This window comes from Lipophrys pholis, assembly GCF_963383615.2.
Source record: "Lipophrys pholis genome assembly, chromosome: 14".
Taxonomy (NCBI): domain Eukaryota; kingdom Metazoa; phylum Chordata; class Actinopteri; order Blenniiformes; family Blenniidae; genus Lipophrys; species Lipophrys pholis.
Window position 1 is genome coordinate 18,323,722 of NC_137633.1, and position 278,631 is coordinate 18,602,352.

The following is a 278,631-nucleotide window of genomic DNA, read 5'->3' on the forward strand; positions in this document are numbered from 1 at the left end:
AAAGCATTAATGCGGTAAGGTTATTAAAATGAATTGATATAAGACTAGTGTAAAACACCATTATAAAGAGGGAATAAAACTGTTGTAAAGATAAATAAACAAAACTATATTTTAGGAATAACACAGGAAAAGTGAAGCTAAAAATGAAAACCAGACAAAAGTAAAACCAGTGGCGTGATACTGCTGATTTAAAATTCAGTGTATGTGTGGCTGCTGACTGGATTTAACCAGCATGCTTTGAGCAGAGGACAAGTGAGGAGGGGAAAGAGCAAGTGCTTTAAAGGGGGAGAGAGTGAGCGAGTGTACATGCGGGAGGGCTGGAGGGAGAGAGAGGACGACAGCCACAGGGAGGGGGAGAGGGAGAGGACAGGCGGGTGGGTGGGTAGCCGGGAAATCCGTTAACAGGGGAGCTCTGTGCATTTGTTAGACGTCTTGGCCGCTTGCCCAACTTGGCTCATTGTAATCGAGGCATGATCGTGGAGTCCAGGCAGCGCTCTCCGCCGCCTCGGCTGCCTCACGCCTGGACCCAGCCCAGCTCTCTCCGCTGACATGGACAGACCCGTGAGTGCCTTCTCTCCCTTCCCCTCTCATCCCACACTCATGTCCGACTCTCTCTCCTTCCCTCTCCGGTGTTCGGTTCCCCTCGCTTCCCTCTCCTGCTCTGTCGCAGATTTAGCCATGGCGACACGCTGCCGCTCAGTTGTGCCTCCGGCTGCTTCTCTCCCCTGCTGTTGCTCCTGTAGGAGGCAGGAACGCTGGGCAGGCGGGGAAACCTTGGCAGCTTTCTCTCCGCAGGCCCGCTTCCTCCCCTCTCCTCACACCCCCTTTATGCCCGCCTGTCCAGGCATGGGTGCCATCCGCTGGCCGACCCACAACGTCTCTGTGTGCTCTCAGATTATGTGTGCGCGTTAGCTATGCAGCAGAACCCGGAGGTGCGACGTCCCCTGACGGAGACCCCTCTCTTTGGTCTGTGGAGGGCCGGCGATCACCTCAGTGTGCGCCATTGGGCTCACGGGGGTTTGGATTCAGCAGCGTGTCCCTCCACTGCACCTTCTATTCTTGGTGGTATGTCCTCATGGTGTGTTGTGTTTGGATACCCTGACAACTAGAAGCTGTGAGGTAACCACTTTCCAGCCTGCCGCCTCTCCGAGTGAGTATAAACTTTTTCTCATGAGCACTTTTGTCTTTGCAGGTTTGAGATAAAAGCTCTCTGTAGGGGAAGCGGTTGATGTTATTCTACTAAAAGTCTGTGCTGACGGAGTTGGAAATGAGACTCGCAGTACTCACTGGCAGCCATGCTTTGCAGCAGTGACGGAAAAACGAATCCCTGTCAGTCCAAATATGATGGTTTTTGAGCGCTGGCTCGTCGTGAGTCATCACACAGCACAGAAGCAAAGTTGACTCTTGTGTCGTCACTGGGGGAAACAGTGGAGGATGACTGACTCACGTTGGCGCATCTACTTCTTGCCTCTGTCAAGAAGATCTGGCCCTTCTCACTAATTCATTCAGAGAGTGAAACGCAGCATGCATTCAAAAAGGTTTTTTTTTTTTTTTTTTCACAGCTGTGACAAGCAGAAGTGACGACTTTTTCTGTTTGGCGCGTCACTTGTCACATATCTCGAGCTGTGAATCACAACAGATGATGCCAGCACTGATTCAAGGAGCAGAACACGTGCTTCAGCCCACTGAGCTGAAATCTAGGATGTTTTTGTTTTTTTTGTGACAGTGGTCTGTCATTCATTAAGAATCAAGTATTGCTGCTTGTGTCTCAATTATTTGAAGCGGGGTTGTATGAGGTGCTTGTCAATAGTCTTTGTACTGTTTGCAGTAGATGGAGGGTCAGAATGTCTTCAGCTGGGAGACGCGGTCATGCTGACACAGACAGGAAGCAGCATATTGCTTTGGATAAGGGCAGTCAATACTACTTAAGGTGTACGGTATAGTTAGATTACTTTCTAATTTTGGATATTTGGGCTTGTGTCATTGTTGAAGTGGAAGTGAAGTCATTCTGGTCATCATATTGATCAGATAACAATAACTTTAGGATTTGCTGCTGCTTTATGGTATGGTGTTAGTTCGGTGAGGGGTCAACCACTGATCAATTGACTTTTTGTTAAATTAGCAACTGTGTTTTTCCAACTAAAAATGTTTTGGAGGAAGTTCAGGGCTATGATCTCACAGCAAGAAGGTTGTTGGTTCATGATCTCCACTTGGTTGAGTGGGTTTCCTCCAGTACTGCAGTATCCTCCCAGAGTCCCAGAACATGCATGAGAGATGAATTGGTGACTCTAAATTGCCCCTTGGTGCCCAGACTGGACAAAACACATCAAATAATTGTTTTTTAAACTGAAAATAGATCAGGACGGTCAAATCTAAGGCACTGAGAGGAAATCTGAAATGCTGAATGTCTAAAATAAGTTAGGCAGCTCACGTGTACGGGTTCACTTACTTCTTGTTGTTCTCTGCTATGGCGGCCTAAAAGCTTTTCATGCGATCAGTCACATTCGCCCATTCACACACCACGACAATAGAGCTACTATGCATGGCGCTCATCATCCTTCAGAAGAGACCTGGGGTTTATATTGCCTTGCCCAAGGACACTCTGCACATGGACCTAAACTGGTACAGCTTATTATACTTTATTTTCTTCATTGTCTTTAAAATAAACCACATAGCAGCAGTGCTATTTCAGCTAGTTCAACTTTAAAATGTCACGCATGTGACCTGCACTTGAAGTGAACGTGTGCTTTCAGAAAAGGCCATATACTCTTTCCTAACCTCATTCTACAGAGCTGCCTCTTATTCGCCAGTCCTGCAACCGTTAATGTTACTGCAGCTCGCCAAAGATCCACAGTGTCCTGATTCTGCACAGACCAGATGGGAAAACAATTATTAGGTTACCTCAGGTGAATAAAACGAGATAGTAGTGAGATGATATTTCACTGACCATGCTGAGTCGACCATTTTTGCACAAACGTTTGCACGCAAATCAGCTGCAGCTCTGACGAACACCTTTGTCAGATGACATGTTAAAGTGACGATATAGCACACCCGTAGATTCTCACCGTAGGGCCTCTCGCCGTGCAAGAAGTCTTGCCCTGTTGGCTGCAGCGGGATGTTTAGGATGGTCTGCATATTCTGCCTGTGTAACTGAGCTTCCTAATGAATGCTCCATCTGTGGCTTGTATCAGGGTGTGTTTATGTTGTGGCAGTCACACATAGTGGTGTGACACAGGGACATTTCTAACATGAATAGCCACTCTCTAGATGATTAGCGTTTCACCTCTTTGTCTTAGTGTCGTCGAACTATAAGCAGACTATATCAAAGGTTTCATTTTGTGGTAATTGATTTTCTTTATTGCCGTTCAATCGTTGTATTAATCTTAAAATATAGACAGAAATATGACCAAAAGATTATATTAAACAGGAACACCATGATGGTGCACTGGGGTGAGTCTTGACCTTAAGTGTGGATCAAAACTTAGAACCGGGGGTCGAATAATAGTTGCAGCAGGAAGAGCATCCGGCTTTCAAACTGGCCAAGTCTGCTGTGTGAGTTGCAATGATTTACTGTGAAGACCCCTGTAAAAAATAGAGAGCAACTAAATTTCTAAATCTTAACATAAGATGGATTGCCTCAAAAATGATCAAGTTACAGGATGCATGTATTGAATTCCCTGAGCTGTTGTTGATGCAATAATTTTACCATCTGGAAGGATTGAATCTGCTTGTGTAGGCTTGAGGGTATTCAACTGGAAAAGTAGAACACCAACTGAAAATCAGACCTGATTGCAGGATGTGATCTTCTGGGGAGCCAGGAATTGCCGAGTAGCAATTTTACCCAGTGAGTGACATCCTTTAGGACCAATATTTTTTGGGAAAGCCCACAGGATGGACTATCAGACTATATTAGTTGCGCCATCCACGCCTGGAAGCTTCACGTCTGATGTAAAATATTTCTTATTATGATTATGAGATTCACACTATCAAAGCACTGATAATAACTCAGGGAACTGAATCTACAAATCTAATTGTGTGTTTCTTCTTTCCCAGGCCTCCACTGACATGATGCCCAAGCGGGATCATGAGCGGGACCTGGAGCTGGACAAGAAGATCCAGGCTCTCCGCAGGAAGAACGAAGCGCTCATGAAGAGGTACAAGGTGAGCTTGGAGGAGGGGACGTCCACACTGGAGCTGGCAGCTCTCGCCAGCTTCCTGATGGTTAGATTGTCGTCTTTGTTTCATTCAGGAGGTGGAGGAGGACAAGAAACGGGCAGAAGAGGAAGGAATGGCGCTGCAGAGCAGAAAGGCCAAAGCTGATGATCTGACCATCACAATCAACAAGTCCACCAGTGTGAGTGTGCACAATACTGACAGATATCCAACTATGTTTGAGTAGAAACTACACCGGTAGTTCCAGGGTGGAGGTTGGCTCATGCTCCCACACTTTGAAAACCCGGCAGTATTGCCTCACACTGCTTCTGTTACACTTTCCTGAAAATCAGCTTTTCTTCATAGACTGAATAAATAATTCAGAGCCTGTTGTCTTTCTTGGTTGGAAGCAGGACAGTCGAGTGGTGGTGACGAAGGCATTCAGCAGCGGCAGTCCAGCCGGCCAAGGACAGCAGGAGGCTGGACCAGACAGAGGGGGAGACGGAGCTCCGCAGGGTTCTGGCCGGGGCCACAGGAAGCAGCTGACAGTCACAATGGCTGGTAAAAAGGTAATTTCTCTGCCAATTTTCTGCTCATGTGCTGAGGAAAATCCAAGCGATGCTATCGTAATTGTACTGTGATGAACGGAAAAACTTGAAAGCGACCACATATCAATCAATTAATTACATTAAATACAACCAATGTCATCTGTATTTAGGCAAAATGCTTTATATAAGAAACAAAGCAATTTTTTTTTAAATATCAAGAAACATTTTTTAAAGAACCTGTTCATTTGATTTTCCTTCAATAATAGAGCAAAGCAAAGTGACGAAATGTATTGTTCACACCTTTTTAATAAAGTAAATTGAGCCTAATTCACTAAGCTCCTGCAGGCGTATTTAAATGAGGGGTGTGCATGCATTCATCCCCGTTTATAAGGGAACAATCAGTTGGATGCATCAGTTCCAAAAAAAATCTTCTCATAAAGTCCACAAACAAAAGTCGTGGTGAGCCAGCAGAGAAAATGCTTCTCGTCACAATAACAGCCGCATCTCTGCTGAAGACTGAGCCGGTTTGAAAATTTGAAAAACAGACCCAAAAATAAGCAGAGGTAACAAATCACATCGTGCTTTGTACATTAATCAATTAACCTATAGTCCTCCCACCCACATATGTGCGCGCAATAGCACTCTATACCTGCTTTTCAAAGCTTTAGTAGATCAGGCTTGAAATAAATGTGATCAAACACTTGTTGATTTATCTCCCTGAGCTGCTGTTTATGCAACAATGTGTCATTTTGACAGCTGGAAACATTGAATCAGTGTCAGTGTGAGTCAGACAATAGCCACAATATGAACATATTCAACTGAAACAGTGAAATATAACCAAACAATGAGAGCTGCATGTAGGGAGGACTTTAAAATCACATTACACGTACTTCTGCTTCCTCACGAAATTGTTTGCTTTATCATTTAAATTTCTCTTCATCTCATTTACATGAGATTCAGTCTATTTTGATGAGGCTCCTTTTACATTGTGATTTTTAGCAGAAAAATTACAGGTCACAAGGCATGCTGGGAACATAGACCCTGTTTTTTTCTTTTTATCTAGGCAAATAAGCACAGTTTAGGCTCATTAGTTGCTCTGGCTCATTCATAGGCATCAATCCATTCATCTCCCTGAAAAAGGATCTGCTAGAAACCAAAACTAATACTTTCTCAAAGTCCACTGCTCTGGATTAAGAATACCGGATATCAGGAGTAAGATAAGATAAAAATAAATCTGTGTTGTCTGCAATCTGTGTTGCCTGCAATGTTTGGATTAAAATATGTTTTTGGCTATAACTGCTGATAGACATATAGCATGTGGTGTTGATGAATTGGTACTTTAATAATCTGATGAACGCCTCATGAACCTTTTTCTGACAGTGTCCTGTCCATCATCTCAATATTTGACTTTAAATAATTTAGAACCGCTATTGGTTTGTCTTGTTTTGTTGTTTTTTTAAATTCTGCTCATTCAATGACCCTCTTTCCTTTCATATGTTTGGGCTTCTATTAGTGCCTGCATTGCCATATGCTGGGTATGAGGTGTTGTTTTGCACTGTTAGAAAAGAAAAAAAAATACAGATTCCGAAAAAAATAGTATCACAAATATCTTGAATCCCGGAAGAATGTATATATTCAGTATAGACAGCGAGTTCAAGTCTGATATTACACGTGTAAACAGTTCCAATACCCCGACGTGTGTCTTGTCCCTGCAGGGTAAGAGGGTGGTGAGTGAGAAGTCAGAGAAGAAGCCGGGCCCCGCAGATGTCAAGAGCCCTACAGATGACGGGCAGGCGAGGCGTGTGGAGTCGGCGGGGAGGGGGAAGCTGCCAGCCCACATCACCAAGAGAGACGCGGCCGCGCAGGTCTGAAACCTACCCAGTGAACTCTTTGGCCTCCCTCCACTCTCACGTTCATCCCTTTGTTTACGCTCTCCCGCTGCACTCGTGTGTTTTACATAGATGTCAGACATGTCGGCTGGCCCTGCCCCTCTAGTGATGGAGCACAATGACTCGTGAACACGACGGGGGTGTGTGTGTGTGTGTGTGTGTGTGTGTCTGTGTGTGTGTGTGTGTGTGTGTGTGTGTGTAGGGGGTGGGTGGTTGTTAATAGAGTTGCAGAGTGTGTTGAGTGCATGCTCTGCACAGCCAAGATTTTAACTTTATTAGTCTGGTATCACTTATGTCTGACTGTTTCTTTCTTTCATGATATGTCTGCGTTCAAGGAGCCTTTGTTATGACTTTATCACAATGATAATCGATCACCTTCGGGTGGGAAATGCCTTTTCGTGGTTCAACAAAAAGTCTCTTGATGCGCTTATTTCCATTAAAAAGAAGATGAGGTATCTCATTTAGCATCACCAGCTTTATGGCTTATGGATTGCTCATGATCCCATATTTAACGCAGATAGGCAGAAACACATGTGCACATGAAGTACCCCTGACTGGGGCTGTGAAATGCCACCCTGTCACTGACCTTAGCCCCCCCCATCACCGCAGGGTATGCAGCAACTCAGTAACAGCTGCTCTGCTTCAATCCAACCAGCCTATCTCTTTCTCTTTCTCTTTCTCTCTCTCTCTCTCTCTCTCTCTCTCTCTCTCTCTCTCTCTCGCTCTCTCACACACACACACTCACACACAAAGTAATATGAAGAGACACTCAGTCAAGCTGCTCAATCAATGAATTGATGTACAGGTGGCTGATCCCTGCTACTGTAAATACAGACAGTCTAGTCACTGCGGTTCTAGCAGATGACACGCCATGTAAATAAGTATGCATGCATTGCTAGGCTTGTTCCCCGAGTGCTGCTCATTGGGTTAAAAACCTTCTAGATCTATGAGTCTGTTGCCTTTATTTCCAGCCCACTGGGTTCGTCCCCCTTTGTTCATCACGTGGACTGAGTCAGCACTTGAACAGAAGCCAACGCTCCAGTGCACCAGTCATCTGTGAATCCGACAGACCCGGTTTCCTCATGGCCACTGTTTACATAACCAGTATCACTTACTGCGCTTTATGGGAGCGGTGGGAGAACGCTGCGATCGGGTGATACAGGAGGAGAAACTGTCCTGAATCTGTCTGGCAAGTGCTCGTGTAGAAAAGAGGCGCCAATATACTCTACACATTGCTACGGCTTTACCCTTCCTCTTGAAATATTTTCCCAATGAGTGTGCGCGCGCAGAGCGACACACTGGAAATAAGTAATGACTCTGTGAGCAGGGTGTGGTTATTGTGGCTTTGTGGCTGGCAGATTTTAATGCCTCATGACTAGACTGTCTGTTCACACTCCACCAGCGAATGTGTGGAAGTAGAGAGGGAGAGACAAAAGGAGGGTGAGACAGAGACTGCTGGCAGCCCCCTGTGTGTTTCCTGCCTCCTTTCCCCCTCACTCTGAAACATTAAGTGGTCTACACTTCGCTGGCACGATTGTTTCCCTCTTCCCACCATCCTGAAAGGGCTGATTTGATCTAATTAACATTCAACTGCCTTCTCACTCTGAAAAGGCTCATTATGCCGGGCCTGGCGAGGTTCCAGGAAAGAGTCAAGAGAGGGAGAGGAGGAAGAAGAAGTGTGAGGAGGGAAAGCAACAGAAAGCAAAGGTGGTCAGAGCTCCTTTGTGTGTGTGTGTGTGCATGTGTTAGACCGCATGTGGGTGTGGGCGTGAGAGTGAGTACGGCTGTAGGTGCACTGCCGGACCTCTCTGTCCACGGGTTATTGTCTTCTCCCCCCCCCTTGGCTTTTCAAGTGCTGCTGTTAATCACAACTGGAGTCAGAAATAGACCAGAAACAAAAGGTCCTACCAAGAGATGAGTAGGGTTTTCTTCTAACCACCAGGTTGTGTTTATCTTCAACCTGCAGGCTGACTCTTGTGCAGAGGAGGGGGGGGGCGTTAATTGTAACGCCTGTGCCATTTTATGCAGTTACATTTTCAAACCACTTGGAGGCAGTGTAGGACACTTTATCTTTCAACGTGTGCCTCCGGTTGATGCTCTTTTTCTGTTTATGGCAGTAATATGACTCTGTACAACCAGCTCTGGCCAACAACAAGTGGCTGTCACCCTCATGTCTGTCATAATCGTTTCATTTATACTCCCGTCTCTTCGACAGGAGGAGATCAAACCGGGGCAGAAGCACTCTGAGGAGCAAAGCGGAGCGGCAGAAGAGAGCCTGGTACAAAAATGTTTTTTAAATCTGTTTCACCAACACACACATCCATTCATCCTCCAGTGCTGAGGGGAGTTGGAGCCCATCCCTGCTGCCTTTGGGTGAAGACAGGTTACATATTGGACACGTTCACATTTATTACTAACCTTTGAACCAAATTAAAATCACTAATTAACCTCAAACTATTTTTATTGAAAAAACCCCCACATATATTCACAGGAAACGTGCAAACTTCACAGAAAAAATTCACAAGTTTCACACTGAGGATATTCTCACTCTGAGGTGAGAGAGCAAACCACTACACAGTATGTGGCTCTGCTTGATTGGCTCTCGGGGACTCACTGAGAAATCCTCAATCAAATAAGATTTATAGTTATTTTTGGCTTTATTACCCCTGAAATGGTCACATTTTTCACTTGATTGGCCATTACTACATTATTGGTCGGGTCTGGCACCTAACAGAGCAATTGTTACATCACAAATGTGGTGTTTCAAAGAGTAAAAACAAAGACAGTCAATAAAAATGTGTAGTATTCACTTATTTAGAACTCAAAATTTAAAAAAAATACAATCATGATTTCCATACAAAGGTGGGGAATCAAAAGTGTCACAGAGCAACAATAGCTCATAAAACTCTTGTAAAAAAAATAGGCTTTTTGTCAGAGATAATTCTTATTGAGCAAAGCTCAAGTTGACGTACCTCGGCTCTCAAGTACAGTGCTGATTTTTCATGTGGTCCTTTGAGGAAATTAGCTTCCCACAACCACAGTGTACCGACCAGTAGCTCACTTGTTCCGTGCAGCTCAGAAAATACTGCAAAAAGACAAAATGTAGTCAAAAAAGCTGACAAACCCTAAAATGTTTGAGAACTTCATCGTGTAACTCTTCTATTCACAGTGGGCTTTTTTTTTTAATGTAAAACACAAACAGTCAACTGTCCATTGTCTATAGTTCGGGGTTGTGTGGACGCTGGAGCTGATTGCAGCTAATTATGTGCACTGGCAGTTTGCCACTCCAAACAGACAGATACACACACACACACACACACACACACGCACACACACACACACCTACGGGCAATTTTCAGAGCCATTAATTAACCTCACATGCATATTTTTGGACTGTGGGAAAAAAAAAAATTAAGCACCCAGAAAAATCCACCACCATACAAACTTCACTCAAGAAAGATCTGGACCGGATTCAAATCCACGACTTGACGCTAAGGACTACGTGATGCTAAATATAGGATATGGGGAAACACTGTCCAGGGTGTACTCTACAGCTGATAAGTGAATGGGTGAGAACAAATGTGAAATGCAGGGTTTGCTCACGTAGCAGAGCCGCTACGTGAGCAAAGAAATGATAAAATGCAAATAGTCTTTGTCAGCAAACACACAGAGACGGACACAACACGTTGCCATGCACACCCCTCTTTTTCTACCTCATGTCCCCATCTGCCTCCCGCTGTCTTGCGTGTGAACGTTACTGGAGAAGCTCAGAGCTGTCTCACAGATCAGACGTGCGATAAACATGCTGACTGAGGACGCAGGGAGGACGGGCTTCAAAGGACCGAGGAATACACTGCATGACAAGTGACGCTGTTCATGCCTCTCTGGCTCTCTGTACCTTGCTCTGTTAGTCCCAAAGTGCTCAAGGAAATACCATTTCTTTTTGTTGTGCCATCTCACGTGAAAGTCTGGGAGGTCTTTGGTTAAAAAATATTGAAGTTTTGGGGGTCTAAACCTTCTGAACAAGCTTGAATAACTTTGTGAATTCAGCAGTGAGCACGCTCACCTTGTCTCTCCGCCCTACCTGCCCTGGCAACACCCCCGCGAGGCCCCGCGGAGCTGGGAAATTGAAAAGCCCTAATTAGTGGACGTGGTTGGGAGCAGGAGGCTGCCTGTTGGAACATGCGATATCTGCCCTCCCTTGTGGCCCTGGACATCCTGAGGGCTGGAGGGGAGGGGAGGAGAGAGGAGATGGAAAACAGCGATGAACACAGATGCCACGGTCTTTGATAAGAGTATGTAAGAAGGCAACATGTTTACTTTGCTGCGATTGGTCCAACCCCCGAGAGAAAAACATGACATGTCAGCACTTTTTAAATTTTTTATTTTTTTTACCAGCTCTGTGTTGTGTCTTGCTGTTTTTGTTGTCATTTTGAGATTTAATATGCAGAGCGGCATGTCGATTTTACTGCCTTTGTCTGAAATGACACCGTTGTGCTGTCGAGCTGACGAGCGCTTTCTCCCGCTCATTTCAGGTTTGCTCCAAGGCTTTGTAACGTGCGCACATAGCATCTGCCTCTTTTGATGTGCTAAAGAGCCCTTTACAGATCTCTCTTTAGTAACAGCGAGCAACAATCCTCTCACCTCTCGTCACAGTAATCGATGAACAGGTTAAGATGGAAGTGGATGAAGGTGGGAGTAATTGTGTTTCCTGTTCATTGGGGAACTTTTTCCTAGAATACTGCTGAGCAGCAGTTGGCACTAGAAATACATTTGTTCATTCCCTCTGATCTGTGTATTGTTTATCTATGAGGAGCAGTTGGTGTTTCCGGCCACCCAAGCTGATTGTGACCATGTTCCCTCCGCTGACGACCCTGTTGAGACACAGAGCTTCAGATGCATTATAACATCTCACTCTGAGTAGCGTTGAGCTTTAACGCTGGTGCTCCATTACCAGCCATAGTTGTTTTTTAATGCGTTTAGATAATGTGAAATGTTCTGTGCCCACATAGGAGCCGGAGAGCCTGCAGGCCGGCACCGACCTCAACATCCCCACGTCGAAGGAGGAGCAGGAGGAGTATCTGCGGTGGAAGAAGGAGCGCGAGCAGATCGACAGGGAGCGGGTGGCGCGCCATAAAAACGCCAAGGGCCAGTGGAGACGGGCGTGGGACATGGACAAAAACGAGAACATGTAAGACTTCTTCACCTTCCCAGGACTCTTTGCCTTCTGACGTCACAGATTTCTCACAGCTGCTCTTCCTGTTTGTACTCTTCATTTGCTCGACTCCACATCTTTGTGCTGTTTCACTCTGTTTTTAACCAGAGAAAAGATTTAATCTTCTCCAACAACACAAGGTTTCATGTTTATCCAACCCCCCCGCATTCATATATACGTGCAAATGCCTTTCTTTCAGCAGTTCCTCCTCTCCATGAAATGAAACCATGAATACAGAGGATGAAGATATTGAGTCACAGTCGCTTCATTTGATCATGTTTACAAATGAAAAGATTTATTCGTCAGGTGCAAATCTTATTATGTGTCAATCTAGTCCACCTCTGGCCATAATAGTCTTTACGTGTCACTCAAAAACAGAGAACCTTGCTATGTACAGTATATCAGGGTCACTCGTTGCCAACGCGCCGTCAGTTATTGTTTGATTGATCAGAGGTTTGAATAAAAAACAGGCACTCAATAGTCTTTATAGTTACATTAACAGATTACGTACCTTTTCATTGAATTTGTATCAAGCCTTTAAGTGGATGTTATTCCAAATATTTTAGTCACACATAATACTTATATTGAATTAATTTTACCCAACACAATATTTGAATGGGACATGACAGAATCAGGTGTCTTGGTGGATCAGTGGGAGCACTGTCACCTCACAGTAAGAAGGTTCCTGATTTGAACCCGGTTCACAGGGTCTGTGTGTTTGGAGGACGCAGGTTCTCCGCCGTGCTTCGACTGGTTTTATTCAGGTCCTCTACTAATCAAATTGTAATTTAAAGCCATGTTATGTGAGGCGACATGATGACTCTTGATACTATATGATGGACTGGTGACTTGTGGTGAAGCTTTACTCTGCCTTTGGCTCTGTGCCTTCATACAACTGGGAACTGAGACCGGCAGCAGGTGGAAGTGACCCTTTTACCAGTTTACAGCTCCCACATGACAATAACAAACAAGCATCACCTGACTTCAGAAAAGTGATAAACAAGCTTATGTAAGCTTGTTTAAATCATCAAGCTTTACAGTGACACACAGCAAGACTGTTTCACAGACTTCAAGTGGTGGGAGGGAGTGTACTGATTTATGGCTACGACTAAGATGCAAATAACTTTTTATAGGAGTATATCTCCTAACATGCACCAGAATACTGCTATTGATGCCATGTTGTGTGACTTCAGTCCTACTTCTGGGAACTCTGACAAAACTCCCACTTTGCCAGTGGGAAGCTCCAAGTTTGAGCTTTTTTCCCCAAGTGGGAAGAGGGGAAATTTTCTACGTATTGCTGTTATGATTAACTTTGCTTTGATCTCTTACTTTAAGCCTTTAAAATCATCTTTTTTCTACATGTATACTCTGCGCCACTACAAAGAGAAACTTTAAAGTTTAAATTAAAAGGTTATTTTGGAACTATTTTATCAGTCCGGCCCTCTTAAGATGAAACTGGGCTGCATGTGACCCCCTGAACTTAACGGATTAGGTGTTGTCACGTGAAACGTTGTCATGTAAATGGGGCCTAAAATATGTTTGACACCCCTGATTTAAGACGGTGTTTTGTTATTGTTTCTTTTACGTCATCCATCTGGGCGGACATGCAAACTCCATACAGACTCGACCTGAGGATATTCTTGTTGTGACAGTGCTAATCCCTACATCACCGTACAGCTTTTAATATTGATCCACATGTTTCATACGTATCGATATAGACTCATGAGAGTTGTTTAATCTAGAAAATAGAAAGACAAATCTACCCAAAACTGTGCTGGTTTTCTTAAATCTTTAAATGTAACTTGCCGTCGCACCAAATTCATCTGATGTTCAGCAGCTTGACTCAGTGATTTTCATTCACTTGTTGTGCAGACGAAGAGAAACAACCCTCTGAGAACAGCACTTTTCTTTCTATTTCCATCCCTCGGTGGAAGAATCCATTAGACGAGCTGTCTGTATGTTCCACCGCATGATCACAAGACTAATCCTCATTAAGTCACAGGACGCTGCGCAATGACCAAACAGCACAAAGTAATTGCTTTTGAAGCGAACTTGCGTCATCATATGAACAATACGTGATATTATGTGGGTATATTCCCTGAGCTGCCTGTTGAGTGTCCGATAGGATCTGACAGTCTGCTCTCCCATGTAAATATCACACAATGGCATCTCAAACTGACTGCAGACGAAGAAGAAAAAAAACGTGGCCCATTAATCTTAAGTGTTTAGTAGGTTTCAAACAAACTGAGCTGGAGTACAAAGAATGACCCGCGCTTCGGGGTGAATTAATGTGCTGTTTAAGGAAGCATCAAAATGTAAAGAGACAAGGAAAGAACGGCTATTTTTAGCCAGGGATAAGGGGTGGAATGCTTTGCCTTATTTGGTGAGGCTTAAACAAGGACCTCGAGTGAGAACAGAGGAGAAAATCTGTTTGTAATTCGACAAATTGGAGGGTTTTAGTGAACGTAAACTATAGGAGGTGTTTTTTGATGCGTGTCCTCTCTTTGATGCTGCACAATCTCAATGATCAATGTTTGATACATACTGATACACTAAGAGTTCAACGCTGCTTGTTAATAGGGCGTACATGGGAAGAATATAAACCTCATATCGTTTTTTTTGTTTCTATCTAAACTTTGCGTCTGTCTCCAGGTTTTCAGAGAAATCCCACCCTGACAGAGACTGGGGACCCTCCGGCAGAGGTGAGACAGTGAAACAGACCAAACATGAGTCGTAAGACCTTTGTTCTCTTCAAATGATCCTGGTAGTAAAATGAGTTGTGTTGCTCCAGGTGGAAGAAACACTAGAAGAGGACAAGCCAGAGCAGGCGGTGACTCAAGAGGTGGACCACATGTTTCCTGTTGATCAGGGTTTTCAAAGTGTGGGAGGATGAGTTCGCTCTCGCAGAGCTTCAACTGCATTATAACAGCTGTTGGGATCCACAGTTGATAACAATCTTAACCATATATGGTATTTGGATGTTTTTTTTTTTTTATATTTGACATTGAATATAGGTTCTAGTTTATTAAGATCACTTGTGAAAACTGCTCAATTCTGTCCCCAAGGAAGGACAGCATCTCTGCTAAAGGTTGAGTGAGATGCACGCAAATGTCACATTGTTTTATATTAATCTATTAACATAAACTCCTCACAGTATTTTCACCATATTAATGAAGGAAAACACACGAAAACGGATAGTCTGTGTTATTTCTTGCATCTCTCATGTGGTATGTTTCACAACTTTTCTGTGTGTTTACATGGAATATCATGTTCATGTCAGTTTATTTTTACAATTGCAAACCCTTACTTAGTAGATCAGGCCCACAATCTGTCATTGTGGCACCTGCTATATTAAAGCTATTTGGATCATATCTCAATCACGCTTACAATAAATGATATTCTGAAAATAGTTTTATAAATAAATATCGTACTGACTTTATAATCGTTTCACCCTCCACTCAGGATTTCTTCTACAAAAATATGTGGAAGAAAAGCATTCCCCTGACTCCCAAATTATTCCACAAAGCTCCTTCCCCACACTTTGAAAACCACTGCATTATCCTAATAATCAGAAATATGATGCTGATAAAATCTTTAACTTTCAGTGTTCTCCTGTCGTAGGTCATGACAAGCGGGGCGATGATAAAGGAGCTAAAAATGTGCAGGTGATGAGCAGCAAAGCGAAAGGCAAAGATCGTCTGACAGGGAGAGCGAGGAGGTCAGTAACAACAAAACTTTTGCACTCTGAAAAGCCTGAAGTAAAAGTCAACCCTCTCACCATCTGCATGTCTCTCACCACATCCTCCAGAACTATTCCTATGACTAATGACCGTACTAAAACAGATGTGGGAGTCCATGTTGTCTTCCTGCGCCGTGCCTCCGTGTACAAATCCCCCTGGATGTCATGAGACTTGATTTAGAAGTTGTAGCAGCTGACTAAATAACCCAGAAGGCCTCCATTCATATCAGCTTTTTTTTTTTTTTTTTTGTCTTTTTGTGAAACAAACTACTGTGGAGAGAGGGGAAGATGCTCTCTGGGTGTGCAGTTACACAAGCATTGCTCATCATCTCCAAACACCACAGAACTGAGGCATCATGTACTATTTTGGTGTGAAGGTGTAATGTGCCAGATGATTTATTATTTATTTATCTTTTGCCTCTGTGCCTATGGCTGGGAGTAGGAGCAGGGGTCAGGGGACCCCGCAGTACAACACTCAGGTGAGAGATTTGTGTTATCAGACGGCAGCATTACCGGCCCACGGGCAACTGCTTCAACAGCTGAGATCTGCCCGAGCCCTGAACGTTAATCTCAACTTCTTTCTTCACTGGACCCTGAGGGGAACAAGGAATCTGCCTTTGCTTGTTGGTTCTAATTTCGCTTGTCGGTTTCACCAGCTGCTTGTGTGGTGGTCCGTGGTGTGAGTTCAGGGCTGTGTCTCGAAAACATTTTGAGGGTATTTTATCTTAAAATCCTGTCCAAGGACTGCTTTCAACTGGAGGATTCTTTGTTTAATAAGAAACATTTAAAGATAGACCAGGTCTGTACTCGACATCTTGTTTGGGATCTATTCAGTAACACATGTAGTCTTTATAACAGCAGTGAGTTGCAGTATATTTGACTGATCTAGTTTGTAAAAAATGTACTGGAAGCAACTTTAAGATGACCCCCCACCATGCTCTTTCTAAAGTCTATACTGAAGTACAATTCATATTATGTTGCTTGAATTGTACTTGATTACATGTGGAAAATACTCAAGTAAAAGTACAAATTACAAAGTACTCCGCTCTACGGTTCTGTCCACACGAACCAAAACGATCTTTTTTCTCCCCGTCGTTCTTCAAAAGTCTCCCGTCCACACGAGGAACATCTGCGTCCACACGACACCATCAAAACTACAGAGAAGAAGACACGTGGCGTGCCAAAATCGAGAAATCTAACATCTCGCCTTTTTAAAGCAAATAGCATCAGTAGGTTCTGCAGCTCGACCTCGAGCATGTCGTCCACCATTGTTGTTGTTAAGTGACTTTGCAGAGAAGGTCGCAGGGTTTTTGGGTCTAGAGGCGATGACGTCATGATTTTCCGCAAATGTGGCTTGGCCATCGACACCTGAAAGCCGAGGGGGCATTTTTAAAGAATCCCCACTCTGCACAAAGAATGTAGATCAAGTACTGTAGATCGAGTACTCAGAAGCAGCTGTCAAAAGGAGCACAGTGACATTAGATAAACACTTAAGTACGAGTAAAATTACTTTATCAAAAAAATTACACATGCATGTATGGATGCTCATGCATACAAATATCCAGAGTGTGTGTGAGTGGATTGTTCCAGATGCTCCTTTCCAGCGTCACCACAGCAGATCACATGGTCTGCACGTGTGACTTGGCAGGTTTTACAACAGATGCTCCTCCTGAAGCAGCCTGTGCAGATCAGGATGAAGCGCCTTGCTCAGGCTCAGACCCACACTGCAAATCCAGTGGCAGTGGGATTCGAACCAGGCAACTTTTGGTTGCGAGCTTGCTGCCCAAAACCTCTTGGCACAAATTCAGTGAAAACAAATGAAGACGGACAACAATTTGTGATATTTTAACCTTTACAAAAAGGCTTTTTATGTTGTGATATCTGGCCAAGTCCTTTCTGTTTGGAGTTTGCATGTTCTTCCTCTGTGTTCGCCAGTTTCCTGATACAACATGAAACTACAATTCCAAATCTTTCATTTGTGGTTAATCTGTGAAGGTAAATTGTCTGTTGGTGTGAATATGTGTCACTGTCTCTTTGTATCCGTCCCGGGTGTGATTGATCTGTAGTGAGCTGTGATCAGCTCCAGCTCCAACTCCTCTATTGGTGCATGAATGGAGGTGGCGCTATAAAACTTAATGTAATACTAATCTATCTCCATTTACCATTTACCTTGTTTTCAGTGTTTACGACACTGTGATTGGACCTTCACCTGATTATCCTTTGACCAAAGTGTATTTTTTTCCAGGTGGCAGCCAGGTGATGATGGAGAGAACCCGCAGGTGAGAAATTCAACTTGAACCTGTTTGACTTTGCCTGGGGTTGAAAATAATCCAAACTACCACTCATCTCATGTTTTAGATTTTGGATACAACACTGGAGGAATTCCTGGAGGAACTTGACGCCCTCACGGAGGACGCCGATGTTACGGACACAAAATCAAAGTCGTCCCCCAGCCCTGATTCACTGAGCACGCCGGAGGAAGGGAGCGGATCAAGAGAAGACACCCCCACTCAGGGGAGGCCCGCAGCTTCAGAGAAGAAAGTACGTTTCTCGGAGGACCTCGTCCAGGCGGCTCCTCCCAGAAGAACTGCAGCCTCTCAAGACTCTGTCACTTCAGACACCAGCAGTCCAAGCGCCGTCAAAGCTTCATCGCCGAAAAAGAACAAGCCTGAAGTGCGGGGGTCTCAGAAAGCTCCTGTAAACGCCAGGCAGGATGACGCCAGCCCTCAGGACGAAGGCGGTTCGGCTGCTCCTCTTGACACTCAGCAGCAAGCGCCTCAGACTGAAAACACTAATAAGGACAGCGACCCCCCTACAGACACCAGCTCCCCTCCTGCGGGAAAAGCCTCTGCATCTCCACAAGAAAGCCCCGTTCAGCCGGTAGAGCTTGCCAAATGCAGCATGAGCAACACAAACACAGGTACGACTCGGTGACCCCTGACTTTTTTACATTCATGTTTCATAAGTGAACTGATGATGCTTGTCTATTATAGAAGAACTGATAGACTCTGGTTTGTCTGTTCTGAGCCTGGAGTCAAGAGAAACCCACCCAGCACACCCCACCAGCAGTGACAAGGTCAGTGGGAGGCAGAGACGGAGGGATGTGAGAATCGCTAGACGTGTGAATGGAGGGGATGATGAGTTTAGATTGACGAAGAGAGGGAAAGGTGCAATATGTCCACACTGCAGCCGGGCATCATCCAATTCTACTGCGAGAGTGTTCAGCAACCTTGCAGATTTAGAAACAGTCTCATGTGAGACTCATTGTCCAGTGGAGCAGATAATATACGTCTGTCCACTCAAATCACACATGAAGCAAAGTGGTGGGCACAAGATTTCTGAAATGTGAATTATAGATGAGAAGTCATCATTTTAACTAAGAACCTTTCTCTCTTTTTTTCTTCCTGCAGGCAAGAGAGCATGGGAAGATTGTCTGACATTTATTTTGGGATGTAAATACTGAAACCAAAACGCCAATTCGGAAGCTTTTTTTTTTTTGCTTTCAGGTAGCTCGTGTGAGATACCCCGTTTCTGGCTTACAAGCAAACACATGGTTTTATTTTGCTGTGGCATGTCCCACCTGTTGATGTTTTTCATTAAAATCTGACTCGATGGAGTTCAAGTCAAACATTTCAGAGGTCAAGCATTTTCACATCCAAGCACTTTATTGTTATACGAGTCTGCGTACTGACACGTTCTTTGATTTGTTAGTATGCTGCTTGAGTGCAATATCATTGAATGTTTACATTTGTATGAAAATCTTGAGGTACATATCAGGAGGCTAACTAGTCATTTTAACTTAGGTAGCCCCTCGAAAAAAAAAAACTAAATGACAAAAAACGAAGCCACAGTCAAATTATCGAGTGCCTGATTCTGCCTTTGAGGTATTTTGAATATCTGAATGAAGTCTGTATTGTATAGTGATGCATTAGTTACAGACCAGCTGTACAGTCTGTAGTTCTACACACAAAACTGTGCGAGTACATACTATTTATTAACTGCTTCCAGCATCAGTCAATGGCCTTTCTTAAATAAGTAATAAATGCACTCGTTGAAGCGCACAGTTTCTGTGTTTCTGGAAATGTTACTACTGACATAAATGTTTTTAAGTTAAAAGGGAGCTCCACTCATTTTGTATTTCATGCTTAGTATTAGTCTTTGTGGACAAAATGTTGGCAAGTAGTTTGGGAGAGTATGGCCTCTAGTGGTAGTAGTGAAAATGACAGGAACAATAGAGAAAGTCTGACGAAGGAAAGGAAAGTTGATAACGTGACCACACACCTCAGCCACTGTGTTGCTCGCATCCCAGAGAAAACACGTGTCAAGCCAGCAGAATTATATCAGATTTTGAACTATAAAGTCACTATATTTATGTTCAATTTGGTTAAACGGCAGTAAATGTCCAGAACGCTGGTCGCTGACATCTTCTTCTTTTTTTCAAGAAATGTGAAGATTTATATTTAATTACAACATTTTCATGAGTTTTGACTCAAAACTCTGATGAAGTGTCTTTGTTTGCTCTGAAGGAGCTTTATGAAGACTTTCCAAGAAAACCCCAGACACTAACGACAGCAGGTACCTGAATTATAAAAAGAACGTCACGCTGCCCGAGGATTCAGAGAGGGATTTAAATGGAGCCCTCCTTCACTGTTAGGCTAAAGCATAAACTAACCGGGAAAAGACTGCATATATACAATCTTTAGTTGTTTAAACCGTCATAATAGCAAAAGATCAGTTGCACTGTGGTTTAAATCTTAACACACTGTTTTTTTGTTCTTCTTAAAGTTACGCACAGTTTCACAGTTTAAACCGTTAATCTGGTCTTCCTTGAATCCTTGTTACTTTATATTGTTTGGGTCACATTTCAAAGCTGAGGTCGGAAGTCAAAGATGAGTTTGGTGGTTGAAATATGTTATAATATGTTGTGTTTTTTTAAAAGGTAGTGACGGGAGTTTTGATACACGAGGGCGGAGCTTTGTGATCCAGACTGAAGTGAGTGTTTATGATGAAGGTTCAACCTTTAGTTCTCAGTCATAACACTTCTTTTTTTTTTTTAATGTCTATATTGTAATCTTAAGCAAGTATTTAAAAATACCTCCCCCAAGTAAGAACTTACCCAGTTGTTGTGCCTTGCGTACTGGCTTCTTCAACAATTGAAGGTGTACTTTTGCTTTATGGTTTGTATCATAACTGTTGCACGTGCGGTGCGGTCTCGTCCATTTTATTTATTCGCCTCTCTGCCTGGACAACCGAATGTTACTGAGAATGCAAATCTAAAATGATACCAGTACCTTTGTGTTTATTTATTGCCAGCTTTCAGTTTTATTTTTGGTATCACAGGACAGCTATAATAAGAAGCCTTAAAACGAAAACTGTCAAGTGGAAGATTTGACTTTCATCATTGATGTGGGATTTTAAACAGTTATGTAACCCTGAGTAGAGAACGGAGCCGACGTGTTCGGCTCTGTAGGAATCACATAAAGTATGTCAGGAAATGTCATGGGAGCGTTTCACAGTGTTTGAAGCCAATCAATCAATCAATCAAAGAAGCAGATCGTCCATGTCGGGGCCTTATTCTGTGTTATACAGTGTGTGGATGGTGAAATGTGTCACTTATTACCTCTAAAATATTTCCCTGTGGGATTCAGTTCATCGTAGTTAGGACCTATGATCATACAGTTTACGTCCATATTTTGTTTTCGTCGTCGTCCATCTGCATAATCACATTTGTTAAACGACAAGTCTGAGAGGTGGGTTTGATTGTCTCTGCCCTCCATGTTTTCACACACATTAACGAAAGAATGATTTTGTCTGTGATCCCAGCTTTCTTTGCTGTTCAGAGTACTCTTGCTGACCTAAATCTGTGTGCAACATGACTTCATTTGCTCTAGAGCACTTTTGAATGAAGCATAAAGAGCATCAATAAAGTATTTCTTTATTGCAAACTCTCCTCAATGTCTGGAATCCTTTTGTTGTACTGTGTAATTCTCTGTGCATTGCCTTCTCCTGCTTTTTGCTCGCCGGTCCCCCTGCAGGAACACAGCCACAGCCATGGGATTATACAAACAGGACCAATATGACAGAAATGTAGGACATACTGCAGCATCACTTGTCCATAAACTCAGACCTCTGTCACCAGAGGTCTGCCTTCAAACTGGATTTGATTAATTTCAGTGAGCTCTCTGGAGGCCTGTCACATTGGAAACGGCTCCCCTCGCAGCAATACAGGTGGGACCTCCCATAGGTGCTGCTTTATTAATTATCTCCTCCCGAGGCCGTCTCCATAGCAGCCTCTTGCCTCCGAGGCTTTTAGATGTGAGACCTGCTGTCGACAGTGTAGAGTGACTTTGCTCTCTTGGAAATGACTTCTTCAGCTGTAACGTCGCACAGAAACGAATAACTCAATAAAGAAGATGACAAAACCAATAGTTAAAAGTCTGTAATGCTCCTGGTTCACTTTGATGCTATTCTAACCACTAGTGTGAAAGGTTTGACACATCAGTACACTACAGTGGGGGTGTTGATATTATGGAAATAAGTCCTGTAGGCTGTTAGAGGATTGAAGTGTAGGATTATATCAGACTGCACTCTGCAGTGGAGAGAAGCTTTAGAAGCTTCCTGAGGGTGGGAAAAAAAAAAGAAAATCAAAAAAGAGCTCAACGTTCGGTCAAAGCAGCTTTAAAGCGAGGTGGAGCTGAGGCCTGTCACCGTAGATCACACAGGATCCTGTTTATCTGCACAGCAACACACTTTTGTTTTGGTGTCGGGTTTGAAAATTTGTGTCTTCGAGAAAAGTTTCTTCTGACAGGATCTGTCTCTCAAATCCACGTTGCAAAAATACTGTGCCTAAAACCGGGCTGCATAGATGCTGGGGGGTGGGGTTTGTTTTGAGGTTAGGGCAGCAATTCTCCTGTTCAGAAACGTGTATCCACAGACTCCGTAGGAACTCACTTTTCTCTGGCTATGGCACATTCTTTAAAAGTAAGAAAAATTAACAAAGTGCATTTCCTAAAGTGCTACTATACTGCTTTGAGGTAAAACATTAAGAGCCCTATAACGAGGGTCTCCTCATGGGCTCCATTAGCCAGAGTTTAAGCACAGCGAGGTGACAGCCGAGGCCTTTCATTACAGTTAATGGATGTGGGTGAAGTGCAGACGAGGTCTGGCCGTGACCCTGATGGGGCCTGACGTGTCGGAAGTATCCAGTGCGCGTCTGCGTCATGCCCCCCACCCACTCTGTCATGATTCAGTGTGTGACCCACCACACCTCGGCAGCTGCCACCATCAGAAGGGCGTGCTGTCACTCTTCCTCATCGGCGTTACCCCCAGTCATCACACTGCCTCAGAGGATCTCAGAGATGGACTCCACACCGCACACACTTGATCTCACGCTACTTTTTTTCCACATTATTACATGTACTCTATCATTATTATGACATCATTTAGCTTTGAAATACTGTAGAAGTGTTTATCAGGATGGAGCAGCTTTACACAATAGCTTCTGATGAAGCGTGTTTTCGCTCTTTTGTTTACCGTTTGACCTTCACATTTTCAACAAATAAAAACACAGTTTGTGGTGTTGTTTTCTTTTGAGTTCATATGAATATCCCCTCCAGCTGTTTTAAAACTGGCCTGTCTCCCTATAAACACAGCTTCACTTTTGTTTTGCAATCTGTTATGTCACTTTTGTTAATTGGAAACACTATTGTTTGCTGCCTCCTCATTGTTCTCATGTAGTTTATTACAACATGTTGATATTTCATGTGTTTTTGTGATGGAGCTCAAACAATGATGCATTAAAAGGTCCTTAATCTTTTCTTTTTTGCTTCACGTATTGAAGAAAAATAGCATTCAGAAAGCAGCTCATCTTTGATTTCCCCTAAGCAGCAGATCTTTTTCTCATTGTTACTGCTCTTCCATGTTGAGGGAAAACATTTTATTTACGTTTGTGCAAGGTGAGCATGATCAGTGACTCAAACTCAGAAGTCCATAATCGGACAATGGAAGCCTGAAAAAAGTTAGAAAAGGAAAGTCTTCTTTGCAAAATTGCACATAAAATTACTATATGTGTTGGGTCTCACATTGTCGTATTTGGCAGTTTTTAAATTTTTTTATTTTTTAGTAATTTAGGGGAACTTTTTGTGGAAAAATAATGTATTCACCCAAACATTTCTGGTCTTATTCATGCACTTTCAGAAGTAGTGTAAATCCATTCAAGAGCTGCACAGCAGTCTAGTAGCAACAACCTTGATTCGATCTGGGCTTGGGGTTTGCATGTTCTTTCTCTGCATTCTCCAGCTTGGTGCCACGACCCAAAAGCAGGTTTAACGTTGATTGCCAACTATTAACTGGCTTTACGTGTGCATGTGATGGTCTGTGTTTGGAGTGACGACCTGTCCAGGGTCTAACACGACTTCACCCAGTGTAAGCTGAGATCGGCTCATGCTCCCGTTGAACTCAAGTTGGGAAAATGAGTCTAGAAGATGGATGGAAATCCTTTTAGTTCTTTCAGTGCTGTGTGTTTGACTGTGTGTGGATTTAAAGATGCAATTCTTAAAGGATAATCTTAGCAGAAACTGATTTAGTTCAAACACAGACAGCGCAGCTTGGTCTGCGACCATAAAACGTTATTTGGTCTTACCAGTGATCGTGCGCTCTGACAATGACATAATTTGCTTTTCTGATTTCACATCAGATCGTATAATCTTCCACCTGTGTGACTGGGTTCAAGAGTCATAAGGTCAGACGCTCAGTCCTGACTCAGATGTAGCTGCCTGTACAGATGAATGTCTTGGTCAATGGGTCAGGCATTGGGCGGATCATACATTGCCAGAACAGCTAAGCGGTACTGGAAAACACATCTGTCAAAGCCATCCTGTAAACAGAAACCACTGCACTGTTTACAGGTCTGCCAATTGTATTCTGCACACAGAAATGTGTAGGGATGACATGAGAGGTGTGTATGTGTGTGTGTGTGTACAATTGTGCTGCTGTGCGTGATGAATGGACTTCCTGTGTGTAGCATAGCACGCGCATACCTTGGCCGTGGTTCTGAAAGCCGGTCATATAAACACAACAGTGCGTGTCATCACTGTTTACATCACAGAACAACTTTACTGAGGCGCTGGCAGCTCGGCGGAAACCAAGTGGCTCGGTTTCCAGCGTGATAGTGAATGGATGCTCGCCACCGCCAGTACGGGAAACCAAACCTTGCAGCCAAGCAGCCCTTTTCAGAGAAGGATCAAAATAGCACCAGGCAGCATTGTGTAATGTGTTCTTCTCTTTTTTGTACAGTGCAACAACAGAGCCCTCGAATCAATACTCCTCCCTCACATGCTGCTGAGAGAGCGCACGGGGCGGTTGGTCTTCTTTCCACTTCATAGTTTACCACATGTGACTGTGTGAAGTGGTTTCACTGAGAGCTTCGGCGACTCAACTGTGGCAGACTGAGCGATGAATGCTTTTTCTGTCTGCGAGAAGCTGATAGCCTCTGTGATCACACACTGGACAGCTCGCTAAGGTAATTAAAGGGCCTCGGCCCAAATTAGATTAACTGGCCACATCTAGAGGCAGACTATGGACTCAGCTCGCTGTGTTGTTATTATTTCTGTTTTACCCACAGCAGCTCTGATTCTCGCTCATTAAAATCAATCATAGATTTTTGACACAAAGTGTGAGACGTTAGGAAAAAAAGCTAACATTTATTTGAATCTTTAGTGTCTATTAGGGCTGTGAATAAATAAAATATCTGACCATACAGTGATTATTTCAGGATGTACATGGATCTGTTATAAAACCATAAAAATGAATCATTTTCTAAGGATGTTTATTTGTACCTTCTGATATAGTTATACCTGTTATACATACTATACCGTCAATAAAAATCATCTAATTACACTAAAAGGTAAACAAGGCCAAAAGATGTATGCCTGACCTATATGTACATAACCAAATACACAATACATTTACATGGTTATATGCACATACCTGAGCATAAATCAATAATGCAGGTTTCTTCTACTGGAGATCCAGGTTTTGATCCATTAAAAAAACAAACAAACAAACAAACACAGCCTATATGTTAAAATGCAATAATGCTGTATTGATTTAAACCGGCTGACGGATGGCAGTGATGTTAAGCGCTGTATGTCTGTGAGACATGTTCAGGTCTGGAGCTTGTGTCCTATTCATTTAACAAACTATCTATGCCAGTGTCATCCACACATACAGGCAGTGGCCTCAAGAGCTGTCCGAGGTAAGGGTGACACACACTGATTTAAGGCATAACAGATGGCCTAAAAACAAAAATAAAAAAGAACGCATAGTTAAGGGGAAACAGTGTTCATCGAGGAAAAACATATCTCTCCTCTTTTCTCAGCCATTAAAGCAAGATATCAGTTATGTGCAGTTCAGCATCCATAGGGGGCTCTGCTTGTTGAAGAAGAAGAAGAGGAGTGTTTGTGTGATCCGACCTGCGGCACTGAGCATGTGAAACACTCCTTTCGGGTCTGTGAGGATGAGGGATGAGGGATGAGGGAGCCAGCGGGGTGGGGATGAGGGACGAGGCCCGATCAGCCTCCTGTCGGGGGAACAGCCGCGGCGTCCGCCGGAGCCTGCTTGGGGTCGGGTCTGTCGGTGGCCCCCCTCTCCTCCTCGGACGAGGACGAGATGTAGCGGCCGGCCGCGGCTGGCGACGACGCGTGCGTCCCCGGTCTGGAGGACGAGTAGAATCGCTCCTCGTGCGCAATGTCCGCTGCTGTTGCTCCGGGGGAGACGGCCGCGCTCTCGGCGGAGTCATCCCACCGAAAGGTCGCGGAGCCCTGCCTGCTGTGGTTGAAGGAGAGCAGCCTGGTTTGCGTGGAGTTCCACTCTGTCACATTGCTGCTGCTGCTGCTGCTGATGGAGGTGTTGGTGGAGGTGTTGGCGGTGGGGGTGACCTCCTCGGGCACCCACGGCTTACCGGCCGAGGAGGACGCACTGGTCGGCTTCCAGATCAGGCTGTAGTAAATGGCCAGGATAATGGCTGCTAAGGACACGGACAACACATATGCAAAAACAGTGGCTAGTCTCACCCACTTCTTGTTAGTCTTAGCAGCCATCTTTGCCTTTTTGTCCCCCGTGTAAGTCGCAGGTTTGCCCCTCTCCATATTGGGCATGAAGTCCCGCTCTCTCATGTTGCCCCTGTTTTTCCCTCGATGCTCCACCACCCCCTCCGTCTTGAAGGCTTTCTGTTATCCACAGTCCAGGAGAAGAGGAAGACGAGGAAGATGCTGAAGCACTTTGGACCGCAGGAAGATTTATTATGATATTTCTAATCTATTTTGTTGCAGCTAAATGGACTGCTGGTAATGCATCTCATCCTCGGTGCCCGGCGCAGCGCTGCGTTTCATAACGGACATCCAGCATCCATCCACGGGCTGATCAGCATCCGACAGCGGCGGGACAAAACGTCTGTCCTGTTGTGCGAGCTTTCCCGGGAACAGCTGGCTGTGTAGGCCCACGGCGAATCTGCAGTATACGATGTTTGATGTCATTAATAAAAAAAAAACCAAAACAAAACAAAAAACGATTAAGTGAGATCATACGGTATACACAACTGTCTGTCTTATCCAGCAAATGAAGTGGCTGGCTCAGCTAAAAATACTGGAGAGGGGGCGGGCGGTGGCTCTTAAAGAAGCAGCAGCTGTGCAGCAGCCCGAGAAGAAGCCAAGAAAAAAAGAGAACGAAATCACCTCCACATCAGGACGCACATGGAGAGCAGGATGTTGTTGTAGGGAGGATGAGCGCCCGTCCCAGTGACGCTGGAGAGAGTTTGCACTGCGCGCACCCAAGTGGAAAGGATGATATGCGCACCGAGTCAACACATCGTTATTTTGATAAACCCTCGTGAGTTATATAATGACTTCCCATTCAAGAGTTAAACTTGTTCCAACATCACATACATCTGACTCGTTTTGGATCATTTTTACACTTTGTTACCTTTCGGCTGCTCCGCAGACACAGTGCGCGTCTTTTCAGCACCACGGACAGCGACAGTGATCCTGCAGTGCGCATGTCAGGTGAGGCAGGTGAAGGAGGAAGACGTTCAACCAGGGTTTATATAGAAATGATAATAATTCAGGCTGGGATCCCGATTTTCAGAGGAGGGATACCAAATACAATGAAGACAACATAGTTTATCTCTAAAATCTAAGCTACTAACAGGAATTAAACTCTTATTTCTCAATCTTGCTTTCCCCCCCATTCTTCATTAAAAAATGTTGCATTCATTAGTCTAAATTTTCTTTTTTTGTCTTGGCACTGTATCAAGTACCTGCCTGGCAGGTTCAATGTGGAATTCCAAATGCAATAATCTTTTTCTGCAACCTTGAACTCACCAAGAGCTGTTCAGCTCTATATCTTTGTAAAATTCACAAAGGAAATGTCTCACAAACTTACAAATATCTGGTAAATATTGTTAATTGCGAGAAAGAAAGCAATCAGGAGAAATTGGGGAAAGAAAACACAAACAAAAGATCATGGCTAAAGAGCATGCAAGACAACGTTTTAATGGAAAAGCTAACACAGATACTAAGTGTCCAAGAAGCACAACTGGAAATAGATGGAGGAAATGGGCTGAAAGGTAAACTACTGGACTATAAACAATGAGAACTGCAAGCCGTTGTCTAAAGGCTAGAATAAAATGAAAGTATATCCCAATTGTCATTCCTTCTTTGGTATGTATTTATGTTTGTATATGAAAAATATGTTTTCTAATAAAGATTTAAAGGGGACATATCATGCTAAATCCACTTTTTTAGCCCTTAAATGCATTTTGTTGTATATTTAGAGTGTTTAGAAGTACAGAAAAGTTCAAAGTAGTCTCTTCAGGTGCTCCGTTGATATCTTTATATTCTGTTTTGGTCATATTTTGCGATCGGTTTCGATTTTTCTATTCTCTATTACGTTTTTTGAACAATGACGTCACAGTATTCTCAGCGGAACTGCCAAATTAGGACATCGACATTTCGAGCAATCCGCCATTTTTGTTTCTCGCTGCGATTTTGTAGTCCAACCGAAGTTACGAGAGGATAAGTCGAAATGTTCGGTTGTTGGATGTAGTAACCCACAAGCTTCGTTACACCGTCTCCCAGCATCAGAACCTTTTCCAAGTGCCTGGTTGAGTTTTATTTTTCACAGAAATGTACCCACATCTGTGGGTAAGGTCATTTTTGTGTGCGCGAATCACTTTAAGGACGACTGCTTCAGCAACCTCCGCCAGTATAAAGAAGGATTTGCCGAAAGACTTCGTCTGATTGAGCGGTCAGTTCCTTCTATCTATGGAGACGACGAACAGAGCACTTCGGTAAGCTGTATATAACGCTAAAAAGTGTGATGATAAGACGTCCCTGTCATTGTTTTGTTAGCATTAGCAGTTGCACCGTCTTCATATGTTAGCGCTGTGTGCTCGTTTTAGATTATAATGTAGCTTCTGTGTTAAATAGTCGTTGTAATACAGGCAGTATTGTAGTCGTGGGCATGGATGGCGAAGTTAGTGTAAATATAGTAACACACCATTGCGTTACATCCATATGAAGACGTTGTTCTGTAGGTGCATCATCGTCATTTTCATCTCGCTCCGCCGGGTCCGACTCTGGCTCCAACATGTATGGCTGGATGGACAAATCTTCCGTTGTTGACATTTTGTAAATAATGTGTGAATATAAAGTTTCTGCGCCGCTAGATAATTGTATCTGTTCTATCAAACTACAAAGATGGCCGAACACGGTGACGTTGAACCGAGTGTCACCTCTGCAACCTGGAGAGGAGGCGGGGTATGAAGTGTTTCATTTGCATTTGAAGAGACCGCCCCAAAACGAGTTGCTCTCAGAAGCGCATCAGAAAAGGGGTAGAAAAGGGGCCTGTGGAGCTCTAATAATGAGGAATTTAGACCCAAGCATTGCAGTTTCGCGTTGTATAGACCACAACTGTATGATTTATATGTAAAAAGGAAGGATTTAAAAGCATGATATGTCTCCTTTAAGTGGAAAATAATACGTTTTAATTTTCAACTGTCAACATCCTCACCCCATTGAAAACTATAAAGCAGAATCTAAACCAGCTTCAGTAGAGTAAATCAAGAAAAACTGTGTAAAACCAGCTTTACACCATGATTGGTATGAATTATTGAGAATGAGAGGACGGGTTAGCTAATCACTGTTTCTCCCGCTCGCCACCATGCATGAAATTACAGCAGCTCGAGCTGGCAGCGCAGCGCAAAATTAATTTATAAAAAAGATCTTTATTCCAAATAGATACAAGGATTCTACCTCCAGTTGTGTGTAGCAATGTTTTGCCTGGGGAAAATGCATTTGTTTAATGTCTTATAGTAAATAGTTTCTCCTTCAGAGGGCATCAGGGAAATCCAGTGACGTCCGGCGATCTCAACATAAATCACAATTATGAACAAAACAAATGTCTTTTTAGAAAATGTACAATTTATAATTCATATTGTTACTGACCTACATCATTTTGCTCGAACTCAGTGGTTATTTAAGGATTCAGTTCTTGAATATGAATATTTTCCAATCAGTGGTTCATTATCTGTCTAATTAAAAAAAAAAAAAAGTGAGTGTCAACATGTGAAAAATGATGCAGGCCGTCCTCCTACAGGCATCCATGTGATGACCGGAACTCTGACTGTTGTTATTGCTGCGCTTTATGATGTAGGGATGGGAAGAGAGATGACCAGCTGTATTTGATCTTGCTTTTCTTTCAGTTGAAATATTTTCAATAAGAACAGAATGATTTTGAACATACTGACCCTGTGTTGGTTGACCAGATGTCACATTTCTGTTCCCTGACAGGCCGACTGTTTGAATTAGATGTTGCACGGTCTGAAGGTTTATTTGAATGATATCCAAATGAGCGAGGATGTTTTGTTGAAACAGCAGGCAGTGGCCTCCAGTGGGAAATCACACAATGACCATTTGATTTGATAAAATAATGATGCTGATGAGGATATTACTTTGTGTTTAAAAGTAACTACATCAGTTGTTTCCTTTGTGTTTAGCTATATGGTAATTTATGAAAAAGTGTGATCATGAACTGTTTCACTTATACACAAAATACACAATCAAATAGAGCTGAATACTCAATGCTAAATAATTGAGGAGGTCTTGCTTGTGTCAGATTTAGAGGATTTGTAACAATATGGCCAGACTTGATGGTTCTGCTTCACAGTTCATATAATAAAGTGACCAGTACTGTGTTTTGGTCCTGTGCTTTTGCTAAGTATCTCTTTCTTCCGTTCAGTGCACCTGATTAATGCATCCAACTTAACAACATGACAAATAAAACAAAAACTGCACTCATTAAGCATGAAAACTGGAGAAAAAACAATGCACACAAGTTCAAACAAGGAATCTATCTTATCTAGATTTGTCTTTTTTTAATTATGCACAAAATGTTTGATTTGATTCAGATTGCCAATTTATCCTGACATATAAATCGTGACAACAGTAAAAACTAACCAGGTCTTCAGCTCATTGGGGTTGAAATTGACAAAAGTACAACACTGGGTGCTCAGTAAAGATTTTTTTGACATTACGTGGATGGGAGTAGATTTTGCTCTGAAATATTCATATACCATTAATGAAGACTTTTAATATGTTTAAGCTTCCAGTACTGCAAACCCCAGACCATCGGAGAAGCTTTAGACAAGCTGGATGGGCTCTCCCTGTTGAATTCAGGTTATTGCATCCAGATTTTCTTAAGCATAATTAAATTTGAATTCAGCTTCCTGAGGCCATTCTAAACGAGCATTAGTGAATAAAAGATGGCAGTGTTATTGCAGCTTGTTCACATATGGCCTCATCTATGCATGGGGCATCTTTAACTTACATTTGTGGATTGCAGAGTGGTCTGTGTTCACAGACAGTGATCTCATGCAGTGGTTTCCTGTACAAAATGATGTCTGTCCTTAATGCAGTGCTGAGGATTTGATGTTTAGATGAAATTTTCTACCGTAGTTAGTGACATTTTCAAAGTCCTCACAGTTTTCCACTGAAGAACATTTTTCTGAGAGTGTTTCACAACTGCACCACAGGTTGATAAACCTCTAAAATGTATTTTAACTTCTGTGTCGTATGAATATGACAGAATAATTCCAAATAAAATGGTTCAATTTGAAAATTGCCAAAGTGAATAGTCTTACTACTGTAACAATGTAATGAGCAGCCTATTTCTCATCCCAATGTTCACCTTTGTCGTGTTACATGCTTTGTTTGTATTTTTCTTTCTCTTCCTAACTTAATTTGCAATGCATATTCTCTGGGGTGCGTCCTGAGCACAGTCAGAGAGCTGAACTCCAGTTTGGTGCTTCTTTTGGATAAAGACAGACACATATTGCAGTTAATGGTGATGACCATGGTGGATATTCAGTCATTACATGCATTTGAGCCATAGTATTGAATAGGGATAAAAGCCTCCGTGGAAAGGCAAGATGAATAAGAAAAGGTACTTTCTGGAGCCTCCAGAGGTCAAAGACTATCTGGTAAAAGGAGAAAGATTCACAAAGTGGTCGGAGGTAAGTGAACATTCTTAAAATGAAACAATTACAGCTGCAGGTTCCCCCGCGGTCAGACAAGTGACCTTAACCTTTGAGCCAAGAGTGGTAAGTCAAAAGCAGTCAAAGAATTCAGAATTACTTTCAAACTTTGAGATGCGTAGATTTGTGATATAACGACAAAGCAGGGCGCACTTCTAGTGTCAATATAAACACAGATGTATTTTGTCTTTTTGGCACCATATTTAATGCACCTGAAACTATGATGCAAGAAATGATTTCCTGGACATAAGTATGGAGATCGGGATACGAAGGATGTGAATGTGGTCTTCTCAAATCCAGGCTGAAGATTTATTTATCTAAATCAGCCTTCATAATATCACATAATTGGACTGTATTTCCATGCATTTGTATTTTTATATTTTATGGGTGTATTGGTTATAGATACATTAAAAAAAAATTGTATGAGTGTGTTTACATACAGTATCTCTCTCTCTCTCTCTCTCTCTCTCTCTCTCTCTCTCTCTCTCTCTCTCTCTCTCTCTCTCTCTATATATATATATATATATATATATATATATATATATAAATAAAAATCCCATTGTTTGGTTTGATTTTATACACCCAGACATTTTAAATCAATTTTCTTTTGGTCTCTCTAAAGGATTCAACAAAAACAGCTCCTGTCACTATGAAGATGGATCCGAAAGGTTTTTATGTCTACTGGATAAACCAAAGCAAGGTAATCGATACCAAGAGTCTGGGGAAAAAAAAGAAAAGAAAAAGTTGAGGAGCAGATTTGTTTCAGTCAAAGTCAAACTCACATCTGAGATATTAAACCATAAATCAAACCGAGGTCGTCTTTTGTCACACTCTCATCCGCTCTGATTGTAATGTGGATGTCATTAAGCAAAGCTGTTGGACAGCTCAGAGATTCATTGACCACCTTCCGGTCCCAGAAGCAGCTTGTGGAGATTATTGATCGGCGCTGATGTGGACTCATCATCTGAGTGCACTGTGCAGCCGAGGCTGTGAAGCACCGAGGGGAGACGAGTGTCTGTTTTTAGAGCTCCAGTTCTCCGTGTGTCTCTCCCTCTTGTTTTAGTGAGGCGCCTTCTGGTTTTCGCCACATTAGAAAACCAGTGAGGCCTACAGTCAGTGTGGGTTTGGGCTGGCATGGTCTTATAGACCGCAAATGTACATTTAGAATAAAAGAAGGAAGACCACAGTTTCCTGTTTCAGGACAAAGCAATCAAATACTCTTCACACAAACAAAGAAAACCCCATTGTTTATGCACTTTGCCAAAGGATGACTTGTATCTCAATCCATATTTGGACTGGCGCCTACATGTTGAAATCAGTGTTTGGAGATAATTCTCGGCCTCTTGTTTCTAGGAGACAACGTTCCTGGATGTTGCCACCATCAGAGACACCAGAATAGGAAAATATGCAAAACTTCCAAAAGTGAGTACTGCTGCGTTGTTTAATGTAAAGACCTACACTTTCATCTCATTCGGCCTGACGGGTGTGGTTTCTTTTGTCAGAATCTCTGCAAGCATGCAAATGTGCTGTTAAGCCCTCAGTTTGCCCATTATTAGTGGAGCCACATTTGCATTGCAAAAATGGTCAGAGTGGACTCATGTACCCAGGCTGCTCCCTGCCTGCAGGAACTCACAGATGCAAGGATACACAAACAAACATAAACATGCACTGAACCACAGACTGAGTCATGATCTGAGATTTATGTGAGAGAGAGCTGCGTGTGTGTGAGTGTGTGTGTGTGTGTGTGTGTGTGTGTGTGTGTGTGTGTGTGTGTGTGTGTGTGTGTGTGTGTGTGTGTGTGTGTGTGTGTGTGTGTGTGTGTGTGTGTGTGTGTGTGTGTGTGAGTGTGTGTATGAGAGACTTCAAAGCTGGCAGTTGTAGTTTCAGTTTTTAGGTTTTTTTTTTGCAATCCTCGCCGGCCTCCACAGGGAGATGCAGTATGCAGCCGTCGTCATCCCTTGTGGAAGGGAAATGTGACATTTGTTCCCCTTAGAGAGAACGGAGAGATCTGCTGCATCACCCCAGCTGGGGTGTCTCAGGAACTAAATCTTCCACATGGGCCCCTGAGGGGTTTTTGGGAAAGAGGTTGCCGTGCTAACATGAGATCTGCAAAGTAAAACACACACACAGGGCGGCAGCACCTAATGCTTTCATCAAGCTGTGTGTGAGGAGGAAATGGGAGTGCCGATGACACAGTGTGTGTGTGTGTGTGTGTGCGTGTGTGTGTGTGTGTGTGTGTGCGAGTGTTTGCATGTCCTGGGCACCACATTTGCCTGTTGAAGAAACTTACTGCTTGCTGTTCTTTCTGCAGAGGAAACAAGTGCTGAAGTCAAGACTCATACTATGATTTAAAGCACAATTATCCAACATATAGCATGTGGGCCAAATATCAAACTAGAATGATCTATGTTGAGTTGCTTAGTGGTTGGCACGCTCACTGCACAGCAGGAAAGTTCCCCGGTTCGAGTCCATGCTAGGAGTAGGTGCATTTTAGTGGAGTTTGCATGTGTGTTCATTGTTTACTCTGGCTTCCATCCACAGTCCACAAACAAGCATTCGATATGAATTTACGTCTCTAAAGTGTGTGTGAGACCATCAGTGTCTCTCTGTTTGTCCTGTGATGGACCGGCGACATGTCCAGGGTGTGTTTTGTCTTCACCAGGAGTTAGCTGGGATTAGCTCCAGCCTAATTTGAATAAACCAATATAGAGGATGTACAGTATGTATGTATAGACGAAGATGGATTTAAAAGTGGCTTGTGCACATTTCTATAATTTCACTTTTGAACTTTGTCAGGTCAAAAAGGTCCGGAATGTTTTCAACATGGACTTCCCAGACAGTAACCACCTGGCCAAAGCCTTCACCCTGGTCTCAGGTCCAGATACGGTGAATCTGACCTATCACAACTTCTTTGCCTCCAAGGAGAAGGTGACACAGGTAACGGCCGTCTGCATCCACTGAGCATCTGTGTCACTGCCTCTTTTCTCTTCCCTGATCCCTTCTGATCAGACTTCGCCAACAGACCATTAGCCATTTATAAGAAGAGTTCCTTTTCACTTCCTTTTAGTGCTCATCAGACTTTATGACTCGATGATTTAACCAAATGGAATGAAATGTCAATTGTTCTTTATCCAAATACAGCAACAAATGTTCCTCTTTTCCTACATGGATTGCAAATACTCAAAAGCTTGTATATTTTCTATGAATGTACTCATACTTGTGCATGCTCCCAACGCCCTCGAAAAATGTCATGCAGTCTTAGATGTAAATAAAAACTGAATGCAATGATTTACACTAATACTTTATTACAAATAGAACATAATCAACACATAAATACTCACCATTCCATGGAAAATATTGTCTCGTATAAAAAAATCAGCCCAGAACACACATAAAACACTTTATAGATATGCCTCTTTGTCTGAGAAATGTTGTTTGAAAGTAGATATTTTATAAAGAATATTTGTGATATTGCTAATGCAGGCAAGTAGTTTTGTTTTTCTACTTTCATATTAGGATTTTGTAACAGTACTACTTGTAAATAGATAAAAGTCAGACTGACAGTAGTAGTAGTACTTATCAATGTGTCTGTTGAAGCCTATTTAAAATCCTCTGAGGATTGATGTCAAACACAAGTCATGGTGACACCAAATGCACGGCCACAACTCTGTTTCATGCACTCTAGAACTGGGCAAACGACATCCTTGCAGTAGCGTACAACGCTGCCAGAAGCAATGCATGCAGACAGATTTTCCTGGACAAAATGTAAGCGACTCTGTCATAGAAGCGTCCATGAATCTTATCATGAACTGCATTATTACGTGTTCCGTATTCTGATGGAAACACTCTCCTCATTTAATCTTAGATATGTCCGCCTTTCACTTCAGACCAACAAGGACGGCAAGATCCCCGTGAAAAAGTAGGTTGCAGTACAACTACACAGTAGTAGTTTTGCACAGATTTCCACATTTTCTTCTCAGTGTGTCACCGTGTTTTTTTTTTTTTGTCTTTTTTTTTTTTTTTCAGCATTTACAAGATGTTCCCTGCGGATAAGAAGCGGGTGGAAAGTGCCTTAGCAGCAGCACATCTCCCCAAAGGAAAGGTCATAAACCAAAGCCTCCGTCTGCTGGAAATGATTTCACATTTTGAGTTTATTCCCACCATCTTCTCCTTCAATGCCTTACATTTTATTATAATAATCCGCTTCATAAATACTCCCACTGCATATTTAATCCTATTAGACACTTCAACTGTGTGTTTCTGCATAAGAATGTGTTTTGTTTTATCGCCCATTTTCATCAATTCGGATCTGACTTGTGTTCACTTTCTAGTACGACACTATCAAGGCCGACGTGTTCACTGAGTCTGCCTTCAAAATGTTCCTGACAAACCTGTGTCCTCGAACTGAGATCCTAGAGATCTTCACTTCTTAGTGAGTCAATCTCTGTGCTTCACCTGGACCCGAAATAAATCTACATTTATTCTAGATGATCTGTGGTTTATCAACTGGCTGTGGCTCAACTCATACATCTTTTTCCATGATTATTGATACAGAGTTTGTAGCAGAATGAAAACTCAAAAAACAGATATTTTTATGGCTATTAACTGAAACTAGTTGTTTTGTGTTTGTTATTATTAAATTTTTGCTCAATTTCAAATGCATTTACTGTTTTCCAAAAACAATGAGATTTATTTGCATATTCCAGAGGTTTTTCAAAGTAGAAAGCATTGGAATTTGAAAAATTTATTAATATTAGAGGACTCAACACAACGCCACAACAAAGGCAACCTTTAAAGTTTAAATTTGAAGGTTATTATGCCACCATCCAGCACACTCAAGATGAAACTGGGCTGCATGTGACCTCTGAACTGAAATGAGTGTGACACCTCTGGTAGGACCTACAGCATGCGTTAACAATACTGAGAAAAACATGAGGAAGCATGTGCAGCTTGAATGTTTTGGGGGACACAATGTTGTCCAATCTCATCCTCACACACTTTGAAACCCCCCGGCACATTCTGATGCAACAGAACAAAGCCAGAGACCCCCAGAGTAAACTCAATTATGCCAGCCTCATGCTTGGCCAGCCTGAGTCTCCAGCTCAGCCATTAGCTGCCTGGCGTCGGGCTCAGGTGGCGTTTAGTCGGCCGTAATGGGCATGAGCGGCATCATGTGCATTGTTGATGAGATTTTCATGCCTCATTGCTCCCTCCAGCTCCAACAAACCCACCATGACGAAGGAGAATTTCACCAAGTTCCTCAACGAGAAGCAGCGAGACTCTCGGCTCAACGAGGAGCTGTTTCCACGTCTGCGGCAGGACCAGATCAAGGCTCTGATAGAAAAGTATGAACCGTTCTCCAACAACTCAAACAGAGGTGAGACTCACTGTGTTCGCTACCTGATGGGCTGACTTCGTGTTTGTTCTTTAGTGTTTCACCGTGTCTCTTTCTTTCTTTTTTCATTGACAGGTCTGATTTCTCCAGAAGGCCTTTTGTTCTACCTAATGGGTCCGGAGACCACAGTGGTTATGCAGGACACACTTGCAAAATGCCAGGACATGACTCAACCCATCCCCCACTACTTCATCAAGTCCTCACACAACACATACCTTACAGGTCACATGCTTTACTTTAGTTTCACCCATTTCCGGTCAAACACTTTATATTTTGACAACTTTTTTTTGTCCGGCTCTTTGTGCAGCTGGTCAGTTCTCCGGCGTGTCCTCCCCGGAGATGTACCGTCAGTGCCTGCTGTCCGGCTGCAGGTGTCTGGAGCTGGACTGCTGGAAGGGCAAACCTCCAGATGAAGAGCCCATTATCACGCATGGCTTCACAATGACCACTGAGATCCTCTTCAAGGTGGTTAGCCCCAGTCTCACAGGCCTGTCATACACAGTGAACAAAGTCAAAAAGGAGAATGCAAAGTATCTGGAAACTCACATATGCAAAGTGCATGAAATAAGAAATAAGCTTTCAAAATGTCAGTTCGATCTACATCCAGGGGTCTGCATCTAAGCAGGATGTCTTTTGTAAGATGATTGTATGCAGACATTCAAAAAAACGAAAAAAAATCACTTAATGTTGTGCAAATGTTGAGAGATTTCTTCACCATGCATGCAAACACCAGGCAAAGTTTAACCAAATTTTCTTTTGGAGTTTGTGCAACATCCTTTTGGTGCAAAGTAGTGAAGCGCGACAGGACTGATCTCCTTCCCGGTCTGATACCCATTAAAGCCATCGATGGCATTACAGACACGATATACAAAAGCTTAATGCATGATGAGAACTCTTGTGGTGGAAAAAATTACTTATCGAAGAGACATCGAGACAAACAGTATATTTTATCTCAGCTACAAACATGACTGTGTTAGTGGTCAATGATCTCAGCCTCTGTCATGATGCTCTTGAGTGCCAGCAGGAAGCGTTTATTCAGCTGAGTCAGCATCAGTTATCACATGTGGAAGAAGAAGTGGCTATGAGATCCCTTCAACTAGCATATACCTCTGTCTTTGAAGGTACTACATTGCAAATGTGACTAATAACGCATTTGAATGGAAAGATCATAAATCCATCTTCATACTATCACTGAGATACAGGAAAACAGGAAATATAGCTAAAATGATAAAATCACTGAAAACAGTAAAACTTCTAATAAAGCTAAAACTGTTCAAGCCATTAAGGAAATGCACTGCGGCTATAAAGAACTAAAATGGCTAAAAATGTCAAGATGCATAAAATAGCTGAAGTGGCAAAAAAAAGAAAAACATGAAATAAATTAGTAAAATTGCTAAAATTAGCTACAGAAGCAAAAAACATCAACAACCACAACAACAAAACAAAACAAAATAAAAGCCCTGGTTTAGGTGAATATAGAATCACAGTCAAGTACAGTATGTGTTTGGATTGTGGGAGGAAGCCCTGCTACTCAGAGAACCCAGGCAGCCACAGAGAAAACATGCAATCTCAAAGCAAAAAGGTCCTCCATCATTCACAAGTTTCAAACCGAGAACATTATTTCTATGAAACAATGTGAGTCTTATACTTGTACTTTGCATAATTGTTTCATACCCCTCCATAAACTTTAACATGGTTTCAACATGACCTCTTCTCGTATAAACACACCAGAGGCTGCTCACACTGTGTGTCAAAATACATTCTGGTCATCGTAATAACCTCACACACTCACTTGTTACCACTTCTTCATGCTGAAGTGCACATTCGAAACACGGAGCAAAAGGGTGTGAGGGATTCGCACTAACACACACACACACGCACGCACGCACGCACGCACGCACGCACGCACGCACGCACGCACGCACGCACGCACGCACGCACACACACACACACACACACACACACACACACACACACACACACACACACACACACACACACACACAGAGGTGAGCCGCGGCGGTTTTGTCCTCTCACACTCAACACTTCCATTTAAGGGCAGCTTGAGCTTCGCCGCCCCGGGGGCCCGGACGCGACACCTCAGTTCACTTTACTGTCAGCCTCGATGTGAGATTGCTTTGAGCCGACTTCGGGGCCTTTCCCGAGCGATGCAGCTCGTCATGATGCGTCTGTTCACGTATAATGAAACTAGTCCTCTTGGTTTTATTGCATTTTTCACTCTTTTTGTCATTTTTCTGACTCATCAGCCTCATTTTGTATGCTTTTGCTCTCTTTGACAGTTTAGTCTTTTCAATTGAAACAATAGTGAATTCAAGTACATAATGACCTCAAAATGTCTCTTTTTGTGTCATGTGACAGGACGTGATAGAGGCTATTGCTGAGAGCGCCTTCAAGACTTCACAATACCCCATCATCCTTTCATTTGAGAACCACGTCGACTCGTGAGAGCGAAACTTTTCACACAAACTTGTCACATTAAAGAGGATGAAATGACGCACAGAAGCATCCCGAACATTGATTCTGATAAATTGCACATGAGTTGTAAATTAAGCCTTTTTTCTTAGCAGAAGCAGAAGATAATTGCAGCATGTGGATTTATTTCAGGGTGAAACAGCAAGAGAAGATGGCCAACTACTGCAAAACCATATTTGGTGACGCCCTGCTAACAGAACCGCTGGACAAGTACCCCGTGAGTGCACTGTTCAAACACAGACCATCACAAAGATAACAAATACATAAAGGGATCCCTGGATTTCTAAAAAAAACCAAAAAAACATCAATGCTTAATGAATTTGATCAAATTCTGCATTTTCATTCTGTGATTCATGTTACATTTGTCCCATCAAACAACCCTGAAGGCCATAGAGGTGAAAAGTTCAAGCTTTGCATTTTCTTTTTTATCTGTGTTGAACAAGACTCCCGAGCACTTACATAGCTGATTTGTATCGCCTCCCCTCAGCTCTGAGGGGCATACGAGCTTACAGTGAATGTGCTCGAGCTCCAGAGGGAGAAGAGCGTGTGTTTAACTACCTCAGATAAGATCAGCGACACGGCTCGGATTTCAGGATAGACAAAGTCATGAGACATTTTTTAACTCAGATCCCTTTCCCCTGGGATGTTTCTGGGTCCAATAAATGGTATCTTTTTAAAGAAAGGGTATACCTTTTTTTTTTTTTTTTTGAGAATTTGAGGATGCATTACAATAGCATTAAATTAGATTGAGAAACTAGACCACCACACTAAACTCTCACACTGCAAATGCTTCGTCTTCAAACTGTAAAAAAAAGTATCACAAGCTTGAAAACAAAACAAAATAAAACAAAACAAGGAAACCTGGCTGATATGTGATAACACAGTCTTGAAGAGAACAAGAGAAACTGGCCACAAGACAAAGGAAGAACATTTTTGGGAGAACCGGTGAAACCAGTCACAGGTGGGGTAGACGATCACAAACAGGGTTTGAAATGAATGGAAATACAAGGAAGTGCATGACAGGATTAGACATGAGTGACTTTAACTCAACAAGAAATGCACATGACACCAAAACGGATGCATGAAAGATGAGACACTAAACACGAACCTAAATAAAATTAAACACACACCTGATGAGACTTTACAAAAAACAACTATCATGGTTGTTATTGGCTGTTGGATCCATAAGCAATAAAAACACAACTGTTCTCATGCTAGTTTAAAATCGTAGTATAAAATATTTGACAAGTCTTTACGTATAGTCTCCAACTATGGTAAAAATGCTTTTATTGAAGTAAATCTTGATTTCCTATTTGAAAAATGTAAAAACTCCCGGGACGTGTCCCCCCAGGACAGACCAGCACAACACTTTGAAAACCCCAGTTTCACATTATGTGTTAATCTTTGACTTTACTTCCTGTGCCAAAGCCTTCTGTGTACAAAGTTTTTGTTATTGACTGAAATCTTACGTAACAAAGTGCTGAAGTCTGCAACCTTTACACCCAAAACATTTCCCCCAACCTCCCACTAAATAGAATTTGACTGCAGCCATAAAACATGACCTTAGATAACAAGTTAACACAAGATATAAACTTTTATATGTTCCAGTTTGTATTTATACCAGTTTTTTTCCCTTCGCATGTCAAACAAAAAGGGAAATTAGTATTGCTGGCAGTGAAGGCAAATTCAGCCATTGGAATTTGTCTTAGAACAGAATCATTCATAATTTTCATTCATTGTTGTCTTATATTTGTTTCTAACGTCTAGCTGAAGCCAGGTCAACAGATTCCCAGCCCGTGTGAGCTCCTGGGTAAGATCCTCATCAAAAACAAGAAGGGCAGCCATGGGAAGCCAGCCCAGGCCAAGAAACCCACCACAGCGGCTGCTGATCAGACCACAACCACATCTGCAGCCACCCAGGACCAAAACTCTTCTCCCCAAGAGGCAACGATCCCGGCACCCGGCACCCAGGAGAGCCAGGGTGAACACAAAAACAAATCCTGATGCGAATTGAGGTTATAATCCAAAACAGACATATTTACCTCACTTTTAAGGTTGGCTGACGTTGAGTTTGTGTGTTTCAGCGGAGGGAGATGCAGCTGCCGACGACCATGAAGAGCAGGAGGACACCGAGGAACAGGACGAGGAGAAAATGAAGACCTCAGATGAGGTGAATGATGAAGAGGATGATGACAGTTTCATGGTTTTCACATAATCCGTTTCCTGTCTGGAGACTCTGAGCATCACCCAACTTCCTGTCAATCCCCTGCAGGGCACAGCTGGACAAGAAGTGACCGCGTACGAGGCCATGTCGTCAATAGTCAACTACATTCAGCCCAACAAGTTCATCTCTTTTGACAATGCAAGAAGTATGTCTGTGTACTATGAGTTGAATCCAAACTCCTTCACATCATACACATATCAAAGTCATTGTGAGTTATGCAATACTTCCTCCTATTCCTTTCTTCTCTGACAGAGAAAAACAAGAGTTATGTCATCTCATCTTTTGTGGAGACCAAAGGGGAGGCGATGATTGCCAAGACGGCTGTCGAATTTGTTGAGTATCCTTCACCAGAGAAAATTGTCACACTAACACTCTCCATACTGAGAAAAAAACTCCATAACAAATACAATTTAGAAAAACAAATGCAGGGATATGAATTCATGCTTCCTAAACCATGTCTGTCAGATACAATAAGAGACAGATGAGCAGGATTTACCCCAAAGGAACAAGAATGGACTCGTCCAACTACAGCCCTCAACCGTTTTGGAATGTCGGCTGCCAGATGGTGGCGCTCAACTACCAAACCATGGGTAAAAAAAAACAACAAAACACTGTACAACTACACACAAACATCATCTACCTCCTTGAATGTGCCTCAGACATGGTGCTGTTACATTAATAAAGCCGAGGTTCTGAGTTTCACCACAGCAGGTCAGTGTTGCTCCGCTCAGGCCTCTGCTGAGCTCTGCACCTTCCAAACGTTCCACTGCTCTCCCTCAAGCTGCAGGGAGATGGCATGAATGGGCTGTTTTGTGTTTGATTTTCAGATTTCCCCATGCAGCTGAACATGGCTCAGTTTGAATTCAACGGCAGGACGGGCTACCTCCTCAAGCACGACGTGATGCGGCGCAGTGACAAGAAGTTTGACCCTTTCTGTGACAGGATTGACACTGTGGTGGCGAGCACGTTGACCATCAAGGCAGGTTTTAGGGCCTTCTTGTAGCAGCCCCTTTCTACTTTACCTGACCATGTGCTGTGTTCAGGATGGAACAGATGCTCGGTCATCTGTGCAAATGAAATACAAAAACAAAAGCATCAAAAATATTAGAATCATCTAACTTAATGGTGTTAAAGTGACATCATTTATGACAGTAGTTGTCAACGCATGGCTTGGGACCTTCAAGGTAGATTTGCAAGTCAAAGAAAACATAATAAGACTTGTTTTCTAGAATCTAAAGAAAACCTTCCTAGTTTGTTTGTTTGTTTGTTTGTTTAAAGGTTTCCGCTTTTGTATAAACAAGAGTTTGGTCTATTCATAGTGTTTTGGCCAGTTGAAGGTAAAAAAAGGGGATCTGCAGCCTTTCCTAAATGCAATCTGAAAGGAGGGGGGGTTCAATGATTTATGGCTATGATGGTTTTGCATCTCTAAAATCGTTTGTGTGTGTGTGTGTGTGGGTGTGTGGGTGTGTGTGTGTGGGTGTGTGTGTGTGGGTGTGTGTGTGTGCGTGTGTTGTCCTTGCACAGTTTGTAATAATATGAGCCTTCCTGCTGCGGCTGAAACATGGTTCCTGGTATTCTGCACACTCTGCATGAGTGAAAACCTGGGCTCTATTTATATCGGCTGTTTTGACAGCCTGGATAAACACAACAGCACACATCAATACTGGTAATCAGCTCGCACATGTGTGTCGGCCCTCTCATTAGATCTACTCGGGACAGTTCCTCTCAGAGAAGAGCGTGAAGACTGGAGTAGAGGTGGAGGTGATCGGGCTGCCTGGAGACCCCAAGAAGAAATTCCGCACCAAGTGGTCCACCACACCCAATGCCATCAATCCGGTGTGGAACGAGGAGCCTTTTGTGTTTGAAAAGGTGTGCGCAGGAAACTGAACATGTCTAATAGGCACAATCACACGAGAGGTGTGAGCTCATTCATTGTGACCTGATGACGTTCCTTTGGTAGAGCAAATCTTTTAACTTCTTTGCACGGCACCCAGCAAACCACTGCACTATCTTTAAACCTACACCTACTAAGTATAGGAAGTCATATTTTAGGTGAGTTTTTTTTGTGTAACTAACACATTGTGCTGTAGGAGAGAATTGCTCAATAATGTCAATGCAACCTTTTAAACATTTGTTCATTTGTGGACCACTTTTTAAGAGATTTGTTTGTATAATCGTCATGTAATGAATCTTCACACAGGGTGTAGTTTCAAGAGGTAAAGTCAACTACACAGAGTTTGAGTTAAAAAAAAATTCCAGGTTTGATGAGCACAAGTGTTTTGAAGTATTTATAAGAGTAATAGGTCCAGTACGAAGATTCTCTTCTTTGTAAAGACTGTAGGTCTGGTTTTAAGAATAAAAGTGTCAAAGACTCAAGTTAAGTTTATAGTCAGAGTTCATTATTATCAGAGTTTATGTCTGCTTTAAAAAGTCCAGGTCATTTGTCAAGAGGGGAGGTTTTAGAGCTTGTGTCTATTTCAGAGAGTCCAGGTCTGCTTTCATGTGTTCAGCTCAGGTTAAAACCTGAAGTTTTCGCGTTGCTTTTTTTCCCCCTCAAGAACATGTTAAAGGGTTCAGGTATTCACTGGAGGGCCTTTGTACATCAGAAATAGCATCACTGGGATACAATATTTTCTCCTTCGTGTTCCTAAAAAGTCAGCCTGACATCAAATTAAATCTTGAATCTTACAGTGTGCTTTGCTATTGTCAACATGATTAGATCCTGCTCCCAGAAATGGCTTCTCTCAGAATTGTTGTCCATGAAGAGAACGGTAAATTTGTTGGACACAGAATCATCCCCCTCCACGCCATTCAATCAGGTGAATTGAATTCAAATTAATCTACATGAGTCATTTAAGGCCACATAATGTTGTAACTTGTTTTCAGTCAGCTTTTGGATCACAGGAGCTGCAGCCTTGTTTTTAATTTACCAAGAGTTTTTTTTTTTTTTTAATGCCCTGCAGGCTTCCATCACATCTGCCTGCGCAGTGAGAGCAACATGCCTCTCACTCTGCCTGCGCTCTTTGTGTACATCGAGGTCAAGGACTACATCCCTGCTGCTTTTGCAGGTGCTTAGCTTTTGTGTTTGTTGCAAATGAAACTGAATCCATGTTGCTGGAGAGACAGTCGGGGACACGGCTGGCACAGTGTGTACGCATGGAGCATGGCGAAGTCTAATAATAAGAACATTTCTTCTCAGGTTTAAGAATCAATGATCTAAATCTTACTTCTTTTTTTTTTTTTTATTATTCATCCACAGATTTCACAGATGCTTTGTTTAATCCAACAAAGGGCACAGAGAAGACCACAAAACCCCCCAAAGAGGTGAGAATTAAAAAGACTGCGCAGCTCTCATCCACTACAAGTGGCACATCAGTCATGTCCCCATATTTCCTATGAAACTATCACAGCACTAACCGAGTTCCTGGAAGCAGGCCGGCTTTGTTAGAATGTGATGTTCCTGTCCTTTTCTTGTAACCCTCGCAGTCATCCTCTGACTACGTTTCCCCCTATGAGTTGCCTCTGGTGGTCCCACCCCCCACCGACACCAAAGAAGGTGAAGCTCCGGCTGCAGGTAATGAAGCTTTAGCAGAGGACATACAGTTTTTTTTCTCCAATGATCTACGATGCTGCGGGTCAAACTAACCTGTTCCAAAGGTTTTGAACCTATTTGAAATGCTTTTATTGTGATTCTTTACAAATGGGATAAAAACAGCTGATTGAAATGAAAGGACACCCAAAAGGGATAAGAAGTTAGAATACAGCATACACAGTGATTGGAGTACAATATGAGGGTCACAAAAGACATGGTGTGCAGTAGAATGCAAACCGATGTTATAACATAAATAACAAGAAACTGGAAATGAAATATTTTACTTTAAAGAGCTTTATACCAGTATTAGGAGCAACACGTATGATGAAATGTGGGTTAAGTCCAGGGGTCATGGGGTGAATTGTCCCTCCAATGTTAAAGTTGTAGGGTTCACTGAAGGATTCCAGCTGCTGAAGACAGTGAAGTCACCACACCCTAGGTGGGGAAGTGAATATGAGGAAGACCTGCAGGTATAATGTTTTTTGTTTCACCCTGTGGAGTTATGTTCACCTAAATGCTGGAGATTCTACTATATTTTATCACAACTTTTTCAAAAATTCATACATAGTTTCATGCAAATGATGGTTAGTGTTAATTAAAGTCCATAAGGCCAATATCCATAAAGAAACAATCACTCTTGATGTATAGTTGTGTGTTTTTCGTTATTAGATAAATTGATAATCGTTTTAAACTCACCACTTTTATTGGTGCAAATTTTAAAAGAAGATACCTATTTTAAGTGGATAATCTTTATTTAATAAAAAAATTTTCCCCACTGGTCTCAGCTTTCTAACTTTCAGGCATCAATGGAATCGCAATACAGCATTTTCAATAGCCAAAAAACGAGGGAAAACTGTGCTTTAGCAACACCATAGATTTACATTTTATTGTTTCCAAGTATTTCAAACTAGAGCACAGAAATCAAACATTGAGGGAGAGAAGGTTTTAATACAGTGGACCACTGTCACCTGGTAATATTTTGGTTGTCTCACTGCCTCCTCCAGAAAAGAGCGCATCCGAGCCTACACCACCCACTGATGCTGCTGACCAGCCGTCAGAGGCTCCAGCAGAAGCAAACAAAGAAGAAGAAGTCAAGGAAGAGCCAGAAAACAAGCCCGATACTCCACAACCTGCAGAAGAGCCTCCTCAAACTACTGAAACTGCTCCTGCTGAAGAAGCAGAAATTTCAACACCCGAAGCCCCGGCAGAGGCTGCTGCTGCTCCTGCTCCTGCTCCTGAAGAGCCCCCTGCCGAGGAAAGAGGAGAACCAGAACCAAAAGAAGAGCCGTGCGATGATGGTGCAAACACAGAGGCTGCACCAGAGGAGTCGGCAGAAGTCACCGACACTGCCGAGGCGCCTGCAGCTGAGGAGGCGACTCCTGACGTGCCGGCTGTTGTGGTCGTACCCCGTCCGGAAGATGCAGCGCCCAAGCCGGCAGGATCAGGTTAACTTGTTTGAGGCCACGTTTACAGGAAAATGATTCAAGTGAAAACGCATCGTTTTTGCACTTTCATTTCAGATAAGATTTGAGTTCACGCAGCAACATTTTGAAAAACGATAACCGTTCGAACGGAAATGGCAGAAACGTTGAAAACAATGCAGTTTTCACGTTGGGCCACTAGTGGGTGTTGTTTGTTTTTGTTTTGAATTCACACACATTCACACGTGTGCAGAGAACAATACGCCATAATATTAACTTAACTATCTGCTGGGGCATGTGCAGAAGAAATATTTACTATGGTCATGGCGAGCATACGCAGTAGCAGTGTCAGAAAAGTTGTATTTTCCCCCTATTTCATGACGACGGAGTCAAAGCGTTTTTGAAAAGTTACACCTTGGGAGCTGTTTTCAAACTGTTGCTTTGTAGGCAGACACCTAAAACGCAATGTAAGATTTTTGCTTTCGACATGAAAACATTGTCGCGTAAATCAATTCAATTCAATTCAATTCAACTTTATTTATATAGTGCCAAATATAACAAAGTCATTTTAAGGCATTTTTACAGAGAAAAACAAACTGATCCACATGAGAAAGCATAAGCGACTGTGGAAAGGAAAAACTCTTGTTTTTGTGGGAAGAAACTTTTCCAGAGCCCGGCTCAGAGATGGAGGCTTTCTGCCCTCAGGAACCAGGCACAGGTGATATCCGGAGCAGAAATTGAGACAGGCACAAACAAGTGATAAAAATGAAAGCTGCCACTTATGTAAACACGACTTTACTTTATTTAGTTTGTTAAAAAAAGCAGAAAATAAAATGTGTTGCCATGTGTTGATAAAGGAAGATATTAAACTTCAGTATGGGAGATGATCCGTCACAAAGCCAATTTTAAAGTAAAACAAATTATCTTATGATAAAATCCACAGATAGAATCCAGCCGAAGAAATACTGCTCACCACAATAACAGCAGCTTCTTTGCAGTACACTGAACTGAACTACATTTCCTTTTCAAACCTGTTAAAATCCTATGCAGTCATGAACAATGCAAACATTTCTAAATGCAGTAAATGACATTGCACGCTGCACATTAATCTATGAGCATAAACTCTCTGCTGTATTTTGTGTCATCTGGAACACAATCGTGAAGGCAAATGTTTTATATGTATAGTAGTGTGTTGTGCATCTGTCGATGGTAGATTGGTACAATATCATGCACAACCCTTGAGTAGATCAGGCTCATAGTGTAACATTCAGTCAATATTTTACAGCAAAAAACAAACCGAAACATCCTGAAACTGACATCGATTTAATAATAAGTCTAGTCATTCAATCAGATCATGCCCTCCGGTGCCACCATGTAAACTCAAAACAAAGGCAACTCTGAAAAGCTTCCTGCACCCCATACACTCAAAATCCTATCAATGCACTTTTGGCAAAAGGCGTCTGAGTAGAAAAAAAGAGGAAAATCAAAGGTGTTTTTTTTTGTTGTTGTTGTTGTTGACTGGATTCATTCTGATTTCATATTCGGCACAGTCTCTCAAAACTCACCCCGTGTGTGTTTTTATGCTGCAGAGCCTTCGACGGTGACTGCTGAAGAACTGACACAGCACAAGAACTATCTGAAGGTCATCAAGCGCCAGGAGAGAGAGATGAAAGAGACTGAAAAGAAGTATCAGAAAAAGGGAGAGGATTTGATTCAGAAATATTCTGACTCCTTCAAGGCCATCAAGAAGAAGCTCTCACTGAAGAAAAAAGAGTAAGCAGGAGGTTTTTCTTTCTACCCTTTCAGAGATGGTTTTAGAGCTGAAATAGGTAGGATGTTTGAACAAAGGAGGTTTTTGATAGCGTTTGCAGAAGAAATGCTATTTGGAGTATAAAGACCCATCTGGCCAATTGTTTATGTTGAATCATGCAGCAAAGACTGCTCTGTTTCCTGCAAAGCAGTGCTGAATATGACAGCAAATTATTACTGATCCACTAATGAACTTGTTGTTTGTGTTTTAGTCGGAGTCATTAAGACGATTATATTTAGAAGCATAAATAATATTCGGCGGCTAATGTGTTTTTCTAGCTGAAGCAGAATACTGGCGGACGAAGAAAACAGCCTAAATGAATATGAGCTGCACAGGACAAATAAACCTATTGTACTGATAGAAACCGGTGGAAAGGCGGCGGCTGTAGTAGTAGCAGGTAAAGCTGTGTTCCCCTTGCATGTGTGCCATGCTCTGATGTGTCTTTTTCATGTGTCCACCAGGGGAGAAGCGAACGCCTCCGACTCCAGCGTGAAGACCGAGCGAGTGCAGGAGCAGAAAGACAAAATGCACTCGGAGCTCCAAGCTCTGTGGACGGAGCAGTGTGAGCAGATGAAGAAGAAGAAGGAGCAGTTCGCCACGGAGGTCAGCAAAACATCCCTCTGTCTCTCCGTGCTCCTTCGCCCTGCCCATGTGTCACCTTGAGTCCCAAGCTTACCCAGATGTTGTGTGATTGACAGATAGATGGGAAATTGTTTGGTTAAAGCAGGAAAAAAAATAGAGAAAACACAAGTTTATACAAACATGAAAAATCCCTAAAAATGTGCTACTAAATCTTTATTTTTTTTTTTTAACATGTATTAATGTTGCATAATAATCTTTTCGGGATTCAAAATGTCAACTTGTACCAGCATAAAAGTTCACATATGATAAAATGCTAATTAAATATCAGCATTAAACAGTGAAAATGAAGTATATTATATTGACTCTATGGTAAATAAATGTTTGTATAGATTAGGACTTTTTCCAAGTTCGCTATAAAACCGCAGTGGTTTGAATATTAAGTCAAAATGTGATGCGATTTTTGAAAAGCTGTGATGTAGATTAAACAGTGTGAACTGTTCGTAATTGAGTAAAATTGTGTATTTGGAAAAAACTGGTCAAAAACTACAAGTAACCTTCTGAATTACAATCATGTGAGCTCTTGTATTTTCTTTGTCTTCTGTCTGAGAGATTAAACGCTCTCCTTTTTCCTCATGTAACTGTTCCTTATGAGCTCCTTTAACAGCGTGATACAACTGTCGTTCCTCAAATGATTCAAAAATGGGAGCTTGACTGTGACTGTGTCGTTTCCTTATTCTGTTGTGACAGAGACTGGCCAAACTGTTGGAGATGGCCAACGAGAGACACACCAGTGAGCTGAAGACCCTGGAGAGGTGTGAACACACATATGCAACACATTTGGGCCATGATGCACATGGAAAAGTGAAGCAGAAGGCTTTGCAGAGTCTGTGCTCTGAGGCTGTGGTGTGACTGTCTTCGTCTGTGTATCATTTGAGGTGAAGCATCTGACATTTTGCAAAGAAAATACCTCAAATACTGAGTGAATCACCTCAGCGGGCGGGTCCTCCAATGTCCTTGGCTGGCTTGTATCTATGTGTGTGTGTGTCTGAGTGCGACTTATCTCATTTCCTCTGCTGGCACATGGTTTTCTCAGGACAGACTTTATGCAACAGGTGTTTAAACATTAGGGAAGGTAAATCAGCACCTGCCGACATGCACACACGCACACGCATACACACACACACGCACGCACGCACACACGCACACACACACGCACACGCACGCACACGCACACGCACGCACACGCACACGCACACGCACACGCACACACACACACACACACACACACACACACACACACACACACACACACACACACACACACACACACACAAAGCAGTTTTCTTTTTCAAAGCCACTTTCCCATCCTTGCCTTCATGCACAGCGAAGCCAAGGACAATAAGAAGAAATCGCTGTCCAAAGGCTCGTCTTCAGAAAAATCGAAGTGAGTGTAAAGCTCTCTTATTGTGTGCTCCTTTTCAATTTCAGATCAAGTTGCAGCTTCTTCTCCCTCTGTCACATGGCACTGCACATTACACATTATGAGTGGAGTGTTAACATTATGTTCAAGAGAGCTAATTGTGAAAAAATGATCTTCATTCAGGCTGAAAAAGGCGGCGAGCATAGAGGTGCTGGATGATGCCAGCCAGTCTGACGGAGCTGTAAGTACAGAGTACACCTCTTACTTAACTATACTGCTGGATTTATAGTTTCTTTTTCATCATGCAGGAAATTAAAGCTCCAACTGGACATTTTTGGGGATCTTGTGTTGACAGCTATGGATAGATGTGAGAGTATGAGCCCATTTGCCTTCAACTATATACTTGCATTTCAAATATCTGGGTAGTCTTTGCATATAGGCTGATACTGTTGTCACTAATATTCACATGATTCTGCATTGAAGCCTGTTTTGTGCTTAATTGCACTTGACTATGAATTCATATCCTCTGGCCTTACTCATACTATGAAAAGCAAAAGTTTCTGATCTTGACAATAAATGTGAAACTGTCTCTTTTACCGATTCAAAAATGTTTATGTTTAATCAAAGATTTTTGAATTATTTTAACAAGATTAAATGATAAGGACAAAAAAAAACAACCAACAACTATATTTTGCTTATTTCCACACATCTCCTTAGGAATACTAACATTCTTCACCACAGTACTCTATGCTGTCTGAAAATCATGCGTTCGTTGTTACCTGTGCTGATGTTGCTGAATCCTCTGCACTCACCGCAACCCTTCGACTCCTCTGTCAAGCTGTGATAACATCAGTGCAAACATCTATTGCATAGCTTTTCAATAAACTGCAATCCATTGCTCGATTTGAGCCTCACAGCGAAGGGAAGCTCGGTTCGAGGTTACTGTTTTGTATTATTTATTTATTTACTTATTCAGTTCTGGAACAGAAACAGCAAGTTTCCAGTTTCTGTGCACTTGACATCAAGTTGTTGGCCAGGAAACAAAACCGTTCTGGCAGCAGATAACCCCACAAATCCTGTGAGAATGCCAACTGTTGCATGTTCTTGCACTAAAATAAACATGGATGGCAACCAACAGCTTGCACTGTGTATACAGCGAGCAGTGTATTTTACACTCAGAAAGACAGAGGGAAGGAAACAGATATTCTGGACGGGTAGGCTTGTGGTCAAATCGTTAGACGTGGGGACCAGTACGTTTGAAGTTTGAATCCCATCGTGTTCACGACGCATTCTTGAGTAACAGCAAATGAAGACTTTTCTCAAAACCGCCTGCCAAACTCAGTCAGTTTCCATCAGGAGTGTTTCTACAACAAATAAGTATATATGCTATATATTTTAGTCCGAGGTGCTAAATCTTGGTCATGCGGGGTCGCGATCCAACACGTTTCAGACATCTCACCCGATTGTGATGAGTCTCTCAGTATGAATCATTCTGATGAGACGATCATTAGATTGTACAGCAATGGAGGAAGGCGTCCTTGAAAACGTGTAGGAAAGAGTCCCTTCATGAATAGGATTTAACCACTCTTTGTCTCCGAGAAATTAAGTCGTACTGTAATTGTGAAACGGAGCTCTCAAGCGCATTACCACATTGTCCACGTGCATCTGGCAGCGCCAGAGCCTGCTCACGCAGCCCTGCTGTACGCACTTTGCATCTGAAAGTGTAACTATGGTGACAATGTCTTTCAAAGATTTAAAAAAAAATTTCTGCTGCATCTTTCCTTCACACATGTTCATATACAGATTCACCCACGTACCGCTCCCAGCTACACACACACACACACACACACACACACACACACACACACACACACACACACACACACACACACACACACACACACACACACACACACACACACACACACACACACACTGCTAAACTGTAGGAAATGCGGAGAAGCCTTGTAACAACAGGCGCCCATATATGAGCACACACAAACACACGAGTTCTCCCTGTGAGTAAAGAGCAGCAGGCCCTGACCATAGGCCAGGCTGGTCCATTACTCAGAAGCCGTTTACAGAGAGCGGGCTGATCCATGTGCATCAGATGACTCATCAAGCTGTGCTCATGCGCCTCTCGAGATTCAGACCTGTTGTATTTAGGTTCAAGATCTGCCCGTTTCACTCTGCTCCAGTCTAACCGAGTCAGTCCAACAGAGTGAGATCTCCCTTAATTTTACCACACGTTAGAGTTGCATTGCAGTTCCATGTTGATACTGAATCAGCATTTGGCCAGTAATTACTAACTATTCATACAATCAGCTGTTTGATCAGAAAGGCCCTGTATTGGAAATCGCAATGCATGAGAGGCCGTGTAAACCAACTGGACGAGTCCAAGCTCTGACTGAACCGTATTGATCCTCCATCTCAGTTTGCATCCCATGGGCACACACACACACACACACACACACACCCACACACCCACACACCCACACACACACACACACACACACACACACACACACACACACACACACACACACACACACACACACACACACACACACACACACACACACACACACACACACACACACACACACACACACACACACACACACACACACACACACACACACACACAGGCTGAAAACCACAAATCAATAGTGTGTTTTAGGATTGACATGTTTCCAACTCTGTTATGTTGTTACAGTCTTCGGATTACAACCCACAGCAAGAAACTCTGGTGAAGAAACAGGCTGCCACTCTGGAAGAACTCAAGACTCTGACTAATCAGGTATAAGTTGTGTGTTTGTCCTCCCACCAGAAGCCATGGCATTCAAAGAAATAAACTAGAAATTCAAAGCCTCAGTTGCACAAGCTATTCATGTTTCTAATTGAATTTGAACATTTGCAAAGACGAGGACAGACTCACAAAGCGACGGCATTCCTAATAGTTATAATAGTAAACTGATTGAAACAGTTCTGCCATAAAATACCACCCAAAGTGCTTTACAAGAAGAAGATCTATTAAAACCATCATAGACATGATAAAACCTGAATGTACACATGATGCAATGACAAAAAATTACAACAGTGGATTTAAAAAGGTTTTCAGTTGTGGTGCCATAGTGATAATAAACAAACACTCATATTTTTGGTGCATAAAACATATATAAAAAAAAAAACACCTGCTGTACTGGATTTTTATGTTTCATGACAGACAAATTCAATAAAGCTTGAATCTTGAAAAATAAAAGAATTTAGGAAGTTTTCTGTCAGAAATGAGAGCTGCTTATCAATTTGATTCATAGATCATTAGAGATCATTTTCAATTCATCACAATTGAGAGCTCAGATTGTCCCGTTTACATGAAGACTGAACAAGGTGATCAGATCAATGTGCAGGTTTACATGCAGCAGGTACTTCATCTGATTTATTCAGAGGATCAATCCCATCCTGCTTTGCACTGTGCTGTTAGCCACTCCAGACATGAACACAGGATCCACATGCAACTTTTTTAGCTCAACTAATCAATTTATTTTTTCAATTGAAGAAAGGAACATTCTCCTTCAGACTTCTGATCGGCAGGAGAATATTACATGTTTCAGAGCAGCATTGTCTCCTGCATCGACCAGATGTGCCTGGCCACCAATGTTTTTCTCACGACGCCGTGTCACGTGGACGCATGCAGACGTGCAGCAAAGACAATTTGAGTCCAGCTAAGGAGAGACGATCAAAACACCATGATTTTAAATATTCTTCAGGTCATTGTTTATAATCTACAACCAGGCTGTTTCTCTAGTGGTTTAGCATATAAACTTAGTTTTTCTAAAATTCATTTTACTCTCCATTCATTTCTTTTCGTCATGATTTCTACTCAGTGATTGAAGGGAAAAAGTAATTCCGGGAAAAATGCATTTCCCTTTCCTGCCCCGCACTTTGAAAACCAGCGCTTTAGATAATCCTGTCAGTGGAGCATTGCACTAGTCTCGTGATGAGAAAACAGAAGCATGGATCAGTTTCTTCTCATTAAGTCAGTCAGACACAAAAAATTGTTCTGTTTTTGAGTGGCTGTCAAAATAGATTCTAAACTTGAATTACAGTCTAATATGCTGAACCAGATTTCTCAGCTGATCTCAGACTCTTTCTAACTCTGTCTCATTATCATTTGCAGTCCCAATTAATACATTTGTGTCTCATCAAAGGAATGATGTTGGACAGGGAGATGGTTAATTTGTTAAATGTGCTGGCGTAATTTGATTAGCTGTATACAGCTGTGTATCATCTGCATAACTGTGATTCACCTGCGATCCTACAAGCTCACTGTGACAATCCAAGATGACATCTTACTTTGAAGTGAACATTTTGATATAGGAACTTTTGCAGGTTGTCCTGTGAGGAAAAGCTTGTGCCACAAGATATGTTTTGGTTAAATCCTGGACTATTTTACAATAAAATTACTTATTTTGAATGGTTCATCCATGGACAATGAATGACGTAACAACTGTTACTTACAGTTAACTTGTACTTCATTAATAAGTCCCTGCAATTGGTATACCTGTTATATATTGTAGTTTTGCATTTTGTTTTGTATTCATTGAATTAACGTAATTTCCACATTATAAGTGACTCCTGAGTACAAGTCGCATCTGTTCAAAACTGCAACACAAAGAGGAAAATAACATATCCGAGTCTCACTGGTGTAAAAGACATTTATTCTTTCATATCCAGACTCTGTCAATAAGCTTGGATGTTTGAGAAGCCATCAGTGAATTTGTCCACAATTAGCCGTCTTTGTTTTCTTCATCACGGTAACATTTCTCACACACATCAAACCCTTTCTGCCCCTCTGGTTTGGTTTTCTGCTGCTTATTTTCTTTTTTTATATATTTTTTTTAGTTTGTGTAGCTTCATAAAGAAGTCATTGAGGTTTTTCTGTGGTAGCAGCATTCTGCTGTCATACAGTGACATCTAGTGGTCGGAGATGATATATATCGGTATATTTTGATATGCCAGTAGTCACTTCTTTAAATAGGTCCATGACATTCGGGACATGATTTTTAACTACAATGTAAAAAATTTTAACCTCACACTGATTGCTTATTAATCTTTTTTTTAAGTGAATTTCTATCCCTTTGACTTTAACATCCCTGCTTCTGCTTTAACCACAAATTGCGCCCGGGTTTATTTACCTGCGTCCATGTGCATAGCTACTTTATTTACTGAAAAGACTGTAAGACTTCATGCGCGCACCTAAAAATTCCCCCTGAATTGCTCAAACAACACAGTCTCAATTAGTCAAATGCATTGTCAAGTGTGGCCATCTGCCCATTCAGCGAGTGTGTGTGTAATTCTGCAGTGTGACACATCCAGTTTGGTGACTGAGAAAGTCCACACCAAGCTCCCACCGCTGTAAATTAATGTCAGAGTGCTTCGCATTGCAATGCCTGGCTTTCAATCGGCCCAATCCTGGCAGCCGGTGCTGCTCAAAAAGGTGTGGGAAAGTTTAGACATTGACGTGTGAATGCCAGATGGACGGTGTGTTTTTAATGTCTCACCAGTAGTATAAGCTTACAAATACTGCTCTGGATATTGTGAGACACAGTGGGAGGAATAAAGCTGGGCTTCAAAAAGAATGAATAAAAAAATAACAAAGGGACAAATGAGGATAACTGATGAGGACATTTCTTTCATCTCTTCTATACCAGTGAAGATAAACTGAATTGGATATGAGCGAATTGATGCTATTAAATAGGAAGAGATGTGAAGAAAGTTTTAATACATTTTGGTGAAATTGAAGAGCAGAGTGGTGGCTCGCTTAGGATGTGCGTGTCAGGAATATGGTCCGCTGGTCCAAACAGGTCTGCCAAGAGGCTCCAATCCGCCCCTCAGGATAACAGTGAAATAGAAAATCTAATTCAGAAGACGTTGAATTGTGTTTTTTCCATAAATGTTGCTGTTACTACTAAGTTATCTCCTGGGGATCGTAGTGGGCATAATCACTGAGACCTGACCATATCGATCAGTAATGTAGAGGTAAAACTAGCTACCATACCTGGAAAATAGAACAGTGGTAAAGGATATTTTCTAAAAACAGAGAAATAAGTCAAGTGGCATCATTAAATAAGGCATAGTGTTGAAACTACACGTTTTTCTCTTTTTTAATGATTATTTTCTAAATGCAAACTCTATTGATAATTTAACGACTAAAACAAAGGTAACTAATATGAGAGTGAGGTTAGGATTAGAGTCAAGAGGACCATCCTCCCCGATCGGGGAAGGTTTGTATTGTGTCTTCACAAATATTCTGGATGTTTTCATATTTTTCACTATATGTCTATCATACCTTTTGAAAGCTTGGTTTCTCCAAGAAAACAAATATCATGTTCATTTTATCATAAAAATGCCACCCCTGAAGTAATACTGTATAAAAGGCAAATCAGTAATCTAGCATTTCCAACATTTTGTCCTGTATGTCCAATACAACTCCAATGTAGGGCGTCTTGTGCTCATTCTGTTCATAGTACTCCGTGTTGCTGATTTAGGTATGTTTAATCACAGGAAATCATCTCAGTATCGGTGGTTAAGAGGTTAAAGGTTGTTACGGTATATTACTAATCTGGACCCATGGAGATCATGGTTGGCTGTATGTGGCCCCTGGATTGTAATGAGGATTGAAATATCTTGCAGGTAAATCACCTTATGTGAGCTTTAGTCGTACAAAATCTGCCTAATCACTTTTATTTAAAATCAATCCATGTCATCGGGTTCAGCCAGCCTCCTCCTCTCCAGGAGTTAGCAGTGATCTTTATTCGGTCTTGTGCCAAAGGAGAAATCCATTCGCTAAAGATTATGATAAGCACCTGCTGCAAAGAAAAGCAACTGTAAAAAGGTCACGGTGTCCTTTCAATAAGCTGCTCAATAACCTTTGGCCCGTTGTGTCAGCAGCTCAATCAGGAGGCACTGAAGGAGAATGAGCAGAAACTGAGGTCTCTGCCAGCAGAGGTGAAGAAGGCCGTTAACGTCTGCGTGGGGTCGCACTTCCCCGAATTCGTGGACGAGGGTGGAGACAAGAAGCCGGGCGAGGTGGGCGTCTATGGAGACGTCTTTTTGGGTTAGACGTGCGGTTTGATCACTGAACTGTGGCTTTTTATGTCATCCTAACATGTTATGCAACCTACAGTCTGAGACGCTTTTAAAATAGTAAAAGATTATTTAATTTGCGAGGATCACTTTTGTCTCGTTTTAGATGTGCTATTTAGAGAAAGAGTACATGTTATAGGTTGATAATGAGGTTTTCATGAATGTCCTTTAGTCCAGACTTAGATGATTTCAAAAGCATTTAGATTTTTGATTTGATTCTTCGTGTTTTCTTTCTATTCATTGCTGAAAAACACCCTAAATGAGGCCACACAGTGACAAATATATTCCAGATGAAGGCCTTCATTTGCTACCCACAGCCTCCTTTCTGCTCTCCTAACAAGTTCAAAAATAGGAACAAATGTAGCAAGAAAACTGCAGCGACAAAAATGGGTTATCAGAGTCTGCAGGCTGAATGAGACAATGACTCCATTTGTCACACTTCAGTACAGCTTGATTTTGCATGTGTGATAGTCTGTGAGGCCACGGCGGAGCCTTCGCCATCGCTTTGTGATGTAACAACAAAGAAAGAGATGGAGATCTTCTGTAGCGCACAGTCATACAGAACAAGGTGCAGCGTCACAGAAATGCCAACATTGCTCATATATGATGGGAATAGGGTTGATGCTATTTAATAATGAGGCTCATTCTATATTTGGTTGTCTTTGAAGGCAGAATTGTTATTTTCCTCTGAATATGTACTATTAATAAACAAATTTCATCCATTTTCTGTGTCTTTTTGATTTCTGATTTCGTTTTAAGGTTTTGCTATTCTTTTATAGGGTTGAAACTATATAATATGGCCTTTATTGTGCATCATAATTCTCTGAAACATGTAGTCTAGTTTTTTTCAGTAGCATAGGCTGGGATTCAGAGGAGGGATGGGAGCATACACGCTACAGTTCTACATATCCTTCCTCTTCTACAAAATTTTTGTTTTCCTCAAAGGGGTTAATCAAATTCATTTGTCCTTCATAGTGATTTAAGATTAAATAATCTGATGTAAAGTGTTATACATGCGCCTCAGAAATGTGATATTTGAAAAATGTTTTGGTCCATTAATGGATTGCGTACAGAGTTATACATACTTACATTGTGAAATAAGTTTCAAACTTTTCATTATTTTCAAAAGATATGCCCATGTCTTATGAGCATGCTCATCCTATTTCTCATGATTAACCTTTATCTGAAAAAAATGGTGTTTGCATAATCGGGCAAAGAACAGAATTTTGGTGTGCATATGAACCACACCAAAAATCTTTAACCAGAATCTTACACTTGGGCCTGTCTACTCCTGGCAATTACATGTGTTTTAGGTTATCAGATCACAAGTGGTCAGCCCTAAAGACAAGTGTAAACAGGCACCAAAGTGTTTTTACTCAAACCACTTCCCGAAGTGGACTGACCACAAAGACTTTGCAGTGTGAACAGTCATGCATTGTGAATGAGTCTTTTGTTTAAGCGAACACGCCGGTGTGAGGCCCCGTTTACATGACAACGGATACAAGTGTATCCGCAAAACTTTCTTCACTTTTGTGCGGTCCGTTTACACGACACCGGTGGCCGGGCATACTAACCACATCGTTTTCAGGCCCACACAAGCAGAGAGGGAGACAATCAGACACCGGTGGGAACAATGAGGGTACAGAAGCTGCAATGACCACAATGGGAGGAAAGAAGGACAGGAAGACGAGGCATGTGAGATGAGAGAAGAAGTGGGTTCATGAAACTAAAACAGGAGAGAGCTGGAGTGAGGCTGGGCTTTTCAATCTGTTTACGTTTTAATGTAACACAGCACATGATCATGCGACACATGAGAGAAGATCACGTTAACTGAACAACCATCATATTTGTAGTCACCTTGTCAAGTGGTTCAGTCAATTGGAGTAAAACCAGTTGGAAGTTAAAGTTTTAATAATGCTGTTTGCTAACGATGGTGTGGTCTGACTTGATTCACAATGCCTCATAATTGCAATGCCCCTTTTCCCCCTAAAGCAAGATCTGTGATGGATCAAGTGGCAGGTAATTTGAACAATAAAAAACAAATAAAAATGCAGAAACACGAGATACCTTATGGCTTGATTGCAGCTTTATATACAGTGCATCTCTCATTATAGTGAAAAACACTTGTTCCTTTGAGTGTTTACACACACATGCATGCATTTATTAATGAATGCAGCCGTCCTCTGACTCACCACCCAGAGCAATCTGTCCATTTCTTTGATTTCCTGCTCGGCGCCATGCTCCTCCTCTGAATCAAATGACATGAATGACATTTAAAAGAGCAGGATCTGTACAAGTCACAGGGAGACACAGCTTGTGCCCGAGAGTCCTGCCACCTCACGCAAAAACACAGATGAACTGTGAGGTCTTGAGTGTGAATCCAGTCAGCCTTGAATCATCGGGATGATAATCTTACATAAGGCGAGGACGGCCCTGGCAGCTCCGTCTCGGGCCAGCTGGAGAGGGATGGCCTGAGCAGGATCTTTAGCCATCAGGCAACACTTGACGACTCACTGATATTGGATGGAAAGTCAAAAGAAGGAAGAAAGCACTTCCGATCGCAGAGACACAAAATTACAGGGTAGCTGCAGGAGCAGATGGTTACAAGAAAAATCCCCAGTGCCTGCGTGCTTGGAAAGAAACGATATATTGTGTGAAAACGTGAACGTGAAGGTGAAAGAAACTACGTAACTAATTACACCTTTTGCAATTATTACTCTTTATTGAGTCATTACTTTTATTTATTGCCCATAATTATAGTGCGCCCTAAAATGGGACAAATTAGCGCTGAGATACTGCTTTTTATTATAGGTATATTTATACTGAGTAGAATTAAAGACAACTCCACTGTAGAATAATTAAATACTCACCCTATTTTGTTATTAGCTTTAAGTACATTTTTCAAGTATATTTACTTGATTAATAATTTTTTGACCTTTCTCGGTCCTTTCCTCCTCAAAGTGGCTGAGTCCTTGTTTTAACCTCAATAAGGACAATTCAGAGTTTAAGTCAAAGAGTCAAAGCAGCTGACGGTGACAGTTATCCACACTGAAGGTGCAGAAGTTTATGAATTTAAGCGAGATTAACTTGCCTTGTTAATGGTTAAATGTTTTTGTATTTAGAAGATTATTTAATGACAAGTTCAATCATGTGAGAGAATGCACAAAAAAGTTAAGATTTAAAAATGAATATACACCTTCACTTTTGTACTTGAGTGTATTTAAAAGAAAATACTTTTTTCACTTAAAATTAAAAAGGTACTTTTACCAGTTCTTCTATTCCCTCCCAAATACTTTACTATTTGAGTACAAAGTGTGAGTCTCTCATTACTGCCAAAGCACTGGAAAACAGTGAAAACTTCATTCTAATAGAGACAATTTCATTAGTTTTTGAAATGTCGATATTATCTAACTAAAGTTGAAGGCAGTGTACAGCCTGGACAAGTTCGCCTGCATATTTAATAAATAAGTACACATACACACATTCAAACTCACAGGCAATTCAGGAACAGCACTTAACCTCACATGCATGCTTTAAGATTGAGCGAGGAGCATCCAGAGGAGTCCCATACATGCACAAGGGAAACATGCAAACTCCACATAGAGCAGCCTGGATTTGAACACACAACCACAATAACACCATACGGCCTAGATTAATTGATTATGTTGTAAACTAAACATCATTCCAAATGAGTTGAGAAATGCTTTATTAATGTTTCTCGACATGAACATTTCACTGTGGAGGAATCTTGACAATTGAGAGGCAAACAAACTGTAACTGTGCAGCCATCAGTGCAAACGCTTCAAAATCTTGGCAGTGCTGGATTGTTCTCGCATGTCTGTGTTGCAATGTGTGCTCAGTCATTCTATTTTAATCCAGAAGCAACAATCCCCTCCATTGGATCTGATGGACTCGACCATACACAAATGTTCTTGTAAATTATATAAGTTACAAGATTGAGAGGGAAAACAAACATTTTGCAGGCACTGAAAATTGTCTTTTTGGTGAAATTGGTTTGTAAGATTAAGGACTGTTTGAAGTTTTTTCTTTCTCTCATGTTGCTTCCTGTGTGGAGATGTAGACCTGACCCACAGGAGGTGGAGTCATGATCTACAGTATAATCCATCTTGGCTTGAAGTGGATGAATACGAAGCACCCACACCACCCACATGCCCACCACCTGCTGAGGCTCCTCTGTCACAGGCTGTGTGTGTGTGCGTGTGTGCGTGCGTGCGTGGACAGCTCTGTGGGCTGTGTCCTGCACTTCAACTGCTACCAAAGAGGGAGAAAGCTAGCAGCTTCATAATTAAGTTAATATATATCATTTGCATATAGACTACAAGAAACATAATGTTCAATATTCATTCATTCATTCATTCATTGTCTTCCGCTTATCCATTTCCGGGTCGCGGGGGTGACAGGGGTGACAGTCTGAGCACTGTCACCCAGATCACATCGCACCATTTAAGAACCTTCCTGCAGGTGGTGAGCCCACGGGAAGGTGGCGCCCGGCGTGGGACACAAACCCACTACCCTGAGATTGTGAGTCTCATGCTCTACCAACTGAGCTAGCCAGGGGACTAATGTTCAACATAATCCCATTAATATTAGAATTCTGGTGTGGGATCAACACTCTGGGAAGAGTTGCAGGAGTCTCCTTTCAGTCGCACTCCACATTCTCATGGATGCAAATATCAAAGTGTCGAGTATCTGGTGCACAAATTCAAACAGGCATACCAATGTGCACACATGCAGATGCACACACTTCACACTCGCACCAGACAGTACACTCCTGACTACTTGAATTCAGATTTTTTTTTCTCTCCACACATTCCCGAGGCACTTCTCAGAGCTCAAATTCATGCCATCATGATTTATTCTGCTCTCGCAGTGGCTCTTTGCAGCGTTTGGATACCTTGTTGCGTGGCGATAGCTCCATTACGGCTCGAACCCCTCTAGGGGGAGAGCGTCTGTCTCACCGAGAGTTAAGAGGGCCGTGACACAAGAGCCATTTCCAAGCCGGGGCTGCTGGTTTCACTGTTATATAATCACAAAGATGGCTGCCTTGGATTTCAAATGACTGCCTAATGAGCTACATGGTCCATTTCTACTTTCTGCTGTGGCGATGAGTTCATCGTCCGTTGGTGACTTTTGCAAAAAAAGCATTTGGACTCTGAATTTAACCAAAAAAAGAATGTGTACTAAGTATAATGTGCTTTGGTTATTTGCCAACATCAATCAAAGCTGAGCTTTTTACACTTATTTACTTATTTAACAGCTTCGATGTGAGGTGAGCATAAAGTATAACACAAATTCAAAGCTGCTCTCTTGGCGTGCTGTACTCTGATTTTTGATGGAAAAAAAAGAAGTTTAAAAAAACATGCACCGGTGGTCCCTCAGCGCTGTACTGTGTGGCTGCCTACCGATGGGTGAATTTGGTGATGAAATTTCAGGTCCACTCAGGATGAAAATGGTCTGTATGTGCCCCCTCAATGAAAACATGTTTGATATATACGCTCTGTATAGACGCTCCTGTTCAACACTGATTTAAAGTGAAAGGAAGCTGTATGATCGGGAAGCTTTGACTTCTGATTTAGTTTGACAGTTGTGTTAATCTTCGACTCTACCTCTTCACAAGACTCTAAGATTTTCAAAAATTATTATTGTCAACATTGTGACCGAGCCTTGATGTCAGGTCCTAAATTTCACACCCTGCTCCCATCTGTGATAGGAAGAGCAGCAGCTCAGAGGAGCAGTGGGTGTCACCTAACACCCACAATGTCATGACAACAGGCATCTTACTGTATGTTATGCACTTAAGGCAGGTGAGTCACTAAGTGCTTCTTTTCAAAGAAATAACAGTTTCATCACAGGCTCATTTTATGTGAAACGTGCTTTTACTCAGAGCTACCTTGGCTGTATACCTTGTGCGGCTAAAAAAAAACTCAGCAGAAGCCACTTTGAGCAGTTGGAAGTTGAATACTGAACAACGTGAGTGGCAGACCATGTGGGAGAGCACAGACAGCCATGGACACGGAGGCCATTGTTTCCTTGGAGAAAATAAAGGAAAGATCCTTCAGGGAGCGGGAAGAGAAGAAGGTTATTCTTTTTTTCTAGCTTGGTAGATTAACAGATACTGTTTTGAAAGTTACACATTATTGTCCCGACAAAAATATCTGAAATCACATGAAACGTTCAGATAAGTTTATTCTTTTTATGCCTCCTGGTAGATTATTGTTGATCATTGAAAAACTGTGGTTTAGCCACTCTAGGATATAGTGGTAAGCACTGTTGAGTCCAGTGGACAGACCTCTCTGTATGGAGTTTGTCTTTTCTCTTATAGTCCTGGATTTCTCTATAGTCAGCTCCCTCCGAGCCCATGGTGGCAAATATGGATGGATTGAGAATATATGCGTTAGATGATGGACAGCTTGTCAGTTTTGATGATCAATTTCAAATGAGTAAGTAACACTACATAAATGCATGAATTTTATGCACATTTCATGTCCATGAGAAGACACACAGGCCTCCTTTTGGGCATCCCTTACTCTAATCGAATTTCTCTCAAAGGAAATCTTTTTGCTAAAAATCCACTCAAAAAGCAACTTTCTCATGGTTCTATATGATGCTCTCTATTTAAAAACAAACACGTTTTATTATGACCTGAGGTCAGTGAGACCAAAATACACAATAGAAGTTCAAAATGTGTAATGCTCTCAAACGTTTGAGCTGATTAAAGCAATAATCTAAATATGATTTTGGATCTTTGATCGTTTAAAAGTGGATAGCTCATTTCTGATAGTGACGCTGAAGCTGAAAGAAACTGAACAAGAGCGCCTGAATTGATGAAGTGAGCCAAGTAGACAAAAGGAGCAGCATTGTCTGCACATGTGAGACATCATGTGGAATAAAATCTGGCATCTTCTTTTGTCTCAAAGCCCCCTGGTGCCCTTTTTGCTGTTATCTCCACTGACCCAGCCAAACCTCCCATTTGCCACTGAGTCCATTGTGCGTGTGACAGTGCGAGTGAAACCTTTCCTGCAGGTGCGGCTCAGTGTTACCCATCTCTGCTCGGCCGGGACATCAAACAAATACATTTGTTTCCCATTTGTACAATTTATTGAGCTGTCAGAGGTGAGCGGGCGTGCGAGGCCACAAATAGAGCCTGTCGGGCAGGAGATGGAGCGGGAGCTCTGTGGCCCTCCATCTCTTCCACATCATTGCAGGGAAGGAGTTTCCATCAGGCCTGATTGATTAAGTGGGAGAACAGGTGGCGTATGGGGAACCGGCACTGAGGTGCAGTTTGACAAAAAATGACTGTGGGCAGACTTAAATCCTCTCGTGCAATAGGAAACCGGTGACACGTTTGATAATTAGACTCATGATTTGCTAGATTTTAGAAAATGATTTACCTTTTCAGTTAGAATGAGTGTCTTGGCTTCAGTGTTCAAAGTCATATGACATTTTTCGGTTCATGCAAAACTCACCATAACACATGTTCTTGAAATAAACTCATTAATGAACTAATGACAAGAAGAAGCAGCGGCAGAACAACTGATATGAACAGCCAACATGCAGACATGCCGGGTGGGTTAATATTTATTTAATGTTGTAGATACAGATAGTGTGGGGACAGGTTGATATCAGCAAAAGCAAACAACTGAGAAACGACAGAAAGAGACAGGAGCTGAACAAGCAACAAACTAATTGCAAGTAACAACAAAGTACTATGTGACTAGAGATTTACATTGACTGCAAATGTCTATGATTTCTGCTTTTTCACTTTTCATATTAGTATTTAGTTACTACTGCCAAATGTAGTCAAATTTACATATAATGTTTTTATTTGATACTATAAGAAAACACTCAAAGACTTTATAGTAACCCACCAATACTTCAAGGATAATCTGTTTTGACTACATTGGTACAAAACAGACAAAAACCTGATTTAAATCTGCACTACGCTTTTGTGGTGCTGCTTTTCCTCCTTAATTAATTGCCCTCCCACCCATTCATGTGGCAGAAGAACACACCCTGTAGGTGCTAATGCCCTGTTGCCCAAACGACTCATTCTGAGAGCTGATATTAAAGTCCCCCACGTCTGAGGACTGAAGACACAGCCTACTGTTTACCATCTGGTTGAGGCAGCCTGGCAAGCTTGAGTCAGGGCGATAATTGATGAGAGCAGAGGGAGCGAAGACACAAAGGGGCCCGCCTCGTAGCCAATAACATGTCAGTGGTCTCTGTGACTGGCAGCTCATGGTGAGCTGTCGACTTCTTCAGCTGCAACCCTGTAACTCCATGTAATTGTCGTCGGTCCACCACCCACTGGTGAAGATGTAAAAGATATGTGAAGTCCTGCGTTTCCCTTGTCCGTCTTCACCTGCACTGTAATAGTGTTGTGTTATATGCGCTCACTGTTTTGTCCCCTGTCCTTAACCATTATTTTTTACACACTGTTGTCACCATGGAGGCTGTGGGAGAAGGTAGGGTACAGTGGAACAGACTGCCAGTCCGTCACGGAGCAAACACAGACGGACAGGCATCACACATGGGCTTTCACATCTACGGCGGTTTTTAGAGTCACCGGATGCACAGGGGGCAGGGAATCTCAAGAGGATGTGAAAACTGAGCTGTCTTACAAACAGTATCTGAAAATATGTATTAAAAATTTTTTTATGTGAAGTCGCGGCTTTATCTAAAGCAACTCCCTGATAGATTTCAACAGAGTCGGAACTGCACTCAAACATTCTGCTGTTCATCATAACATTTGCTTTCTGTTGAGCTTGTGTCAACCTCGGCGATGATACACGCCCCACAACAGCAGGCCAGCTGCTTCCTCCTTCCTGGAAGGGAAGGAGCATAAAATCTCAATTCAGCCTGAGACTGTCATGTCCTTCTATTCAATCAAAGGGCATTAGAGGTATTGAATGGACACGTAGACGCCTGATTCCTCTTTCCTGAATATTAATCCATCATTTTATTGCTTTCGTCCCTGCGGGAGATGTTACTCAAAGGACACAGCTACCTGTGTCAAGACCTTACATAACGGCGAGGAAACAAGTGTGATTGTGTTGTGATCCTGGAAAGGCCCGTGAAGATAATGCTCAAGGAAGGTATCATGTCATCAGTTTAGACATTGAGCTGATTTTGGGTTTTTTTCAGGACAAATTCATGGAAACCAAAGGTCATGGCGAGTTTCACCTTGTGTTTTCTTCAGATGGAGGCAGGTAACGGCAACGCAATGCCATTCTCAGGTGCGTTCAATTAAACAGGGATAGGACGAAGCAGTCCATGGAGAATGTTGCAAGCTTGAGTCACTGCTGAGAAAACATATTTAGTAGCTATGAACGAGCCCTGCTGAATTTGGTCCCACATGAACTCAATTTCCTACCCTGTGCTCCTGCACTAATTCAGTCCCAGGTGTTAGCAGCTAAGTAGAGTGACCGAGGGGGTTTAGATCTCTGCTTTGTTTCCATTTGCAATTTTTTTTTTCTTTTCTCTCTCTCTGGAAGATCCTTGAGAGATTTGTTGATTTTGTAGTGCATTCTCCCCTGTGACTAATTAAGATATTTAGGGCTGCAGATAAAACCTTAACTTGACACAGGCTTTAATTTCTAATCAGGAATCCGGAGTGGCGCCAGCCAGGGCCGGCCCGCAGTGAATGGGAGATCAGGTATTTACCATGACATCTCCGCTTTATTGCATACATCTGAGCAATTAGCAAGTCTCAAGGCACCAAGTCATTCACATTCAGAATTTTTCCTCCACATTTCATTCATTTCTGTCGCGTCTCTTCTTTTTTTAAGAGCAAACACATGGCAGAGTGGTTTTATGTCATGAGGTTTATCTGTAAAGGTCTTCGTGCTATAAGTTACTATTTCTTTTACCAATCTTTGCAAAAAGGCAGTGTTGGGCTTGAAGTAATAACATAATGTAAGAAATATTTGACCTAGAACAGCCTTTTAATTGTGCTTTGAAATGCTCAAATCCCACTTTTCTATTTGACAACATTACATAAAAGAGAGTTTTCTCCAGGAGGAGCAAGATTTATAGAGGAAGTAGAATATAAACAAACAGATTCAAGCAGAAAATGCCCCTGCCCCCCCCCTAAATAATCAGTACCAGCCAAATGTCTTGTAGCCAACACAATAAGTCAAGTACAGCTCGCGGCGTGCCAGTGAGAGTGCATGCTGTTTGAGCAGATCAAGTCTATTTATGGGGACGAACTCCCCTCTAAAAGGCAGAACATTGTCTGAGACCACTCCAACAGGAACTTCTGAGCGGCAGTGCTGTGAATTAGTTTGACATTATGGCTAAGAGGTTCATGTAGCTCCCCTACAAGTACCTTCAAATAAATATAATAAGTTAACTGTTTTATACTGAATTACTAAATTTAGATGTGCTTGTTACTATCTTTGCTTGTTCCAGGTCACAGCAAAGCGATTATAGACTTAAACTCGGTGGTCTTTCTTTGGACAGTTGTGATCACAGACAGTCGAATATCATTTTCTTACGGCATCAGAAACTAAACATCACGTGCTATAAGTGCTTTGATAAATGTTCTAACCTGTTCTAACACTGTGATGTAAGGTTTTCTTTTTTCATTGGTAAAGAATCACTGCAACCACTTCTTCTGTCATAATTAAACTTAAAAGTCCTTTTTTAGTGTACTCTCCAAAGAATGCGTTAAAGAAACTGAGATTGCATGTTCTCCCTGGTTTGGTTGTATGTTGGTCTCCGTCCATAAATTAAATTTGATATAAATGCATTTATTTTCATTTGTATTACACGTATTAAATAAAATGGTATAGAGTATGGATGGATGAATGGATGGCCTGTAAGGTCCTACAAAGGGCCTAGATCAATAGGTTTATATTAATCTTTCTGGTAAAGCTAAATTTGGCCTTTACAATGAGTACTTACAGTGCTTCAGAAAATGTTACATTGATCAATGATCAACACTAATATTTCAATTTCCAGACAGTTTGCAGAGTCTTTATTTTTCAGCAGATTAATAAACCTTGTTTTCAACACTCTGAAATGCCCCCACTAACATGGCCGTGAGCTTCACTCCCTTACATAAAATATTTTAATTCACAGAGCTACAAGTTGAAGGCATTCTTGGGACAAAGCTACGAATTAATTAACTTTGAAAGTTTAAATACACTCAGTGGAATCACTTCAAGGTGAACAATCATTCAGATGTGTTTTGATTGCTTCCTGCAGTGGATGTTGATAGATGATAATTTGCCTTCATCAATAGAGAATATTGGCTGTGTGTTCTCGATCACGCAATAGGCTGGCAGGAGTCTATGCTACTGGATTCATTTGCAATGTGTGATGTGGTTTTCTAATTTTGAAAATGCTTGTCTTCTTTATCATTGCATCGATTCCCAAATTTTGATTTTCTTGCTGTGGTATTACTATCTGTTTGATAACTCACAGAAATCTTGAGTTGGAAGGAGCTCAGTGGTCCATCCAGTCACTTCATGTGGACCTCAGAAAACTACAATAGGGTTTCCATCTGATTATACTCATGTTAAAAGGGTCTCAGGCGTGGAAAAACTTCATTTGGATACTACTGTTTGCACAAGATGTCTCTCACGATGTTCTTAGAAAATGACCTGCAAAATGCACACAAACTGGAAGTGCAATCCATTTGTGTGAGAATTTAGCACGCTTTATGTTATGAATCGGGCCTTTAGTCACCATGATAAGCCAGCTGCTTGTTTTTAGATTCAGTACATCAAACTGTTGCTGTTGACAGCAATAATGTCATTCAAGGTTAATATACAACATTAATGTCTGGCATTGATTGTCACATTTAAGTAGATTTATGTTGTTCAAAACAATGGATGTTATAGTATAGTTGGAATTAAATAATCTATCTATTGTTTTCATTAGAGCCAACTTTTAGTTTGTCAAGTATTTTATCTTGAAGGCTCTAATTAAATAATTTTGTACATGGTTCATCATACAGATGTGCTAGATTTAAGGAATTCTCCCAGAGCAGGTTCACCATTTCAATATTTGACCTGAACAAAGGTGCAAGGAGAAAATTACTGTATTAAAGATTACATTTTGGGTACTAGTATATAATCACAAGTATTTTATTAAAGTGTATTTGGTCCTATTGTATTATTTGACCATATTAAGATAGAGCCTTAATATGACTAAAGTCATATAATGAAAGTCATATCAAACATATCTTCCATGTGCTGGAGGAAAGGAATAGGAGGACGTGTTGATGAATTTCAGCCACGTTTTCTCAGCGTTACATGAAGTACCCGCTGATGGTTTGATGAAGCCAGACGGTGATGAAACCCAGGTAATGCTTCCTTCACCTCTACTCTTTGGCACTCTTTTGGACCTGCTGAGATTTTTTATTAGCAATTAAAATTAAATTTGGATCTCGGGGAGGCGAATTAGCTGCGGTGAAGGGTCCTTGTCACAAGCCTTGACAGAAAAAATGAAAGAAGTGCCAGAGAAACAGTAAAATATTGCTCAAAGCAAGTTGGAGGGATTAGAAGAGTGAAAAAACTCATTCTTACACATATTGACTCTGACTGTTACACAAACTTGCAGTTAAAACAAGACAACAATTAATAAATGCAAGAAGATTTGCCTCATTTTACTAAACAAGATTGTGATCGTGTTTGATTATGATTCATAAAACAAGTCATAGTAATAGTGATACAGTAAAACAATAATAGCAAAGGAATATGCTCCAAAGGATATAATTTGATTCAAAGAAGAGTTTTCAGTTCTTTTATGAGCGAGTCAACAGTTTAATGCCAGTGGGGGTTTTGTTGTGGACGCATTAGTAGGTGAGGAGACAGATATTTGAACTTCAGTGAGCATTTTGGTGACACATGAAAACAGCGTTTGATGACATCCGCCTGCCTGCACAGAGAGACAGATTTGCACTCCTCAAATAAACATGATCTAACATTTGTCTAGATGTTGGTAGTTGATCTGTTTTGTTCCTGATTTGTCTCGTTGTCTATCATTCTGCATTTCATTTCATTTGAGAACAGATTTCAATGAGTCGGATTATTCCAGAGACTTAAATAGAGTAATTCAAATTATAAGTACAGCATATAAGGAAATAAATGTAACAATGATAATCATCACTTTATGAAAGACTGAATTCACATGGAAAACCCACAACTACATATATTATTGGCTTCAAGTAGAAATGATAGAAGAAGATTTGTCCAAAATGTTGGAAACACACCACTTCGACCACCTTAAATTTAGAGGAAATTCTCCTGGAGGCTCATTTACTACGCAAGAAAAATAAAAAGCAAGCAATTACGTTTTAAGCAAGTATACCTGCAAAAGTATTATTACAGTGGATCATTCTCACATTTGTTATTTTTTTTGTTTTGTTTTATAAGGATTTCTGGCTGATTCATTCAAACAGACTGAAATTTTGTGTGCACGTCACCATTTGACTTCCAACCAACTGATGCAACTTCAGCAGAACGTAATGAGTGAATCAGTGATTAGAGTGACCCACACCGAGCTGACAGCTCAGCTAATGTGTCACAGCATTACAAGTCTGGGCACATTATGAAGAAATCCTTTTGAAATGAGACAGTTAGTGCACAAGTTTTCATGTAACTTGTCAATGGTTTTGATAACTAGTAAAGCAGCTACGTTACTTTTGAAAGAAGTAAAATTTGTATTCAATTCTAGATTTTTAGCAACTTTTCAACTTCTGGCTGAAAAACATAATCAGACAAAAACATACCTCCATCCTCATCAATCTGTGAAAAGCAGTGGATTATTCTATTTAATTCCTTTTCTTTTTCAATTCAACAAGGCTTTTGCTGCCTTTATTTTTTGTGGAGTTCATTCGATTTGCTATTTCCCATGACATGAAAAGACCTTCAAGCAAAGCCATTATCATAAAACCTTGCAAAAGTCGGAGCACAATAGAGTAGCAGCATTCAAACTTGTTGCTCTTTCTTACGGTATTTTGATTGGATGGATGGATGGATGGATGGATGGATGGATGGATGGATGGATGGATGGATGGATGGATGGATGGATGGATGGATGCCGGATTCAAAATGAAAATACATAAAAAGACGGATATTTTCCTGACTCAGTGCAACGAAAACTCTTCAAATCTGACTTCAGTCTTCCCTCAAACCTATAAAAATGGACAGCAAAGTGGCCTTGAGTGTAAGTAGAACACAAAATAACACCCTATTCATAGATTTCACAAAATAGTGAATTGTCCCCCTCTGCATTTGACTATTTTGAAGCAGAAAGAATTTGTTAATTGAGTTAATCTGCATTGAAGCAAAGTGAAAATGATGCATGTAAGTTAACCTCGCGGACCTCACATGAAAAACATTGGCCATGTTTTTCTCCTTGAGTAATTATTCTGTTCAAATAGCATATATTTCTCTCCAGGCAGAGAGTGCTTGGGCTGAATGGATGCTGCCACTGCATAATGGTCCTCAGACGTTTGTTTCCTAGGCAACGTGGGGAGGGCATGTGGAGAGGGAGGTATAAAAACACTGGCAGCTCCTCTCTCAGTCTTACTCCGAGGTAAATGCACTCAGTGTCAACACAGAGAGCTCTGAAGAACTTGCCACACACTTCCTCTCCCTATTTACCTCCTTCTCTCTCATCTAGGTTGAAGGCTCAGCTGTCCAAGAATGATGCGGCCGAAAGACTTACGCCAGGGCTCTGGCACCAAGACCTTCCTGGATGCGATGCACGGTGGTAAAGTCCACCTTGCTCGCTTCATCCTGGATGCCTTAGATGGGCGAATTATCAACTCCAAGACGGAAAACAGCCGCACCCCCCTGATGTACGCAGTCTGCCTGCCAGACCCGGGAACCAGGGCCAAGTTCACCCGGCTGCTGCTCGAGAAAGGAGCAGATGTCAACTGCCAGGATGAGGACGGTCGCACATCACTGAGCCATGCCTGTGAGCTGGGTCACCTGGATGTGGTCAAACTTCTGGTGCAGTTCAACGCTGACCCTGACATCTCCGATGTCTGGGGTAACAGCTCCCTCATGTATGCTGCCTTTTCTGGCCACAGCCAGGTTCTAGAGTTCCTGGTCAGGGCTTTCAAAAGACTGGGACTGAGGTTAGACAGGACCAATAATGCTGGTCATTCAGCCATCGAGGTGGCCAACTTCTTTGGGCACAACCATTGCATCCAGATTCTGAACTTTCCTTGCAGGAGGAGCGTTGGCGCTGAGGATCCACTTGTTGATGGGGGCAGCAACGTTGAAGGAGAAAGCCGCCTCCCCAACAAGCTCCCCAGGCATGTTATCGAGAGGTTTTCCAAGCAGTTGAATAGCGAAGACCAACTGCCAGGGGTGTTTCAAAGGCAGCTGAAGATTGGAGACAGCAGCAGACTGTTGAGCCATTTCCGGTGTCCCAGGAGCCAGTCTCAAGATGACAACCATCGCCACCCCTGGGCTCTGCCGCCTCAACTGCAGAAAAACCAGAGTGAGGAGGATCACAGCACTCTCTTCTCTGCCAAACAACTGCAAAACTGCCAGGTCAGAGAGCTGAAGGGGGCTAAAACACTGAACTCCGCACTTGAGCCAAGCCAGAAAGATGTCAGCCGAGGCACAAGACTCCCACAGCAAACAGCGGAGAGCGTCCCTCTGTGGGGAAAGGCAAAGTCATTTAACCTGGACATTCTGAGCAGCCGAAAGCAGTCCTATCAGGGTGAAATGCGTGACCTGAACCTGTCAGCCAGCAAATTAAAGAGAGCCTCTCTACAGGATGAGAGATGCTTGATAGACAAGATAGAATGTCTGGGGAGCGCTCAGGGCCTGACGAACGACACCAACAAGATCGTCACAATGCCGAAACCTCTTTTAAGCGCCAAGACTCTGCCGGTGAGACCACTGAAGGAGGACGTCAAATCACGGAAGGACGAGGCGAGTGACACAGCTCCGTCGGGTCGAAGAGAGCAGAAGAGGGGAAGCTTTGGCCACACCGCAAGACACAACAAACTACTTTTTGCCAGGGGGGAGATGGATTCGGGCAAAGTCCCCAGCCGCACCCCTGGATTCATGGGCCTCGGGACCAGACTGCTGCGTCGATTCACCGCACCGGAGTTCATGAGGATGGTGATAGACTGCTCGTCAAGCTCTTCGAATGGCAGAGGTCGGATGTCCCGCTCGGAGACCTTCCCCCTCTCGCACACACATCAGCAGGTCAACAGTCAGCCCAGCGTTGACAGCATCAGCGGCGTGAAGTGTGAGTTTGAAAGCTGCTCCTCTCAGTCAACCCTCGATTAGAACGACGGCGGCGTCACACAGCAAAAAACAGCAGTGGGTGATGTTTTTACAGCTTTGGAAAATTTTGACATTACAGTCTAATTGCTTTGCAATAAAGCCTGTATATTTATAGAATCCTTCGCTTTCATTGCTTTTATTAGGGTTTTTTTCAGTCTATAATAAAAAAAGAATTTACACCTAATTGTATATTTGTGAAAGGCTACACACAATTTTATGATATGTTTGAAATTGTTTTTAAATAAGCATAACATCCGTGTGGGAACTACTGAAGAGGAACATTTTGTTTCATATGCATAGGATGTATTTGGTATTGCTCCTGTGTTTCTAATAAAAAAAAAAGTGTATTTTGCTTAAAGATACCCAGTGAATGTGCACTGTACGATTCATGCTGAATACCTAATAAACATTTCAAAACAACCCCTTTTTATGCATGGGTATGTGTGCAAAGTGAGCAGTAAGGATGAAGAGAATACTGATTCAGTATGCATTATTTATTTGTTTGTACAAAATTAAAATGAGTAATTCTCTTTTTCATGAGTGATCTCACACAGAAATAGAAATACATGAAACATGTCAACATGTGTCCGTGTCAGATTACAAAGACTATGTGCAAAGTGTTTCTCAGCAGGTGGACGTCCCGCAGCATCACATGCCAAGCCTGTGTGCTTTATCTAGGCAAACAAATGAAAATACAGTCACACATTTTCTTCTTTCAGAGCGACACACACAAACACACACACATGCACGCATACATACACCTTGTGATTTTTTTTTTTTTTGTGTGTGTGAAAAAGTCTGTCACAATACAAAGGGGGCCGTATCAGAACCAAACACTGAGATGTCGCCTCGCACACATTCGTTCACTCACACATACACCCACATACAACTATACACACTCATTTCATTTAAGGAAAGTAAAATTTCGAATCGTTTTCATATAAGTTACTGCAATGAATCAGCAGTTATGATGAGCTATTCATAGGTTATTATTTACATTATTAATTTATCTGCTTATGTTTCAAGTCCATACCTAACAATGAAACCTTATTTGCAACTTCACATCATACAAACGATCCACAACACCATTTTAGAAATAAAGAATAAATATGAAAAAGATATATACGGTATTGGTGTTTTTTGTTTTTTTCCAATAGCCCAATAGTAGCAGCTGGGCTTTTATCTACCCATTTATTATGCTAATAAAGGAGAATTGTCTTTCACATCCCAGTTTGGTACATATTCAAGCATTCACATCAGGCCAGGTGTGCCTCCATTTGGCCATGCAAAGAGTGTGTATTGACCGGGTTTTTGTCCACTTTTCACAGAGTGAGAGTGTGCAGAGGTAACTTGACCCCGGCTCAATAATGTCACAATGAGCTTCTGAGGTTTGAGCCCGATACCGGCTTCATAGGCTTTACACAGCCCGTAATAAAGCCTCCTATGAAAACTGTAAAGGATTTTTTTTTTTTCTTTTTTAAGAACAGCACGTTTGATACATACTTGAATTATTGACTTCTACTATCAGTTTGATATGCACCATGTTGTGCTGACTTGAATCCCATTGAACATTACAGGAAGCCGATCAATATTTGGATTGAATCGAGAGGTGAGGAACTGCATGCTGCCTTGAACTCACTCCTAAAGTGCTTCTCTCATGCCCGAGACCATGCGGTGTCTGTTTACCGAACTCGCCTCGTGCCACCAGCACACCAACAGCAGCAAAATGCTGCCTGCGTTTGCGTCGCTTGGGAGCTGATGAGCCCCCGTAGGCTTGCTTTTGCCCGAGGTGTTGGACCCCCGTGCTAGTGCTCTTCTGAGGCCTGGACTGGTCAGACATGAAGGTGGACTCTTGGGGAACTGGAACTCCACAGAGGTCAGCAGCGAGACATGCGCTTGCGGTACTGCTCCACCAGTGGGACCAGGCACTGAGGTGAGCCACTCTGCAGCAGGAAGGGGTGCTCCAGCAGGTCGGTGGCACTGGCGCGCTCCAGGGGGTCGCGAGTCAGCATTCGGTCCAGGAAGTCTTTCAGAACGGGCGAGACCTAAAACATTGAAGAAAAAAAATAAAAGTCAATAATCCATGATGATCCATCCAAACGTTGTTCTTAAATGGTGAGAGATTATGAGCCCAATTGCAAAAATGGCTGGTTATCTGTGTTAAATGAAGCCTAAGCAAAACTAGAATGTAATATTTTGCCGATATAAGCCTGTATTCTATTTACAATAGATAATATCAGCTCATTTTGAATTTTATTGCAGCAATCCATTTCTTTTTTTTTTTTTAAAAGCCTGCAAAGGATTTTGCACAAATAAAGAACAACTGGAGAAACATGTAAGTACTAAATTGGTCAATTGGCAATAGGTGAGTAATGAAGAATTTCACAAAGCCTCTCAGATGTAAATATGGGCAGAAGTTCACCAATCTGCAAAAAACTGCCTCTAAACATTATGAAGCATTTTCAGAAAAATATACCTCAAACATTGAAGATCACCTCATGTCCAGAGTATATTATAATCAAAGTAGTCAGAGAAATGGACAATGGGCAAGGTTGAAGGTCAAAATTGGATGTACTGAATTAACAATATGGATGATTCTCTGGAAGTCTCCGCCTACAAACACCTCAGAAATCATTGTTTATGAACACAAATGCAAAGAACAAGCCATACAGTATGTGACCTTGATTCAGAAAACCACAGTCCTTTCTCATTTTGAATGGTTTGAAGCAAAACGAAAATCTATTGTTGTCAGATGATCCAAAATTTGAGATTATTTCTGTAACTATGGACACAGTAACCTTCAGGCACACGAGGAACCGGGGCCTTCCTGCTTGATATCAGCAGACAGTTCAAAAGCCTGCATCTCTGATTGTATCAGGCCGTATTGTTGCCAATGGTGTGGGCAGCTTACACACAATGAACGGCACCAGCGATGCGAAAATGAACATTGAACCCTTAAAGGAACATATGCAACATTTCTTCCAGTAAAGGCTTTGACACTTGACAAAATCCAGATTAGAGCTGCAGGGGGCTGGAGCCGGTCCAAGCTTCCTACGGGCAGAGCGAGGGTACATCCTGGACAGGTGTCCCCTCCATCACAGAGAGACAGGTTTAGAGTCACCAATCATCCTGATTCACATTCTTTTGGACTGTAAAAACCAGAAAACTTCACATTGAGAACATGCAAAGCCTCACACAGAGGCCTAGATTTAAACTGGGAGTATTCTCGCTGTGAGGTGGCAGTGCAAACCATTAGCTCACCGTGCAACCTTCCAGACATTTCACCAATACAAGAACGCTTCAAGCATCATGGAAATGCAAAAGAAGGGAGTCTGCACAATGGTAAGCATGCCATTGGTCCATCAAATAAGCTGAACTCAAACCAGTTATTATATCAAGTATGAAATGGTACACTGTCTCATTATCAACATCTGATCTGGTGTTGATGTTCTATTTGAAATCATTGTGTTCTGTTTTTGTTTTTTTTGCAATCAAGCTCGTGTTCCAACTTTCTGGGGAATTAGTATTCTCATACCTGGCTGACATTTCGCACACTTGGAGCAAGCTCATCCCTGAGCCTCTTCATCGCTGCTACCGGGGTTTCACTGAAGTACGGCGGCTCTCCATCCACCATCTCTACCACCATGATGCCCATCGACCAAACATCCACCTGTTGAACACAGAGCAAGAAATAGTGTAACTGTTTCATAGCACAGATTGACACTGTCGGCTTCCACCCTCCCTTACAGAGACCTGCAGTGTTGCTCTGTGGGAATGAGAGTTGAATGTGTTCCTCCTCACCTCGGTGCCATATGGTGATTTGGAAATGACCTCGGGAGCCATCCAATAAGGTGTCCCCACGAGTGACTTTCTCTTAGGGATGTCCTTACTGATCTGAGCGCAGAAGCCAAAGTCTGACAGTTTTACCTGTTTGGGGGGGAAAAGATAACTTCGTTTACACCGAAGACAGCAAAAAAAAAAGATAAAAAGATTACGACATTTCGTACCCTTCCATCCAGCGTGAGCAGTATGGAGTCGCTCTTGATGTCTCTGTGGATGACTCCCTGCGAATGGAGATAGGCCAGAGCCTGCAGGACAGCTTCACATACTGTAGCAATCTGCTCCTCGCTCAGCCTGCAGGACACACACACACACACACACACACACACACACACACACACACACACACACACACACACACACACACACACACACACACACACACACACACACACACGCAGGTTTACATGAGCACTTCACACACCCCCATTACGAGCTGCAGCAGATCGACGGCTTCAAAAGTCAAAATTTTATGAATCACTGCACATTAAAGCTAAACGATAGAGAGCGCAAGGTTCAGAACAACAACTCCCACACAGCGGAATGACAAACAAAACAGGCTCATTCCTCCACAATGTTAATGTGACTTTGATATTTTACAAGGGAACATAAATGTTTGCGAGATGGGAGGGGCGAAACAAAGTTCATGTGGCCAATGAAAGACAAAGGGAAAAATACAAACGCCTCTCACGCGGATGAGTGACGTGTGGAAACAGACCTGTCCTTAAATGCATTAGATCGGGGGCGCGTTCACATAGTCTTGGGTTGGGGTCAAAAGCGATGAAACTGCCACTGATGCTTCTCTTTAGTATTGACATTTTAAAGCTCACATTGTATGTATTTCCACACCTTTTTGGCTGAGTTCATTCTTTCTCTTTGTAAAGAGAATGCATATGGCTTCTTCATTTTGCACTGCCAACTATAATGTGAGGTTGGACATGTCTCATATGTTCCTTTTTTTAAAATGTATTTTTTTAAATCAATTTTTGACAGTTAAAAACATACAGAAATAACATCAAAATGAAATCAAGGACACAATAAATACAGTGAATATTGCAAACATTGCAAAATGATTGATGTTACTTAGAATTAATGCAAAATAGGGGGAACCTCACTGCATGGGCTCAGGAACACTTCTATAAATCACTGCCTGTGAACACAGTTCACTGTGCAAACCACAAATGCAAGTTAAAGCTGTATTGTGTAAAAACGACATTTTTTTCTTATTTCTCACATCTTATAGTTTTGACTTTTACGTGATATTTGTTCAATTTTGATTAACACTTCTCAAAAATTATGAAAAATATCATTCAAGGTTAATCTTAGCATGCCCCCATGGGAATTATGCCCCTGTATAAGATCAATTATCTATCATTTACATGTTTAACACTGATTAGTCTAATAATATATTACACCAGACTGCAGTGAGGATTTACACAGATTACTTTAGTCATTGACAAACAGTGGCTGCGACAGCTGGCTCATTTTATATGTCATCTGGCTGGGGAGATTTTTATTTTTATTTTTATCTCTTTAAAGTCAAGTAATCTAACCCAGAGGTCGTGCTATGGAGATCCAGCCGACCATCTGTTAATATAAAACACAACGACAGCTCAAAGCAAACACACCCTGACTGAATTCAGGCTCAGCTCTCCGCTGCAGGTCGATGTGTTTTACTCTTTTTTCACTATTGAACACAGTCGAGGAGTCAAATTCCCACTCAAACCTGACAGTTCCCATGGTGGGTAAACTTGTACAAATACAATTATCTGACTGGATGGCTATTGGTCCCCAGAGAAAAGCTGCGGATGTGGAGAAGAGTGAGTAACAGTCCTTAAACCGCTGATCACTCACCAGTCGATACCACACTACCCCCTTGTGGTTGATTTAGTTATTTAAAAAAAGAAAAGGGGAAAAAAGAGCAATGACAGAGACTGCACCAAAGATATTTTCTGCGGATGGGCCTGGTACCTGGTTTCAGACACGATGTTAGTGAGTGCTCCACCCTGTAGGTACTCCATGATGACCCAGAGTTCCTCCTCCACGAGGGCAGACTTAAACATCTCCACCACGTTCCTGTGCTGATAGTCCCTCATGATGACCACCTGCAAAGGCGAAACGAAGGTCACTGTTAGAGATATAATGAACCATCCGGGTGGATTTTAATTCCATAACATTGAATATACACTGATAATTAGAGAACTTGTGGAGTGCTCCCAGTCTGTAGAGGTCAGTAGTGATCAGAAATGGTCCAAAAAAAGGAAAAGCACACAACCTGGGACAAGGTGGGTCAGAGCTCATTGACCTACCATGAAGGCTGCACCTTGCAACCTCCAGGAATTAAGGAAAAAGTTGCTTGGATGTTTGTCCAATTTTTAAGATCAAAAGATCCGTTTTTGTCTCTAAAAAGAATATAAATTCTTATGGAACCATAAAAAAACATTTAATCATAAAGGATCAGACTGCTTATAAAGTTATTTATGTAGTTTTGCCAAACATACACTCATGACATTTCATGACTACAATTTAGAATTACTTTTGCTGTTTTAACTTTTGTAGCCAATTTTATCCATTTTCATTTCAACTGATTCAGCTACTTTTTTATTTGTTTCAGCCAATTTGGCTTTTCACCCTTTTTGTTCTTGTCATGTTTGTTATTTTAACCATTTCGCCTGTTTTTACTCCATTCTTGGTAACTTTTTATTATTATTTTTCCTTTTTAGTCAATCCTCCTCCTAATACTTTTTTCTGGTTTTGTTGTTTTTAAGCAATTTTAGAAATTTGTAGCCTTTTTTTTAAACAGCAATTCTAGCAGGTTGAGCCTTTTTAACCATTTCAGCCTGGAAAGTCTTTTTGAAAATCAGCCAGGTATGCAAACGAAAGAATAATTAAAAAAAAGAAAAAAAGAAAATTGTTCTACGTATAATTTTCTGAAACTGAAGAGGCACATGTGGCTCTGGAGCCGCAGGTTACAGACATCTTAGTCCAGTACCACAGCAGAGGTTTGGATAAATCTGTGCCTATAAAGATCAGCAGTTTGGCAGGAAGAGGGAAAAGCCGCAGCTCCAGACACACTGCTTAGCATGAGTAATGTTTAGTATGAGTAATGTCTCCAACCATAGATTCCTGTTAGCTGTTATTCTTTGAACCATCATGATGAAACATGTTCACAACCTCAGGCTTCTTTTTCTCGCACCTTGGGAGGTTCAGGATGCAACGACATGCCCTTCCCATAAACTAATTTCCTTCCTCAGTACAATCTACACTAATTTTCACACTTTTTTATATTTCACGAAAATTATAAAAACTTTTCAACATTTCAACAATCAAAAATGCTTTGCTTTTTTGCCTCTTCTGAGTGCATTTCACTGCTTCTCATTTATTATTGAATACTATGACAAACTGTGTTCACAGTCAGTGAGTTCTTAAGTGTTGCTGAGCCAATTCGGTGACATCCAGCACAGAGACATGTCTCCTCTCGCTGCAGTGCAGCCAGAAAGCCTGAATCAGCATCTAATATAGAGCAAACTTCAAAAGTCTGCACACATTTTGCTAAAGTTGTTCCAAAGTTTATTTGTTTAAATGCTGCTTAGGGAACCTCTTTAAAATGCTCTTTTCATACCACGTCATGTTCGTGATCTTTTACCAATTAAATGAATTAAATCCTTCTCCAAATGTTTTTGCAAGTGATATTTACCATATTTTTTTTAATATGTAAAGCTGCTGTCAAATAGCTGGGATTAAATGGTTAAATGTCTGACATTTAACAGCTGATATGTTGTGCTTACTCCATTGTTATGAATATGAGAAATTCAAATCATGGCTTCCTGTCTTTATTTGCATTTTACATTGAAATTTGAAATTTATGAATATGTCTTGTGGGGTAATTTTTTTTTTTTCTACCTCGTTGAAGAGCAGCTCTCGTCTCTGCTGCCGCCGAAGGTCCATCATCTTCACCGCCACCTGCCTGCCGCTGTGCTTCTCTGTAGCGATACACACCACCCCCGTCGAGCCCTCCCCAATCTTCACAAAGTTTTCCAGGTAGGACCGTGGGTCGCCCTTGTCCACCACCATCTGCAGGGCTGCTTTGAACTGTTCGTGCGTCACCTTGGGCGGGTCAGGAGGCGGTCTGGGTGAAGGATGCTGCGGGGTTCTGAAGGCGGGGGAGCAGGTACCGGGTGGACTGGTGGCCAGTGAGCCTGTAGGGGAGGGTCGGGGTTGGGAAGGACTGTCCTGCCGGGGGTAAGGAGGGTTGGGGCATCCAGAATGTCTGAGGAAGGGGTCCGGTCCACTGGGTCTCAGCCCAATGTTAGGAGACAGGCCCAAGGTGTAACTCGCTGAGGATCGCACAGTCCGCTGGGGTCTGATTCCTCCGACAAGAGGACTGCTGGTGCCAGTGGGCAGGAAACCAGAGTGGTACCTCACTGTCGAGTCTGCCTGTATGATAACAGAAATAGAGTGAGGTAAATTAGGAGAGAGCTGAGAGGATGTTGGCCACCTGCCTGGGGTTCATGACCCACTTTGGAACAGAATGTAAATCAAGTTCATCACATTCACTCCGCATCTACTCTACCTGATATGACCCATGTAAAGATGTTGCTATACAGCATCAAGTGTCCCACTGAGATCTTGGCAAACACGCCATCCTTTAACATTTACAACCTCTGAGGCACTTTAAGACCACATTTCATTTTCAACTGCTAGAAATAAATTTAAAAAACTCAAACCCAGAACTTTAATCACCTTTAGTGTGAAGCCAATCAATATGCTGCCTCTCCAAATTCCACTAGCTAAGCATTTCAATGACCCCAGATGATTTCCTGACGAAAAGGTAGTTAATGCATTCAGGGGGATGGAAAAAAAACAAACTGTGCTAATAATATAATGTACATAACATCCATAGAGACATGCATATATTATGAATTTATGAATAATGTATGATCCGTGTGCTGGATTGTTGCAGATATGTGCAAAGTCTTACTTTGAGGTCATAGGAAGAGAACGGCCTCCCGGGGCTGTTCTGAGGGTGCATGTACATCGGTATACTGGGCCGAAACTCTGTGGAAACTGTCCCTTGATTGCTATGGGGCTGCTGTACAGCCACGTTTGGACTGTAAAAACAGGCTACAGGTCTCTGATTGGGCGTCACTCCCTGGGGCAGCTGGAAATCCCTCTTCCATATCACTCTTTCGTGAGGACTCCCAATATCAGCAGTCATATAAGTCCCATAAGGTGGCGGCGGAGCGTTCTGGAACTGAGGAGGGTGTGGGGGTCCCTCCAGGCAAGTGACACCGACCTCATAGGTGGACTTGGCCTTTGGTAGGATCCCATTGGGCTGCAGAGTGATGCTCTTCTTCATCCCCAGGTAAGGAGTGTTGGTCTCACTGTGGATGTTCCTGGCCTTCTCCCTCCAATGGTCCATACCCACGTCTTCGTCATCGTCATCGTCATCGTCCTCATCCTGCGTCAGGCCCTCGTACTGGTACGTGTCCCCCTCGTTCACCTCTCCCAGCCGTCCCAGAGACTGAGCCCTCTTCCTGGCCGAGGGGCTGCTCTTCCGCAGAGAGTTGGAGCTGGTCACAGACAGGCGGCTCATATCGTTGATCATGGCTGTAATGTAGTCTCCATGGCCGACCATGCTCCCACGCACGATGGTCTGAAAATGGAAGAGGCGTTTATCACACTCAGCATGCCACGGTTGCATTACTGAAAGATTTCAGACTAAAGGAATAATGAGGGTGACATAATCATTGCTCAGAGGTGAGCTAAATTTAGACTTGGGAATCTGAAAAGGACATCTTTGTCGTTCTTCAAAGACAGTGACTTTAAATCATTTCCCTTGAGGCCCACTTCGACAATACACTGACGAATACACCAGGCACATGTTTTCAGAGTCACGCTACAAAGATAGAGCAAAATCAAATGTGCTACTGTTTGCAGATACTGTAAAACAAATAACCAGAGGTGCAATTAATGAATTATCAACACCCACAATGCTATCATTAGATACTTTGTTTTCAGGAATGCCGTTTCACTTATACTTCAGGGTATTTTACATCATGTAATATACTTCTGTTCTTTTGAAATCCGGAGTTCAAATTTCTGTTGATATGCAAACCTTTTTTCTGCACTTCTGGAGCCAATAAGATTATTGTTTTAATAGAAAACATCCCCACCATTTCTCTATCCTAGTGTCCTTTTCTATCTGAGAACACAAATGCTTTAACAGTAAATATTTTATACAAGTGACGTGAGTCAGATGCCTGCCATTCACCATACCATCCAACATCCATCTATCTTCTACGACAATATATCTAATTTATGGTCCCTGGAGCCCCAGTTGACTATAGATGAAGCCAGAGTACATCGCAGACAGGTCACCAGTCCATCACAGGACAAACAGAAAGTCACACGCACTCACATTCACACTGAAGGGCAATTGGAGTAATCAGTTGGCTCCGAATGGACTGTGGGAGGAAACTGAGTCCCCACTAATAAACTCAAAGTAATACTATTATCACTGTGAGATGAGAGAGATTATTGCTACACATATATGCAGCTTACAATAAAGCATCCAATGGTTTAAAGCAGGGGCGTCAAACACATTTTAGTTCAGGGGTCATGTACAGCCCAATATCATCTTGAATGGGTAAAATAGAGCCATAATAACCTTTAAACTTAAACTCTGAAGTTTTTCTTTGTTGTGGCATAGAATATACATGAAAATGTCAATATTTTCACAAAAACCAAACAGTTACTACAGAAAATGACTCCAATCTCAACATGAAGACAATTTAATGACACTTTCTGGTGCAAAATACAGTGAAATATCCACAAACTTTCTCCTATAGCTGTTGCATTATGCTTTTTTTTTTTCTTTTTACAAACTTTGCCTGACAGCATGGCTTTGAGGCTAGTTTGTTCACACAAAGCATCACAGATATCTCAGCTCTAGTAGCCAGTGTTGTATTGTGTTGTATTGTGTTGTGTTGTGTTGTGTTGTGTTGTGTTGTGTCCGCTACACAACTTATTTTGAAAAATCTATGTTTTCTTTGAAATATTTACAATTTGATTGGTAGTTTGGATGGCTGGATTAGAGTCTTTCGTGGGTCAGTTTTGCCCTATGTTTGACACCCCTGCTTCAAAGCAACTAATTTGATCTTTTAAGTTTTTGGGACAATATTGAACTTCACTTGTTATTGAATATTTTTAATTACTGTAGTAATACAATAGAGGCACTGGACTACAAATTACCATAACTTTTTTGACCTCAGCAGATAGCTGCTCTCGTAACATAATGGTATGCATAGTTGGCAGGTAAAAAAAAAAGAAAGAAGCAAAATGGCCTGAACTTGTCCCGACATCGAATTCTGGAGTGTTTGCCAGACTAGTGTTAGTCTAAGTATGAAGGTGGTTTATTAATCTGTCCCAGGGTGGAGTCATGTTCAGCTCGCAGTCAGTCAACAGCCTCTCCTGTTTCTCTGGCTCGGTGCCATTATATCTGCACGGAGGGGGGAGAGGTCAGATGACATCTCACCTACTGTCGCATCTCTCAGGAGAGAAAATGGCAAGTGATAATGACTGTGGCGAGATATTGTTTTCCTAGTGAATGCTAATAGTTTGAAATGACACTGTGGTTTTGCAGACATTAAATCGTCCTCCTTAGATATGTGCTGCATTTTCTGCTCAGTTTTTATCATTGTTTTGGATCTTCTGCTTTCCGAGGTAACATAAAACTCATATTGGGCTGATATTGATGATGCAAATAAAACTATAACTCTGGCGTAAATGCTGACAGGGCAGTTCTAATTTTGCCCGATTACGTCACAAAGTTAATGAAACTGTGTTTCCTGTATTTTTTATTTTTTTCCTGTTTTCTGGAGGGCCATAAAAAGCACTGAAGTGTAGAATTCTTGAGATTTGCAGCCTTTATCACTCACTGGCGTTTCCTATTGCTGTACCTGCACTTTCTATCCCTTCGACTCGACATCTGTAGGAAGGCACCATAGACTGTTATTAATTGCCTGCATGGTGTAATAAATCTTGCGGCCCCTGTGAGTATTCAACATCATACAGTCAGTGTATACAGCAGGGTCTTTAGCCGAGACCCATGACAGATAAGAAAGCAAAAAGATAGGGATGGGACCAATTGTCATTAGAGGATTATGGCAGTTTATGAGACAGCAGAATCCCTTTGCAGAGTTGAAAATGACTTCTTTATTGACAAAAGTGGCAGATTATCTTCATGCATCAATCTCTCTACAATCGGGGGTTGAACATTTAGAATGACAAAGCATCTCTGCTTGATAAGAACCTCAAGTGTCATTGTCAAAGCATCCATCCATCATAGCAGGACAGCGGGACGCTGGAGCCAATCCCAGCTCACTATGGACCAGGACAGGATACACCCTGGACAGTTCTCCAGTTCATCACAAGGCAAACACATAAACACACACACACACACACACACACACACCTTGGGACAATTCAGCAAAGAGTAGAAAACATAAACTGGTGTACCTTCTTTGGCCTCAGTTCCACCTCTGTGATCCTGGACGGGTCCACCATGGGTTTGGGCCTCCGCAAGTTCTCTATCAGGCTCTGCCATTGTGTCGGCAGGCCCACGAAGCAGCCGCGCTTAGCATCAAACGAGGTGTGGACACGATGCTCAAAGTTCTTGGGCGTTGATATCTCAGGCCTCTTCTTTTTCTTTTTGCGAAACATCCTCAAGTCCAGAAAGGCGACAGCCTGCCTGCTTCACAATGTACCTGTTGAGGGGAGAAAAAAAAAAGTGTTGAACTTTAAATAAATTGTAGAGCGTGTTCAAGCAACAGTGACATTTGACTACAAGCAAATCTCTTAATGATTAAAAGGATGGAGTCTGTCACAGACAACTTTCCTCTTGCTGGCCCGGCATATTCAAATGAAATCTACTAACAGATATTCCGTCCACATGGGGGGAAATTATTGAAATGTCTCTGCGAAACACAGACGCCCCGCGTTGCCCTGCTGGCTGTCACAAGCACGCGCCACTAAGAGGAGCTTCAAGGAGAGCAGATGCATTTATAAGCACATGTGCATTGAAGAATATCTGGTCAATTAGGGCTTATTCATTCTCTGTGCCCTTTCGCTGATGAGCACTCGGCCGGGCTGTCCAGCACCCACAGGCTTTCAGCGCATTAGCGGGACAAGTACAACACACAAACACACATTTGTGCACACACAAACATACAAACACAAATAAACCACGGCAGGCTATCCTTCATAACCCCTTTTATAACTCTTTCATATCCCATCCTAATTAGCAGCTTGCGTGCCCTTGATTGCAGCGAGGGCAGCCACTTAATCTCTAGACTGATGGTTCTACATTTGGCGACTCACGAGCTCTGCTTTGCTGTACGTTCAGCTTTATTTTTTCATTCAAGTGGAGGGAAATAATTAAATGCATTACATCTCATTTCCTCAGCTGCACAGCTGTACTGCGAGATAATCACTCACATTTAAGTCTTGTGATTGGTATTAATGCTGTTTTATGTAGCTTGCAGCACGAAGGACGTCCTGACAAGCCACGCGAGCAGATTCCCAGGCCAGCTCACTACTTTCAGTTTCAGACCCAAATAATACATGAATGGTTCACTGAGGCCAGTTCATAATTATTTTGCTCACTTAATAATATGTTTCTAGTTCTAAGAGGAAGAATTGTGTAGAGCTAGGTTATTCCTCATTGGGGGGTCATTTCCTATGTGAACTTTCCTCTCTGGTTCATGACCAAATACCAGCAATACTACTGTTTTTACAGATCAAAAACTGGCACTTGTGATCATCTTGAGATTCATATGAATGCAGTGACTTTTACAAAAAAAGTAGTGGAGCTTCCTTACAAAAAATGTGTCTTTATGAGGAAAACTATCAAGTCCATTCTTGTTGAGTTGTTGCTCAATAGTGTGCACACAGTCATACTACTCTAACACATTAGCCGGGGTATTAATACGCTCTGCAAACTAATGTCTGATTCACTCATTAGGTTCAGTCTGTTTGAGTTAATCAGTCATTTTTACAGTCTGGTTTTTTCAAATGCAAGCTTTCCAATTTTCAGCTGTCATGCAAAACCGGGCATAACACCATTCCCGAAATAAACTTTATAATGGATGAGTGATGCAAAGAAGAAGCGGCAAAAAAAAGGCAGCAGGCAGATTTATAAAGGCAAGCCAGAGAGAGAGAGAGAGAGAGACAGAGAGACAGCAGCGAAAAAGTTCATGTTAGTTTGCAGAGTCATACGAGTCAAACACAGTGGTGTTACAGTACTGTAATTTAGAACGCATTCTTTGCAGTACTGCTTGTGATGCAAATTTAGTTATTAGTAATCCATTACATATTTCGTGTAAAACTTTCACAGGGAGACTGATAGTTGAAGGTCTGATACTTTCTTAGAGTTGTATTTTCAGTTTTTTAACCCCATAACAGGATGCACACCCAAGTTAACCATCCTCAGTTTTATAGTTTGCAAAGGATAAAGTGCTATAGAAGATGTATGTATGTATGTATGTATGTATGTATGTATGTATGTATGTATGTATGTATGTATGTATGTATGTATGTATGTATGTATGTATGTATGTATGTATGTATGTATGTATGTATGTATGTATGTATGTATGTATGTATGTATGTATGTATGTATGTATGTATGTATGTATGTATGTATGTATGGCTAAATGGATGGATGGATGGATTGATCAAGTCAATGTTTTGATATCAAAACAGGATTTAGAGCTCGCCCCTCTACATGTTTTATCATCTAAACAAGAAATGTAAATGCCGTTGATTCCAACACATTGACACACTAAGACGGTTAACGTTGTAGACATCAGCTTTATCACTCAAAGTGTGTTGGGATACGGATATGACCATGAGGCACTTTTATATCCCCGTAGAGCCTCTCAGGACTCTTGTTTGTTCTAGAAGACCGTCGCCCTGAATTATATGGCCAATGCAGTGGCCTGCAAGGTGCCCTGAGAATTACAGATACGATCTCCCATCATGCACTGTGAAATGGTTGGGAGCTGAGGAAATGAGTTTTGCAGCCCTCCACAACCCAGCAGGCGATCACGCTGGCAGCCTTTCCTCTCTCCACCTCCGCCCTCAGAGCAGCACGGCTCTAATCGGCATCAACGACGCCTGTTATGAGATGTTGTATTGGTGGCTAACCCGTACCACTTGCCCCGCCGCATCACTGGAGGGTATAAGGAGGTCAAGCCCGCTGGTCACATCAGCTAAGCCCGCCTCATTATAAGAATGTGGGGTCAGAATGAGAGAGAGAGAGAGAGAGAGAGAGAGAGAGAGAGAGAGAGAGAGAGAGAGAGAGAGAGCGAGAGAGAGAGAGAGAGAGAGAGAGAGAGAGAACTGAGGGTGGAGAGAGAGAGAGAACTGAGGGTGGAGGGGGAGGAATACAGCTTGGGAAGATGTGTCACCCTGCAAGGATAATTTAATCACAAGGCTAATATGCTAAGTGTTGCATAAACGTATCACTCTCTGCTCTCCCTATGTACATAATGTGGCACTGGGAAGGACTTTAATTTCATCTGACAGGGACATTATGGTGTGAGGGCTCTCAGGAGGTGGGAAAAAAGAGTTGAGGCTGAGATTAGAGTCAGACCTGGATATATTCTCAAGACAGAGACCTAGTTTCCTTTCTACAAACACAGAAAGCCTTTTAACTGCCAATTGTGTCTCCTTTTTTCTGAATAACAAATGCCTGGAAAAAAAATAAAGCAAGCAGCAAAACAGAAGATTGCGATCTCTCGTCTTATTCCACTGCACGAGAGCTGTCTGCTTAAATGTCTGTTTGGTATGCAGATGTTGGCATTGCCTGAACAAATATTTATACGTTTACACCCATGTATTCTTTCACCAGTGGATCGATCAATATTTGCTCAGGAGTAAAATGCAAACTGCTACAGTCCTCCATTGCCAGCAATTATGGGGCGATACCAACACAAGTAGGGCAGTTTTTTTTGTTTACTTCAAGTTTTATCAGTTCAATGCAACAGAGAACAAAACATAACACAATATTCATTATTAATTCTTGATCACTGGAGAGACTAACTACTGTTATATTACAGAGAAGTAGAAACACACACACACACACACACACACAGTCACACCATATACATCCAATTTGTTTATTCATGCCTGTGCAAAATGATCTAATAAGTTAATGTACTTATTGATTCACAAGCTTTAATCACATGCAACTGGCCTCACAATGACCCCTCCGACTCTGCCAAGCTTATGACTGTCTTGATAACAATATGCTATTGATTTCTAAGTCAGTCCTCTAGATCGGTGAGCAGAGCTGAACTTGCACAGTGCACGATCTTGCTTTCTGGTCACATCCTGGAAAACTGTAGGGACTTGACCCTATGCCTCAGTGGCTTGTCTTGAATCTATCAAAGTGGTGAGGCAAAACTCAGCCAGCTACTGTCAGGGATATGGAGAGCCAGGATAGATGAGGTCACTCCAAAAAACTGTGTGACATTAGGTATTTCCATCTCTTCAACTCTGCACAGGAGTAACAAAATGCAACGATCAGAATGCATGACCTAAAAACCACACAAGAAATCAAGAACAAGATATTTGCAGTAAGTCTGTTGAAACAGAAGAAAAACATGGGGAATCGCATAAATAGACCTTATTTCCTACTTCATCCTGATTAAGGATGAATAAATATCAAATCAAAGTCTTACCCCTGACTGGATGGAGCTGCTTCACCTGGCAGAGTGGCTCGGCCTCTCATGCCGTGCAGAAAGTGAACCAGGCAATCCATGCGTTCCCCACGGACAACATGACAAAGGAGAAGTGGGTATGCTCGCCTTCCTCTCATGTTCAGATCACCCCCGAGCAGGAGTTGTGGTTGAGTGGGAGGGGATCGGGAGATAAGAGAGATATTGGATTTGCTCGATGTTTGTGCTCCCAGCTCTGTTGAATGATTTTTTTTTTTCTATTTGCCCTGATTTCGGCTTCTATCTCTTCGTTGGCATGCATGCAGAAATGTAGTGAATGTGCAGGTGACTGTGCTCGCAGGATTAGCATGGTTCTCAGTCTTTCACTGATCTATTTTTAGGACACATCAACCCCCACCCCCCCACCTCCCTTTCACCAGACGCATGTTTATTTTGTGCGGGATTCATGTCAAATAGTGAGGTGAGGGTGGGAGATGATGGGGAAGAAGTAATCCTCTTTTTGTGTTTGCCAGTGCATGCATAAGCATAAGCCAGCCATACTGAATTACAGGAGGCCCGTTTCTACTTCATAGTGGCTAAATAACATCACTGACTTAACTGCTGTTTTTGGACTCTGCAGTGCAGCGTGGAGGGCTTTAAGATTGCTCTTCTATCAGCTTCATTATGATGACCGTTTTGCCCTTTGAGTGTAATGAGACTGCCTCTCAAGAGGGGGGAAGAGGAGGTGGTGGTTAAGTGTGTGTGGGTGTGGGTGGGTGTGTGTGAGGTGAGTCTTTGGTGGTCATCTCTTCTTTGCGCTTTGTAACGTATCCACACACACACACACACACACACACACACACACACACACACACACACACACACACACACACGCACACACACGCACACACACGCACACGCACGCACACACACACACACACACACACACCATATGATGGCATGAAAAAGGTAGAAGACGTGACTGGACAGTACAATCGCAGTGTTTATGATTTAAGTTGATGTCTGCTTTCTCTTTGAAGTCACCTCTGCAGACACGGACGGATTGACAATGGAAGACAACGTGTGACGTCATAAGCCACAATCCAACGACATGGAATAACACGATGGCGCCATGCATATTTCATGCTACTGGTCTGATACATCATGCACGACAAAGCACTCGAAGTATAAGGAGTGGTGGAAAGTCGCACGCATCTTCTTCACACACCCCAGTGCACAGATGTGGCTCAAAAGTGCAGCACTTTAAATCAAGACAAATGCATCAAATTTTTTGGAAACATTTTCCATCCTGATGTCAGGGATGAAGTGCACTTACTTTTGTGATCTCCTGTTTTATTTCCTACATCAGAACTGATCTTAAAATATTTTAAATGGATAGAAAAAAATGGGTAATCATCACTGATGCATCTGTCATACATGACAACAACAAAAGAGCTGTGTGTCTCTCTGTGCTGGCTATCTTTATCATAGCTGCATGGTTGTGCTGTCATTTGCTCATTGCGCTTCTTTCTTTTGAGAACAAGTGTGATGCCAAATTCTGCATGGCTGCTGAAAATGTATCCCCCTTGTGGAAGCATGTGCAGTTGAAAATAATGAAACTGACCAATGAGAAACTGCAAAACTTCCAAATGACCGTTGGAACTTCAGCTGAACTGATGTGCTACAGCAATACCACAATAATACTATTACAGTATATCATCAAAACATCACAATAAGTGAGTGAGAGAGAGGTAAACAATTGAATGGAATGCACCAAGTACATTTTTATATTCAGTAACTGTTTCAGGAGCACCACTCCTTTTACATCGGTGACTAATGTGAACAACACTTCGATTATTTGGATGAACAAGGTAAAAAGAGATAGTCACAAGTATAAGACATTCAGGAGAAAAAAGAAAAGTGCAGCTAAAGATGCACTCTGCTGTTTTTATTCTAAGTGGTCAAAACACTACTTGGATGTGGCTGTTTCTCTGATAAAAGCTCCACTCAGGGGGAAATGCACTATGTCGTGCATACCCAAGGGCATATGAGTTGAATGTTCTGGGCTAGTTTAAGTACATACTTTTAACAGCAGCGCATGGAAAAGATGTTAACTTGCAGAGGATGTGGAAATATGGGTGAAAACTGTGGTAATACTGTAATAACGTTGAAAGGAAAAGTTATATCTACTTCCTGCATTTGCATTTCGATTTGTAGAATTAACATTAACAGACAGACAGTTCATTGATAGTGGCACATCTTGGGGTATTTCAAATGCCACATAACTCGGAGCGATGCGTCATGTGTTGGGCTTCACTCAAACGTCCGTATGAAGTCAGAGATGGTTCAAGTCACGGGGCGTCGCATTTCTAAGACGCTGCTATCACCAAGCTTGTCTGTCATTTTCTCATGCTCTGAATAAGCAAGAAAAAAGCGAGAGCAAAGGAGGCACATGGCAAAATACACTGCCTGGGTTCAACAATGAGGGTTGTCAGTCCTTCAAGGGCAGACATTCGTGCAGGATTGCCCATCCTGTGTCAATATTGACAGGAGGAAACAAGAAATGAGAGGTCGAGACAGGAGGAGTGAGAGTGGGGGAGGAAAGAAGCGTCTGGACACTCAGCTGTAGTGACATAAAAGGAGCAGATGAAGAAAGGAAGACAAAAAATAATAAATGGATATAGATTTGAGGCAATCAAAACAAGCGTTTGCATTTTTGTCTCATTTAGGGACACAGCGATGCTGAAAGTGGCCCACTCAGCCCTGAAGACGTAGACTCTTTTCTCCATCATCTCAGGCAGCCTTTCTGCAGTAAACAACCCACAGTAGAGGGGATTTCAGGACAGGCCAGTTGCATCACCAGAATGTATACATCATTCTGTCGTCTGACATAATGGCACTGATTCTCCCGGATGAGAAAACGGACAGGAAAAGTAGTTTGTTCTGCCCTGCAGCGATGAGTGTGGACATCGATGCGCAGTAAAAGCTATAGTCTCTGTCTACTACGAACACCTCAATATAATGACATTGTAAAAGCAACACTTTATGTGTCGCGGGGCTTTTATCTGGATGCTGACACATCACTAGAATAATACAATGTAAAGTCAGGAAGTCAGGTTCTGCATGCAGTCTATATGTATACTAAAAGCGAGAGTCAGGAGACTAATGCAGCACTGACCAACACTCTGCTTAATTAAAGATCCTCTTGGCTCCTGCAAGTGCTTTGAACAATTTGACGCTACCCTGATAGGAGCGTATGATCAGCCTGGACCAATGATATGAGCCCAACTCATCTCTCTTGGGTCTAATTTATTGATGTGCTGGGACTCGGTGCAAGCTTTACAGTACAGTACGCGCATGTGCTTACGAACGCTTTGATTTATAATTTTTTCAGCCAAGGCCTCAGCGTGTCGCTCCAAGGGACAAAGCATGGGCCATTTTTAACCTTGGATTCCTTTATGGTATCAATCAGCACCAACTCCACTGCCCCTGCCTGTGTCACCCAGCATGGGTGCTGTTCCAAACCCAGAGAGGGAACTCATGTCATGGTGTCCTAATTTGGACTCTGAGGCTTTTTTAATCCTTGGCGCTTGACGTCTCGTGGCTGGCGGCGATGCTGAGCTGGTAATGCACGCTGCCCCTTCCTTGGGCTGACGTGAACGTGACACAAACACTCCCAAAAAGCAGAGTGAAAGACAGGAGGTGTCAGCAATACATGATGACAGTGACGAAACACTGACACCCTGTGTGCTGTGTTTATGTGTGTGCGTACATGAGGGGCCCCTATCATGTCCTGTCCCACCAGTTCCCCTGCTGCGAGAGCTCGAGTCTGCACTGCTTGGGCTTCTATGTCAGCCTGTATAAGTGTGGATGCCTCCCAGAGATTGACAACAGAAGATGTTGGAGTGGACAAGTCACCCTGGATGAAGCAGATATCCAGCTGCGAATGTGTGTGTGCACCAAAGAGACCTTCTCTGTCACCTCAGCTAGCCTTTCCCTCCTTCTTGAATATCAATGAGTAATCTGAGACACAAACACGTGGTTGTTCTTGCAGAGGCTCAGTTACATCATCATCACTTTTGTACAAAAAAAAAAAAAAAGCTCAAATTAATGCTTCTCCTGGCAGACTGGAGATCATACTGGTAACTGCTGGGCATCTGTGGATCAGCTGGTAGAACAAGTCGACACTCAATCCTACGGTTGACGGTTTTACCATTGGTGTGTGATGGTGTGAGTGAATAAGTGAATGTGACTGATCTTGAACAGCACGTTGAGACAGCTGACCTGGTAAAGTTGTCCTGTACAGATAAGGAGGAGTCGGTTTAGTGTTTAGTGAATACATCAGTCTGACTCAATAGTGAATCACACAGATGTTGATGAAAAAGGACGTCACGTGCAGTCACAATTCTCACTGGGTCAATAGTTTTTGCAAGCAAGTGCATGAATGTTGCAACGCTCTCAATAACAATGAGTGCAATAATGCAACAAAACTAAATGGAGCTAAAACTAAAAGGAATTACTGTTCAATAAAAGAGACGAGCAGAGATGCAGCAAACCCTTACAGAACTGGCTGGAATACTTGAGTCTTAATGGCCTAGATCCAGAGTCAAACAGCACCGTTTCAAACATTTCCTCCAACATTTATGCAAGCTCTCGCACAACAGGTTTTTCCAAATAGGCCAGTCCTTCTCCCAGGCTTGTTTTCCCCACCACATCCTTCCACTTGAAGTTTGTATGTACAGTAAAGGCTTGAGTCCTGATGCACTGGTATGACCAGAGGAATCACCTGAGAGCTCAGCCCACACACACACACACACACACACACGCACACACGCACACACACACACACACACACACACACAGAGACACACACAGATCCCCCCCCCCCCCCCCCCCCCCCCCCCCCACACACACACACACACACACACACACACACCCCACAGAGGTAAAAACAGGAAGCGTCTGTCCCCGGTGGCCAATAGTATTGGCAGAGTCTGTATTTGTCAAGTGTGATCCATGTCGAGTGAGACCACATTTTGGGAAGTGATGCCTCCTTTTCCCTGGAGGTTGAAGACAGCAGCGTCCCGAAACGGCGGGAGGGAAAGGATGTGGGGGTTTTGAGGAGGAGGAGTGAGCAGAAGGTGAATTAAGGCTCTTCTTTTGAGATGCAGTCCCATCAAGAAATGAATCCAGCGAAACCCCTCTGCTATAGGCTTCCCTTTTTTCTCTGTCCTTCTTCCCCACATCTGCACCTGGCTGCACTGCATTCTGCTCACAGCATCTCCTCTTCCTTCCTCCACCACAGCTGATGCCTGCCGATGGCACACACTCGCCTGCTCTTTATCAATGACGTTAAGCTGCTTTTCCTTTTTTTCAACCCCCCTCCCTTCCTTTACCCCCACCGCTGAGGAGGGAAACAGAGGCTCTGAAGGGATAAATCATTGTTAGATGAGAAAAAAAAAAAAAATCTGTCATTCCACCTTACCTTGCCCGTCCAGTGAAGAGGAGAGCCTCTCTCCTTCAGGAAGGTTTGGAAGCGAGAGTGTGCACATACACGCTCACATGCACTATTATGCACTGCTCACTCGCATTCACACACTCACACAGGGACATACAACGCTCAAGCCTCCCTCCACACACAACGGCGAGGATGACTGACTCTCAAGCGGAGAGCACACTGCAGGCTGCCGCTTGCCCGGGAAAGCCTGATGCGTTCCTCCCTCCAGGCAGGAGCACACACTGCCATCTCAAAGGCTCTTTGTTGGGGCTGATTCATCCCCGGCTCCGCCGCTGAGTGCTGATCCATGTACCGGTGACTGCTCCTGGGGACACGGAGGGGCAGTACAAAGAGGGACAAAGCCATGAAAAGGAATGGCAGCATCCAGGAGGAGAGAATATCACGGCCCCATATAGCTCCTTACAATCCACCCCCCCTCCTTCTTTCCCTCTCCTGCTCAGGCTTGCCGTCTTTCACTCCCTTACAGACACACTCTCCCTCCCGCCTCCCTCCCTCTCTCTCTCTCTCTCTCTCTCTCTCTCTCTCTCTCTCTCTCTCTCTCTCTCTCTCTCTCTCTCTCTCTCTCTCTCTCTCTTTATCACTTCCCTCCTTCCCTGCCTCCTCCCACTCCCTCATTGGGCTGCAAAAGAACTGATAGCAGCATGCATGTGTGTGTGTGTGTGTGTGTGTGTGTGTGTGTGTGTGTGTGTGTGTGTGTGTGTGTGTGTGTGTGTGGTGTGTGTGTGTGTGTGTGTGTGTGTGTGCAAACCAGTTTCCAGTGACTGTAAGGGGAGGAGAGCTCCACTACAACTCATCACTGGGATACCCCCCCCCCCTCGACTCCTTTTACACGTAATGTGACATGAGAGCATGAGGGTGCTGTGTTCACCCACTGTGCTGCTGTTCAGTTAAATGCATTATCCACGAGCGACAGGGTCAGGCATGGCAGATGGCAGAAGGTGTCGTTGTATGTGGACGTATATGACGGGGGTGTGGGGCTATTTCTGTGAAGACTGCAATCCTCATCCTTCACAATCTCTTCTGAGTCCAATGTGACCCAAAAATCTCTGTGGATGAAGGCGCGAGAAACCGAAGTTACAGATCAGGCTTGAGCCACAATCCTTGTTATTTGACTGAAACGTTCCCTTCTCTTTTCACCACAATCATTTCCTGAATAATTTATACAGCAGCTAAGACCAGACACAAAGCAGGAAAATGTATTAGGGTCAAGTCAGCCAGAAACTGCCTGCAAGAGTGAGCTGGATTCAGGGCACACGTGTAATACATGGCATTTTGATATGGGAGCAGTTTGCAAAGGCACTATAACAAGCTTAAATAATGATGTTCCCTCTTACTAATCAAATAAAGTCAAGTGAAAAAGAAAAGGCTTCACTGAATCAATCTGCATAACATTGACAGATTTGCCTGTTGGGGGTCTGGCACACGCGGCCCCCCTCCATCACTCCGACTTGTCAGCATTATTGTCACAGATATTTATTGGTGTGACTCGCAGGACTTATCCTCTGTATTTCTTGGGAGTTCAAAAGCAATGAAGCAGTTACATTTATAGACACGAAATATAGCAGTTATCAAGAAGTATAAGTTGTGTTTGCAAAAGCTGGGCTGAGTTATCGCCCACACTTAATCTGCTCGGCCTGAATGAATGTGTGCTGCTCTGAAAAGTCGATTATTGAAAGAAGTCGGCATGTTTTCATGAATTCATTGAATCACTAGTTTCATCAAGATGATGAGTTTAACTTGTTTTATTCATTTTTCCGAGGAAACTTGCCTCCTGTGCCAGTATAAAATAAATCTTTGTAGAGACGAGACAAAGTCATATTAAACTGCTTCTAGTTATTGAGTGTTGTTTCCATTTTAGGATGTCCCAGAGGAGTGATCACATGGTTTTATGTGAATTATTGGTGAGTTTTTTACTCAGGAGAGGAGTGCAATCTGACAAAGCTGGTGCTGTATGACGTGTGTGTGTGTGTGTGTGTGTGGGGTGGGGGGGGGGGGGGGGGGGGGGGGGGGGGGGGGGGCTTACCATGACAATACCAGTCTTTAGACCACAGCAGCATTAAAATGAAAGCCCAGGAGATACCTAAGTGATACTGCCTTGATTGTTTGCATTTCAATTGCACTCTATTGTTTAGGATGGATGTGTAAGGATTACACTACTGGCTATCTGGGTTCAGCCTGCAAAGCTACGGCAAATGTAATTTCTTGTCACAATCCACTGACATTTCCAGATGACCTATAAAGCCATTTTAATTCTGCAAGAGTGAGACAACTACAGCAGAAATCTGGGCAAAGCTTGCATCACTCAGCCGCTAAACCCTGATGAGAGATAAATATGGAAACTTATCTCAGCTTGGAAAAATAAAGACAGGAAGTCATCTGTGATCAAATATATGGCTGTCATAATTTTGAGCCTGCAATTGCAAAAACCTATATGTCAGATCAATTTACGAGATTAAACATGAAGATTGACGACAAGATTTAAGTAAAAATGTATATTTGACAGTCAAACAGTTTGTCATATGAGTCTTAAACAAACTTATATCAACAACTCTAAACTATACAAAGTTTTCAAAGGATGAGAAGAACTTTCATGGTGCTCCCTTGATTGTCAGCGGATCTAAGTAATGACAATCATTGTGGAAAGTTGCTATAAAGGGAAAAAAAACTTTTGAATGGGATACGTATGACTAAACTTTTTTATGTCCTTGATTTTACTTTGAGGATATTTCTGTAGGTTTGTAAACAATGAAAAACTGCATTTGAAGAACATTCTTCAGACAAACAACTTATTTATAAAGATTCCACTATGGCAAGTTGTTTTGTAAACAAATGTAGACATAAAGCCGACCAGAAGGTTTGAATTTAAATCAAACTATGAGGCACACTCAGAGACAACTTTCCAATTTGAAAGTAGAGAAATAAAGGATAATTTAAATAAAGTATTAGTACTATTAGTAAAATAACATGATTTGATTCGTGATGTATCTATAATAAGTTAAAATGAAAAACCAAATTGGATTATTTGACTTCTAAATCTAAACTACAACATGTCAAAGGTGCTATGATGATGATGATGAGACATTTAGGTAATAACTTAATAACCGTCCTTTGCTTGAATCAAATGGGTTTCATTGCAAGTGTTTGCAATAGAAACTAGGACAAGTTGCATGCTGCTGAAATTCTGCACTCTCCTCCCTTGTCCATGGGCACTGTTTGAAAATAGTCACGTCAATGTGAGGCAACATCTCTGGAAAGAGAGGAGGGAAACTTTTTGTGTTACCCAGGGCTTGTGGATGCAGGCTGTGCAGATAGGTTAGGAGCCTGTAAACACAGCGGCTGTGTCTGTCACACTTAACCGGCCTGGACAAAAGCTTTTCTCCCAGGGACCGTCTGCAGCACATTAGGAGAGGGAGCCTGCTTGTAGTGTGTCTCCAGTGCTGTAAGGGAGCACTATGGATTTTCTGTCCAAGTCGCTGGCTGCTTGCTTTCATGGGATGAGCTTTTAATCAGTCGTGCCAGAGAAGATACATTATTATGGTGCAGTTATGCCGTGTTATATTATGATAGGGTGAGGCTGCGGATCATGTTGCCTATCATTTATTGAATAAATTTCAACTGCTGTAATGGTCGTAGGGGGGAAATTTACAGTAGACAGTGTGGGACCTCACCACAGGAGAAGAGGCTGGATGACAGAGGGGACTGTGTGAGAGGTGCAGTATCGGGAATTGTGAGTAATGTCACCTCTGTGCATTAGGTGGCAGTAGTGAGTTAAACCAGTTTGTTTTAAGTCCATCTCTTTTGATCCCCCATTTACACAACGTTTCAAATGAAAATGCATCGTTTTTGCATTTTGGTTTCAGAAAAGTTTCATGTTTATACAGAAACGGTTTGAAAATGATGCCCATTTACATTGAAAAGACAGAAACGCTGAAAACTGTAGTTTTCACGTTGGGTCACTAGTGGATGCTGTTGGTTATTTTTGTATTAAAACCACACTCACGTGTGCGGAAGGGATTATGCTTTAAACGTTAACAATGGCTTGTACACAGATATTCGTATGGACAGACGAAGGAATTGGATTGTTATTGTTATATATACTCTCAACTGTAAAACTACCAAGTCCCAGGAAAATATGGACTTGGAGTCATGACACTCTGGAGGCCGCCATTGTTGTTATTGTCCATCGACTGGCCATGGTGCGCATGTGCAGTAGCAGTGTTTCAGCAGAGTTGCATTTTCCCTGTTTACACAGAGACAGACTTGGCATGTTTTCTAAGTTGCGTTTTCAGTTGAAACGTTGCGGCCTGAATTTCCGTCAGCTTTTAGTATTTAATTATTTTTCTGTTGAATGTTGTGCATGTGGCATTAGCAAGCTGCACTTCTGCTCTCTTTATTTTAACCAAAGAGTAAAACATGGATGTCGACAAGTGAATTAGAAATGTATCTACTCGTGAGGTTAAAACGTTAGAACATTCAGAAACAAAGTAAAGTCTTTGCTCATGTGGTGGAGTCTATGGTCATATGCTTGAAACGCATCATGACTGTTGCCTTTAATAAGCTTATTTTTAAGAGTTTTTAATATACTGTACCTTGAAAGTCTGCTTCTCCAGTGATGCCATGTGAATAAACGGCAGCTCCACTCCTGCCAGGCCTCCTGGGGATAAGCAAGGCCTCCTCCTGCCCACAACTGCAAATGGTAGATTTAACTTGCTAATGAGCCAACCACCAATCCCCAAGTCATTCATCAAAGTCTGTCCTGTGTGTGAAGTGGATCCCATCATCATCATGACACTAGATTGGGTTTACACCCATGACTTGAGGCAGAGGGATTGTGGGAGGCCTCTCCTGGACAATGATTAACATTTAAAGCCACATGCAGGGTTTGCGCACAGGATTTATGGCCACTAGTTGTTGTAAAAGAACTAACCAGCAGGGAGACGGTTAAATTCAGTCACTTCACACGAGGAAAATAGCAACACAATGTTTGAATCATTGTAATGCTCACTGATGATAGAATACATGTTGTGGATTTTAAAAACTATTATTCAAATGTAGTTTCCTAAAATCCAGCATTAGTTTCTTGTGGCACAATATTCATTTGATAATTAATTTGCTTAATGTCACCAAGAAGTGAAAAATGCGTACATTTTATGAGTTTTTCTTTTGGATAGTTTCTTTTCAACTTTTTTCACATACACTCTCCTCTTCTATTCCTGTTATAATAATTATACCTTATTGTGCTACAATGGTGAAAGATTGATGTGATGCCACTTCTGCACACTGGTGGGCAGTAGTGAGTTACTGTACCATCCCACCTTCCATTAGTCAAACTGACTATTAATTTGCCGAGGTAATAGTTATTATAAAGAGCTTAAGTCAATCTTGTTTTGATGGTCAGTTTCTTTTTCTCTTGCTAGATTGAGGACGGTCAACACAAGAGCAACTCATTGCTCCATCTTGTGGTCAAAGTGGTATTGCAACAGGTGATGGAAGGTTAGTAGTTCAGGAGACCGCACTGCAGCATTAAACAGATTTTGATATCAAAATGATGTTTTGGTGATTACTGTTTCATGATTTTAAATGTCTCAAAAGTTGATATTGTACCCAAAGCAGGTTTTCATTCTACACAATTTCAGAAAACCAAACAAGTAAAACCCCTTTCAGATGTTTCAACAGGTTTATTGAAGCAAGAAGTGAAAGGACATTCGCTCAAACCAAGACTGAAAGTCCAGTGAAAATACTCCAGTGGACGTTTGTCTTCTCACTGTTAGAAAAAGCTAGAAAAAACACAAGGATAGCAAACATAAAAAGCACTATTCTTGAGAACAATGCAATCGGAGAAAGCTGAATTGAGGACAGAAGTTGAGTGTAAAGCAGTGGGACAAGTGTTTCGCATTAGGACTAAAAAAATAACATGAAAACAACAATGGAGCCTTTGTTGCACAATTCGGGTAAACTGGGTTGTCCACCCATTCAGTTTTTAAGGGACCCAAGATAGTGTCTCCTGTTCAAAAAGTTTCCGAAAAGCTTTCGTCTTTAACTGATGTTAGTAACATGAATATTTACAAGAAACATCAACAATCCTTCCATGATACTTGCGGGTGAAATCTGGTCACAATGAAGGAGAAAAATCTTGAAAGGAACAACGTTGATCGTCTTCAGGATCAGTTTCCAGAGCTGGATCCATCCTTCTGACCCTCCTGTGCTTTCTTCTTGAAGTAGCGGTCAGCACGCAGTTCCTCAAAGCAGAACTCTGCTGCTCCGCCGAGCAGCAGCTCTTTACAGTACATGCTCTGCTCCTGTAGTTTTCCAGATTCGGCTTCCTTCTGGTGCTGATGATGCTCCTGTAGTCTCTTCAGAGGAGTTTCCTCTCTGGCCAGCTTACGTGCTGATAAAACCGTGTTCACCGCCGGGTTGATCTTACACGGCGTCCTGAGGGTGAGACGCTCAGTTACAACTTGGTGATTCACATAACAAGTGCAAAACACTACAAACTTCAGAAAACACTTCCCAATCCAAAAACACTTGGTATCTGCTGACGGCAGGGTGGTCATTTACTGGATTGCTGCCAATGACTCATTATTATTGTATCCACAACAAACCATACAGTCATTTAGTGTATTTGAACACTAACGCGCATGTTAACTCAAATCCAAAGCAATCTATGAACCCATCAACAGCATGTCTCCATTGCACTTAATTTTATTGACCACTAGATGTCTTCCTCGAGCACTGTGTGTCATTAAAGCCTCCAATAATGAAGCATGTTTAAAATGAACTATCAAAGCTTCAATAAAGCCTCGACCAGCCGTCAGTACCTATAGGCCACAATGAGGACAAAATATATTGTCTCTCAAGTATGGAAGAACAGTCTTTTTTCAATGGACCGCGGTACAGTGAGCAGGGATGACTTCCTGTTAGAGACGGACGGTGCTTCTGTCCAATCAGCGGTGAGCGTGTCATTGGCAGCGTGTCCAATCAGTGACGACCCTGCAGTGTTTTTTGGATTTGGAAGTGTTTTCTGATGTTTGTAGTGTTTTGCACTTCCAGGCCACTGTGTGATTTTCTCTCTCTCTTTTTTTTAAAGATGTGCTTATACTATGCCACTCACATTGCTGGAGGCTCATCCGACTCCTCGACAAATGGTTGGAAGGTGGGTTTCGGAGGCGGCGGCGGCATAACCGTGTGTCCAAATTTTGATTTCTGGGGTAGCTATGAAATAGAAGTAGAAAAAGACCAAAATTAATGGTTTCTGGATGATTATAATACACATTGAAATCAACTCACAATAGCAGCAGCAGCTGTTTTGTTTCTCCCTGTACCTTGACATCACACCATTTTTCAGCCTTCTGGTCATTCTCCTTTGCCCTCGAGGTGGGAGGAGCCAGCCAAGATTCAAGCTTGGGCTCAGAGTGACTTTCACTCTGACTTTTGTTCTCATCAAAGATCACCATCCGACTGTTGGAGGCGTTACCCAGGACAGGGGCACCGTGGGACTGCAGGCCTCCAGCGACATCTGTGTACAAATAAATTGAAAATTAAACACATTTTCCCATAACAATGCTGAGATGTAATGTCGATAGCAGCTTGGAATTTCAAAACAGATTGTGTGTGCTCACTTCTGACAGCCCGCCCAGTTCTGTTGATGGGCGCGATGGCCTTCTTCTTTCCTCTGTGTTTGAGATCCACCAGTGAAGCTCTCTCAGCTTGTTTTTGCTCATCTTCACTACTGTCCTCATGCACTTTCATCATTGCCTGTCGGACCACGCGAGCCTGTAGCGCCCTATGAACCAAGACAATGTTAGGAAACACTTTTTGACTTGGACATTCATCAAAAACTTCACCAGACAAGGTCCATACTTGTGAAACTGGAGAAGCTTGTCATGTGGTTCGGCACAATTCTTAATCCCATCTTGGTAGACAATGTCTGCTTGTCGATAGTTGCCCTGATTCTCATACTCTTCAGACCAAGCGATGTAGAGGGACGTCTGTGTCAGTCCGATTCCCTGAGCTTGCATGTACCTGTAAATGTCCAACGGCTCCGTGCAGGTCTCCGCCTGGTGACGCATCACACACAGAAAAGTCAAGAATTATCCAGGCTGCATTCCTTTCTAAAAATAGAAACCCGGGGAATAGTCAATGCAAGACTAATGCACGCACAAATTTGATCCAGAGGTCAACATAGCGAGAATCACTGTAGTAATTCTTATCCTCCGTGAATCTGGTCACAACTCGCTCCAACAACGTGGCGAGGTGGCTCTCTTTTCCTCCTTTAGGGAAGGTTTGCTCGGTCCATTTGATATACCTGTAGATACACAACCATGTTAGGATCAGGAGAAGATTTAAGAGCTGCCCTCATGAATACATTTGACCGTTTGCATATTTAACTCACCGATCCCAAACACTAAGCGGATCGTCTCCGTCGTACATGCGCAACTCAGACTCAAAGGCCCTGGAAAAATTAAACAGTCACAAAACTCATTCTGCAATGTGAAAACAAAATGACAAAATGTTTGAAAATAATTTTTTTTCATCGCATTGAATGGCAAAGCTGATCCATACTGTCTCTGCTGGTTGATGACAGAGCTGGGTCCATCTTGTTGACTGAGTGCCTGATGTAAGGCAGATATCGCTCTGCCCCGCCTCAGTGGCTGGATGTTTTCCTTGCTCAGCTCCCAGTCCACATCACCTCCTTCTGCCATTGTGGAAATAAATTCCCCAAAACCTACAGAAAGGAACATGTTTATGAGTAATATCCAGATTATATTCAATCTATTATGACAGGAGGCAATCTTTACATAACTTTTCTGCTTCTTCCTTTAGGGTAGCATTCAATCATTTCTTCACTTTTGCCCCATGTGCTGTTTGAGGCAGGTGTGTAATAATCAGGGAAGAATTTGATTGGCTCTAAATTCTGCAGGAGACGCCTGTACGAACATACAGTCAATGTCATTAATTGACAGAAAGAGGCGCAATGCATTTGGGACAAATTCTGTGTGTGAACTCCAAAAAGCCTTGATTGAAACTTTATGAAGTTTGTTTGGGAGACGTAAAGATTACCTCCACATAATATCTGTGGTTAGATCTCCAAATGTCCGTCAAGTGCCTTTACAAACAAAGTGCCGGTTAGATGTGCCTGGAAGAATGGTGGCCACATCAAATAGCAAATAGTGATACAGTTCTTTGGTCACAGATCTTTAAAGCACTAACATCTAAAAGCTTCACACTCGCCTCTAAAGGAGGAAAAAAATATCATTTTTCAATGGATTTAAATCTCTTGTTGTATTTCATTTTGTCAAGTCTGATATCTTAATTTGTTGCGATTGTCTTTGACTTTCATTTATATGTACTCTGTATAACTTTGTATATATGAGCAGTTAAAGCAATATTTATCTAACTTTACTAAAATCGTTCCATTCTGTGCTTAATCATTTCATTCTATGTGGAGCCGTGTCTGATCTGATTCTGATGTGTTTCGTTTAGGAAAAGGCCAATCGCCTAAGATAAACGACCCACTGCCTCTATGAGTAGTTAGAGTCAACTACAGATGGGATGGATTAAATGCTGAGTTGTCTGTAGGGAGTTTGCATGTTCTCCCTGTGTGTGTGTGTGTGTGTGTGTGTGTGTGTGTGTGTGTGTGTGTGTGTGTGTGTGTGTGTGTGTGTGTGTGTGTGTGTGTGTGTGTGTGTGTGTGTGTGTGTGTGTGTGTGTGTGTGTGTGTGTCCCATATGGGCTTTTCCCTTCCAATTAAAACTGTTTTAGCGTGCATCAAATGCTCAACCATTGCTTTGTTGAATATTTCCGCAGGGCTATTGAGACGTGGGATCTTACGTTTACTGCTCTGGGACAAAGTTGCTACCAGCATTATAAAAGTTCTAAACCTGTAAAAGCTCTATTAACGTAGTTTTAGAGCTCAGTTAGTTTCGTCTCCTCTTAAACGTGGAACTGTGAGACAGCTAACACACTAGTAGCAGGCTAACGTTAGCCACGGCGTCATCTACATTATCGCAATGCAACCAACATTCACATGTCATATATGCAATGTACACACTAATATACAATTAAATAAAACAGCTTTTCATACCGCTTCTGGGTGTGGTTTATCTGTTTTTCAGCTGTTTGGAGCTCAAGCGTCGGGGGTTTTTGAACGGTTGTCTGTGTTTTGAACGAGGCCGCGAGAGCGCGAGGAGGAAGCTGATTGGATGAAGCACAAAACGGAAAACGTAGTTACACGTCACCACACGACATCCGATTTAGTTCCGTGTTTTGGTTTTCAGCAGCGAGGTGGAGAGCCTGAAAACCTTAAAGATAAATGTGACTAAAAGCCCACAAAGAGGTGTTTATTTACACACTCGGCCGCCCGGGGCAACATTTGTCAACGCGCTGTCTCATGACTTTATTCTGCAGTTAATATGGACAGCCGCTGTTATTGCTGTGCATCTAAGTTTAGTCTGTTCAAGAAGGAGGTAAGCCATCAGCTGATATCACACACACTCTACGATGTGCAATTGAAAAGCCTGACGCGTTCTGCAATGTCTTCACAGCTGGGATGTAAAAACTGTGGTCGCTCCTTTTGCTCCAGCTGTCTGACTTTCAGTGCTGTGGTGCCTCGCTGTGGCAACACCCAGCAGAAGGTCTGCAAGCAGTGCCACGGCAATCTGACGAGGTAAAGTTCAACTGCTGATTGCGAAGGGACTGTGACAGGATTTATGGGAGTGCCGTGGTTATGCTGAACAGCCGAATAAATGTATAACTAATCCTTAGACCATTCCTTATAAGAGGTTAAACGTGTTGTTTTATTCTGTATGTAGTCTGATTTAGGAATAATAATCGACTAAGTCTTTAATTGTTCTTTTGTGGGTGTGTAGTGGACTAGCCTGGGCAGTAGTATCCCCTTTTTGTCCATTCATCAGGATCACAGGGTGCTGGAGTCAATCCCAGCTAACTATGAGCGAGGACCGGATACACCCTGGACAAGTCTCCAGTCCATCACAGGGAAAACACACAGACACACACACACTCACACATATGGGCAATTTAGTTTCACCAATTAACCTCACATGCATGATTTTTCACCGTGGCTGGAAAGCCATGCACACGGGGAGAACATGCAAACTCTACACAGGAAGGCCCATTGGGTATTTGATCCTGCAATATGAGGCGAGGGCACTAACCATTGCACTCTAAGCTCTTTGTATTGATTGTATTATGTGATTGAACGGTGTATTTTGTCTTTTTCAAAAGACTGAAGAACACTTTTTTTTGCAACATTTATAAATGCAGGCCCTTCTCAAAAAGGTGGAATACTTTGCCCATAGCCAGCTGGGATGATTGGATATCATGAGTGAAGAAATAACTCGCAAAACAATTCATTGTTTAATGAAACAGTAATTATTTGAGAAGCACCTATATATGTGAAAATATGGCTCTGGACCAATGGCCAGTATTTGAAACCTAACTCTAAGGGAGTATCCTTGCAGATTTACAGATTGCATTGTCATATAAAGCAATACAATATAATGAAATGTCATTTTTCAAGCAAGTTAATCCTTAAAAAAAAAACTTTAAACATTGTTGTTTATTCTCTTGTCATCATTTTCAGGGGAGAATCGTCAAATGATGCTGGAAGATGGTCGCCTCCTGAAAATTACAAAAAGTCAGTATATAATGAAAATCTGGAGGTAAAAAGAATAATTGTGATTCCAACAAATTGTAATATCCTTAGTATTTGTGTGTACTCCGTAGACGGGTTGCTGCACTTGAGGCCAAACAACATGGACAGCCGAAACAGCCTGGTGTATCTGGAGGGAGTAGAAACGGCAAAGTAGGCCACCTACCAGCCAAAGGCTTGAGTAAAGAAGATCAGTCTATTGCTGAAAGACTTCAAAAACTCAAAGAAGACACTACGCCAAGTAATGAAATGTTTATTTCCAGATACCATTTTGATTCATTATGGAAGCTATGAAGCTACTGTAAACCTGCTATTATTCATTTAGAGTCTATCCCCTCTGAGAGAGAGATTGAGTCTCGCCTTGCTGCACTGAAAACTCCCAGCCAGCCACCTCCTTCTATGGAGAACATGGAGGACCGGCTTGCCGCTCTACAGGGTCGACCTCCGCCATCTCAAGCTCCTCCACGTGTGAGCCCCATACCACTAATTGTTATAATGTTTCAGCCTTTGCAGTACATCTCAGTGAGAGCCAAACTTATTTGTATTGAGGAACAACGCCCAGCTGAATAGTTTGTTCTAAATGCAAGAGAAGTATATCTATCCGTCAGCCACAACATTATAATCACCTGTCTAATGTTGTGCAGGTTTACCTTTTTGTCAAAACAGTACTGACTCATTGATGCATGGAATCAAGTAAAAACCTGAAGTTGTACTTTGGAATCTGTTGCCTTGATGTTTGCATCAAATCCTTTTATTTTCTGTAATTTGTTAGATGGGTTTCCCATAAGATCACATGAATCAATGAGTCTTGGCCATGAGTTCACCACCACCACGGACACTGACACTGCCGACAGGGAACACTCCACAAGAGCTTAGAGATGTTCTGATCCAGTCATCTAGCCATTGCAATCTGATCCATATCAAACTCTCAAATCTTTACGGGTCGCCCGTTTTTATGCTTACAAGACCTGTTATTCACTTGACCTGTTAGTGGTTATAATGCTATTGCTGATGAGTATATATTTGTGTGCTCATACAGGTGCATCAGCCTCCAGATCGAAGGACTCAGACTGAAAAAGCCAATGACTTGATAACTCAAATGACGGATGAGGTTGCGATTGACAACCAGCAATCAAATCCTGAGAGCAGTAAGAATTTACTGGTATCATTGATATTGATCCCAATCAATTAGTAAGTAATGATGCAGTTGTAAAAAGTGTTACACAGTCATTATACTTATAACATGATTGAGTTCTTATAGTACATCTAATGTATTGCTGTCTTCAGTGTGACTCTTGAGGGCTATTATTTCCCTTGCAGCAGTAGGTGGCTGCATGAATGATCTCAACAAGGGGGAAGGGGGAACTCTGGATGAGAATCTGGATGAGAACCAGGGTGCGGCCAAGCAGCTGGAGGCCGAGAAAGATCGTGTGCTTGAGGAGGCCATGGAGGAGCTGAGGACCGAGCACCATTCCCAGGATCAGATCCTCCACATGACCAAAAGGCTGGCTCAGCTGAAGGGGCAGGACCCAGATAAAGGTACACAGCATCATAGCCACTAGAACGCCACTGACGTCTTATATCACAATGTCAGAAAATAAGAAGCATCCTGTGGTGGTGTATTTCACTCTTAGTTACTATGGAGGACTTCCAGCATCCTGACAGTGAAGAGGAGACCGAAGAAGAGGCTGTGATGAGAGTGTTAAAACAGGTAATGTAGATTATAACACACCACTATAGGCAGATGGTCATAATGTTGTGGAGGATCAGTGCAGAGTCTTACGAACAGATTCTGTCATCTCATGATCACTATTTGGTCCTAATTGAACTTACTTAGATCCCAACTTTTACCTATTTTTGCTGTTTTTAATACATCATCCTCACACTAACAGGTCCTCTGATAAAGAGATGATCAGTGTTGCTCATGTCACCTGTCAGTGGCCATAATGCTATGATTGATCTGTACATGATACTCTGAAAGGCTGTGATGAGTTAAGCAGTTAAGATAGCCACAAGAGGTTGCTATTTTTCCTATTTTGATTATTTGTGAAATGAACAACAGATACGTTGTGAGTTTTAATTGTGGCTGCAGCTCTCAGAAGAAGCGGCGCTGGATGAGGCCAGTGGATACAACATCCCGTTAGAGCAGAGAGGCCCGAAGAACACAGAAAAGAAGAAATCCTCCAAGAAAACGGTACTGAAAAACACTCATACACAATGAAATGCCTATTTTTTTTGAAAGTATATTGAGTTTTATAAACAGTTTTATTTTTATCCGACTCGTTTAAGACCCCGGCTCCTACATCTACAAGCAGATCTCTTCCAGCTGCTGTAGCACATCAACCATCCGACAGCGACGACGAAGAGCTTCCCTGGTGTTGCATTTGTAACGCTGATGCCACGCTCCGCTGTCACACCTGTGAAGGGGACCTGTACTGCAACCGCTGCTTCAGGTATTTGATACGTACATTGACGTTAAAAGGGACAACAGCAGCTCATAGAGACTTGACTTGTAGAAGAGCTCTGCATGGAAATGGTGTGTCAGTCGCATGAAGGATGTCTGTGATCATGAATTCATGCCTTGACCTAGATAAATAGTCCGCCTGCTGCTGCCATACTGTTAAACAGCCTGAATATAAAGTATTTAGTCTGATGAATTATCAATCCACACTCCATCATCTCCCCAGGGAAGGCCATGATAAATATGACAGGACGGAGCATCGCACAAGTAACTACACGGCCCCGAAGAAGAAGAAGAAGAGGACATGATAGCGATGGGGTGCTGCAGGTGTTTTGCCTTATCAGGCTGTGGTCAATCATCACCATTAGATTTGCTCTTTAGCCTTAAGTGACCTCTTATTGTTTTGAAAAATGGAAACTGTGTAAACACTACCTGTTATCTAACGCAAAGCAGCGCCTATCATGGTTGTATTTGATCCAGTGATCCACAGGACAGAAAACACCTGCCTTCTTTTATTTCTAATGCTGATCTAATTGAGCAGAGCTTAAAAAGAGGCAATTTAGTGCATTTGCTAGCAAACCAGCGGTTAGATGTGGATATAATCCTTCCATCAGGGGTTTTCAAAGTGTGGGAGCGGAAGCTCCTCTTACTGAGCTTGAACCATGTCATGTATTCTTTGGTACTTTTTGTTTGACTTCCTAATATTTTTCACATAATGTTGCTAATATGTCATTGCTCATTGAGTTTGGGATCGATAGGCAATAAAAAAATCATAAACCTGCAGATGTTTTTTATTTGAAATGTCAGTTAAGTCTTAGCTGTTGCAATTTATAGCTTTGCAGTAAAGCTTAAGGTTGTTTTTAGTATAACAATAAATCCGATTGTAAACGTGTGTGGTCTATAAAATAGGTAAAGGTTTTCGTAATAATTGTTAGATCTTGATCTCCTCAGCGATTAGGAGGAAAAAAAAGTCATGGTGAGAAATGGTTTTCCCCCTGACCCCCAGATGTTTCCTGCTGCTGAAGCCTTCTTAAGACCCCACACTCTGAAAACCACTGATTTTCATAAATGCAATAAAATACATTTAATAAACTCAACTTACGTTATTTTTGTGGAATGTATGAGAAGAAAAATAGAACAACTGAAGTGGTTTCTAGGCAGTTGTGATATTTTTAGTGTTAGTGTTTGGCGTTTTTTATGTGCGTTGTCCTACTTCCTGGTAGCAGCAAAAGCTCATCCGAGTGCACTTTGCACTTGTCGCCATTTGATGGTTGTGAAGTTTTCAAAGCAGACACATTCTGAACTCATCTGGGACGATATGCAATCCCAGACTATTGTCAACCCTGTACTGAGGACGCACTGAGGAGTCGCTATAAAAGGATTACTGAGGGCTTTGTTTTCTTTTGGCAGCCACTCTTGTCGTCTATGTTTGGCTGCAAGTCTGACATAAGCGTGATGCTCTTGTCTATATGTGTAATTTTTTTATAAACGTAAAAAAAAAAAAAAAAAAGTCATCGCAGTGTCACATCTTCTAGTATTATTTTTAACACCAAAGCCCCTTTTTCTACAAACAAATATATTATTATTTGATTAAATTGTCTCAGTAGTTCGGCGGGCCTTGTCAGAATTCTACGCTTAGATTATGGATGACTCCAGTGTCAGAAAAGGAGTGGAATTTGTCGAAGAACAATAGAAATGACTATAATGGAGGCCTCAGCCCAAGGACCCCCTGAGTATGACAGAGAGAGAAGGCCAGAGTGCAGTTTCATCAGCCTGCATTACTATCCAGCTCACTGAGGGGAAACCATGATTACGCTCTCCTCCTGGGGCTCACTCCATTAAGGTTTGTGGAGAGGCTGTTACTGTGTTTCTGGCCATGTCATACACACACCACAGACAGGAAATGGATGCGGGTAATGGATACACACTTAATGGAACATCCTGCTGCTGATTTCACTGTGTTTACTCCTGGACTTGACATGCCGACGTCTCCTTTGTTTCCATCGGTCTGATGAAAAATCGACACTCGAAAGACAGACCCTCGCTTTCTGGGAATGGCGGGCTGTCTACCGTCGTTATGGGAACGCCTCACGGTTGGTTACAGGCCTTCAGACATAGTCAATAAAGCGTTAGTGTGTATTCCTGCAGTACTAAAGAAGAATTGTAACAGTAGTTACAATGGTTTTGTAAATTCGGTGGGTGTAATTTTGTGTTTATTTGTATGTGTGAAAAGTGTAGCACCCACAGTGCTATTTCCAGGGTGGGTTTAGGAGGCTATACCCCCTCTGGTCAGTGTGTCCACTCTTCTATTAATTGGGTTTTTTTTGCATAAAATTAAAGCTACTTCACCAGATGAGAAACAAAGGCATTTCAAAGTCTTTTAAACTGCATAGCATTAAACTTTAAGGCATCAAACCGAAACTCACCCAGTTAATGCTAAATTAGGGGTGATGAACATGTGTCAGCTTGTGAGAGGGTTTAATCCAGCCTGTGATCTGATCTCATAAAGTGTAAGAGTAACAAAAAAGACAATAACTGCGGTTTTATCAATAAAACTAACTGCTGGTCTCAATTGGTCGCGTTGTCAGTACAAGATGTTCCAAACAGACTAGTGTGTTTTTCACACGGAAACCAAGGCAAGTTGTTGTGTAAAGGTTATTATGGGAAATGGATTTCACTTTACATAGCACTTTTTCCACCAGCGGGCCCCAAAGTGCTTTAAACTGTTAATTACATTCACACACATTGACACAGATGCCGTCTAATGTTAAGTACAAATGTTTCCCGGCTTTTGGATTTCCTGTATTTTCTCAATTAAAAATAAAAAAAGCCCAACAACTCTTTATAGGAAGCATCGCACTCAAACTTTACGTGATTGTAAAAATAGATTTGATCACTTTTTCTGAAAATCAGGTGTAACTGTTTCTATGATTAACAAACAGCTTTGTTTTGCAAATGTTCCGCTTTATTGTGACAATACTGTTATCAGAACAAAATATTTATGTACATAAATAGGCAACCAAAAATATACAGTCTTCCACCAAAAAAAAAAAGTCTGTCTTAGTAATAGTTGTTACAACTTTTTTATCACATGTACATTATTGGTATCTTAATGGGAGACTAAATGTTTTATTAGTCCATGGATTGATAATAAAAAAAGAAAAAGAAAAAATCAATTGAAAAGCTGACCCAGGAAGCAGGCGGGACAGAGTTCCCCTGAACCACCGAGCACACAGGCATCCAGACGGAGACAGAAGGATAAGAAGCTCCACGGTGTCTTGATTCTTAATTTGACCTATCATTATTTCTTCAAGGGACCTGACATTTTACGTAGACCTTTTATCCTGTAGAGCAGCCCGTTGATAAAATCCTGCGGGGGAGAAAGCACATCTTTGTCATAATGTTGACGGCAAAGCTTTTTTCACTTCCAGCTGCATGTCAGAATTGTTTAAAAAGAACACTTACTGTATATGAAAAAAAAACTATTCCAATATATTGACATGCTACAGATTTGAATAAATTATAAACCAAAATGAAGAATAATGCCACATTAGTGTCTGACCTCACGAATGCCCTTCTGGAAGAAAGGTCAAAAACTCCCATAAACAAACTCCTAAAACTTGTTAAAAGCCTTCCTGTAAGGGTTGTGGCTATTCCAGCTGCAAACGGTGGGCCGACATATTAAATCCTATGGTTTAAGAATGGGATGTCACTCAAGTTCACATTGAGTTCATCCTCAAGTGTATGTAGTACATTGAAAATCACAGAAGATTCTCTCCTTCGATTCCTTTATGATAACAAATTGACTTTCCTAATGTATCGGTTTTTTTTGAGATGCACCCCCTAGCAGTAGTTTTTCCTCGCATGTAGTTTCACTCGTATATTGGAAGCATTTCTGTCTCACCTCTTTTGGCTTCCCGCATTCCTGCAGCAACTCCTGAGAAAGACGACAAGCACAAACAAGCTCACTGACACTTTTCACTGCAAACATTGCAACACTGGAGTCTAACAAGGGTCAAGTGCTCTTGAAAGCTGTTGCCCAACAGACAGTTACATATGCACATTAGGAGGGGGCATGAAAAGTATTTTTCTCTTTGATATTTAAGAGGAAATCAACTTTGGCACCATTATTTCTCTTTTAGGTTTCCTCTCTTTGTTACATGGTTTTCTTCAATATGTTTATAGTAAACAAAAAGCTGGAAAGGCTGGAAACCCCCCCCCCCGTGCCACATATTAAGCTCTGCCTCCGAATCAAAGTAACTTATAAAAGTTGTAATGTGAATCTTACATGCAGTCGAGTTCGTTGACCCTCATCCGACAATTCCAGGAGCTCGTCAATGTCAATTTCTAACTCTGGCATTTCTTCCTCCTGTGACAGCAGAGAGAAAAAAATAGGTTATGGACAGTGTTTCCTAATTACCGCAGTGGTCATCCGTCCATTTCTGCCGGCAACGACAGCCCTTGTAAGTGGCACTGTTCAGTGTCCACATGACTGAGCGCAGTCTTTCACAAGACAGAAGAAGTGATAACCAAGGCTGCGATTTCCACAAACGATTGTATTGTCAGGCTTTAAAACGCTGACATGTTACCTTTTGTTAGCAGTACATCATCTCAGCTCATAGTTGAAATTAAGGTGGAAAAAAAAAAAAGAAACTAGCTGGAGTTCTTGGCAATAAAGATGTGATTGATGTGCAGGGCAAAGCTGAGGAGCATCGAGGCATGAGTAAGTGTAGGAGGCCATACTCGCCACATGCCACCGTCAGATTTCATGGCTGGTTTAACCTGCTGGCATTTTGCTCAGCCGTTACTGAGAGATTGTTTCCAGTTTAAATATTTTCTAGAGCAGTGAACCCCCGTCTACACACACACACACACACACCCTCACAGAGCTTGAGCCACTTTGCCTGACCTCAAATGTCAGGTTTAACGTCTTTTGTCTCACGCCAAGAATGGACTTTTTGTCAGACGTCGGACTATTTGCTTAAATAGATACGACTGATAATGAGATCCATAAGCACTGAAAAGCAGAACTCTCCTTGAGCTTGTTAAATGCTTTCAATCTGAAATGTCTGATCTTTATATAACTCTTCATCTGTAATAACATTCTTAACTTTAATTATCCAGATTATTACACTTACCCATTAGGCTTTAAAATTTGTTTAAAAATAATTCAGTTAAAAGTTTGGAGAATTTAACAGAAAACAGGAACGCCTGAACCCCCAGATTTACTCTGCTTTCCTGAAACAAGCTCCACTTTAAAAAAAAAACTGCAGTCCGAGATGATACGTATTCATAGGATGATGTCTGCTTCAATTAAACCAATAAAACACTATATCATGAAATTAACCAAATCCACACAAAGCTTCTTATCCAATTAGACAAAGTAGAAATTAACCAAACAATCCCAGGCTTCACATTAAGGCCAATCTTGTAAAGATTATAAACGGCAGACTCCCCACTCATCAACAGCAAATAAAGCAGCATAATCACTCAGTGACAAAGCTCTTAATACCTTTTGACTACATGTTTTTAGCGGGCCAGAGGAGGTGCTGGCTGGCTGGCTGGAGGGATCCTGAACACGGAGATACGCGGAGTCAGCAGGCGTACGCACACGTTCTGACAAGTGAGGCCTCTTTTCAGGGGGAACATTTTCCGGTTGGGGAGTTTTCATGGGTGGAGAGGACGGGACTCGCGCTGCTTTCAAGATAAGAAGAGAGCTAATCAATGTGGAAGTGCTGAGTGGCGGATAAGATGGGCCCACCTTCACAGTCCCCCGTGCCCCCTCTAATTGATACATGCTGCCAGTTTGGGCCCTGTACCATTCTGCTGATGTCGGCAGGATGAAGCGCAGAGCAGAACTCATGAGGGGTTTTTGTTGTTGGTTTTTTTTGTCTATGGTGTACATTTCTATACTGTGGAGGTGGAAAGTGTGCAGAAAATCTAATGGAACTACTGTTAAATCACATTGTTTTCGATTACAAGTAAAAGTACTGTTTAAAATGTATTTAACTGGGTTGTCAAAAGGAGGCATTTGACTCTATTCAAAGGAGCACATTTGTCAAACAGTGGAGTACATAAAAATGTGATATTTCTAAAAAGGTTTCGACATTAAACAGAAATTTTCTGTGTGAAAGAATAAACCAACTGAAGATTAACCTTTTAAAAATGTATTTAAATTGAAAGTAAAGATTTTAGTATAATTCAAATTACCTCATTGGAAAATCTCTTTTTACTTAATTTGCAGTCATGTGAAAAATGTCTATTTATTTCTTGACCTACTGCTTGATTTATGTTGGTCTTTGTCACCAAACCAGTCCCTTTACTTTAGGATTAGATTCATTTTGGCGACTAATACTTTAATGATTCTGACTGATTACGACCATAATCCAACTTAAATATAGTAATGAGTATTTGCAATTTGTTACGTCCCTCTATAGCTTTACTTTACCATTCCTCAGTGAGGCTGTGGATGGGTTCGTTCAAGCACTTTTAGGTATTTTAAACTTCATGTCACTTGTTATCTAATTGTGAGCAGTTAATCTTCACTCCATAAAACATATCTATTATTCATATTAAAGAAAGCTCTGAACTACCCAACTGAAATTAATGATGCACCCTGTTGGGATTCTACACTATAGTTTAACCAGTGCAATGGTTTAGCTGAACTCAATCAATAAAGCATGTGTGGAAATTGTATGATTGTTCAGTAAATAAAGGACATGCAGGCATAAGCACAGTTGTTCTAATGTAATGTGCTCTTTGTCTCTGCAGCAAGGCCACGCAGAGCCCCAATGAATATCAATAAGAGCTGCATTCACAGAGCTGAAAGAGCGTGATACTTCTGGGACCCTTCCCCTAAGTTTTCTCAGTGTTTGTACACAGCCAAAGTTTTCACTTTGTCGGGAGTTGCTTTCGTTGTCAGAGCAAAACAACATCCTAATGAGGCCTCAGGGCAGGATGTCGGAGAAGCACTTTTTAAAGTTAAAAGCAACAGATTGAGGCTGAAATGAATACTGGTACTAAGACTAGAGTCGTGAATATCGAAGTGGTTTTCTGATTATTACAAACCGACCTTTTTCTAAATGGGCAGTTAAGATAAAAAATTACCTCTTGATCCAGGAAAGTTTCACGATTACCATGCATTGAAAAAATGTTTTCTGTGATATCCTGCCATGTTTTATACTGCCTTATACTTAGTTAAAGTTACAGAAACTGGAGCTGATCCCAGCTGATTATAGGATAGGCAAAAATCACTGGACAGCTCAGAGCAGCTCAGAGTGCTTCAAACAAGCAAACTCTACTTATTCATAAAACTCAGCTTTCTACCACTCCTGCTAATACTATTACTCCTACCACATCTACTCTTACCATTACTACCTCTACCAGCTTCTACTACTACTACTACTACTACTAAACTACTATTACTACTGAGATTAATTTAGCAATTGGAACAGATAGTAGTAGAAGCTGGTAGAGGTAGTAGTGGTAAGAGTAGACGTTGTAGGAATAGTGTGTGTGTGTGTGTGTGTGTGTGTGTGTGTGTGTGTGTGTGTGTGTGTGTGTGTGTGTGTGTGTGTGTGTGTGTGTGAGAGAGACATACAACATAGTAATTTCAAGCCCAACTATTCCACTTGAGCAAGCATAGGCAACTACTATTTCTAATACTACTTGTACTACTATTGCCATTACTATAACTCCAACTATTATTAATACTATTACTGCTACTACTACTGCTTCTGCTACTACTACTACTACTACTACTACTACTACTATCTTTCTTCCAACTATTCCCTGTACTACTACTACTACTACTACTACTACTACTACTACTACTCATATAACTTCTATTACTCCTATTATGTTGACTACTAGAACCAATACTACCAAAACTAAATCTTAAAGATGTTGTCACTCGGCCTTCAAGCCAAATCGAACATGCACATCACATGACACAGTCATTTCTTTGTCATTTTCAGAAGCTGCATGACCACAAAGCCAGATTGGACCTCCTTGCAGGCCGAGCCGGACCTTTCCACATTGTTTTCCTCTCTTCAAGTATGCTGCAGTGCCTCGGTAAAGTTAATAAATATTTTGATATGTGGGCAGCTCGTGCCTCCAGCAGGAAAAGTGTAGGACTTGATAAGTTAAACATACATCAGCATCTTTTCAAAACAGACCCAGGTTTTCCTGGGCACAGTTTCCTTTGGAGCAAACACAGTGTGTTTAATGAACTCACACTGTGCTTGATGTTAATGTTTCGTGGCCGGCTTTGCTAGAATGGCATACCAGCAAACTTCTGCAAGCTTAATATGTCATGAAACTACAGGAAGTTTAATTGAGCCCGTTTCAAGTCGTAACAGATAAAAAGCCTAATGTGATGCTTGCTGCTTACAAAACAAAAGCAATTGAACAACAGAGTCTTAATGCTGTAGTCCGGCTGTCAGAGAAACATCCCAGTTCATGATCATGCTGTGCAAAGCCCATGAACGCTTTGGAAATAAATTAAATAAACTAAAGATGTTTGAACAAAGCTTCCAGTACTAACTAATAGCAATACAAGTTGTAAGAGTAGTGGTGTGAATAGTAGAGGTAGTAGTGTTGGTGCATTAGGAGTAATAGTACTAGTAGAAGAAGAATTGGGAGTAGTAGTCAAAGTAGGATTAGAAATGGAAGACCAGCATCATTAGACAGCCTGGTGAAGGAAACAGCATGAACTGATGAAGCCAACACTTGGATAAACTACATAGTAATAGTAATGGATAGAAATAGTAAAAGTCATACACGTAGTAGCACTGGGGTAGTTGGAGTAAAAGTAATGGAAGCAATAGCATAATAGGATTATGGGTAAAAGTAGAAATAGTAGCAGTAGTAGAAAACACAAAACATACTGTTATAGTTCAGCCCAGCCCATTGTTAATGCCATTGCTAATGTTTATAGTGTATGCTGTTCACATGTGGGGTGTCATTAAGAAAACAAACAACAGCACCCACTAGCTGCCTGGCATGCTTACTACATCGTACTCAGTTTCTATTGTTTCCCCATAAACCGACATCGTTGTCAAAACATTGCCAAATCAAACCCACAAAAATGATACGTTTTCTACTAAACTGTTGTCGTATAAACAGAGTTTATGGCCTGGTGTACATGACAAGATTTTAAGTAAAAACTGCAAACTTTTCTTGCATTTTGGGAGTCACTCTTTTAAAATGACCTCCAGAATGTACTGCTCTCTGTCTTGGTGGAAACAGGGAAACAGCTTCTTGTATTTATTTTTTTCTTCCAGTCCTGGACATGTGCACGTGTCGCCGCATTCAATGGCTTTCAAGGACGTGGGCAAGTAGATTGACAACAAAAGTAATGGAGGACCCAAGGGTAACATTTGTTTCTTTCACAAAGAGCACACAGTTACTCCACCATCATCTGGATCCTAAATGTTGTTGTACAAATACACGCATGTTTGGGAGGTTAGATCACACACAAAACAGCACCAACTAGAGGCCTGGCATGCAAACTACAATGTCTTCAGTATTATGTACACAGGGCCTAAAATAAGAATTACTATTTGTGAAAAATTACATGTTTTTACAACATCTTCTGACCCTTATGGGAATATTGACTATGTGGCCCCTGAAGTGAAAGTATTTTGCCACCTCTAGTATAAATTCTATTGTTTAGACAGGGGTGACATGGCTCAGTTTGGAGAGTGACCATCTCCCAATTGGAATGTTGCAGGTTCAATTCCCATCTCCACATGCCGAAGTGTCCTTGGGCAAGATACTGAACCCCATTGGAGTGACAGCACCTTGCATGACTGCAGCCTCCATTGGTGTGTGTAAATGGGTGAGTGTGATGAACTATGTAAAGCGCCTTGGGCTTGCTAATACAGTCGAAATGCATTATATAAATGAAGTCCATTTGCCATTTAGACATGTAAAAAAATGCCAGTTACTTGAAAAAGTTACATTTTATGGAATTATACCCAACAAAGACTAATATGTCCTGAATAGAAATTGCTCTTAGTGTCCTGTAGTCTACTTTCCCAACCAGGCATTCACAAGAAACACAAATTGACCATTTGGGTCAAACCACCGAAGCCCAGAAATCCCTCAAACTTCCCAAGAATAACGAAGAACCGCTTTTCACACCTTTACCTAGTTTTCCTATTTTGAAAAGGTGTGAAGTCTGCAAAGAAAGCGGCCTCTGCAGTCCGAGGCAGCACTTGTATGAATTAGAGATGTAGCTAAATAATTCAGGCAGTGACACAGGGGACTGATGGTAAATGCTTCCACGCGGAAGACTCAGAGAACCAACAGAGTAACCTTCCCCTGAGCCCCTGCAAAATTCATCACTGTGGTCAGTGTACACGGACAAGCCAACAAGCTAATTCCACAGTAATGCAAATATCCATTCTCTGTTAGCTTTATAGATAAGCCTGATTTTCTCATGTGGCAAGGTCACATGAATTAGAGCAACTTATCAATTGAAGAAATTTGTCAGCTCATCCATCACAACATTGCGTCCACATCTTCTCTCTGTCCTGTTCATGTGCTGCACATTTACAGTCATGTTGATGCCAGAATGGAAAAGGCCAATCTCTGCAGATGTGGAATAATTGTATGTTTCTGGGACAGGATCAAAAGAACAGACAGACCTGTTGTTGTTATCTGCATGTCCTGGTTTTCACTAATATGATTTATTCCAGCCTCAGCTTCACAAGTGTATTAACATGCATTACCACTGGGAAGGAAGCTGGGAAATAAATCTAATAAAATAAGTATTGAGGTAAGAGATGTTGTGATACTTTAACCCGGCTGTAACTATAAAATGCTATTTTCAAACCTCGCTGATCCCTGACTATCCCGACTGATAAAGAGATGCTACCTTCTAGTCACTACAATTCTCCCAAACCACTTGTCAGGCATCAGATCTGCATTCATGCTCACGTTCTGCAGCCATACGCACGTGGTTTAATACCAGTGTAAGGTGACGCCTTGTAGCGAGGTGTCTGTGAGCCTTGTGCTTGGGTTGAGGAATTACACTTTGTCTCTGCCCTCTCAGGCATGAAAGGAAAGCTGTGTTGTCGTCTGATGTGCGTCGTCATAGGAAGCTCACGCTCGCTATCAGACACCCCTAATTTCCCTGTGCCACACTGCCTCATGTGGGCGATGAGACATCTGTTGCCATGGTTTCTCCTCTGAGAACGCCAGGCAAATCAATACGGAGCCTCTGACATAATTGGATTGTATCCCACCGAACAGGAGTTATGAAGGTTGTGTTGTTGTCTATAGGTGTGCCTATCTGTGAAACCTGGCTGATGTCTCACTCTAATCCCTGCACTCATACAACGGCACAATTCATTCAACACATCAAAGAAATATTAAGAGCATATTTTTGCTATAAGCTCTGTGTTATCACCAACTATTGCTGATGTTTAGAAATCCATGCTGTTGTGTTAAAAAATCATTATTATAGTTAATTTTGATTTGAATGTGTAGTTTTTAATCTTGCATAGTTATCAAGTATGTGTGATTGAATGTGTTAGTAAACAGCAAAACAAGACACCCACTTACACACACAGAGACAGACAGACACAAGAAAGATGACATAATGTCCCAGATGTCACAATAACAGCCGGATATGGAATCTGCAACATGTCAATGCTTTTGAAACATATAAATATTCTCTCCGCCAATGTTGTTGCTTTATTTTGTCTTTCTGTGAGGATTTATTCCAGAGTTACAGTTTTAAATTGCTCTTTGCTCTCATGCTGTTTGCCCCTATCGTTACTCAGACTAGAGTCTGAGCTGTACAACTTCACGCTGTGCGAACCTATTATGCAATTGCCTGTATCGCTAATGCCACCATATGGTTACCATGTGTCTGAAATGATGGAGCTGTTTCACTAAGGCTGCAATGTGCTTGCAAATGCTTCCTGGTGACTTAAGTATTGCCTCTCCGTAAAATAATGTCATCATTGTGGTGGAACACCATGGTGCACACCACACAGCTGACACTGCAGTCAGGCTGATGACACATGAGGGCTTCTGTGCCCATAGTTGCACCCATGAAGCACAGCATCTCTCCTCTATACGTGGCTGTAATTTCACTGATATGATGGATAACCCACCTCGAACACCCATCGTATGGTTCAGAGCCCTCTCTTGCTGCCAGCATCCAACCCAGTGTAGTGAGGCAGTCCTGTCTTACCTCACAGTCAAACAGCAGGTGCAGCTGCTCGTCGATCCACTCCTCAATATCCAGCCTCCTCTGCAGGTCCTTGCGGTTGTATTTGACTGTCAGCTTGCCCAGCTTGCGGTGTGCCGGCTCTTCTGTTTTGTTCGCCGCCTGGAACATCACCCTGGACTGGGTGCTTGGCTCTGACGCCATGGCTGCCACGGCCTCAGGAGAACCGTGGAAACACACAGAGCTGTTGCACACACTCAGAGACAGAGACAGACACAGGGGTTCTGACATACACCGACTCCCCTTCTCTGCCACGATCTCTCTGCTTCTGCCTTTCCAGTGGGCTGCTGTTCCCACGCGTATCTCCTGTTGTCTTGTTGAATGTTAGTGTTCTCCCTCTCTTTAACGCTGGCTCTGGTTCCCTGCTTGTTCTCCTCCTCTCTCCCTCTCTCTCTCCCTCTCTCTAAAGCTCACTGTCTTGCTCTCTTTTCCTCCTCCTCCTCCTCCTCCTCTTGCAACCAACACCTACTGGCTGCACTATCAGGAGGGCTGTAATGAGATATGGCTGTGTGCGTGCGTGCGTGTGTGTGTGTGTGTGTGTGTGTGTGTGTGTGTGTGTGTGTGTGTGCGTGTGTGTGTGTGTGTGCGTGTGCGTGTGCGTGTGCGTGCGCGCGCGCGTGCGCGTGCGCGTGTGCGTGTGTGTGTGTGTGTGTGTGTTTTCAGGGTGTGTTTGCCTTCTTCTTTCTTCCTTAGAGCAGATGGGAGATCAGAGGTCAATTACGGCCATAAAAAGTGGAGAAGGGTTTAAAGAGCAATCTGCAATCAACTTGTCATTATTACTCTGGTTATGAACATGTGATGTAGTGGGTTAGTACTCTTGCGTTACAGTGAAAATATTCCCAGTGTGGGCTTAGGTAGCCATTCTGTGCTGAGTTTGCATGTTCCCCCTGTAGATGTGTGAGTTTTCTCCTGGTACTCTTGTTACCTCCCACAATCCAAAAACAACCATTCCAGTCTAAATCCAGCAGCCATAAGATGAATGTCATGGAATAAATGATGGATGTCCATCAGGTAGCTTAAAATATAATTTAAAAAAAATTATTTCGTATTTCCTGTTTGATCATCATGCATGATCGTACTTTCTTTCTGTCCTGGCAAAAATAAATATCTTGGTGGATTTATTATTTTTTTTTAATTACACAAATTCAGAAGGCCGCTGTTGTTCACAAACACTTTTAACAATAGTTGGGTCCCCCTTGACAGGTGACCCAGGGTTCCTCTGGTGTGGTGGCCACATTGTTCCTTACGACAGGCATTATCGGGTTTACGTTCAATAAGCCACCAAGTGGAATTGGCATCCTTGGTTACACAGCCGTCAATAATAGATGATGGACAGAGCAGTATTTATGGCCGATCAGAAGTCAAATGTCAAATAAAAGTAGTGAAACCACAAATGTTTGAGGAGTCAAACATCACCAGCCCAGAGGTCAAAGATTCACAGTAGTAAGGGGGCAAAGCCAAATGATTACAGGTGAGACATAAGAGACGACCGGCTGTGGAGTTTCCACAGATCTCATTACGATATGAATAATGGGGTTCAGTTTTTTGTTTTGGCAGCGACGATCCATCAGCCTTGGCCGCGCGGGTTCACCCACTGATGCACCGTCTGTTACAAACGTTGAATTATTGAATGCCTACAGCAGCTCACCTTTCCAGGCAAACAATTTCATTCATTCATCCCGCCCTGTGCTGCTCAGTTCTGCATCGGCAGGTTGTCTGAAAAACAATAAGGCGGGGGGGGTTCTCACCTCGGACCTAGTGAGAGAGGTCAGAGACTTACACAGCAAGCTCTCCTTTGGCTGATTGCAGAATTTGTATTCACTATGTTAGTATTTCAAATATGAACTCTCCTCTGATTAAATATGACTTTGATTATAGGTCGTCCACTCCCTCTACATTTCACAATCTGAAGGAATTCTAACTTCCTGCTGTTGATAACATGTGTGACTGATCTCTTACAATACTCTGAGTCAGTGTGTGAATCAACTCAGTATCACCACAAATATGAAAACACTGATTGATAAGACACATCGTTTATGACACAGTGTTTCAAGAATGATTGATAAATAAGCATATTTTCCAATATTGTGAAATGAAGAGTGAAATCTTCTCACCTGTTACCTGAGCTGACGGTGGAATCATACTGCCACCTTGTGGAAAAACAACGTTCTACAGATATACTGTACACTTCATGACAAAGTATTCAAAGTAATGTAACTAACCAACATAAAGTACTGACGGTTGGGCAAACATGTCTTCAGAGGTGGAAATAGGGCAGAAAATGTGTACATACATTTTACTTAGTTACAAGTAGAATGACTATTGTTAAAAGACACTCAAGTACAAATGTATATTTACATAAAAATAAACTACTTGAAGAATTAGTATTGAAGTATATTTACAGGTATTGTAGCTAATAAATCTGATTGACCTGTATGAAATATATAGGCTTAATGAAACGCTATATGAATATTACACAATGGTGAATGAATGTAAATAGAAAATGTTTTTTTTAATCTGTTAAAGCAACAAACTTATTGGCTAGTTGTTCCATAGTAATTCATATTGTGGGGATTTTAAAACTAACAAATTATATGACTTGGTGAGAATTGAACTAAAGTACAAGTGAAATAAAGATAGAAGATGAAGTATCCATAAATGCAATGTGAGTAATTCTTTACAACCATACTTTTTATTGTCATACAATTTAATTCTTCCATTGTATTACACTGATACATTTACTTAAAGGGAGCAAAGTCAAACATGGTGGTTATTGTGCTTGAGTAAAACTATCTACTTGGCAAAAGAAATGTTTTGTAAAATGTTTGATTACAACTATGAAAATGTGTTTATTCTTATATGCAGATAAAGGCAATGAGTTTTCTATTTGCTGTCCACCATGATTTCATGTGCAAAGAATTAATCAACAAGAACAAGACGATGAATAATATACTTCAACCGAACAATTAAAAACTTTATTACTAAATCTTTGTGCTCTCCGTGCCAACTCTCTATTCCCAAATAATCTGGATCTGCCCTGCTTGTAAATTTGTTTTTATGATGGTGGTGAATCAGTTATATAGTCTATGCTTTCAGTATGTTGAGTTAATGTATAGATTTTAAAGATATTTTAAAAAAATTGAATGGTGAGATTTTCTTTATATCATTTTATTAAAGAAATATAGGAATTTTTGCCTTTTTTTGTAACCTTCAGTTAACAGCTGTAATTAAGTTTGGTCCCAATAGGTCATTTTCTTAATTTGTAGTCTTAGTTATTTGATATTTGCTTCTTTTTTTTTTAGATTAACATGAGACCATAACACAAAATTAACTCACTGTAACTAAATGCACAAATGAATCAAGGGATTAACTTGCTTTATTATTAATATAAAAGGAGACAGACAAGGTACTTTTTTTATTGAAAAAATACAATGCTTTGCTTCTGTGAAACATAAATGTCTTTATGGGAGATCTAACTAAACTAAAGAACTACATTTCACAACCATTCACACTGACAGTATGGTAAATGCATTAAACATATCCTGTGTTGTGGAGGAACGTTTTGATGCTCTTCAGGGCGGAGAAGTATCTCTTGGCTTCTGCGAGGGTCATTGGTCGGTGGTGAACGAAATTTCCAGGAGAGTAACCGTCCCTGAAAAGACCTCTTCCACATTGTTCTCCATAAATAGGTGGAATAAACTCACTGCTCCCACACAGGGTTTTAATCCCTCCTTGCTGTAAATGAGACAAAGCTCTAGTTTGACTTCGCTTTAATGAAGCACTGACGAGATACACTCAATCCAAATGCCTCCATGCACAATTTATGCTGTAACATCTGGATCATTGGAATGATTTACAATCTATGAAGCAGAAACATGATTTTTTTTCTGTTCAGTGGAGTCGAGGTGGAAAGGTCTGACAACCTTGGGATCTTTCATCCAATGTTTCACAGCCACACTGGAGAGGGGAGCGCGATCAGTAGCGAGGAATCAGTTTTAGATTTTTGGGGCAGCATCAATTATCAACAAGTTTGGTTTGGTTTGAAATGTTTATGTCAAATATCAAGGTACAAAACAAACAAAAAAAGAAAAACAACAAAGCTTTCCTCTCAAATAAATAAATAAATGAATAACAGTAATAATAATATAAGTTTAGATAACTTACATACAGTATATAGCATTTACATTTTTGTCTTCTTTTAGTAAATGAACTGGTAGCAGATATACTTAAACAAGACCTTTACATAAGCAGGTGATTAAACATAAAGCATATTATTACACATATTGTTGAGAAACTACTTTTTTTTGTGACAAAAGAAGAGGAAAAAAAGAAAAAGGAGAGGAAATATACTAAGTAAATAAATGAATACAAAGGAACGGGGGGATTAGTTGGGGGTGGGAGGGTGCAGGGTGTTCAAGGAAGTAAAACAAGAGAGGACATACTGCTATTTTGCATATAAACTGTCAGAACTGCCTTTTACACAATTTGTGATTTTTTTCTAGTTTTAAGAAAAGACACTGAGCCATTGACTACATGATGGAGAATTCTTGGATTTCCACAACAGTAACACACAACGCCTGGCGAGTAGTTTTGTAAAAGATACCCAACTGTTTGGTTGTAAAACTGAGTCCAGTTTTAGAAGCCCATATATTGAACGTTTACATTTTTCCATATCCACATACAGCTATCATAAAAATAAAAATATATTGAGATATAATAATCAGTAATAATGGAAAACTGTTTTTGTGGCCGGAGGTTTTGTTTCTGATGGATCGCAGCCTCCGACCAGAACAGTGTCTCAAATAGTTGGAGTTGTGAGGGATCAGCCACCATCCTAACCAGTTTTTTTTCCCAAACTTTTCAAGCCGATCGAACACAAACATTAACAACAACAAAACCTAAACAGACGGTTTGATGGAGGCGTCCTGCAAAGAGAAAAAGAATTTTAAGAAATTGATTTGAACACTAAAGCAGAGTACAATATAACATTTCCAGTATATTTAGACCCGTCTGCTTTGTGTTTCTAGGAGCTTAATAGCAGAGGGAATGAAGGACTTTGAGCTGCTTTTCTATTTGGATTTGTGGAGTTTAGCACCGGAGCTGATCCCAGCTGACTCTGCATGAAGGCAGGTGACACCTTGGACAGGCTGTTAGTCCTTGACAGGGCAAACCCACTGAAACAATCACTCAAATTACGATTTTCGGACCATTTGCAGTTTTGGGACTGTGGGAAATATCTCTGTGTGAGATATTTCGACAAAAGAATTGATGTAATTGTTCAACTTCATCTTTTTTCCCCAAAATATTTTTATTAGAAGGGAAAGGCAATACAGAATCATCATTTGCAACTTCATCTTATAAAAAAAAAACTGATAATGCCCTCGTTTTTAAAATCTTTATACCTCTTGGAAATAATAAAACAGTGTGCATGTTACTCAAACACCAACACCAACACCGACCTCGGTGTGTGTGTGTGTGTGTGTGTGTGTGTGTGTGTGTGTGTGTGTGTGCGCGCGCGCGTGTGAGAGAGAGAGAGAGAGAGAGAGAGAGAGAGAGAGAGAGAGAGAGAGAGAGAGAGAGAGAGAGAGAGAGAGAGAGAGAGAGAGAGAGAGAGAGAGAAGGAGTGGCATCCCAGGAGTGGAATTTCACTTCCTGTATCTCTCAGGTGACTCACCTAGGTTAATGCCGTCGACTTCTCGAGTTTTTGTCTGACTTCAAACAGGTAAATATCTTTCGTGCGGAGTTTCCCAGAAGCAGGTCTGTGGCTGTGGAGGTTGTAGGGGAAAAAAGGAAGTCTGAATCAAAAGGAAGCCACTCGCTCGTTTCAAGTCACTTTAAAGGATCTTGATTGTGGAGGACGGACAGTGTCGTTTCTCTTTTGAGGCCTGAACACACGCTTGAAGAAGTTTTGTTTTCGCGGCAGGATATTTGCTATTTTCTTTATTTTTCCTCCTGGTTTCACTGTGATTCCAGGTGACGGCTGGATTTTAACTTTTTTTTTTTTTTTTAATTTTTAATTTATATTATGAGCGCGTTATTGAGCGTCCGTCACGGCGCGTGTGCGCTCCTGCTGCTGCTCGCGGTGGCCCTGCTCCGCCGCACGCAGGCTCAGGACTCCCCGGAGGACTGCATGGCCCGGTACAAGCAGGGCCGGGAGGACTTTGTGCTCGACGCCGACGAGTCGGTGAAAGACGGGGCCACTTTCCTGTCGTCGCCTAAACTGGCGCGGCAGAGAGACTGCATAGCCGCCTGCTGCAAGGACCAGAAGTGCAACGTCGCCTTCATGGAGAGAGGCGCGGAGGAAGGCTCCATCCTGTCCTGCTTTCTCTTCAACTGTCTGTACAAGCATAAACCGGCCTGCCGCTTCGTCAGGAAGAAAGGATACATCAACTACATGCTGGATTCAGTGTATGGCTTCTACCTGGACGTGGAAGTCCCCAAACGTAAGAGCCGCCAAACCATGCGAGCTGTTGATCTGTTGGTGTTTGTTCACGCAGATAAATACACTCGTATTTCATGTGAAGTGGTTCAAACTTCATAATAAATGTCATGCAATATAAGCTTGAAGTTGCATACATTGGAAATATTAAAGCACCCAAGTAGGGATTACAATCCCACAGTGTTTTTCAATACTTGTTTTATTTACAAGTTACACCGTCAAACATCAGTATTCAAACCTTTAGAAACTACTTCTCTTCACGTTGCTGTAACAAAGTAACTAATCCTTTGAGGATATTCAGAGAAAAATACATGTAATTGTGTAAAAAACAGTCACTGTTGTGAAGAATAGACTTCCAGTACTCTTGATTTCTCTCCTTGTGAGTATTTTGGTTACTCTCCACCACCAGAGATTTTGAAAATCTACACATTTGTAAAAACGTACTAATCTGGTTTTGTTTCAACGTAAAAAAAAAAAAAAAAAAGTGAGGTAACATTGAGTGTTTTTAACAACGGGTGGTTTTACTTGCTAAGCACTATTGAAGCAATGTAACAGTGATTATACTCAAAAATACATTTTCAGCACTGTTTACACCTTTTATTTTGGTTTTAAATCATACTGATTTATACATTATTTACTCACTCATAACAAAAAATCCCAAATTCCACACCGGATTGCCTGATATGCCTCAGGTAATGTTACTGTCTGCCTTCTTACACTATGAGTAGAGGCCTGAAAATGTATACTCGAGTACAACTACTGGTGCCACAGTCCTCGGTTATGAGTAAAAGAAATGTTGAGAACACCCAAGTGACAGAAAAAAATACTCTTCTCAAAAATACTTTATTCCTTTTTAGCATAATTCATTTACATTGTCAGTGTTTATCTATAGCAAATACACAATGGAAATATGCAAACAAGATGAGTATACAGATAAAAAGTGTAAGTTTTCAAATTGTAGCCATACTTGATAACAGCTTATGATTTTTAAAAGTGGCACTGCAGATTACATAGTACTCCAGTATGAACACAATCGGATATAAACAAAACACCCACAATAGTCTTTCAAGGTTACTATCTCCTCTGTATTTATGTAGTATTCAAAACAAGCTTATTTACTTTTAATTTGTGCAAACTAGATGCTTGACAATACACAACATTAGACTTTCAGGAGAACCAACTGAAGGACGTGTTGAATTCACTCATTCATACCAACAATCTCCCTCCACGTTGTGTGAGAGCGGAAAGAATTTCACTCACTGGCTTTAATAGCATTTGTCTAAACAGTTTGTAAGGTGGAAATGTGAGACTTCAGCTTAACGGCTTAAACCTTCCGTTTTGAGCTTGTTCACACATGTCAGCAAGTTGTGATGCCCAACAATTATGTGTTTCTATTTCTTCGTGTTGTGTCCTATTTTTGTGCTCCTCCATGCTCAAGATGATGTAGAGTCGGTGTATGTCATTCAAGCTATTGGTCATTTTGTTCCCTCCAGCTGAATCTGACCGTCCTCCAGTGGCCAACGGCGGGCCGGACCGGGTTGTCCAGCCACAGGACACTTTAACGCTGAATGGCATTCAAAGCAAAGACGACCATAAGATCTCCTCCTACCTGTGGCAAATGCTCACCGAGTATCCCTACGCAATAATTGAGGTGAGGAATGTGACTCCGGATAATATTAGAAGGGGGAAATGCGCCAGCTGATGCAGCTCTGCAAACATCCGTAACCCTCATAGTGCTGTTTATTCTGCTTTTCACTAAGCTAGAAATCTGTCATCCAAATGAATATGAAGCATCTCCTTCTCATGTCTTGCAGAAAACCAACTTTGACGATCAGATTTTAGTTCAGAATCTGACATCTGGAGTTTATCAGTTCCAGCTGACTGTCACTGACAACAGCGGCCAGTCGGATTCAACCAAGATTAAAGTGCTGGTCCTCACTCCCGAGCAGTCCGAACGTGAGTTTCTCAAGAATGAAAGAAGGCACTTAGTCCTGTTGGTCGAGCTCTGGGGGTATAAATCTGATATCACAGTCTGCTGATGTGGCGTTGTTGATATATTTTTCCTCAGAAGTCTGAAAACAACATTTGAATGGCACAAGGTTGAGTTTCAGTCACAGTGAGTCATGTTTCCACAGTACTGTTTAGGTTGACATTTCCTATTCAGACCAACCTGGAGTCACCTGCCTTCTGTTTAATGTTGAGACAAAGATAAGCCTCTGAGTCATGTTTTTTAACATCTTTGTGAATTTTCAATAGTGGAGAGTGAACAGATATGTTAGAACACTCGTATTATTATGACACAGGTGAACATTTTTTGCTAAAGTGCCTTGAAGTGAAAGTATTGAAAATATATAAAATGTCCGATATTGAAAGCACATTTCTCAAAGAAACAAAGGGTTATTACCAGAAAATCTCACTACAAAATGCAGATCAAACGTTTTTTTTTATTACAAATTCAACTTTTGACTTTACTCAGTCTTGACTTCTGATTTGAAAACGAGCAAAGTAGACTGTGTGTATATTGAATTTATCAAGTAAACACTACTTGGTTACAGTAAAGTTTTGATTTTATATTGATTATTTATTTGTGCTTTTTATTGATAATTGCCTCAGTCAGAGGGACCAAACCTGTGCACAGAACTTTTCTACCAATACATGTACACCTAAGTAGGACACATCTGAGACACACTGTGCTGATGGACCTGTGGGTTTTGGACGTTTCACCCACCTCGCGTCATTGGATTTCCTAAAATATAAGATGGCCTTGATTTCGAGGAACCACTTTGGCATAGATACACATTTGTCGTAAGCATAAATCTCAGCTTGTTAGCTGCGATCAGACATGTCCTGACACGCAGGCCTCATGCCTGCTCTCCGTGGGAAGAGGTAGTGTGACGACAAAAGCATGAATGGTCACGTTAAAGGAATACATGTGTGTATGAATGAAATGTGAGTAATGAGTGTTCGGTCATATGGTTCATGGTTAGGATTATGTTATATGTGATTCCATGGCCTCAGCGACGCTCTCTCTCTCTCTCTCTGCTCAGGAAACAGCAGAATGGTGCAGCACATGTAGTTTTCTTTTTTTTATGGCTCCCCTGATACCATCTCTCCGTCCCGACTCAACCAAACCCGTTGGCCTAGTTTCAGTTTGAGTTACACAAGGAGGAAGATTTCGGTCGCCGCTTGCAGTCTGGATGGATTGTGACTGAAAGTCTTGAACTTTTGTCATTCCAAGGTGGTCTGTGTTGACTGGAGGACAACAAAACACTTTCATCCACCCACTTCTTAAGTTACCCATTAACAGCTCCAGTCCTAGGTCGTGTCAAGGAGTTTTTCCCGTCGGCACAGACTCCAAGCGCCAGCGCTAACACGTTTACACCTTAACAATGAGTGACTCTCATAACAGCTTGGTCATTCATCAACACCACGAGGAAAACATGAGAACTCGATAATTGTAGTGTAGTTTACGCTTCCTTTTCGAGTCATGTCTCATTCCAGCCGTACTCTCTATAGTTTCAGTGTCATTTGTTGAGTCTGTCATCAACCACAAATGTCTCGCATCAGTGAGGAAACGGTTTCAGACATAAATGTCATCTGATCAAGAGACGAACACAAAAGGGCTTGACAAATATGAGGAAACATCAAGAGAAAATCACACCAAGTCTAGTCCCAGATGTGAGACAAAGATATTGCCGCTGTATTAATGAGGAAGAGCAGAGGTTCCCAACCTGAGGTCTGGGATGTCTGTTAAACTGGAGAGAGATAGATGACAAACTTCATGTTGTTTGTAGTAGTCACTACTTTTCAAACATACCCTGATGGCTCCGAGTTGGCCTCCCAGCATGAACAAGGCTAATTCCCCCCCCCCCCCCAAAAGCGAAATACTTTTTTTGTTTATTCTCGAGGCTTTTGTATGCTGGTGAGAGTAGGTGTGTCTGCCACTCTTTGGCTTCACTGTTATGTTTTTGAAAATAAGGGATTAGAAAGTGAGTCTTTAGCCTTTTTTAGGAGGCAATCCAAGAAACAATGATGGTCGATTACAATGGTCTTATAGCTCTTGCAGTGTACAGCAGCTGCATTCCTACATGTGTGATGTTTCATTTTGCTCAGATTAATAGTTTCTCCCCTTTTAAAGAAAGAAAAGTCGCTGTTTTCTGATACTTAAAAATACAGATAAGGATAGTGACTGTTTGAGCTCAAACTCATTCAGACACAAAGTTCAGAAATTCGTAGTAAAGTAAGACCGTAGGATCTGATTTACAGTAATCTAAAACTCTTGTCTCCTGTCAGACCACTGCATGGCTCCAAGGAAGATTGGGCCGTGTCGCGGATCTTTCCTTCGCTGGCATTACAACGGTGCCTCAGAGAAGTGCGAGGAATTCACGTTTGGAGGCTGCAAGGAGAACCTCAACAACTACCTCTCCAAGGATGAGTGCACCAACGCCTGCTCTGGCTCCGGTACGTGCTGTGGAACTTTTACAATGTCTGTGGTTTCTCTTCAGTATGCCGTTGCTCCTTAACACGCGACAGACAATGTGAGTAAGATGGCTTAAAAGAAAAAATGAAGGTACATTTGGCTTTTCGACGTGGTTTGTTTCAGTTTCGGCTCTGCACCAAAGAGCACATGCAAGAGGATCTTGATTGCACGGGAACATTCATGTCTGTGTTTGTCTGATTATTGACTCATTTGTTTAGCAGCAGGTTAAAAAAATATTACACGCGTTATAAAATCTGAAGGTGACGTCTCAATGATGCGCCGTTTGAACTAATAAAGTTAAGTGAATTACTCTGTTCCTACTTTTTTTGTTGTTGTTCTCCTTTCAGAAAAAACTGAGAAAGCGGGTCGAGGATTGCCTATCCCCGAAAGTCAAGGTAACCGCTGCAAAGAATGTGTGGGATTCGTGTGGGAATTACTTAAAATGTGGATCTGTTCAGTTTTCGTTATTATTTAATGATTCTGCTTTTATTAGTTTTGTTACCTGTTCCTCTTTGCGGGGAGGGCGCATGTGATCCAAACCAGCTTCAGTGGTGCAAGACAGGAACTCTTACAGCAAAAGTGTTTAGATATTTCTTTGTTATCCACTGCAAGAAATACATAAACTATGTAGTTTGTTTTTCTTGCAGTGGATAACAAAGAAATATCTTCATGGTGAAATTGACTTTTTCACTTCCTGTTGAAATTGCTGGCAGCTTTGAATTTCTCTACAATTTTTATGAAATGTGGTGATTTTACACAATGATTGACAAAAATCACTTGGATCCGGTGTCGGCTGGTCGGTCGGTCAGGTTATGGGACGTTTCACCACGGCTGCTTTTCACATAAATGGACAATGAAATCTTCTATAATCTAAGAGGAATAGTGTGTCGTGAAACGCCATACCATTAACTTTCTGGTGAATTCTTTAGAGTTTGATGCTTATAATTATTACATCAAGAGTAAAAAAATGTGCACATGCTTTTTAGTTTATTTATATTTTCTATTGGCTACCGCAATGTTTTTGACTGCATTGACAAAAAGGTCCCAACATGAAAAAAAACATGTTTAGGTCCCAGTTGCAATATGTGTGTTTGCTAGTTAACCTTTTACAACGATCCTGTTGCTGCTGACAACCAAAACGCCGCTTTACAAGATGTTGAATTTCTTTTTAAACTCCCAGAAGTTTTATGTCTTCATACTAGCCATGATGTTGGCCTTCCACCGGTGTGTCACAGAGTCATTACATGATCTAATCAATATCATCCGAAAAGCACAATATTAGAAAAATGTCAGATATTGAAAGCTGAAGTTGGTTAAAAAAAAAAAAAGAAGAAGAATTACAGCCATAAAATCAAAATGATTCCAGGTATAATCATCGTGAATCTGTGTATTACCAGCGTGAGAACAACCTCAGCATTAGTCTGGCTCACTCAGTTTTAATCATTGATCAAACCGTTCAGAGATATTTGGTCATCTGTTAACGCTGCACTGTGAACCGAGGTGACTTTCAGGTACAACAGCCATTTTGCTATTTTAAAAGGTTGTTCTGTGGCTTGGGTTTATTCTAACCACACATCTTTTAATTGTTAAAAACTTTGCGTGTTCTGAGAGGCATCGTGAGTGACGGGCTTCCTCTGGGTTTGCAGGGGAGACGTGCGGCGCCCCGTGTACCACGGAGCAGTTCACCTGCTCTAATGGCTGCTGTCTGGATCCCGGCCTGGAGTGCGACTCCACCCCGCAGTGCAGCGACGGCTCAGATGAGGAGAAATGCCAAGACTGTGAGCAATGAATATGCAAATTAAGCTTTGATTCCCTCACTTCTTACGAATGCACCGTGCTGAATAACTGCTGCTCTGAAAGCTAACGTGAACTGTGTTGTCTGTCAGTGAACGACAAGTTTCGCATCCTGCTGCAGATTCCAGTGGATGAGCAGAAAGGTGATTTTCTTTTTCTTTTTTTCTTCTTCTTCTTCTTTTTTTTTTTTTTTGTTTCTGCCTTTCCAATGATCTGTGATGATCAATATAGATCAAATTCAACATGCAGTCTTTTTGTTTCTTTCTGACCAAACTCGTTTGTGTTTCGCAGTGCGCTGCACCGAGGTTCCCGACACAGGAAACTGCCGGGACAGTCTCACCAAGTGGTATTACAACCCGGTCCAGCAGGACTGCCTGCGTTTCAACTACGGCGGCTGCCAGGGGAATGAGAATCGTTTTGAAAACAAAGAGTCCTGTTTGAGAATTTGTCGTGGGGTCACAGGTGGGTTCTGCACATTGATTTTCTAAACGTGTTTAAAATACGTCTTGGTGAATAACCACTCTGTTTCTGTCAAATCTGCGGTAGTGAATCCTTGTGTCTCAGACACATTTTCATCACTCATGCACTCTCAAAGTGCTTCACACTGCTAATTCATATTCACAGTTTTGAAACGTAGAGCCAATTCGCTGGTGCTGCACAATATAAAACGTGCTTGTGGCAAATAATAATATTAGCCCCATTAAAGGTGCGGAATGTAAAATTCAATACAACCAACATTGTGGATTAGTAGGTTGAAGCAGTGGGTGTCTGTTCAAGGTCTACCAGGATTTTTTTGTGTTTAGTTTTAGTTTATTATAACAAAAAGCTCCAGCGTTCACTATTTGATTCAACATTTTCATTATAGGGCCAAATAATGAGCAAGTTTTTAGAGTTTGGTCTAAATAACACTTTACGTTTTGTTCAAAAAACTCCATGAAGTCAATCACTCACATGTTGGAATTAGTGTGAAGGTTGTTTGCGCTGACAGTATTTTGAGAAAACGCCCCGCAGGGGACTCGTGGACACCACGCTGCTATAACATGTCTTTTTCTTCATTTTAGAAAAGGACGTCTTTGCAAGAAGGGAGGAGTTTGAACGCAGAGTGTCAGAGGGCCAGACAAGTATATAAAACACATTTATTTTGACTTGCTTCCTGTTTTATCCACTTCACTCTTGACGTCTATTTTTGTTACCGTCTTTCACAACGAATCACAACCCTTTTGTCTCCCGTTCTAATTTATCGTCCAGGTATCATTGCGATAGCTGCCGTCTTGGGTTTGGCGATCCTCGTCCTCCTGGTTGTGTTGGTGTACTGCTACATGAAGGGAAAGAAGTCCTCGCAACACCACCGCGTGCCCGTCGCCAACGCTCCCGTTATGACCGCAGACCGAGAGCATCTGGTCTACAACAGCACCACCAAGCCCATCTGACCCCACCCCCAGATCTCCCCCATCCCGCGGGGTAGCTCGAGCTGCGTGGTTCCCCGACTAAACTCAGACTGACGAGAGAAGAAACAAAGTCTGCTGACGAAGATTGATCCTGAAAGAGCTCTGTTTTTATTTTGGATGTGGATGGATGTGTTTTTAAGGGCGGTGTACACAGAAGATGAAATGTCTTCAAAGATGAAATGTGATGTTTAAGCTTTTTTTTTAATTATTATTTTATAAATATATATTCATACATTGGCCTGTTGAATAACTTGTTGGCTTCAGTGTGTACTCAGGTTAAAAGGGAAGGACTTGTGTTTGTATGGAGGTCATGTCACCACAACATGTGACCCTGTTAAAACTCACACTGGCTCCCTGCTAGTTTGTGTGGTCTTGTGTCCATCAAACAATTTTACTAATGTGAGTGAACACATAGTTTTGGAAAAAGACCGTTTTAATTGTCGCGTGAGACTTGATTATTTCCCTTCTTCTTGCAACTGAGCTCTGGAAGATTTTGTAGATGTGTTGTGAAAACATCCCGATTGGCCTGCCATGCCAACCTCCTCCCTCCTTCAGTTTTTATCTCTTTTTTTTTTTTTTCCACACAATATTGTTACAAACTCCACTTGATGGCACATGCACCATGTTGTACATAATCTTAGAATTTCAGAAAACAATATTTGACTTGAACATTATTTTGTTGGTGATTTATTTTTTAAGAGATATATGTGCATAGATAAAAGATACTTATTCACATGTTTTTAAATGACTGTTGCTGTTGAATATTCAACATTTTAAATTTATAGATTGTTTCTTTGTGTGATGTGATATAGGTTCCATTAGCCTTAGCAGTATGACGTTCATATTAAATAAACAATATTAACACTTTCATCCTGGGGTGCTTTGTCTTTCAAAAGAACGAGTTTGTTTGAAAGGTGTTTATTCCACTTTTTTCTGTCACATGATTTTGTTATTTCGAGGGACTGTCACTGTCATCTGCATGCATATGTTGCATAAATGATTATTCAGTCCAATTTGGGATGTTGAGTTTTGTTTGACATGGTTTACTTTTCCTAATATCAGAGTTACAATGTCCCTTTACCTCCTTTGGCTTTGTCTAATGTACAGAAATGCGTCAACCCACACTGCTGATTCCGTGAAAGCTCACATCTGCTATATTCAAAATAGGGAAACCAGTTCCGCGGGGTTATTTCCTCCTTTTAGTTTCCAGCAGATTTCCTTTGAATTTCTGGCTTCTTTTTTTTCCTGCAGTGTTTTTAACAATGAAAAATAAGAACAGGTTGCATTTGACTCCAGGGTCTGTTTCAGGAATGTTCAGTTTTTTTCACTTGACACATTTCAATTGTGGTTCGTGCACAACATAACTACACAACCATCATCCATGATGCTGTTTCTTACTCAATGATAGCTGCTAGAGTCAATCACTGTAGGTGGAGGCATGGTACACCATGGGCAAGTGGGCAATCCGTAGTTTCAAGGGAAAATTACTCCCATTTCAATGTAAACTCAAAATGGTGTCTCTTGGATTAAATAAAAACTGCACATATACCAGGGAGAACATGCAAATTACACAGACGTCCAGTAGATTCACGTGCATACAACAAATATGTTGCACAAACTGAATTACTATATAATGGGTATGAATTCATGATGTCAATCTGATCGCTTGTTATCTAGCTTTAAATGAAGGTCTAAACTGCAGTCCTGTAGTAACCTTAAGTACATCGACCAGCAGATGGCAGTAGTAAACTATCCGATATTTAACTTCTAACACTTCTCACGCTTGTAAACTACTTCATTGATTATCGGATAAATATCTATGTCAGGCTTCACATAGAGTCACTAAAACAGAACATTATACGTGAATTAAACTATGTTGAATTGATCTTTTGCATGTAAAGTTGTAAAGCAATTTGCAGATTTGACATTAATGGATCAGTAACTCTTAAACTGTTGAGGGTTCAATCCCTTTCCCAGGTTTGGCCTTTTTTTTTATTTCAACCATGCAACTTACTAAGGTACAGTATGCAAATTTAATGATTGCCCCCCCTGTGCACAGGATGGCAGTATTGAGTCACTTTCTTGGTGTTTCAGAAGTTAGCTGATGGAAAGAACTACAGCTCTCCTCCAATTTCCCTTAATTGTGTACAAATCTGCATCAGGCAAGCCCCTTCACTGTCTTTACAAAACTTTTCTTAAAACCGTTTTTTATTCCTTGGCTTTTAACCCGGCTTTAGACTCTGCTCCTGCTTTATTTGTTCCCATTTAATTGTATTTTGTTGAATATTATTGTTTATTTTTTTGTTGTTTTTTACGGATTACCACTCATATTTAGTTATTTCTAAGTCTATTTATGTACAGCACTTTGCTTCAGCTGTGGTTGTTTTTTAAGTGATTTAGAAATAAAGTTGAGTTGAGTTGAGTTGAATTGAGTTCAATTGAGAGTTGAGTTTCCTCTTCTCTTCTTAGGATGCTTTCACACCGGCACTGTTTGCTCAACTTTAATCACGGGTGTGTGGTGTATTTTGTGTTGAACAAAACAAAACAACCACAAGCAAATCCAACAAGTCTGATTCTTTTATCAATTCCTCTTAGTGCTTTCTGAATTTCTACTCAGTGGCTTTGTTTTTGTATTTTTATGAGCATTCGTGCCCCAAATAAAGTTTTCAGCATTTTCCATCCAAGCTCACCGAGTGTGAAACAAGTGAGTGTAATAAGTAATGCCGCTCACTGCATCATCACGTGGTACAAAGTGCTACAGGATTAGTGCTGGTTTTCTGTTTAGATGATAATATTGACTTTTCAAGCATCCCTGTGTATTATATGGTGACGAAAATGTTGTGTTTTCTTTTTTTTTTTTTTTTACTTTATTGGTGGTCCCTCTGGCATAGACACCAAGAGAATTGAACAAATTCAATTCATTACAGTTGTCTTCAATTTAGAAAAGCTGTAACTTGTTATCTACCTTACTGAGGCGATAGATCCAGAATACTCCAAATCTGCCAGCTCTCCTCTAATAATTTTGTTAAATCAGTGAAAGCTGCTTCTTCACATCGTATCTTCAGAAAAAGAGGTGCAGCATACTGTTGTCTTCATCCTTCTATGGGAATCTTGAAGTTATCTCTAGGAGGACGGCTGAGAGGGGGTCGTGCAAAGCAAAAGAGCAAAAAAACACCCCACATAAATTAGCAGCCACCCAATTGATTCACTGAAGCTGTCCTTTGTGAGCCCCCCCATTCCACTGCCCTGACCCTCATAAATGTAATTGGCAGGACTGAAATTTACATCTTTCACAGGAGCCACGTTCAGTTTTCATGCACATTCAAAGAAACACGAAAAGTAAAAAGAAAACACATTTCAACAATCCTGACAGTCCTGCACATATCATGCAAAACTAAAACAAACGTCCAGTCCAGATGTGGTGATGTGGGAACACATCTGACACTGAAGCCTGTCACAAACAAGCCCTCCTGGGATGCTTTCAATGCTCTGTGTAAATTACAATCTCTTCAGACAAGTGGCGTTTCTTCAGTTACGTTGATCGAAGTTTTTCTCCCATTAGTTTGAGCATTTGAGAAAAGTGAAAACGTGCACGTTTATTGCAGTTTTGTGTGTTGTGTCGTTTGTAGCCATACTATTGTTTGTTTGTTTGTTTTTTAAGAGAAAGGACAAACTAATGAAGAAATAGCGCCAGTAGAAATTCGGACATCTATGTTAACAATACATTGAGATAGCAAAGTGGAGGGAAGAAGTATCTGATCTGGGCACACCGAGTCGATTTATATGTTTAAGTGTTTGTTGCGTTTATATGTTGGTAGCGTTCACTGTCAACTCGTAGTGGGTGTGTTTTCCGAGCGGCCGTGAACGCATCAGCAGTTCCTCTCCGAGATGCGGTAGTTTGTGGACTCAGATCGAGCCGATGACCTGCGCCTGGATGTGTGTCTCTGAAACATGTGAGAGGAACAAACTGACGGACTAACCTCGACTTTCCCACCAAGAAGAATCACATAAAGAGAAAAAAACGACGGCAGTCGCTTGAAGGAAAGAAATTGCCGGTACGTGGATCAACTTTTTTACAACTTTACGCAATCTCGGCTAAAATGTGTCCATTCTGCTGGGATATTTCTCTGGATTAAATTTTGTTTTGTATGGCTGTTACTTTACCGGGTTTGTATTGTATGTCCCTTTTATCAAGTGTTGTCGATTAAACTTACTTTTATAAAGAGTTTCCTTTCTCAAGTACACATTGTTTTCATCAAATCTCGGCACCCAGCGCGCAACAAAGTGCCAAAATGGTAAAAAACATGCGCATGTGCTTGTGTTCTCCCTCAAGAATCCGCCGCTTTATCGTTTTCCTCTCATGTAAAGCCTTCAGCGCATTCCTCAAGATGAGCCCCTCCGTCTTTAACTTCACAGATATGTATTGCATAACTGATATTGGCTGCATTTCTGCTTGGTTGAATTTCCCAGCCTTGCAGCTATAAGACCTGCAGGACGCACGAGTTTCAGTCAGATAAGTCCTGTTTGTCTTTGAAGCAAAACACTCTCAGTTGAATGAACTTTGGTCAGCTGCAGCAGCCCCCCCCCTATTTTTTTTAAAGCAGTGAGATTTTCCACTCTCGCACTGATGTCAGGCTTGTCTTGTGACGGAAAAACTAAACTTTGCCCTACAGTTGTATAATTGTCCCATTTCCTCTTCTCCCATCTTCCCATCCGATTCCCCCCGTCACGCTTCTTGGTGCACATGCCTGCTCCTCTTATTCCCCCCCCCAGAAAAACCCTAATTGTTTTTTTTCTAATGAGCACCCCAGTGAGACACAGTGTGGTTTTAAATGCAGGCTGCTCATAGGTCAATAACTCTCCACCACCAGCTGTTGTAGAAGAATGGGACAAAAATCAATCAATTACCACTGAAAAGTTCCATCTTCTGCTTCTTTGACCTCACTTGACCTTTCAGACAATAAGGGCTGAGCTTCATTGCAGATAAATGTTTCCTCTGAGCAATGAATGGGACTCTCTTATAGGTGGTCCAGACAGGAAACTGCCTGAGTGTGTCTTGGATTTCAGAGTTGGCTCTTTCAGAGTTTTGGTATGCTGCAGCTATGATAAAATTACAAGAGCAGCAGAAAAGTATAGTACATTTAAAAGCATGTACATTTAAAACTCTGCATAGTAACACTTTCTAAGTCACTTCTGTTGTATTGCAGTAATCTGTGAACAGTTGCTTAGAAACTTTGATTAAATTGTGCAATTTAGGGTGAAAAAATAAGTTACAGGCCCACATTTATTGAGTAGACCTCCACTTTCATTGTCAAAAGCCTCCATGTCTCCCAAAATGCTAAAGGAATCCAACATTTGTGAAATTCCCCAGAAAGTCTTAACATCAACCAATATTTGCTGCTAAGCATGAGACTAGACATGCTGCATGTGATGGAGGTAGCATGACATTTCCTTTTGATGCAGTAAACTGGTGAAGTCTGCATTTCTCGTGTTTAAGAATGCTTTTTTTTGGGGGGGGGTTTGGACCACATAGTAGTTTAATTCTCCTTGTGGAAATATCTCCTGTCTGAGTCTGGGCTTGGTAGTCCTTTCCATATGGAGTTTGCATGATTTCCCTCCAGTTTCCTGTCGCAGTCCCACATCATGCATTTGAGGCTCATTGGTGACTCTCCGTTGTGTGTAGTTGTCTCTCTCTGTTTATCCTGTGATGGACTGGCGACCTGTTCAAGGTTCACTCTGCCTTAACCCATAGTCAGCTCGATCAGCTCCAGCACCCCACAATATTAAGTGGTATAGAAGATAAACGATATGTTTTATCCAGTTTGTTGGTGTTGCAGCTTCAATCACTGATAGATTTGATCCCACCCTAGTGGATGAATCCCCCCCCTCCCCGTCCCTCCCAGGATGTGGCACCCTGCCTGGATCTCACGAGACCTTTTAAGTTCCACTTTTTTTTTACAAGTCAGGGCTAGGATTACACTGTCAGAGTTGAAGGTTGACTTTAAATGGGCCCTAACAACATTGTGTTTGTTTGAAAGCTGAGAATGAATGCCATAAGTGATTTTACATTCCAGACACCCAGGGGAGGCCTGACTCCAGGTTTTTTATCGCTGCTATAAGGACAAGTCGTGGTGAACCCATGAGGGAGCTTTTTTGCCAGCAGATGGGGTGTCATGTACCTTTAAGTCAGTTTGAAGACTTGTCGTCTAATTTTATCCAGCAGCTCTCGTCCTCTGCCCTCAAAACACCGCCAGACGTTATGGGGGACTGCTTGCCCTCTGCTTGTCTACCGTTCATGGTTTTAAAGAATTGGGAGTCTTCACTTGTCATTTCCTCGTTCAGATGGCACTTACCATCCTCACTTGCCAGGTATGCATTCAGTAGTTATGAGTCACTTGTGTGGAGGTGAAAATTGCAGGGTTTTTTTCCTCTTGGTTGCAGTAGGAAATGATTATTATCCCATTAAGGGCTATTTTGGCTGGAGTCTATGTTGCACCATATGGACAAAAACTCCCATTAGGGTGGATGGCTTTTACCCACATCCAAACAACATGCTTGGAAATGCAGTGGACTGTAATAAAAAGCTCATACGTTGTCAGTCTGTGGGAAGGTTTGAGCCGTCTTCAGAGAGGTTGTGAATTTGATTGAGATGAAGAGCGCCCATCAGGGTGTATTGTTTTCTCCCGTGAATGAAAAGCTGTTAGTCTCCTGAAGCCTGTGTGTCAGGGGACAAACTAATGTGGGAAAGAGGGCACTCGCAGAAAGGGAGTATTTTCAACAGGGTAAGAGAGAGGTCATGCAAGATAAACATGGCACCAATGCTGAAATAATAAAGACGGTCAGTCTCAGTGGGACCTTGGTTTCTTAAAAAGAACGGCAGCTTGAATTTTTTATGTGTCTTGAATATAAACATCCGTGCTAATGCAGCCATAAAGAAAGTTGCGCCGCAGTGCCATGCTAAAGATATCCCAGAGTGGCTGATGTCAGACTTCTATATTTCTCTTGGGCCTTGTTGGGGCAGACGCTTTGTGCATTGTGATGTGGTCGGTCTGCAACTGTGAGAGAGAAGTCCAGCAGGACTTCAGTGGACTATTTTTAGTTTCTCCACTCATCAACTTGTTTTGCACCAGACAAAATCAATTTTGTCTTTCTAATTGTTACACAAAAGGCTGATTAAATTCATTTTTAGATTCAGATGCTGTGTCTCATTAGCTGTGTGCATCATTTTTATCTGTTCTCGCTGGATGCTGTTGCACAAAGTCACTTCAACGCAAATCAAGTCATTGGATTAGCAAGGAGCAGCATATTAGGTGGACATTTTAAATCCTTAAGCCTTATGGATGTTTTTCTGAAGAGATGGAGAAAGTGACATGTCTCCCCTTGTTGGGAAATCATTTTTCCTGTTTGGCTTCCTTTGTAGATTTATTCGCCAGTTTCACTTCTGTCATCTGGACTGAGGTTCACAGCGGCAGCCTGTAAACCAAGTGTTGCAGAGCTTATTTCTTTTTACCTGTCGGTTTTTATTTCAATCATTTGACACACTTTTGTTTTAAAATTTTTGTTGCTAGATTCCTGTCTCCTCGATGGAGGCTGTCCCCCTGTTCTCTCAGACTTCGAGCCCCGTCGTCACTTTGTCTCGTTTGTTCGTGTCCCGTGTTTTGTGACTCACTGCAATCCCAGATTACCTGCGGGTACAAACGAAGTAACCTAACCTAACTGTGACTGACCGTCAACACTGAAAAATCCTGCGGATAGTCTTCGCACCCCGAGGACGCATTTCTGATGTCAAGCCTGAGTTCATGGTTAAAGGTTTGCATTTATCTGTGCAGAGATTTCTTCAGTAAATTTCACCGTGTGTGTGTGTGGTGATGACTCGATATGAATTTCCTCCTTGTTTGTGTGAGTGCTGTATCTCAGCCAGCATCTGCTCCCCGTAATTATCTGTTTGTTTTGCTTTAAAAGAAAGGAATTCAGCCCTCGACTGCCTGGATCAGTGTAAAGCCCGTCGATTACAGGCAACAAGGAAGTTTATCAGCCCGTCTGAAGAAATGATCCATTGCAGGTCTTTCTTTTAATAACCGTCCGATTGGCCCTGGTTGCATCTGTCTTCAATTAAGGGGCAAGTTGAAAACTCCCATGCGGGAGGTTCATGCTGCGGGTAATGTAGTCATCAGCTGTGGGAACCAAATGCTCTCCATTTGTGTGAAAAGGCAGTTAGTTGAAGCACAGGTGGTCAGCTTGGCATGAATGTCAGCCTGTATGTAGTGTTTTCTTAAGGGTTTGAAATTTGGTCATAGCCCCCACCCTAGGAAAACAAAGATTTGGAATTGCCATAAGTCAGCAAATGGACGGTGAAAGTTAATGATTTGTGATTGTTGAATTAGGTCAGGATGTTTAAAGATCGTGGTGGTTACATAGTTTCACCATGTCCGGCCAAGCATTGTAAAACATTTTTTCACCTTCCCCCACCAAAACAGTCCTTCGCCGCCAGGCTTTAGCTCTTGATAAGACATTAGAAAAGACCCAGACATTTAACCCAACTCCACCTACAGATTTCAACCCCAAATCCAGCCTCTCAATGACCAAAGCCAGATTAGCATAGTTTTGGTCTGGTCATTAACCAGCTTTGGGTTAGCTCAGCAGTCGGAGTAGGTGGGATTATGGGAGGATTTTCCTTGTTCACTGAGACAAATTTAAAGTCAACCTGTCAACATCAGTCATACTCACGTAGGTCACACCGAGTATCCCACCACTTCGAAATCAATTGGCTGAGCTCGGTCTAAAGAGAAGGCTTCGAACTTAAAGGATGATATTGTAGCAGAGCTGTGAAGGGCAGCCTGAGCATAATTCAGTTTTACACATTTGTTACTTTTCTTTCAGCAAGATTCACTCCAGTCACATGCTGTATACCTTCAAGGCTCAACCTGTGTGTGTATTAAACAACGTTTTCAGATAAAAGCAATGAGAACTGTTAAAACTGTTCTGCGACTATGAAGGCAAAGTACCATATAAATGTGCACTCCACAAACACACTCTAGTAATTGTCCAGAATCCAAATATCATTAGCTGTCAGAATGGAAACAGTTGTTTGTTGTGTAAATGGTTCTAGGTGTGCTCTGATACATTTGTTAAAAGTTCCAGAAGGTTCAGGGTTTGAAGTTTTTTTTTTTTAAGTGAAACCTCTGTTTGGCATTCTTGACATTACAAAGACCATTTTGCTGGAGTCATTTCCCCTTCAGCCCCTTTCCTTTTCTCCTCATCACCAATTACTTGCAAAGCCCACCTGGCAGACCTTCAGGCCAACCAGTGATTTAGCAGATTGACTGACAGAGGTTCTGTATTTAGCACAAACGTTTCTATAGGAGACTGAATAATAAACCTCAATCGATTGCTGGACCTTCTAATATATTTTAATACATTTCAAATCAAATAATACTGTCAACAACTTTTGGGTAAATCGAGGTCTTGCTAACATAAAGTAGTTAAAAGTAGTTATGAGTTTGTCTATAACGCTTTTAATTGTCTTTCTTTTTTTGCAGACTTTTTTGCACTTTTTCAAAATTTGTTCTTAAATGTTTTTTGAAATAGAAGAACAGCTTAAGATATTCATTGATAGTCATGGTTTTACCTCCCACGTTAAATATTACAGTAAGAGACTTTCTTTAGGAACAGTCGTCATACTGTTGTTTTTGCTTTCCCTAAAACTACACCTTGTAATCTTTGAAATATTGTAAGTCAAATTACTTCTTTTTTTTTTTTTCCTGGTAAAACATTCCTGGAACATTTGATGTGTTTCAGTTGCCATTTGTTGTCTGGTTGCTTGTGCACCTTTTTTTTTCCCCATCAAGTTGAACACAAAGGGCTTATAAATCCAAGGAAAATCCTACATTTAATTAAAGATTAGAGCTGTTTTTATCCTTTAGATAATTTTTATCCGGCCAGTCATGCTTTCCCTAAAAAACTAGTAGATTTTTAGCTCATAGTATTTTTGTAAACAACTTTATTTCTGGCTGCAGGGGCCTTACAGTGAAGCAGTGATCTTAATGTGCAGATCCGGCTCTATTACTTCTCTCCTTGCATTCCTGCACATCTTAATTGGCGACGCTCTTGGCAGCGAGCTCGGTTTGGCCTCGGCTGGCCAGCCCCGTCGGCCCGGCACAGTGGCCAGCAGATGCCCGGGGAACAATGCCCATCCTAATCCCTGAAGAATTCCTGCTCCTCTGATCTAACGGGCCCGAGAATGTGATGTTTAAAAGGCTCCAGGCTCACCAGGAATCACAGAGCGACCGGTTCTCATGCGCTGCACGGAGACGGAGACGCAGTGATGTGAGAAACTGGCAGCGTGGAGATGAGGTGGCTCATCATTAAGAAACACCGCAGCCTGGCTCAAGGGATTAGAAAAGTACATGCCACAAGGAGGGAACCTGTAATCTCACTGGCTGCTTACACTGTTAATGAGTAGTTTGATGTGGCGTGAATCACTGAATAAATTCAAACTAAGCAAGATGAGATAATCCAGTGTTTCAGTCTCGTGTTGGTTCTTCTCTTTATCGGTGTCAAGCTGATGTACAACCAATGCTTCTTTTCCCATGTTGTTTTATTATTGCAGTGGTTTACTTGGACTCTAATCTAGCAGAAATACTTGCATATATCACTGAAATGGCCCTTTCACTTTTGAATTTCACCATTTATATTGTGACTGTAAAGCCTCCCGAGTTTCCAGCACAAACTTCACTGTGCATTGCCGAGTGGTTGGCATGAGCCAACGCAGAGCCGCGAGCTGGGGAATGGCAGGAATTTCCCTTTTTATGTAAGACCTCAAAGGAGTGTGTCTGACTGAGGGAGAAAGATGAGTTATTTGACAAAAGAATAACTTGGAATAATAGAAAGGAAGCATCCTTTGCTTTAATAAGGGTCCACTTCACTGGAAATGATTAATCTTACCCCGCTGTGTTTACTGTAAGGCTTGACGTGAAATGCCAGGCTTCTCTTTGACCCCTTTGTGTTTTCTTTTGTCAGATCCAGAGGCCTGCGTGCCATGCCAGAGGGGTCCCATTCTGCTCTCTACCAGGGCCCAATGGGGGAAGGTAATATCACAGATTAAACCTGGTATGATCTATGGCTGGGTCGTTTATAGACAGTTTTATGATGTGGGGTTTTAATATATTCCTCCTGGAATATCCGGTTGCTCAGACCAATGTGCTAACATAACTGAGAAGTGCGGCAGAGGTGAGTGGAAATAAAGATGGAGGAATAGAGGAAATATAGAGGCTTTTAGAGATGTAGAACAGAAGGAGAGAGAGCGAGAGAGAGAGAGAGAGAGAGCTGAAGCTCACTCCTACTCTCCCGGCTGGCAGAGAGGCTCTTTGTGTGACTGTGGAGCTCAGCCAACCCACTAGTTCGTACAGCTGACCCCCCCCCCCCCCCCCCCCCCCCCGAAACACACTTGCACATCAAACCAGAATGTGTCAGGATCACCGACAGCCAAGATGGTTCGTCTAGCCAGCGGTGCTGACCTTGTATGCAGGGGGCCACTCAAATTACATATTATTTTAGTGTTCATTATCTTCAATGGCGGAGCAGCAGGATTGACACAGGGACCTCTTTGTATCTGTCCGCCTGCTCCTTCCCTCACCCTCCCCGTCGCTGCCACCCCGACGCCTCCTCTCCTCTCCGCTGAACACATTTGGCGCAGAGTTTCCACTTTGGCTGAAGAATACCAATGTGTCAATGCTTTCCTTTTTCCCCCCACCAGCGCGCCCGTCCCCTTGCTTCAGTTTTGGCCAAAACAGGCTCTTGGCTGGAGGAGACGTGTGCCGCCCTCATGCAAATTTGTGCCTCTATTTACTCTAAAGGCCACTCTGCACCGGCTACATGTCCCTCCAGCTCATTTTTCAGCTCTGATGTCTGGTAGAAAATCACCTTGGCAGTGGCTGAACACCCACTTGCAGCTGCAAACTTTGCAGACTGATTTGTTTATGAAGCACTTGGAGCTAAAGTGTGACTGACCCCGTTGCCCTGCTGTGGATAGGAGGATGGATGGGTGGTAATTATGAGGCAGGGTTCCTGGTTATGTGTGATCTGTTTGAGGTGATGATAGGAGGTGGTTCATGGACAGGAGGAATGCAGCGAGTGAAAGAAAGCGGCCTGTCTGATCAAGGTAAAGAGGTTGTGGTTATCCTTCATCTCCAATTCCTTTTGAATGGTGAAAAAGAAGTTGTGTTGACCTTTTTACGGCATGTGGGTTTAGACGGCAATATATCTCATCAGAACAAAAATCAACATGAAGGAAAGTATCTGATCCAAGGTCAACCAAGATGTTCTTTTCAGCTGCTCGAATAGCTTTTCCTTTGTTCTGCAGTGTTTCAGTTATGACAGCGCAGATGATGGAAACCTATATTAAACCGCTCATAATTTCCATCAAGTAAAGCTTTCATCACTATGGTGGAACAGGATCGAGCCCGACTGTGGTCCACATGTGAAATAAATCCTAAAGTTTAAAAACAAATGTACTCCTTGGCCTTCAGTCCAGTGACAGTGGCTCAGCCAGGCATTAATAGACCTGAGGCTGCATGAGACGCCTCTCTCTCTCGCAAAGACGAGGGTTTCCTTTGACCTACTTAACCCCCTGCAGGAATGTAGCTGTGTGTGCAGAATGTACAGCTTTAACGGGGTTCTGGAGAGGGGGGTTGGATGGATCATCTCCATTCACTGCAGCTTTTCCAGACCACTGGGCATAGAGGTTGTGGAGATGGATAGATGAGGGCAGGGATGGCTGCGTCTCACAGTGGACTTCCTGGACTGGAACCATTTCTCTGCTTAATTGCCTGTGGTGGTAATCACAACCCGACTCAGGTGGGTCTGCAGCAACTTCTGTTCAGCAAAGGATTTGAATCCATGCACTCACTGACGGTCTTACAGGTGTTTCCTAAGAGATGTTTCCTATCAGCTGTTCCCTTTTTATTGATTTGGTTAGTTTTTTACTCCAGATGCCCTTCCTGCTGCAAACAGGATTCAAATCCCCCGACACTCAAGGTCAAACCTTAACCTGGTGCATCATAAAGGGAAATTGCTCTTTCTTGTGTTAATCTTTTTTTATTGCTGTTTAAAAATGGCAAATGCAACTGTTTTAAAAGTGACTAAAAGCAAACGTACACATCTGCACATACAAAACAGTTTTCCGAAAACGTTGGGACGATGTGTTGAATGTAGATCCAAACGAAATGCAAATATTTTTTTCCCGACTCAAGAAGGAAATGGAACAACACACCATGTGTTGAAACTGAAGCATTTTCAGGGAAAATTGGTGTGTGTATCCCTGTGTACGCACACACACACAGTGTGCACAGAGCAGTAGAATTACCTGTGCACACTTGAAAAGATGCACAAAACAGAGACTGATGTATGATAAAATGAAAAAATACAATTAAAATCTATGCAATTCAGTTAAAAATATATATAAATGTACATATAAAATATCCACAAATCTACGATTATAGGAAACCAGAGGAAAAAGTAAAATGTTAAGGAAGCAAATTATAACAATTCAGTAAAATTTTTAATGAAATGAGGTTTTTAAACAAGTAGAAAGAGGAAAAACTCTAAAGTTATGAGTTACAAAGTACTACATACTGAGCAAGAATTACAAAGATGAGTTTCAGGTTTATGTTTTAACACTACCCGCCTCAGCTCCAGTCACATCCAGTTTATGTGAATTTGTTACATGAGCGCTACGGCTGCACTTGAATTTATTGGTCACTGCATTTCCTTTCATTGTTGGACTCCAATTCCTGGTAGTCTGCACAAAAGAATTTCTTTCAATGTAAATGGTTTTACAGCCTCTCTCAGTAACAGTCCTCTCTTCCAGCGGATTGCCCGCATTAGTGACAGGCTCTGTTTCGGTCAGTCCTGCTGGACGGCCTCTTTGAAACTCATTTGAATCTATAAAACTCTGCTTCAGCTTCCTCTGCAGCAGTTCACACAGCATGCTGCACATTGATTATAATTATCCTCATTGCACTGTTGCGGACGTGGTGCTCAGCCAGGATAATGTTGTGATAATTTTAATGACATGTTATTGTGAGTCAGTTTATATCATCAAATTAGTGGCTTACCGAGCATGACAAAAGCATATGCTTATTGAGTGTCATTTTCTTCTTTTATTTAATATTAAACCCTAAGGGAGACAACATTACACCTTTTTATATGACTGTGTGTGATAAACAGCCTGATGTGAAGTAAATGAAGTGTCCCATTGTGACCTTTTCCCCTCCACACTCCTCACAGCTGTGCTTCCTCCAGCCGGTGTGGACTTTGCAGAGAGACGCTAACAGGACAGCAGTTTGGCTGTGGACTGTCAAATTGGTGGAGGAGTTTACAATGGGCTCACACGTCGGGGTCCACAAGTGTTTTTGTCCAGAGGAAATGGGGAGATTTGAATAGATCCGGGGGTCCGATGTATGCGAGTGCCTGAAAAGCTCTTGGAGTAGGGGTGTGACGGGGGTTCTTGCTGATGGAGGAGTTTCCTAAGTGGATCATCACATGCCTATGCGCTGAGGTCAGCTGGCACGGCTGGATCCTTTAAGAGTCCCAATTGAACAGGGGAATGGATTAAATATGAGCTTTCTGAGAAGTTCTGTCCTTTTAGTGCCTCGATAAATCAATTTTTACTGAAACAAGCCTCTGTCTCAATCCATCTGAAGTATTTCAGTCTCTCACCTCACTGAACTCAGTGAAGAAGTGAAATGTTTACTGGAAACATAGTTTCATTTGTAAACACCAAAATTCCCCCCAACTTTCCCAGTTCAGCATTTTGACCTTGACTGTCAACGAGGAATGCAGGTTCGGTTTGAGTGTGTGTGTATTCAGCATCTGTTGCCCGCTGTGCTTTATTTACTGACCTTTTGATTGATTATTAACCCAGTCCTAAAAGCTCCACGTGAGCCCAAAGGCAGGTGTAAATGCAATGTCAAAGTATTAAAAAAAAGAAAAAGTAGTGTTTTGCAGCAGACAAACCTTGAAATTACCTAAATTCTTCCCAGCACCAGGAAAGAGGAACTAAATCCAGGCCATGGGTCCAATCAGCAGTGTTCTGACTCATGCTGTCTGATAATGGCCTGTGAAGACTTAATGCCTAATCCCCGGAGGCATCTTTTTACGCTTGCGCCTCATGCCCTCCTGAGGGGCGGCCATTCACCGTTGCCAGGTGGGGAGGAGTTTTTCCCAAGGAGATCAACCTCCGTGTCTCCCAACAGAGCCTGGGGGAGGAGCTGATCACCAGGGGTTGACAAGGGGTGCTGGAATAAGAGGCTCCAAGTGGATCTCGAGGGGCGGAAGAGCTTTATTAAGAAGTACTGTGCAAAACATGATTCTCCCTTTTATCCACCGAAGGAAACAAGGTCACACACGATGTCGCCTTGGCCCTTGAAGGGTATGGCAGCAGATTAGTAGTAACCTCTAGAGTTGATCTGAAGTTCTCTGGTGTCTTTCCCTGCTTTAGAGTGAATACACTAATCAGCCAATTAGGATACCAGTTTTTTCAACGTGTAACTTGGAGGTGAAGGCTATAGTGGGTGGTAACCACAAATTAGTTACTTTATGCCAACACAATGAAGATGAAAAGACCTGAATGTGCTTTAAGGTGGAGTTTGAACCAAAAAAGGAAAATAGTGTTAAAAGAGAAGTGTTGGAGGTGAATCCCAAATGACCAACATCTTAAAAAAAATAAATTAAAAAATCCTCTTTATCCAAAGGTGATAAACACGGATTAACCATAACATTATGGTCACGGACAGGTGCCTTTATAAAAAGATAATGTGTTCTACAATTGACCTGTCAGTGAGATATACAAGTCCTGAAAGTCAGTGGTCAGGGAATAAAGGATGACTAATGTGGTCCAAATGACTAGACGAACTATTAGAACTCAAACTGCTGCAGAAGTTAAGCTGGGTCTGATAAACAGATAAGGAGCACACAGTGTCAAAGAGAGGGGGATGTACACAGTATTAGGCCATAATGTTTTGGTTGATCGCTCTACATTATGGTTAAAGCTGACTAGACAGTACCAGACACACAACAAAGATGGAATTACCTCACCAGGTGACTGAACATGCTGGAGGAAACACACCTCAATTAACAATACTTTGACTTTTTGTCTTCACTGCTTGTACAGGTGCGAAGAGTGAACAAATATCACAAGGTGGCTGGAAGTGATTCATTGTCCGCTGGGTTTGAATTCATCATCACTTGATACATGAGTCAGTGTGAATCAAGTAGGAGCGCCTGTATGGAGAGTAATAACCCCACAGGCAAGGGCTTGTCTTTTCCCTTCTTTCCTCATCCTCAGTGCTGTCACTCTTACTCTCTCCAATACACCACTTTCTTTGTTGTAAAACCCATCTCTGATGCAAACGATGGACTGGCCACAGGAAACATATCCAAAAGGTTTGCTGCAAACTGACTTTTCTTTCACAACAGGAAAATAGAGATGACATACACCTACTTATGTGCCCCTTTTGTTGAGAGAAAAAGACAAAAATTTGCATATTGAGAATTAACTTAAGCTGTGTTGTTCCCCTTTCTTTGCTGCTTATTTGCCTAGAAAACAAAAGGGCACAACACGGGAAGAACAGAGGGAAGTATACCACGACCGCATGGAGCTGTACTCTGTGTCCTGTTCGGTTTAGCTGAAATAGTCATGCAGGTGTGTCTCTTTTGAGTTACAGCTCGCTTTAACCGAGAGGGACACACTCATCCTTCATCACTTTACAAGTCTGGTCAAAGGAGTCGGAGGGTTTAGAGGAGGCTGAGAAGAGGAAACGTGAATTAGAAATCTTCTGTTAAGCTCCGGCTCACCGCTCTTTCAGCTTTCTTGAACAAATCCCATCACTGTACTCTCTAAGGTATGCCAGAATTAATACATTAATATGTAATTTGATTGCAAGAGGCTGTGTCTTGGTAAAAAAAAAAGGTTTTATTGGCATTTCAAGCATACGTATGTTTATTGCACCTTGGCATGGATGTTTATGATCTCTTTCCTGCTTGATGCTTGTAATATTTTCCACGCTGCAGTTTGAAACCTGCCCCGTAATCTTCACCTGACATTGTTATCAAGCTTATTTGTGTTGGGCGAGCACAAATTTTGTTACGCAATCCACTGGTACATGGAGGAGGTTTTTTTGTAGACGTGGGAGGAAATGTAGGAGATGTACAGTTTGCATGGTTATCTTGATAGTCACTGGTTTGCATGAACAGGGTTTGGACTGAAGAGCTCACGTCATAGCTGCTTTGAATTATGCAAGGATGCTCTGATGTACATGAGATATTGGAGCTTATTGCCAAAGAACACAACACGAACTAGAAATACGTTTTTGTGTCAAGCAAGAATGCTCAAAAAAAAAAAAGTTCATCAGGAGGAATGCTTTGTTGTCCATATACCAACAACCTCAGATAGATAGAGATCGCCTCTTGTGCGTAATACCATCTTCTTTTAGAAACTGTAATAACCAGGTGCCGCAGCATTCATTTTAGTGTTTCAGCTCACCACCTTATTAGGCCCTGCGTGTCGGCCATGTAACCATGATGTCAGAGGCAGACAAGTTCATATACTGTCTGCATTGTTCACCGTCTGATCAACTGAAGTGGAAATAAGCGCAGGCTTCGACATTATCCGCTGCTGGCCGATTAGTCAGTGTTCTGCTTTTTAAGACAACGTCTCGTCGCTTTCAAGTGAGAAAACATGTTGAAGGATTTAGTCACTTTCCTCACACTCAAATAATTGGGTTTAGTTGAAACAATTACACAAAAGGTTTGTTCAAGAGTTTTCAAAGTGAGTGATTATCTCAGAGCTGTCAGTAGATGTGTCAAATTAAAGGTGGTTGAAGCTTCTGGTTCCTTTTTAAGGCCCCGTTTACACAACAACGTTTCAAGTGAAAACGCATCGTTTTTGCATTTCAGATAAGTTCCGACAACATTTTGAAAATGATGTCCGCTTAGACGGATTAGGCAAAAATGCTGAAAACAATGTCTTTTTCATGTTTGATGCATGTTGTAATAAAACCACACACGAGTTTAGAAAACAATACTCTATGAACATTGATAATGGCGAGTGCACATTCATATAGTCAGACGATGAAACTGGATCACTATTACGGTAACACTCAACTATAAAACGACCAAGTCCCATGAAACTATGGCGTCATGACATTCTGAAGGCAAACGTTGTTGTTATTGTCCATCGACTTGCGGATGTGCAGAAGAACTATTTACTACGGTCGAAGTGCGTGTGCGCAGTAGTAGCAGACTTTCCTACGTTAACACAGCTTAAGTCTTTATTTATAGTCTGCAACTGTTCTAATGGTTTAGTCTAAAGCTGTTTTTATTTAAACAAAGTGTCTCTGTTATATGTTTTGAAAATGTTTTACTAAAATAATAAATAGTTTTACTCGGCTTATTTCTTTTTATCTTTTTTATCTTAAGATTATATATACTTCAGATTGAAAAAAATAACAATTGGGTTAGGGAACCACTCTACACTTTGAACAGCACTGGCTTAAGCTTTTTTTTTAAATTAGACTTCTATGTACTTGTTTTCTATACATTTAAACACTTGCATTGTTAAAAATCGTGTATATATATATATTTTACTTTGAATAACCCCTCACGAGTTGGATAAATGTACAGCGGAACTGCATGAAAGCAGGCACTCCAGGGGGGATTTGGATTCAGGAAAGACACAAAAGAAAGAGACAGGAGGTCCTGCTTGTAGCATTAACACACCTTTGTCTGTAAATGGTAAACTCGGCTTAACAGTCAGGAAACTGGAATTTAAAGAATTACAATGAGGGGTTCGGGTGTGTGAGGTTTTTTTTTTTTTTTTCTTCTTCTGGAATTCCAACCATTTTGCTTTTAGCAACAACTTTAGTAATTTGTTCACACAAGTGTCTGACCTAATGTAATCCGTTAGGACCACACAGTCTCTGGAGCAGGAGTCTCAATCTTTTCATAGTGAAAAGAGCCACTTTAGTCCAAATCCCATCATGTAAAATTTGTCTGGACCCAGGAAACTTATTCAACCTTCAAAACTAATATATAAGAGTCTATAAACATTTCTCTATGTTTTGATATAAATATCACATCTGTTACAACAAGAGGAAACCCCAAGTTCTTATTAATTGCAAAATATTAATGAGTAATCAAAGATACATTAGAATTTATGTTTATTTTAAAGAGACGTGGGGTGAACAAATAAAATATTAACTAGGCAAATAACAGGGAACAAACATGCTGTGCAGCTTTGGAGTGATAGAACAAACTGTTATAAATCTGTGTCTTAACTTTGCACAGCAGAAAATGTATTGATGGACGAAGAAGTGTATTTCAACGTGACTTCATAAAGGGATAGGTGTATCTTTAAAAACATGACTAGTTCCCATTAGATAAAACCTGGAATCCTCTGTATATTTGATATTTTTCCGTATAATCAGAAATATATTATGCCTTTTATGTTTATCTTATTAGTCATGAAAATGAAAGTTATATCGAATCATTTCATAGCGGCTTTTCCTGTCATTCAGGGTAGAATTGCTTTTTCTACAATAATGCTGAGGACTCTAGAACATTTTTTTTTTAACGCATTAAAATCTCTTTGCACAAGTGTTTTGATTTATTGAGGTTAAGCGGCTCGCTGAAGTGTGGATTGACTCTCCCTCGGTCCCTGGTTAATGGTTATGTCTGGATTAACATCAAAATCGATGCTTGCCAGTTGGAGTTCTGTGTTTAGCTGAGGTTGAAAGCTGTGTGTCTGTGTCTGTGTCTGTGTGTGTGCATGCGTTCGTATGTGTATGTGTGTGTGTGTGTACTCACATTCCTGGTTCAGCTGAAATGGAATTTTTCTTTCCTGGAACATATACTTAACTGTCCACACACCTTATGCTCTCCGCCACCATTGCGATTAAGATATGATTTAGTGTTATTGAATGGGTTCAGCTTCTTTTAAAATGTGTGGATGCGATACAAAGCTTCGCTCACGCTCTGCATGCTGGCACCATTGGAACAGGACCTTCACCTGCTCCCAACACGACCATGAAATGTTTAAAGAGCACTTGTCACCTACGAAAACAGTTAACACACATGCTCATGAGTACATGTGATTGTGCAGATGCTACATTTGACCTCCTCAGCCAATTAGAGGTTTTGCAGCTGACAGATGGTTTGAACTCGTACATGGTGCTTACTGCCCCTCTTGTGGCAGTTTCTTTTTATAGACTTTTCCCTGCAGTTATCGCCAGTACGTCACTGGCATTTGAACTTTAAAGGATGAATTCCAGGAGCTTATTCTTTTTTCCACATCGTCATGTTTTTAGTGAGAAATTGCCTTAAAGCGGCCAAAAACTTTATCTTTGATCAGTTTGTACCCGCTAAGAGCAAATGGCTTCTGCATGACAAGATGTGTTCTTTGGGTTTTCCCACGACTGACCAAGCGCTGTTAACAGTGCAGAAGCACAAAGAACCTGGTTATAGACATGTGCTCTCTGGACACTTGGTTTTATACATTCATACAATGTTTTTTCAAACGGATAAATAAATAAAAAATAAAGCTTTTTCTGCCCACTCTGCTTTCATTTTATGCCTAATATTGTTTTAAAGAGGGTTACAGTGTTGCATCACTTTAGTACTGACTTTCAAGAGTTTTGCTCATTATAGTTACTTGCAGTGAACTTTCACAATTTAGCTAATATCACAATTTGACATGTGGCGATTGCACTCCACTCAGTATGTGTTTTCTTGAGGCTAAGCTGTAATATTAGGCGATATGTGGTGGGTAAATTTTTATAAATCTGTGAAAAAAAAGATTTTTTACCCATTCTTCTGTTCATTGTCCCTCCGGCGACTTCTTTAAATGACTCAATGCACCATCTTGTGATGCAAACTTATATTGCAAGTCCAAACAGGGCATCTTTGATAACTTTAGAAGAGATACCAATGGGATTAAATCTTTAAGATGACATTAGTTACTTTGTTGATTTATTCCTATTATTTGAGGTTAAATGTATTTGACGTGTATATTGGCCTTAAAAAAATGTATATTGTTTAAAAAAAAACTAGTTATTTTGTAAAGTGCAGGCCAATCATTCTTTCCGTAACTAAAATCCTGTGTGTATATTTTTGAAAGGCTAAATTTGACCGCGGATACTTTATAGCTCTCTCTCCACATCTGACACGAGGGTGGCGCAGTTATGGGCACGGCTCTGCATCCCTCAGAGATTAGTGATATATATGTGCGCATGCTGAACAGACTCTGTGGCACCAGTCAAAGTCAGACACTGCTTTTTACACCTGTCTGTGTGACGGCGATCACTAATTATTAGGTAGTTTGAGGGAAGAGCATCAAAAAAAGTGATGGAGGGAAATGAGGCAGAAGGGATGCAGACTGTTTGCTTGATGTCTTTGTTCAAAGCGTCACGTCGGCTGGAAACGCTTTGCTCTGTGTCGCTCGGTACCAGGCGTTCGGCTTATCTTAGACAACCAGGTCCTTTGCATTCCTCTGTGCAGCCTGTTTCAACATCGGCAACGCTCGGCCCACCACTGATGTTTTCCCCTAAAACATGTGGTATGTGGTATCAGCTGCAGATAATCCCCGCTGTCTGAGTCTGTATCTGAAGTGGTGCTGTACTCAAGTGTATGAGCCCGACTCTTCAGATAAGTTGGAGAATTAGTGTTCAGATTTTAGTCCAGTTAAACGATGTGTGGGCTTTTTTTTTTTTTTAAACTAGAGCTGCAAAAACTCAGGAAAAATTGAAATGACGTACCACTAAAGCCCCGTACACAACAACGTTTGCAAGTGAAAACGGAAAACTTTGGTTGCGTTTTGGGTGTCCGCTTATGTGACAACAGTGTTTGGAGACATTGGAAATGGAACTTTCTAAAAACGTTCTGGTCTTTGAGGACATGGGGGGAAAACGGACAACTTTTCTGAAATATATGCTACTACTCATGCGCTCCACGACCGTAGTAAACAGTTCCCCTGCACATGCATGGACAACAACAACATTAGCCTCCAGAATGTCACGACTCACTATAGTTAAGTCCCCTCTAATGGAAATCCAACTTGGTCGTTAAAGTGATTCACTTGTACTCATAAATTACAATGTATTCATCAATTTTTTTTCTTTTTCATCCCCTGCTTCATCCTAACAAGGGTCATACTCACTTTCACACCTATGAGCAATGTAGAGTCACCAAATATATGTTTTTGGACTGTGAGAGGAAACTCCAACACAATCGTCACACAGAATAAACACAACCTGAATGTGAAGGAGTACTCAAACTAGTTACTTTTCAATTACATTTACTCAGTAAAAGGCTTTTTGATTCAGTTTAACAGTTTACCCCAAAGGACTATTCTCAGATCTATTAAGATTGGGACTATTCACCTTTCTGTTAACAGAATTGGCTTACTGGCAACAAAAATGTAAATCACAAGGCTTACATGTCAATTCCAATTGTGGTCATACTAAATAATGATTAGAATAGTAGCCAAGCAGATTACACAGTGTAAGTTGTATTTAACTAGTACAAAATTGAGTATCATTACATACTTGCATGAAAAGAATATCAATTACAATTTTGTGTGTGCTTCCAGCCCCGGAAACGATTTCATACCGAGACGTGTCCGGGCTCGCACGGGTGACGGACGAAGGAAGGGGGGAAAGTAAATAATTTGTGTCGGTGCAAAAATAAAAGAACGAGAGCACTTTGATGTCTAAAGGCTACGTGTTGGAACAGAATCGTATGAAGTAACTAATTACCAACAATGACATTGGTGTCATTAGGGAATAATTTCATTGCGATGTCATTGCTGCTTAAGTACAGTGAAGTGAGTGTGATCATTTGTTACTTCCCCCGAGGTCAGTGAGAGATGTCAGTAATTGCACTGTGCAGTGGAGTGTGGACGCTGAGCTTGGTGCGCACTGTGCTGTTCCTCTTCCTCCTTTTAAACTGTCTGCAGCATCGCGGCGTTATTAAAGTGGGAGGGCGAGATGGAAAGAGGAAGGGAGTTTCACATGCCAGACGAGCCAAGCTCAAAACCAAAAGACGGGAGCGGGAAAGGAAGCAGATGCCTGGTTCTGACTGGCAGTGGCGTAGTGAGTGTAATAGCTCACTACTACACTCCCTTTACACCATCAACCCTGTGATTTGTCACGGAGTGTAAACAGAGCTTTCTCTGGTGGTCAGCTCCTGCCTGCCAGCTCATCTGCCTCGCTAAGTGAGATGGTGCTTGGGAATCGTGCCGTCGGGATTGCTCGGCGTGGATTGTGGGGCAAGTTGTGTAGCGCAAGAACAACATGAGCTCAATACTGACTCATGGAAAGTATCGTGATGCCAAGACGTAAGTTTGTGTGTGTGTGTGTGTGTGTGTGTGTGTGTGTGTGTGTGTGTGTGTGTGTGTGTGTGTGTGTGTGTGTGTGTGTGTGTGTGTGTGTGTGTGTGTGTGTGTGTGTGTGTGTGTGTGTGTGTGTGTGTGTGTGTGTGTGTGTGTGTGTGTGTGTGTGTGTGTGTGTGTGTGTGTGTGTGTGTGTGTGTGTGTGTGTGTGTGTGTCTGAATGAACTCAAAGGCAGTTTGACTTTTCATGTGAAGTCCCATCATCCTGCTACACAATGAACTTCATAAATCCCTAATTTTCTTCACATCTTATGTTCATATATGAGATTTATGGCTTGTTTGAGATGATTTATCCCCAGCAGAACCATAAAAGCATTTTATGTTCTGGCTCGTAAGTCAAGTTAGCAGGTTTACTGAAGGTGAACGTGTGTGGCTGCAGTCTGTTTCTGACTGATATCAGACATTATTTCTTCCACATCAGGTTTGTGTTACAGCCCTGGGACACTGACCAAAGATCCACAAGATATTTAGACTGAAAGATTATCAACACATGAGTAGAAACAATAAAATCGAGGGCATTTCAGGCTCATGACATCAACTTACACATGTGGGCCATCAGCGGCAATTTATGTATGTTCGCCTTTCCCACATGGCAATATCCATTCCTTGGGACATTTCGGCTGCTTTTTTTAATGATGGTTTGTGCCTCTTGGATTTCAGTTTACTAGTCTGAAGACCAATTACACGACAAAGCGCCATTTCTCCCACTTTTCAGAATGGTCCTGACCCCCCCCCCCCCCCCCCCAAAAAAAAAAAGGATTTCAGGAAATGGAGCTTTCTGCACAGTGGCCGCTCAGTGCAACCTTCTCACTCCACCATGACTTCATATATTTAGGAACCATTAGTGAGGAAAATCCCTCCATCTGGCCAGGAAGGATATGAAACGGAATATGGATTCAATTTCTCTTCAATTCAGACGGAGCTCCGTAAATGCATTTAAACAAAGCTCTTTGTCCTCTCAACCTTCTTTTTTTTTTTCTTCCCATCATTTTTCTGCCTCTCTGTTTTTCCAAGGGTTCAGCCTTCAGTAGTCCGGAGAGCAGCAGGAAATGGCCGGGTTTTCCATAGAATATGCAGCGTTGCAATTAGGCCGTGTCAGTAATGATTGAGGGAGGAATTTTACTGTAAACCAGCCCTCGCCTGGGAGCAGGAACACAGAAGTCTGAGCTGTCTGTCACTGCTGCCGCGATGGGAGTCTGTTCAGTGTCGCTACGGCATTTCGAAAATAACATTTAACGGTAGTTGCCCGTAGATGGTGTGCTGATGCAGCAGAGGGAACCCGTCTTATCAGACATGTAGTTGTAGTTACAATAATTTATCTTCATGTTAACGCTACAGACGTGTCTTTAATGTATAGTACAGCCTTCTAACGCAACTAAAGATCATCCCATTTGGTTTATATGTTTAAAGACAGAAAGTTATTAACAAAACCTAAACATATGAGCAATATAAATGTACAGACTAAGAGCAGTAATTTAAAACCCTCTAATGGTGCCTGTAGAGTAGCCAACAGTAAAAAAAACAAAAAAACGTCATCATTAATGTCTCTAAGAAGAAAAGGAACATATTCTTTACAATCCACCCATTCATCCACCTTATACACCCACATTATCCAAATTAGGCTGAAGGTGAGCTGGAACAAATTCGAGCTGACTTGGCAAAAAGCAGGGTACAACTTTAACAGGTTTCCACATACATACAGGCAGACGATGTCTCGGCTTACTAATTTCTACAACCCGGTCAGAACCATGATGCATTCTAATTAGCATGCATTTGAATTGGCAATCTAACCATCATAGATTAAAGTAGTTTGCACAGAGAGAACATGCAAACTTCACACAAAAGACCTTGAGCCTGGAATTTAATACTTCTTTTGCTGTGAGGGGGAAAAAAGCTCAATTATAACATCACCCACAGCGTTATCCTGTTTTCCATCCTGTGACCAAGCATTGCACTGATTTCTGCAGGTTAAGAGCTCCATATCAATTTGTGGCCTTCAACAGTCTACAATGCCTCTTTTTGGTTTGCGAACTCTAAAATGTTCCCTCTTTTTCTTTCACCTCCAGAATCTCCTCAGTTGTCCTCGCCCCTCGCCGCCAGTGACCATGTCCAGGGAAGCTTGGATTTGGGACCGGACTGTGACAGCCACGTGTGCGTGGAGCCGCCGGATGGTGAGGGCGAGCGTCCTGTGAGCCTGGTGTCCTCCCTGTCCTCTGGCTCGTCCCGTGATAGCCGCAGCCTCTTTGGCAGCACGGCGGCGCTTCCTTCCTCTACAACGCCGCCCATACAGAGTGAGGAGGACATCGACCTGGAGCTGGTCCCGGCTGAAAGTCCCAGAGAGCAGGCGGTGGGGCAGAGTCCCACCCTCGGTGGTTCCAGGAGCCGCTGGCTCCAGCTGCTGGAGCCCAAGGTGAAGCAGTGGAACAACAACAACGCCACCGCCAGCAGGAAGGCAAGCAGTCAGATACCTCGTGTACCCGGCGCGCCCGTCGTCACTGACACCATGGCGCCTAATCCGAAGCTGACCTATGTGGACCGTGTTGTCATGGAGATTATTGAGACGGAGCGCATGTATGTGAAGGACCTGCGCAGCATCGTGGAGGTGAGTGGATGTCCGCTTCATGCCAACAGTTTTATGATAAAATGTATAAATCACCCATATTCTGTGTGTATGAAGCACATGTTTGACTTGGACTAACACGCAGCTATGACTCCATGTCTGCAGAACTCTTTAGAGCTGATTTACTGAATCTGGATCGACGGGAGCCAGATGAAGGGAGTTTTACTGAACGACTGTTGAGAGCAAATAATGTCGACTGTGTTTTAAGCAGCTGTTTGTGGTTACTTGTAAAACACACTCTGGATTTTCCTTCATTCTTTACCAGTATCTGTGCTATTTTAGTCACCGTCGAAACCAATCGGTGTCTGAAAAGAGCATTTGGCTGACATTTAGTGATTTATAGATTTTACCAGCTACAGAACTTGGCTGCTTTGTTTGACTCTGATGCAGACTTACAGCGCAGTGAAGGTTACCTGGGATCATGATCTGTGCTCATATCTGTGCTCAAACGGGATTGTTGATCAATTTTGGGCTCTACGATCTTAATTAACACCTTTTATTCAGATTATATCCCTGCAGAATTGCCGAGAAATGTGCAAAGAGATAGTGCTTCTGCACTGTTTACACTGACTGCTTCAGCTTTTAATGTCTGGATGCACTGTAGTGTTGCTGATTGTGCATGTTAGAAATGTGTGACACAGTGGCTAATGTCTGTGAATGAGCAGTCGTACTGCGGTCCGCAGTGACTCATACGGGAACAAAGCTTTCTGGTAGTTCTTTTTATTTTACAGGCGTCGTGGTTATTAGAAGTACTTGTGCAAAGTCCTCCAAGCAGTGACAAAATAGGAAGATAAAGGTTTAAAATAGTAAAAAAGCTCATGTCAAACAAGTTGTCAAACATACGGTCCAATACAGTCCAGATGAATGTTGTAAGTTATGAAAATCACAAAAAAAGGCCGGACATTTTGAATGAAACACAAGTCATCAGTAATGTACTTAACTAGTGTTTTAATAATAGTGGCAAACAAATCACAACACAGAGGCCTGAGTTGATAAATCAGTGATACAGGAGAGAAAATGAACCAGTGTGAAAATGGAAAGTTGCTTTAGGATCAAAGATTAATTCCGCCAAATGGAAAAAAAAAAAAGGGGTTTCTGGACATTTCACTTAATTTGGCAAAAGAAGCATTGTTAAAAAATACAAAGCATTAATTTGAAATGTTTTTACTTTTTTAAGATTTTGTAAAAAAAAAAAATATATTAAATTAAAGGGAAGTTTTTTCACAATGGATTTTAATTATAACCAAAAGAAATATCTGCATTTGTCCAAAGACTTGTATTTAAATTTTACTCATGCTAATATTTTACTTTAGATGAGGTTGGGCTGTATGTGGACTAAAGTGAGTTGGACATCCCTGCTTTAAACACACCACTTTCTCCACCTTTTCTTAGTCTGCAAACGGCTTCTAGACAGAAAAAACCTCCTCAGGTCTGTTGTTTTATTTTTCAGAGAAACGTGAGTACTCTGCAGTCGGGTAATGACTTTAACACACGAGGCATTTCAGAGCGCGGCTGGCAGTAAACCGACCTGCGCGGCTCCTCACCTTGTCTCAGACGGTGCTGTCGGAGGGAGCGTCGCCTCTGGTGCAGCTTTAAGTAGCAACTTGCTCCCGACTGGCACCTCCAGGACTCTTAACTATGTCGCTTGACTGAAGCAGAGAGAGCAGCCCCCCCCCCTTTCGCCCAGGCCCTGCTGCAAGCTCCAGCCACTATTTCAGGACCTCCCAGCCAACACAAACACCTCCATCTTTGAAGCAAACCAAAAAAAGAACGCTCACAGATGAAAAGAAAGCAATTGGGTTTTCCATGAGCTGCAGTGTGGGAACGCAGTCGAATCCAGATGTATCGTCTATCTTTTTATGATGTCATATTGGCCATTTTGGTTCCACGCTGCTCATTTCGATTTCACGTGGAGCTTCTGATCCGACGCAGACGTGTGAAACTGCCGCAAGTTTCTGTAACAAATTAATTTGAAAGCTTCCACTTTGATAATGACACTGAATTTATGAGCAGCTGTAAGGCTCGTCCACCTCAGCTGTCTGTCCGTGGGATAACGTTTGGAGAACAGCTGTTAAGACTCCAGCCGGTCTCACGTGCCTGAATACACCCCCAAGACCTCCCTTCACACACCCAAAGTCCAACACTGTTGAAACAAGAATGCGGCCGGTGCTCATTGTTTTTAGAAAGTGTGCAGCTCACAGATTAATCACAGTTATTGTTAAAAAGTTTATTCACAAGAATAAGACGTATCATCTTGTTTTCAAGGAGGTCCCAACACATTGGAGATTAAAATGACCAAACAACAACAATAAATTACAAGAGCATTATTAACTGCAGCTGCATAAATACTCTGCATCTTTAAGAATCTTAAAATGTCCGATACAAATAATATCAATATGTAGAAGCATTATGCGTGATGATCTGTGTAGAGGACTTGCGTTTTTCACCACAGAAGAAGCAAATTACAAAAATCTAGAGGGCTTGTAATACCACTTCTGGACACTAGGTGGTGAATTGTTCATTTCTCAACCTGAAAGAAGTGGTGGAAGATTGAAAGAAAAAGCCTGTTATTTTACATTTACACAATACACACGTCCAAAACTTTCTCCACCAATAACTACATTTGCTTCATTGAACTGCTTGGCTAGTTATTGTGCGTCAACCTTCAAATATTTGCCAGCTAATAGCGCTCTGATCATGTTTGACATGACATAAAAAAAAAAAACATTTATAAAAATGTGCCTATGTTATCAACTGTAACAGTGTAATAATGTTATGAGTTGCACTCTTAATCTTAACTCATCACTTGAAGCTGAATACAATGAAAACTCATACTTCACATTCACCGCAGACAATAATTACAAAGTGGTTGAATATGGTGCAACATGCACACAAGTGTTTTGTTGTTGTTGTTTTTGCAGAAAGAGTTTGTGTGGGAACTGGTGGCTCTCTAGTATTATGCTGCCTCTATAGGCTTGACGTGCAATCAAACAGTTTTACTAAGTGACCTTTTCGACATAATGAATAATGAAGCAGCTCTGACGTTGAAAATGCAGAAAATTCCAGTCAAATGTCGACAATAACAATAAAGGTTTGATTGATCCGTGTCTTTTAACATGTTGAAGTTTGACATTAAGCTGCATATGGTAGTTATAAGTGACCGGAACCGGATATTTGATTCGTATACAGTTAAGAATAAGGTTAAAGGTCATTCTTAAACAATTTGACTCAGCTGTCATACAAACGGCTTGTCAGGCTATAAGCTGCAAAGGAACAGTGCATGATGTTGACGTTGTGCCAAAGGTCACATGTGTACAGTGTAGCGCCAGCAGGGAGTTTCTCTATAAGAGACTCCTAGACGCCCTGCTGACTGCATGCCGGCGTTGCTCCGGCTGTGCAGGAATTCCCCGTGCAGCGTGCTGCAGCTCATTCAGCAGTGTGAAGTCCTGACTCCTCTCCTAATCTGGGCTGTCCAGCAGACCTGTTAACCCCGGGTCTATTTGCACCACATCATCTGGCAGGCTGGGCATGTGCGCTGACTGTTTACCGGTTTGCTCCCTGTTTATTCGCCGCGTGTGTGCATGTTTGCTTCTCGTTAACCTGGCACTTGTTTAGAGTTGTTTGTTTGCCACATGAGTGTGTGATTGACCAAGAGAGAGGGAGAAAATCCAGATGTTGGGAGGCTTTTTGAAAACTCCTGAGGTCCGGAGGGAGTCCAGGGAGGGAAACAGACTTTGCTGATGTCAGTGGTCTGGTTGCTGCACAGCTTCTTTCGAAGTATTTGGACCACAACCTTAAAAGGACCGTTGTGGCGCTGCATCACTCACTGAATTCATGAGGAAACCTTTTTATCAAAGTAAAGACCTACATTTGTAAAACTGCACTTAAATCTAGTTAAAGCAGGTATGATGTGAAAACATTACACTGCACAGATATGAGGTTTACAGGGAAAAGAGCTGATTGTCTGTGTGAATACTCCCTCTGCTGGAAGGAATGTGGACATTACATGACGCTTCATTCAACAGATTTCAATCCACTGGTTTTGTTTATGTTTTTTTGTTCCTCCAGGACTATTTGGCACACATTATCGATATGAGCAACCTTCCCATACGTCCGGAGCAAGTGTGTGGCCTTTTTGGAAACATAGAGGACATCTATGAGTTCAACAGGTAAAGCATCTCACCTACTATGAAGACTAGTGTCTGTTTTTATAAAGGTTAAAAATAAAGTCCCCTCGTGTCATCTGTGAAGAGACGCTGTGGTTAAATTCACAGTTGAATGGAGGCTGTGATTGCTCGCTGGTGTAATTACTTCCCACTACAATTCCTTTGGGGTAAGGAATGTTTTTGTTAGCTTTAATGTGTGTGTAAAATGACACGCCACAGTTACATGATAGAGCTTATCAGAACGGTTGAGAACGGATGATGCTTGACCACTTTTATCTCGCTCCTCTCAATGACTGAAAGCAGATGCGGGACGAAACGTGACACCCGGGAGCTTTGAGGAAATCATGTGAAAGCTGTAGGAAGTAGCGGCCGCAGCTGCAGCTTTACATTTCGTTTTCTGTGTCGGCACATGCTCATTGGTGACCACACCACTTGCCAAAACACACATTAACATTCCTCTCCGTTCTCATATTGAGGAGCCTCCAGGCTGGGAAAGAACTGAAGCAAAGCTCCTTCTCTCTTTACTTTATCCTGACATTGTACCCAGCTGTGCTCAAGACAAAGCTGTTGACACATTTCAGATTCGGAGGACCTTGTAGTGTCTCGTTCAGACGGGAGGTGTTTTGTCTTTTCTCACAGGACTGCAGGGAGTTGTGAGCACTGTGAGTTCACAACAAAACCCTGATACTGTTTTCTACTGTAGTATTTTCTTGGTGGAGAAATCCCTGGTTCAGCCAACGAACAGGTGCCACATTTGTCTAAGTATTACAACAGCGTTGGAGGCCGTCCAGCGAAAAACAGATTAGTGCTGCAATAGAAATTCACCCAAAAAATACATGAGTCATCTGTTTTTGTACGGTATAATCTATGTTCAGCTCAAGACATGTGCTTTACTGTCACTGACTCATGAGCTCGTTTTTCTCTGTAGTTTGTCTACATTTAATAGAAACTAATATGTAACTTCTCTTTTAGCCTGTATTTTGTATTTCTTAGTAGCACTTGACCTGCTTCCAGTATTGAATATTATCCTTATGCATGCAGTCACGCAGTGTAAATAAACGTTGACTCCGTGTCCATAATAAATCTTAACACTGGCATTGTTCTCATTGTGCCGTGAAGGTGCTGGCACATTTTCCTGGTTTCAGTCAAGCCAGCTGGATTTTAATCTGAATCTGAAGTCTAAAGTGCTGTGGGTTGTCCTCTTTTCATGTTATGTTAAATAAACACTCTTTATTTACGGCCCCTTTCATGAAAACTGTTCTCCTACGGTGTTTTTTTTTTTTCCACACAAATCCCTCACTCAAGCATCCTCCTTCTGTCATGCATGTTTAACTCTGATTAAGTACTCATTAACAAGCAGCGAAACTGCATCTCTAAAGCTTTTGAAGCACTTTTGAGTGTCGCAAATCACTGGTATTATGTGCAAGTCTCAGCGCAAGCAGTGTGTGGCGCCCTCTTCTGGCGTGTTTCATTATAAAGAGCATATGTCACTCCAGGGTAAGAGAAAAGTCTATAAAGGGTATCAAAGGTATTACTGATTTATTGATGGTTGCCACTAGCCGTTTCTTTCTTGAGTTGTGTGTTATGGCTGTTTTAGTATTCCGATCTGAACACCGAGCTTCTATATGTTGTTGTTCTGTGATTTCAGTGAACTGCTGCAGTCTTTGGACATGTGTGAGAACGACCCCGTGGCGATCGCTCAATGCTTTGTAAATAAGGTCGGTGAACCATCTCCCACATACTAATCTACTGCAGCACTGATTCACTCAATGAAGGACACACTGGTAAAGTCTGCTCTGTCTCTTCTCCCCAGAGTGAATACTTTGAAATCTACACCCAGTATTGTACCAACTATCCCAAGTAAGTCACTGCAGTTTTTTCTTTTGTTTTGTTTTTAAATAGGTCTCTTCTTGATGCTTGATGTTGTTCTCTGCTGGTTTTCAGCTCAGTGGCAGCTCTGACCGACTGCATGAGGAGTAAAACATTAGCCAAGTTCTTCAGGGACCGGCAGGCCGCTCTGAAGCGCTCCCTCCCGTTGGGCTCCTACCTGCTCAAGCCAGTTCAGAGGATCCTGAAATACCACCTGCTCCTCCAGGTAATGTCCCGGGGGACTGTGTTGTCACAACACTGCTGCTTTTCTTCACCACACTCCCTCGGTAGACGTTAATTCTGAGATTTTCAAACTACCCACGTTTTGACCAAAGGGGTGGGATGAGAGGAATGTGCCCCCTTCTGGTCTACTTTTTTTATTACATGGGGAGATAAAATTATTCCAATCATCTTTGTGATTAAAGCTATTCAAAGCTATTTTAAAATCTAATAAAGCATAAAGCAATTGCTTCACAAGCCACGCACACTTCCTCTTTCTTTTTTTGATTACGTGCCAAACTTCCAGTAATGACTTGGATATGATGGAATAGAATGGAAATAAAGTATTAATCCCAGGGGGCATTCTTAGCAGCGTTGGTCCATAAAGAATATAAATCTAGAGTACATTAGATTGAAATGAATAAATAAGTGCTGTACAGACACGTGAGGTTTGACACTAAATAAGTACAATATATAGAAATTGTGAAGAGCTTTATAGGAAAATTAAAAGACTAGTAGAGTTAAAGATAGATGGCCACCATGTCCTCCTCTCTGAGACCTCCTGTACATCGCTGGTATTTCCAATGATTCTGTTTAACTTAGTTTTATTTTTTACTCTTAAGAGCCATAGAGGACCAAAAGCATAACGCTATCTACAAGTTTTCACTTTGCAGATTTGATCAGTTTGTACTTTTCTGACAATTTTCTTAAACTGAAAACTTAATAATATAGCAAATAATAGCAGAGACATAAAAAAAAAAAAAAAACTCATTACGTTGTTGATATGATGCAGTCTTGAACCAGCCGTTGCTAAACGTCCCCTGAGATAGGACTTTTCTGATTTTTGTAAAATGCCACGTTCAATACTGATATTTCAGAACATCTGGATGTTTAATTATTGTTTGTTTGAAAGTTTGCACTGTAAACAATTACCGTAATCATTACATTTATATTTTATTCAGCTGAGATTAATATTCCTAAACTCCACTCATTCAGGATCAGGATTCATTCTAAAATGATAATAATGAATAAGGAACTCTGTGAAAATGAACCCTCCTGTCTTCCTTCTGAATTTCCTCACAAATCATCACACAATCATGACTTATTTGCCAAAAGCTAAGAACTATATCGTTACAAACTCACAAAAAGAATCGGTGAGAACAACCACCTCAAAATGTACAATCATCCTTCATGTCTTTCTGAAGGAAATCGCGAAGCACTTTGACCCAGATGAGGAGGGCTACGAGGTCATTCAGGAGGCCATAGACACGATGACGGGAGTGGCCTGGTACATCAACGACATGAAGAGGAAGCACGAACACGCTGTGAGAGTGCAGGTCAGATGGAAATGCCGCACACGCATACCAAAGTGTCTGTGAAGATGTGCATTCACATCATGTCTGTGCAGGGCTCGCGTAAGGAATGGTGCATTACATTCTCAGGCGAGGGGCATTTGTCTGTCACAGACTGACACCGCCACCTCAACATTTTCTGAATCTTGATTTTAAAGATCCAATTTGTAGGTTTTTACTCAAGACAAAGGAGCAATAGAGCTGCTTCCCTTTGTCCGGGTGTTGTATAAGGATTGCCAAAAAAAGCAGACGTCATTCTGGCATTTCTGACCCGGAGTCTGTCTGTTTGGGGTCTGTGTGTGTCTTTCATGTTTATCTGCAGGAGATCCAGTCGCTTTTGATCAACTGGAAAGGGCCCGACCTGACCACCTATGGAGAACTGGTGCTGGAGGGCACCTTTCATGTGCTGAGGGCAAAGAACACCCGCACGCTCTTCCTCTTCGAAAAGATGCTCCTCATTACCAAGAAGAGAGGGGAACACTACGTCTACAAAATCCACATCTTGGTACACTTTTTCATGTTAAAAACCTTATACGAGGAAAAAGAGAATATACATATATAGAACAGGAAAGCAGTTTTATTGAGCTTTGTGTCAAAGATATAATGAAACACTACATTTGATGAAGCCGTCCTCTTAATGTGCCTTCCTGTGGTTGCAGTGCTCCACCCTAATGCTACTCGACAGCGCCAAGGATCCCCTGCTCTTCAGTGTGATCCATTTCAAGCATCCCAAGCAGCCCCATACGGTGCAGGTAAAAGCAGTTTGGCTTCATCATTATCTGGTAACCTTTCATATTGTGCTCCACAGACAATATCAAACACACCTGGATATGGTCTAGTCTTTTTGAAGCCACTCATCAGTTGAAGTGACTTACATCCATTGTTGAGCCAGAAGCAGAATTGCCCCCTTTTACCTCATTGACATGGAATGTCCACTGTTGTGTTCATCTGTTTTAAATATGTGGACATTTTTCAGACATTTAGTTTTCATTTCCTTATAAATCTGTCTGTTGTGTAGTAGAATTGTGATCATAGAAAACATGAACTGTAAGCAGGGTGTGATTTGAGAGATCATAAGGAAGATCTAACCCCCATCTGGTTTACATACGACTGCCTTCTGCTGGATTATTTTCATTTACTTGGGAGAACAAAGCTACTTCACCAGTAGCCTGCACAAAACACAGTAAATACATGTATTCTAAATTATAAATAAAGTTTTGCAGTCTTGTAGTGTCTCCCACACCGAGCAAATCCTCTTCCATATCAATGGAAAATCATCCTCAAATTACATTTAATTCTAATATTTGTGTTTACATAAAAATGATAGTTTTAAACTCCAATTATTACTTTTAATTATGATTTCCTTTCTTACAAACACACCATGTTGGTATGTAGAGTGAGCATCGCAAACGAAATGTTATTCCAGAGTAAATAAGGAGGAAATTATTTGTGGAGCTTGGAGATCTGCTGCATATTCTGGAGGCATTTTATCCAGATCACAGACAGACAGACAGACTAAAACTGGCCCCACCCTCATGAAATCAATACGCCGTTCAGTGTTCACTGAGATGGGAGACGAATTTATCACACATGAGGAATTTTCTAAATAAAGAAAGCAACACTCCAAAAGAAAAAAGTCGTTGAGTCGTCTGCAAGCGTGAGTCACATCACTAAACCCGGTATAGACAGCAAGACCAAAGATTTAGTGGGCTGACACATACGAGAGCTTCAGACTGAAAGAAATTGTTATTTACAGATACATCCAACTTTTTCTCCTCGCGTACACTCTTGTACTCTTGTCAGAAAACTCGCGCAGCAGAGAGAACAATTGCGGCTGCATATTGGCGCTGAACACAGTGGAAATATTCAAGCTTTGTTGACACTCTGACCAGGGAGAAGCAGCAGAATTTAATATCATCTTATCAAGCAAAATAATTAAACCGTTTAAAAAAAACTAAAAAAAAAAAAAGATTTCATTTTTAATGTAATTTTATTTGAAATACTTGTATTAAAGTATTAATGTGAAGTGGAGTGAGTTATTCTGATACTCAGTTTGTCTTAAGGTTTGTCAATATGCGTCATATTTCATTTTGGGCTGTTACTGTTGAGATGTTTCATTTACATGAGTGGAGGCCAGCTGGTTAGCAGGCTGTACCTATAGCACAGTTCAGGGGCCACATACAGCCCAATCTCATCTTGAGCGGGCCGGACTGGTGAACTAAGGCCACAATAACCTTTGAATTTAAACTTCTCGGTGCTCGGTGGTTTGGAGGGCTGTACTGGAGCCTCCGGGGGCCTTATACGTGACACAACTGCTATAGCATATCAGTTTATTTAGAATAAAACATGTGTCTGTAAGTCAATGGTGGATAGAGGTTAGAGAAACAAGCTTGTGACTGAAGGTGAGATATGTGTCCCGGAGAAAGGCTCCTAAACCCTAAACGGCTCCCCGAGTGCTTCCCTGCATACAAACTGTAATAAATGGTGAGAAAAACCATCCACTGAAAAGCTTGAGGGAGCAGCTCTGACCACTGTGTGAAACAAACGTTGGAGAAGGAGTTGAGCATCGAAAGAACAGAGGACACGTGTCTGAGCGGCTGGACGACACTGTTGTCCACCACCAACTCCTGGAACTAGACAAACCCTTCTAGGAAAACCTTGATCTACTTTATCAACCCGGAGACCGGGGCGCCACTGAGCTGCTGGAGGGACTGTGGGGAAATCAGGAGTCTGTCCTCTGGCTTTGCCCGGATATTCAGGCCTCCTGGTGGGAGGTGGTTAATGGAATCTCCTATATCCTGTGTTTTAACATTTGTATGATATCCCCACTTTTTTATCTTGGCATTTGTTCCACATGGGCTGAATACAACTGATGCTTAATTCTTCAAGGTTTTTCTGACAGTCGGTGAAAAGCCCATCAGACTTTTGACTGTCCAGCTCATGTATTCACAGACTGCGTTGACCAAACTTTTTCCTTCTGTTACACTCACACACCTGAGTACTGCAGCTGCTCTGTATGAACGCGTGTCTCTGCCGTATCTTTATTCATGACAAGTCCTTGTTGTTCCAGGCCAAGTCGGTAGAGGAGAAGCGTCTCTGGGCTCATCACATCAAGAGGCTCATCCTGGAGAATCACAACACCATCCTCCCGCAGAGGGTAGAGAAAAACATTGTCCATTTCTTTCTTCTCTTCTTCCTCAGTAATGCTCTCTATTAAAACACGCTGTTTCTCTTTTGAAAGGCACAAGAAGCCATCCTGGATAATTCAAACTGTGAGTATTAGATACACTGCCTCTGGTTTACCTGTCGCCTTAGCAACCATGCTTCCTAATGAAAGAAAGGGTGGATCATTTTTAATAGAAAATATGAGGAGATGCTTTTTTTTTTTCCATGTTGAATTTCATTGATGTCTGTGGAGAACATAGTTTTTTGTTCTGTAATGATTGTTCCGTGTGCTGCCCAGATTCAGGGAAGTATCAGTACAGTCCTGAGAGGCTGAAGAAAACAGAGTCCTGCCATGGTGACGACTTCCACCATAAAGGACGCAATGAGAGGAGACGATCGGGTAAAATTCATCTTCTTCCCCAACAGTGCTCCCCTGTATGAAAGATTAAAACCTCGAGAGCGCTGACCACTATTTGATTTCTTGTTCTCAGAGCCGGCAAAACAAATCACAAGGAACACAAAAGGTTAGTGCATTGTTGGTTTTTATTTATTTATTTATTTTACATCTCTTGATAGTCTGTCGGGTTCAGGCACACAAAGGGGCAGATTTATTACCAGCCTTGAGAGATCCGCTCTCCAGTTTTTATCGAGCGGTCTATCTGCCTTGCGACTCCATACCAAGGTTATTTCATGTCCGTTGTATAAGAGCAGTTCGCCACTGCAGTTCTGCTTGGTTCCCTTTTTCAAAGACACCTGAAAAACAGATCAAAACACACACTCAAACACTCACTCCCCCTTCTGCCTCACCCATAATGAAGTTAATTATATGCCACATTGGCCGAAGGCTTTGTCACACACGCTCTCATTTCAATAGTCAAATTCAGCCCTGTGTGTGTGTTCGTGTGTTTGTGTGTGTGTGTGTGTGTGTGTGTGTGTGTCTTCCTGTTTTCTAATTGGCCATCGCCAAAGAGAAAAACCTGAGTATCTTGCCTCCTGTTCTCCTTTGCTCCCAGTCCAGATCAATTTTTGAAGCAATGTAATGAAGAAGCAATTTTCATGTCAACTGTCTCATCTGGGTGAGGGAGTGGGTCATCACATCCGGGCTAATTGCATCAAGTCTAGCTTGAGCCACAGTGCAAAACATGCTTCTTATTGGTATTTATCTAATCACGGGGCCTCCCTTAAGTCTGGGCCAGACTAACTACTCCCTCCCTCGGCCCCTGTTTGCGAGGGCACAGACTGTGTCCCGACCATAATTGTACAAGATGCATGTTGTCTCGTTTTGTCGCAGAATATTTGATCTGAGCGAGCTTTTTTCTTTTTTGTTTTTCATTCTTATTGATGTTCTCATTCATCTCTCCTCTTTGTTTTTGTCTCCGCTTGCAGCTGTTTTGAAGGTAAGCATCTGAATTCCAAATCTATTCTTTTATTGGGCTGTAGGAAAGTAGTTTGTTTAGCTGGCTGGGCTGAGGTGAAATATGGTGTGCACAGTTTGGACTCAGCACTTCACACTTGGTATTTGAACTTGGGGTAAAAAAGAAAAAGAAAGTCCAAATGAGAAAATCCAATCGTAATCTTCACTGAACATATTTTGACTTTCACGGCAAAACCATATCTCACCCCGAGCTCCAGCTGGCTCATGACGATTTCATTTCATTTACAGCTTTGCAGTCACAACATGGCTCTAGCACTGGCCTTGCAATAACAAACCACATGTCTATGACTTCACGCCACAGCATGCAGACAGTGAGGGTGCACTGCCGGGGGACAGGTGCTCCCTTCAACCAGCCACTAGTGTCGGTACGCTGACCTCCAGTCTAGGCCAGCCCCAGGCTGAGAGGCCACGTCTGGAAGATCTGATTCCCAGAATGGATCCTCTGGAGCAGCTCAGTCCCGCTGGCAGTGACCCCAACCTGGGCTCTTCACCCAGTCAGGGGGAGCTGCAGCAGGAGAAGGCAGAGGAGGAGGAGGAGGAGGAGGAGGCGGAAGAGGAGGTGGAGGAGAGTTACAATCAAGATATACTGATGGGAGACGACCAGGTAGCCGACTTTGCCAGCTCAGTGCTGGCCGCCATCTCCTGCTGGCACTATAGAGCGAGGGCTTTGCTTTCCACTCACTTCACAACGGTGAGGGTTTCTGTCACCCACGGGTTTCCTCTCTCTGGGTTTACCCCACACTTTTACCCTCTTTGGCTCATGATCCCAGTTTCTTTATTCCTTCATGAACACCTCTAACATCTGCTTCCTTCTGCCCTGTCCTCTGTGATTACCTCAGGTTGATCCCCTGATATGGACTTCTGATCTGACTCATGTTTATAACATTAAAATCCTACCTGGTGCATGTTTTTGCATGCGCTGGAGTTCAGGTCATCACACTGTGCATGCACTATTCTGTAGTAGTTAAAGGTCCCCCTTGTCTGTGTTTGCTGGGTCTCCTGAGTGTGTTTTCATTGAGCTTATGCTGTTAGAATCACGTCTGCATCTGCATTGGAAGCAGCATCTTAATGCACTCCACTACATGTTTGGCTTCAAAGGTTAATGTAGTCAAGTAATTAAATTATAATTATCATAATAAGGGCTTTGCTCTTTGGTAGTTATTTCCTAATTAGAGTTTCCTCTTTTTGGAATTTGAAAGATTAAATTTTTTTTTGGTTTGTTTAATTAAAGCATTGTTTGAGGATATAAATGATTAGACATCAATGTCAGTTTTTCAGCTACAATGTGAATCCACTTGTTGATAAAATAGTGTTTCTCCGCTGTGCAGAATGCTTCTGCCATTTACTGAGTCACAGTGCAATCGCAGGGATTCATTGGCGTAGAAAACATTTAGTTGAATGCTGCGTTTTACCCTCTTCAGGAGGATCAGAGCAAAGATGGCGCTGAAGTGGAAATGACACCAAGAGAAGAAGCAGAAACTTGCGGAAAGGAGGAAAAACCCGTGAAGGAGTCCCCCAGCACTCAGGTAATAAATTAAAAATCACACGGTCCTCATAAAAAGACCCATCTTTGACATAATCTAATTTTCGCGTAAAAGTGTATTTAGCATTATTTATTATCTCTAAATGAGGCGAAGCTGCTCTTTACCACAATAGACACAAAGGCAAGTTTCAATAGACTCCCTTTGCCATGAACACAGCATTTCTGTATCGCCTGTCTGAATAGTGCCTGGAGCTATCCGAGTGCCTGCTGTACTTTTGTACCAGCTGGAGATTAAAACACCACTCACATAGCGTTGTCTTGCGGTCAGCACTCCCTCTGCGAAAAGCAACATTTGATTTAGAGGCCGGCTACAGTTCCCATAACAATCATCATAAGCAGTAACTTCGTGACACAGCTTTTTTTTTTTGTTTCTTCCCAATGTTATCTTCACAGCACAGCGTGGAGCTGCCCCTTTTTCTTTGGAATTACAGGCTCTCCGGTGCTGCCAGTAACACCTGGAAACAAATTTAGCTCTATGGCAGACAGCAGTGAGAGACACAGAAATTCACACATGAACTCAACAGGAAGTGACAGAAATGGCCACCCACAGTGTCTTTGCAGTATTTATCAGATGAAACTCAAGTGTGTCGATCAAGATTAATTGAGAATGTTTTAGATTAAACTACCAAGATGACTTTGAAGAGGACCATTATGCTAATGAGGGATGGGGAGCACTTACTATTGGATTGTCACCTTGAAGTCATTGTGTCCTCCTTTGTAAACCCTCCTGTCATGTTTCAGGTCACAGTGCAGGATCTGTGTCCTCCAGGCTGCGCTACCCAAGCGAACGAGAGCAACCATCTGGAGGAGGATTACTCCCAGTGCCCTGAATCTCCTGTGAGCCACTCTGAACAAGAAACCCAGACGCCAGAACCTCAAGACACCTCTCAAGAAACCGGTGAGGAGGAAGGAGGCAGCGACTCTTCTGGTCTCCCCGTGGAGGAGGCGAGTGTACTGACGAACAGCGAGCTCTCGGAGGAGGAAGAGGAAGTGCTTTTAAGGAGCAAAAGCATCCTGCCTTCCTCCGTACTGGACCAGGCCAGTGCAATAGCGGAGCACTTCATCAGCAGCCTGTCCAGACGCAGCAGTCTAGTTTCAGAGGACTTGGGTTCCCTCGCCTGCCCGTCGCCTTCAGTAGACAATGACGCCTGCCAGAGCCCTTCTGCAGGGATGGACTTGGGGAAACACACAGAGATGTTGCTTTGCTCTTCACCTGAGCCACATGCCACTTCTACGGTTAATCTGTCGACGCCTCTGGCGGAAACTGCTATGGGCGTGCACGCTGAAGGGGAGCACAGGTCCACTCTCTCCAGACAAGATCGCCTCCTCATCCGCAAAATCAGAAAATACTACGAGCATGCGGAGCACCAAGACGCTAACTTCAGCATCAAGCGCAGGGAGAGTCTGTCCTACATCCCTGCAGGTCTGGTCAGACACCTGAGTCGACAGCTGAACAGTATTCCCCAGGAGAAGGCTGCTCCAGTCCAAAGGAAAGGCCTTTCCCGCAACAGGCCCACTTCCTGGTCTGTGTTTGACCTTCCTGGATTAGAAAAGTGTCGAAACACTGAAGTTCATCGCAAAATAGAAGCACAGACACACGTCGAAGCCAAGGCTAGATCTCACAGTGTCACAGATGCTTCTACGTCGGAAGAGGAGTTCAGACCTGCGTCCGAAATGCTTGAGGTGTGGCGGGTCATGGAAACGGAGGAGGAAAGTCGAGAAACGCAGCAGATTCTAGAGGAGAACGTGAATGACTCACATTTAGAAGTGATGTCAGATATCAACTCGTACACTGAGCTGCAACTTCAGACTGTAGAGGAATGTGAAGTATTCTCTCCCTCTGATCGCTCCTCCATGTCCACACCAGTCCCAACGTCCCCAGCAGTGGAGGGAGGATCTGGTCAGGACTCTAAACTGTCGAAGACCCCCACGTGTCCCGAGAACCGAGGTGGTAACCACAGCGTTCTACCAAAGATCATCAGCTTCCGAGCCAGCATGGACGAGGACCAGATCCTACAAGACATGGGAAAGATGAAAAACAAGGTGTTCCAGCTGGCTCGTCAGTACAGCCAGCGCATTAAGAACAACAGACCCATGGCGTGGTCGAAGAACCGAGAACCTGCAAGTCAGCAAGGCGTCAAGAGCATGTCTGCTATCCACGAGGAGAAGGTGCAGAGGAGAAAAAGGGGTAAATAGGACTCCGATGACTGACACAATGATTTTTTTTTTTTATGCATATGACTTTAATTCATAAGACAAAGATAACTGACGAGCGCTCTCTGTGTTTGTCTTTGTGCATGTGTGTGCAGGTAAACCCAGCCTGAGATTGCCCTTGATTTCTTGTGAGCAAGCAGTTATCCATGAAGTACAATCTCCAGATCCAAGCCAACCTCCCGACTCCGGCTCCAGCTCCGAGGACACGATCACTACTCCACAAAGCCCCCAGTCAGAGACCTTCCACTGGCCTGATGTTCAGGAGCTGCGCTCTAAGTACGCATCAAATCCACACCCTAAAATAGGCCGCAGCTACACGATGCAAAATGGGATTCTTGAGTGCTCAGGAGACGGATCCAATGGCTGCTCGGTCAAATACAGCAGCTGCTTAGACCTCCACAAAGGTCTGACGGACTGTCCTCGACCAGAGGCTGAAAAGAGTGTGGCGGTAGAGGCGCAGTCCCAGCTTCATCCCCTGCTGTGCAGGTGGAGCTCCTTGGATCACATGCTCGGCTCTCTCCCGCTTCATGAAGTACAAAACCTGCAGGAACCGGCCAAGACCAGCTCCGCTGTCAAACTACAAGACCACGACCTCTGTCAGGACGGCCTGGAGAGTGCACCAAAGGCTGCTGGGAAGACCTCAGAGAGCAATCTGGTTAAAAGCCTACGACAGAAGTTCCAGAGCTTGGGCACGAGCTTATGAGCATGTGCATTCAGGATATATGTTCATCAAAAGGAATATGGCATTTGAAACACTTGCTGTTATTTGTCAACATCCTTTCTTTATGTACTCTCGATGTAGTTTTCAGTTTAGAAGACTCGAGGTGACGATGTTGCACCAAAGTAAGATAAAAGGGATGTTTTTGGTGCGACATGACATGAAAGCATGTTGTCTTTTAAAGAAAAGAAGTATAGCAATATTTATACACTGGGCATTTGTCTGCACAATACAAAGGTTCTGTAAATAATTGTAAATAGTCGCCTGTACCAGATAAAATTTAAGTTCTACTTTATTAATACTTCCATGAGTTGGTGTTTTTTTTTTTTTGCAACCGTAACATTGTTACCATAAACTGTCAGCTGAGAGTTTCAGGGGAAAAAGATCTGTAAACGTCTGTCCAAACGCCAAAGAGAGCTGCTTTCTGAACCGTCGTCTCTTCATGCACCCGGTCGCAGCAATAACTTGCCTTCACAATGACTGTTGCTGCTTGTAAAAGTGTTACTTCACATCACTGGAGCTTTATTTTTCTCAACAAGTTGTATATTTTCTTGAACCTTATTTATAAAACTGTATATTTGGGAAAAGATCGGCCTCATTTAAATGCTTGACTGATGGCAAGCCCTTTTTACTTTTCCATTCCAGCGGATGCTCCCGTTTCATACATGCAGTTTGCAATATTTTCAATAAAAATAGAACTTTAAAGTTTCAGCTGGTGTCTATTTTGTTGTTGCTTGGAAACGTGTCCTGGAGTTGAATTTGTCAAATCTTAAAATTGAATGATGGCTCCCAAAATGCAACCTGTGACATTTCCTCTATGTGGTGAGAGACAATTCTCTCAAGTTGCTTTAAAACCTTGAGATCCAATGCAAGGTTTTCCAACTTATTTAGTCACATCCAAACACCAGCACCAACTTCAGGTTAGTATTGGTTGGTCATTTTTCTTTTTTAATAACTCCATTTGATTTTTTTTTTTTTTTTAATTTCAAGAAAAACAAGACATTAATAAATCTAATATATTTCAACAATACATATTTTAGTCCATACAGGCAATAACAATAATGTTTTAAAATTTGAAATGAACTAGGCAGTTTGACATTTAAGTAAGAATACTTCCTAGAATGTTTGTAAACTGGTCTAACTTCTCCAGTAGCTCTATGGTGGCAGTGCTCGTAGAAAGAAAATCATAATCCAGTTCTGGTTTTTTATTTTTATTTATTTTTTTCACACCACCAACTTGTCTGTAACTGTGATCTTAAATAATAAAATAGCATGAATTGGCACAATAGGACTTAATGTCCAACAGTCTTCCTTATCTGTTCTTTTCATCTTTGGGTCATGATGGCTGGTGGTCTCTCACAGATAACCCAGACACTCACAATTGCCAATTTAGACTATTCAACTATTTACCTTTCACAAGTGTCTGTAGAATACTAGTTGGAGAAATGCAGGCACACGGAAAAACCCTCAAGCCTGAGACTATCAGAGGTTTTCTCACTGTGCCACCCTAGAACATGTATCAATGTTTAAACCCACTTTGTAGTGAATTTAGTAAACACCATTTAAAAAAATCATATGATTGTAGTTTTTGTTTGTTCTTTCATCAGATGCAAGTTTTACAAATACAACAATGATCCTTTTTTTTTTTTTACCCCCCAAAATGATGGAACATTTGCAATGAAATAAAAACTAAGAGTTTGTGCAGTTTATCGATGCAGCAGGATGAATGCTTTTGTTAATGTTTATCACAGCAAGTGCAGCTTTTATTTGAAATAGGTTATTAAGAATCTTACTTTACACTTTTGAATGTGATATCTATGTATGTGTTTATATGTGATATGTATGTATACAAATCATTTTGAACACACAGTAGTCTTCTTCTCACAGTGAGACGTGTCCATGTGGGTTTTCTCTTCTAACAGGTAATGTGAGTGTGTGCGACTGTCTCTCTGTGTTTGTGCAGTGACACACTTAGGACCTTTCAATACTGTAACAGCCCGCAATGTAATACCTGCCAATAACATAATAATTTTGGCCATTTGAAATGTAATGAAGCCAATAATGTAATAACTTGCCAATAATTTACAGATAGTAATAATAATTTATTACAATAAGGAGTAGCATTTTAAAAAATCTTGAAAAAATGTAATAACTGCCCCACTATTGTAATAATACATAAATAGGGCTGTATATCTTGGAATAATGTTTCTTTTTGTCTGTTTTTTGCAGGTTTTGTGTAGTTTGTCGATCAAAATCATTCCTTCAGGATACTTCCTATTTAGCCGTCTCTCCGTTATTGGGAAGCATTTGCTTTTATTACATTCAAAATAGCCAAATTGATTACCATAGTGGCAGTTATTACATTATTGGCCATTGTAGAAATAGAAAGCTTTTATTACCATTGTACAATATACAGTGGAATTGGAGAGCAGCTCCTCCCACAGTGCAACTGAACAACATACAACAAACAAAAATAGTGCATATGAACAGATCATAGTGCAATATGAACAAAGAATAGTTAGTATGGCAGTCCGTTGATAGATGCTTCATTGCAGATGTTTGAGTTGTTTTTTTTTGTGATGTGCAGAATGTGTGTGAATCATTGAAATTGTCAAATCATGTCTCAAACAAAGAAACTGTTTCTTTATCACTTTATTGATTTGGTGTTGAGATGGACACAGCTAAGAAAACCCACGGATTAATATTTTCCAGGCTTGTGTTACTACTTTATCTGGAATTTGGGTTGAAATGGTGAGCACATGTTGGTGCAGGAATAAGAGAAATAGAGGACATTGGCTCGATTATGTGGAATGTATGAATATAACAGATGAAAAAGGGAGGAACCATGAAGCTGCAGTGTGATTAGGAGCACCTGTGACTGTCTTTATTAATCTGACACTCCAGTTTTCATGCCTCAGGTCAACCAGAGCAGAAAAACCATCCTCGCAATAAGTCGGTTGTAAATTGACTTTCTGGCGCAGGAAAACATGCAGACGAACCTTTCAGAGTAAAGGCTCGATGCTTCATGCAACATGCGCCCATCATATGGAGGGGATTATTTTGAACCTGCGTGCGCATCCTGTGCGCGCACAGACCTCACGTGCGCCCCCGACACCCACCAGAGGAGCGCAGTAGACGCGCACTCGAACCAGATGCGGCCACCAACACATTTCCTCCGGCACTAAAGTGTTTAGTCATCCGGTTCTTTTCTCTCCTGGATTAGAATAAAACGACACCACAGCCACCGTCTCTCCTCTGGATGAAGGATGGGCTGCGCAATATCAGGTCTGGCAGCGAAATCCGAGTTTGCAGAGAGGAACCTGGAGGATGCCGCTGGAGCTGCTGCGCATCTCAGCCAAGACCAGATCCAGATCATCAAGGACTCCTGGAAAGTTATCCGCGACGACATCGCCAAAGTTGGGATTATCATGTTCGTCAGGTAAGAGTTCGCAGAGTTTTGGGATACGTCTAAATCAAATAAAGTCTACATCTAATTTGTAGATCAGAGAAAATACAAAGATACATGATCAAAAACACAGTTATGACAGAAATAATAGAAAGCAGACTAAATTGACCAGCATAGTGTATTTGCTGGTCTATAATGGCGATGCACTTCTGTAAACCAACATCATGACAATATAGACTTGCACCAGACCATAGACCAGCATTAAACCAGCAGACACCAGTATCAGACAACCATAGACCAGTTGGGGCTGCCATCACACCAGAACCAGATCAGAATCTTCATCACACCATGTAGACCAGCACAGACCTGCATCAGAAGAGTGTAAGCCTCCATCAGATAAAAGTAGATCAACCTAGACATGAATCAGACCAGTATCAGACCAGTATCAAACCAACATAGACCAGTTTAGACTGGCATCAGACCAGTATCAGAACTATACAGACCCCCATCAAACTATGTAGACCAACACTGACCAGTACCAGAACTGCATAGTCCCCCATCACACCAGTGTATACCAGCAAAACAACTGAATCATACAAGCATAGAACTGCAAAAACCAATGTAGACCAATAAAGACCAACGTAGAGTAACATAGACCAGCATCAGACCAGCATCAGACCAGAAAAGACCAGTTTAGACAACATCGACCAGTTTCAGCATCAAAAAGCATTTGATCTGTGTAGCCCTTCAACAGAGCAGCATTAACCCGAATCTACAGGAATAAACAAGCATGAAAACCCGGTAGACCTCCATCAGACCAACGTAGACCAGTTCAGATCAACATCAGACCATCATGAACCTACATGGACCAGCATCAGAATGTTTTAGACCTCCACCAGACCGGCTTAGACCAGCACAACAGTTCAGACCCAAGTCCGCCAACTTGGTTCATAAATCTTCATATTCAAAACCATCAGATCGCCTCGAAACAAACTCCCTGCTTGTTACAGTCAGTCATGTGACGGTACTAGATTGTCAGTAACTTCATCAATTAAAGATAAACTTGGGTTCAGGTGAAAACATAACCTCTAATTCAGTTAGAATTCTTTTTTCTTTCTTTATCATGTAAATCTGAAGAGACAGCTTTATGAAACGTCCTGACCCACTGGCCCAGAGATCACCAGATCTGAAGCCCGGGCGGATCCTAAGTGATAGCGCCTGACCTTTGAGCATGCGGCAAACTGAGCATCCCTGCACCTCCGCCCCCGCTCATTCTTGTGACCTCCAGCCTCTGGTTGAGAGCCGGGAGGAGAATACCCCTCCTCCATTCTTATCACTTCATATCACATCTTTAACGTCATTACATAATAACGCAGCGCTCCAGGTTATAACCAGTAGCTCGCCATACAATTACAGGCATTAGCCATCAGGGAAACTCATTTGATCCATTATGATGATAACCAGCGTCCGGGAAAACATCCTTGTCCCTTTGGCAACTGGCAGGAGATTAAAAAAATAGAAACAAATGAAGGTGTATGGTGATGAAGGCGGAGCAGAGATGGTTCTGTCATCGCATGCCCTGGGCGACCCGGACGCTTGAGGGGGTTGACCTTAGGCGCTAGCCTGGAAACACGTAAGGTCATCTGCAGGTCAGGGCCAGCAGAGCCCCCCCCCCCCCCCCCGGAGCCATCCCGGCTCTGTACGTCCAAACTCACTGTCACAGTAAAACCACAAACACAAATCACCTGTTCTTCACTCCCTCCTCTCCGAACTTCACATTCAACACCTTCCTCGTTGGTAAAGGCCGCATCCCTCAGTCTCATTTGCTCAAAATAGGACTTAGTGGACGAGAATAGTAGAGAAATAACACATCACAGGAATGAATCCAACCTCTGTGTCAGCGCCAATTAAAATTCCACTGGAGCCATTAAGATTGCGGCATTGTCTACATATGTTATGCATGCTTGCATGTGTGCCCCGGCGCACACACGCACGCACACACGCACACACACACACACACACACACACACACACATAGGAAAAGGAACTAACGTGTTGACTCTATGTCGTCAGCTTAGTAAGAGCTGTTGCTTTCCCCTGTCTTTGTATTTACAACTTTTAAATCTGATTTCTTTCTCCTCGTTTAGCTTTTAGTGAAGATAAACACCCAGGAGCTCGAGGCACGCCTCTGTTCAACTGTACTCAGAATGCGACAAACACAAGCACAAGCGATTCAGTCGAGCAGATCCATGACTGACTTTGTACTCGCTCGCATTTCGTCCCCTGTCAAAGCGTTATGGACATGTCAATACATCGTATTCCTATACGCCACTCGGCATTATCATCTGCTTGTTAGAGGCCACTTTTGCGCGGCGGCTATTAAAGAGGACACTCCATCTTTTCATGTGTTGATGAGGGGACCACGGTATAGACGTCTAATGCATTTATTCATGGAAACCTTTCCTTCTTTTTGAGCTTTAATTGAAAAGCTCTCTCCCCACACTGAGAGCGCAAGAGGTCGCAGAGGGGGGGAAAAAAAAAAAGAAAGAAAAACATGATACATGGTATAAAGCTTCTCTTTGAAGCTGCCACACCTACAGTTACTTTCAATTAGAAGTCATTATTAATGCATGTAAGTCAGTGGTACAGATGCAGAGGTGGACGGTGCAGGGATATCCAAGCAGCCACCACTTTATCAGGGACCTGAATGTCATCAGATGGTTACAGGAAGAGAGAATTAACGTTATTATTGTGGTGATAGAATCAACGGGCTCCTCTGCCTGGTAATGTGGAGCGTGACTGAGGAATCGAGATGCGCTGGTCTTTCCTCTCTGCCTCCTGTCTCTCAGCTGCCTCTCAATCTCTGCCTGCACGCGCCAGGATCGGGCGGGACCCAAACGTTAATTAGTGCAAGTGTATGCTAAGTTATGCTGATGATTTTCGGGGCTCCTACTCGCTTGTCAACAAGGAGGTGGTGAGAAATATTCTCTCGGTGCATGAAGGGAAACCGTCTCCTTCAGTCTGGTGGCTCATCCAATGCACAGTACGGTGTTCTTCTACATAAACCTTCACCAGAAGTACATCACATATTACATTACAGTTTTTATTCTTCTCTTACTTATTGCTGGACGTAGATTGTCACTGTGTCCCTGTTCATGACCAGACCACAACAGTTGGCATCATTCGAGCTATTTATCAAACCTCTGATGCCCGCTGTAGTCCTCTGCCCTTAAAAAAAAACTAAATTAAAAAGAAATGGAATTACCATGAAGCCTTGCATCATGTTGAGAGCGCAGCACGGCTCACATCCAGAGGAGGTAACTCTGTATTCTGGCAGCACGACTAATCACAGGCACCTCAGCTGGAGACTGAAAGCATCTCTGATTGGAGGGTAGCTTTCTTAAATTCCCTGCTTAAGGGAATTGATTGAGGTTAAATCAGAGGGGGTGAGCGGAGGCTTCGTTCAACCGAGGCTCCGTCCCAGCGCTCTCTCTCTCTCTCTCTCGACAGGCCACGGCGGCTCATCACGGGCGGAAGAAATGAAGGTGTGGGGTCCCTGAATAGCAGACTCTCAGATCCTCCGTGGCCTGTCGCTGATTGCAGCCGCTTGTCGTGGAGGCAGAAGAATAAGATCAGAAAGTCACAATCAGGTCCCTATTGAAATTGTTGGGCGGAGACAATGTCTGAGTGATGAGGTAAAATGTGTAGACTCACCTTCGGCACTGTGAGTGTAGGATCACTGTTCTACCGGCTCAAGTAGGGGAAAAAAACAACGACATGCGATTCCCTGTGTCTCTATTGAAGGCCTGCTGTTTGTTGTCATGGCGACAGGTTGTTTGAGACCCACCCCGAATGCAAGGACGTCTTCTTCCTCTTCCGGGACGTGGAGGACCTGGAGAGGCTGCGGACCAGCCGAGAACTGAGGGCGCACGGCCTGCGGTCAGTCCCACGCTCCTCTTCCTCACTCATCAACGCAACACACGAGAGCAAATCTGACTTCATGTCTTGTCAGGAAAAAACAAGAATACAAAACCATCAATATCAGTGAATCGTTCTTATATTAATCATTGTTATTAGGTGGGAATGCCTTTTGGTTTGAGTTCACAAATCCACACGTTCATACTGTAGAAGATTGACAGACTTTGTGTACAGAAGCGAAACGAGTTTGGCAAAACAAAGGAATGACGCAGAATATTGAATTTGAATTCTATTGTATTGAGAACAATGGAAGGATACTAGTGTATCATGAAGCGAGGCGTTGACATACAGTTTAAATCTCAGTAGAGATCGGTTTTGTGACGAGTTTAAATCCAGCATAAAAAGAAGAATTCCAGTTGTTTATTGTTTTTATGTGTGTTAGCATGTTCTATTCCTCCGGCATGACATCAATTTGAAAAGTTTCCTTTTTTCTTTCTTTCTTTTTTTTAACTTGATTTGGCTCGGAGCCGGTCATAAAGGCGCGATGGTGAATCCTGAAGCGCACACTTCATTACTGTAAAAGGTCAAAGTTTAAAGGAGGGGCAAAACTGAGATCAATGCTGAAACACACTGAAGTTCTCCTGATAAACAAAACGCACATGCTTTGTTGTGTTAGATAAAGCCTTTCCTTTCAAATACCGGGTAAGTTTTAATATGCAGTCAGCAACCGTTTTAATATAGGTTTCTGAACAAATCTTAATTTATCTCTCTTCAATTCAATTGTCATGTGTTGTAGAAGGATATTTCATTAAATGGGAGTGTTTTTCTATATTTTGTTTTGTTTTGAGAGTGAGCCAGTTCCGCTACAGGCAGAGCTTGTTATCCATTCATCGGGCCTTTTTTTAAAAAAACAATTTGTCAGCAACAACAACAACAAAAAAAAACAACGCAATATCACCAGCCTCCCTCGTCACTGTAATTTTTAATTGAAGTCGAACAACAAAAGATGAGAGAAACAATGCCTTGCGTCGCAGTGCAACACGCAGACCGCGCCATGCAGCGGAGGCAGGGCTTTTTCACATAATCAGAGCTTTACTCGCCGCGCCGTGGCGAGTCGGCAGCGCCGATCACAGGCACTTGTCAGTCGTTTCCCAGGGTGCATCACGCCTCTCTGTGTTCCTCCACACGCGAGGCCGAAGCAGCCAATTACTGCCCGAGGACCTGACGGTACCCAGGGGGTTGGTGAGGTGGATTACACGTCCAACCATGAAGCAGTGCTGCTCGTCGCTGCAGCATCGAGGCCAAATGGCTCTTCAGCAACACTCGTGGACATTTAGAATCAACATCCACAATGGCAGGAAGGAATGGACCCAGTCTGACACTGTGCTCGTCCTCCATGCTGCCATTCAAGGCCTCCCACTTAAAAAAAAAAAAAAAAAAAAAGCAAAGGAAATTGATTCTGTGGTGAACCCTGCAGAGTTACTGAAGCACTCCTTTAAGAAGACGTGGGGTTCTTTATTTGGTGCTAAAACATAAAGTAGCTTTCATAAGCATTTTAAAGGTGCAAATAGCTGTACTGTCAGCACAGTGTGGCTCCGTCTAACGACTGAAGTTAAATCAGCTTGAAAGGTGGAAAACAAGTTATTTTAACTGGTTTCAGTTCATCACTGCTCACGCTTCAACCAAGAGGGTGGAATTTATTATTTTCATTTGTACAAAATTCCGCATAAAACCATTCTTGATAGAAAAAGATTCATGAACTTGTGATGAAAAGAAGCAGCAGCTGCATAACAGCTGAGTTTGACTACATGCAGACAGCAGCAGTGGATACGTTTGTGAATAAACACTGACGGAGGCTAACAAAGACTGAACCTTGGAATTTCGAACCCACAATGACAACACTTCCTTGAAACACCAGGTTGTATTAAATAAATCAACAATTGTTAATCGGATGACAGTGTGGACACGTCTTGTAATGGATTTTGAAAATGAGGCTGCATCTCCTCCATAAGAAGTGGACCTCCACACACACAGGCATCTTTGTAGCAGCATGTAAAAGTCATTTAAAAATAAAAAACTTCTACATGTCGTAAAACATTAAAAAGTTGTTTATGGTGACATGCCACACTGCGTGATGCGACCATCTTTAAAACTAAACTTGGGTCCTTGCTTGGTCTTTACTTCCACTGCAGAGAAAGGCTCATGTTTGATTCAGAACTCAGAATAATTCCAGCTTCCTAGAGAAAAGCGAATTGAAGCGTCCAGTTCATCACAAAGTCAGAAAACAGTATGGCTGCACCCAGTGAAGCTGTTTATACGATAGAACTCAATATGAAGTATTGAAAAAAACTTCTACGTGCTGTGATAACAACATTAAACACTGTTTATGATATTAAAACACATTACAATGTAAATTTTCATAAACTTCACTTGAAATGTGCTTTAAATGTACCATTTTTTGTTAAATTAAGTTTTTGCTATTAGCGGTGCTATAGATCCCCCAATGGTGAAAACTAATAGACACTGAGTCTTTGTTTGAGAGGAGTACTTTTGCATCAACAATACGTTTACTTGTGACTGAGTACAATTTAACAGTACAGTTGTACTTGAGTACACATTTTCAGGACTCTTTCCACCTTTGATTTCCGCTCCACAAATATAAAAAATAAAAAATAAAGCTGACAGCAGGACAGAGAGACAACAGCTTCACAACTGTTTTCATCCCTCAGAAACTTCAGCAACTGTAACTGCATTAAAGAGTAAAATACTGAAGCTGTGCGTTACTGCCATAAGTAACGAAGTATCACATGGCTTGATGGTTATTCTCATCTCAGCTGCTGTAGATTGGAGAGCGAGCCGCTTTCATAAACACTCAATCAATTACATTTATTGGTTTTTTTGGCATTTGTGAGACGACCAGTGGCGTCTCTGTGACACTCTGTGCAACCGGACCTGTTTTTAACCCGAACCTAACTCTAACCCTGAGCGTGCGTGATGGACCAATATGTCTTCTAATAAAGGATCCATACCCTAACCTTTACCCTTTCTGCGATCAACCAATGCTAAGCAGCCATTATTCGCGTGGCACAGTCGGTAGATGGCGCCCGTCACCCGAGAGCGTCAGACATGGCCCTGGAGCCTCTCAACACCGATGAGTGTCACACTCTTGCTGAGAGCCGCCCACTGCTAATTCTCTATTAAGTGGCCAATCAATCAGGCTGGCTGTCTCTCCCTGACTGTTTTTTCTCTCTGTCTCTTTCAGGGTGATGTCCTTTATTGAGAAGAGTGTGGCGAGACTGGATCAGCTGGAGAGACTGGAGGCTCTGGCTCTGGAGCTGGGAAAAAGCCATTATCATTACAACGCCCCACCGAAGTACTACAGTGTAAGACCCCGGTGCTGCTGCCTGTTTGGTGTGGTGCAGTTTTTGTTTCTGGATGAATCTAAATTCAGCTCTTTATTAGACTCACCATTATACCGAGACCCCGAAAGTAAAAGGATCTGAATGGAGTGATGCACACGCAGGGCCGCATAATGCGATCACAGCCTACTCATGCAAATGATAACAAAGGTGGTTCGGTTGACAAACCGCGAGCGCGCCAGTGTCTAACGGTGTTGTTTTGCAGTACGTCGGAGCAGAGTTCATCTGTGCTGTGCAGCCCATCCTGAAGGACAGGTGGACCGCTGAGCTGGAGGAGGCGTGGGAGGTGAGGGACGTGATGCCTGAGAGTGTGTGTGTGTGTGTCTCCCACTGTGGAGGGCAACGTGAGACGATTTCAAATGAATGCTCCTCTGGATGTGGCGGCACCAAGGTCCCACACGTGTCTTCTGTCCACGAGACCTGCGGTCCTTGTGATTCTCCGACTTTCTTAGAGTCGCACCGATCTGACAGAACATTACGACCACTGACTGGTAGCGGGACGCTGATCACAGGTGGTCCGCGAATCTAAAAGAGGGTCATGTGTGATGCGCATAGGGGGGTGAAACCTCCCCATCCAGGATACAATCTGCTCTTAGGTAACATTGATCCTAACAGAAAGGTGTCCGAACACACGGTGCACCGCAGTGTAATGTTATGGCTGACGTGGTGTATTTTAAATGCCATATTATGGTAATTTGGGTGTCTTCATTGTTGGTATTAGTAGGAGTTTGGATAATTTCTCATTATCCAAAGATCAATCGTTTAGATTTTGGGATGTTAACGGCTAACTGTTTCTGATTAAATCCCCCCAAAAAACTGTGAAGAAGTGTCCCAGAGGAGATTAAAAGAGATCAACGTCTGTTGTCACGGAGACGCACTGGAGGTCTACAGCTGCTATTAGCCATGTGCTAGCAACACTACTAACTCCAGTCCCGCCCCATTCTCCACTCTCAGCCAATCACATGCTAAGTTGCTCTAACTTGTTCAAGTAACAACAAAAGAATGGGACCAACAGAACATCATCATTTAACCGAGTGCTCGTTCTAGTTATACATGTGAATGTTGTGTCTCAACTTTGTCCTTTTACATTTTTTTTTTTTGGTGTCACTTCTTCATCTTTAAACATTTGATATTGCTCCTGTGTCTCGTAATTGTTTTGAATGATTTTCTTTGTTCCTTTGTTGCTCATTCTGAAAAATGTCTAATTTTGGTTACTTTATGTTGGTTTTTCTTTCTCTTTTCTAGAAAATTGACTTCAATTTGATGTCTTTTTTGTGCTTTGCTGTCATTTTTATCTTCTTAATCATTTAATACACGTCCTATTTTAATTAATTTTAATACACGTCTTATTTTAATAAATTTTTAAAAAAAACATTTATGAACCACATTTTTTGCTTTACTATTTATTTTTTTCTCCTTCTCGACATTTGACTTCACTTCTCATGTTTTTGTGTTCTCCATGTTGTCATTTCTAAACTTGTTTTGAGTGTTTTTCTCATTTCGTACGTATGACCGTACATTAGTTTCATTTTCGCAGGTTTTTTTTGTTGCTTTTCTCAACATTTGACTTTCCTTTTTTCTCTTATTTGAGTTGTTTTGAATGTTTTCTTGTCATTTTTTTTCCTCCCTCTCTTTTGGGGATATAACATATCGTATTTCAATATACCATTTTGTTCGTGGTCTCTTCAGAAAACTTAACACCCTCCTGTTGCGGGGGAATTCCCTGCCAGCAGTGACGGTTTGTGTTCGGCTCACTTCTCTCGGGATGGGAGTCAGTGCAGCACAAGCTTGACCGATTCACGTCTCACTGAACCATACATGAGAAAATGAAACATGGCTCTGTCACAACATGTTATGTCCCTCCAACATGCCTTGTGTTATTAATCCCCAGACTCCTGGAAGTAATGCTGATATTGGATAGTATGTCCTTAAAATTATATATACATCTCTTGTCTTAAGTCCATTCAGTTTATTAGATTTCTAGAAAATATCATGTGAGGTAGAATAACATCTGAGGATTAGATAAGTAACACTATCATTTATCTTCTCTAATAATTGTATCTACTGGCCTCTAGTGGCCAGTTTGTAACACTGCAATAAATAATCTTAAACTGTGTTTACTCTAAAAGAAAATCTTTTTTTCTGTAATGACTGATTATATTGAACACCTAAGTTCAGATCAGACATGTACTATTTTGAATGTTAAGTAGATTTAGCTAAAGATGGAAAGGATTTATTTAAATTACAGAAATTTGGGGCAAACTGCTGTAACTTTGCGTGCATTGTACCAGATTAATGGTAAAGGAACGTTTTAGCTCAGTCACTTTTTGTCAGCATTCAATTCAGTTTATCAGTAGAAAATATCCACCATCAAATCTCATTCCTCAAAAACAAACTGTATAAAAATGACACAATGGTGAATAAAAATTTTCTACAAAAATAAAGAATAAAGGGTTTCAACAATTCAAATTCTGAACATATTCAGTCGTGGTTCATCACTTAAATGCAACAGTGAATTATAGTTTAAATAGCTTGAATTGTGGGTAAAAGTACCTGCTTGAGACAGATTCACAATACAAAGAAAGTGATGACTCTAAATAAATTGTCCTAATGGGTTGCAATCTATGAAGACTCAGTCTTCACATTGGAACTATGTCCAATTCACAACATTTATCTGTTTTTTGAGAGCAAATTTTAGAGTCTTTTTGCCACTTTGATCTAATACGGGTTATTACCACAAAAAGTTGGTCAAATATTGTCAAGTAGAAATGCAACACATTGCAGTCCGCAGTGTAAATTGTACTTTATGCAGAACTTTTCTCATTCAGGAGTAAAACGATAATCACAGAAGTCCTGCAACTTGATCTTTGTGAGATCAAACTTCCATGTTCGACAACATATGAGTTTCTGTGTTAACTGATACTAGAATCTTACATCTTCTCTCCACCTGATTGTTCCCGACGCAGACTCTGTTCCAGTACGTGACCGGCCTGATGAAGCAGGGATTCCAGGAGGAGAGCGACCGCCAGCGCCAACTGGCGCTCTCCCCAAAGGAGCGACCGGAGAAGAAGAACACGGCGCTATGAGCCGCCGCTCCACCACACTGACTCTTTGTCTCCTCTGTGTAAATAGTGTATCTACTGTGCTGTTTTCTACGTGTTTTCTCGGTGTTCGCTGGTTTAACGAAATGGACAAAAAGAAACAAAACGTGCAGTATCTTGTAACAAAGCACTTTATTTTCCAACTTAAATCCCCACTGCTGTTCTCCTCCACTACAACAAGGACTCGGGACAAAACAGGCGAAGAACAAAATGTTGTGGCTGGAGGTAGACCTGCCTTGTACTGGTGACTAACAGAAATTCCATTATTAGAATTACAGCTTTGTCTCTGTACTCAAATCAAACATGCCTTTCAGTAAAACTTTTAACTCATTGTTTGCACAGTACATTTGATCATTGACAGGTTTTTTTTGTGTTGGCATTAGAATGTAGTAAGAACGGGGAACCAAGATAACAATTTGACTGAAAAATCTTTTTTTAGTCCAGCGAAACTGGACAACGAATATATGAGTTTACTCTCTGTCTTATTTCTGAGCCCTCATGCCAAAAATTTTTTATCTCTCAATTAAAAAGGAAAATCAAAAATATCCTTCCACGAACATAACATCCCAACACAACAATTAAATAGTACGACGGGCTGTGAATGGCGGGGCTCTGATGGACAGACTCCAGGTGCAGCTCGGCTGTAGAGAAAACGGGTTCTGAAGCAGAAGTGTTGAAGACTGGATGATGGTGGCTTGCGTCGCACAGTGTGTGACACCCACAGGCCTTCCTGCTGCAAATCACTGACGGCAGCAGGCGGCCCGGGGTTGAGATGTCTCCATGCAAGCGATGGCATGATGTCTGAGCAGTCACTGGGTGGATGAAAAGTGATCCCGAGGCCGAGCGGGGCTGCGCCCGCTCCCTCAGATCGCACAGGCCAGTTCAGGTACCCAATGTTATTTCAAAGAGTCTCGCGCTCACTGCGTGGCTTTGGATTTCTTGCTTTTGCTCTTCTTGTCTTTCTTCTTTAGTCCATCCATGTGAGCTCTGAGGAGGTTGGAGTACGCCTGCAAAAGAAAGGTTCACCAATAGTAATGAGGGATTCATTGTATTAAGATAAGCGAAAAATACAATGATAAAAGAAGCTTTAAACCTAAAGTAAAAGAAAATTATTAATTAATTTCACCTACCATTTGAAACTTGATTACTTCTTTGGTGTTAACCTGAAAAAAATAGAATTGAGAAATTAACAGAAAAAACTGAATAAACAATTAAATGTTCTCTCACTCAAGAAACGGTCTAAAAAAATACTAATAATTAATGTTTTATTCATGTAAAAGGAGGCTTTTAAAAAAGAAATGTCATGCATTCAGCTGCCGTAATGGAGGCGTCGGACTCAAGGTTGGAAAAAAGTCAGGGTTTGTTTTCATCTCGAAAATAACATCAGGATGTGTCAGAAAAATACTGTGATCACAGCACTCCACTGGAGTAAGGAACCAGATTACACTCTGGTATAAGTTCACCGAGCGTAAAGCAGCAGAGCAGCCAACATACAAAACACAAATCTTACCACTGTGCTAATTTTCCTCTTTCCGTCAGACGCTCTGATTAGACACTTGTTGTCTGCAGGTTCAAATGACTCAGTGTGACCCTTCCTGGGCATCGGCTTGGTTCTTCCATCATCTGGAAACACGATAACAAGAAGAAGATCCCGTCACGAGGCTGGACACGTTGGCAATTAAAACGAAAAGGGAGGACACTCACACTTCTTTAACGTGATGGCGACGCTGCCTGATGTTCTGCACTTCTGGAAGAGCCGTGTCAGCTCTGTGAGGAACTGAGAAAAACAGAACAATGTTAATGTTTCCATGATCCCAGATTACAAAATCCCATACACAAAATTAGAAATGAGTACAGAAAGCACACAGACAGTCTAATACACAAAGACGGGTACTTTTCTACTGTGTCCCAGGAGTGACAGAGTCCCGGTCCTCCCGTCGCAGCACTGAATAACCACTTCAGTCCTTTCAACGATCCACTGGTTAAAAGGTGATTATGGTCTCAAACATATAAGATCTTTCCAGAAGACACCCATTACAAACGTAGAGCTCAGTGTTCAGTCATTTATATTCCTGCACCAACACACAGATTCCAGCTTCCTGATGATGAACTCCTGTTTGAATGAGCCGTGTTGTGGCAAGTCAACACTTCATACAGCGGCCCAGTGATTCTCTGTGGCTCAGGCTGTGGGACACTGATCATGAAGACGAATCCTCCCTAAACCAGTTGAAATGTTGAAACACACACACAACGTGTCTCCGTCCTAACGAGCCCCTCATTACAATATGGTGTGCTGGAGCAGGACAACAAGCGAGGCGGCAGCGCAGAAGGAAAATAGAAACCGAGACTAAACCAGACCTGGTCAGGTTAAGAGCGATCAAGTCCGACGTGTTAATGTGATAACGCTGACATTTGCGAATGGATAATGTTAAAACAGGCTGCTGGATCCTTTTTTTTTTTTTGTGAGGACTTAAATCGTTTGAACAGACCAAATTCCACCTAGTCCTGAAAATGAGTAAAAGACTGAAACCAACCCAGAAAACAGGACTAGTCAGACCAGCTTTGGCTAGTTAGCCCGATAACACATTACTGTCAGAGTAAATACACAGAATAAAGCCTTGCTGTTGAGTCATGTATATTATTATCTCGTAAAGGATGAGTTAACATGATTATCAGCCTAACAAGTGAAGATTTAACCGAACATTGGCACGCGAGCTGCTGTAAAACTGACGACTAGCTTAGCGACAAGCTAACTCAGCTGAAGAAAGTCGTGTTCGGCTTTGACTCGTTCGATGGCAGCAGAGGAGCGGTTCAGTAACGGTATGAATTTTGTTCTTACCGCGTCATTTTCCAGCAGCACCATGTTTGTGACTTGTACTCTGCTAAAAGTGTTAGCCACTGAAGCTAACCGCAGCGAAGCACACGTACTACAAGTCAGGAACTCCGCCCTCTGACGTCATCGAACCTTCTTCCACGAGCAGCCACACTGCCTCCTGCTGGCAGGGAGGAGCGTCTCCAGCGCACTCACTTTGAATACACTTGGAGCTGCAATAGGTAAACTTCTGAAATTGTTATTGGACCATCCATCATGCCGCTAGCAGAACTCATGCATCTTGAGAAAGACGAGGATGTCTGCTCCTTCTGCAGATTTGAGTTGAATCTTTTGTTTTATTTGCTAAATAAATATATATAGGGAGAAAATCCTGTCCCATTTCCCTGACATTGAATCGCTCAACCTTATAAGAGCAGCTGTCAAATCCATTTTCCTTGATGGAAACTATCTCTACCAGGGTTGGTGGATGCAGGTTTCCAGATATTCCTGTTAATAGGACTCATTTACCTCATCCAAGAACACAAAAGTAATTAAAAAAGAAAAAAAAAAAAAACCCAGCCGAGATAATTCTTGTAATAAACAGAAACTACAGTCTGGACTTTGGTGAATTTTAATATGTGGTCCAGACTTCAGCAAGCTTAGAGCACTACATCCAAGTAGAGAGATGCAGTGACGCAGTCCAGGGACCAAACCTCCACAGCTGTGGTGCAAGAAAGTCCCAGGATGCATTGCATGCAAGGAAGTGTAAAGGCAGTGACATTTACAGTTTGAAGCAGATTTATAATGAATGTTGAAGATAATCACACCCTAAACAGTTAAGAATGGTGATGTAGCGGTTAGTATTGACCTTTGACCATTTCAAAAGGAAAAAAAACTTTCAAATTCCAAATCAAAGGCAGGTTGTTGTTTTTTTTTAGGGGTTGCACTACTGCATGTTTAAAATTTAGAGGGACAACACCAGAGGGCAGCTGATAGGGCAGTCGCCCTATGTGGAAGAGGTCTTTAAAAAGATGATGGCAGCATCCTGGGGGGAATCTGAAGGCTTCATATGGGCAACCACACCCTCTACAAATGGTAAAGTCACAGGTTCAAATGACCAAACACAGCTGGACAGAAGAGGGGAGCCCTGTGGTAACGTCGTCATGGCTACAAAATGGGCAGAAAGTTCTCATATTTGTGCTGGGACGAAGGTCGCTGGATAAAACGAGAGGTGGGTCCTGAATGACCGGCTGAGCTGTTCTGCAGGATTATTAATGCAACGAGCTGCACCCACCTGTTTGACACGTCCATTTTCAGTCACAAGTTGAAGGAGGACTGAAAAGGTGGGAAACAGCTGGTGGCGAGAGAAGTGCAGTCAGATGAAGAGCAGGTTGGGAAATTCAGAAACGGAATACAAGGAACAACTGGAACAGTGGAAACAGACACACTACTGAAGCCCGACATGGAGCACAGCCACAGGTGATCACACATTCAGGTACATGTGAAACACATCAGGGCAGGGAGCAGCAATCAGACGGGAGGACGGGATCGTCACAGGAGACAATGACTGAGGAGCAAAGAGCGATAATCATCAGCACTAGACTGCAGCTGCTACATTGATGAATATTTACTTAATTACAAGTGAATTCTAGAAATCTACAAGTAAAAAGAGAACAAATGACCAGTGGACATTACAATCCCTTTTTATTACATAGTCAATAGCTGGAATTTTCTTTAGTTTACATGTACAAAATATCAAAGTTTAACTTTAAAAAAAACAATAAACCTTATCGTAAATACATTTAGATACAGATTAGATATAAAGTAGAGACGTGGATTATATGGTGTAAATGGGTACACATAAAGAATTGAGCAGAAAAAAGCATAAAATTGAAGATGACCTACTTACAGTGACGTGATCATAAAAACAAATTAATCTGTGGATGAACACAAATAGATTCTTTCTTTCTATTGTGTCTTCAAGAAGAGAATACTGTATAATTTAAATGAAAGGAATGATGATGACGACTCGATGGCGTTGGAGGTCACAAAACTTGAACTTGCACATGTTTTTGTCTCACACCAAAACGTCTTATTTTTAATCCTCAGTTTCATGTTGTCCTCATGAAAAGATGTAATTGTCACCGACTTCTGGTACAAGCATAACCTCAGCTTAAGTTTTTTTTGCAGCTGTTCTTAACTTCGTAAACTTACTGCATCATTTTCAGGTGTCTCGATTAAACTCAAATTCAGTTTGAAATATCTCTAGAATGAACATTCCACCAAACAGGAGACAAACAACCGAGGGACTTGAGGTGTGGTCATGTTGCTAAAGCACAGTCCGGGTTGTGTCCCAGGTCGTCGAGGTGGACGGCAAACTGTGAGTCCCAGTCTCTGTTGAAGACCGCCTTGAGCTGGCTCTGCAGCGTGGACGTCCACTCAGCGTGAGGGGCATGCTGGGAAATCACCAGGCCCACTCCGGCTGTGGTCATGAAGTAATCCCCGGCCCAGTTGGAGGTACCTGGCGGAGGGACACAGCACAGTCTGGTCAATGAATGGCTTCACTCTTCCAATGGTCTGACACAGAAACACGGTTTCTCACCGATGTAGGCCACTTTATCAGTCACCATGTATTTGTTGTGATTGACTCGGCTGTATGGAATATCAGACTGGTTTCCCACTGGAAGGATGTACAATTTCTGAAACAAAACAAGGATTTTCTGGCAAATCTGTCGTGCAGATGTTTTTCTTTAACGTGGTTTCTCACTATTTCAATGTGGATGTGAAGTTGAGGAGAGTTTATCGACGCCAAAGACTGCAGGAAGGGCAGCATGGTTGGATCGGAGTCACGCCCGCAGCTGATCAGCATCCTGATCTTCACTTTTGCATCAAAGGCGGCCGTCCTGAGGGCGTCATCGATGAAAGGCCAGTATCTGTTCGGGTGCATGACGATGTCAAGGAGACAAAATCAAACCGGAGAGATGGGGAGAGGATGGAAACAATGGCTGCTTCACCTCTGGGGTTGGGTGAAGACAGTGAGGGGGGAGTACTCCATGACGGCCACGTCGATATAGTGTTGAGCCTCTGAGATGGAGGAGAGAATAGCGTCCAAGTCCAAAGTCCTGGACGGAGGACAGAATGGTGGTGGAGATGCCTGCGTGGGGGAATAAACAAATAACTTAACTATAAAAACATTGGGTTTGTGTAGACTGAGCTTGGCAAGAACATTTATCGGTCCACACTGCATTATTTTATAAGAAGGATGTAAAAGTGTAATTTAAACAGGAAGTGTTGGACTAGTCTGATCACTTCCTGATTTTACTCTGAGGATACGACTGTATGTTCTGTCTCTGAGGTAAACTGACAACCTGCTACTACGCTACGGACTTTTGTCCAATCTAATCCCCAGGACACACTGAACATGCAGTCTGATCATTCATGAACATGTGTATTTCTCACAACTTGTATAAATAACAACCTTTATATGGCCATTTCTGGTCTTTTTTTAATCAAACTTGCCTACTTCTAAGTAAATATGTTTGTGTCTTTTATAGACAATTGTTTGTGGGTGTTTGTGAATTTTTGTGTTGTTATAATAAGTGTTTTAAGTGCCACCCTAAGAGAAATACATATTTCATCCGGGTTCCGCCACTGGTCCTTGTATCATTTTTTCTGGATTCACTCCTACTGTAAATTAGTTTTCTGTTATTTTTCCGTTGGTTTTTATTTTATAAGTTTATTCTTTCACTTAGTAGCCAAAGACTTTTTTCTGACCGTAGCTAAGATTGATTTAAAAGGATATCTTCATTATTTTGCCTTTCTTTGGAAAAATATATTCCCTTTCGTCGCTGATTTTGAGAAAGTTCCCCTTTTAAAAAAAACAAACAAAAAACAAAACGACGAATAGAGTGAAACATGGGCTCACTGAGAGGTACATGCTGCTGGAGATGTTCCCATCTGACACCAGCAGGGGGCGTTGTTTGTTGATGGCAGTGTCATACTGTGCCGGCCAGGGCTCTGGCAGGGAGCTGTTGGACAGTCCCATCTCCCAGTAGGACATGAAGATCTTGTGGAGGTCCTGGGCCAGGCTGGAGCAGTTGTAGACCACCACTCCCAGCTCCTTCACCTACAACCCAACGCGCTCCATCAGCTTCCCGACGCTGACACATACAGAGTTGTATCAAACAACGTTTTTACCTGCGTCAGAGCCCTCCAGTCCATGTTGGCACTGCCAATAAACACATGCCTTCTGTCAATGATCCAGAACTTGGTGTGGAGGACGCCGCCGGTCAGGCGTCCAAAGTTCACCCTCCTGACCTGAACTCCTGCAGGAAGAGGCGGCAGGTGAGGAGAGTGAACACTTGCACTCATGTGATGGAGGAGTCAGGAGTGACTCCCAAACCTTTCTGCTTCAAGAGCTTCAGATCAGTAGAGTTGTTCCTGACGGAGGGGATGCTGGTCACCACGCGGACGGAGACATTCCTGGTGGGCAGCTCCTCCAAATCTCTCAGGATGTCTCTTCCCTGCCCAGAACAGACTGAGCCTCAGGAAGCAGCACATTACAAATTCACACATTCCTGTAATTCACTAGAATATTATGAATCCACTGATTTTCATCACTTCTTTTTTCAAATTAGTGACATCATGTAATGTACAATCCATATTATTTTTTTATCTAATAAGTATTTTCCTACTTTACCTCTAGATTGTTTACAGAACGAATTTCTATCATGTAGTTTTTATTTACTTTACCGTGTCTTAGAAATGCGTGTGTGTGTGGGGTGTGTGCATAACTTTGAAATATTAACTGTTATTAATTCATTTAATTAATTATTAATTAATATTAACTGTTCTTGACTTTGTGTCATTTTGAGAGACATGCTTTGTATTTTTACTTTGGAATTTTCTAACAATATACTTGTACTTAAGTAGAATTTAGACCAAAAGAAGTTGTATTTGACATGTTTTCATAACTATTTTCACTCCTGATCCCATTAAGGAAAAGCTTTTACCATTTTGAAGTTCAATATGGACCATTTATTTAACATCGCTCCCATTTTCTTTCCCAGTTCCAGCTGATCATCACTCACAGGTTTGTCAGAGGAAGAGTTCACGTTGATGTCCTCCCCAGTTAACGTCCAGTAAAAAGACACCACGTCCACTTGCTCGGTTGCCACGGAGATGAGATCTTTCCAGGCCTTTTCCAGAGAGACGCCGAGTGTTACGTTGTCTTTATATTTGACATGTTCAGGAATGCTCTCCACGAGGGTCAGCCTGAGGGATAAAGCAGAGAAATCTGTTAGTTGGAAAAGGAATTGAGGGGAAAAAAAATCTGGTGCAATTTAGAGACACTAATTATTTATTAAGAAACGTTAGTAATTTGTTGTCAGATGCGACAGAAAAGGCCTTTTTTGAGGATTGCACATGATAACTTTGGGACTTCTGTAGAGGACTGAGTGATAAAATCAAAACAAAATAGCAAAAGATGATCATAATTCTTTTTAAAAAAGCAATTTACATGGTTTTGATGCTCTGCATCAGACAGATTTGTGTTTTTGTTTGTGTGTTGTGTCCGATTGTGCCGAGTCAATGAGCAATAAAGAAATACAAATACAATACACTTTATTGTTCCTGTGGTATATTTATTCTATAGTATATACATCTAAAATACTTTTGTATGGAATAAAATAGTTTAGTTCGGCAGAAACCAAGACAGAAGAAGTGGATGCATAAAAAACATTTCCCCAACGTATAAAGGGGATCTATCATAGAAATATAGAAGATGATGGTACTGTATTGTATCTAATAACCATATAGATCAGTGGTACACTTGAAATTGAGATTCACACTATAGATTAATATTATAGTGTTGATTCTATTCTATATTTGCCAAATAAAGGTTTTTGTGGTGGAGTTTGTAGTTCCTGCAGTTCATTTACAACCCACCAGAGGGTGCTGCAGCACGTAATCACAGCTGCTGCCCTTCTTCAATACAGTGAAAATGTTAAAAACAACCAAATAACATTAGATTTATTTTTTGTTTGTTTCAAATGAGTGTAATATTTAGTATTTGAACACTTTGACGACAGGAGCTGAGCCGCCATAGTGCCACCTCTATAATCTGATTGGCCACTTTATGAACTGACTTTAGAAACTTCCAACCTTGAAAATGAGGAATCCTGGTTCAGAGCACCCAGGTTGTTTGGAGTAATGCAGTCAAAGCTTATGGATCAAGCTGCAGTGATGGTTCAAAACATTAATGACCATTAAAGATCCATTATGGCACAGGTTTCACATCAGATGCTCCTCATGGCGCAACATGAGCAGTTGACCCTCGGCGGTGACCTTTGAGCAATGAGCAAACTTGATTTTCCCGCGTCTGTAGACACTACTGGTCTTTATTTACATGATCATGAATAAAATCATGTTTCCTGCGGCGTCCAGTTTGACTTAATGTTTCGTGGAAGTTTACCTGCACTCATCAGATAAATTGCTCCCACCAGCTCCCCCGGGCAGGACATCATCATTTTCAGGGGGTGGCGGTCTCTCCAGCACAGCAACGGCGAGCAAAATCCCCAACACGGTCAGACCGGCCAAGACCACAACTAAAGCCACGCAGCTGGTCGAGTTCTATCAGTGTGAAGTTCAGGAGAAAAGGATTTTTTAACAGTAAGTAACAGAAACAGAGAGTTTATGTTTGATGAAGAAGTCCTACCAGCTTGTTCGACTCATGACCGTCATGGAGGCGTTCATACGAGGTGGGCATGTTCAATCTACGCTCTGCTCATCTACCGGAGACGAAAACGGGAAGGTGTTGATTCGGATCAATCAAGAAAAGATATGTAAACTATGTAAACATATAGCTCCAATCGTCTGCTGCTGAAACCGTTCAAATGTGTTTGTTTTATAGCAATGAAAGCAAAAGTGACTCACAGAAAGCAGATGCTGTTTCTTCCCCTCCAGCTGCTGGTAGAAACTGAGCCGGGGTGATTTTTGGACTGTTAAATATATATCCCAGCTCTCTTCCTCTTTTTACTTTCACTTCAGCTTCTCATCGGTGCGTTTGCTCGGCTTCAAACGAGGTTCGGTGTGAGAGGAAAACAGACGACGCGGAGACAGGTTTACTAGTCAAATTTATTTCTGAAAATACAAACCAACAATCACCGGCTAACAGCTCACACACACACAGAGACGACAAACATAAACAGACTGACAAATCACTTGCATTTGCAAAGAAACGAAACAGAAAGTGAACCAAGAGAAACACAGACTCAGATTTCATCTCTCTGACTGAAAAGTCCTGGAACTAGGAATAAAGCAAAGATCCTGTAGAGGACGAGTAGCAGCAATACGTTCAGACGAAAAAGAATCAAAACAATCAATTTGTGCCGAGTTTGTAAACAACTAGTGTACTCTGCAGCTAAGACCACATCCCACACAGCCACTGGGCACTTGGAGGTACTTCCCAGTTACAATCACATCTACAGCCTGGACCGAGAAGAAGAGAACAAAAACATCCTGCCGGCGTCGGACGCCGCGTTCCTCAGCCTGTACAGTATCCAGCGCCGGCGCAGCATCAGGCTGAAGGGACAATGTTGTACTACCTTAGTGCAAAGAGCAAGATTGAGAGGTAATTTGTAGAACAAGTGGATCTCTAAACATGTCCTGGATGTCATCACAGGTTTGGAAGTTACAGTTTCATGTGGTCTATTTTGTCAACATGGAAACTAAAACCTCATCTCAGGAACCAGAGAGTCCAGAGAAGGAGGAAACAATCTATGAGCAGCGTAGAGAACAACACGCTTATGTCATGTGATGCGATCAGCTGAGCACAGACAGAATAAAAAAAAGAAAAGAAAAAGAAACGATGGTATAACATGTCATGTATCGTCTTTGGCCAGATCTCAGGAGCCGACTTCTCTGCTCAGGAATAGAAAACAATCAATTCTCAAAGCGTTGAGTGTCAGGAATGCCTTTTAAACTCCCACGTTACGTTTTCTAGCCTCACTAAATTACAGAGCGAGCGTGTGGACAGAAAAGAAAACTCTGCCCCTCAACCAGGGAGGGAAATGTGAACCAGAGAAAATACACACAAAGAAAAGTCTCTCCTAAAGTCATGTTGTGTCATTTAGAAAACGCCACAGCGACTCACTAAGGAGCACTAATAAATACTTTTGACATTCTGTTAGCAATCTGCTCCACAAAGACAAAAAGTGAGGAGATGCAGTGACGGTTACCAAGTTTCTACTCGGAACAAATGGAAGCCAAATACACGTGCATGTCAAATAATGGGAATATCATACAGGAGCTGACGTGACGGAAATAGTTCAGAATAGGCCTTGTTTGAGTCTTAAATCATTTCAGCTGGGAAGCAGGGAAAATTAAAAACCTCAGAATGTAGGAATATTTATAAGATCGGATGTTTTGCAATTTTATTTTCTCCAGACGCCATAAATATTAAAAATAAATAGATTTTAGTAATAGATAATATTTAGTAATATTATATTATAGAAAATACTGATCACGCAAATCAATTATCAATGATATTCTCATTCTTTGAGATGCACCTGTAAATATCCTTACACCTGTGATTCGTCACGACATGAGAAAGACTGAGAAAGACTGAGAAACGAGAAACCTCAGGCTGCTTTTTCAGATAAATTAAAAAAAGTCACAATGAGCTTTAGAAATCAGCTGTGTTGGTCGTGTCATTGGCAAATAGTGAGGCTGATTTGTAGCGCACAGATTCAAGTATAGCTTAGAGGCCCTTTAATAGGTGGGATTTAGTGAAATAGACCACCACCCCCTCAGCACGGGCCTGTAGTGCGGGTGTGACTGTGCATCACACCGACGTACGCGCGTGCGTGCGTGCGTGCGTGCGTGCGTGCGTGCGTGCGTGCGTGCGTGCGTGCGTGCGTGCGTGCGTGCGTGCGTGCGTGCGTGCGTGCGTGTGTGTAGTGCTCATAGTGCAGTAGTGTCCATGGTTGGGATGTGCAGGAGGATGCACTTCTGTTAATTCAGTCTCACTTCCTCCCTCCCGGTTTCTTTCAGCTGCACGGTGGTCTGGCACCTGTCTCTGCAGAAGTGCTTCGCCGCCGTCACACCTCAGACTAAATATCCCTCTCTGAGGTCCTCCGGGGTCACAGCTGCTCTCCTGACGCTCTCGCCGGGCCTCGGCCCGCCGCCTCGCTTGGAGACCGAGTGCACAGTTCTCCAGTCTCTGGAGGACGAAGGTTTAGAGGATCGAGCGCCTGACGAGGAGGACGAGGAGTCGACCGGGGAGGTCCTGGTGGCCTCAGGCTGCCCGCTGGGCTCAATCACCGTGTTAATGACTGAAATTAAACAGAGAGCAGACGAGACCGTGGTTAGATAATGAAGTGATATCTGAAAACAAAACAAAACAACACCTTTTATGTGATCAATGACTCACCCTCGAGTTGTTTCTGGACTCTCCTCAGTTCTTTTAGGATGGACGTGATTTCCTGGAAGAGAAAATGATCTTTGCTCAGTTTTATTTGAAGATTTAGCTGAAAATTAGGGAGATACCAATAAAACTTCTATTTTCAATTAGGTAATTCCCAATTCCCAGAACTACTGTCAAATGTTTCATTTACATTTACTGACTAACAAATCTTCATTGTGAACATTCTCTGTTTTGCTCATACATGACACGGCCAGATACTTCATTAAAGTCGGAATGTCAAACTTAACACAACAATTCATCTGCAAGAATTGGTCTTGATTACCACATTTGATAGGACACACCATCTTTAATCGTTGTCATCTCTCAATTTATCTTGTGCTTTTGTGCCTCCGACTTCGAGCCTTTTGCCACCAAGTTAAACTAATAAAGTGAAGTCAAATCTGTCGAAAGCAATTTGAAAATAACTGGATCCAATTTGCATTGAGTGCAGGAACTTCCTCTCTGATGCAGGTTGATGTTGAGCTGCATTAAAGTGATATCAGGCGTGGCCAAACCTGAGCATCAGTATCTGTTTCCTGAAAATAGATCAAAACTGGAACCCACCTTGCTTGAAGTGTTGAGAAGAGGAGCATCATTGTCGGACTCAACCTTTGCTTCAATTTCTTCCCAGATATCCACCCTGTCCTGGAATAGTACCCTGTGTGTATGGAGCCGAACGCAGTGGTTAAAATAAACAAAACAACCACTGAGGCTTAAATCACACAGAGTTGTTGTGTGTCTAATCGACTCAGAGGATTAGATCAGTCGCTCCCCCCAAAATGTTATGAGTCAGAGGATCCGTCTGTGAGCTGATTAATGAGATTATTGCTCAGCGTGGTCTGGTTGTCAGACTGGATCAATAAAGTTGGATCAGGCGTGTGAACGAAGAGTCTCCTTTCATTCATCTCTTACTTGAGTTTGTCAGCAAGTTGCTCCGTGTTTTCTCGGATGACCATGATGATCTGAGACACGGGGTTCAGCAGCACGTTGTCCACCTGCAGGAGAAACTTCAGACTTCAGAATAATGCCGCTCACAGACGTTGTGCAGATGAGGCGAAGCAGCAGACGCCGTCGGACCTCGTCTCCACTTCGATCCTGTTGCCTGGAGTCACTCTGGGTCAGTTCACGTTCCCTCGCCGGTGCAGAACTCGGTGGGACTCTCTGGTGGTTCAACCCAGCCTCTGGAATACGCTGAACCAGCTGGAATCACGATTAACGGGTGAATTTTAATAAAGACTTTGTAAAACTACAACAGTTCCGACAGGCTAGAACAGAAAAAAAAAAAAAAAAAAGTCACGATAAATGATGTACCTGCTCATGAGCAGTCACTGAAGAGACGGGCGGGCTGCACTCGGCTTCGGGGTTTTGTGCATCTCCCTCGCCTGCAACGTCATGGATCTCTCTGGCCAAGATGGCCAAGTCTTTGGCCAAGTCTTGACTCAATCTAACCGGAAGCAAACACACGTAAGATGGAGAACCTGCATTTTTCGTCTGAAAGAGGTTTAGTGTTTATTGCAATAATCCAACTCTTTTTCAGTAAAAATATTTTGATTTGGGGTGGTGTTGTCTTCCTGGCTGGTGGAGCAGTGGATGGGCACTCCTATCTCACATCAAGAGGAACAGGGTTTAATTCTGGGGCATTTCCATGTAAAGTTGGCATGTTGTGTGGCGTCTCAAGTTTGTCTCCAGGTTCTCTTGCTCTGGTTTCTGTGTTCGTGTGGTCCAGGTGCACAGAACAAACAGGCCTAATGAGTCTGCTTGGTCTCTGCTGGCTTGCAAATGTATTCTGACGGAGTTGAGTTAAAGTCGGATTGGAGCGTGAATGCAGCACGAGGTGTGAGCTTATCGAGTTCATCTCAGTTCATTGTTGTGCTTCTGCTGCTGTTTGGATGTTTTCATCCATTTCTCTTAAACTTTTCAATTAGTTCCAATCCTGGTAAAAAAAAAAAAATCCCTCAATAATAATCTAACATTCCCTGTGTTGGACTTCACAAGAGACATTCTCGCTTTTCCCAAACTCTGATCTGGACCAGGAAAAGCTTTTAATATACTGACAACTGGTTACAAACTTGGGAATTAATTTTCACAGTTCAACCTTAGAAAAAATAGATAGTCGTCTCTGTAAGAAGACTAAAAAGGAATCGGTAATTTACCAGTGTGGGAAAGGGATGTATTTAATAAGGGCAACATTTGTGTTCATCTCAATTACTTTCAACAAGCCAGTGACCACATCTGATTATTATGTAAAGTTCTTTCTTGATCGTTTTGAATGAATTAGTACATTTGGAGACTTTTGTTTATTCCCAAAATGCAGTTTTTCATACATTTTATTACATTTAGTCACATTGCCTCAGCCCTGAGAGATGTTTGAAGAAATGATGGATGTCCTTTCCAGTGGTCAACATTTCTGACTCCAGCCAGCAACAGAGTGCCGCGACGTCAGTGTGCCAGTTTAACATGCCGAGTCAGGAGCCCTTGGATGTTTTGTTCTTTGTAAACACTTCAGTTTGGAAGAGATGTTAAGCGGCCTGTTTCTATCTGCTACTTAACTTTTCTCCCATTTCTCTCTGTGAAGACTACAAAAAGATCAAAGTTGCCTTTAACACACTTTTTCACGTCTAAACAAATGAATAAGACCATAAAGGCCATATTGATCAGTAATCTTTCTCACCTCGCAATCTCAGCACTGTGGGAAGACCAATTCTGCAAGGCCTCCCCGTTGTGGTTTTCATCCTCAGAGTCTCGGGCGCGAGCTTTAGGGCGCAGAGCGACCACCGGCCGAGCTCGTGGCTGACTGCGAGGGCTGTGGGAAGCTGAGGAAGGTTGGGAGCGTTTGTGTTTAGGGGTGCTCTGGTTTGAGTCGTACTCCTCATCGGAGGTCGACGTATAGTCAGAGCCTTTCTGTCGCCTCCTGGAGCCTTGGCGTGGTGAATTTGTTTGTGTTTGGGAGAGCAAGGACAGACAGGTTGGGGGGGGGTGAAGCAGGAGAGAAAAGAAGAGGCCATCAAAGAATAACGCCGAGAAAAACACCACCACAAGTATGTCACGGTCACCAAAAAAACATTTCCCCCAAAACAAAAAAGACAGTCATGTACTGTGGAAGTGCTTATCTTCACATCCTCATCTCACTATTTAGTCATTTAAAATGATCAAAATTAACACTCAACTTCCACAGTACAATGACAACAAGGTATGACCACGTGTACCATGAAGTATACGTGCTAAGTAGGAGGTAATCACCAGTTACTTTGAGTTAATTGGTGGGTTTTATATAAAGAAAATGGATTAAGGTGAGTATCGATTATGTTAGTGAAAGCCCCATTTAAGTTAACTTTACTTGTGCTGCTTCTGGCTCATGACAAAGGCAGCACAAGTAGAGAACTGAGGCAGTTTGAATGTATTAACTGAACCCTGTAATTAATTCAAACCACTTCACCACTGTGACTGCCCTCCTCCCAGACCAGGCACTGAATTATTTCTTCTGTGTTTTACATTCCATTCAGTAAGTACATGTGTGTCAGTGTTATACTTACTTGCTGTGCTGCTGGAGTATTTGGCGCTGCTGGACCGTGTCCGGGTGACTGGGATCTTGTTGAGCCCGGCTTTCTGAGGCCTCTCTGGAGGCTTTGAGCCCGGAGCGGAGGATCTTTGAACCGAGCTGCTACCAAACTCGGTGCTGCGGTTAGAAAATCCCGTGTGCCTGCCGCCCTCTGTGTCGCTGGGTGTGTTGAAGGAGCTCGTCCGCTTGCGAGGCATTGCCAGCAAATCCAGCCGGGACAGTTTCTTGGCCTCCTGGGGATGCTTGGTCTGGGTGCTGCCCGCCTCATGGGACAGCCTTTCAGTCTCCGTGCCCTCATTGTCAGAGGCCTCCAGACGAGCCCGGCGGAGCAAGGAAGCCCGGGTCGGTCTGGGGGCGGACAAGCTGTTGGCACGACCTAAAGCCTGAGACACTCTGGAGCTCTTGCCGTCTTCCTTCTGAAGGGGCACGGTGTATTTCTTATATGTTCGATGGTTGTTGGACTCCTGATCAGAGTAAGGCAAGCTCTGAGGGTCGTCGCTCAAGTCTGTTGAGCCGGATCTGCCCACACTACGTCTTAGTCCAACCGGTCTCTTGACTGACACAGTCTTATTACTGCTAACAGCTCCCTGAGAAGAGTGTTTTTCTGACCATGTGGATTGGTGATTGGAGTCCTGACTGGTTATACTAGCAGAAGATCTCTCTCTGTGGAAACCACTGGTAAACGTTTTGTTCATTAAAGTGTTTGGCTTGGTCTTGGTCTTGTTGCTATGTTGGCTGACTGTGCTGGAGGTGTCCACATCAGACTCTCCAGAGAGAGAATCCATTACAGGAGATGGCGTGGCCCCCGATTGTGCTGCTTGGAGTTTGGCCTCTAAAACAGCCAGAACATTCTCTGTCTCTTTCAGGTAAGAATGAGTATCCTGACTGCTCACTCCCTGAAACAATCCAAGGTCAGGGTCTCTCAGAGCAGGCTGGCTGGAGATGTTGGGCAGTCTGGCATTGCTGGGACGCTCCTTGGTGAAGCTCTCCTGTCTGATCAACGGGGATACTGCGCCCTCTTTCAGTTCAGGACTCTCTGTCCTTCCGCCCAGGACAGAAGCTGGCACTGTATACTTAATAGTTCCTGTGTCTGGACTGCTTCTCTGTTTGGTAAGGGTGGCTGTTGAGAATGTTTTGGTTACATGCTTCCTCTCTGATTTCGGAGTGCTGGATCTTGAGTCTCCCTGTTCTGGTTTGGACAGAGGCTCCTCTGAGCCAATATAAAAAGAAGTAGATTTGGACGCGAGTCTCGTCTTGTCCCCATTTGGCGTCTCGTCACCATCTGATGGAGGACTTTTTCTCTGCTCGATGATGGATCCGTCATCAGACCTGCTGGCATCGCTCAGGCTGTCAGGCTCCACGTCGTCTTGCACTGTTAACCTGTGAACATCGTCCTGAGACCTGGTCGCCTCCAGGTCGTTGTCTTCTAGGTCAAATGTTGACTGCAGGTCATAATGAACATGAATGCTGGGAGTTGGGGTTTCATTTGTCTCCCCTGACGGGACCTGCGGCAGGATGCGCCGGGTTCTTGAACCATCGGAGTCCGTGCTGTCGTGGCTCTGGCTGAACATGGCCTTGTGGATGATTGTACCTTGTGCTGCAGGGGAGCAGTTTTAATGCATATTAACCACACACGGTGAAAGTGAGCATCATTCATATTCATCAGGGTGCCTCATTATCATTTCAAATAGACTAATGTCTCGTCAGGTGGCTTACCCCCTCCTGACAGTTCCATCTGGGAAGGGATGTCAAAGAGGCCAGACGAAGGGCCAGATTCTGTGTAGCTGTCTGCCAAGCTGGCCCAGCAAGACATCCACTTAGGAGCCCCCTGTAAAACCGCACCTGGTGACTGAACCTGCGGGAGAAAACATACAGCTTATTCTGTGTCTTTAAAAGAGAGTTAATATTACAAACAAAAGAAAATCAATTTGCTCCATATTTGTCAAGAGTGAGTATGTCGCATAACTTCTAATTGAATTCTGTTAGACGTGGAAAAAAACAAAACAATGACAAATCCAGTTCCCATGAGAGTAGAAAAGGTTAATCAACAAATTAAAAGGTGAAAACAGAGGAAACACCAGGAAAGCAAATCAAGTGAGCAAAGCATGCCGATTCTGCATTTAGATGTTTGTTTACTCCCAAAATCTTTCCTTATTCTGTGTTTTTAGAACATGTGTTAAAATTTAGATTTTTCTTTTTTTTCATCCATTCATTGATTAATCCCATCCTGAGCAGGAAGGTTTACCTTCACCAGACTCTGTCCCTGATCTGGAGCTGGCCTCAGCTCCCCACTGTTACTCTGCCTATGCAGCTCCCTGCCCTGAACAACAACAGGACTAAATGCTGACGGTGTTTCTGGTTCGCTCAGGTTCGTTCGCTCGTTCGTTCGCTCTGGACTCTCAACACCAAACACCTGTCAAGAACAAAGCATTGCAAGAGGATAAATGCAAATAAATGGGAAAGAAGCGCTCGTCCGCGGTTTAGTCGGACCAGGACCGGACTTTCTTCCACGAACTAGAAGCCAAAAGTGAAGAAAGCTCATCTCCTTTATGGCTGTGATTGTCAGCCAGAGGCAACTTCACACAATGTAAATTTAACAACTTGCCTGGTCAATTTTCCCCCGGGCTTCTTCCAGCTCTTTATCATGCATGTCTGCTTCAATGGTGTACGTTCCTGCTTCACTCAGAGTGTCATCCTCTTCATTTCTGAGGCTGTCATGAGGGCTGCTGACCTCCACACTTTGTGGTGCCAGGGGCATGACAGGAACCTTGAGGGGTACAGGTTTATGAATAGGGGAGGATGTCTGAGGCTGGTAAAGCCTGTCTGACGGTGGAGGGCTTGTGGGACTCTGGTCACACTGTGATGCTGCTCTTGTTCCCATCTTAGCTGCTTTATGAGGACCCGAGGTATTCTTCTCCCAGGTCGCTGCCAAATTACTCTTTGCTTGTTTGAGTAATTCAGCAGTAAATTCCTGGGCGAGTTTGGATTTCCGGCCTACGCTGCTAAAGGGTCTTGTTGAGGCAGACGACGATGTGCGGGATGAAAAGCCTGTGCTGATCCGGTCGTCTGTCTTTTCCCTTCGAAGAGAGCCAGCTCTCTGGGGGCCGGTTGCTGCTGGGCCCTTCAGGGGGATTGTGTATCGCTGCGTTGCAGGAGTGGAGGAGGACTGAGATGAGACTTGTCTCTCACTGGTTAGGTTTGCGCTCTTCTTTGCTTTCTCAAGTTGAGGCCTGAGGCCTGATGGCTCAGGTGGAGTACCGCTATTGGTAAAGGACTGGGAGCGCTTCTTTCTTGGGTTATCATCAAAGAATTCAATGACGAAGGCTTGATTGGGATCAGACTTGCCAGAACCTTGCTGGGACTGACACTCTAGTGAGGAATAGGTCAAAGGTTCCTGTGGGAACTCAGGGGAGGGAAAGCATTGTGGTGGGGAAGACCTTAAAGTTTGTGGAGAAACCTTGGACACTGTTTGAGTTTCTGATTTGAGAGAGTCCTTTCCATTGATTTGAGGGTGCCCTGAATCACTGTAACAGCCGTCTTCATCGTAGTGTGCTGTTTAAAAACAAATAGCAGTTAGTACATTGTTCTCACTAAGGCAAAGTGTCTGAACCATGCAGTGGTGACTCACCTGTGTTGGTCCTCAAATGTGAAGGGTCGCTAGTTGTGCTATACAAGTCTTCAGCCTGTGACTTTCTCCTCATCATGGTGGCAGTGCTGTGGACCAGCCAGTCAGCAACTTTGCTTTCTGCTGACACCACCTCAGTAGGTGTGCTAACCAACCCTGTAGGGGGCTGCTTGCGCTGCTGACGGAAAGAAAACTTCGTGACGTGGTCCTTGATTTTCATTTTACCTGGAGTGCATTCATCAAACTCGATGGTGAAAGAGGCGTGGCTTTGGACCACAGGGGGGGTGGGAGTGGAGGCGAGGCACTGAACGGGGTCTGAGGTGTCTTTGGTTGGAATCTCATGAACCTGCGCCTCAGGCTTCTTGACAGGTTGCTGCAGCAGCTGCTGCTGCAGCAGCTCCTTTGTGGGGATCTCGAAGTAGCTGGGCTCGCGGCGGTAAGAGAAGATGGACTTGGCCTGACTGTCCGACAGAGAACCGTTGACCTCATATCTGGACGAGTCTTTAGCGGGATCTGTTATCAAAGAAAGGACAAAGTACTTTAGTGATCCCGCGTAATCTCTACACAAATAATGTACATATCCAGGTACTCTGAACTCAGAAAGTCTCCTGAGAAGTCATTAGACAATTTCAGGAAATTTGAGCCACAAATAACAATAACCTTCCAGCTATTAGGGCGAGAAAACAAACCATCTCTCAAACTGGATGCCAGTTGGATGTGGACAAATATCACTTCAGGAGCTCAGAGTCCAGCAGCTGAGGGGGAATAATCTGTCTCAGTCTGGGCAACATGAGGAGAACAATCACTCGTCCTCCCCCTCTGTAACAGCTTAGAGGGTCATAATCCATCACGAGGCAGACAGGCACTGCCCACTGGATGGGCATAGTACGGCCTGGCTGACAAGCCACCACTGGCAGCCAGAGACCTGCTTTGGGCTTAACACCATCCATCTCTCTGTGACCCACAAAGAGCATCAGACAGTGATGCAATAAAATGCCTGTCATAACCGATTAGGATCTAATGCATTATATACAACTGTGCAGTTTGAAAAAGTGAAAACGCCACATTATGCAACTCTGAAGAACACAAGACTTGATGTCTGACCTGGAGACCCCTGCTCTGGCGATTTCCCACCTCTGTTCTGTTTCTTGTTGGCTGGGTCCTCGTCCTCCCCCCACCAGGACGGCTGGCCGTACAGAGGGGTCGGCTTGGATATTGGAGAATCTGTGGCAGCTAGTAGGAAACACAGACACACCATCAGACATATTATCATAAGATACAGGTAGAAAAGAACAAACAGGTGAAAAATATACACATCCTTTTGTATTTATAGGCCAGCGCTTTTACTTTAGTTATATGACAAAAACCAAATCATGCCAAGATTTAGTGTTGCGACAAATAAATGTTGCACAACATCAGAGAGCAGTCATAATTTTACACTACAAGCAGCCTCAAGGTTTGTCCTATTTCCCACACACATTCTCCTGACACAGAGATAATACTGAGGGTCAAACTGTGATAACAACTGTACCACGCAAACCACAAAAAACATAATCCTTCTCATGTGAGGACGACACAGCTAATCCTAATCTTCAAAAAAAAAAAAAAACCCTACAGGGGGCTACAGGATAACCAGTGCACCAATGGATCAAAATCAGAGCTTCTTGTAGAATGCGTCTTTATTTGAACACACACACACATACAATTTGATGCTAGTTGACACATGTCATTCAGCCTATACAGCACTAATCTACAGATAATCTAGAAGCAGCTTTTTGACTGATAAACTCGAGAGTGCTTGTTTAGTCTAACAGGGAGGCAGCATGTCCCAGGCATTAACACTGCTCACTGAACACACAAAATAATACAGTGTTCACATTAGTGGTGAAATTTCTGGATCCAGATAAATGTTGGGAAAGAAAGAAACATTAACATGAGGCAAAAGCACGTCACCAATCCCAACTGCAGAAAACATTTCACACTCAATTTCTGTGGTGGAATATTTACTTGTTAAAATCAACAACGTATTAACCTGGGCGTCACCTGTTCACGCTACGAAGAGATACAGACTTTAAACTTTAGCAAAAGGTCTGAAAACAGATTCTAAACCAGGAAACCTCACCACATCCCGCTACACAAGTCTGAGACACGATAATGCCCAACGTCCTGCATATATTTTATGCTCTTCATTTGCAGAGCAGCCAGCAAGCTTTGAAACTCCATCTCGTTGTTTTGTTCTGACAATGAAAATGCAGACTTACTACATAAGCAGTGTTTCCATCACTACTCGTAACCTAAATTCAATACAGTTAGATGACTGAGTTTTTGTTTTTAAAAAGGAGTCTCAGACCAAGTTCAGGCAGCAGATTTCACACGGGAAGCAGGCCAGAGCTAATTTTATAGACTTCACTTGAATATGTCAGGCTGTGTTCACACCCGAAGATTACACGCAGCCTAAAGAATCCACAGGTCAACAATTCCTTTCTGCTTGCTCAAATCTCCGCATTTAGATTTAAACACCGGAAGTACACCGAGTCACGTTTAAGTTCATTAATGGGCAAAGTCTACAAACTACATCACAATAGAGATTAGATTTAGATTACACTAATCAGTAGCATGTCGATTACTAAAGAGCGTGAGCTGGTAATGTCGTGCCTCTTTTCTGAATACTAAACAGCCCCGGGTCGTGGCAGAGTAAAGTAGGTCTGGGTGACTCAGCCACTGTACGGAGAGGAGTGAGGAGTCTTGCCCTGCAGACAGCTGGAGGGTTGGATTTGCTCCACATCCTGTACAGCTGCAGGGGAAAATGAGCGAGGGCACCCAGAGAGGATACACAAAGAGCCTTCTCACAACACAAGTGAGACTAACTTACAAATGTTTGTCTAATTCAAAGAAAACTCAAGGGAAAAAAAGCCATTCAATTCATAGAATGGCTGCGTCTAACAATTATTCCCATCACTGTTATTTGGGTTTATTTTTTTGACTTGTTTGTTCTCTAAAGTGTCAGATTATGTTAAAACTTCAAATGAACAAGCAAAGAGAGATGCTATTATCACAATGGATGAGAGCAGGCATGTCAAACACATTTTATTTCAGGGGACAAAAACAGCCCAATTTCACCTCGAGTGGAACAGACTGGTAAAATTATGACAGAATAGCCTTTAAATTCAAACTTTTTTATTTTTTTTTTTGTGTCTCAGCTGAAACATGATGAACATTTCTGTCATTTCTTGGGCCCAGCCGATCATAGCCATTAGAGAGCCATTGGTCGTCGGCCAAAGGTTGACGCCAATGTTCACACTTATTATCCACAAATAAACTGCAGAAAATATGGCGTTTTTCTGAAGTCTTTGTGTTGCCTATCCTAGAGGATGCTCAGACTCCTTTTCATGTCCCGCTCCAGTCACCCCATAGCAGAGTAAAAAGCCCATGGCGCATTTCCTGAACCCAACGGTTCACCTCAGTAGTAAATTAACTAGTTTGTGAAATAAACAACTCAACAGGTTTCCCATGACGTGCCTCGTTGTGTCACTCACAACAATGGATGATGGCTCATTCTGTCTTTTATCACTACTGCCACATTGACACGGACGTCGACATCTTTGATGTGACCCATCTACGCACATTGCCAACACACATATTTACATTGACACGTCACCTCAGCACTAAAAAAATGAACTGAACCGATGTATAGATTATCGGAATATTTGATTTCCTTAATATCAGAATCTGTCCCAAAAGATCCATATCGCTCAGGTCCTAGTAATTTCAAACAATTACTACAAAAAATGACTACAATCTTTACATGAAGCCTATTTTAGACCCTCTGGTGCAAAATACAGTGAAATGTAAAATAATAATAATACTACTTCTCCTATAGCTGTTGCATTATTAATGATTTTACAAACTCGGCCTGACCGCATGGCTTTGAGGATAACGCTAGTTAGCAACCAGGTAGCTATTTTTCATGGGAGCATCTCCGATATCTCAGCTTGGGTCTCAGTGTTGTGTTGTTTCCATTAATCTTAAGGTAATTTGTTAAAAAAATAAAAATAAAGAAAGTTGGAAGTCTTTACAATTTGCTTGGTGAGTTCGCCAACCTGCTTGGAGCTTCTTGCGAGCTGGTTTTTGGCCCACAGGCCTCCTGCTCAACACACCTGGACTAGAGGAGCAGTCCCCAACCTGGGCAACATTTCTCCTTCTCTGGGGCTGTAAAAATCGAATTTATGCATTTAAAACTACAATTAAACTGTTTCTAAAAACTAGAGCGACATTAGGAAATGTCCCTGTACTCTTTCTAAGAAGCAAAAATCTCAAAGTTCATTTAGAAAGCTCTAATCAGAATTTTGGGACTTTCAAATGATTAATCAAAGCTTAAAACAGTAAATTAATTTGTATTTATCAACTTCTCATTGTAGCTTTAATCTTACAGTATTCCACAGGCCTCCAGTCAAATAATGGAGCCACACAGAAGACATTAGCATAAATTCCACTGCAAACGAAAATCGCCCAGCACTTTTGAACATGTGTTCCCTTAATTAAACAGCCTTAGAAAGAGAAGTGCTTCTCTGAGCGGACGGTCTACAGTTGGTTATCTGCTAAACTTAACACACAGCACTTACTGTCAGCAGCTACTGCGACACAAATGCGTCTTTCTTTTCTCAGACATGCTGTGAAGTACTATCCTTATCTTCATGCGGTTGCACATTTCGCGAAACGGCCGACCATAGTTTAGTTATCTCAGAGAACAAACAACACTGAGTGAAGACAGTGACTAGTAAACATGAGTGTTTTCAATGGATTAAGGAAGTACAATCACTGTAAGATCCTGGTGAGAGACGTACTGCTGAAAACAAAGCTCAGTGGCATTACAGTTCAAGAACACGACTGTAAATTACTCCAAGTCGCTCGAGAAAAAAAGTCCCATTTTAGGCACTGGAATTTTTCCCTCTGAGCTCGCAGAGCCGATTATGAAGCAGAAAAACAGCAATAATGGCTACATCAACAACAGCTGGAATCTGTTTGAGAGAAGTGTGAATGTGCTTCATTCACAAAGCTGAACTCAAAATTCCTTGACTTTTTCTACTGTGAAATGATTTACCCAAGACTTCTCTGAGCAGAGAGGGCGTGAGAGCAAATTCACATATAAACAGTGACAAATCCACCGCTAGTTAGAGATACTGGTGCCAAGTTGGCAGGGAAAAAAAAAAAAAAAAAAAAGCCTTTCAGAGCTTTTCTAATTCCTCTGCTACACGTGTTGACCTATCGGCAGCGTGCTTGGCAGCACCCCACCTCTGTGGCTAAGCGAGATAAGGCTGCGCGTCCTTAACTCCTCACCCCTCAGAGAGACCTTGAAGCCCTTACTCATGTTCACACATCCTGACAATCCTCCAGGTCTATTTCTTTCTTCACAGGATTGCCTCTTCAGCTCACATGGCAGCTTTAATCTCACACCACGGAAGCTCTTAATAAAAGAAGCCGTCCTATCAGGGGATCTACGGCCAAAGCACATGGACACAAACACTTCCTCTTCCTCGTGTGAGTGGACACAATATTCAAATCCGCCTCGGTTCAAGCGAGAACACTGTCCCCGCTTCAGCTGTCTGCAGACCCACATCCTGCTGTCAGTGTGTCCGTTTACCTGTGAGTGACTGGGCTCTGCGCTCCTTGTCCTGCTGTTTGACGTTGGAAAAAGAGTCTTTGCTGTTCTCTGAGCTCTGGAGGGACTGTTTCTCCCTGGCCTTGGCCTCCATGCCCTTTATACCCAGCTGCAACTGGCTGGTGTACTTCTCATGCTGTACACACACACACACACACACACACACACACACACACACACACACACACACACACACAATGAGAGATGAGGGGGGAAACAGGATGTCAATTATCTTCTGGTAACAATCAGTACAGATGTAACCGTTCTCGTAAACACACCAGACACTTCATTGTCTTTGATTCAATATTTCTCTGCTATTAATGGACACATTTATTCACAAAGCCTTGTTTGTTACTTTCACTCAGGTTGTAGAAGTGAGCGTTCACATTTAGAGGACAAAAAACTCTTTACATTCTTTTGCCTTTAGACCACTGAAGCGTAAATTTAACACTAAGAACTAAACTGATGACGTAGTGCTGAACGAAGAAAAAAGAGAGCATTAGGACACTCAACAGGGGAATTGCTAGAGGGCAGTGAATAAGATCCATTTTAACATCTCATCAAGTTATGTGGTTTATTTTAAGGCACAGGAATGAATAACAGTAGTCGCTCCTTGTTTTGAGTCATAACAGAAACATATGGCGATGCTGCTATTAGCCGCCATGCTCCAAGCTGCTGGAACAAATCTACAGAGGATGGAAGAGTTTTCCTTTTATTACTCAAGTTGCATTCTACTGTCTGGAAGGTGCAAGACAAATAGAGATCACATTACATCACAATTAAAGCCTTAAACAAACAAAGGTGCACATTGTACATGTAATTATTTCTTTTGTGACAGCAAAACGAGATTAAATAACCCATATAATTCATAGTGATTCTAGAAACATGCAATGGAAAGATATAAATCGATCAGTGACATAAGTATTAATAAAATCTAAAATACACTTGAGCACTGTTATGCTGCCAGTGTTACTTACTTTAAGAGCTTCCTCTGGGACCTTGTGTTGACTCCTCTCCAGGATATACACGTGGGCATGTGAGCAAGGAGTTAAAGTCGACCAGCAAGCATTTAATCATCCCAATCTCCTTATATATTCACACTTAAGCATCAAGTGGAAGGACACATCACATTCGCCAGCAAAGAGATTTGAGGGACACGAATTTGCCACTTAAAGAACAGTGACTGTGCAGGTTGTAGATCATCTCAGGAGATCAAAGATCACTCTGCTGTTCAAACACACTCCTCTCTCCATGGAGACACTCCTTAAAAGAGCAACACCACGATACAATAACAAAAGTAGTTTCTGATGAGTGGTTGTTGGTTGTTTTTTTTTTATATATGTTTTAACTCCCTTAAATTGTTCCTCTTGTTATGTGAATAATATTTCACCAATAGTGGGTTTCAACTGCGAGGGGTCAAAGGCCACAGGAGCTTTTCTCTCCGCAGTGACGATAATCTGAACCTCCTGACTGACGCACTACAGGGGATTAACATACCAATATAGTGAAGGAGCACAGAGGAGAAAGGGAGAAAATGCAAACAGAGTAAGCGAATACAAAATTAGTTAATCCAGAGTGAGATATAAATGATAGATATATTTAAAAAAAAAAGGATATCATAACCAAAGCGGATGACGTCTGACAGTTTGAGGGTGATGTAGGTCTGGTCCGGGATCCTCAGGTCGTTCACAAACGTCTGCAAGAAATTGCAAAAACTCATCAGTCTGTTGACCAATTAAAGTAAACGTGCAGGTAACGCGCTCTAATTCCTCATGGCATGCACCCAGATACTGTAAGGTGCTTTTCCCACAGAAAGGTAATCTATCAGCACCTGGAAACTCTGATGAGATTGTGCAACGGCAGTCTTCGCTTTAGAAAAGTGCCTAAAAGGCCAGTTGGAAATAAATAACAGTTTGTATATCAGTTCAGTTAGCATCTGCTTCAATTAACAGTTACTGACAGAATAAGAGAGAGCCCTTTGCCTATTTTGTAATTACTACTTGTGAAGAAAGAACCAAGGTAAACACACAAAGGTAACGGGGGCGAGTGTTTCAGTTACAAGTCCTCGTACTGTTCTGCTCTGATTAGTTTGGCTGCGGTTACCAAGGCCAAAAAAGGAAAGCTCTCTGAAAACAATGAACGGTTTCTCCCATTGCTCAACTCTGGATTACGGCGGGATAATGGTGCAGCCGAGCCGCGCTGTGAGGGCAGGGGGAGAGAGGGGCTACACAGTTAAACACAGGGTCCGGGCCAGCAGGGAACTCTCCACATTGTTACTGCTCAACCGAGCGCCTCTGGCACACACAGACAGAAATACAGACTGTGCTCAGTGTGTGCCGTGTCGAGGACCCGGGCCTTCAGGGAGCTTTCGTCACAGGATACGAGGCGGCTGCTCTGGACTCACTCACCCCGTTGAGGCTGCCCAGGTCCTTCACCATGTGCTCGTCTGTGTTCAGGTCGTAGTTGATCACCGCGTGCTGCTTGTCCACACTGCGAGACTGCAAGACAATAAGAGACCAAACAGTCATTGCCATAGTGCAACAAAGAGGTGCGATTCACACCAAGTGGTGCAGTTGATGGGAGAAGTTTACACCGATTGTGTTGGGAGCTTCTGAAGACCATCAAGTTCTGAGTTTAGTCTCTTTGGTCTGCACTGCTTTCATACTTCAATTGTACCTTAACTGAACTGCACCAGAGATTGACGGCAAGAGTACCGAGACAAACTCTTCAAGCAGACTCTGTCCTCTTGGTTCACACTTCCAGAAATAGATCACAACAATGCAGCGATCTTACCAGGGTTCGTTTTGATCAAACCGACCCTGACAAGTGTGAAATAAACTTGTCCTGAAACTTAGCAACTGAAATGGTGACTCACTGCATCAGCTTTAACCTCCATGTCCTGGTTATGAATGAGTTTATGGAACAATTCTGAAACGGTTTCTTGCTATTCATTCACTTCATGGTCTTCTACTCTTAGAATCTAAGAGTGAGAACAAATCTCCCAGAATAAATCTTGTGGTTGTGGTTCAGTGAAGTACTAAAACAACATCAACATTTTACTCTGGTTTAGATCATATAATCTGTAGGTGTATCAAAGTTTAAATAAAAATCTTCTTGGGAAAAACATTGAATGAATGACTGAATGAATGAATGTTAGACTCAGAAGTTCAGCCCTCAAAATACATTTAGTATTAATCATTAGACAGAGTCGGCATGTGATCCAAGAGTTTCCACAGAACATTTAATGAGATGGATTTCATCAATATTTCAAAATGTATTAACTGTGTTTTGTCTGGTCTGTTTGCACCTCAATGCTCAGAATTCAAAATGTTCAAACTGTTTTTTTTTTCAGCTTTATGAATCTGCATTAACCGATTTAATATAAATTTGTTTTTTAAATCTCAAGTCTTCTTAAAGGTATCTTGATTTATTTATTTATTTTTTTCAATTAAACTGAGTTCATTCAATTTTGTGCAGCACGTAATGCCGTTTTATTCAGTTAAAAAAAACTTCTCATCAGGCGTCTGCACTTCGCCAACATGCAAACTGATTGATGACAGCAGAAATCACCTTCTGATCTGATCAAAGAGACCGAGCTGACAAACCCAGAAATCATCAGGTGATTCAGTGTGATCATAATTTAGGGCCTCACATTAAATGATCGCCTCTGACTTCTGAATTCTGTTTTAGATGACGACTTCATTTGCCCTCTGCTTAACCCTTTTCCAGAGTTAAAACCAGTTCCTCTCGAAATATGCTTCCCTCAATTAGCTCGCACACAAACCGAGTGAGCGAATCAGTCCGACTCTCTCCTTTCTGCTCATTAGCCGCTCGCTTCACAGTCACATAAATCACAAAGACCCAAGATGACTGCCAGGCTCGTTTGGAAAATCACCACCGCCCTCGAACACAGTCCTACCCAAGGTTTTGGACTGGAGCAACTCGAGAGGCTGTCACTGCCCCAACATCAGGAGGGAAAAACGTGAGCTCAAAACATCATGTGTCTTCAAATTACAGCTCCGGGACACACAGATTCTGACCGGACAGCAGTCGTCATGGACGGTCCAAACATTGAAGACAAAGCTGTGATACTTGATAGCATTCCACTTAAAACTCTGCTTTTCACGCCAAATCAGATTCTCATGTAACAGACTGAAAAAAAAATATGCCCTGAGCTCTCAATACACAAAAACCCCAAAACATACAAGGGTTGAAAACAATTTGAGGCTGAAAGTGGCTGGAGGCCAAAAAAACTGTCCTGAGAGAGAGAGAAAGAGAGAAAAAAAAGTCTGCATCATGTCAGCACATATGAGAGGCTGAGGTTTTTCTTGGATCTGGCGACGCCTAAATGTGGACAAATGCTTCAATATGACTGGCTTCTGTGGCTGGCAGGGCTTTTCTCAGCATAACAACACAAACTGAGGAAAGTACAAACAGCAACATTCCTGCTTCACTGGTCTAACTATAGGGTGAAAGGAAAGTGATTACAGGAGAGCGTGTATGGAAAAACAACGCAGTGGAGTGCTTCAGTCACGTTTTAAAGTTGCTGTTTGAGCGAACACGCCGTCACCGGGTAACACTCACACAAGGCATCTAAAGAGCCTCCCCACTGGCTTTTCACATATTTATGTGTCTGGCCGTCTTGTCGGGCTAATGCAACATGCACAGGAGGTTTTTCGCAGGTTACTGAAAAAGGCCAGTCAGTACTCATGTGGCACTCTGCCGGTGTTTGCTGTGTAAACCCAAACGGACGGCCCGCTCACCTGCAGCATTAGCTCGCAGTCATCCCGGCCCACAAAGATCATCTCCCGTGGTAACCTGTGGCGTGTGCCGGAGCTGCTGACCAGGAACCACGACGTCACGCTCATGTTGGGGCCTCGAGTCAGGACCTTCTTGGCATCCTGCGGACAGACAAGGAGCGGAAACATTCACAGCTTCAGCGGCACTCTAAACAATGCTGGAGCTACTACAATGACAACTTGGTTGAATGTGTAGATTAGCGAGGGGAAGTATCCACCTCACCTAGACCTGTTTGTCCAACCCATTCCGGTCTGACTGTGTCATGACAGGAGTCACGCTGTTACGTAACCATGGTTGAAATCTGGTTTGCAAGTGCAAATAGAGACGCAGAGGCGACAGCAAGACAGCAAATGCCTTGAAAATTTGGTTTGCATGCATGAATGGTTATCAAATGTGATGTGACCATCATAAAAGTTGTGTGTAATAATATTGTCCTTACTCCCAATCCATGACTATCTTTTAAAAAAAGACCAGCGGTGTCAAACACAAGGCCCGCAGGCTAAAACTATCCCACATGAGGCTCCAATCCGGTCCGCCGAACCACCATGCAAGTTGTAAAAATTTGAATAGATTTTTTTTTTTTTAAGGATTTATTAGGAGTACAGGTCCTGAGATCGTTGCAAGCAAACTAGCAATCACCTCAAAGCCATGCTGTCGGGTTGAGGCCCTGTTTAGATGACAACGTTTCACGTGACAACACCTAATCCGCTAACAAAAAGGAGTGTGTTTACACTGCAGCAGCGGACATAGAGACAACGATGTAGTTAGTATGCCGGGCCACTGGAGGGCGCTGTTGCTAGATTATGTAATGAAACTACACAGACATGTGCAGAGAACAATACACTATAAACTTGATGAAAATGGAGAGCACCCGACATCCGCATGGACTGATGATGCATCGGATGCTATCAGGGGTGAGTCTCAACTATTAAACTACTGATATGGACGATAAAACTAGAATATAGACCGCGAGTTGTACCACCACGCAGCCGCCATGTTTGTTTACAACTGGATGAGCAGGAGAGAGGGGGAGAGATGTGCATGTGCAGTAACAGGCTCTGTACCCTCCGGCAGTCTCTGCAATCTTTCCACCTTGGGAGCCGGATTAAAAACTTTGCGGATACAGTGCATCCTCAAACTGGTGCCGTGTAAACGGACCCCCCAAAAGTGAAGAAAGTTTTGCGGATACACTCAAATTCGTTGTCGTGTAAACAGGGCCTGGGTTTGTAAAAACAGTCATAATGCAACAGAAGGGGTTTTTTGGACATTTCATTGTATTTTGCACCAGAAAGTATAACTAAAATTGGCTTTTTGTGGTAATTTCTATTTGTAACAGTTTGGTTTTGTGAAAATATAAAAACTTTCATCACATATACTCTACGCCACAACAAAGAAAAAAGTTAAAGTTTAAGGGTTATTTTGGGAGTATTTTAGCAGTTTGACCCAATCAAGGTAAAATTTGGGCTGTATGTTGCCCCTGGACTAAAATGAGTCTGACCCCTGCACTGGACAGTTTCCCAGTTCTGGTTTAGAGTCTCAAATGCATCTCATTTGGGTTGTTTTGTACGTATAAATATAATTCTGGGAACCTCAAGGGAGCCCCAGGTCACGTTTGATAAGCTCCCTGTCCGATGAGGAGCCAACTGCTTAAAAACCCACAAAAAATCCACTACAGATGTACATAAACTGTGTATTTAGAGCTTTGATAAAAGCTGCGGATCAGAAGGAATTTTTCCTTTCTAAAGCAGCCACAGCTATACTCTCAAGACATCTGATGTGAACAGCTGTTATTCTAAAGGATTTCTGCCTTGAAGAAGTTACAGAAAATCGTTGTTATCATTTTATGTTCAGCAAAATGGACTATTGGGACTGTGTCTTCACGAGTTTGGGTAAAAAAATCCAATAAACAGTTTAATCTGGTACAGATTACTAAATCCAGACTCCAGACCAAGAGTAAGAGCAGATTATAGCAGATCGTCACTCCTGGGTTTCTTGTCAGTCGTCTAAAAAGCACTAAATGGTCTGAAACACATCTGGATGTGTCAGAGAAAGTCCAACAGGATCACCAAGGTGAAGTTACAACAAACTTCCAACCCGTCAGTTCATTTAAATCAGAGCTTCAACCTCTTATCAGTGATGTATGTAGTATTAATATCATAAGTTATTGTGAAGATCAGCTGCAGATAATGGTGTTTTTTAATGTATGTATGTATGTGTGTGTTGTTGCAAACCATTCCCAGTTTTGTTTATGAGATTTAAATGTCCTAGTTTCTGCAAAGGACTGTGACTTTGTGAAAAAAAAAGAGCATGCGTTGGATTGAGGGTAATCAATAAAAACAAGACATTTTACAAGCATGTATGCAATAATGCAGATCAGATGAAACTTTATCAAGTCTCTTGTGGGTTTTTTTTACATGTGATATTCTGCACATCAGTCACAAATATAGACATTAACTGAGGCATGGTCAATTAAAAACAGTGTAGTTTTAATGAATCATGTTGGGAACCTGTTGTAAAGTGGCGCCAGTGAGCAGGTGAAGGCTTTGCTTCCTGTAACATTGGCTAACGACACAAAACGTGAAAAAACAGAAATAAAAATAAAAAACAGAAATAAAAATGCGTTTGTGTGCCGTAGACACAGCACTGGTTAAAGACACTGGAGACTGTGGTTAAAGTGTGTGGGAGTTTGTAGAGGTGGTGGTCGCTGGTTGTTGTCGGTGTTTGGCTAACCTCTTTCCCCCGTAACGAGCCTCCTCCCCCGGACTCACCTTTAAAGCCTTCTCCGTCTTACTCCTGAGGGAAGCCAGCGTGTCTCACGTCCCCCGACGACCCGGGCTTCACAGGACACGGCCGCGGCAGGTAGCTGTGGACAGGTAAACGTCGTCCCCACCCTCCTCTGGTAGCTCCCCCTGCTGCTGCTGGCTCCTCCACCGGGAATGAAGCGTCTCCTCCGACGCCTCCGCTCCGCAGCCGACACGGTGACGCAGCCTGACAAGCCCCGTCAAAGCCGAGCGATCCGAGAGGGGCGGAGAGAGACAGAGAGAAAGAGCTCTCACTCTGTCCCGGAATTCGCAGCCTTACAAGCCCCGTGAAAGGCGTTCTATCAAAGAAGAGCAGGGAGTGAAGAGCTCTCACTCTGTTCTGAATCCGCCTGCTCAAAACCACCAGCACAAGAGAAATAAAATAAAATAAAATAAAATAAAATAAAATAAAATAAAATAAAATAAAATAAAATATGTAATTAGACACGGAATCTCTCAAAGACATCATCCTGTAACAACCGGCAAATTAATTATCTAATATAAATACATTTTTTGTTCATTTTAAACAACAATACAGTATTGTTGATTGTAATCTGTCCTGTCTTGTAAATCCAGCATCAGCATCAGGTAATATAAATTATATCGCTGTAGTAGTAGTAGTAGTAGTAGTAGTAGTAGTAGTAGTAGTAATATCTCATTATTCAATATGTGTTTTCAAATTTCAATTGAGCATATTCTCAGGAATAAACAAGGAAATTAACATTAAATATAAATACTAAAGACAAATAAAACCCTGAAACTGGAGTGCATTAGAGCTATAATTCATATGAGTATTATAGCATATTACTCAATCTACTATCAGATGTACTAACTTTAACAGTCTGTCTTCATGTGTCAAAACAACAGTGAATCACGGTTTTATTTATTCTTATTTTTATTTGTTTGTGTTATGTTGCATATTTCTTAAATTGGGCTGCATGGTGGTGCAGTGTTTAGCACTCTCACCTCACTGCAAGAAAGCTGTGGGTTCAAGTACGGCCTGGGGCCTTTCTGTGTGGAGTTTGCATGTTCTTCTTCATGTGAGTAGGTTTCCTCCGGGTACTACGGTTTCCTCCTACAGTCCAAAAACATGCATGTGAGGTCAGTTGGTTACACTAAATTGCCCCTGAGTGTGACTATGTGGTTGTTTGTCTGTCTATATGTGTTTTCCCTGTGACAGACTGGCGACCTGTCCAGGGTGCATCCTGCCCTCGTCCACAGTCGCCTGGGATCGGCTCCAGCGTCCTGCAATACTGAACATAATAAGCGGGACAGAAGACGGATGGATGGATTCCATAAATCATTTGTATATTTGTCTGCTTGTCATTCATTCAGATTTATTATCCGGTTTAAAAGTATTTATTTAGTTTTGTTTATTTTACGAATTCACAAATTCACAAACCTCTGGGCTTCACTCAGCCACAGGTTACTTTACACAGATCGACGTCACATTTCACCAACCTGTACTTTCATTTCTTCTTTCTTTGATGAATAAATCCCCAAAATATACATACTTTTTTGTGGACATTCACCTCATATTTCACAATAGTGAAGCTCCTTTTTAATACACAAGCTCCAGCTGCTTTTAGTATTTACCATCACTTTGGTTTTCCAATTTTTACTTTTTAATTTTTCCATAAAAAACATCTATCACTAGGACAAATTATGAAAAAATTGCATAAACAGCAGAGAAAATTAGAACGGTCCGATGATTCATAAGAACACTGTTGGAAAAAAATTAACTTGAAGTTGAACTGAGCTTTCAAAAGGGAGTGTGTTTAATCTATTGTTCACAGGTATGGAGAATGAACTCATAAATACTTCTTTAAAATGAAATATTTCTGTTACCAGCTGCTAGATGGCGCTCCAGTCCAGGTTGACAGTTTCTACACGTCATTCAGTTACTCAATACATGTTGAGATATGATAGTTTTAAGTGGAGAACACATATGTAAGTCATGTACAGTATATATTTGCACACTGTTAAGTATAAGAATGACCAAAAATCTCCCTTAGTAATTGTTCATATACCATAAAGTTTCCATGATGCATTCATGTAAATAATTATTATTATGTTATTTATTGTGTTATTTGCACAAAATATGCTGTGCTCATGGCTAACTATTGTCATTTGCATTACTACAATGGAGAAGTTGGTCACTGGACCTATGAAGGTTTAATGTACATCATAAGACTTTGTTTCTGTATCTTCTGTACAATTTTTAGTTATTGTCGACCACCGAGACCAGTTCTATCAAGAAGAGCATCGCCAGTTTGACTGCAGGGCACTGATCTGTGTGGAGTTTGCATGTTCTCACTGTGCGTGGGCTCATGTGTGTAACTCAACCTTCTCTACAAGAATGAACTACCTCCATGAAATACCTTTGATCCTCTGATTTCTGCATTGGAGGTATATGTGTCGTGTTTTAATCTTACACTGAATTTCACTGTATAATTAATTACTGACTAAAAAAACACTTTCAAAACCTTTTCGAAAGAGCCGCGTGACTGAAAACAGAGTGCATTGATTCACTACTGCCACCTATTGCAGAAAACTAGCATTACACTTTACATACTGAACCTTTGACCTTTAAAAAATACAGTATACTGTATAGAAATTAGAAAAATCTCTATTAGGGATAATATAATTTTGCTGTATTCACTTTGATTATCTGCTTCTAAGGAGTAATAATGCTTATATTCATATATTTACACTTTAATGATTCCAGCTCCTTCCAGCTCCCCTTTTCTCTTTGGAAGCAGATTGGCTTCTGGTACAAAGAAGAAATGAAGTTTGGCTTGCAGGCAGTGTGTGAATGACACACTCCTCACACAACACGGCAGTGCGTCCCCCCCTCCCGGGGGATTGGGGGGGGGGGGGCTGGTGGCAGAGCTGCAACCCTCCTGGCTTTGTTTGGTGTGTTTCGGGCCGTGCAGCTGGAGGCAGGTGAGCTCCGGTTGTCAGGTGAGCGCCACACTGGGCCAAACCTGGGTCTCACTGTGTGATGCTGTGTATTGCAGCTGGCCAAAAGACAGACTGCGAGCCCTGGCTGTCAACATCTGCTCCAGAGACTGTACCATCTGCCGGGGGCCCCGGGGGGAGCCTCTCTCCCCAGCCCAGACCAGCTGCAGAGCCCCAGACGTGGACCTGAGCAGCCTCGCAGAGGCATCGAACACGGGCCAAGACACAGTTGGAGCCACTGAGCGCTGGAACATTTGTCTCACACACTTAGTATTTGTGGTGTGTGATCACAGCCGAAACAAACAAAACTCACACTTTCATTGATTTCTTTTCACTAGTTATTGGAAGACAAGCCATCGGGTGTAGTAATTCCACTTGTAATGTTACAATACGTAATAGTTTAATTGAATGTATTTCAACATAACAGTTTAAAGGGACCTGCAGCAATTGTCTGCAGCAAGTTAACCAGTAAATCGCTCACATTCTTTACTTCAGTAAACGCCATTGTGTGGTAAGAGTACAAGCATTAATTCTATTTCTTCACTTGATTGGAGTAAGTATTTAACATGCTGTAGCGTACTTTCATGTAATTTTTGAGAGGAAATCATTGTATTTAATTTTTCAGGTTTTTTAAGTTTTCAGTTATTTATTATGATAAAAGCAAATCATTTAAAAAAAAAAAAAAGTGTGTTCCAAGAATCTTTATTCCCTAAAGATGAGAGGGTAGAGGTAATTAGTTCAACTTTTTCTGGAAAGTCCTGAAAATGTCTGAAAAGGTTCCTTGAAAACATAATTCTAATTATTTCAACAACTGTTTCCTCTCTTACATCAAGTCATCAGCATACACAAAAGGGGTGTCAAACATGAGGCTCGTGGGCCAGAACCAGCCCGATGGAGGCTCCAATCTGACCCAATAAACCACCAAGCAATTAGTATACATTTCAAAGAAAACATTGATTTTTTTTTTTTAAACTAATTTTTTAAGAGTAGTGGACTAACACAACACCGAGACCTGAGCTGAGATATTGGCATGAAAATGACCTCATTGCTAAACATCATGCATGGTTGATTTTGTAAAAACGTGCATAATGAAACAGCTATAGAAGAAGGTTTTTGGGCCATTTCACTGTCCGTTTTACCAGAACGTTTTGTTAGAATTGGCTTTATATCGAGATTGTAGTCATTTTATGTAGTAATTGAACGGTTGTGTATAAATATCAATATTTTCCTCACGTATACACTGCGCCACTACGGAGAAAACTTTCAAAGTTTGGTCAATGTTAGGCTTTCTGCCTCGAATCCTCTAATTCTAAATCATTTTAAGCCCCAAGCTGCGCTTGTTGGGTTTTCTCCCTGATAACTGCAATCTGTCGAACAGAGAACAAGCCATGATTGACCTGTTTGTTACACCAAACTAAGACGCTTAATTACACTGTTTAAAATGTCAATTTGTCTATATAATTAGAATCTATTATAATATCGTATGCCATTTTCAACACTAAATTATGCCTGTAACCAATTTAATCACCTAGAGCCTCTCAATTGCAGCACATTCTGTCAGCAAATATGTATGCGCTTATATATTTTCTTTTTACGTTTTGTTTCTTTCGACTGAATACCATTTTAATCTGCTTGTCGTTGAATTGCAGGCGTGAAATGACAAACTACAGCATCTCTTGTTAAGACCTTTTATTTCATCAATTTGAAAGAAAAAACATCAAGACAGTGTACAAAGTTTATATTATTTGTTTACTAAAGCTGGTGTCCTCAGTCTCGGGAATACGGGGAAGGCAGGTACAAAAAAAAAAAAAAAAAAAAATGTTGAAATAAAAAATAAGTATAAAAGGAATTTCCCTATTATTTTCAGAATGTGACAGCGAAGGGTGAGTGTGCATAGGAAGAAGTAACAAACAGATTTCAAACACTGAGCAAAGGTTTGCAAACGATTGAAGAGAAACAATACCATACAAAAAAAAAACATTACATTCAAAAACGTATGATGCATTTTTTTTTTTTTTTTGTGGTTTTTTTTTTGAAAAGAAGAAACAAAAAGATCACCTCACTTTAAAGTCTGAAGTGCTTTTGGAAACTCTAAGCACACTTTAACTCTCCAAGAGTTTCTTCTCAGCTGTCTTTAGAAGGGAAGAAATCACTCAAACAAACAAACCTTTATTTTGTATCCACAACATCTGAATTTATATTAGAAAATTAAAGTAATTTAGTCTTTACCAACCATAAAGTACAAATCCAAATACAATCATTTTGGGCCAGCAAAGTGCATATCATTGGCACAGTAAAACTCATTCTCATTGATGCTGGTCTCATAAATAACTCAGAAGCTCGTGAATGGACACCAATCCTCTAAAGTAGCAAAAGAAAAAAAAAAAAAGAAGAAATCAAAGATGACTCAGTGTGCTTTTCCCCCTTGAAGCCCAGTTTGTTTGCAAAGTATTCCTAAAGAAGCATATCTTGTTAAAGTGACCTCATTGAGGCTGCAGTAAATGCACTGGGTGGAAAAACACCCAATTGTGTACTGTACACAGAGGGAGGGGAAAAAAGCAACAACAAAAAAAAAAAAAAACCCGGAGGAAAGTCTCTGCAGGGTCGCTGCGAGTGACCCCGATCAGAAGAGGAAACCAGGAGGAGTCCGCAGCACAGCATCCAGATAAGAAAAAGGCATCAGGAACTAGAAGCACGCACTTTTAAGGGAGAAGCTGTTGATGGTCCCCGACAGGAAAATCGTCGGTCTTAACAATGACTTTGTTGGGCAAAACGGCTACGAGAGGAATTCACCGCAGGCCGGCCGTTATGATTAATCAGGCTGCGGTCTTCGCATGTCTGCCGTTCCTCACGTCACACTGTATTGCACAAATGATTTCTCAGACCCATCGTGGTGCGGCGTGACCACACAGGAGGCCGGCCGGCGCCAGTTTCCCATCCTGGCGTCCAGAAGAATCAGCCATGGGTTACAACACGTACGTATGCAGGAAGATTGATTTTATTGGGAAAGGATACATTCACTTATAGCGCCAAAAAATGTCTGAATGGACTCGGGGGAGGGGGGGAAAGACAAACTGATTTATCACCCACTCATACAACACACTCTCTGCTCACATGGTGTTTTTGGTCCTCAGCATGCCTACTCTCTATTTGAAATGTTTCTTTTTGTTTTTGTGTATGTAATAAACAACCCCTCTCACGGTTAACAGATTTATAGCGATGGCCTAACGATTCTGTGCATCCATGACTACATTTCCTCATTCGTTATGGCGTATGGATGCCTGCTCGGTATACAACATAAGGACCAGGAAATGCTGGGTAGTGTTATCTCCGTGGTCGCTCCCCTAAGGCCACACAGAAACAACCACGGCCATCTTTGTTTTGTATTTCCTCCTTCCTGTGGAGGGAAAAGAAAAAGAAAAGACGGGACAACGTGCAGATTGCGACTGTTGCATCCAGCAGCAGCAGCAGCATCTGCAGACAATGCTGGGAGGACGGGGGCCGCGGCCCCGGTCTTCTGAGAGTGCAGTCGGGTGGGGTGGGGTGGAGGGGGGGTGGGGGTGGGGGTGGTGGGGAGATGGGCGGGACCAGAGGAATGTTTGAGAGTGGATCAGGCCGTCCCGCTGGCAGAGTAGGAGAACTGCGGAAAGTGAGGCCTCCGCTCGCTGTCAAAGGACTCCATACTGTCATCTGGAGATGAAAACAAAAACATGTTGCATTTCAGAGAAGACCATTGCTGGACATGGTGGCAATATGTGTCATCAGGCAGCATTCTGGTCTCGGGGTTGTCAAACATAAGACCCGTGGGCCAAAACAGGCCCGTAAGAGGCTCCAATCAGGCATCGAAGAGTTTTAGACAAAAATGAGACCCGAGCTGTGATATCAGTGAGGAAAACATCCAGAATGGAACTGGGTTCTTTTAGGGACATTTCACTGTATTTTGCACCAGAATGTTTCATTAGAATTGGCTTTATGTCGAAATTAGAGTCTTTTCCAGTAGTAATGATTTGGTTTTGTAAAAATTTCGACATTTTCATCACGTATACCCAGAAAAGTGTTGAAGTATAAATTCATTAGATGTGTTTAACATCCCCGTCTTAAATAATCTTCGATTCAATCGTTTTAACTTTAGTTGAATATTGTTCAAAAAATATTTATCCTTGCAGTAGAAACCGTTGCATGTCTACTTCTACTCATCATAACTCAGACCAGGAATATGCAACGTTTGCGACCAAGCGAGCCATTTTTAACATCGACCAGATAAAACTCTTCTGGACTCTATGAAATGTATGTAATTTTGCCAGGCAAGTAAAAACTGGATTTTATGCAGCATTGATACATTTAAAAAAAAAAAACTAACAAAACTGTATTTCTCCTTACACTGATATCAATTATTCATATATTTTAGTTGCTTGAATAATAAAAATGTCCTTTTTCTCAATGTCACATGTGACAAAGTTAAAAGTCTCTCTGAAAGTCTGTTTGTTGGGCAATAATTTGTCGACGCTACAGGAAGCCACTTAAGTGCTGAGAGCTCCATGTGGCTCCAGAGGTGAGAGATGTGGACCCCTGTTGATGATACCTGGAAGATTTGATCAGAAAACAAATAAATAAAGCCTCGTACAACCATCCACTCACAGACAATGAAACTGAATTTAAGGAAAGCGAAGATATTGATTTAAAATAAAAAAAACAACATGATATTGAGTGTCAAATTAGAAAATTCTAATTTAAAATGTTGTTTCTGGTGGCAGATGACTGGTTCATGGTTCTCACCCTAAAAGAGGAAATGATCCAAACTAGTAAGAATAATAATGAGAATAATAAAGACCATACCTGAGTTTATTTTAAGAACTAAAACCTGAACACTATTAGTTGAAAGTACACTTCGTCTTGTGACATCAAAAAACGTTTATTAAAAAATTACTTTAATGTGATTTTTGTCCATATCCACATTCATATGTGCAGTACCAGACACATTTTTTCTTTTCTTTTAATATCACTGGTTCTCCAGGAGAGGGCAGGCTGCCCTCAAGGGAGCAAACAACTTTGGTTCTTCTTTTCTTTTTTCCATGTATGAGCTTCCCAGAACAAAGTGTATCCTCAGAGGGCACACACTCCGACGTTTAACGTGACCTTTATGATCGTATAAAATCACTCTGTGTAGAACTTCTGTAACGGCATGCGGCTCGTGTTTGAAACGAAACTCAACTGCAACAGAATCTTTTTAGGAATTTTCAATCCTTTTTTAGAGGGCCTGAACTGGAAACTTTGTTGATTATTCTTTTTGTTTTTGTTTTTTTTGCGATGAGTGATTAAGGCCAACTTCTCTCTTGATTAAAGTTACTGTGTAATGTTATCTCGCTGGAGATTGAGAGACATTTATCCAGAGCGGAGAGAACAACAGCGGACAGCCTGAGGATATCGGACAGTTGTGGAATGAGAAGTTCTCTGTGTAGTCGCAGTCGAGTCTGCACATCCGAGGCTACCTTGTCCGGGCGGCGTAATCGTGATGGTCTGCGCCGTGAACTCCTCGTCAAAATATCTCGTGTCTGTCTCGGAGGTGACTTGGGGCTTAAACGGCGGGACCAGCTGTTGGTGAGGAGAGGAGACACAAACATGTCAGGACATCGGAGCCGTCACTCCGTCTGGCAGCAGCCGACCGCTCTGATGACAATCTAGAACGCTGGCGGGAGGCGCTTCGAGCCATGACGCTTCGTTGATCCCCGAAGGGACGAGGGCTATCTGACATCGGTGCCCTTAAGGTCGTGACAATCGTAAAGAGAGAACAATGGAAACAAAAGGGCGGAACATTTTTAGAAACTCACCTTCTTCTCATAAACATCTTGCCATTCGATTCCAGCAAAGAACTTGTGCTGCATGATTTCCTTGGCATCATCAGGCCCGCCGCCTAACCTGGAGACACGCGGACACTGGATTATTACCACAATTTCTTAGGTTTCATCACGACATATGAGTCCAAACTATTCTTTATTTGCATGTAACAGCTGTGAAACACCAGAACAATTGTACGTATACCTCAAATCAGCCACAACATTTCTACCATCTGACCAATATTGTGTCGGTCTCATAAAACAGCCAGCATGGACTCCACTGGACCTGAAGGCGTGCTGAGGCGTCTTTCATCAAGACCTAAGCAGCAGAGGCAACGTGGGGACTCTATGGAAGCATCATTGAGCATCATGTGACTCGTCTACCTCTTTTCTGCTCTTGGACCTCTTTTGACTGATAATGAACTTAACAAAGCAACGTTGAGGGCAAAAGAGGAAGAAGCTTTAAGGGCAATATATAAAAATACAATGAAATTTCATTTGACAGCTTCTCTCATTCACTTGCTGCAGAATACTGTATATCCTGTCACGAGCAGATGTCACCATTACCAGAGTGATTTGTTTCACCTCTCAGCGGTCATTGTGTTTTGGCTGATCAATGTAAATGTGGTATGAGGATAACTTCAAGAGAAGACATTAGGTATAAGTGTCTGGGATAAGAGAAGGAAAATAACAAATCTTTAATGCATAAATAGAGGCATAAGACGCCTCAACGAAATGGATTCATTTTTATAAAAGGGTCAATCATCACTTTGTTAAACTAATAACAGTAAAAACAAAAACTGAACCAAACACAGAATGTTTGTTTTTTAATCTTGTGATTCAGGTTGAGTAAAACAACCTCAGTCAGACTCTTGGCACAGGCTGTTCCACTATGGGGGGTAAAACAACATGATCTGTTTAACTAAGGGTGTTGGCTCTTCTACCAGAGATGTTCAGTATCATCAAAAGCTAATTTTGTTCTTAAACTGACCAAAGCAATTAGCTACTTGATATGGAAAAGCAACGAGTTCTAACCATTCATTACAAACACAGTGTGCTCTAATGTTGCAGAAAGTCAAATATTTATGGGGTATTTCTTATCTGCCCCGCTAAGCCTGCAGGTATTGCTAAAATTCAGAGATCAGCGCTGGGGCCTGAGGACTTGTCTGCTCCGAGGTTGTGAAAATGTGTACAATCTCCACGCGTCCGTCAGCGTTCAGCCTCACTGAAATGTTTTGTGGAATCAAAAGATGTGACGAGTCTGTTTTGCTGCTTCTATCCAGACGTTGTTGGTTCATGATTAGAAATGTGTGAAAAGTGCATGTGTCATGTTAAAGTGAAAATCTTGCATTAAAAACATCTTTAAGAATTAAATACTTTACTCGATTTACTCGGTTTATTAAGCACTGTCTGTATTTCATGTCACTTTTTCGGTGGGTTTTAATTGAGACTGTGACTGTATGTGACTGGACACAATTTGCCATTCCCAATCCATCCTCATCAAATGTTAGATTTGTGCAACTCTGCAGCAGTGCTTTACGTTCACACGTTTGAGGCCTTCGTCCTATTTACAAAGCTGTCAAATCTTCAGACCACATTTACACGTACCCGGGCATTTACAAAAACAGTGATATTTTTCTGCGTTAGGGCCTGGCGTCTACACATAAACGCAGCTACGGGTCACCACAAACAATGAATTCTAAAAACTATGGCCACAGAGGAGATTTAGAAAAAAAAATCTGTGTCTCCGTTTCTGAAGATGATCACAATTTGCAATGGAAGGGCCATCGGCGTCATCTGTGTGCCACCTGAGTTTACAGCTTGAAAGCTGTGATGAAAATGGAACCAGTGAAATCTGCTTGTTCTTGGGCTTCATTTGTTTTATATTCTGACGACACATTTAGGAGGAACTCTGCTTGTTTATTGGTACAAACAAACAAACTGTTTGCTAAAAGGACAGGAAATAACTTGTGCCATTCAAGACATTGTGTTTTTTCCAGGATTCTGATTGGCTATCATGGCTTCACGCTTCTTGTCACACTGCCCCCTACAGGTTTGGGATACTCAGTGTAGTTCTGAACCAGGTATATATGAGGTCTGTGTAAATGAAGATATTTTTTGGGAAATGTAGAGGGGGAAATACCCCTTTTTATTAAAAACCCGGGTACGTGTAAACGTGGCCTCAAAGTTTAAGGGCATTTTTTGAACTTACTAATATCAAAAGTTGTAATGAGATATTTTGTCCAGGCAGAATCTGAAAAACAGGCAAAGAAGTGTGCTTATAGGAATTAAGGTCACGTGACCGAGTAGAGAAAAGTCTGTACTCACCATGAGTGAAAGTAACAAACTACAAACACCTTCATTGCTATGATTCAGCAGTAGTTTCAGGTAAGTACTTGGACTCAAGTACGAATTACATCATTTAATCAGCACTACTGTGTAAAGCCACAATTTAACTGTTAAAATGTTTTGATCTACAGGCAACGCGCAAAGGTCACTATCCTTGGCACCTGTTTTAAAAAATATATATATTTTTTTTAATTATTTTGGAGAAGTGCAGAAGATTCAGGACTAGTGTGCCATGACTTTTGTTAACAATTCTGCAAAACGTTCCTGCAAAAATCTGAAAAATTGGCCAGTGGAAGCAGATGGCATTTTGGTGAAAAACATCAAATGGGGAAGATACTAGTCAGCAGCGAGCAGTAGGCACACTAAGAATTTCATCCCAAGTTCACCTCATCTGAAATTTTCAAGTTCTGTTTGTTGGAGTGTATTTTATATAAACCTTGTCTGAGAATTAAGCTTTGGCAGTCGATACTTCATACAGATAAAGTAAATCTAAGGTTTGCTATAGATAACCCAATGGTTAAAAAGTAAGCAACACTTTCTCGCTTTTGTTTCTTTTTAGTTCAGTCATTTTAAAATGCACTTTTATTTGTAAAATTCAACATTAAAGTAGGGGTATAAATGTTCAACATTCCAACTTGCCTCTCGTGAGCTGCAAATGATTTAAAATATGACTCTGATCTCAGACTTCACTCAACTTAACCATTAGCGGAAAAGCTACTGCAAAACTAATCCTAGTCAGCGTTAGGACCTATTTCTCTGCTATTGTTGTACATGTTCTGCTACTGATCACACTCTTGTGCTGTCCAATGTGTTAAATTCATACAAAGTCTGTACTGATGGCTGAATATATGAGCCAAAATGATAAGAAACCTCTTTTGGTAATTACATTTTGGATCTATGGCCAGCTGTAGTTGAGGTTCTCACCTTTGCATGGGGTCTTTCTTCAGCAGACCAGAGAGCAGCGAGCGCCCCTCTGGGCCGAGCGTTCGAGGGAAGCGGATATCTTCCATGAGGATGAGCTCAAACAACTTCTCGTGGTCTTGGTTGTAGAACGGCAGCCTGCCGCACATCATTTCGTACATCACCACGCCGAGGCCCCACCAGTCCACAGCTCGGCCGTAGTCATTGTCTTCTAGCACCTTGGGAACAAATAGAGAAGGTGAATGTTTTTAGTGCAGTGGTTGGGATGCTCTTGGTTTTTCTCTTTTTATTTTTGTGCGTGCGTGTGTGTGTGTGAGTCATCTTCTCGAATCTCAAATTCGCTGACATACAGGACTTTAAAAAACATAGCTGTTACCTTTGGATCCAGCTTTCGGTTCAACCAATAAGGCTGTGTTTGGATATCAAAGCTTGGTGACGACAGCAGCTCAGTAAACTGAACATACAAACCCGAAAGCAACTGGGTTGCCCCCACGCCTTCCCAGCAGCCCGACCCCTCAAAATCACCTGCTTTCCCCCCTGGTCTGGGATTTTGAGGCAGCCCCAGCCAACACTGACTCACATCTCACATTAGGAGCAAGGATAGAGTTTCCTCTGGAGCCCTGCATATTTAATCACCACAGGGCCTTCCGTGCACGCACTTACACACACACACACACGCACGCACGCACGCACGCACGCACGCACGCACGCACGCACGCACGCACGCACGCACGCACGCACGCACGCATCAACAAGCAGCAAAGGTGTAGGTCGCCTAAATAAGCAAATATGTGGCAACAAACAAGAGCAGTCTCCTATGAACCCATCAACACAAACCAAAACAAAATCACAGAAAAAGGTGAAATATTTTATCTGATTCTTTCCATGCGGTGACTTTTCTTGACAGTTCATAATGAGACAAACTCCTGCAGTGTTGTGCTTCGTGAACAGCGCAACCTGTTGCATGACTAATGTGCTGCTGAGCGGAGTTGTTCCAAGGTCTCCGGGGACATGTACTGGATTCTACCTCGCCAGGCGGATGTTGAAGGTGAAATCAAGACAAGGAGAACAGTCTGTTCTGTTAAACCTTCAGCAGCGTGATCCTGGCTGATTCAGACCTCGGAATAGAAACTTAAGTAAAAAGATGAGGGCAGATTAATAGAATTAGATATTGACACAACAGTGCACTGGCCGAAAAGGAAGGGGGATGGATGTGTCCGTAAAAGGAACAAAACCACTGTGTGTGTGAGTGTGTGTGTGTGTGTGAGTGCATGCGTACGCAGTGTGTCCGTGGGCACTCAGCCTGGCGCTGCGGTGAGTGGTGAGCACCGGGGAGGAGGACTGGGAGGGCAGGGGGAGTAACGTGAAGCCGGTGTGGGGCTAGGATTACTGGGCCGTCTCTATTTCCAGCGCTGCTGTCGTGTGATTCACACCGTGCGACAGCTGGGCCCGCAGCTGCCCCATATATGTAGAAGAGCGCCACAGCTGTGAAGCTGCCAGGAGCGCAGGAGCCAAGCTCATCCCTCATATACGTAACCAGGACTGTTTGCCTGCCTGGGCCCCAGCCCCAAACTAATACTGTTACACTGCCCCAAAGGAGCAGGGATAGGGGAGGAGAAAGGGAGGCAACGATAAAAGGCGCACAAACACACACACACACTTGCTGCTGGTGCTTTGCTCTGTAGACTGCACTTTTTCCTGCTCACAAAGTTCTGCAGTGACAGCCATTAATCTTTCAAGCCCGTGAATCCAGATCGGTGTCACCCGCCAGATTAAAGCCGCAAGAGTTTCTCAGTGTTGATGTTCCCTTAAAAGCCAATTCCCCAAGCCAATGATGGTTTTCTACTTGTAACTACTTAATAAAAGTGACTAAGTGAATTTGTCCTGCTCTTTACTCCAGAGACAAACTGGTAAGGCATTTATAGATTGGCTCTGTCCTAACGCTGCTTCTCTTCCCCCCTGCTCTGGGTGGAATATTCCCAGACGTTACAGCATTCCTGTGCAGCACACACAACAAGGTCATTGTTTACTGCAGAACAACCTGTAACACTGCCTGGCTCGCACTCCAGAGAGACTCTCGCCAGCGACCCTGTTGCCATAGCAATGCCCCCTGATGTCTCCCTGCGCTCTGCTGCCGAGGTTGGAGCTGTCACGGGCTGTGCTACTCTGCGGAGGAGCAATGTGAGCCCAGAAGAGCTCAGGATGGACAGGTGGAGGCATTTTCTTTTCTGTAAGTTCATTTTTGTGTAGGTGCTGAAGTAGACCTGATCTGGCCTCACATCTGTCCTTCATGAACCATTGCTGATTAGAGGGAGTTTAGTCCGACTGATTAAAAGCACAGGTATGTGTTCGGTGGGGCAGTGTGGGATCGCGTGCTCACACCAGCTCCGAGTCTGCCCGGGTCAGGTGAGGCATCCCAGGCAGCAGCGGGAGCCGCAGCTCCCCGGGTGCCACACAACAGCTGTGGCCAATGTGGTGGGGTTGTTTTTTTTTTTTTTACCAGGGGCGGAAGCTCACGTTTCCTGAGGTGCTGCCAGCCAATTACTCCTCCTCCACCTCCCCCAACCAGAAAATTCCAAATGGAGGCTAAAAACAACGAAACAACAACTGTGTCAACATGGACACCCTTCTCCGGGAAAACATTTTTACGACAACAGGCACGGAGATAACGCAGAACACCCATGCACTCACACGCAAAACACACACACACACACACACAGAAACGCGCGCACACACACAATGAAATATCGGGTAACACAGCCCACTCCAACACTGTCATACCTGCACGCAATAGGGAGTAGCCACACCCCTCCTCACACAGCAAATATGAGAGCAGGCTGCCCTGCCCTCGGCACACGGCTCACTCATTAACTCAACTTCAGCTGGAGATTAGGAAGGCATTTTGGGACAGCTGCCCTTTCTTCCTCCAAATGCTTCTCATCCTCTGATGTCCGACAACAGATCCACGGGCTGCATTTTTGTTTGGGATCTACAGATGTCACGTGTGGAGGATCAGCATTCCTTATTGGGTTCACAACTTTTTTCCATTTATTTCAATGAAAATAGTCTGTTTGATTTTGCTTATTTTAATGAATACCAGCAAGTGAAACACAGCTCTTGATGCTCAAAGTGCATTGCTTTCAAATGAATATGAATGCAATAAAATACAACCTTGAATAATTAAGTAATGTATCCAGATTGTTCTCTCAGTAGTTTGATGTTTATAAAAAGTAATAAATCATTTACTGAATCATAGGATATGGAGTTTACAGTCACCAGTGCTCAACAAGCAAATGAAAGATTTGACTGTGCATGGTACACTGTGACCTCCACCACCAGTAACACCGGGTGAATCATAATAAATAACTTGTGTAATCACCCTATAACTATAAGTTCTCGCTCAATTACTGTGGAAAAAGTATGAACTCACCCTCATAGTACAGCTTTGATGCTAATGCTTTTTACTCTTCCAGTTAATGAATTTGACAAACTAATTTGATTGAAACTACGCGGTAGCACATACAGTATGTTCACCATTAATTAAAAACTTTAAAAAACAAAACACGAGCCGTGACGTCATTCCATTCATGTCTTCGGCTATTGATGTCAGGAAGCTAAACAGCAAGCCCCGGCCTATTCATCTCGTAAATCCATCCGGCGTCTAGTCTGTCCTCAGTCTAACAAGAAACTTGTCAGATTGAATAGTGAGCACAACGAGGCTGGAGCGCTTTGTAATTACTTACCCAAAAAATAACCAAACAAAAAAAACTGACGAATGTCTGATAGGAACTCAAAAGAAACGGTACTGCAGACAAACTGATTTGCACCTTTAAAGTCTTCTCTGTAAAATTCACTCTTTGAAAGTTGTGCAGCTTTAAACCCCCTCGCTGCCTGGGTTTGACTCACAGGTCATATGTTTGACGCTCCTCAAGTACTATCAAATGGAAACCGTGATGCGTCATTGATCTGAACAGAGCACCGGAGAATGATGTGGTGTGGTTTATAAATACATAATAACCTAATAATTGCATATCTAACGGCCATGGGGCAAAAGTCAGACACACTTTTTTGTGTGGTTATCAGAAGCACTGGAGTCAGTACTTCAAGCGGAGCGAGTCACTGCTGTGTTTACCTCCGGTGCAAGGTACTCCGGCGTCCCGCAGAAAGTCTTCATGGTGGCGCCATCTTTGATTCCCTCCTTGCACAGGCCAAAATCTGTGATCTTTATGTGTCCATCTTTGTCCAGCATGAGGTTTTCCAGCTGAGAAGACAAAAGGAATAAGCATAATTTTGAAAAGACACATGGAGTGATTTACAGCTATGTACATTTTATTTCTATACATAGATAGAGTCAGCTGGATGTGGAAAAAAAGCAAGAATAAAGACACTTTCTTACTCCGGGGTATGTCTTCAGTTCAGAACCATGCACATGTGAACGTGAATGTATTTGGAGAGTACATGTATAGTGAAATAGCCCCCAAGGCCTAAAGGAAATGCATTGTGCAATGTCATGACTTGTGGTTTCATGGCCTTTTAATATCAGCATGTCCTCCCCCCACCCCTCCGCTGTCTCTTTCTCTCACTCAGTTAAAGTCACCTGGCAGCTGTAGCTCACACGTGGCCAGCAGCGCCCGGCCAGAGTCAGCACATCCTCCAATCCTGCTACCCTGGCATTTTCAGGAGAACCCTAGCAGGCTGGGAGCCTGCCTCATAAACCCAAGGGAGAGAAGGGAGGGGGGTGGAGGGAGAGACGAGAGGAGGGGAGTGCTGTGGTGTGCTGACCTGGCTGGTATGGTTTCATCAGCTGGAAGGAGTCTGGCTACAGATGCCCACTGCAACACTGGTAACACCCCTCAAAGCCCTTCGATATCCAAACAAGCCCAAGTAATCACTTTCTCCTCCTCGAAGTGAAAGGGGATTAACAGCCGACATAAAGAAAATGAGCAGATACGCACAAAGTGCACAAATATCTGCTGGTGAGAATCTGTGGCGTGCTAAAGTACATTTCGAAGAGCCCTGCTATTTTTTTTTCTTTTTTCTTCTTTCAGTCGAGCTGCATAAACATAGAGTGAGCTTCCAACCAGCTGCAATGAGGTCTGAAGACTGATCAGGGGGAGGCAGATCAATAAGCCCTGGCCACTGCCACTACAGAGGCAAACCCTATTTATATCCTGCCAGGGGAGGGAGGGAGAGAAGCGTCTGGCTGCAAAGATGGGAGAAAGTGAAGACGAGCTTCCCCACCTACCTTAAGATCTCGATAAACCACATTTCTCTCAGCGTGCAGGTAATCCAGTGCTGACACTATCTCAGCTCCATAGAAACGTGCCCGCTCCTCCGAGAACACCCGATCTCGTGAAAGGTGGAAGAAAAGCTGAGAGAAAAGCAAAGAAATGAGGGGAAACAAGGGGACAAATGAAGAGAGAGCTGGAGAATTTAACAACAATTCAATTCAATTCAACTTTATTTATATAGCACCAAATATAACACAGTCATTTCTAGGTGCTTTTAACAGAGAGAAATACAACAATCAAATCACGGAGTTCAAAAGAACTCTAACTTATTCACTAAAGCCCGACAGGTGCAGGTTAACTGATGGTTAAAATGGTTTACCTCTCCACCGTTTGCATACTCCATGACAAAGCACAGGCGGTCATGTGTCTGGAAGGAGTATTTCAGTCCCTGCAGATGAGATATCAAAGCTCAATGCAGAACTTCTCAGTTCCAGCTAAGTCAAGAGGAAGCTGGTATTTAAAAAAAGATTATAGTGACATGAAATGTTGCAACACACGATGCAGCTTCACACCTTGAGCTACATTTTCAGAGAAATGTTAAAGAAATCTACAGCACAGAGTATTCATTGTATAACTACTATATAGCACCAGTTAGCTCTGGTCACATCACATTATGTGTTCCCTCCACACCTTCCACTCAGACATAATATTTCTGAAGGACGTTACACTAAAACCCACCTCAGACGTATAGAAAAAGACTTAAAAAAAAAAAAAACAATACCCAGTGTTACTATAAAAGGCCCCCACTCAGCTGCAGCCTTTGTAAGCAAAGTACTTCAAACATTCCTGGTAAGACGGCCTCCGTTTTCTGAATGGATGCTGCTATATTAGACTGAAGAGGCTCCTGAGGATCCATGTGAGTTAAAAATAAGGTTTGGTTTAGGTATATGGAAAGGCTCCTTACTGTCAAGAACGGATGCTTTGAATTCTGGAGGACTCTGTTTTCTGTGAGTGTGTGCGCCACTTCATCCTGGAAGGGAAAAAAAAAGGCACAAAGAGTGTTTGTGCAACTCTCACAACAGCTAACTATTGAGGTATCAGTCATTGCTCCAGTGCCCCACTCCCCATGTTTTTTCACCCCTTTACTAGCCGATTTGCAACCACTCACTTTTGCTACTATAACCTCCTTCTTCAGGATCTTCATGGCATAGTAGCGTCCTGTGGCCTTCTCCTTTACCAAAATAACTTTGCCAAAAGTGCCTTTTCCCAGGAGTTTGAGGTATTCAAAGTCGTGCATAGTCTGGAAGGCAAGAGGAAAGAAAGTGGCATCTGGTTACAAACGGGAGCATTAACAAACTCGAGCTCTAACTGGCCGGGACACACAATCCCACTGACAACAACACCGAAGCATTTAAGGCACCGTTTCACCCACCGAGAAACTTCCACTCCTCTAATGGTTTAGCCTATATGTGGTTGTGTCTCAGTTAACCTCTGACCCCGTCACTGAGGAGAATGTTGAAAATGGTTGTGTGGGGGACATATAATCCGGTGGCCTTGGACCTTTATGTCATGACACATGAGGGGGGGTTGTGAAATCCAGTGGACATGCTATCTGGTGCTAAGCCACCCACGGCTGATGTTAAAGCCTGAGGAGATGGTGGAAAAGGAGTCGAAGCCCAAATACGTCCGGGTGGAGACGGGAAGCAGAGGTTTACCGAGAAATGTCTATATCAGGGGTGTCAGACACATGTTGGTTCAGGAGCCACACATAGTCCAATTTCACCTCGAGTGGGCCGGAGACCGGTAAAATAGTGCCATAATATACGTTACATTTTAACATTTTCCTTAATCTAAATCTGTTAAAGAAAATGTTGTTATCTAGGTCAGTACCACTTTGAGTCTGGGTTTGGTCAGGTAGACCTCCATGTCCATGGGGTCTGGAGAGGAGTCCATCATCTCTTCCTCCTGCTTCTGTAGGCCTTCAGCCACTGCCTGGATGGCTTTGGTCCATTCTTCCCTGAGACACACAAGCAGCACGGATTACATCAGCTCATTTAGCCTCATGCAAGCCCAGCAGCCCAATCATGTAATTGTCTTCTTATCAACAGGAAGACAATTTCAAGTGTGAGTCCTCCCAATGGCCCGTAGACTGTGTATACACATAAGAATGACTGTGTGCAAATAAAGAGCTCATCAAATGCAACAGCGTGTTTTTTTTTTTTTTTTTTTCCCAAAACACGTGCAGCTTCTTTGTGTTTTCAGGCTGTGAGGCTGAGGGGTGTGTGCTTCTCGCTTGCCTCTCCTCGGGGGTCTCCACGTGGAAGGTACGCTCGATGACAGTGGTCCACTGCAGGCAGCGGATGATAAATGTGTTGGGCTTAGGCCGTTCCGTCTTCATCAGCTGGCACTCTGACCACAGCCAGGGAGAGCGGGGAGGGAGATGAAGAGAAGGGCCAGTGTGAGCAGAGGGGAGAGACAGACCCACAGTTATAGCCATTTATCTTTATCGCCACCCCAACAGACACTGTCGGCCAATTTGGAAAAGAACAGGTGCACTTTGGTGGAAGAAAACAACTGTGATCTTTTACACGACAGTCCTTTCAAAACATTAAATTAACTAATAAATGATTTAAGGTGTTATCAAACAGAATTCCTTGAAATTGATTTAATAAATTACTAGAAATTCTGAAATAGGATACCCGTCTTCTCTAAGTTTAATGTTGTGACTGAACTTTCCAATAGTATTAGAACCTTTATGTTTCAAATATTAGGACTTTGCACTGGGTCTAGAAAATGATAATAAACAATGAAACTACAGTGAGAGCTCATTGCATTTAAAGACACAGTCCAGAACTCAAAGACAATATTATAGACATAGAAAAAGTAAAAAAAACAACAAACAAACAAAAAAAAAGGGCAAGAGGGTCATACGGTCGTTTAGTGCAGGGGTGTTAAACACATTTTAGTTCAGGGGCCACATACAGCTCAATTCCTTCCTGAGTGGGCGGGACCTACTGAAAATGGCTGCAACCTCAACATAAAGCCAATTTTAATGATACTTTTCTGGTGTAAAATACATTGAAAAGTCAATTTTAGTTTTTTTTGACACCATTTGGTTGGTGGTGTGGAGGGCCGGATTGGAGCCTCATGTTTGACACCCCTGCTTAGTGGTTTAGATCCACAGTCTAAACACACATTATTCGATAAATTAATGAAAAATTAGTGACTTTGATTGCTGGTAGGGGGTGAATGTGAGTGTCTCTAATGGACTGGTGACCTGTCCAGGTTGTACTCTTGCCTCTCACAGTGAGCTGGTACTGTAAGTTGCATAAAATGGTAATGAAACAATAAAATAAATCGAATCAATCAATCAATTAATCAGTATACTACACTTGTTTATTTTATAACTGCAACTTTAAATGTGTTGTGATTGGCTCCAGACTGCGGAGAAGACCGATGAATAAGAAGAAGAGGAACTGTACAACATCTTTAATTTTATATTATCCCGCAAATCTGTACATTTTCATTTTATCCCTTTTTTTCCCCCTTTCAGTTTCCTACTTTTCAAGCAAATAATTGTCTTGTAAGCACTTTGCAAAACAATTACTCACAACAGTCTAATAACTGAATTTACAAAGCAGCGATTTCCATCTGCACCTCCGTCACATTAACATCTGTTCCCAAATGAAACATGTCAGCAAATATGTCACAATGTGACACAAAATGGCCTCTGTCTGATAGATGGAGGACTCGCAGTGGACCACCACTGAGATCCAACATGGCTCCATCAGGGCGAGTGTGTAATCCAGCTGCAGCAGCCCCGTCAGCGGCGACACACCATGTGTCCTCTGCGGTGGGGTCGCAGCGGTGACAACAACCAAAGCCATCGCTGATGGAGACGGCGCCCCAGAGCAGAGCCCAGATAAATACTTGAAATCAGGCGGCTAATGGCCACGATAACTCAAGAGTGTTGGAGAGGAAACGTTTTGTTAAACAAACAGTATGCTGTCTAATTGCTGTGTTCAGTCATCTGCGCAGCTTATCGCAGCAACTTTTTTTTTTTTTTTTTTCCTGATGAGAGGAGCGAGCGAGCTGGGCTGCTCTGGGCATTCTTTGTTGTTGTTATTTTCTGTCACACTATGAAGAAGACACATGCAGAGACGAGGGATGATGAGCGTTTGGAAACCAGAGCCAGTGGCAGATCCTTTCTTTGTGTGCTTCTTTTAAAATAAACATTGAAAAAAACAACTACAAAAAAAAACATTTTTAACATAATAGTGCAGGCAAATTGTGAGTGCTTCTATTCATAATAATTGCATGACACACTCAATGATTATGAATGGGGCGGTTACGTGGCCACTATGTGGCAAAAGACGGTGTCTTTGCTAACTTTCTTTTCATAAGTACTTGCACATGATTTGTACACTGGCCTACATAGTTTAAATAATTACTATTCAGGAAGGACCGAAGCTTAAATACATGTAAAAGCTCTGTGAAACAATGTTTGAGAGCTATGTGCTTTCTGTATAATTTCCCACAGCGGTGCTGTGCTAAAGTTTATGTAGGAGTAATATAATGCTACTTATCCACCATGTAATACCAGCAGGAAGACAATCCCAACCATACAATGTTGATTAAGAATGACTTTTAAATTCGTTTAGCTTTTTTCTTTTTTTATTAATCTGGTTATTACCTCAATTTCGGTCCGTTTAAACTCTGATCATGTATAGCTGTCTTTTTTGAGCCCCCCCCCTTTCGCTCATTTTAAGACTCAATCTTAAGTTGAACTATTTCATTCATTTTGTCTTGTGTCTTGAACGTTTTTCTTTTCTCTTGTCCATCTGAGGCCCTTTAAATTGTACCAATCTGCATGAAAAGCGCCATAAAAAGAAATTATGACTGATAAATGAACAACCATTTAGGGCTGCCAGATATTAGACGAGCACGCAATAAGGGATAATGTTGTCACGTATTGCGACAGTGATACGATTTGCAATGAATGCAAACAATAAATGTTTTGTCTTGGTTTTTTATGCAGTTGCATTTTTTTCCTTTTGGGAAAAATTTCCTCTATTTTTGTGTGTCTGACTTTTGCCCCGTGACCATTAGGTATGCAATTATTAGGTTATTATGTATTTATAAAGTGCTAGTTAATAACAAACACTATTGTTAACTATTTACATTTTTCTCTGATATCTAAACATAATTCAATCCAGTTAATTCTGTGTCTTGCAATACGTATATTGAGTGTGTTGATATTGCGATAAGGACAAATGTGATATACAGTATATATTGTACAGCCATACAACGAAGGGTCCTGGAATTGATGCTGTGGCCCTCACAGAGCCTCGACAGAAACGTGTCACATACACGGAGACGCAGAAGGATCTGAACCAGACTATAACTATACAAGGTTTACACTTACACAATTTAAAAACTACATGTTCAACTTCTTCCAAAAACCTCAACACCAAATATATATTTCTCTCCTGTTTTTAACTATATGGAAATTTGTGTTAAGTGATAAAAATGAACTTTTAATGCAATTTCTAAAACATTATTGCATTGTCAGTGGTAAATTTCTTGTCACATGCTGACAGCGCTGCGTTTCTGAGGGGAAAAAAAACAACCCAGATTTGATCGATATTTTCAGTACTCAATCACTGTATTGCCCTAATGGCAACTTCTTCGCTAAACTTGGTGAGTTTCCAAATCTGTCAGCAACTGTTTTGATGACGGAAGCGACTAATGACAAATTGAGCAACTTTTTCTGGTGTTTTGGAGATTTTGAATAAGACCTTGATGTGACTTGTTTCTCAACAAGCGTGATGCTGTGAGCGTCTTCTCTTGTCACAAACGTAGTAGTCACAGCAGAGAGGAGACTCACGTCACTACATGTCCACACTGCAGAAGAACGGCCTCGGATCCCGCCCTGGCTTTTAAATTAAATCCCTGCATTCAATATTCAATTTGGTATTGTACCATTTACAATACAGGACAAAATTGACTTATGTAACGTGTGTCTAGTGTGCATGTTAGGAGGTTTCCATAGCAAAATCATTACAAGACAAAGCATAAAAGGCAGGGTCATTTTGAAAGGAATGTCCTATATCAATGGTAAAACTCAACAGAAGAACATTTTATTCATATATCTAACCATGTTTAGGCAATTTTTTACTTTCTTCTTGATGTCTCTTACAGTGTCCATTATAATTATATTGAAACAATCAATTGCAGAAATATTTTAGGTAGTATTTCAGGACAGTTGATAGCTTCCTTCCTTACTGAGAGCTTACACAGTCCTCCTTATTGAAGCCATTATCTAAATTCAGCACTGCTGTCGATGCCATTGGAGACACAAGTCAGACTGTATATGCATTTCTATTGGATGCAGGTGCAGTAAACACCCATGAGTGCAGCATGACTTTTTATATTTTATATATTCGACACCCTCTTTTGTCCTATTTAGAAATTAAAATAACAACCTGTAACTGGAAGGTCAAGGTTCGAATCCCACTGCCCTTGAAAGGGCATCAGGAACAAAACTTGTGACGTCTAATGCCCACTACAAACGATGTGATTTTAACAATCCTGTAAGTTCACAGCACGAGATACTGTAAGACATGAATCTAATAAACGTTGGTACGACGTGGAGTTTTCAGTGTACAGATTGCATGATGAAAATGTACGCGAGTCGAAAGAAAACCCAGAACGAAAAGTGGGCAATGCAGAGACTGAATGAGAGCAACCACATCAGTAGTTTTTTTTGTTGTTTCAAACCATTTCTCATGCAGAGCTGTGCATCTTTTTCAGCTTCCACACAGTGTTTGTCTTTGCACTGTCTGCTATGTGCTGAAGTCATTCCCTCACAAGGTACTGTGATGTAAACAAAATCATTAAGATGCTTTTTTTGACCGATTTGTTTCTTTTTTTGATCCAACAATGCAAGAGAAACAAAACAATACAAGAAAAACAGCAAACAAAATAAGGCTCGAGACAAGCTGCCAAGTAACAAAAATGGGGGGAAAAAATGTGGTGGTTTGTCTGAAGCAGATACTCACGTGCTACAGAGAAGTTATTTAAGGGGGTTTCCAGCTGGTCAACATCTTGTGGTCGCTCTTTGTAGCCAATGAATGTACCATCACTCTTGAGGAGAAAGTACCTCGGCCTCCAGGTCTTGATGTATTCTCCTGATGTGAGAAAGACATTGATAAAGTGGACTGAATTAACAATTTATATCAAACTGTGCACATAAAATCCTCTATCAAGCAAGCCTTCATTGAGAATCTGTACGTGCATGTACATTCTCAGATTGCTGACCAGTGCGCAACTGTTGTGTTTACAACGTGGTTTCATGATTAATGACTAAACATTTTCGTCCTTTGTCTTTTTGCTTTAATTCCCAGCAGTGCCGTTCTTTTCTAATTACTATGCTGTTCGCCGGTGTTCCCTAAAATGACCATCTTGTCACCGTCTCTCTTTTAGTGTAGGTCAACTGCAGGACAAATGCAGGTTTTAGTAAAAGTCAGGGGATCTTTCATCCTTTGCACTGCAGATAAAGACTGAATACCGAAATGTACACCACATCCCATTAGAAAAGCAACTTAAGATTTTGGCTTCAAGTTCAAAAAAGCTTTGTCTGATTTAGGCAAAATCTTAATTGAAACTTTGTGCATTTAAAATATAATGTATTCATACTCTCGGCTTCATTTTCAGCTCCTTCTACGCAAATTCAAACCACTTAAGAGTGTTTCTCAACTTCGTTCGAGTCATCATTCCAGGAGCTACAAAATCATTCCTAGAAAGTTTTCAGAAATGCAGAACAAGTGCAGAAAGACTGTTTGAAATCAATAGATTTCCAATTAAAAAGTTCCCATCGGTCCTCTCTTAACTCTGAAATCATGTTGGCTAAAGCCTCAATTTCAATTTGATCTTCAAATATAAACTCTCCACAATTCTCATTTTCTCGACAACTGCCAGCACTTTAAGCCATGCATGTCCATTCGCTCAGACACACTAGCGTCACACAAATGAATCTCTCTTAGGCAGACTAAACTCAATCTATTCCGGTGATGCTTCAGGAAATGTTGGGCCAGATGTTGTGCAGACTGGGGGGAAAAATAGCTTACATACCATAACAAGGCAGTGGCACACAGCAGAGTGGAACTTGAATATTTATACAGGAAAACTGTAATTTATTTTTAATTACGGAGCCACATATTAACCCCATGCAGAGCTGCACCAAGCTGTCCTTAATTGCCCCATTTCCTCTGATACAGAAGTGTGTGCGTGTGTGTGTGCGTGCACGTGTGTATGAGTGTAAAAAGGGGAGAGGGACCGCGTGTGTGTGTGTGTGTGTGTGTGTGTGTGTGTGTGTGTGTGTGTGTGTGTGTGTGAGAAGGGGAAAAGTGAAATATCTGTCAATGAAAGCTTCTGCTACACTCCTTCAAACACACACGTCTGACTGGTGAAATTGTTCATAGATCAGACAGAGCAAACATCGGCGAGCAACGCTTCCTCCGTTCAGAGCGCGTCTAATAAAATATTTAAAGAACTGCATGAATTAATAACACAGGCTGAAAGTCACTTCTCAAGATTTGTCAAATTTTTCACACCCTGAAATGACAAACTTCCGCCAACTGGTGTCATTTCTACATTTTCTTGTAATAAAGCAATGACACAAATAGCTCATTTTGATAGGAAATCCACCATATGGCTTTGACAATATGAGAGAAGGAAACATTAGAGAAGCAATGTCATTATCATAAAAGATGACCATATCAGAAGAATATGAAACAGACTGTTTGTACCATGGCTGGCATTAAGAAATACTCCAATTATTGAATTTTAGTACAATTTTGTGTACTTTTCAAACAATTTTTTTTATGCATTTCTACTCATACAAGTAAAAGTCACACTGTGAAATCATTTTTACCGATTATAGGTTCCTATTGAGTATGACCACAATTTAAGTCAGACATATTTCAGCTTTACAACAATATAGTTTTTTTGTTGTTGTTTGCTTGAGTCAATCAAACTCATAGTATTTTTTTTTTAAATGCATATTGGTCTTCAAAATGAGAATAAACAAAGATTAGCAAATACAAGATTCACAAAACTGTAGTTGTATACGTCAAAGAGTTTGAAAGTAAGAAAGATTTACTGATCATATTGAAGCGCACTTAACATAAAAAGTGGCTTTATTCCAGAGGTCATGTATAATCTATAAGGAGATTAGCTGCAACCACAATTCTTATGTATAGCATGTTTGGGTGAAAGTAATTTGTTAAAAATAAACACGTTACTGTAATTAAGTGGAAATTTATGGTATTTTTTTCCAACTAACTACTATGTACACCATCTATTCTAAGTCAAAGCTGAGTACGGACACAACTTCAAGTTAATTCTTTGAACAAAGAAAATGGATTTCTCTTACCAAAGTTGAATTTTCATATCCTTCATTGCTTGTCTGAGAAATGTGTGTCCAACATGGATCTTTTATACAAGTAAACTGGGTTGATTTCCTGCTGTTGACAAAGCACTTTAAGTGGTTTTGTAGCGACGTCCTTTGTACTTTCATCTGTAATCGAATACAGTTCCGGCAGTCTAACAAGAATTAGAGAAACACTTCTGAACTCTTTGCACCTCTGGTGTGTACATCACTCCGCAGAAAAGGTTCAAGCCATGAAACCAAAAGCAAACAAACACCTGATTTACAGTAACCATGTAGGTGGTGTCACCAATCACCACACTAGAGAAAAGATCTGCTCCAGAGCACAATGTACTTAAGTCTTCAATCCACAGCAGATGTCCAATATGTTATTACATTTTTCATCATGGCGGGGCGGGGGGATTTTTCATCTCACTTTCTGCAGAGTAAGCATTTTCCCACCAAATATAGCACATTTAGAAATTAGTTTGACTTTGCGAGCTGTCACGTTGCCACTCTCGCTGTTTTTGAACAAAGCTGATCACAGTGGATGTGATGTCCTAATTGAGGCACATACAGGCAGATCCTGTTTGGTGGATTTCCCTCTTGACTGTTTGAATGAAACCCAATTACCGTGATGAGTCGTTTGTCTGTCTCCAACCTGGAAAAGCTCACCAATCAACTTACACATCAGTCACCCGACTGTGCACGCCGGTCTCCAGAGAATGCACACGCATAAGGTTGTTTATCACCAGCCTTCAAGACGACCACAATCCTTAACTTCAGCACGCTGTTTGCATAAAATCTAAATAATAGAAGCACAGAGGAAGTGCAGCAACTTAGATATCAGCTGGGAGTTTTATCAAGACCCTGTTCAACTAAAATAAGTTGCATAAAACAGCAGCCAGCCAGTCTCCTGAGCACCCAACCTTGTTTTCCTCAGCCGGGCCCCATCTGGTGCCCCGCTCTGTGGTCAGGTTTTGGCTGACCCATATCCCCCCAGCAATAGTCTACTAGCCAACACGGAGGACAGTATGTGCACAATGTAGCTTCAGCATAATGAGCACCCCTACCTCACACCATGACACGAGATGAAGGCTCACTGTACGTACATGCCAGGCTGAGCAGAAACTCGAGTTTTTAATGCAACAGTTCAAGAAATCTCATGGGCAGAGGCAGGTGTTGATGTGTGTGAACGTAAATACATGTGTATGTGTGTGGGCAGTGAAAAGTGACAGATCACAACATTTAGTCAGTATGGTTTTTCCTGCCAGCTCCACTGACGCACAGCAGCCACCATAAGTAGCATGAGTGGTCATGTGTATGACGCAGCGGCACCGGGCATGGCATGTACTGTATTAGTTGACATGCTGCCATCCTGAGAGCCTTGATCAAATGGATGGCAGGAAGATGATAATATGAGCCCGGCACAGCAGGGTCCTTAAACAATTGTCGCTATGTTGAACTATGTAATCGTAATAGGAGAGTAATTAGGAGAGACACGCGCGCGCGTGCGTGCATGTGCGTGTGTGTGTGTGTGTACAGCATCTGCAGAGACGACACACAAAAATTATAAGTAATGTCATTAAGGGTATGCGACAGTCACCAGAGGCTAATGGAAACATGGTACAAGTTTGTGGTAAACCCAAATGAAGCTGCCATTGTGGTGTGGGTTATGTGTAAATATGAGTAAATGTTTGAGTAAGTCTGAGTCTGCTGCCTTTAAATATGCTTACAAACATAGTGAATATGAAGGGTTGACAACTTTTGACTTAAGTTTTTAGAGTTTACACACATTATTACACACATTTAATGTCCCAACATACCTTCTCAACTAACCGGAATCATTATGAAAGTGGTACAATTAATATGTTTGTAATAAAACAAACCAGTTTGTCCCTGTTGCTTGTTTTCAACAATGGGTAAAGCAGTAAAACAGGAATACAGGAACTTTAGCTAATAATAATTGCAGCGTCCCATAAGAAACGCATGCGTGGTGTGAGTTAAAGTAAATTGTGTCAGTCTCACCCGCGATGCATGAAAAGAAATTGTGAATATGTGTACTGTCCAGATTGTCTAGTCATCGTGATGTTGTCCAAGACTCCTGAGCTTGAATGACAGAATTTGGTTGTAGTCACAAAAGTAATTACCTGCCTGCGCACATATTGAAGGAGGATCTGGGTTATCTGGGACTACAGAGAAGGTCTTGAAAAGTCATGAGGTCCTGATGTGTTTGTGTCTTTCTGTTGAAGTCTGTGGTGGCTCCTTTCCCACAAACCACTGGGAATGTGAGCGTCTTTGAAATATTGATTCTTCACCTTGGGGCAGCATGTATCACGCTTATGCAGATGACACGCAACTTTATATTTCAGTGTCGTCACATGACTACAGTCTCTTACGTTCACTGTAAGTGTAGTCGTCAAACCAATGTGTGGATGAGCCAGACAAGACAGAAGTGATTGTTTTCGGCCTGGAAAATGAAAGGACAAAGATCAGTGCTCACCTTGAACCGATCATTTACCAATTAAGTCATTTAAAGCTAAAAATAAATAAATAAATCAATCAATCGTGCCAGAAATCGTGATGTAACTATTTACTCAGGTCTGAATTTCAACAAGCACTGAATCTGTCTATTAACCACCCGAAAAACACAGTTAGAATAATAGGTTTTCTGTCTAAACAAGACTGAATGGTCTTGCACCAAAGTATGAGCAAGATTTATTAATTCCCGATGAAGCATCCAGACCACTCAAATCGTCTAGTAAAGGTCTACAGTGTGTTCCAAGAACTAGAACCAAACAGGGTGAAATAGCATTTAGTGTACATACTCCTCACTTCCTGAAGACTTGAAGTCTGCGCAGACTCTCGACTTATTTAAAGATGAGATGAAAATATTGTATGTATTTCCTTGTGAAGCACGTTGAATTACTTCGCGTATGAAGGACGCTGTACAAATAAACTTGCCTTGCGTTGCCTTATGTGGGTCCGTTTGCTGTATGACGCCGTGCGCTGCTGTGAGAGATGCTTTTTTAAAGGGTGCACCGGTATTTTGTTGTCTATTATTCTATTCACAGAGAAATTCAGGAAACCAATTTTTCAAATTACAAAATGTATTTTTTTTTGTTGTTGCCCCAGACAGACACGAAAGAAGTGAGAAAGCTGAATAAAAAAAGACATTAAAAAAAGACATTAAAAATCAAGGTTGTTCTAATCTTTTTCTACAAATGTAAATGCTGTCAGACAGATGAGGCAGCTACAGATCAACTAGTGCATGCTCCTAGACAGGAGGCCACAGCAACTTCTCCAACTCCGACCACAAACTTTGTCACATGAAACAAGTGGAAGCAGCTATATCCGCTTGTGTGTGTGTCTACACCCCCCCCACCCCTCCCACCCCCACAACCCCCGACACTGTCTGCACTCAGAGCATAAACAACAAAGATGACCCTTGTCAGCTTCCTATTTACACTCATTTCCTCTTCTTCTTATTCGGTTGTACTTTCCAAACTGACTTTTATGAAGCACTGACATGATCAGAAAGTGAAAGACAGCTTTTCTCTTCCTCCCCCAAGTTTACTTGAACGGAATTTTGGTGTAAAAGTGATAACAAAATCCCCACCATGCTGCTTAGGGTCAGCTGCAAATGTGCTACACTTGACTTCAGTACTGTGCATAGCAGACCCCAAATACATCCTGTGTACAGTGCGAGACAGGGTGAGGGCTGCTGACAAAGGACAATGGACTTCATAACAACACAACACAGGAGAGCCTTCAGCTTTTAAGTCAGTTCATCATCACAGTGTTCCAGTAAACTAGAACCCTTTTGATGTCAACGTGTTCTCCAAAACAGGAAAGCGGCCAACAGACAGACTGACCGTGATTTAGATAAGATAAAACCTGCTGCAAGTGTCTGGTCAAGATGTGGTGAGGAAATCCACTGCGGTATCTGTGTCCCACAATCGACGCTTTTCCAATAAAAGCAGAGTGTGACAGCGGACATGTGGCTCAACTCAAACAAATTAAGGGAAGGACGGAAGAAGGGGAGGACTGATTTGACACAGGATGAGAAATGAGATAACTGGAGGGGATGAGAAAGCTACGCGGAGTGCAAAGACTTGCACTGAATGGAGAGGTAGTGAGACAGATCACTGCATATGTTCCTCACATATGTAGGACTGTAAGTGGGTGGGGGCGGCGGTGTCAGTGCAAGTGAAGTGTGCATGAGCCATGCGCGATATGTGTGTGCATGTGTGTGTGCATGGGAGGAGCTGTCAGGGCCTGATAGAGTGTCTTTACATGACAAGCAGCTGCTGAGGGCTGGGATGTGCGCTGGGCAAAGTGGAAAATAATGAACGGAGAACTGCTGCCAAACACAACAGAATTCATCTTTATTTGCCAACTGCTGCATGGCCCTGTGTGTGGACAGTTCCAGCGTGCCACCGCCACGCCCTCAATCCCCCCCGAAACACACACATACACACACACCCACAAATATACAGCAAGGTACAGGAGGAGAGAACAGGTTTGGCCACAGCTGTACGTGGTGGAGCATCGTCTTGTTTGCTTATGCATGCGTTTAACAAATCAAGAGCACCTTATGTTTATGTGTACTACTATGTGATGTGAAAAGGCTCCCAGAGTTTGCGTCACACCAAAAAACAAGGACATCACCTAAACCAGTGGTGCCCTACATGCAGTTCAGGACCCCCTTACGAGAGACAATAGAGTAGAATTGATGAATAATGAGACATTAGAGAGGGGGTACAGAGACCTTTTTCAAGTAATCTGCGGGCTTTAAGAAACAAAAGTGGGGTATAGTGAACTATGGAGATCAATTTCTTCAAGTTGTTTGTGTGCAGTCAGAGAGCACAAAAAGGCTAATTTGACTCGTCTGTGGTGAAAAAAAAGGACCCGGAGATTAAAATCTATATTGATGCTTTCTTTGGACACCACTTGCAAGTTGACTCCGAGGCCAAAACGGTAAAAGATGGGCAGTCCGGTCTTTTTGAGCGGTCATTAAAAGGGTAAAATGTGGGAGAATTAGCCAGAAGAGGGAGAGAGAGAGTGACAGAGGTTAGTGGGTGTTTCCGAGGAGCATCCTGTTCTATCCGTCTCTATGTGACAACAACAGGAATGTTGAGGTCCCAGCTGCTGTGGCTTGTTGGCTTTTAATAAGACACATCATGTAGCATTCATCAAGCGGCCTCTGAAAGAGAGGCCACAGTGTCCTAATAATGTGGCCAAACTAACAGCTCTGTTACACACCATCCCTTCCTTTTCTGCTGTGAGGGTTTTCATATAACATTTTCAAAACAATATTCTTTAAAAGGAGAGGCCCATGTAAGTCATCTGGTACTAGATATACCAAACACACACACACACTTACTGGAACATACACACCCTCACGTGGCAAGTGGGTAAATGATCTCACACAGAGTGAGTGGAACCAAGAGAGAGGGTCAGACAAAATGTGCCTCTCAGTGCCCACACCCAGTGATTGGACTTCCTGAGAGGGCTGCTGTTGGGTTTTGTCCCCGTCTGGCCATTCATGGCTGGGGGATGAGAGGAACGGAGCCAGTGGTAACTGCATGAACTATGCGTGTGTGTGTGTGTGTGTGTGTGTGTGTGTGTGTGTGTGTGTGTGTGTGTGTGTGTGTGTGTGTGTGTGTGTGTGTGTGTGTGTGTGTGTGTGTGTGTTTGAGTGGTGAGAATCGGATGAGAAGAGGGGGGGGTGGGCGGAGGTTGAGGATTAGGGAATTAGAACTCCAAAGCGAGGGAGGAGGAGAAGGGGGGCTTCGCCTTTTGTTGGTTTTTCCTCAGCCGCCCCCGCCATCCCTTCGGCCCTTTTCTGCCGGGTTCTGCCTGTAAGCTGCAGCTGCGGCCTGCCACCCTGTGCCCTGCATCTCAATGAGCCACGGGCTGCCCGCTCCAGAGGAGAGGGGGCTCCCTGATGCGGGGGTCACCACTGAGCCCCGGCAACCGCGAACTCCGCCTCCATTATCCCCCCCTCGCTCTGAATCGAGAGGCTCCGAGCTGAGCCTCTGGTGCTGCCCGGACTACCCATTTGCCCGAGTCGTTGTGACCATATAAGGCCAACACTAGGCGCACACGCCATCCTGAACTATCCAGTAGTTTGGATTTCTTTATTTCTTTCCCCATCTTTATGTCTTCCGGACATCCCCAAACATCTCGTTGGCGCCTCTCATTTCCACGCAGCTGTATGTGGGGGGGGGGGGGGGCACTCCATTGCCAGGGTTTTGGCAGCAGCATCAACAGGTTGCGTTGAAGGGCCACCCCAGCATCCAATGTAACCCTCTGCCTCTTCCCCTTATCCGTCTCTTTTTCTCTGGTTGCTGCTACTACTCAGACAAGAAAAAAAAAACTAGGGGGTTGGGGTGCGATGGAGTCTGCCCCTCTTTCTCACGCTCGTAAGAAAGCCCTCACTTCTTCTCCGTGGTGAGTGACACCTGCTGATTACCATAGAGACACTGTGGGAAGTTCCCCCCTGCCACACTGGGGCTGAGATTTGCCCCTTCTCCTTGGGCAAACAAGCAGTCCATGGATTAGTTAACTGGGTTACTGCAGAGAAAACAAATAAACATGCATTATTTAGAGCAAATCAGTTACAATGAACTCTAAATGACCGGCGTAAGATTCAACGTCCTCAAACAAGTGAGGAATAAACTCCAGATTATCTTTTCTACTAAGCAAGGTAAAATTTCCAAAGACCACTTGTCTCTCAAATTTTCTGCATCGCCTCTTAAAAGAAGCAAGGCCAACTTAATGAATTGAAAGGCGGGACGTCACATATGTGAGCATACAGTCAACTCCCAGTCAGTCGACAGCTGAGCATCCCCTTCATTTCTCCGTCTCCCCAACCCTTCCTAAATTGGCGAGAGGTGCCAGTGATGTGATTGATTTCAAAGACTGGGAGCTTTTCGCCGGTCCATAGCCGCTTCCGCCATGGGTCTGAGTTGTCAGCAGGGTCATTATCCTAGCAACAGGATGATGGGGTAGTAGCGGTGGGAGGGAAAGCGTGTGCTGGAAGTGGGGGAGGATGAAGAGCGGGGTGAGGGCGAGGATAGGCATGAACTAAAAGAAGCAACAGTGGGGTGAAAATACAGATTAGGAGAAACGTAAGAAGGAAGAGAACAAGGGGAAGGACAGATATGAGGAAACACCACAGACCAAAACGGGAATCAACGTAACAGAGGCAGACCGTGTGGCTCAACACCACAGTTGTAGCGAGCAGGCGGGCTCTGCACAGAAAAGTAAGCACACAGCAGGCCTGCCGTGAGAGGAGGCGAATGGTGGAGGTGCCACCTCCCTCAGCCTCCTGGTGCCCCCCACCATGCCAGCCAGCCTGCCTGCCGACAGCTGCACCCCGGTAATTTACTTCTCTCCACCACATTTAACAGGAGACTGCTTCCCATTACCCAGAGCAGGGGGTCCTCGCTGACGGCCAGACACCCGGGCCAGAGCCCGCGCATCCTGGTGCGACACCCTCTGCTGCCGGACCCTGACTACAGGGGCTCCACTCTCAAATCTGTCTGGAACTCCAGCCCCCACAACTGGTGATCAATTAGAGGCTGTATCTGCCCAACAAAGTTTCAGTAGTTGTGAAGCAAACATCAAATAGAGATTATTTACTTCAGTCATATGAAATATCCTATCATCATATCCCAGATGAGTCATCATTTTACATGAAAAAAACAACAATTTAATGCAGCTAGCTTCTATGTTTTAATGTACAAACCCAAACCTGGTATTTTATGCCGAGCAACTACAGATGAAATATCTGGATGGTTGAAATGTTACACCAGAAGGAGTAATTTAGATAAAAATATTTTAATACAAAAATCAATACGACCCCCATATCTGGTAACTAATTCACTAACAGCTAATCATCTAACTTCCCTACACTCTATCCCTGTTTGTCTATTCCCCTTTTCATTTCAGTATGTCTTGTTTATTACCTGTCCTTCTCCTTTTATTGGGGGTAAATAAGTAAGTCTCCAATCCCACCGTTACAAGTTTTTGTCATTTTTGCCAGTTTAGTCAGATATGGACTTTCTTTCCATGTACCAGACACTGTTTAGTTCTCGGTAACTTTTGCATTAAAAAAAGACACCAATGACCACTTGCTGCACTATTTATAAGAAACTGAGATCTCTATTAAAAGAGTAAATGATGAATTGTTACGTAATTTGGTCTCAGTCCGTCACTTTACAACCAATTGAGATTTTTGTTTGTTGAATCTCCTCGGTGGAGGTGAATATATTAGCGGTTTTGATGAGCTGTTCCTCTACCCCTGCAGTGTGTCTGTTTGTGTACTGCAGCAGCATGTGGCCCATGACAGCCATAATGAGGGGATGTGTAGGAGCCTGGGCAAATCCAGCAGCAGATCTGGCAGCTACTCAAAGTCCCAAACTCCTGAGGCAGTCAGGATTGCAGTATCATGAGACATACTTAATCAGGTGGGCCTGCTCCTTTGAAGAGCATTTAGCAGTACAGGAAACACTGCATTCCCTTCCTGAGATTTTACAGAGCAAATACAAATGTGGAACATGCTGGTAGAACTGTTGCGGGCCTGTTCACCAGATGCACAAAGATCCGATATTGAAAAGATGAAAAAACAAACAAACAAAAAAAACAAAGTTCCCATACACTAACTACTGTGTCTGCTGTTTCTAACCTCCCCCCTCATTCCCACTCTCCGTCTCATGCACTTTCCTGGACCACCAACAAGGTCTCGCTTGGAGGAGCGGCTCATGGGTGTCCTTCAGCCACATGACCGACGAAGGAACCAATCAGCTGATGAGCTCCACAGCAAACCACCAGAGGGTCTCTGCTGTGGCACGTCGCACTCAAAATCCACCAGCTCTCCTCGGATCGACTGGGTCACTGAGCAATGTTCTGGGAACATCACAAAGACGCTGCTCAACTTCTGTCCCTCTCCGTTCGCCCCTTTATCTTTCCCTCACCAGCTCTCCTGGTGCGTTCCCCGCTCTCTCTCACCCCACCCGTCCCCTCGTCAGTTGGAGCCAGCTGAGCGTGCTACCCAAATCCAACAGTTGTTGTGGCCTTCGTTAGCCTAACGAGGGGGCCGGCTCTTTATACTTGTCAGGGAGCAAATGAGTCAAACAAACAAGGGCCAGGGAAGAGGGGAGGACAAGCGAGCGCTGTTCTGTTGAGCTTCACTGGGTTCTTGGCCACGGCGCTTCCCTGGAAACTAGGGAACCCACAATCTGCCTCTTTGATGTCTGATGATGCTCTGGCTTTGATGGAAACTTTGGAAAAACACACTAGCAAAAAGAAATAACATGCTCCTCGGTCTCTGTGGCCACTAGAGGCCGTAGGCACATTCACAGTGTGTGGGTGCATGCTGTGACGGATCTAAAAGCGAAGTATCATTTGGGGACACATAACAACTGGTTATGATAGTAACAACAAAGTTACAGTGTTTTTGCAAGCCTGTACTTGCGATGTGGTCTGCGCATAAGGGCACTGAGTAATGTCCTGCTGGCGGAGTAACTTCTAAATAACTGTCCACACACATTTGCATATGCATGTCGAAACGTACGCTGCTCGGAGGCTCCGTCTCGCATTCTGAAACTGCCCTTCCAAATCAGATAGCAGCGATAACAGTCGCAACAACTCATCCCAAACTGTGTCCACAATCCAAACACATTACTGAAGCACAAGGCTTTAGGAGAAAGTATGAAGGTGTGTCCTTCACAATGAGATCATCCCATTGAGTGCGGCCTGTCTGGAACAAATGTACAGAGCACTTCAAGGCTGAGAATCTGGAGCTCCAATAAACGACGAGCTCTACCGAAGGGGGGGGGGGGTTCACAGGGCACCATTAGACTTGCTCTACTTTCTTCCATGAATCTTGACACCGTTTGCACGTGCATGCAGAAGATGACTAATCAGAAAGGAATCGAGGAGTGAAAGTTAGTGGTATGCCAGAGCTGCTGTGCTTTGTGCCTGCAACTGTCTCTCCGTGAAATTCAATCATCCTGTAGAGCCAATAAATGGGCACCGCTTAAAGACGGGACCACTTCACACTGGATGTGTTTTTTTTTTGTGAAAGGCTCACAAAAAGACGTCTGGTACTTGACCAGGTCGGGGAACACACACACAATGTTGATGGAAACATAAAGGCCTCTCCTTTGAGAAACATTAAATTGATGTTTTGAGTGCAAACATGGGAGTAATGAGCATGGTGCACACACTTAGAGGCAGTATAAGCCATTTATTATCACGCCTACGTGAAGCTTTGAGTCACTTGGGTGGCGCCACAGCCCCCAAAAAAAGTCTTGACTCAAGGTGCAGGCTGAGAAAATGCGTAGTTGTCGGGTGCAGGCCGCCTGGCTCAGGTGATGGACAGTGAGACGCGGCTACTGCAAGGTTCACCTTCTGTGCTGTGGCTCTGGGGCAAAGACTGCATGACAGTGACGCGACACTAAAAGGCTTCCTGTCAAGGAAGCAGGCGGACGCCCTCCAATCAAAACACGGAGGCTCTGGGTGACATTTCACAGGGCACAGCTGCTGGGCTCGGACAACATGCCAACTCACTATTCCTGAAGGGTTGTTTGTGTAGTGCGTGTGTCACAACTAGACGGGTGTCACTGCTACAACTGTGTGTGTGCGTCCGTGTGTGTGTGTGCCACACAACTTCCATGTTTTCTTACCAGTCACTATTTGACTACTCTCACAGTTATGTTTCACGCTAGCCTCTTCGATTAGGATGTTCTGTTCTTATCTGCCCTGTTCAAGGTGTGGAAAAATGGACTTATGCCAGTTTGTGTCACAGAATTGGTTGTTTTTTTTCCCTGTGACGCCAGACAAAGGTAACTTCACATCCCCTTTCTAAAAACTATCTTCCTGTTCTCGTTTTACCCTAAATAAACACAATTTAAGTGTAAAACCTGTGGAACAAACAATGTAAATTTGGGCTTTGTGGTAAAAAAGCCAAGATTAAGGATTATACAACACTATTTATGTCAGCTACTTCCAAACTAATTTGTCCTGGCAATATTTGATCTTTAGACTCACTGGAGGAACACAAGTTTGCCAGGATAATCCATTACTACAACATCAGCCTGTTACACTCTTGAACTAAGACTTGAAGATTGGGAGTGTGGCCGCACACAACTCAACAGCACTTCCTCGCACACTTTTGACTCTCAGGAGCTTTTGTTACCATCATCTTATCCCATGAGTTTAGATTCTCCTTTTTTCAGTACTTCCAGTAAAAGCCAGGATCCTTGGCCCTGGGCCCGAGAGACTTCAGTGGTTTTGGACAAGTTCTTTATCCAATTTTGCCCCTGGTGGTAGCGGTGGAGTGGGCTCTGTGATGCAGCCGCAGCTGAAGGCAGAGTTAGTATGCACACATAAAGCTGCTCAAAGCCAGCAGGTATGTGAGGAATGCCTCTTCGTCCAAACAACAGGACTCAACGCCCGACACTGAGCCACGCCACGCCACGCACTACTGTCAGAGAAGCTAAATGGGGCCCGCTGGGGACACAGCAACTGACTGAGGCTTTACATTAGATCTGGCATGCAACTTTAAACATATTTATCCTAAAGTCAAGAGCCTTTGCACTTAAGAGATGTCACTAAGTTTAGTCATTTCTGAAGCATCTAGAAGGGAAAAATGTTTAGACATTAAACACCTGCTGATCCAAACGCTGAGGAACTCGGATCATACAGACATGCAGGATATGTGGACAGGCTCGTGTATAAAAATGTGGCTATTAAATCTGTGCTGCAATGAATACTCAAATTCAAAAGAGGTTGCTTTACAGTGATGCAGACAATCAATTTGTTCAACATCTTAAATACATTTCTACAACACGTATCAAGAGGGGATTTTGAAAAGTTTGCACAATGAACATATTTGAGGGTCTTAACATATTTTACATTGTGTGCCAGCTTGGTTAACCTGCATGTTTACACAGTCAGGAGTTCTACTATATATAATGATGACGATGCCTGGTCCAACGTCTTAATTGAATTGTGAACGTAAACATCAAACCAAAGCAGGTGAACGACTAAAGACAAACACTCCTCCCATTCACATTTGGAAGACTGAAAAACATGACATCACAAATCATGTTAAACGTTATGTCACACAAATCAACTTTGCACGTACCTCTTTTATGCAACCATCCCTCCTTGACAATCACCACATTGGTCATGTTGGTGGGCAGGATAGAGGATCCAGGTTTCCCTCAGGGAGAGACACAACTTTGCTTCCCAAGTGTCCTTCACTCAGCCCTCTGCAGGAGCCTGGAGACGGGATCTTCGGGTTTATGGTCGCCTTTTCAATGGTGGTTACCTATTAGAAGAAGAAAAAACTAAAAATTAGCTCCACGTTGAGGTGAAACAGTTTATCCACTTGTCTGAATATTAACCCTCAGGTCAACACAGCAGAGAGGAACAGAGGAGATCCTCGTGCTTTATGGCCCAGTCAGTGGAGGATACGCTGCAGCCACAGGGTAGTCCTTTTCACAAGTGGAACCTGCAACATTTCAAGGTTCAAATATCTTTTTGAGGCTGTGGTTTCTGGCGTTCACAATGAGCTCTCTAGTATTGGAAAATTCCATGCAGTTCACCGCCGGCACAGCCATTTCTGATCCACTTTTTCTGTCCGTGAACAGCAGTTAAAAATGAATGGAGTCAAATCTTTTCTCACACAGCTAAAGAAAATAGACTTTCAAACTTTCTTTTGCAATATTCATCTTTTGGGAAGAATAACACCTGATAAATTATTGTTCGAGAAAGTGTGACTTGCAGATCTGTGTAAGACACTTGGATAACACACATAAACAGCTCACTTGCTTTGATTTTCTACTTAAATATTGATGTAATGCTCGATTCTCTGAACGAGTAAAGATCAATGTGTTACAATTAAAAGTTACTTTGGATCTGGTTCAACTTTTTCAATATGATAACAAGTAGACCCAAATTTAACTATTATCTCTGTAAGTGAGGCAGTTCAAAATGACATTTAGAATAAACTGTGAGACTGCTGGTGTTGCCAATAGGAAAGATGTAAAACTGACCTGTAATAAATGCGATATATCTCAATATCCTGATGATTATACTCCAACACGGTTTTGTTTTGAGAAACATACAAAACCGTGCTAAGATTTCAAACAGGTGTAATATAATGATGCGCATTTATCATGTAACATCAGCGGTGAGGCGTCTGATTGGCTCCAAATTTATAGGGATTTATTCATAGTAACGGTGTGACCCCCCCACAGAACCCTGATGTTAACATAATCAGGCTAGTGTGGGTTTAAGTGCAGAGAGAGACGGTTCTGATCCAGTCTTCCAGTCTACAAACACAGGAGATCTGTGCTTACTCCTCTTGACATGTTTCCTCCATACCAGCCTTAAACATTTCAATAGGACTGTGTATATGATTAATAAAATCCAGACTCAAACATTAAGAAAAATGGTAATGAAAATACTACTAAAGTTCAATAATCGCTACTTTCCGTCTACGTCAGGAAGAAAAAATGGTGAACTACAATACTACTACAATAGCCATGCTCTAAATACAAACTGCAGAAAATGTGTATTTTATAGTGAATACGTCTTTGCAACATAAAACGATAAAGATGAACATCAAATCACCAAAGTATGACTTCAGAAGTAAGAAAACAAGACAGTTACATTTACCTTTTCACACTCACACAATCATCCACACACACTAGGGTGATGGCTGTCATTAAAGGTGTCCACACACCATGAGGAGAAACCGTCTCACCAGCAAAACAAAACAAAAAACTGACATGTGGTTAAGGCAAGACGAAGGCGAGCTGCTCCATCAACTGAGCCACACAAGAAATGTAAGCTCGCGTTGGTTAGATCCTTTCAGGTGATGTCTGGCTAGTAGGAGTCCAGAAAACAAACGACCAAAGCAGGTTGTGATTCTAGGAAAGACACAGAGAGTCTCAGAGGTGACATTATTTTGTCACTGAAAATAAACACACGCAGATGTTTAGGAACACAAACCACTTCCTGTGCTGTCAATGTATGTGTTCTCTTTCACAACCCAGATGAGTAATAACATTATGACCACCTGCCTAACATCTGAATAGAGAACAAAAACTGATGAACTGTGTATGATGAAACCTTACTATCAGAACTCGCATGAACTTTTGCAGCAGTTTGTCTGTTGGAGCAGACCAATGGGACAATAAATAGGGCTAACACAGGAAACAAATATGACAAAGCAACTTTCGCATTTAGTAAATGTGTCTTTGGGTCTTACAAGAAGTGGTGCACAGAAACTAAAGATGAGTAAAAGAGCGGCAGCAGTAGTCAAACTCAATGTGGGCCATACAAGCAAACAGTTTTTGGGGGGCTAGGAGGGAAATTGTACCCCAAGAGTATCACTAAGAACCATGGGCTCAACTTATTAATGTAGAAACCATTACTAGAGGCGAAACATCTTGGTTCAGTAGTAGTAGAAAGTAGGTAGTGATGGTGAGGCATGGGGGGAGTTGGTGTAATGGCTCAGTTATCCAGTGAGACCATATTATAAAAATTACAACAAAGCATCGCTGGCAGTCATCTGATTCATTAGCTGAACTCCCTCTGAGTTTTATCAGTTACCCATCAAACCTGCAGGCTATCACAATCCAAACACTTGACCGTCTGATAGCTTCCAGGGGTATAAAGATGGGTTTTGAACTGTTGGAAGAAGGAGGGAGAAAAAAAATTATCAATTGCCATGTTTGTTCACAGAAATGTCACATACCGCGGCAGGCAATCCCTGACCATCGACTAAAATCAATTGTCCCGCAGCAGCATCAGGGTTTAGCCATCAAAAGTGAGCTCTGTTTGAGTGACCTCATCCAGCGTACTGGTGGGGACAACAACAGGAAGTGAATGTGACTATTGACAGACTACGAGTCGTATCAGCACAGCCCCGGGCTTCAATACATCTGTAAGTGAATGTGCCATGAACGCGGCTTTTCACTCCTTCGGCGAGTGAAAGTGAGTTTATGGAATCAAAAGTTTATTTTTGCTGCGTGTTTTTGTTTATTGCGTTGGGGTTGTGGTGCTTGTGTCGAACAAGAATTCTGGAGAGGGATTAAAAAAAAGAAAAAACGAGTGCACTGAGAGTAATTCAAACTGGGAATCACACACAAACCTTGGGCATCTTAGTGTGTACTCTGTGACATGGGCACACGCACACACATCATATACACATTGGAATACATCACACAAACAAACTTGAGCACACACACCACAGCCAAAAAAGCAACGTATGCACAAGACCGGCTCTGGAGCCACAACAGAGCGCTGCTGTTTTAATGGGAGCGACCTGTTGCTACTGCGGCCTGTGTGGAAAAGCTGGGCTGCTGCCAGCGCTGCAGCCAGCAGCCACTGAATGAACCCAGTACCCTGACAGCAGGTCACATGGTCCTCAGGCCTCTGGGCCACCGCCTGCCTGCCTGCCTGCCTGCCCTGATGTCAGGGCGGCTTTCAATCATTCATCTTTCTGGCTCCAGCTCTGGGGCCCAGCCCATTCAATGCAAATCAGTGTCATGCAGCGAAAGATGCCACACACCAAGCCTGTCACTGGGCCAGAGAGGACAGGCCCGTGCACATGGCAGGAAGCAGAAAATCAGGCCGACATCACCATGCTACTTCCTTCATTACAGATCAATAGGTGCAGGTCTGTTTTTGCTCTATTTTCTGCTGCCGTTTGAGTAAACAAGAGTGCACAGCTGGTTTACGGCTACAGTGGGAGAATATGAAACCAACATTTAATATGATCTTCCAAAAAACATGAATATGAAACATCCTCAACTGTTGCAGACACGATCCGTGAAGCAACACTTGGGTTTGTGTTGATGTGCTACAGTAGAGCCAGTATTGGTGTGATCTACTACCCAGTGCCAAGTTCCCCTTTCAAGTTCCCTGAAAACACACCATTAATAAGAATATTTAGAGTGGCTGAGGGTGAACACCCAACCACAACTACTGTAACCTTCAAAGACGTGTAACTTCACTGCTTCAATCCTGTGATGACATGAACAACAAACCTCTCATGACTCACGTTAATGTATTCATTTCTAAGCTGTTCAGACAAGCCGTGAACTAATTAAAGATGCGACACAAGGCCAAATTTATTCAAATGTTTGCCACACTCGACACACCCATTATGATAAATACACAGCATCAGTGTCAGGTAGCTGCAAATCAAAGGATAACCAGTAAACAAGTCGAGTCAGACAAAAAGTATTTTGGACTTCTCACCTTTTTTTTTTTTTTTTGCAAAACTCCGATAAGCGCTCTCTTACAAGAAGTGTAGCCTTTCTCCTATCACACGTCTACAGTCTTGTTGCACAGTCAGGCCTGTCTGTGCATTTGCCTGCTCGCGGAGGCAAAATTTCAAACAACATTCCTCAGATTCTGCATGCAACTGGTGGCACGTTTGCGTCAACGGGGCTGCGAGGGGATTGGGTGGGAGGTGACTGGTATTTTCTAAATAGAACACGGAGAGCCAAGCAAGTCATTGGCTGCATCATTACGCCAGCTTGTTGCGTCTTCCCCAGGTCACATGCCAAGTCCCCCATGCGTACACACACACACACACTGAACGCAGTCCCATGACCGATAAAAAAAACACTTTTTGACACTACGTGCCTGCGGGACAATGTTCTCTTTCTGGACAGTAGATGCATACATGAGCCCTGGGAGATGGAGACAGATTATTAGTAAAGTCAGGTTTATCCCAAGTTCAACATCAGAGCCTTGCATCCATGTCCATAAGACTTGTGCAGCAGACACACTTTTTTCATTTGGACATCAGCACAAACTCCCAGTTTATTCTCTGTAGTCTGTATTTAGCATGATTTAGTGGAGAGGTGCACAACACTCATCGCTGTAGGTGGGATAATAGCAGAAAACACAGTTACCCACATGCATGATCTCACTGTGATGATCACTGGTGTGGTAAAGAAGAAAAATAACTCTATTGGGACTTTTTCTCAGGACCTCCCTGGTGTCAGGATTGAGGACCAAAAGGTCCTACAAGAGAGCCCATTTGTGTAGGGCTTGGGGGAATAAAAAAAGTAACAAAAAAGAAACACAGGAGTCTGTATTATTGTATGTGGATACTACAGTGTGAGCAGAGCTAGTCCCTGGAGATACAATAATTGTTTGGCACTAGGTTTCTCAGTCAAGTAAACAAACGCAGAGACAGTTCATAACAATGAATGAGCTGCTCCCTGCTTGAGCTCATTTGTTTTCATTTGCCTCCAGAGTTATAAAGCGAAGACACAAACAACTTTCTGGTGGAGGTGGAAGAATTTTAAGTTAAGCCTGACTGCAGATATTTTGGCCTGAGGGCTGTGTCTGGAAAAACAAAAAGTGGTCACATTGTCAGAGAAAGAAAGAAAGAAAGAAAGAAAGAAAGAAAGAAATGAATGGTTAACATCTCCCGAGACACTCACTGTTGTTTGAAGGAAAAGCCACAACGCGTTGTAATTCACTACATGTCGCTCGTAAGAGCTCAACTTTGCCGTTAAATAAGTTGTGCGGCGGCGTGAAGCTGAGAAAGTGTCTGATTTCGGGTTTGCATTTCGCGATAGAGAGGATATGGGGCCTAGCAGGGCAGCTTGGGTGAGAATAACCGCATCCCATGTAAGTACAATGGGGACCTACCCTGTCTAGCTGTCGACCTCTTGTAGTTAACCATGCGAAGGAAGCGCGGACATTTACCTGGACAGGGATTCAACACTGTGTCCGTCTCATTCTAGTGAGCTGTTTCGGCGGTATTTTTAGTTGATAAGTCCTTGAACAATCTGGACAAAGTGCTCTCATTTACTCCGTTTCTCTTGCCTTTCTTCCACTACACCTCCCAAACGCGCTGTCTGCAATGCCTCTGTGGCAGCGCGCGCTCCCGGGCCCTAGCGCCCGTCTGATATCCATCCGCCCGTCCCATTCAAACTACCCCAACAACCCTGCTTCCATAGAATAGAATAGAATAGACATACTTTATGATCCCAGAGGGAAATTTTAATGTAAATTTTTTTTTTTCGAACATGCTCGAAATCACATGACAAAATCAATAGTGCACACCAATCAACCAAAAATATGTCACCAAACAAACTGAATCAGCAATATCAGAAAAATAGAAACAGGTTGCATTTCCGAAAATGAGTGAGAAGTACAACTTATTAAATCCCACCTCTTCCCCATAAATAATAGATTTAATAATGAATAATAGAATAAATTTATTTAAACATGTTAGAACTAATACATTAAGACTATATATCTGTTGAAAATGTATAAAGAAATGAAAATATTTAATAATATTATGAAATATATATTCTAATAAATATAACAACGTATAATAATGATTATGAAAGGATATTATTCCAAATATGACAAATAAATACATATACATTTATTCTATCATAATAGACTTAATAGCTTTTTACATAAAATAACAAAGACTAAATAACAAAGGAGTTAAAATATCAATAAGATAAAATAAATTAAATAAGTAATATTAGATATTAATGTATACAGGACTGAGCGGTGAATGACATTAAAAGAAAAACACGATAAACACTATTTACAAGGATTCTTTTGCACAATGGGATTGAAGGATCTCCTGAAGCACATATTGTAATAATTATATATTTATATATATATATATATTTAATATATGCATGGGATTGAAAATGCTAAAACACTAATATGACCATCCATCAATCCATCTTCTATTTAGGGTCACCAATTAACCTCACACTTTTTGGATTGTCCTGCGAAACTAAGAGTAAACACAAGTAGCTTCACTTCTAGTTAAATCTCCACCTTGATTGTGGAGGACCTGTGTTTGAATCCTTTTTGCTGCAGGAAGGGGATGGAAACTAGTTAATTAAATGGTTTAAAAGTTACAGTGATTTACTGTATGAACCCATGTCAACATTAACAGCCAAACAGATTTCACAAGCCGTCTATATATTGGCACAAATGATGGCCTGATTTTATGAAATGTTGTATGTTTATTTTAACTCTATTTTAGTTTGATTCTTTGTAATCTGCATTTTATCTGTGTAGAATTCTTTTTCCTGTTTTCAATGTCTGCTATTATCTGGTTTGTGATTTGATATTTTTAAGTCCTACATAAGATAACATTTTCGTGTGTCTCTGTGTACATTCATACGTTTGTCAAGGTGTGTGTGTGCATTTCTATGCATGTATGAGTGAATGTGCATGTAAGTGATTGTGTTTTGTGGGTGGAGGTTTTATTTTGGCGGTTATTACTAATCATTTATTATTTGGTACTTTTTGTGAAAGACTTGCATGAAAAGTGCTTTAGATAGATAGATAGATAGATAGATAGATAGATAGATAGATAGATAGATAGATAGATAGATAGATAGATAGATAGATAGATAGATGCTCAGAAATTGAATAATGATAATGATTGTCAAGTTTCAAAAGAAACACAACAAGCTTGACTAGTACAGCTAACTAATCCTTACTCAAGACCGCTGGGTAAAGCTCAGGTGTGCATTTCACAAACGGCTAACATCACAGTGCAAAGCATTTTGGATTGATCCCCTGGCTGAATTAGCAAACAGGATAATCTGATCTCTCAACCAGGATACATTTAATCAGACTTATCAGCAGCTAATGATAACTCTGTATCTCATGCCACTGTCCTGGAGACAGGAACTGGAATAGTTCCCAGTTGGGATAGCCACATTTCCCAGTTAACACAATTCACATGGCAATAAAGAGCAATTTACATGGTAATAGTGCAATATTGTTGCAGTCAGAATACAAGCAAGCTGGTGATCATAGAAATTCAGAGAGTGATTGGTAGATAAAGCTTTACAGCTTCATGTTTTATTAAAAAGAAAGAGATTAAATGTAATGACATTTTGAGGACAAAATGGAATGTAAGACCACAAATGTTGTAAAAACTTACTATCGCTGTAACTTTTCAAGTAAATATTCAAACTAGCGTCTATCAACAAACTGTGCCAATGGATGGGCATTACAGAATATCTTTATTTTAATATGGAAAGCCGATTAATTAAAATCATTGTGAGACAACAAGTGTGCGGCAAGCATGTCAGCCACTTCTGCATTGCTTGAATGTTGATATCCATTTAGTTCACTTTTTTTGTTAACCCTGTTTCAGAAGTTTCACCCACCAACTAATAATACTCATTTGTCATTAACAATAAATCTATACATTCATCCAGCTCTGAACTGGGATCGTTACCAGGAAGCCCCCATTCACTGGTTTAGAGTTCACATGACAATAACAAAGAAGAAACATGCTGCCTGGAGCAATGCTGCTTTATTGCTGCTGTTGGAGTCCAGAAAAAAAGACAGAAACAGGCTCATCATCAGACACATCACCCAAGAAGGAGATAAAATTAAGCTTGAGATGTGCAATTCATGCTCACATTTGCACTGAATCATTACTTTGTTATCTTAACATATCTAACAACCACTTCAGCTGCTGCTTTAAAGCTTTGAAGCCATAAACAGCAAGTCTGATAAGTTGGTGAGAAGTGTTGTTTAAACTGACGTAGCAGCAAAAACACAATGACAACATAAGTGATTCAATGCTTTTATTGGCTTTCACCAAAACTGTCTCCATGTTGACTTACATCAAACCTTTGGTTTGTTGCTCTCTAAATCCTCCCACTTTCCCAGTGGGAAGTCTTGAGTTGAGTTGCATTTTTCCCACTGGAAGAAGGGGGTCCATTCTGAAGATTGACTGCTCAATTTAAAACAGAAAAAAACCAAAACATTTTTAGTAGCAGGATTGTAAATTAATAATAGTGCAATTTATTTGAGGCAGGGTCCAACCTCGACGAGCTCACAATCACACACACTCTGATTTACACCTATGGACAATTTACGTCCTCGGCTAACCCCAAATGCATGTTTCTGAACGCAGGAGGAAACCAGAGTACTCAGGAAAACACACACATGTACAGGGAGATCATATAAACGTCGCACAGAAAGGTCCCCAAGCCCAGACTCAAACCAAGGATGTCCACCCTGCGAGGCAAAAGTGCTGATCACTAGAACCCACATGAACATATCAGAGTTATAATGAACCAGAAAAGGAAAAATAGCATTAAAACAAAAAGCACCACATACAAGCAGTTAAATAAATTCACTCATCTGCAAACTGTTTCATTGATGAAGCTGAGCAGAATTATGTATTTTCTCCAGCAATGCAGTTACAATAAAACTTCTACTGTTAAATAAGTTTAGGGGCCATCAATCATTCAGTAGATCAAATTTCAAATTCACAAAGAGATTTTTTTGTGAATAGAGTGTAATGTAATGTAGTCCAGTGGTTCAAACAGCAGCTGTAATCCTCGATATTATTGAACAGACTGCACAGTGTCAGTTTCTCCTTCTCCTTCAAAGTATTTTTTATACCAGCAATTAAATCATTGGATTGAAGAAATAGGACCTAAATATCCAGGGGCACAATCAACTGAAACCAATAAAATGTATCTTTCCTTCTTCTATTGCCAGTTTTTTACCTAACATGCAGAGTCGATCCCAGCTCACAGTAAATTAATGTATAATAAATAACTGAATGACTCAATGATTAACTGTTTTTCATTTGCTATTATAGAAATCCAATAATCTATCATAATGCAATAACATTACATCCCTAAATTATTTACAGTCCAGATATTCAGCAATAGAAAATACAATGTCCCTCTTTCTATTGTTATTTTCTTCTTTATTTTTAAGGATTAGTTTTCAAATCTTTTAAGCTCGTCTGCAAACATTTTCCAGAGACTTCATTTTGAATTGTAAAAACAGTCTTTCCGAAAGAAGATTTTTCCTCAAATTCCAGCTCCAATCCCAAATCAATTGAGTTTAAAATGTTTCCGGATCCATAAACTTTGTATGTGTATGAGGGTAAAGACAGTGTGTTGATGTCATCTCTATACTTAACAATGGGTGTCACTGACTTAAACTCAGCAAAAAGCAATGACAATTTAATAAAACAAATAAAATATTCCATCCATCCATCCATCCATCCATCCATCCATCCATCCATCCATCCATCCATCCATCCATCCATCCTTCCAATACGTCCATCCATCTTACTGTGAGATGAGAGTGCTATTCACTCCACCACCCTGTGGCCCTACAGCTAGCTCTACTAAACATTGTAGGGTGGTATGGTCAGGATGGTAAGGATTGTAGGTCATGCTGCTTGTCTTCTGTCATCATCTGCGCACATAATGCCCGAAACTCTTTTTCTCAAAACACCTATTATTATAGAGGTCAAAGGTCAAATATGCTGATGGTTGTTATTTGACACTGACCTTGATGTTCCATCTATCTTCTTCACCGTTTTATCCAATTCAGGTTCACAGGGGCTGGAGCCAATACCAGGTGATTATGTTTGAAGGCAGGGTACAACTTGTAAAGGTCATCAGTCCATTACAGGACAAACTCACTCATTTCTAATCGCACATATTGCAAGAAACAGGATTTGGACAGTGGCAAGGGAGTTGGAAAAAAAGAAAACATTCCCCATCAATCATTCATCAGTCTTTTTTTCTAGAGCACTTCTCATATCAAAATATTGTAGCACAAAGTGTTATACACAATAAAACAAACACAGTACCCCCACGGACCAAACTTAATATCAAGGCAGCAAAGAGTGAGAGTCTCACATCTGCAGTGAGCGAACATTATAGAGAGGGTGAGGCATTCAAAGGACAAAAAATAAATAAATAAAGACTGGGATCAAGGATTGAATGGATAATTGCTAAAGTCTTAAAAGAAACAGGAAACAGAGATTAAAACAAATCTAAAATCATTAAACAAAATGGAAATTCTAAAATGAGCTATTGCATTGAATGAAAATATACAACATAAAAAAAATGTAAAAGCACAAAGACTAAGTCAGATGAATAGTTAAATACATGGTTGAAGACTGAATATCTAAAATAGATGAATGAAAATGAAGCTTTGCTAAAAAGGTAAGCGTCAAATTTGCTTTTCACTAAGTCACCATGTGCGCGGCCCTCAGCTCCAGCAGGGACGTGAATCCTCCAAAGACCAACACAAGCACATTCTTTTTTCGGCACAGGAAGTTTGATACCTGCTTTTGAATCTGCAGCGACATATCTTTAGGAAGTAACAAAATATTAGGACATTTGGGAAAACAGATATCATGTTTCCAGATGAAAGTGCCACAGGGCCTTTAGATTTTCAATAGTGCGTCGTATTATTGGCAAGAATAACCGCCGCGCAGCTGCGGAGAACGGGTGCTACTGGAGAGGCAGGAGTTAAACCAGTTTCAGACAGGTACAGACACGCCAGCTGAGTTTGTTTCAAAGAAGGCTGGGAGCCTCTGTATCAAACAAAACTCTCGGATTACCGGGTCTTTTTGATCGAAAATGTTTGAGGAGGTCCTTTAAACAAAACCTCGATGTAAGACATTTCAAAAGGATTGCTATTATGTGTTTGACCTTGTGTGACATCTGCTTCCGTTTACCTCTGAGACTTAATATTACAGCTTATTATTTAAAATTCCATCATTTTGGAATTGAAATGGTGATAATGAGAGAGATTTTTTTTAGAAGCGCAAACAATTTATTACACATCACAAGTCAACTCGGGGCATGTTTTCTAGTAAGGTCAAAGCCCTGAAGTGAAATACGAAAAAAAAAAAAAAAAAGAAGAAGAAAAAAAAAAAAGTGACAGCTCAACAATTCCCACGTGAGTAACCAAGAGGAGGAAAACTTCCTTCTAAACAGGAACAAACCTCTGACTGAACAGAGGTGGGTGGCCCTCTGCCTCGACCGGTCTGGTGTGAAGAGCGGGCAGGGAGGGAGAAAAATGTTTTCAAAACAAAGAATGAACACCGACTGGACATAATAGGTAATGACAGGTAAGAAAAGTACGATTTCCAAGGAAATAGGCAACGATCGTAAAAAAGTTGTGTCAAACAAACACAACAAAAAGCGGATAGCAGTGTCAGTGATGACGAGCTCACTGGCCTGAGCCCTCTGTGTCTCTCAGTCTGTCCTGCCGTCATTTCCCCTCTTAGTCACTCACTCGTGTCAGTTTTGCCAAGTTGTTCCTGTCACAGAAGTGGGACTGACTGAGGGGAACCCGTATTTTCTCCCGCCATTATTAAGTGGTATCTCCCACCCCCCCCCCCCCCCCCCCATCCTGCCACTTTTTGGATTGGTGACTAGTAGTTCTTCCTGTAATCTGACTGGCTTCTACAACGCAAACGCAAAAAACAACTGAAGCATGGATTACTAGACTAATTATTGCACTTTCAACATATCCAATATGTTGATAAACTTCAGAAATAAATCTTACAATATGTTGCGTCTAATGCTAAAATGGCCATGTTCTTTTTTTGCACTGCTGAAGCTGCTTTTGTTTCAGCTGAATAGCTTATTAACTGCACTGAAAAAAACTATGTAAAAGGGAACTCATGCAACCTAATATTAATGCAAACGGTGGGAGGTGAAATGCAGCCTCTTTGCAAAGGGAAAGAATTAGCTTAACCAATAAAACCATGATGAAGAGACGGATGTGCGAACTTAACAATTTATTTCTACTTAAATAGGAAGCTCTGGTTAGGTTTAAGTGGTACTCCACATTTCCTCCTCTTGAGCCGCCCTTTGCTTGTAACGGGACCGTCTGCCCTGTAGTTTTGCAGGTTCAAAGCACAAAGTGACAAGATTAAAGAGTCAGAGTGTGTTAATGATGACGTTCCTGTCACAGGGCCCATCTGACGAACGGCACGAAGCGGAACACAATAGGGCGAAGACGCATTTGCATTAAGCCCAATTAGACACCAACTTTCACAAACGCGACAGTGCGGAGGCCTTTTTGGCGGAAAAGTGAGACGAAATTACAGCAATGATTACACATCAGGTATCAGTGAGAAAGGCGGCGCAGAATTAATATGAGATTTTCAACATTACAGCTGCTCAAGACTAAAATAGCAATGTGACTACCATGTGTTCAGAGGTTGTTAGAGTTAGGCTTGTTTTCTTTTTGAAATGTGTGAGGGAGAATCCTCAAGCTGACCTCTGCAGCACAGCTCAAAGCCGCCGCTATGAAGAGACTTGGGTCCAGTGGGAAGAGTGATGTGGTTCAACTGTGGCTGGATGGCTGGCTGGTTGGCCGGTCAGGCTACACTGGAATGCGGGGTCTTTTGTTTGTCTGAGAGAGGAGTGGGTCAGGGGGAGAATGCCATTGATGATTGCAGAGAGGAAGAATGAACCTCCAGGAAGTGTTCTCTCTCTCTCTCTCTTTCCCCCTCGTATCCCCCCCCCACTCTCATTCTCTCTCACTCTCTCACTGTCTCTCTCTTTCTCTGTCTTTTTTCTGTGTGTGAGAACCTTCGCCGTGCCGAGCCTCTCTCTCGCTGAGGCCACGGTCCCTAGGCACAACCACTGCTT

At 42.2% G+C, this 278,631-nt stretch overlaps 15 protein-coding genes across 23 annotated transcripts; 7 read left to right on the forward strand and 8 right to left on the reverse strand.

Annotated features, from left to right (window-relative positions):
* Positions 1–304: 304 nt before the first annotated feature.
* ccdc9b (coiled-coil domain containing 9B) lies at positions 305–21,493 on the forward strand. 2 transcript variants are annotated; one of them, XM_080480312.1, is made up of 15 exons: positions 359–561; positions 895–1,150; positions 4,054–4,161; positions 4,250–4,354; positions 4,566–4,721; positions 6,416–6,565; positions 8,805–8,867; positions 11,602–11,780; positions 14,457–14,506; positions 14,596–14,646; positions 15,426–15,522; positions 17,789–17,822; positions 17,902–18,463; positions 18,537–18,619; positions 18,954–21,493. In XM_080480312.1, the coding sequence occupies exons 3-15, from the start codon at positions 4,066–4,068 to the stop codon at positions 18,978–18,980; spliced, it is 1,653 nt and encodes a 550-aa protein (XP_080336438.1). In that variant the 5' UTR covers positions 359–561; positions 895–1,150; positions 4,054–4,065; the 3' UTR covers positions 18,981–21,493. The 2 variants fall into 2 exon arrangements, with proteins under 2 accessions (XP_080336437.1, XP_080336438.1); XM_080480311.1 differs by lacking the exon at positions 895–1,150 and having other exon boundaries at positions 305–561.
* A 3,729-nt stretch (positions 21,494–25,222) lies between these two features.
* LOC308119480 (uncharacterized protein) lies at positions 25,223–27,160 on the reverse strand. The gene has a single exon (XM_080479504.1). The coding sequence runs from the start codon at positions 26,715–26,717 to the stop codon at positions 26,115–26,117; it is 603 nt and encodes a 200-aa protein (XP_080335630.1). The 5' UTR covers positions 26,718–27,160; the 3' UTR covers positions 25,223–26,114.
* A 4,866-nt stretch (positions 27,161–32,026) lies between these two features.
* On the forward strand, positions 32,027–58,940 carry plcb2 (phospholipase C, beta 2; the record flags this gene model as incomplete). Its single annotated transcript, XM_080480467.1, has 32 exons — positions 32,027–32,110; positions 32,754–32,831; positions 33,485–33,553; positions 34,928–35,068; positions 35,817–35,896; positions 35,997–36,050; positions 36,158–36,233; positions 36,463–36,563; positions 37,348–37,508; positions 37,602–37,748; positions 37,834–37,991; positions 39,906–39,988; positions 40,152–40,236; positions 41,787–42,000; positions 42,104–42,189; positions 42,292–42,388; positions 42,496–42,580; positions 42,709–42,833; positions 43,071–43,222; positions 43,948–44,112; positions 44,963–45,062; positions 45,207–45,311; positions 45,503–45,567; positions 45,730–45,817; positions 46,840–47,280; positions 48,846–49,029; positions 49,528–49,669; positions 50,396–50,460; positions 51,033–51,092; positions 51,252–51,309; positions 53,785–53,868; positions 58,023–58,940. 32 exons carry the CDS (start codon positions 32,027–32,029, stop codon positions 58,191–58,193), a joined length of 3,804 nt encoding a protein of 1,267 aa, XP_080336593.1. The 3' UTR covers positions 58,194–58,940.
* Positions 58,941–72,895: 13,955 nt separating this feature from the next.
* ankrd63 (ankyrin repeat domain 63) lies at positions 72,896–74,503 on the forward strand (the record flags this gene model as incomplete). Its single annotated transcript, XM_080479865.1, has 1 exon — positions 72,896–74,503. One exon carries the CDS (start codon positions 72,896–72,898, stop codon positions 74,501–74,503), a length of 1,608 nt encoding a protein of 535 aa, XP_080335991.1.
* A 472-nt stretch (positions 74,504–74,975) lies between these two features.
* On the reverse strand, positions 74,976–97,050 carry pak6 (p21 (RAC1) activated kinase 6). 3 transcript variants are annotated; one of them, XM_080480307.1, is made up of 10 exons: positions 96,984–97,039; positions 96,548–96,884; positions 86,861–87,108; positions 83,322–83,996; positions 82,244–82,777; positions 80,312–80,445; positions 78,508–78,634; positions 78,302–78,427; positions 78,036–78,170; positions 74,976–76,545 (listed from the first exon to the last, which is right to left on the reverse strand). In XM_080480307.1, exons 3-10 carry the CDS (start codon positions 87,062–87,064, stop codon positions 76,378–76,380), a joined length of 2,103 nt encoding a protein of 700 aa, XP_080336433.1. In that variant the 5' UTR covers positions 87,065–87,108; positions 96,548–96,884; positions 96,984–97,039; the 3' UTR covers positions 74,976–76,377. The 3 variants fall into 3 exon arrangements, with proteins under 3 accessions (XP_080336433.1, XP_080336435.1, XP_080336434.1); XM_080480309.1 differs by having other exon boundaries at positions 83,637–83,996; positions 96,548–97,050; XM_080480308.1 differs by lacking the exons at positions 96,548–96,884; positions 96,984–97,039 and adding an exon at positions 91,087–91,397.
* Positions 97,051–102,234: 5,184 nt separating this feature from the next.
* Positions 102,235–106,863, reverse strand: bub1bb (BUB1 mitotic checkpoint serine/threonine kinase Bb). The gene is made up of 9 exons (XM_080480339.1): positions 106,665–106,863; positions 105,143–105,305; positions 104,973–105,032; positions 104,741–104,885; positions 104,441–104,637; positions 104,200–104,363; positions 103,903–104,096; positions 103,692–103,792; positions 102,235–103,012 (listed from the first exon to the last, which is right to left on the reverse strand). The coding sequence occupies exons 2-9, from the start codon at positions 105,280–105,282 to the stop codon at positions 102,745–102,747; spliced, it is 1,269 nt and encodes a 422-aa protein (XP_080336465.1). The 5' UTR covers positions 105,283–105,305; positions 106,665–106,863; the 3' UTR covers positions 102,235–102,744.
* zfyve19 (zinc finger, FYVE domain containing 19) lies at positions 106,836–112,204 on the forward strand. Of its 2 annotated transcripts, none has more exons than XM_080480337.1 (11): positions 106,836–107,046; positions 107,125–107,246; positions 108,183–108,236; positions 108,326–108,492; positions 108,577–108,719; positions 109,291–109,399; positions 109,572–109,790; positions 109,886–109,962; positions 110,344–110,445; positions 110,541–110,704; positions 110,939–112,204. In XM_080480337.1, exons 1-11 carry the CDS (start codon positions 106,993–106,995, stop codon positions 111,018–111,020), a joined length of 1,293 nt encoding a protein of 430 aa, XP_080336463.1. In that variant the 5' UTR covers positions 106,836–106,992; the 3' UTR covers positions 111,021–112,204. The 2 variants fall into 2 exon arrangements, with proteins under 2 accessions (XP_080336463.1, XP_080336464.1); XM_080480338.1 differs by having other exon boundaries at positions 107,449–108,236; positions 110,939–112,198.
* A 1,154-nt stretch (positions 112,205–113,358) lies between these two features.
* On the reverse strand, positions 113,359–123,426 carry ppp1r14d (protein phosphatase 1 regulatory inhibitor subunit 14D). The gene is made up of 4 exons (XM_080480343.1): positions 122,921–123,426; positions 115,001–115,081; positions 114,617–114,649; positions 113,359–114,082 (listed from the first exon to the last, which is right to left on the reverse strand). Exons 1-4 carry the CDS (start codon positions 123,185–123,187, stop codon positions 114,014–114,016), a joined length of 450 nt encoding a protein of 149 aa, XP_080336469.1. The 5' UTR covers positions 123,188–123,426; the 3' UTR covers positions 113,359–114,013.
* Positions 123,427–128,612: 5,186 nt separating this feature from the next.
* Positions 128,613–137,987, forward strand: spint1a (serine peptidase inhibitor, Kunitz type 1 a). The gene is made up of 10 exons (XM_080480333.1): positions 128,613–129,399; positions 130,889–131,046; positions 131,210–131,351; positions 133,689–133,856; positions 134,223–134,270; positions 135,522–135,653; positions 135,762–135,812; positions 135,961–136,131; positions 136,731–136,790; positions 136,918–137,987. Exons 1-10 carry the CDS (start codon positions 128,982–128,984, stop codon positions 137,097–137,099), a joined length of 1,530 nt encoding a protein of 509 aa, XP_080336459.1. The 5' UTR covers positions 128,613–128,981; the 3' UTR covers positions 137,100–137,987.
* A 5,419-nt stretch (positions 137,988–143,406) lies between these two features.
* LOC308119716 (pleckstrin homology domain-containing family G member 3-like) lies at positions 143,407–179,935 on the forward strand. Its single transcript, XM_080479866.1, is given in 18 exon segments — positions 143,407–143,486; positions 148,137–148,204; positions 162,627–163,162; positions 167,249–167,349; positions 168,995–169,064; positions 169,160–169,206; positions 169,291–169,441; positions 170,640–170,771; positions 171,109–171,291; positions 171,446–171,538; positions 173,857–173,943; positions 174,028–174,058; positions 174,250–174,351; positions 174,443–174,477; positions 175,682–176,077; positions 176,808–176,912; positions 177,671–179,117; positions 179,239–179,935. Coding segments are annotated over 18 exon segments (4,266 nt in total). The 5' UTR covers positions 143,407–143,412; the 3' UTR covers positions 179,847–179,935.
* Positions 179,936–182,786: 2,851 nt separating this feature from the next.
* On the forward strand, positions 182,787–194,034 carry xgb (x globin). Its single transcript, XM_080480340.1, has 5 exons — positions 182,787–183,300; positions 187,099–187,206; positions 190,448–190,568; positions 190,810–190,890; positions 193,571–194,034. Exons 1-5 carry the CDS (start codon positions 183,128–183,130, stop codon positions 193,688–193,690), a joined length of 603 nt encoding a protein of 200 aa, XP_080336466.1. The 5' UTR covers positions 182,787–183,127; the 3' UTR covers positions 193,691–194,034.
* Positions 193,818–196,731, reverse strand: srp14 (signal recognition particle 14). Of its 2 annotated transcripts, XM_080480341.1 has the most exons (6): positions 196,545–196,657; positions 195,600–195,669; positions 195,410–195,482; positions 195,216–195,328; positions 194,836–194,868; positions 193,818–194,712 (listed from the first exon to the last, which is right to left on the reverse strand). In XM_080480341.1, the coding sequence occupies exons 1-6, from the start codon at positions 196,550–196,552 to the stop codon at positions 194,623–194,625; spliced, it is 387 nt and encodes a 128-aa protein (XP_080336467.1). In that variant the 5' UTR covers positions 196,553–196,657; the 3' UTR covers positions 193,818–194,622. The 2 variants fall into 2 exon arrangements, with proteins under 2 accessions (XP_080336467.1, XP_080336468.1); XM_080480342.1 differs by lacking the exon at positions 195,600–195,669 and having other exon boundaries at positions 196,545–196,731.
* Positions 196,732–198,196: 1,465 nt separating this feature from the next.
* pld4 (phospholipase D family member 4) lies at positions 198,197–203,728 on the reverse strand. The gene is made up of 11 exons (XM_080480334.1): positions 203,451–203,728; positions 203,233–203,305; positions 202,990–203,147; positions 201,608–201,791; positions 200,920–201,040; positions 200,715–200,842; positions 200,443–200,643; positions 199,532–199,671; positions 199,285–199,450; positions 199,120–199,216; positions 198,197–199,038 (listed from the first exon to the last, which is right to left on the reverse strand). The coding sequence occupies exons 2-11, from the start codon at positions 203,281–203,283 to the stop codon at positions 198,839–198,841; spliced, it is 1,446 nt and encodes a 481-aa protein (XP_080336460.1). The 5' UTR covers positions 203,284–203,305; positions 203,451–203,728; the 3' UTR covers positions 198,197–198,838.
* A 1,427-nt stretch (positions 203,729–205,155) lies between these two features.
* On the reverse strand, positions 205,156–226,640 carry cep170ba (centrosomal protein 170Ba). Of its 3 annotated transcripts, XM_080480331.1 has the most exons (19): positions 226,392–226,640; positions 223,587–223,724; positions 221,232–221,321; positions 220,441–220,519; positions 219,801–219,859; positions 218,806–218,959; positions 214,269–214,397; positions 213,168–213,677; positions 212,145–213,091; positions 211,785–211,952; positions 211,256–211,394; positions 209,514–211,136; positions 208,652–208,898; positions 207,292–207,424; positions 207,058–207,180; positions 206,893–206,975; positions 206,545–206,638; positions 205,948–205,999; positions 205,156–205,849 (listed from the first exon to the last, which is right to left on the reverse strand). In XM_080480331.1, exons 2-19 carry the CDS (start codon positions 223,689–223,691, stop codon positions 205,623–205,625), a joined length of 4,962 nt encoding a protein of 1,653 aa, XP_080336457.1. In that variant the 5' UTR covers positions 223,692–223,724; positions 226,392–226,640; the 3' UTR covers positions 205,156–205,622. The 3 variants fall into 3 exon arrangements, with proteins under 3 accessions (XP_080336457.1, XP_080336456.1, XP_080336455.1); XM_080480330.1 differs by lacking the exons at positions 211,785–211,952; positions 220,441–220,519; positions 221,232–221,321; positions 223,587–223,724; positions 226,392–226,640 and having other exon boundaries at positions 208,652–208,793; positions 219,801–219,853; XM_080480329.1 differs by lacking the exons at positions 211,785–211,952; positions 220,441–220,519; positions 221,232–221,321; positions 223,587–223,724; positions 226,392–226,640 and having other exon boundaries at positions 219,801–219,853.
* A 4,426-nt stretch (positions 226,641–231,066) lies between these two features.
* akt1 (v-akt murine thymoma viral oncogene homolog 1) lies at positions 231,067–271,072 on the reverse strand. Of its 2 annotated transcripts, none has more exons than XM_080480335.1 (14): positions 270,908–271,072; positions 265,311–265,496; positions 250,782–250,910; positions 246,018–246,129; positions 245,611–245,737; positions 244,889–245,020; positions 244,685–244,750; positions 244,100–244,168; positions 243,735–243,860; positions 242,622–242,750; positions 238,493–238,707; positions 235,214–235,301; positions 234,875–234,977; positions 231,067–233,075 (listed from the first exon to the last, which is right to left on the reverse strand). In XM_080480335.1, exons 2-14 carry the CDS (start codon positions 265,354–265,356, stop codon positions 232,996–232,998), a joined length of 1,422 nt encoding a protein of 473 aa, XP_080336461.1. In that variant the 5' UTR covers positions 265,357–265,496; positions 270,908–271,072; the 3' UTR covers positions 231,067–232,995. The 2 variants fall into 2 exon arrangements, with proteins under 2 accessions (XP_080336461.1, XP_080336462.1); XM_080480336.1 differs by having other exon boundaries at positions 270,851–271,072.
* Positions 271,073–278,631: the final 7,559 nt, after the last annotated feature.

Excerpts from the sequence above, each read along its gene's own strand:
- LOC308119480 (XM_080479504.1), bottom strand. The coding sequence starts at position 26,717 with ATGAGAGAGCGGGACTTCATGCCCAATATGGAGAGGGGCAAACCTGCG.
- ccdc9b (XM_080480311.1), top strand. Across the intron at positions 4,355-4,565 it reads CAATCAACAAGTCCACCAGT|GACAGTCGAGTGGTGGTGAC; the intron begins GTGAGTGTGCAC and ends GGTTGGAAGCAG. Across the intron at positions 15,523-17,788 it reads CTGACAGGGAGAGCGAGGAG|GTGGCAGCCAGGTGATGATG; the intron begins GTCAGTAACAAC and ends ATTTTTTTCCAG.
- srp14 (XM_080480341.1), bottom strand. Across the intron at positions 195,483-195,599 it reads TCCTGGGACACAGTAGAAAA|TTCCTCACAGAGCTGACACG; the intron begins GTACCCGTCTTT and ends TGTTTTTCTCAG. Across the intron at positions 194,713-194,835 it reads AAGTAATCAAGTTTCAAATG|GCGTACTCCAACCTCCTCAG; the intron begins GTAGGTGAAATT and ends TTTCTTTTGCAG.
- xgb (XM_080480340.1), top strand. The coding sequence starts at position 183,128 with ATGGGCTGCGCAATATCAGGTCTGGCAGCGAAATCCGAGTTTGCAGAG. Across the intron at positions 183,301-187,098 it reads GGGATTATCATGTTCGTCAG|GTTGTTTGAGACCCACCCCG; the intron begins GTAAGAGTTCGC and ends TCATGGCGACAG. Across the intron at positions 187,207-190,447 it reads CTGAGGGCGCACGGCCTGCG|GGTGATGTCCTTTATTGAGA; the intron begins GTCAGTCCCACG and ends TGTCTCTTTCAG.
- cep170ba (XM_080480331.1), bottom strand. The coding sequence starts at position 223,691 with ATGAGCGTGACGTCGTGGTTCCTGGTCAGCAGCTCCGGCACACGCCAC. Across the intron at positions 221,322-223,586 it reads ACTGCGAGCTAATGCTGCAG|TCTCGCAGTGTGGACAAGCA; the intron begins GTGAGCGGGCCG and ends ATTGTCTTGCAG. Across the intron at positions 207,425-208,651 it reads CACAGTGCTGAGATTGCGAG|ATTGAGTCAAGACTTGGCCA; the intron begins GTGAGAAAGATT and ends GCTTCCGGTTAG.
- pld4 (XM_080480334.1), bottom strand. The coding sequence starts at position 203,283 with ATGCCCACCTCGTATGAACGCCTCCATGACGGTCATGAGTCGAACAAG. Across the intron at positions 203,148-203,232 it reads GTCATGAGTCGAACAAGCTG|AACTCGACCAGCTGCGTGGC; the intron begins GTAGGACTTCTT and ends TCACACTGATAG. Across the intron at positions 201,792-202,989 it reads AATTTATCTGATGAGTGCAG|GCTGACCCTCGTGGAGAGCA; the intron begins GTAAACTTCCAC and ends TTTATCCCTCAG.
- pak6 (XM_080480307.1), bottom strand. The coding sequence starts at position 87,064 with ATGTTTCGCAAAAAGAAAAAGAAGAGGCCTGAGATATCAACGCCCAAG. Across the intron at positions 78,428-78,507 it reads TGCTCACGCTGGATGGAAGG|GTAAAACTGTCAGACTTTGG; the intron begins GTACGAAATGTC and ends CCCCCCAAACAG. Across the intron at positions 76,546-78,035 it reads GTGTGCGAAATGTCAGCCAG|GTCTCGCCCGTTCTGAAAGA; the intron begins GTATGAGAATAC and ends TCAATGTTTTAG.
- spint1a (XM_080480333.1), top strand. The coding sequence starts at position 128,982 with ATGAGCGCGTTATTGAGCGTCCGTCACGGCGCGTGTGCGCTCCTGCTG. Across the intron at positions 129,400-130,888 it reads GGACGTGGAAGTCCCCAAAC|CTGAATCTGACCGTCCTCCA; the intron begins GTAAGAGCCGCC and ends TGTTCCCTCCAG. Across the intron at positions 135,654-135,761 it reads TGAGGAGAAATGCCAAGACT|TGAACGACAAGTTTCGCATC; the intron begins GTGAGCAATGAA and ends GTTGTCTGTCAG.
- bub1bb (XM_080480339.1), bottom strand. The coding sequence starts at position 105,282 with ATGGCAGAAGGAGGTGATGTGGACTGGGAGCTGAGCAAGGAAAACATC. Across the intron at positions 104,886-104,972 it reads CCGCTTAGTGTTTGGGATCG|GTATATCAAATGGACCGAGC; the intron begins GTGAGTTAAATA and ends GTGTATCTACAG. Across the intron at positions 103,013-103,691 it reads TCGGATGAGCCTCCAGCAAT|GACGCCGTGTAAGATCAACC; the intron begins GTGAGTGGCATA and ends TCTCACCCTCAG.
- akt1 (XM_080480335.1), bottom strand. The coding sequence starts at position 265,356 with ATGACCAATGTGGTGATTGTCAAGGAGGGATGGTTGCATAAAAGAG. Across the intron at positions 250,911-265,310 it reads GGGATGGTTGCATAAAAGAG|GAGAATACATCAAGACCTGG; the intron begins GTACGTGCAAAG and ends TTCTCACATCAG. Across the intron at positions 234,978-235,213 it reads AAGATGTTTATGAGAAGAAG|CTGGTCCCGCCGTTTAAGCC; the intron begins GTGAGTTTCTAA and ends CCTCACCAACAG.
- ppp1r14d (XM_080480343.1), bottom strand. The coding sequence starts at position 123,187 with ATGTCAGAACCCCTGTGTCTGTCTCTGTCTCTGAGTGTGTGCAACAGC. Across the intron at positions 115,082-122,920 it reads ACCTGCTGTTTGACTGTGAG|GAGGAAGAAATGCCAGAGTT; the intron begins GTAAGACAGGAC and ends CTGCTGTCACAG. Across the intron at positions 114,083-114,616 it reads AATGCGGGAAGCCAAAAGAG|GATTTTATCAACGGGCTGCT; the intron begins GTGAGACAGAAA and ends TCTCCCCCGCAG.
- zfyve19 (XM_080480337.1), top strand. The coding sequence starts at position 106,993 with ATGGACAGCCGCTGTTATTGCTGTGCATCTAAGTTTAGTCTGTTCAAG. Across the intron at positions 109,791-109,885 it reads GGGGCAGGACCCAGATAAAG|TTACTATGGAGGACTTCCAG; the intron begins GTACACAGCATC and ends TTTCACTCTTAG. Across the intron at positions 109,963-110,343 it reads TGATGAGAGTGTTAAAACAG|CTCTCAGAAGAAGCGGCGCT; the intron begins GTAATGTAGATT and ends TTGTGGCTGCAG.